General features: G+C 46.2%; 7 protein-coding genes, 2 non-coding genes and 2 pseudogenes across 39 annotated transcripts; 5 read left to right on the top strand and 6 right to left on the bottom strand.

Annotated features, from left to right (window-relative positions):
- Positions 1–8,584: 8,584 nt before the first annotated feature.
- On the top strand, positions 8,585–16,769 carry ZNF672 (zinc finger protein 672). Of its 15 annotated transcripts, XM_038559489.1 has the most exons (5): positions 8,951–9,418; positions 11,864–11,920; positions 12,692–12,786; positions 14,044–14,099; positions 14,197–16,769. In XM_038559489.1, exon 5 carries the CDS (start codon positions 14,455–14,457, stop codon positions 15,814–15,816), a length of 1,362 nt encoding a protein of 453 aa, XP_038415417.1. In that variant the 5' UTR covers positions 8,951–9,418; positions 11,864–11,920; positions 12,692–12,786; positions 14,044–14,099; positions 14,197–14,454; the 3' UTR covers positions 15,817–16,769. The 15 variants fall into 15 exon arrangements, with proteins under 15 accessions (XP_038415426.1, XP_038415427.1, XP_038415424.1 ...); XM_038559498.1 differs by lacking the exons at positions 8,951–9,418; positions 14,044–14,099 and adding an exon at positions 8,585–8,933 and having other exon boundaries at positions 11,898–11,920; XM_038559491.1 differs by lacking the exons at positions 8,951–9,418; positions 14,044–14,099 and adding an exon at positions 8,588–8,933 and having other exon boundaries at positions 14,334–16,769.
- A 465-nt stretch (positions 16,770–17,234) lies between these two features.
- Positions 17,235–25,608, bottom strand: ZNF692 (zinc finger protein 692). The gene is given in 13 exon segments (XM_038559486.1): positions 17,235–17,402; positions 17,404–17,670; positions 17,812–17,911; positions 20,332–20,446; positions 22,061–22,139; positions 22,244–22,321; positions 22,409–22,630; positions 22,946–23,068; positions 23,161–23,209; positions 23,931–24,194; positions 24,509–24,540; positions 24,841–25,028; positions 25,482–25,608. Coding segments are annotated over 12 exon segments (1,539 nt in total). The 5' UTR covers positions 25,017–25,028; positions 25,482–25,608; the 3' UTR covers positions 17,235–17,368.
- Positions 25,609–39,165: 13,557 nt separating this feature from the next.
- LOC100685141 lies at positions 39,166–43,759 on the bottom strand (annotated as a pseudogene).
- TRNAL-CAA lies at positions 43,464–43,569 on the top strand. Its single transcript has 2 exons — positions 43,464–43,501; positions 43,524–43,569. It is a non-coding gene; the product is annotated as a tRNA-Leu (tRNA).
- A 46-nt stretch (positions 43,760–43,805) lies between the features above and the next one.
- TRNAE-CUC lies at positions 43,806–43,877 on the top strand. Its single transcript has one exon. It is a non-coding gene; the product is annotated as a tRNA-Glu (tRNA).
- Positions 43,878–44,901: 1,024 nt separating this feature from the next.
- LOC106559805 (zinc finger protein 639-like) lies at positions 44,902–63,155 on the top strand. Its single transcript, XM_038560571.1, is given in 4 exon segments — positions 44,902–44,935; positions 59,772–60,418; positions 60,420–60,991; positions 63,110–63,155. Coding segments are annotated over 4 exon segments (1,299 nt in total).
- A 2,635-nt stretch (positions 63,156–65,790) lies between these two features.
- On the bottom strand, positions 65,791–68,202 carry LOC119877121 (annotated as a pseudogene).
- Positions 68,203–71,993: 3,791 nt separating this feature from the next.
- PGBD2 (piggyBac transposable element derived 2) lies at positions 71,994–157,821 on the top strand. Of its 9 annotated transcripts, XR_005371284.1 has the most exons (6): positions 72,006–72,117; positions 82,260–82,323; positions 100,233–100,394; positions 144,657–144,775; positions 150,758–150,905; positions 157,632–157,821. XR_005371284.1 is itself a non-coding variant. In XM_038559503.1 (4 exons), exons 3-4 carry the CDS (start codon positions 82,307–82,309, stop codon positions 93,077–93,079), a joined length of 1,824 nt encoding a protein of 607 aa, XP_038415431.1. In that variant the 5' UTR covers positions 71,999–72,117; positions 75,188–75,265; positions 82,260–82,306; the 3' UTR covers positions 93,080–93,420. The 9 variants fall into 9 exon arrangements, 6 of the variants coding, with proteins under 6 accessions (XP_038415432.1, XP_038415435.1, XP_038415431.1 ...); XM_038559503.1 differs by lacking the exons at positions 100,233–100,394; positions 144,657–144,775; positions 150,758–150,905; positions 157,632–157,821 and adding exons at positions 75,188–75,265; positions 91,273–93,420 and having other exon boundaries at positions 71,999–72,117; XM_038559506.1 differs by lacking the exons at positions 100,233–100,394; positions 144,657–144,775; positions 150,758–150,905; positions 157,632–157,821 and adding exons at positions 75,188–75,265; positions 91,276–93,420 and having other exon boundaries at positions 71,999–72,117.
- Positions 157,822–181,555: 23,734 nt separating this feature from the next.
- On the bottom strand, positions 181,556–187,412 carry LOC119877122 (ral guanine nucleotide dissociation stimulator-like). The gene is made up of 8 exons (XM_038560572.1): positions 187,325–187,412; positions 187,135–187,219; positions 186,704–186,821; positions 186,189–186,317; positions 184,444–184,637; positions 183,795–183,851; positions 182,888–183,081; positions 181,556–182,655 (listed from the first exon to the last, which is right to left on the bottom strand). Exons 1-8 carry the CDS (start codon positions 187,410–187,412, stop codon positions 182,192–182,194), a joined length of 1,329 nt encoding a protein of 442 aa, XP_038416500.1. The 3' UTR covers positions 181,556–182,191.
- Positions 187,413–215,685: 28,273 nt separating this feature from the next.
- LOC119877092 (adenylate cyclase type 1-like) lies at positions 215,686–251,408 on the bottom strand. 9 transcript variants are annotated; one of them, XM_038559513.1, is made up of 9 exons: positions 251,033–251,408; positions 249,940–250,186; positions 249,571–249,704; positions 240,651–240,727; positions 236,052–236,128; positions 231,116–231,192; positions 220,403–220,540; positions 220,274–220,294; positions 215,686–216,944 (listed from the first exon to the last, which is right to left on the bottom strand). In XM_038559513.1, exons 1-5 carry the CDS (start codon positions 251,037–251,039, stop codon positions 236,123–236,125), a joined length of 471 nt encoding a protein of 156 aa, XP_038415441.1. In that variant the 5' UTR covers positions 251,040–251,408; the 3' UTR covers positions 215,686–216,944; positions 220,274–220,294; positions 220,403–220,540; positions 231,116–231,192; positions 236,052–236,122. The 9 variants fall into 9 exon arrangements, with proteins under 9 accessions (XP_038415441.1, XP_038415439.1, XP_038415443.1 ...); XM_038559511.1 differs by lacking the exon at positions 220,403–220,540; XM_038559512.1 differs by lacking the exon at positions 215,686–216,944 and having other exon boundaries at positions 219,503–220,294.
- LOC119877091 (integrator complex subunit 4-like) lies at positions 225,585–229,173 on the bottom strand. The gene is given in 7 exon segments (XM_038559502.1): positions 225,585–226,354; positions 226,356–226,561; positions 226,564–226,708; positions 226,710–227,141; positions 227,144–227,623; positions 227,625–228,916; positions 228,919–229,173. Coding segments are annotated over 7 exon segments (2,934 nt in total). The 5' UTR covers positions 229,064–229,173; the 3' UTR covers positions 225,585–226,120.
- Positions 251,409–252,104: the final 696 nt, after the last annotated feature.

A 252,104-nucleotide genomic window follows, 5' to 3' on the forward strand; every position in this document is an offset into this window, starting at 1 on the left:
TTTAGGAGTAGAATTTAGTGATCAACATTTTTATATAACACCCTCATTACATCAAGTGTCCTCCTTAATGCCCATCACCTGATTATCCCTTCCCCCTACACATGGCCTTCCAGCAACCTTGTTTGTTTCCTAAAGTTTACTGCCTCTTATGATTTGCCTCCCTATTTTCATCTTATTTTATTTTTCCTTCCCTTCCCAATGTTCATGTTTTGTTTCTTAAATTCCACATATGAATGAAATCATATGATATTTGTCTTTCTCTGATTTCATATAGTATAATACCGTCTAGTTCTATCCATGTTGTTGCAAATGGCATGATTTCATTCTTTTGATGGCTGAGTAATATTCCATTGTATATATACACCACTTCATCTTTATCCATCTGTTGATGGACATCTGGGATCTTCCCATGTTTTAGCTACAGAGGACATTGCTGCTATAAACATTGGGGTGCATGTGACCCTTTGAATCACTATTTTTTTGTATCCTTTGAATAAATACCTAGAATTGCAATTGCTTTGTCATAGAGTAGTTCTATTTTTAACTTCCTGAGGAATCTCCATACCGTTTTCCAGAGTGGCTGTGCCAGCTTGCATTCCCACCAAGAGTGTAAGAGAGCTTCTCCTTTCTCCACATCCTTGCCAACATCTGCTGTTTCCTGAGTTGCTAATTTTAGCCATTCTGACTAGTGTGAGGTGGTATCTCATTGTGGTTTTGATTTGTATTTCCCTGATGCCTAGTGTGATGTTGAGCATTTTTTTCATCTGTCTGACATAACTTTAAAAAAAGCTAGCATTAGGACTAAGAAATTTCGAGTGGTGGAGGAAAAGAAGACTAAGAAATTTCACCATTAAGGACTTAAACATCATTAAAGAATAGGAAAAAGCTTGTGTTTTTTAATTTAAATTCAATTAGCAAACATATAGTACATCATTAGTTTCAGATGTAGTGTTCAATAATTTATCAGTTGTGTATAACACCCAGTGCTCATGTCATCATGTGCCCTCCTTAATGCCCCTCACGCAGTTACCTCATTCCCCCTTCCCCATCCCTCCAGCAACCCTGTTTGTTTCCTAGAGTTAAGAGTTTCGGGATCCCTGGGTGGCGCAGCGGTTTGGCGCCTGCCTTTGGCCCAGGGCGCTATCCTGGAGACCCGGGATCGAATCCCACATCGGGCTCCCGGTGCATGGAGCCTGCTTCTCCCTCTGCCTGTGTCTCTGCCTCTCTCTCTCTCACTGTGTACCTATCATAAATAAATAAATAAAAAATTAAAAAAAAGAGTCTCTCATGGTTTTTCTCCCTCTCTAATGACTTCCCATTCAATTTCTCTCACTTCCCCTATGCTCCTCTATGCTGTTTCTTATATTCCACATATTAATGAAACTATATGATAATTGTCTTTCTCTGATTGACTTTTTTCACAACTCATCATACCCTCCAGTTCTATCCATGTTGATGTAAATGGTAAGTATTCAGCCAAAGAGCTTCTTTTTTTTTTAATTTATTTATTCATGATAGTCACACACACAGAGAGAGAGAGAGAGAGAGGCAGAGACACAGGCAGAGGGAGAAACAGGCTCCATGCACCGGGAGCCCGATGTGGGATTCGATCCCGGGTCTCCAGGATCGCGCCCTGAGCCAAAGGCAGGCTCAGGGATCCCAAAGAGCTTCTTTTTTAAATAAAGTTGATTTTTATCCTCTCAACTAATATTCCAGTTTTGTGTTACACCAAGTTTATCCGGTTTATCTGTATCTAGTTTACTAGAGCTTTTACAATTAGTTTACCTGCATAAATGTAAAAATAAGTAGCAGTCTCTGATTGAATCAGTGCCTGAGACTTTGAAGTTGGCTGCACACTTAAAGCTGCACAACCTCCAATAATTTTCTATTAAAAATTAATTAATAGAAATAGAAATTAATTAAAATTGTATTTAAATTCTAATTAGTGAGATGCCTGGATGGCTCAACAGTTGAGCCAGGATCAAGCCAGGACTTGATCCAAGTCCAGATCCAAGGGATCAGGCTTTTTTTTTTTTTAAGATTTTTTATTTATTTATTCTTGAGAACGTAGAGATAGGCAGAGGGAGAAGCAGGCTCCATGCAGGGAGCCTGACGTGGGATTCAATCCTGGGTCTCCAAGATCCTGCCCTGGGCCGAAGGCAGCTCTAAACCGCTGAGCCACTGGGGCTGCCCAGGATCAGGCTTCTTGTGGGGAGCCTGCTTCTTCCTCTGCCTATGTCTCTGTCTCTCTCTGTGTCTCTCATGAATAAATAAATAAGTTATTTTTAAAAATAAATTCTAATTAATTAAAATATGATGTAATACTGGTTTCAGGAGCAGAATTTAGTGATTCATTACTTACATATAAACACTCAGTGATCAACACAAGTGCCTTCCTTAATACCCATCCCCAGCCCACCTCTCCTCCAAACCTTCAGTTTGTTCTCTATAGTTAAGACTCTCCTATGACTTGCTTCCCTCTAAGCATGCTCTTTAAATTAAGACAAAAAATGAATACTACCCAAAAGCAAACTACACATTTAATGCAATCCCTCTCAAAATACCATCAACATTTTTCACTGAGCTAGAAGAAACAATCCTAAAATTTGTAGAGGACCACGAAAGACCCTGAATACCAAAACAATCTTGAAAAAGGAAAGCAAAGGTGAATGCAAGATCATTCCAGACTTCAAGCTGTATTATAAAGCTGTAGTCATCAGGATAGTAGGGTGTAGGCACCACAACACGTAGGTCAGTGGAACAGAACAGAAAACCCTGAAATGGACCCACAACCATACGGTCAACTAATCTTCAACAAAGCAGGAAAGGGACACCTGGGTGGCTCAGCAGTTGAGCCTCTGCCTTCGGCTCAGGGCATGATCCTGGAGTCCCAGGATAGAGTCCCACATTGGGTTCCCTTCATGGAGCCTTGCTTCTCTCTCAGACTATGTCTCTGCCTCTCTCTCTCTGTGTGTTTCTCTCATGAATAAATAAATCAGAACTTAAAAAAAAAAAAAAGCAGGAAAGAATATCAAATGCAAAAAAAGACAATCTCTTAAACAAATGGTTTTGGGAAAACTGGACCACTTTCTTATACCATACACAAAAATAAATCCTAAATGGATGAAAGACCTACATGAGGAAACATCAAAATCCTAGAGGAGAACACTTGTTATGACAGGCACTGGGTGTTATATGCAAATGATAAATCACTAAATTCTCCTGAAACCAATATTATATGTTAACTGGAATTTAAATAAAAATTTGAAGGAAAATAATGAAAGGACATTTAATACTCTATGTCAAAAAAAAATACTCTATGTCATGTCATTAAAATTAATTTGTTATTGATGTAATTTGTAAGCTATTATTTCCTGAAAACCATTTTGACCTGACTTTACAATATGCTTGCAACTTGAAATTAATAAAAACCCTCATTCTTAAAACAATAAAATCTGCAATTCAGAATTTTATTAGGTTGTCTGTTCTTTCTGTTCTCATTCTAGATTGTTAGATTTCACTTTACTGTACTTGGTTCTTTCCACTATTGGAAAACTGCCAGTTGACATCTGTGGCGTTATTTGAGAAGCAAAAGAAGCTATCATGTTCTAGAGGCCAATGTTTTTATTGTAAATGGGACTGAAATTGGAATACTTAATTGTATTTAGTAATACAGGAACAAAATGAAATTGAAACTGTTCTCAGGCTTTATATCACTGTAACAGCAAGCTTTCCAAATTTCATTTGATCAGGATCACATTTCAAACAAGGGATTGAAATAGTGGTCTATACCCTTAACTCTGTTTATTTACCTTTCATTCACCTCTCAGCTGCAATGTAAAGCATGTACTATATTCCACATGCCCACAATGAATAAATATTCAGTACTTTTACTCCCCTTTTCTGTCCCTATCTCTCCTTTTAAACCACTAAGAGTGCCCTCTGGTCAAACTCAATGGACTGACATTGTTATGACATTACGGGGCTTATGCAAGCATTAGGCATGGACCACCGTTTTCTCACATGGGATCCAAAACCTCACCCTGTCTAGAGGCTCATGGGTGGCTCAGTCAGTTTTGTCTGACCCTTGGTTTCAGCTCAGGTCTGATCTTGGGGTCCTGGGATCAAGCACCATGTCAGGCTCTGTGCTCAGGGCAGAGTCTGCTTGGGATTCTCTCTTTCCTTCTATGTGTCTATGTGTGCCTCTAAAATAGATAAATAAATCTTAAAAAAAAAAACAAAAAAAAACAAAAAAACTCACCCTGTCTTGATTGTCCCTTTTTTTTTTTTTTTTTTTTTTTTTAGATTTTATTCATAGAGACACAGAGCCCAATGCGGGACTCAATCCGCGGACTCCAGGATCACACCCCGGGCTGCAGGCAGCGCTAAACCGCTGAGCCACTGGGACTGCCCAGCAGTCACTTTTCTAAAAGTCCTTACTGATTGCCCCTTCTACAGCTGCCTCCTTTTAGAGGCTAGGGCTCCAGGGTTCTACCTTTAGTTCCCTTCTTACCCACCCACAGCCTCTTTGGGAAATGTCATCCACTCTCATAGCTTCACCTTTTCACCTCTAACTTCCTAGTCTTTTTTTTTAAAAGATGTATTTATTTATTTATGAGAGAGAGAGAGAGAGAGAGAGAGAAAGAGGCAGAGACAAGGAGGAGGGAGAAGCAGGCTCCATGCCGGGAGCTCAATCCCTGGACTCCAGGATCCGCCCTGGGCCAAAGGCAGGCGCCAAACCGCTGAGCCACCCAGGGATCGCCTAACTTCCAAGTTTTTAAAAAACCTGATGCCCCATGGCTCCTCCCCTGCCCAGTGACAGAAGCCTAAACTCTTGACTGTGGCATAGATTCTTCTAACCACACTGTAAGGGCATGCTATGGGCACATTTCACCTGCCTAGGCAGGTGAAACTCAGTGTGTCCTCAATAAAGATTCATGGAAGGGAGGGACCCCTGGGTGGCTCAGCGGTTGAGCATCTGCCTTCAGCTCAGGGCATGATCCTGGTCCTGGGATCGTGTCCCACATCCGGCACCCTGCAGGAAGCCTACTTCTCCCTCTTCCTGTGTGTCTGCCTCTCTCTCTCTTTGTTTCATGAATAAAAAGTAAAATCTTAAAAAAAAAAAAAAAAGACATGTGTGGAAGAGAGAGATTCTTCAAATTAACCAAATTTCTTTGAGTTTCCTTTCTCAACATCTCCATTTTCTAGAACTCCTGTCCTGCCCCACTCAGCATCCTCCAGAGAATTCTGATCTGCATATACTAATATTTTGTCCTCAGTCTAGAGCAAGAGTATGGAAACTACTTTCGTGCTTATCCCATCTCTCTGCCCAACCAAATCCCAGTATCTCTACCTTGGCAGAAAGCTCCCAGGACATGGAAATAATTGTCATCACCATCCTGATACAAAATCTTGGCTACATGTTTAATCTATGAAATTTTCTGATGACCTATAGCAGAATTGTCCCACTCTTCCTGTTCTAGCTTTATACCACTTTACACCTGATATATCGTGGGAAGGTATAGTCTATGGAGGTCTGTCTTCCCACAACACTCCTCAAAGACTCCGTTTCTGTTTTGTCTCTAATACTCAACAACTCACTTCCTTGAACATAAGCAAGCATTTGGAAAGTGCATTCAGTAAGAATGCCCTTAAGCTTACGGTTTAGTAGGGGAGATGAGACACAGACACAGTTTTGAAGTATATGGTAAATGATATTAAATACAGAAGGTATTCATATGTCTTGTGGCCTGAAAGGCAACACATTTTCAGATAAATACTTACAGAATTTCTAGATGAACAATTCTAGTGGTCAGAAAGGAAATATGTTTTTCTTTTTTCTTTAAGATTTTATTCACTTATTCATGAGAGGCAGAAAGAGAGAGAGAGAGAAAGAGGCAGAAGGCAGAAGCAGGCTCCATGCAAGGAGCCCGATGTGGGACTCGACCCCAGGACTCCAGGATCACGCCCTGGGCCAAAGGAAGACGCCAAACCGCTAAGCCATCCAGGGATCCCCAGAAATATGTTTTTCACTTTGAAGTGGATTGGCATTTAAAGAGAGTTGTGAAGGATAAGCAGAACTTTGGCAGATAAAGAAAGGTGGAGGAGTAAGAGTATATTCCAGATATATGGAATATATATGAGAGAAATGTAGGTAGGTGAGCAGTGATCTTGTTTAGTGGAGGCTTGAAGAGAACAGGCTAAAAAGACAGGTTGGAACAGGAGGGAAAAGATCTTGATGTTACACTAGAAGAGTAGACTTCATTTGATGGGTAATATAGAATTTAACAGTTTTTGAGTGGTAGGATGACACACTCAGAGCTTACTTTAGGGAGATTCATCTGGCACTTCAGAGATGTATCCCCCAATGACTGGAAGATTACTTGGCATATAGTAGATCCTCCATAAATATCTTGAATATTTACAAGACCATACTGGGAGTTGTCATTTAATGATGGAGATTTGTAGTGAAAGGCAACCATCTAGATCAAATATTTTCAAACTGACAAATACGCACATAACTTCATCTTGACCTTCTTTATTTCACTAAGCTCAGTATTCATGCTCCAATTATTATCCCCCTCTGTAATGACTCCCACAGGGAACAAAAATCCACCTCCCTGCATTTTCTCTCCATTGAGTTCTTTCCTCCATAGCCACACAAAAGAAAGTTGTTTAAAAAAAAAAGTTGGGGGATCCCTGGGTGGCGCAGCGGTTTGGCGCCTGCCTTTGGCCCAGGGCGCGATCCTGGAGACCCGGGATCGAATCCCACATCGGGCTCCCGGTGCATGGAGCCTGCTTCTCCCTCTGCCTGTGTCTCTGCCTCTCTCTCTTTCACTGTGTGCCTATCATAAATAAATAAAAAAAAAATTAAAAAAAAAAAAAAGTTGGGATCCCTGTGTAGCTCAGCAGTTTAGCGCCTGCCTTCAGCCCAGGGCGTGATCCTGGAGTCCTGGGATCGAGTCCCACATTGGGCTTCCTGCATGGAGCCTGCTTCTCCCTCTGCCTGTGTCTTTGTGCCCTCTCTCTCTCTCTCTCTCTCTCTCATAAATAAATAAAATCTTAAAAAAAAAAAAAAAGTTGTCAGGGCACCTGGGTGGCTCAGTCAGTTAAGTGCCTTCAGCTTAGGACATGATCCTAGGGTCCTGGGATGGAGCCTCCACATAGGGAGCCCCACTTAGGGAGTCTACTTCTTCCCTCTCCTTCTGCCCCTCCCCCACACTCGTGCTCATGCTCTCTCTCAAATAAAATCTTAAAGAAAAAAAGTTGTCTAATCCAGACCTCTTTCACATGACACTCTGTCAAATTTTGTGTACAGTCATCATGAACATGTTTCCCAGCCCTTTCAATTATATAATGTATTTATCAGTATCCTAATCACTCCTCTGGAATTGGCCTACGTGTCACATATCAATGCTGAACAGTGAGTCCAGAGATGTCCTAATTAATCCATTCTTCAGGCCTGAAGGGCTTTGGAATGATCCTGCATAGCATTACCTTATCTGTATATGGAACTTTACAAGCATGTTTTCCTTTTCTACTTCTCCAAATCCATCCCTTCCTGGTTCAGGCCATCATCACCCCAGGCCTGCATCCTGGTTCCGTTTTTTGGTTCCTTGCCTGCTGCTGCCACCCCTGAACTCCTTACATCATATTCACAGGTGGACCAGCAAACACTCATTGAGCACCTGTGATGTGTGGTGCTCAGGCTTCAGGCATGGCTTATGAGTAAGACAAGCCCTGTCCTTTAACTGCAGAGGTGACAGCCATCCTCTGACTGCACCACGTGTAGAGGGTTCCACAGTGAGGGTGGAAAGCTGCATTCCAGCATAGATTGGTGGAAATGGCACCTGACTAAACTTTTTTTTTTTTTTTTAAGTTAGAGTTGAAAGCAGAGGAGCATTCCATGCTGAGTCACGGGGTAGGACTTGAGGAGTTTGAATGGACGGTGATTTAGGGGACTCCTGAGCAGAGGGACAGACGCTCTCGATAGGTAGCAGCATGGCAGTGCTAAGTGTCCTCGGAAGGAAGATTAGAGCAGGTGAAGAATGATCCCGAGAGCCATCCTGTGGAGTCTGTTCCAGATGATCAGTAGGGTACCAACCGTATCTCCGGAAAGCAGCGCTCAGCACTTGCATCTCGCAGTGGAAGACACTGAAGCCTCGACATTTGGACGGGGAGCTCTGCCGAGCAGTTGTTGAAGAGGCGGCTGCAAAGCAGCGCAGGACCTCCCCTCCTCCACTCTGGCAGTGCGCCCCTGGGTGGGTCATTAATTGGTGGGAGCCTCCTTGGCAGGGCTGTGGCGAGCATTAAGCGCGATAATGGGTGCCGAGTGTGGCCTCGCGGTACGAAAAGTCACTAACTTACACTGGGACGATTTGGTCGGGCGGACCCCGCGGCTACTCCACGCCAGGAACCCGATACCCAGGGTGGAGGGGGGCAGCAGGAGCGAGGACCCGGGGCGCGAGCAGCGGCAAGAGCAGCCCGGGAACCCGCACTCCTCGCCTGCCGAACCACACTGCGCGCCCCTTCCTCTGATTGGACGGGAGCAGCCCGGGGGGCGGGCGGACGGAAGGGAAGGCAGAGATTGGCTAAGCGTGGGAAGAAGGCGGAGCCTTGTCGGGGAGGGAGGCGGAGCTTGGCTCCCAGGGCTAGCCCCGTCCCCTCGCTGGGATTCCGCCCGGGGCTGGGGGCTCTGAGGCCTTCTAGATACACGTCCCTGCAACCGGTGACGCCGCCCGCAGGAGGCCGACGACTGGTCAGCCGGGGACGCGGGACTCCCTATCTCGAGGCGCCTCCCAGCTGCCCCACTCGGCGGCCGCGCGCTCCGCCTGCGCCTTCCTCCGACGCCCCAGTCCCGCGATCCGGGAGGCGGGGGCGGCGAGCCGGCTGAGTGGGGGCTGCGCGGTGTCCAAGGAGCCAGTCGGCGACCGGTGAGGGGACCAAGGGGCTGGGGGAGCAGGGTTGGCGCGGGGCGGCGACCCCCAACTGTCGTCGTGTCCCCTCGCTACGGGCGGCTGGCGTCTGCCGCTGTCGGGAGCGCGGCCCCGGCAACGAGTGACGGCGGGTGTGCGGCACGCGCCATTGGTCTGCTGCGCCCGCGGCCGCCCGGCCTTGCCGGCCTCTCCCGGTGACCTTCGGGGCCGGCGGCCCGGCGACGCGGACCTGGCCAGGCCGAGGCGGATCCGGAGGGCAGTGTCAGCACCAGGCTCCGTCGGCGCCCCCGCTCCTCGCTACGTTTTTGCTGCCCTGTCCAGCCCCCAGGGTAGGCCGGCGCCTGGGGCGAGGAGCTGCGGGAGGACCCCGGGCTGCAAGTTTCGCCCAAGGAGAACCCGCCTAGCAACTCGTGACGAAAGTAGACCGAGGCGCCCGGGATTGGCTGCGCCGCGACCTACCCAGGTGCGGCGTTCCTCCTTCGGTGAGCCGCTTTGTGCACTTGCGGGTTAAGTCCCCACCGACTAGCCTGAAACTGAGTAATCAGCTTCCACGCTGGCTCCGACAGCTCCCGGGGTGTGGCCTGCGGCTACGGAATGCCCACGCTCTCCAACCGTGCGGAGAAGGGTTCCTTGGGGGTCGGGGAAGGACTTCAAAACTCTTGCAGAACGTTTAGAATCCTTGGCCGGGGCGCGGGGGGGGGGGGGGGGGGTGTAGGAGTCAGAACTCGTATTCAGGGTCCCTCCTCAGAGGAACTGTCTTGAGCAGGGCAAAACCTAAAAACTCCTATTTTAACCTCCTTTCCTTTCCTTTCCTTTCCTTTCCTTTCCTTTCCTCTTTTCTTTTCTTTCTTTCTTTTCTTTCTTCCTTTCTTCCTTTCTTCCTTTCTTCTTTCTTTCTTCTTTCTTTCTTATTTTATTTGACACAGACAGCGCTGGGGCGATAGCGCACAAGCAGGGGAGGAGCAGCCTTCCCGCTGAACAGGGAGCCGGATGCGGGGCTCCATCCCAGGACCCTGGGATCATGACCTGAGCAGAAAGCAGAGGCTTAACGACTGAGCCGCCCAGGCGCTCCTAAACCTTATTTTCATATGAAACGTTAGGATAGCTTCCTTTCCTGAGTTTTCCCAGGCACCTGAAGTCCCCTGTCCAAGGTCACACAGCTAGTAAGGAGGAACTGCCTCTGTGGTTCTTTCATGGATGTTGGCAGTTCCATTTCAGTAAACCAAAGCAGACTACTTGGCAGTATGTGCAGTATCAGATAGGGCTAGGGAGGATACGATGACTGGAGAGAGGCCTCCTCCTCCTGTAACCTAACTTTTGAAAGAATTATTTCCAAATTAACGTATTTTTTAAAAGCACTGAGTGCCATCCATGTGCCCAACTTCTTGCTAGGCCCAGAAAAGGTGTAAAACGCCTTCCCGCATCCCAGTTCTGTGATGCTTTGCCCTCTGTGGGTTGCAGTTTTGGGCAAGTGTCAAAGGAACCTAGGGAATAGACTATCCTACTATATATGTTCTATCCCTGCCGAAGATCCCTATCTTCTTCACACTTTCCAGTGCACAGGAAAAGCTCTGTGAAGGCAAAACTTCCAAAAGAGTGTATCTGGATCATGATCAGGCTTGGGCACTTGGGATGGGAAGCAGCACTTCCGAAAACTTGTCGGACTGAATCTGAAGCTGAAAGGGGCAACTTCTTTTGAAGTACTGGACCTTGTTTCTGTTATGGAAGAAGAGAAAGCAAGGAGTAGCCATTCTGGTGCTCTAGATTCCATCCTCCCTACCTAGAAAAGGGGCTGAAACCTTCCTAGGATGTATGAGAATCACTTTCTTGTTACTTTCATTGATTATTCAGAATAAAGGCAAAGTAAGGGGATGGGGCTGTGGGTTATGGAGTTGCTCAGCAGAGCTTCTGTGAGGAGGGGTGACTGTAGCAGAGCCCTGGATAAAGAGAGAAAGGGGCTTTACAAGTGGAACTAGAAGTGGAACAGTCCCAAAGTAGGCAGTTAATTTTACTAATACATTTCATTTAACCCAATATATCCAAAATATTATCATTTCAACATACAACATTAAACAATATTCACGAGGTAGTTTGCATTCTTTTTTCATACTAAATCTTTGGAATCAGGAGTGTATGTAATCCTTACAGCACATCTCAATTTGGACCAGCCACATTTCAAGCGCTCAGTCACATATGGCTCATGGCTTCTGTAGTGGACAGTACAGCTGGGACAGCCCTCAGCCCCACTTCCTGTACCAGTTTTACCCAGCTCTGGCTTCAAGAAGGAGGATCGCTTGTCTCTTCATCCTGCCCCAGAAATATTGGCCCAGCAGAACAGATAACCAGAGAAGAAAATCTTTGTATTAACCGAAGGATACAACTCAGAAGGAAAAGAACTAAGATGTTCTCATAGTAGATTGTTAGATAATGTACTAAATCCGGATGAATTATAACACATCTCTAATCTGTAATATGTTAGATATGGCATGAAATACCTGCAACATCTATTAAGAAATAACCAAAAAAATAAAGTGATATATAAAATTCAGAAGTTTATTTTTAATCAATTGTGAATGTTAATTTTTCCATTAGCTTATCTTAGTACCTGTTTATTAATTACACATGTAATATTTGCAAATATTTGTAAGTATTAAATGCTTGAAAAGTACTAAAATATTATATTTTTTCTAAAATATTTTAAAGTATTGAACTATTAGGACTTTTTACCAACTCACTCATAATTACCTTCTTCCCTCTTTCCAAGCCCTGGTACTTATTGTTTCCTTCTGTACTTACTTTTTTACTTAAAATGAATATATAACAGCTTGAAGACTCTCAGTTGGGAAAGTGTCTAGGATAGTCTAGAATTTTTTTGTACCATAATATATATATATATATATATATATTTTTTTTTTTTTTTCTTTCAGATTTCCTCCCATTCACAGACCCTTTTGCTTCCAGGGCAAACTACATCATGGAGTGAGGTACACAAGAGAGACCTGAGGGCTGTACTCTGGCACTCAGTTACCAAATCTGCCCCTAGATCAGGGTCTGTCTTCCCTAACATTTGTAATGGGGGGAAATTGTATCTTTGTGTAAATGCCATTTTTGTAGGCATGTTTTTGTTTGTGCATTTGTCTTATCTTCCTTGGGCATGTGCCCTGGGAGACAGAGGGTGGTTTCCCAGAAACTTGGCCTGAGAGGTCTCCATGGTCCCTGGAGACCCCCAAGTGATGTGGAGCCCTCACTAGTATGCACATTGCTCTCTTTAGCATTTGGATCAAACACTTGAATCCTGAGGGAAGGTTTTATTCACAGGAGGGCAACCACTCTTTTGAACTGACAGTCTAGAATCAGTGTCTGGGCCGAAAGTTCCCTCTGGAAGGATGGGCTCCCTTTAAAGACTGCTTTTGGGTCTGCAGAGGGACTCGTTCCCCTGCTTGTAGCTTTTGCTTAATCTCGTATCTGTGAATAAGGTGTCTAGGATTTAAAACACTGCAGACCAAAAAAAAAAAAAAAAAAAGAGAGGGAGTGTGGGAGAGGAGGAGTGTGACAGATGAAACAATAACAAAATGTAGGTAGATGCTTAGGTGAGGGGGTGATTCATGATATTCTTTAGTTTTTTATATTTGAAAATGTCCTTTAAGGCAATACCCTTTTCCCTCCAGGAAATACTCCCCTCTTCTATCTCTCCCTGCCTCTGTCCCCTTTGCTCAATGTAAATTCATGTTGTCCCTCTTACTTCATCTCTGCAGTGTACAGAACATCCTGTTACAAAGGCATGAGAAGAGAACATCCTGTAGTGGCCACTCCTGCCCATCGTGGAGGGAGCAGAAACTGCAGAGCTGAGGTTTGTGGCTTTCAAGGCTTTTTTCAATGGATCCCATTTATGGGGTGTTGTATTTAGGATGAGTATTTAGAGCTGAGTATTAGAGCTGAGTATTTAGGATGTTTCTATCTGCCAATAAGAAAATGCTGACCATTTTGTTTGCTTCCTCTCCCTGACCTGTTGAGTGACACAGCCTATATATATATTTTATAGAAGCTATACCTAATCTTCACTGAATTTAGCTGGGACCAACCCATGGGCCTCAAGGAGAACAGTCAGTGATGGGGCCTGCGGGAGGTTCTGTACAGAAAGGCTGAGCCTGCCCCCAGACAGCTACCTGGACCAACCTGTCAGAAAGCTATAGGGATAACATCAGAGATAAACAGGGCAGCAGATCAGAGTCCGTCTCCATAATGGAGCTTCTCTGCTAGTCTGGATTCTCCGATTGCTGGGCATTGAAAAAAGACTGGAGAATGTTTATAAACAACTGGGATGACCTGAGAATTAGGAAGGAATGCTCCTTCCTTCTCCCCATGTTTCCTGAAGATGGGAAAAGCGCTCCTAGGATAATGCCATTAACTTTCAATATTGTTCTTTGTGGATGATTCATGTTCCTTTCTGCCTCTTTCCTGAGTCCTGAGTTGCTTTCTCAAGGCAAAGCCAGGGAACTTTGACGTGGAGTGCTTATTTATCAGGTGCTGTCCAAAGCAAAGGTGCAGTACTTTGGGGTTTCTCAGATAACCATCCCTTACCCGGGCCCCAGTCCTCTCTGAAGACTTTTGCCCAGACTGCTGCTTCTGCACAGGTACCCTCCTTGTCCTTCCAGCCCAGGCCTGGCTGGGTTCACACTGGGGACTTAGGAAACCAGAATCACAGAGGAAAGTGTTGCTATCATGTAGGCCCAAGGGCCTTCTTTTTTTTTTTTTTTTTTTTTAATTTTTTTTTTAATATTTATGGTAGTCAGGGGGCGGGGGGGCAGAGACACAGGCAGAGGGAGAAGCAGGCTCCATGCACCGGGAGCCTGATGTGGGATTCGATCCCGGGTCTCCAGGATCGCGCCTTGGGCCAAAGGCAGGCGCCAAACCGCTGCGCCACCCAGGGATCCCCCAAGGGCCTTCTCATTGCCCCTCCCCCATTGGTGTTTCCTAGTGCATCTCCAGGCCGCGACCTCCGATCTACTGACACAAAACAGGCTGGCTATTCCTCATCCCCTCCCTCTCTCTCTGAATCCCTCTTGCCCTTCCTGGTTGCATGAGTGCCCCCCTCCCCATATTCTAGGAGTCCTATGGCTTTGTCTCCTCTCGGAGAATGCAATCCGGAGACGGCCTGGCCAAGTAAGTTACAAGAGACAGGGACCCTGGGGTCTCTCCATTCCCCAAGGTGTAGCTGTTGCAGCTGTTACTGTGGCTGACAGCGACTTTCTCCCTGTAGGGCTCTGAGTGAAGGGTGAAGCTGGCTGCAGCCCACCCGAGAAAAAGCTGCAGAGCCTGCCCACAAGAGAAGGAACCTGGTGTCTGCCAGCCAGCTTCCCAGGCCTCCCGTTCCTCCCTCTGCCACCCCCTTTGCAGGCTTTCAGAAAACCGAGTAACACGCAGTTGGAGGAGGTGGACCCCGGAGTGGGAGAGGCACCTTTCCCGGCCAGCCTGGCCCCAGCCTGCATCCCGAGGGCGCCCCGGCCCAGACCTCGCCATGCTCGCGGGATCAGAGGCGGCGGCGGCAGGAAGGCCCTACATGTGCAGTGGGTGCGGCAAGAGCTTCCGCTACAGCTCGGTGTTGCTGCGCCACGAGCGCGCCCACGGCGTCGACGGCTGCTACCGCTGCCTAGACTGCGGCGAGCGCTGTGCCTCGGCGGCCGACCTGCGCGCCCACCGGCGCGCCCACGCAGGCCAGACACTCTACGTCTGCGGTGAGTGCGGCCAGAGCTTCCGCCACAGCGGCCGCCTCGACCTGCACCAGGGCGCGCACCGGCGGCGCAGCTCCCGCGCTTGCCGCGCCTGCGGCCGCCGCTTCCCACACCACCCGGCTCTGCTGCTGCACTGGCGCCGCTGGCACCCCCCCGAGCGGCCGCGCCGCTGTCCCCTGTGCGCCCGCGCCTTCCGGCAGAGCGCGCTGCGGTCCCACCAGGCGCGGGCGCACCCGTGGGCCCTGCCCGCCGTGCCCGGCCCCCCGCCCCTCCGCGGCGCGCAGGGCCCACGGGCCTTCGGCAGCCACACGGAGCCACGGAGCCGCGGCCGCGCGGCCCCGAGCCCCAGCGAGTCCGCAGGGCCTCCGCCCGCGCCGGCCACGCACCAGTGCGGTGTGTGCGGGAAGAGCTTCGGCAAGAGCTCCACACTAGCGCGGCACCTGCACACGCACTCGGGGGAGAGGCCCTTCGCGTGCCCCGAGTGCGGAAAGGGCTTCCAGGAGAGCGCCACGCTGGTGCGCCACCAGCGGACGCACACGGGGGAGAAGCCGTTCGCGTGCGGGGACTGCGGGCGCCGCTTCAGCGAAAGCTCCACCCTGGTGCGCCACCAGCGCAGCCACCAGGGAGAGCGGCCGCACGCGTGCCCCACGTGCGGCAAGGGCTTTGGGCAGCGCTCCGACCTCGCGGTGCACCAGCGCATCCACACGGGCGAGAGGCCCTTCCCGTGTGCCGAGTGCGGCCGCCGCTTCAGCGACCGCTCCGACCTCACCAAGCACCGGCGCACGCACACGGGCGAGAGGCCCTACCGTTGTGAGCTGTGCGGCAGACGATTCACATGCGTGTCCAACCTCAACGTGCACCGGCGCAACCACGCCGGCCACAAGCCCCACAAGTGCCCCGAGTGCGGCAAGGCCTTCAGCGTGGGCTCCAAGCTGGCACTGCACCGCAAGACCCACCTGGGTGAGCGGCCGGCCGAGTGCGCCGAGTGTGGCAAGTGTTTCAGCCACAGCCGTTCGCTGTCCCAGCACCAGCGGGCCCACGCTCGGGCACAAGCCGCCGGCGCTGCCACCCAAGCCACCGCAGCAGCCGCAGTCCTCTTCGCCAGGCAGGCAGAGCAGGAAAAGCCTGGCCTCTGGTGTCCTAGTTGAGGGACACCTGCTGAGAAGCGTCTTGGGAGGCGGCTGGGCAGGGACTGAAGCACTGGCACAGCGATAGTGGGGCACCCGGCAGGTGGAGGTCCGCGCGAGGTCACCGTGGCTGCCCGCGGCCTTCCCACGCCCCCGCTGGTAACCCTGCCACAGTACCCCCGCTCTTTGCCTTGCCAGCTCTTCCTGCCCACATCCTTCCTGCTCCCCCACCCCACCCCCCCACCCCACCCCAGCTGTGGATGCAGGGAGCTTGGGAAGAGAGCCAGGGCCCGTAGAAGCCGGCTGCCGCCACTGTGCCCTCAGATGTTTCTTTCCTCTCTTCCCACCTGTGCTGGATCTTCTCTTGTCCCAGCCCCTTTTTCCAGCCTGGGCCTCCTCTCGCTCTTCTTCCTGGGGACTTTTGTCGTCCTACCTCTTCAGGTAGTGACCACAGATGTGGCTACAGCGACAGCCCACCCACCTTGTGGTCATCTTGCCTCTTGGTTCTACTTGACAGTCTCTTTGCCGCTTTCTCCCTGGGCTCTGAGGGATGGGATTTGTAGGCAGATGATGGGATCGCTCATTTCAGTGAAAGATCTCATGCCAGAAGTATGCAGCCTGTGGGAGAAAGCCTACCTACCATGACAGTAGACAGGAGCCCTCAGCAAAGTACCCACCTGCCCCATGGGTCAGACATGATCACGGTGTCCAGATCAGAGTGCCTCTCCGGGCAATATTCTGCAGCTAGGGACATTAACTTTGGGACCTGAACTGAGACCCCATGGGGTCCATAAAGCAGAGTACTGCCAAGTGGAGCTTTCAGAGTGGGCTTTCCAAATCAAACTTGGAGCCATGGGGAACTGAGCTACATGGAGCCAACAGTGCAGAAAGTCTGAATTGACCAGCGATTTTTTTTTTTTTTTTTTTTTTTTTTTGCTTATGGCTGGAGAAATAAAGATTGTTTGGGTTCCAGATGCCAAGATCCTCCTTTATCAAAGCTGAGGCCGCTGTCTTGGCACACTTAGGAGTGATCCTAAGGTATTCAAGGTAGCTCAGTGATCTTGCACGTACAGCCCCCTTGATTTTGCGTGTAAAGTCAAGACTACTCAGGCATACACATTTGGTTCTCCCAGATAACGCAGTGTACGAATATGGCTTAGGCTCACATACCTCCATTCCTGCTCACATACCTTCATTCCTCTCTAGTGTCCCAGCCTGCCCTGCTTGAGTGCAAGAATGGGTATGTATGATGATACCCCACAGAAAAGAACTGCAAAATGCCAAAGCAAATTGGGAAAGACAGCTGGCTCCTTGAGGTGGGGGCCTGCAGAGAGGAACAGGGCCCAACTGATGGTGTACTCAGGCATATTCTAGCAGCCTGCTTCTAAAGGAATCAGGATTCCTGCATTGCAGGTGCCAAAATACTCTGCCCACACGTGTCCATGTAAAATAAGGGTTTATTCTGTCCTTTAGGAAGACTAAAGTAGCCTGGCTGGTTTCTTTGCCCCCACCCTGCACTCCCTGGCACTTCTCTCCAGTCCCTGGGGTCTGGCTCCTCAGAGCCCAGGGATGCTCACTGCTGAGGGAGTACAGTCAGAGTCTGAGGAACCCGAAGGCCTGGACTTGTCACCAGACCTCAGGGTCACAGAGGCAGAGATGCTGGGACAGGGCTCCAGTGGGCCAGGTGACTCTTGTAGGGCTGGTAACAAGGCTGGATGGCTTTTGCTACAGTGAGCTGCAACGCTGTCCGGCTTCTCGAATCGCTTGCCACAGAACTCACAGGGGAAGCGCAGAGTGGCAGCAGTCTCTGCATGCTTGCGCCGGTGCCAGTTCAGGGAGGCCTTCTGGCGGCAGGTGAACCCGCAGATCTCACACCTGAGCCAGGGACAGTGGAGGGAAGGACAGGGCTTCAGCCCATCTTGACTTCCCCAAGGGTTCTTCCTGCCTTTAGCTTCCCAGTGTCTTGCTGGCACCCCTGGCAGCCCTACCTTCCCACCCATACTCCCCCACACTCACTGCAGGGGTTTCTCTCCAGTGTGGATGCGCCGGTGGATGACGAGGTTGCTGCTGGTGCGGAAAGACCGGGCACAGAACTCACAGATGTAGTCCCGGGTGTCTGCGGGTTCACAGGGGTCACCCCAGCATCCATCCCCAAGCCACGGCCCTTCCTCAACCCAGCCCACCTGCCAACCCTTACAGGACGACTGCCCCCAAGCAACCTGCTTATCCTCCCAGCCCAACAGCGCCCTGTGGCTGTCAGCTGCCATCCTGCTCCTTTTTCCCTACCAGCACTAAGCACCTGCCCTTTGCGCTTCTCCAGGAGCTCTCACAGGCCTGTGGTTTTTTCTCCCCAGGTCTCAGGGCAGGCTCCACAGGAATATCCCTGCTTCTTGTGACATCCTTTAGACCTCTGCCTCACCACCACTTGGATCCCCCACTGTCACACCACACGTGTCCACCTGCAGCCTTCTTCCCCGTTTCTCCAGCACACTCCACAAATCTCTGGCTCCAGGCCCTCTCCTCCCCCATTACTTGTGCTACTGTTTTGTTTTCTACATGTCCAGCACTCCACATTTCTGTTCCTGGTCTCCCATCCTTCTCAGCCACCATTCCCAGGTCACGTCCCATCACTGGACTTCCTGTGACTTCCCGCTGCCAGTCCAGCAGCCCACCACCCATCCCTGTGCCCCTCCACCCTCCTCACCCAGATCCCTTTCCAGGGCGTCTTTGTAGCCTGCCTTCACTCACACTATGAAATCACTGACCACTCTCTCCCTGGACAATTGGACCTGTTTGGTTAAAAGCCCACTCAGGATTAACACAACTCTTGGCCCGCTCTAGGAATGCACAGGTGTGCTAAGGGGAGCAGAAACACAGCCCACCATCTGTTTGCCCAGCCCCCAGCCTCTCCTTTTCATCCCCAACGATATGCTTCTGCACTTTCTTGGTCGGTTCCCTCTCCCACTCTTAGAGGAGTCTTCTCTGTGCTAGCTCATTCAGCAGTGATCTCATTTTTCAAGTCAGCAAGAAGAGAGAAGCCAAGAGAATAACCATATCTTCCCCCAACCTGATCCATCAGTCAACCTCTGTGCCATGTATGTGAACACTCCTTGCTCTGCTGCATAACTCTGCTTCTCCCTGACCAGAGGTTCCCCATGCCACCTAGACATCAGTAAGCCTTTTCTCGGGGGGGGGGGGGGGGTCATTCCCATCTTTGTACCCCCAAGCTCACAGCCTTCCAGCTAAGCTCCCATTTCTCTACCTGTCGTCATAACACCCCAGAGAGTGGCCCATCCTCACTATCTCTACTTCTTTAGCTCATTCCATTCTGGCTGTCCTCCCTTGTCTCCCGCCACCCTGTCATCTAGTCCAGCGGCCCATCCTCATTATACTCAGTCCTGTAGCACCGGCACTACCCCCCACCCCAGGAGCCGCAGAATGCTTCTCTACCTACACTCATGCCACGTGGGTACATTCCACCTGCAGCTCCAAATACCACGGCATGCTTGTGATGAACACAGTTTTTTCTTCCCCAACATCTCTGAACTCTAGATTCACATCTTCTGGAACGTGAATAAATAAAATGTCACCTTCCCAAAGCCTGCCTTTCCCTCACCTTCAGGAAATCACATCACCTCTGCCCAGTTGCCGAGGCTGGAATCCTTCAAGTCAGCCCAGATGCCCTCCTGCCCACCCACCTGTGGCCACTCTGTCCTCACAGCAGCCTCCAGCCACTTCTCACCAACTCAACTGTACCAGCACGTCAAGGCTATCACAGCACATTCCTACAGTCCCATTTGTCCACATGGCAGTCACTCTGCTCCCTGTAAAGGCAGTTCTGTCCCTGAGCTGCCCAGCTCATCTGGCCGGAAGTCAAGCCATGCTGATGGTAGTCGAAGAGGCCCCAACCGCCTATCTGATCTCTTTTCCTTCCTCTCCAACTTCCTGGCCTCCTCTCCATTCTTGGAACATGCCATGCAGATGCCAGGTGAAGGCCTTCCCAGTGCTGCCCACAGACATGGACAAGCCTCCAATCCTCCCTCCACTTCAGTCTTTGCTCAAAGCACCTTCCCTTTCTACAAGAGAGACTCCTCCCTCATGCTCTCCTCTCTTCTGAGCTTTCAGATCCCTTTGTTCCCCTGTTATCACTAGAGTGGGCATCCTAAGGATTGCCCTCTTCGTTCACTTTTGTATCTCAGCACCTAGAACAGTCTCAAGCAGGCAGGTGCTCAACACACAGAGAACGAGTGTGAGAGTGATTCTACAGAGGGGTATGATGGGACCTGCAGATAGGAGATGATGGGTCCCACAGGGGAGATGAAGGGACCCTCAGGGGAAGTGATGGGCCCCTCAGGGCGGGTGATGGGCCCCTCAGGAGGAGATGACGTGCCCCACAGGGGAGATGAAGGGACCCTTGGGAGAGGTGAAGGGTCCCTCGGGGATAGGTAATGGGACCCAAAGGGGAGGTGAAGGGATGCACAGGGGAAGGTGACAGGACCCAGAGGAGGGAAATGAGGAGGCATTTCCGCCACTCACCACTATGCAGTTTAACATGTTCCTTTAGGTGTTTCTTAAAGTTGAAGGACTTCCCACAGGCTGGCTCTGGGCAGGAAAAGGACTTTTGATGGATGTGCTGGTACTTCTTGTGGTGCTGGGAAATGAAACAGGTGGTCTCAGGGAGACCGCCAGACCTGGTCCAGCAGGCAGGCTTCTCTGTCCCAGCTCTACCAACAGTTCTAGCACCACCAGCTCACATCATCCTGGCCAGTCCTCCTCTGAATGCCAGCACCCATCCCATCCTGACACCACACTGTGCCCTCATCGTCTTCTGTCCTGGACTTGCATTATCTCACATTTTTGTCACAACTTTCCTTAGCAATGCCCAGCCCTTGAACCAAGTGCCATTCTGGTGACTGTCTTGGTTCCCTAACCATGGAGCTGCTGTCTACTGGGATGAGAACACAATCTGGGGAAGGTATGGCTATCCTCTTTAACATCGATGTACAGGGATGCCTGGGTGGCTCAGTGGTTGAGTGTCTGCCTTCGGCTCAGGTCGTGATTCTGGGGTTCTGGGATCAAGTTCCGCATGGAGCACCCCGCAGGGCACCTGCTCCCTCTCCTGTGTCTCTGCCTCTCTCATGAATAAACAAATAACCTTAAATAATAATAATAATAACAATAATAATAACAACAACATCAATAAAAAACAGTACTGCCCAGATTGCCTACTTTATCAATAGCTCATTGTGGGCATGTCTTATATGATGTTTTCCTAAATCTGCTTTGGAAACACACACATGGGCATGCTTTCAACCTGAAATACCTGTAGAGGTAATCTGTACTTAACTCCATGAGTATGTCTGGGAAATAATTCCCTGTCCAACCTAACTTTACATCCTGGCTCAGTAAACTGCATGGGCTTTCCCCTTTTCTATAGTCCCAGTTTCCTATAGTTAAGCCACTGCTCGAGGCTGCTTCAGTCTTCTTCATTAACAGGCTCTAATGTGTTTGACTAGCCTTGCTAAACTTCTCATCCCAGAGCTTTCCTGCCACTGGGCACCTGCCCATTCCCTCTCCCAAATCCCATCTACCCTCGTGTCACCATCCCTCTGGTCTGGACTCTCCCTCAACTGTAGGACATGGTTGGGGAGGGCTCTGGATAGGGTGGGGGCTGTAGGCCACCCCTCTATGTGCCTCAAATCTCGCTGGCAGTTAGGCTGCACCTACCAACCCCCAACACTAGAACCACCCACCCCAGCCAGCAGCGCCAAGTGGCTGAGTGTGGACTCAGCAGCCCCAGCACTACCACACACTAAGGAGCCTGGGCCATTACTTAGCCTTTGTGTGCCATTCTGCGGGAGGAACAGGATCAGCACCTACCTACTCCCTAGGGATCAAAAGACTTGACCCACAGCAAGTGCTTAGAACAGTTGCTAGCACTTCAAGAGCCTGAGGAATGCCATGGTTATCTGCCTTCCCCTTGAAGGCAGATGGCCTGGAGGACCCATGCAACCAGCAATGGTGGGCAGCAGCTATGTGCTTGAGGCTTGGTTTTCTGCTTTTACCTACCAGTTTCTGGTTGAGGGATTATTAACTGTAGGTAAGCTCTGCAGGTCCACCCTAACACTTCTCTTCCTATCTCCAAATCTACCCACACTCCAAGCTTCTTTGCTTCAGCTTCTCCTTCACCTCAGCATCTCCTTAAGCCGTCCTCATACACCTCTGAGATCACAAAGGACCCAATGTGTGTCCCTCATGTCCTCACATTCAGGTACTGCCGGTTGGAGAAGATCCTTCCACAGCCAGGAAAGTCACAAGGCAGCAGCTCTCTTTTGGCAGCTTTCCTGGGAAAGGACGATGGGAGAGCTTAAGGACTCCCACAGGCTCTCCTCAGCCCCCTCCTCTCAGTCCCGTCCCCAAAGACGCCCCCCCCCCCCCCCAGTCCTACCTAATTCTCTTGGGGCCAATCTGTGCCGTGTCCTCCTCCCAGGCCAAGGTCAGAGCAGACTGGGCCTGACTCTCAGGGCTATGGGCAGCAAAGAGGGAGCAAAGGGCCTCGAGGGAGGGCCACGTCCCAGGATGCCCCTGCCCTCTGTCTCAGCCATCAGGTTACCTGGCCAAGGGCTCAGTCTGCTGGGCTGCTTGAGGGGTCCCTCTGATGTCTGGCTGTACCCCAACTTCCGTAGGCAGAAGAGCTCCAGAACCCAATGATGATGTTGATGAGGACAGTACAGCAAGAGGATTGAGGGGAGCTTCTGGGGGTGGGGGTGTCTCTCCCTCCTTAAGTGCATGGGTGACAGGGGAAGGTAATAGTCTGGGGGCATCTGGATCACTGCTGAAAAGAGAAGAGAAGAGCATTATCTCCCTGGGCTCTCAGCTAGCCTTCAACCCAACACCCGCCCCTAAACTGCAAAGATCCCCAACTTGGAACCACCCTACCCTACCCTAGGATCTCTATTCACATCTGTTTTCAGCTTTCGTTCTCCTCTAGAGCCGAACTTCAACCCTGATTTTCCTGATTCAAAGCCTCCAGTTCTTTCCACCTTCCCCACCAAAAAGCCTTTCCCTCAAGTCTGCAAGGTTTGGGGTCCTTGGCCAGCTACTCCCTCCCTCCTGCTCACTTCAACATCCTCCCACAACCCCAACTTGCTCATCTGGGGAGGAGCTGTAGGTCCATGGGCTGGCATCACTGAGCATTTCCTCTTCATCCTCATCTTCCTCCTCCCCCTCTTCTCCTGGGGTTGGGAAGGTCTCCAGTAAGGGTCCTACTTCCCTGCTGGACCAAGGAAGGCAAGCCTCAGGCTCCCACTCCCTCGCCTGCACTGTTCACCCAAGTCTCTCCTTTCCCTTCCCCCCAAACCTCACCTGGGCAACCTGGCCTCCTGAGTCCTCTCATCGTGCTCAGATGCCAAACCTGTTGGTACAGGTAGGGTCAAAGGGGAAGGATCTCTGGGCTGGAGGAATGAGGACAGGTGTACTTTTAAGGTCTCCTGGGATGGAGGAGGGTACAGCAGGAAGGGGTGCTTTACTCTGGAGATGATACAATCACATGGTTCAAAAGGTAAAAGTATAAAAAGGTACGCTTGGAAAAGTCTCCTTACCAATACTACCCCCTCTTCACCTAGTTCTTCCCACAGAGAACCGGGTTTCCCTCATGCCCTTCCAGACGTATTTGATACATTCGTAAGTACATATATATATATTCTTCCTCCCCTGGTTTTTCCACCAATGGTAACACAACATACGTCTCATTCTGTATTTTGCTTTTTATACCTAAAAATATATTTGGGGATATATTTCCTTGTTTTTCCATTAAGAAAGGATAATTTTTAACAAAGGGGGTTCTAAGCTACAGAGATGGGAACCATTTTCCCTCCGTTTTCTTCACAACTCTTCCTTTTTTTTTTTTTTTTTTAATTTTTATTTATTTATGATAGTCACACAGGGAGAGAGAGAGGCAGAGACACAGGCAGAGGGAGAAGCAGGCTCCATGCACCGGGAGCGGACGTGGGATTCAATCCTGGGTCTCCAGGATCGTGCCCTGGGCCAAAGGCAGGCGCCAGACCGCAGGCGCCAGACCGCTGCACATTCACAGCTCTTCCTGCCCACCCCCCCACCCCCACCCCCCGGCCTACCTGCAGGCTCCTGACCATTCCTGGCCTCTGGGCACCAGCTTCTCCGGGCAGTATTTGGACAGGAAGCTGGCTTAGGCTCCTCTGGAGATGTGAGGCCTGAAGACGGGCCCCAGGAGAAGGTGTGGCCTGCAGAGCACTCCCACACAAGCCCCCCATCTTGGCCCCCGGGGCCTCGGAGCCCAGGCACCAGGCTGCATTCCCGGCTGTGGGCATGCGACAGGAGCACCAGATACTGCAGACCCTTGGGGGGCAAAGGCTCAGGACCTGAAGTGGTGAAGGCAACAGTCAGGGCGAGTTGGCAAGCCTCCTACTCTCACGCTGGGACCACACCCTCCCTGGGCAAAGCCAGTCCCTACCTTAGTTTATCATCCTTTAGAGCCCAGAACCCCCCAAGGTCCCTAGACATTGCTCTCTTCCACAGCCTGCTCCCATCAAACTACCTTGGGCTCCCCAACTCCCCACCTTTCCCCAACCCGCTCAGGGTCCCCTCTGATCCAGTTCCCTCCAGAGGGGGTTCCCTGTTGCCCCTTCGCCCTCCCTGGCTCCTGGCCCCGGACCTCTAGCTACTCCCTACCCACCTGCACAGAGCACACAGCGTGAAGAAGTGTACCTGCCAGGGGGAGGGGGAAGAGAGGCAGTTTAGGGAGGGATCCGGGCCAGCTGGCCTCAGCTCTCTGCACTCCCACACTTTGAAGGGACCAGACCCTAGGGCCCCTATTCGCTGGAAACCAACAGCGGGGGGACAGGACCCAGAGAGGCCCCAAGTCACACAGGCTGTTCTGCTGAAATGAGAAATCTGCGGGCGGTGACGAGCTGGCGGCCGGCACCGACCACGTAGGGGACTGGGCGTCGCACCCCGGGCGCCCTCCCGCGCAGCCCCGGCCCGGCCCGGCCCGGCCCGGCTCCTAACCGGTCCAACAGGAACTTCGCGAGCTGCGAGTGCAGGGAGAAGCCCAGCCGCTCCTTGAGGAGGCACCACTGCTCCATGTGGCCGCCCAGGCGAATGCGGCACTTGCTGCGGCGCGCGTCCAGCTGCCGCCGCTTCTCCTGCCGCCTGCGCGATGCGTCCACCGGGGAGGAAGCCATGGGCACCAGGACCTACGGGTGGAGGAGACACGCGCACGGGCGGCCTGACCCGGGGCGCCCTCAGGGCCCCCGGCGGTCGGATCGGCCGGCCCAGGTCCTCCCCGCAGCCGCCGCCGGGGCCGCACCGCCCGGCTTGCGTTACTGGGCGCGCAGAGCAGCGCTGTGCGGGGGGGGAGGGAAGCCAGCGGCCCGGCCCCGCGCCCTGGGGAGGCGCCAGGCTCCGGCCAAGTTTCAACGGGGGCTGGGCGACGGGGAGGTGACAGTTTCACCTTGAAGACGGCACAGGCCCCTCCAGCCCGGACTGCTGAGGGGGGGGGGGTGTCTGGGGGGCGCTCTTCATGGCGGAGTGAATGTGGCCGGGGCGGGGGCGCTCCCACCCCGCGTCGGGCCGCCCCACTTAACGCCCACTGAGCGCAGGCCGGGCCCCCGGAGTGCCCGCCGCGGTCCACCCCCGCCGGGTCTTACCTGCGCGCCCCCACCCGCCCTCGGCCCGACTGCGCCTGCGCCTCCCCCTCCTCGGCGCAGGCCCGGAGAGTGGCGGGAGGATGAGGGCCCACCTCGCGCGCTCCGCCGCCGTTTCTCCTTTAAGAGGAAGCCGCCCCCTAGGCGTCCGCGGCTCCAACGCGGAACTGGGGCCGGGGCGGCCCGGAGGGGGACTGGGAGGGGACTGGCGGCGCCTGCGCAATGGCCGGCGAGCGCACCGCCTGCCGGGAGCTGTAGTTCCCGTAGGAATCGCCCGAGCGCCGCGGAGCTTCCGAGGGATGCAGGCCTGGCGTCCGCCGGGGGTGCCGCCGCCTGGTGCGCCTCCGCCTGGTGCGGAAACGTAGCGAGCCTGACCCTGCCCTGTGCGCTTCACCTGCAGTTTCTCCCTCTCCGTTGCCACCTACATGCGAACACCTGCAGCATCAGCCGCCCTAACCACCTAGACCCCTGTCTAGGCCTCAAAGGCACATCTGGCCACGGCCCACTCCCTCTGAGGCATCGAGAGTCCTCTGAAAAGTTGCCTGGCTTCGCTGCGGACTCAGTCACTTCCCAGTTCCTCTTGGGATGCCTCCCGCGGAGATTTCCTCTCCATCAAGCCGCTGGAACAGCGCTTCTCCGCCTTCAGAGCATCTGACCCTGCGGGATCTTCCCCTCTGCCCTCCTCTATCCCAAACCCCAGTGCTGCTGTGTCTGCATTCTTTCCGGTTTTCTTCCTGCGTCGTTGGCTCCCCCTTTCCTTTGTTGGATCCTCCACCACTGTACCACCCAAATACAGTGTCCTCCTGAATTAGAACTAGACCAAATATCCTCTCTTCTGTTCTTGAGTGAGCTAACCGTCCCAGGGATTTATTTTTTTTTTTCTTCCAAGTTTTTTATATAACTTGCAGTTAGTTAACATACAAAGTAATATTAATTTTAGGTGTAAGATTTGGTGATTCCTCACTTACATACAACGCCCAGTGCTCATCACAACCTGTGCCCTGCTCCATACCCATCACCCATTTAACCCATCCCCCACCCCACTGCCCTTCAGCAGCCCTCATTTGTTCTCTGTAGTTAAGAGTTAGTTTGGGGGGTGGGGGGCACCTGGGTGGTTTAGTTAGGCATCAACCTTGGCTCAGGTCATGATCTCCTAGTACTGGAATCAAGCCACTGCCCCCACCCCAGGCAAGGAGCCTGCTTCTCTCTTTGTCCTCACGCCAATCGTGCCCTCTCTCTCTCTCTCTCATTAATTAATTAATTAATTAATTAATTTTTAAAAAGAGTCTGCTTTCCCTCACTCCTTTTTTTCCCTCCCTACTTGTTAGGTTTCTTAAAGTCCACATATGAGTGAAATCATGTGGTATTTGTCTTTCTCTGACTGACTCAGTTCACTTGGCATAATATACTCTAGCTTCATCCGTGTTATTTGAAATGGCAAGTTTCATTCTTTTAGATAATATCATATATGTGTATATAACATATACATATATGACACATCTTTACCCATTCCTTAGTTGATGAACATATGAACATTTGGGCTCTTTCCAAAATTTGGCTATTGTGAACATTTCTGGTATAAACATTGGAGTACATGTACCCCTTCAAATCACTGTTTTTGTATCTTTTGAGTAAATACCCAGGAGTGCAATTGCTAGGGCATACGGTATTACTTTTTTCTTTTTTCTTTTTTTTTTGGTATTACTATTTTCACTTTTTGAGGATCCTCCATACTGTTTTCCAGAGTGGCCGCACAAGTTTAAATTCCCATCAACAGTGAAAGAAGGTTTCCCTTTCTCCACCTCCTCATCAATGTTTGTTGTTTCCTGAGTTGTTAATTTTAGCCATTATGACTGGGTGAGGTGGTATCGCATCATTTTGATTTGTATTTCCCTGATGATGAGTGATGTTGATCGTTGAGCATCTTTTCAATGTTAGCCACCTGGATGTCTTTTTTTGGGGGGAGGGGGAGTCTATTCATGTCTTCTGCCAATTACTTAACTGGATTATTTGTTTTTTGGGTATTGAGTTTAGTAAGTTCTTCATGTAATTTTGACAGTAACTCTTTGTCAGATATGTCATTTTCAAATATCTTCTCCCATTCCATAGGCTGCCTTTTAGTTTTGTTGACTGTTTCCTTTGCAGAAGCTTCTTTTTTTTTTTTTTTTTTAATTTTATTTATTTATGATAGGCACACAGTGAGAGAGAGAGAGGCAGAGACACAGGCAGAGGGAGAAGCAGGCTCCATGCACCGGGAGCCCGGACGTGGGATTCGATCCCGGGTCTCCAGGATCGCGCCCTGGGCCAAAGGCAGGCGCTAAACCGCTGCGCCACCCAGGGATCCCTTGCAGAAGCTTCTTATCTTGTTAGTTTCAATAGTTCATTTTTACTTTTGTTTCTCTTGCCTCTGGAGAGGTCTATACTAAGAAGTTGCTACTGCGTAGGTCAAGGAGGTTGGTCCCTGTGTTCTCTAGAATTCTGAGAGTTTCCTGTCCCACATTTAGATCTTCCATCCATTTTGAGCTTATTTTTGTGTACGGTGTAAGAAATGTCCAGCTTCACTCATTCTTTTCCCAGCAACATTTGTTGAAGAGACTGTCATTTTTCCATCAGATATTCTTCCCTGCTTTGTCAAAGATTAGTTGATCATATAGTTGTGGGTCCATTTCTGGATTTTCTATTCGGTCTCATTGATCTATGTGTCTGCTTCACAGTCAGTACCATACTATATTTTGTAATTTTTATTTATTTATGATAGTCACAGAGAGAGAGAGAGAGAGAGAGAGAGAGAGAGAGAGAGAGGCAGAGACACAGGCAGAGGGAGAAGCAGGCTCCACGCACCAACAGCCCAACGTGGGATTCGATCCCGGGTCTCCAGGATCGCGCCCTGGGCCAAAGGCAGGCGCTAAACCGCTGCGCCACCCAGGGATCCCAGTACCGTACTATCTTGATGACTACAGCTTTGTAACACAACTTCAAGTCTGGAATTGTCATGCATCCAGCTTTACTTTCCTTTTTGAGGTTCCTTTGTTATTCGGGATCTTTTGTGGTCCAAACAAATGCTAGGATTGTTTGTTCTAGCTCTGCTGAAAAATGCTATTTTGATAAGGATTGCATTAAATGTGTAGATTGTTTTGCTTAGTATAGACATTTTAGCAATATTTGTTCTTTCATGAGTGTTCTATAGTTTTCAGCGTACAGATCTTTAACCTCTTTGGTTAGGTTTATTCCTAGGTATCTTATGATTTTTGGTGCAATTGTAAATAGGATCAATTCCTTCATTTGTCTTTCTGCTGCTTGATTATTGGTTTATAGAAATGTAACAGATTTCTGAACATTGATTTTATATCCTGAGACTTGGTTAAATACATGTATCACATCTAGCAAGTTTTTGATGGAGTCTTTCAGGTTTTCTGCAGAGAGCATCATGTCATTTGCAAATAGTGACAGTTTGATTTCTTCCTGGCTTATTTGGTTGCCTTGTATCTCTCTTTGTTGTCTGATTGCTGAGGCTAAGACTTCCAGGACTATGTTAAATAACAATGAGGAGAGTGGACATCCCTGTTTTGTTCCTGACCTTAAGGGAGAAGCTCTCAGTTTTCCCCATTGAGGACAATATTAGCTGTGGGTCTTTCATATATGGCCTTTATAATGTTGAGGTATGTTCCTTCTGTCCCTACTCTGATGAAGGTTTTTTTTTTTTTTTTTTTGATGAAGGTTTTTATCAAGAATGAATGCTGTATTTTCTGAAGTGTTTTTTCTGCATCTATTGTGGGAATCATTTTTTTAAAAAGATTTTATTTATTTATTTATTTATTATTTATTTATTTATTTATTTGAGAGAGAGAGAGCATGAAGGGAAAGGAAGAAGCTAGCTCCCTGCCAAGCAGGGAGCCAGACACATGGCTCTCTCCCAGGACCCTGAGATCATGACCTGAGCTGAAAGCAGATGCTTAACCAACTGAGCCATCCAGGCACCCTGAAGATCATATGATTCTTATCCTTTCTTTTATTAATGTGGTTTATTGCATTGATTGATTTGTGAATATTGAATCACCCTTTCAGACCAGGAATAAATCCCACTTGATCGTGGTGAATAATACTTTTAATGTACTGTTGCTTTTGATTTGCTAGTAGCTTGTTGAGAATTTTTGCATGATGTTCATCAGCGATATTGGCCTGTAATTCTCCTTTTTAGGGGAGTTTTTGTCTGGTTTTGGAATCAAGGTAATACTGGCCTTGAAGAATGAGTTTGGAAGCTTTCCTTCCTCTTCCTATTTCTTAGGACAGTTTGAGAAGAACAGTCATCTTTAAATGTCTTGTAGAATTCCTCTGAGAAGACACCTGTCCTGGGAATTTTGTTCGTTGGGAGATTTTTGATTACTGATTCAATTTCTTTGTTGATTGTGGGTCTGTTCAAATATTCTATTTCCTACTGTTTCAGTTTTGGTAGAATATATGTTTCTAAGAATGTATCCATTTCTTCCAGGTTGCCAAAAATGTTGGTATATAATTGCTCATAATAGTCTCTGATAATTATTTATATTTCTGTGGTGTTGGTTGTGATATCTCCTCCTTTTTCATTTGTGATTTCAGGTATTTGGATCCCTTCTCTTTTCTCTTCTATACACTGATTCACTCCTCTGCTTCCTCCATCCTGTTGTCATAGAATGCAGTCAGTTTTGCATCTTGGTTATAGTTTTTTTTGTTTTTTTGTTTTTGTTTTTGTTTTTTTTTGGCCTGACTGGGTTTTAGTTCCTGTATCTTCACAGTGAGGGATTCTCTGGTGTCTTCTCTACTTTTCTTAAGCCCGTAATATCTTTATGATTATTATTTTAAATTCTGATTCAGGCATATTACTTGTTTTGATTAGATTCCTGGCTATGACCTCTTTCTGTTCTTTCTTTTGTCATGAATTCCTCTGTCTTGTCATTTTGCTAAGGTGTGTGTGTGTGTGTGTGTGTGTGTGTGTGTGTGTGTTAGAAAGGCCTGTTATATTCCCACTGCTGAGAGTAATGACTATATTAAAAGGAAGTCCTATACTGCCTTAGGTCTGGTGCTTCAGGAGGTGTTTCAGAATGTGCACTCTGCTGTCGTGTTTTGGCTGCTCTTTCTCTCAGGGTTGTCCTCTGCAGAGTTTCTCCTGCAGTAGGGAGTGTTTGGATCTTCTGTGTGGCAAGATTTAACTAGGTGTGTTTTGGTTGGCTTGTTAAAAGATGCTAGATCCTATTTCCCCTAGAGCTGAAGCTTTGCAGCACTCTATGAACAGTAGATTTAGTGCATGTGAGGGGTTTGTGCTGGTCTTCTCGGGGAGGGACCCTGCTGTACTAATTCTCAGGCACACTTGCCCACATAAAGATGCTCCTGCAGGGCACACAGTGTCAGCATGCGGTTTAAGTGGCTGCAGTCTCCACTGGAGGCGCTGTGTGGTTCACTGAAGTCTGTCAAGTGCTAATGGGGGGTGGGGTGGGGAGTGGGAGGAATGGTATTGCTCTACTCTTTTTCCCCAAAGCAGAGAATTCTCACCCACCGCCCACCACTCTTAAGTGAGCCCTCACAGTAGAGTGAAGAATCTCCCTTCCTGTGTCCCTAGTTTCCATCATATCCCTGCCATCACCCTATCCGTGTCCAAGCTGTCTGCCTGCCAAGCAGCACAGTTCTCCTGTGTTTTATCTTAGGTGCGTGGTTAGGTGTCAAAAGTCCAAATGTGAGGGACCCAGTGTGTTATGCACCTACACTGATCTTCTGGAAGAGGGTCTCACCATGCTGTAGCTAGTGCTAATTTGTCCCAGAAAAGCGGTCCCATGATCATGCAGCACTTCAGAGTTTATGGTAAAGCACATCAAAAGCTGACACCAAGATTTGCCACCCTCAGCAGGTGTCTCTGTTCCTATGCTAAAGAATAGGGAAGTACATTGGTGATGGCCATCTATTTTGTCCCTGAAGAGGCCATGCCACTCTTCCCAAATGCACTCCAAGAAGGAGAACTGTTTCTTTGCATCAACCCAGGGGATGCTCAGACCATGCCATCTGCACCTGGGCCTCTGTCTTCCTTGCCCACAGAAGGACCACTAAGCCCATCAGCAAGGACTCCGGTGATGGTGCAGACTTTTAAAACTTCAGACTTTAACCTATGCTGTTGATAACAACTTTTGGTAGTCCTTTCCCAGTGAATGGTTTTGGGGGAGAGTTTTTCTTGAGCAAATCCCCTGCACAAGCTGCTCTCTTTCTTTCCCTCTCACTCCTCTCGTTGTGATCAGGGCTCCCTCCCCTCCACATCATTCCAGGGGAATTGTTAAGACAAATAGGTTATGCTTTAAGGTTAACATGGTAGAGAAGTAGGGGACCCTAAGTTCATCTGGTCCTTGGAATTCAGCTAGATAGTTATCAAATCATTCTGAACACCTGCAAAACCAATTGGAGATCTGAGAAAAGAAATGCTACAACTCTACAAGTAGAAAAGCAACCACTTCTTGGGAGTTTGAAGGTGCAGAGATGTGAATCAGGAGCCATATATCAGAGGATCTGGGGAGGGGAGGGACCCAGCCTAAGGAGGCTACCACCAAGTATTATAAGCAGTGGAACATGAAATCCGAACTTTTAGATGTCTGCAATGGTGGGGGATGTCCCAGGCTTAAAGGTGCTCAGGTGGCAATGTGGGGCAGGAATCCCAGGTGTGGCAGCATGATCTCAGGGTCCCTGGGGTCACAGGAAGAACAGGAGAGCCTGAATATGGCAAAGCTCCCAGGCATCAGAGTGGGGAAGCCAGCTGAAAATAGCAAGTCTAGGCCCCAGTGTGACCTCAGCCGCAGCACCTTCTTGCTAGACACATCTCCAAAGGCAAGGAAGACAAAACCAAAAATAAACTACTGTGACTTTGTCAAGATAAAAAGCACTTGCAGAGCAAAGGAAATGGTCAACAAAACAAAAAGGCAACCTATTGAATGAGAGAAGATGTTTGCAAATGACAGATCACATTTGCAAATGATCTATCTGATAAAGGATTGGTATGGAAATCTACGAAGGACTTATTCAAACTCAACACCCAAATAACCAAGAATCCAATTGCAAAATGGGCAGAAGCCATGTTAGGACATTTTTTTCCAAAGAAGACACGCAAATGGCCACCAAAAACATGAGAAAATGGTCAACATAAATCATCGTCAGGGAAATACAAATCAAACCCACAGATATCCCCTCATGCCAGTCAGAATGACTAAAATTAACAATACAGGAAACAACAGATGGTATCAAGGATGTGGAGAATGAGGCTCTTATGATCTTGGTGGGAATACAAACTGGTGTAGCCACTCTGAAACACAGTATGGGTTTTCCTCAAAAAATGAAAAATAGAGCTACTCTACAACCTAGCAACTGCACTACTAGGAATTTATCCAAAGGATACAAACATCATGATTCAAATGTGCACATGCACCCCAAGGTTTATAGCAGCAATGTCCATAAGAGCTAAAATATGGAAAGAGCCCAGATGTTCCCTGATAGATAAATGTATAAAGAATAGGTGAGACATATATATAATGGACTATTACTCTCCCATTAAAAAGAATGAAATCTTACAATTTGCAACAATGTGGATGAAATCAGAAGGTATTATGCTAACTGAAATAAGTCAGTAAGAAAAAGACAAATACCGGGATCCCTGGGTGGCGCAGCGGTTTGGCACCTGCCTTTGGCCTGAGGCGCGATCCTGGAGACCCGGGATCGAATCCCACATCAGGCTCCCGGTGCATGGAGCCTGCTTCTCCCTCTGCCTGTGTCTCTGCCTCTCTCTCTCTCTCTCTCTGTGACTATCATAAATAAATAAAAATTAAAAAAAAAAAGACAAATACCATATGATTTCACTCATATGTGGAACTTAAGAAACAAAACAGATGAACATAGGGGAAGGGAAGGAAAACAAAAATAAGATGAAAATTGAGAAGGGGGCAAACCATAAGAGAGGTTGAACTCTAGGAAACAAACTGAGGGTTGCTGGAGGGAAAGTGGGGGTGGTAAATGATTGGGTGATGGGCATTAAGGAAGGCACTTGATGTTATGAACATTTGGTGTTATGTACAACTGATGAATCACTAAATTCTACCTGTGAAACTATTAAAAAAATAGACAGTCACTATTATAGGTCACTATTTAGTTTTCACTGGAGACTAAGATTTCTAAGATTTAAAAGTCTGCCAATGTAATTGAGACTTCTGGAAAATGATAAACCAAGAGATATGTCAAAAACATATAGAGAATGAAAATCCATTTTTCCTTACGGAAAAAAATAATTTTGTCCTGAAATGTGACTAGTTATTTAGTGAGGAAAACTTAGGATAAAATCTAAATGAAAGAAAAACTTATAAAAGATTTATAAAGGGGCATTTTTGAAAAAGAATTTTATATCCAGTCAGGACTAAGATTGTAATAAGTGAGTTTTAAAAGTACGATGGTATAAAATTAAAATTTGCCTTTTTGCTCTGTAAAAAACTAAGTCTTCTTGGATTATAGGTGTGCTTTTGATAAAAAATTATAAACAATTTTTTCCAATATGCCCAGAAATACAAGGTTTATGTATTTGTTTTTATCAGGTTCTTAATTAAGAAAACGAAAACTTCTCAATATTCATGGAGCTAAGTTTTCCTAACAACTATACAACTTTCAATAGAATCTCTTATGGCCACTTTGGTTAAACAAATAATTAAGATGCTTTTAGGTTCTTATTTTAATTCCAATTAGTAAAAAAAAAAAAAAAGAAAAAAAATAATTCCAATTAGTTAGCATACAGTATTATAGAAGTTTCAGGTGTACAGCAAAGTAATTCAACATTTCCACATCACCCTGTGCTCATCACCAAAAGTGCATTCTTTAATTCCCATCACGTATTTTACCAATTCCCCACCCCTCCCCTCTGGTAACCATCAGTTTGTTCTCTGTATTTGAGAATCTATTCTTCTTTTGTCCTCCTCTCTCTTATTTTTTTCCATTTGCTTGTTTGGTTTCTTATATCCCACATATAAGTATAATCATATGAAATTTGTCATTCTCTTTACTTAGCATTGTAATCTCTAGCTCCATCCACATCATTGCAAATTGCAAGATCTTATTCTTTTTATGGATGAGTAATATTCCATTGTGTGTGTGTGTATATATATATATATACATATATATATACTATATATTCTTTTTAAAAATATTTTATTTATTTATTATGAGAGACACAGAGAGAGAGAGAGGCAGAGACACAGGCAGAGGGAGAAGCAGGGTCCCTGCAGGGAGCCCAATGTGGGACTCGATCTCGGAACCCCAGGATCACCCCCCGCCCCCAGCCAAAGGCAGACGTTCAACTGCTAAGGCACCCAGGCGTCCCTATGCTATATATTCTTTATCCATTCATTTATCGATGGACACTTGGGCTGCTCCCATAGCTTGACTATTGTAAACAATGCTGCTATAAGCATAAGGGTGCATATATCACCTTGAATCAGTGGTGTTTTTTACTCTTTGGGTAAATAGTAGTCAATTGCTGGATCTTAGGTATTTCTATTTTTAAGTTTTTGAGAAATCTCCATACTGTTTTCGACAATGGCTGCACCGTTAGCATCACCATCAATCCTGCACGAGGCTTCCTTTTTTTCCATATCCCTTCCAATAGTATTGTTTCTTGTGTTGCTAATTTTAGCCCTTTTGATAGATGTAAAGTGATAACTCATTGTAGCTTTGATTTGCATCATCCTGGTGATAAGTGATGATGATCATTTTTTCATGTGTCTATTGTTCAACCGGGTGTCTCCTTTGGAGAAATGTCTGTTCATGTCTTCTGCCTATTTTTGAATTGGCTTGTTTGTTGAGTGTTGAGTTTTGTAAGTTCTTTATACGTTTTGGATATCAGACCTTTATTGGATATGTCCTTTGAAAATATCTTTTCCCATTCTGTAGATTGCCTGTTAGTTTTGTTGAGGTTTCCTTCATTGTGCAGATAATTTTTTATCTTGATGGAGTCCCAATAGTTTATTTTTGCTTTTGTTTCCCTTTCCTTCAGGAGATATATCTAGAAAGAAGTTGCTACAGCTAACGACCGAAAGGTTACTCCCTGGGCTCTCTTCTAGGATTTTGATGGTTTTAGGTCTCACTTTTAGGTTTTTAATCCATTTCTAATTTATTTTTGTGTATGCTGTAAGAAAGAGACCCAGTTTCATTCTTCTGCATGTGGCTGTCCAATTTTCCCACCACCATTTAGAAAAGAGACTATCTTTTCCCTGTTGGATATTCTTGCCTGCTTTGTGAAATATTAATTATCCACATAGTTGTGTGTTTATTCTGAGTTTTCTATCCTATTCTATTGATCCATGTGTCTACTTTTGTGCCAGTACCATACTATATTGATGAATATAGCTTTACAATACAGCTTGAAGTCTGGAATTGTGATACCTCCAGCTTGACTTTCTTTTTCGAAGATGGCTTTGGCTCTTTAGAGTCTTTAGGACTCTTAAGAGTCCTAAAGTTTGGTTCCACGCAAACTTTAGGATTGTTTGTTGTAGCTCTGTGAAAAAAACTAGTGGTATTTTGGTAGAGGTTTCATGAAATACATACACTAATTTGAGTAGTTTAGACATTTTAACAATATTTGTTCTTCCGACCCATGAGCATGGAATGTTTTTTCACTTCTTCGTATCATCTTTGATGACTTTTGTTGGGAGTTTTTGATCACTGACTCAATTTCTTTGCTGGTTAATCAGTCTGTTTAAATTTTCTATTTCTTCACGTTTCAGTGTGGGTAGTATATATGTTCCTAGGAATTTACCTATTTGTTCTACATTGTCCAAATTGTTGGCATATGGATGTTCAAATTTTTTTTTTTTAGTTTCTCTATCATTTATTTGTGCCCCAATATTTATTATTTCCTTCCTTTTGCTGGTTTTAGGTTTTGTTTGTTGTTCTTTTTCTAGCTCCTTTAAGTGTAAGGTTAGGTTATTTGAGGTGTTTCTTGCTTATTAAGGTAAGCCTGTATTGCTATAAACTTCCTTCTTAGAACCTCTTTTGCTGCATCTCAAAGGGTTTGAGCATTGTATTTTTATTTTCATTTGTTTCCATGTACTTTTTTTCTTCTTTGATATCCTAATTGACCCATTCATTGTTTAGTAGCATCTAGTTTAACTTCCATATATTTGTAGTCTTTCCAAATTTTTTCTTTTTTAAAAGATTTTATTTATTCATGACACACACACACACACACACACACACACAGAGGCAGAGACATAGGCAGAGGGAGAAGCAGGCTTCTTGCAGGGAGCCCAATGCAGGACTTGATCCCGGACCCCCAGATCATACCCTGAGCTGGCAGATGCTCAACTGCTGAGTCACCCAGGCATCCCAGCCCCCTCTGGTTTTTAAAGCCAAAATGTTATGGGGATTAGTCTTCCCCATGTGAGCTTCCTGGGGTGAAAGCCCATTTCTCTGCCCTCTCCATGTGTGCAGCTCCTCCATCCTGGGGACAGTCTCCCTCCACTTTTCTGACCTTCGTAACCTTCATATCAGATGCAGCTTCTCTATATTTAGTGGTGGAGTTTGTTCTATCAGTCTTTGGATCACTTCCAGGTTTAGTGAGTTGGATGTGGATGATATCTAGCTGTGAACGTGGGATTGGGTGAGCTCAGGGTCCTCTTACTCTGCCATCTTCCCAAGCCCCCGATTTGTAACTCTTTGTGTTAAAACATGTACAGCTCTGCTCCTAATATTTTCCCCCAGGGCTCTCTCTTCTTTGTGAAGACCGCACACCCTGAGCAGCTGTCCTAACTTGGGCTCAAATAAGCCTCTTCCTTTCTTTTTTTTCTTAATTAGAAATTCCACAAAATTTGTTCATTTTGTGTTGACAACATCAAAAATGCTGTTGGCCTTCAAAATGTATCCAGAAGGGCAGCCCTGGTGGCGCAGCGGTTTAGCACTGCTGGCAGCCCTGGGGTGTGATCCTTGAGACCCAGGATTGAGTCCCACATTGGGTTCCCTGCATGGGGCCTGCTTCTCCCTCTGCCTGTGTCTCTGCCTCTCTCTCTCTCTCTCTCTCTCTCTCTCTCTCTGTCTCTATGAATAAATAAATAAAATCTTAAGAAAAACAAAACAAAACAAAACAAACAAAATGTATCCAGAAGTCCACTCTCCTGTCACTGCTTGGCTCGCTGCCGCACTGTTTAGTCACGGAGCCCTGTAGTGGCCTCTCAGTTGCTCTCTCTGCTTCACATTTGCTTGCACCCAAATGTCTATTCCCTATGCAGTAGCCAAGGCATCATCAGAAAGCAGGCCATACCTTACCGCAGCTTGGCTCAAAACTGTCCTCTTTGCTCAATGAAGTCATTCTACAGGTGGCACCAGTCCCTCTCACCCAGTTCCAGCTGTACTTTTGTGTCTCCTTTGTTGGCCTTTCTATTTGTTCTTCCATTTCCCGGAAGCCCTCTGGCCCCAGATACTTCATCTGGTTGCTCCTTGACTGTCTTCAAATTTCTGTTCAAAAGGCACATCCTGAGAGGCCTTCCTCATCACCTGCATCTCTCTCTACCTTTCTTTCTCTGCTTTAGTTTTTTGTCATATATTTATCACTCCCATATTTATCTTGTTTATTCTAGGTCTTTCTCTACTGGAATGTAAGCTTCTCTGCTGCATGCAGGTGCCCAGGTAGAGCAGGGCTTTCTCTGGCCATGGCAGTGGGAATGAAGGCAGATTGAACATGTTAAGGAAAGGCGGTTAGCTCCCTGGGGCACATGGGAGACTGCGAAGTGGGGTCAAGCTGGCCTAAAGGTCATGAAGGCCAAGCGGCCACCACAGAAGTTGGATAGTATCATAAGCATTATTGAAAACACCATTCCCTGTGTCCTCACACTCATGTCTTCCCTTCAGTCAGTCTTATCAGTGTGATAAGAAATGATTCTCCAAAACTTGTAAATAGACAACATAGATAACTACTGATAAACACTCTCCCTGACTTAACTTACTTAGGCTCCTCTCATTAAAGCCCGACCCCCTGAACTCAGGAAATTTCTAGTAGGAGCTTTTGTTGAAGTGCCAATCTTCCTTTTAGAAACTAAACCACTAGAAGCTTCTATCTAGCTGTCAGTCTTAGCTTCAGAGACAAGGTAACAAACTACAGGAACAGAGAAAGAAACATTTGAGGGAGAGCCTGCCCAGATGAATCAGAAAGTACCGGAGGAGGGACCAACAATCTCTTCAGCCTCATTATAAAGTTAAAATTCCCTTCTGCATATTCATCCCAACCCTAAAGGAGCCTGTGTTCCCTGGTTTCCCGAGACACAGCTTTGGAAATTATTCCCTGTGATCTCCTTATCTGTACAAGTAAAGATGGCCTCGTAAGGCAACTTCACCTGCTGTAATCTCTATCTGTAACTAACTGGGGGGGCAGGCCCACTTTGGTTCAGTAACACTTCGAGCCCTTTTTTCAGGCAGGCCTTGACCTTGGGCTTCCATGTCTATTCTAGCAGAGTCTAATTATTTTTTAAGGTAAAGTGGAGAGGACGCCTGAATGGTGCAGTGCCTTTGGCTCAGGTCATGATCCCAGAGTCCTGAGATGGAACCCTGCATTGGGCTCCCTGCTCAGCAGAGAGTCTGCTTCTCCCTTTGCCCTTCCCCCTGCTCGTGATCTCTCTCCCTCAAATAAATAAAATCTTTAAAAAAATAAAAATAAAGGTAAAGTGGGTATTTTATTTATTTGTACTTAAACCTATAAACCAACCAGTCAACTGGTATTATTATCATGATGCATTGAAATATAAAGCCTCTTTCTACAAAGACTAGAATAATGAACAAATTAGGAGGGTTTTTTGTTTTGTTTTGTTTTTGTTTTTGTTTTCAAATTAGGAGTTGTAGTAAAAACAGCACTGGAACAACTGAGGTCATCAACAAGTAAAACCTCTCAATCTCAGAAAACAAGGATAATCCATCATACATCTCTGTGCTTTTACTTCCTATTCTATTTTTTATTCAAGTTAATTAACATATAGTGAGTATTGGTTTCAGGAGTGGAATTTAGTGATTCATCACTTATACTTCCTATTCTTGAAGTTAGATTCTAGAACCCAAAGATATTCAAGCTAGTATCCTATCTAGTTATCTACAACCAGAAACATCTTTTATCATGTTGTGCACAGTAGCTGATCTACTGAAACCTCTCTGATTAGACTCTAAGCAAGCCCCAACCCCCCGCACCCCTCCGCAGTGGACACAATGAGCATAAAGGGAAACGGAACATCAAGGCAGAGATCCAGGACCTAAAAGACAAATCTTCAGAGAAGTAACACAGCACCAATTGAGACTGATTCATAGATTCATTGTCACACATCTTCAGGCTATATAGTCACAGAGTACTTTGAGAAAGATCCACCATCTGCTGTGTACTAGAATACTTGACAGTTTGCTCTCTTACGGCTTTCCCCAGCAGCTTTCTAAGATGGACTCCACATGGCTGACAAAATCTTGCTGGAACTGGATCTGGGGCAGCAGGGATTCTTCTCCACAGTTGGTTGTTCCAGGCTTGGGAGCACCAGATCTGACTATTCCAGGAACAGTTGCTCCAGGACTGGCTTTTCCAGGTCTGGTTGCTCCCACCTGGGTTATTACAGGCCTGGTTGCTCCATACTGGAAGGTTTCCAGAAGTCTGCATCAGGAATCCCCGGTGATAGGAGTAGAAGCCTGGGTGTTCTGTAGTCGCTGAGCTATTACGAGACACACCGTTCTATCCTGCGACTCTTACGTTGTTGTTTTTCTGCTACCACCGTCATTTCATCCTCTGGTTCTGGAACCAGGTCTTCACCTGCTTATAGCTAAGGTTCAGGAGGCTAGAAAGTTCTCCCATCTGCTGGAAACTGAGGTATTTCTGTCTCTGAAATCTGTCATTGAGTACATATAGCTGGGTCTGAGAGAACATCTTCTCTTTCTTGCCTTGGGCCATAACTTCCTTCTTCACTGTGCTCTCTACAGAAGTGGGTAGTGATTCACTAGTTTTACTAGAAAGAATCAGGGCTGGCCTGAATAAGCAAATCCATGGAGGAAGGAAAAGGAGAGATGGTCTCCATGTGAGGTTCTCAGCAGCTGATATTTGCAAGGGTGCATAATTTTCTTTAGAACCATAAATCTCAGGCATTGAAGAGTTCCTACAATTGGTGCTTTGGGGCAAGATGGGCACTGGGCCGGAGCTAGAAGCCACACTCACTGCAAGGCTATTGTAAGGCAAAAGGTAGCTAGCTGCCTGGTTGTCCAGACTGGGTGGGGAACAGGAAAACTGGGGCCACAGAACCTTAGTTTGCCCATAGCCACAGAGTCTAATTTTAACAATTCTGCTAGGTCAGTTTATCGAGAATCCCTCCATCCTTGATATCTAATCACCCTCCCTATCTCATCAAATTCCTCATCCCCCACCATCCTCCAGGTGCTATCTCATGGCTGGCCTGCCTTTAGCAGAAACCCTGTTAGCTCAGTATAGCAAGTCTCCCTTCTCCTCTCTTCTCATTTTCCATCCACTGACTCTCATTCTGTTCCTTGACTATAAATCCTTGCTTGTCCTTGCTATATTTGGAATCGAGCCCAGTTCTAGATGAGGTTTCCTATCCCCTACTGCAATAGTTCCTGAATAAAATCTGTTTGTACGGCTTAACTTCTGTCCAGCTCTTGTCCTTTTGGATGCTAGGTGTCCTAACAGTGGAGTGCTTAGCATTGCCTAGCAGACCTTTTGGGGGTGAACTGATTCCATGGGCACCTTTGACTGAGTTGGCTATTTTATAATTCTGCAGGTATAGAGGTTAATTTGTGGGAAACTGATCGCAATGCATACGGTTTCTGTGTGAGAGCAAGGCCAGAGAGTCCTGTTTATAGCAATACAAATAAAACATGTCAAGAGATGCCCCTGATTTCTGTCTGGTAAAAAATAAATAAGTAAAAAATAAAAATTACCCCAAAGTAGAAATCATAACTTTAAGTATCATAGTTTATTACTTATCTTTAGGATATTAACCTCCCTTCCATCTGTTAGCAATCTTTTTTCAACATTCCTTTGGTTGACTGATTATTTAAAAAAAATCTCTTGAATATCTCATTTGAATTGGTTATTGCAACAACATTCGGGGCCCCTCATAAATGAACTGAATAAACTCTTGACAGGGGTGCATCATATATTTGCGTGAGAGTCACCTGTTTTGCTTTTTATTTTTTTTTTAAGATTTTATTTATTTTTTCATGAGAGACACAGAAACACAGGCAGAGAGAGAAGCAGACTCCATGCAGGGAGCCCGACGTGGGACTCAATCCCGGGATCCCAGGATCACGCCCTGGGCTGAAGGCAGACGCTCAACCGCTGAGCCACCCAGGCGTCCCTGTTTTGCTTTTTAAAATTATTTTAGGGATCCCTGGGTGGTTCAGCGGTTTGGCACTTGCCTTTGGCCCAAGGCGCGATCCTGGAGTCCTGGAATCAAGTCCGCCTCAGGCTCCCGGCATGGAGCCTGCTTCTCCCTCCTCCTGTGTCTCTGCCTCTCTCTCTATGTCTATCGTAAATAAATAAATCTTTAAAATGAAATTATTTTAGCAAATCACCTCAGCAGGACTCACTTGACCAAGGCGGTGTAAAAATACAACCTGCTATCCCACTACCCTACTCTTGTTCCTCGAGCATATATATTTGTTTGTGCAGATTGTTCCCCCCACTAGCAGTTTTCCAGGGCAAGGGCTTCTGTGTTCGTTCACTGCTGTATTTTCAGGGGACCCTCAGTAAAGACTCAGTGAATGAATGAAGGACTGAATGGGATGCAGTCTGGAGCAGGGGAGTGGGGCCTCCCCACTGGCCGCTAAAGCACGCTAGCTGTCTTTGCACTCCTTTAAGTGTTCCCTGGATTTTTTTTTCTTCTACTAGGCCTGACTTTTGGACTTCCATGTTTGTCTCTGCATTGTCCAATTTTGGCAGGATTCCTGCTAAATAAATTTAGCCAGAATCTCCCATCCTTGATATCTGATCATCCTGGATATCCAATGGGGTTCCTCACCCCCCCTTCCCCAAAGTGCTCTTTATCATCCAGGGCTGCCTTCAGCAAGAATCGTGTCAGGCCGAGTCAGATCCAGCAACCAGAATCCTAACCCTGGATGATGTTTTCTCTGCCTCCTTTGCCATCCACTGACCCCCCCCCCCCCCCCCCCCCCCCCCCCCCGGTTCCTTAGCTAGAAAACTTCACTTTTCTTTGTTGTATTCTGAATGGAGTCCGACTTCTGTCCCTGCCGGGGCCAGCCCCCGTTGCAGTGGTCCCTACACCTGTCACGACGGCCGCCCTTAAAGCCTCCCTAACGGGGGATGCCTGGGCGGGTCAGGGGCTCAGCGCCTGCCTTCGGCCTAGGCTGTGATCCCGGGGCCCCCGGATCGAGTCCCGCGCCAGGCTCTCTGCCTCTCTCAATCATAAATAAATAAAATTAAAAAAAAAAAAGAAAAGAAAAAGCCTTCCTGATAGAGTTTCAACAGGGGTCACGCGTGAGGACTCCTTTTCTCGGATGGTTACAGTCATCGCTTTCTTTAATAGTGTCTCCGCATCATCTGCGGCGCCGGCGGTGCGAGCGGGAGCGGGCGCGGGCGCGGGCCGGGGGCGCGGGGCGTGCGGGGTCACCACGGACTCGCCCGCGCTCCCCGCCGCGAGGACGTCCCGCGTGTCTCCCGTGCTCCACCCGCAGAGGCCCAGCCGGGAGCGCAGGGCGGCGGGAGCGGGGGGCAGCGCAGCCGGGTTCTTGCCCCCGCGGGGTGCACGCCGGCCGCGGTCGGAGCCCTCCGGTGCCGGGGACCCAGGGCGCCGGGCCGGAGCGGCTCGCTGGACTCCCTGCGGGAAGACCCGGCCGGGCCGCCGGGCGCCGAGCGGCCGCGCGGTCCTCGCAAGTGCAGGGCGGGCGGCCTGCGCGGCGGAGGCGGCGGTCGCCCAGGAAGCGGGTGCAGCGCAGCCGGCCTCCCCGCCGGGTGTCAGGATGGCCGAGTGGTCTAAGGCGCCAGACTCAAGGTGCTCACCTTCCCCGCGGGTGTTCTGGTCTCTGAATAGAGGCGTGGGTTCGAATCCCACTTCTGACACAGACCTTTTGTGTGCGTCTCCTGAAGGACCCCCACACCATCCCAGGGACTGCTGGCGATTCTTTTTGCCCCCGAGAGACCCTGAGGTCGCCGAAGTCCTCCCGCAGCCCTTTCTGCGGGCGTGCGGAGGCGAGGGCCTGGGGAGGCACCCAAAGTCCTCCAAGCGCACTTCCCCTCCGACTCGCGTCATCGCTACATGTTTGGTCTAGCACCTCGGGAGCGGCGTGAGCGTGCCTTCCCTGGTGGTCTAGTGGTTAGGATTCGGCGCTCTCACCGCCGCGGCCCGGGTTCGATTCCCGGTCAGGGAATGGATGTTTTCTTTCCACCTTCAAAATACACCCAGTAGCTTTTCTGTTTTGGCAGAAAGGCGTTATGATAAGTGAACGGTGCGTCTGGCAAGGTCTTATGCGCCGGCTGGAGGCAGCGCTAACCGAGGCAAGGCGCCGCCCCCGGGCTGCCCCGAACCTGGACGGGTCACCTGGATCTTAGCTGCTCACAGTGACGCAGGCAATTGTGGATCTAGGGAAGTCTGGTAAATCTCCCTCATCCCAACATCTACCTTATTATTTTGAAGATATGTTAAATAATTCAACTAATGGCACAAGGGACGTTTGGGTGGCTCAGCGGTTGCATGTCTGCCTTAGGCTCAGGTTGTGATCCTGGGGTCCTGAGATTGAGCCCCACATTGGGCTCCTTGCAGGGAGCTTGCTTCTTCCTCAGCCTATGTCTCTGCCTCTGTCTCTTATGAATAAATTTTAAAAAATTTTTAAAAATGACACAAAAGACACAGATATTCTCTCTACCTAGATACAACCCTGGTTAATATTTTGCCACATTTCTCTCTCTCTTGCATCCCCAGCCTGCCACCCGTGTGACAATTGCAGAGCTCATTGCGCTATTCAAGTTAACACATCAGATGCCAGTTCACATTCAGATTTCTCCCAATTGTTCCCCAAGTATCTTTTATAGCTTCTTTTTAAAAAGCTTTTTTTCTAGGAATTTTCACTGTTCATTTTCCTATTGTAATGCCTGTAGAAAACAATATATTGTGATAATAAGAACAGTTAGACCACATTTAAATTCTATTTTCTTAACATTTGTATAATCTGAGCCTCTATACCTAATTTGTTGTTTTTCAAAGTATTCATTTCTCCTTGGGCACCTTTTCTAGACCTCCAGGCCAAGACTGAGCTAGGGTACACACTACCTCACTATGGGTTAGATCCTGCTTTCCCAGACAGTCGCAAATCTGGCACAAAGAACTTTGCTTCCTGTTTTGCTGTGCTCTAGCAGTTGCTGTTGTCCTTGTTGTTTGTTGTAATTTAGTCCAGTATGGAGCAAGGTGCAGTGAATGATGGATGGCTAGGTAAGTGGTCAGGCTGAGATGAGTAAGTTCCGACTGTGTCTTTCCAGCTGAAGGCAAGTTGCTTATCCTCTCTAAAACTTAGTTTTCTAACCAGCAAAACTGACCAAAGGATGAAAAAGAAAGAGAATAAAATTCTATTTAACCTCTAAGTTTAATTTTCAAAACTTCTCTCCATCTTCAAAAGGAATTGGAAGGGATCCAAATACATGTAAGAACAAAAGAAAAAGAAAGTTGAAAGGACAAACATCTAAATGTAACTTTTATGATTTCTTAAATGATTTTCTGTAAGTGCTAGGATTATGAAAATCCTTAATTTTCTGTAACTCTGTAATTTTATGCATATGCTAATTTTCCTACCATGGGTATATATAATTTATTAGTAGATGAATACACTTTACTTGAAAAATTACTCATATTTTACACAAAAATCAGCTCAAAATGAATCACAGATTTAAAAATTACATTCAAAACTATAACATTTTAGGAAAAAAATGTAGGAGAAAATTCTTAGGACTTCAGGCTTAGTGAAGAGTTCTTAGATAACAATAAAAGTATAATCCATAAAAGAAAACATCATTAAATCAAAACTTGCAAGAATTAAACATTTATTCTGCAGATCTTAGGAGGATGACAAGACAGGGTATAGACAGAAAAAGAAATCTATAAACCACGTATCTGACACCGGATACATAGAGAACTCTTAAAACTCAGTGGTAAAACAATAAACAATCCAATTTAAAAAATAAGCCAAAGACATGAAAAGACATTCATGTTTATTTTATTGAAGTAGGAATGAAAATCACAATGAGATGCCACCATCACCACCACAATGAGATGCAGAATGACTAGAATAAAAAGTAGTGATAACACCAAATGCTAGTGAAGATGAAGAAAAACTGTATCACTTATTCATTGCTGGTCAGGATGTAAAATGGTACAGCCACTCTGGAAAGAGTCTGGCAATTTTTTACAATACTAAATATGCACTTACATTACAACCCAGCAATTATATTCCTGAGATAAAGGCCTCAGGATAGATAAATAGAGAAATGAAAACTTATGTTCATAAAAAAACCTATATACAAATATTCATGGCATATTTATTTGTAACAGCCAGAGCCAGGGAACAATTGAAATGCCCGTTGGTAGGTGAATGGTTAAACAAACTGGAGAATAGGATTCATAGAATAGCACCATAGAATACCAGAGAATTCTACATAGCAGTAAAAACATATGAATTATCGATAAAGGCAACGAACTTTGGTAGAGCTCAGATAATTATGCAAAGGATCACTCTCAATCTCAAAAGGTCATGTACTGTATGATTCCTTTTATTTATCATTCTAGAAATGACAAAATTACAGTGAAGTCTCAGAAGGGGCAGTCCAGAGAGCTGGGGCCTTGGGGGCCTGTGGGGCTTTTCCCTGGAGGTAACATTGGTGTGCCTAGAGATCTGGGGTCTCCCTACCCAGACAGGTGCTGGGAATAGAGAACTTGGAAGGAAGACAGGGACTCTGACTCATGCTCTTTAGGGCCATTAGGAAGACAGCTTCCCATTTCTCCATCTTACCTGACTCTGACTTCAGATGCCCTCCTCTGGAGCACTTAAAGGACTGGTTAAAATAGGGAAGACAGGAAAAGTATTTGTCTGTCTAAATGGTGGGCTGGAAACCTACCCTGAGGGAGTTCGAAGGAGGCCCTGTCATCTTTGTTGGGCCTTCCCTATTCCCTCCCTCCTTCCTCCATTCACAGTGAAAGATTGATTGAGCAAATCATCAACCAAGTGCCAGGTTCTGTGTTACCTTAAATGCCTCTTGGACCAAGGTGCAGTTGAAGAAAAGGGAGAAGAAGGAAGAAAAGAGACCAAGAGGAAGGAAAGGGCGGGGGAGGGAAAGAGGTGGTAAGAGGGAGGGAGGGAACACATGACCAAATGAATGCCAAGTACTTTCCAAACTTGGACATGCAGATCAGTTAAAGAGTAGACATATAATAGTGTTTATTAAGTCACTGAAAAGAATAAGAAAAAGTCTTTACCTTCAAGAAGTTCCTATGTGCAGGGATCCCTGGGTGGCGCAGCGGTTTAGCGCCTGCCTTTGGCCCAGGGCGTGATTCTGGAGACCCGGGATCGAATCCCACGTCGGGCTCCCGGTGCATGGAGCCTGCTTCTCCCTCTGCCTATGTCTCTGCCTCTCTCTCTCTCTCACTGTGTGCCTATCATGAATAAATAAAATTAAAAAAAAAAAAAAAGGAAGTTCCTATGTGCAAATAGAAAATAGCTGTACTGAATAACAACTCAACCGCTCGACCACCCATTCAAACCTCTTCACTGAGTTACTCTGAAATACACCTGAATTCTGGCAGAGTACAGAGACTCTCCTCCAGAAGGACGCTGCACCGAAATTGCTCAGCTTGGCCTTCCACCCCTGGCCAGGCTTCTAGTACCTGCCTGGAATTCCCAGAACACAAGGGATTCGACACACAAGCTCCTCCTGCCCCCTTTCAAGCCCAGGCACTCGAGCACCTCCAGTTCTTGACCAGCAGCTTGGTTTGGCTGAATGTGGCTGGTGAGTAGAGTGGTGTGGTGAGTGTGCTCTCCAGGGTGAGCAGGGGAAAATTGAAATCAGTGGAGGTAACTGTCATATATTTTGTGTAGAACAGAGAAATGGCAGGTATACGCAGCCATTTGTCCATGTGAGGGTGTGTGTGTGCATCTGTGGGGCAATGTGGAGGTCATTATATGTGCCAACACCTCCTGGCTCATGTCTTCCTTTAATCTCTAAGTCTGTATATGGGTAATGTGACATACACAGGTGTACACAGGTGTGGGAAGTGCCCACTGAATTTTGAGCTCCAGAGATCATCCCCTGGTCCACAGTGAACTGTAGGCCAAGGAGGAGAGTCTCTTACCACGGCTGCTCTCTCTCATCATATAGTTTGCAGGTATGTTATACTTAAAATTGATACACAAAGATAAAAAGGTGAAAACTATGTGACTTGTTTATTGTCTCTTGGACAAAATGATTTAGATGAGGCTTGTAAAACATTGCAACAGTACCATTCAGTTTTACAATCAATTTGAAGGGTCATGATGTACCTTTTATTTTATTTTATTTTATTTTATTTTATTTTATTAATTTAATTATTTCATTTGTCTCATCCAGAAACACTCCCACAGACACACTCAGAATGTTCTTTTTAAATTGAGATGTAATTGACATATAATGTTGTGTTAGCTTCAGGTGAGCAAAATAAAATGATTTGATATATGTAAATAATCCAAAATGATCACCACAATGAAATTTAATTCACATCCATCACCTCACAGAGTTACAATTATTTCTTGTGGTGAGAACTTTTAAAATCTACTCATTAATAACTTTCAAATATTAACAGTAGTTACCATGCTGTATATTAAATATTATTTAACAATAATTAAATTATTAACGATAGTTACCATGCTCTATATTAAACCCCTATCACTTTTTATTTATTGATTATTTAAATTTTAATTAGTTAATATATGGTGCAATACTCGTTTCTGGAGTAGAATTTTGTGATTCATCCACAATATCCCATGCTCATAACAAGTGCCCACCTTAATATCCATCCCCCATCTAGCCCATCCCCCACCACCTCCCTCCATCAACCCTCAGTTCGTTCTTTAGAGTTGTGTCTTATGATTTATTTCCCTCTCTCCTTTTTGTCCCTTCTCATATGCTCATCTGTTTTCCTTCTTAAATTCCACATATGGGTGAGATCACACAGTATTTCTCTTTCTCTGCCTGATTTATTTTGCTTAGCATAACACGCTCTACCTCCATTCATGTCGATGCAAATGGCAAGAGACATTTATTTTATAACTGGAAGTTTGTACCTCTTAACCCTCTTTATCCAGTTCACCCACCCCCACCTCCCACCTTTTTAATTAAATAATTAATTACCTCCCACCTCATTTGAATCCAACTGCCTGCAAGAAGCCCCCCATCTCCAAATACCATGCCTTTGGAAACTAGGGCTGAAATATGAATTTGGGAGAGAATGGATCACTTCAGATCATAACACCTCTCCCCCCTCCCCCCCGGTTCTCTTTGAGGGTAAGCCCATTGCCCCTTCTGTGTGCTGGGAGCCTTGTGGGCCAAAACCTGCCGCAACAGGCTTAGCTACCAGAGTGGGGCAGTGCTGGGTGGCAAAGGAGGGGAGAGAGGCAGAATCCCAGCTCCCAGCTGTGCAGGAAACACTCTCTGACCCTGGTGTCCAGGCCACAGTGTCCCTGGGGTACAACAGTCAACAGTGGTTGGGCACTTCTTCCGAGCCAGGTTCTGTACTTTACATGCATAATTCATTTAACTGTAGAGCACCATTGCCTCCGTTTTACAGTTATGAGAGCAAGACTCAAAAACACTAAGTAACCTAAGAGATCACACCACATACCTAGAAATGGTGGAAACAGCAGAGCCTGGCTCCTGGTCACTGCATGTTGTTGGACTCCCCACATAGGAGAGGAGGTGGCACCCTGGGGCCCATGGTCCAGAGTCAGCCAGAGTGCTCAGGACACACCACACTTCCACCAGTCAAGCATGTGTGGGGTCCCTAAATGTCTTGTATATTTTCTTCTCCCTGCTAGAGATCCCTGTAACGAGCATCAGACTAATATTTCCACAATTGGGCAGACAAAAAGCACAATGCTGCTTGTGTTGAAGCTTTTGGAAACTAACTCTTCAGGGTGAGTGGTTGCCAGTCACAGAACTCCTGGGATTCCTGTGGTTCTGCAGGAAGAAGGGAGCGAAGAACGGAGGACCTGCAGATGTGGAGAGCTGGAGCACTAACATGTTGACTCACGAGACTATATCAACAGAAGCTCCCAAACTCTGGCAATTCTAGTTGCTGTGTGTTCCGTGGCTGGCCCTCCTGCAGCTTCACGGATTTCTCATTTGGTCAGTGCTACTTACCTCCAAGCCTCAGAGAGTGGAGGGCCATTTTGTTACCATGTGCTTTCCTGGGTGGCACTCAGGGCTTGTGAGGGTCCTCCCCACCTCCCTGCCCCCTACTTCCTCACTCCCTATATGTTAAATAATTAAAATATAAATAAAACATTTAAAAAGGGAGACATCAGCTCACAGCTTCTGGAATGGCTAAAATCAACAACACAAGAAACAGTAGATATTGAGAGGATATGGAGCAACAGGAACCTTCTTGCACTGTTTGTGGGATGCAAACTGGTGCAGCCACTCTGTAAAACAGCATAGAGGATCTTCAATTAGTTAAAAATAGTACTACCAATTGCACTACTGGTTATTTACCCAAAGGATACAAAAAAAACACTAATTCAAAGGGATACATGTAACCTTATGTTTATAGCAGCATTATTTACAATAGCCGAGAAGCAACACACACGTCCATTGACTTCTTAAAAAAGATTTTATTTATTCATTTGAGAGAGAGAAAGAGAGCACAAGTTTGGCAGAGGGACAAGCAGGGTCCCTACAGAGGGACTCAATCCTAGGACACTGCGATCATGGCCTGAGCCTGAGGCAGACTCTTAACTAACTGAGCCACCCAGGCACCCAAGATGTCTATTGATTGATGGATGGATAAAGAAGACATGGAATATATTCAGCCAAGAAAGAAAGACAGAGAGAGAGAGAGAGAGTGAATGAAATGCTAAAACGGAGGATTCGTCCCAAACGTAAGAACAAGTTCAGGTCATGGACAGAGATCTAAGCAAAAGAGATGTAAGTAATATGCCTAATGGAGAATTTAAAACAGCAATCATGAAGACACTAACTGGGCTTCAGAAAAGAACGGTAGACTTCAGAGAGGCTTTTACCACAGAAATAAAAAAGTTAAAAAGAACTTAAGATAGTTATACTGCTGAAAGCAATCTACATATTTCATGCAATTCCTATCAAAATACCACCATCATTTTTCACAGAACTAAAACAAACAATCCTAAAATTTGTATAGAACCACAAATCTCTGAATACCAAAGCAATCTTGAAAAAGATTGCAAGGGTCTCTGGGTGGCTCCATTGGTTAAGTGTCTGATTCTTGATTTCAGTTCAGGTCATGATCTCAGGATCCTGAGATTGAGCCCCAAGTCAGGCTCCATGCTGCACGTGGAGCCTACTTAAGATTCTCTCTCTCTCCCTTTCCCTCCCCACTCCCCTTTCTCTCTCTCTCTCTGAAAGAAAGAAGAAAGGAAAGAAAGAAAGAAAGAAAGAAAGAAAGAAAGAAAGAAAGAAAGAAAGAAAGAAAGAAAGAAGAAGAAAGAAAGAAAAGAAAGAAAGAAAGAAAGAAAGAAAGAAAGAAAGAAAGAAAGAACTGGAGATATTATGTTTCCAGATATCAATTATATTACAAAACTGTACTCATCAAGACAGTATGATACTGGCACAAAAACATACACATAGATGAGTGGAGTAGAATAGAACAACCAGAAATGGACCTTCAATTCTATGGTCAACTACTCTTTGACAAAACAGAAAAGAATATCCGATGGAAAAAGGACAGTCTCTTCAAGAAATGGTGCTGGGCAAATTGGACAGCCACATGCAGAAGAATGAAACTGGACCATTTTCTTACACCATACATAAAAATAAACTCAAAATGAATGAAAGACTTAAACATGGGATAGGAAGCCATCAAAATCCTAGAGGAAAACACAGGCAGCAACCTTTGTGACCTCAGCTGCAGCAACTTCTTTCTAGACACGTCTCCAAAAGCAAAGGAACCAAAGGCAAAAATGAACTATTGGGACTTAATCAAGATGAAAAGCTTGTACACAGCAAAGGAAACAGTCAACAAAACTAAAAGACAACCTAGGGAATGGGAGAAGATGTTTGCAAATGACATATGGGAATGCAAACTGGTACAGACACTCTCAAAAATAGTATGTTGCTTCCTCAAGAAGTTAAAAATAGAGCTACCCTGCCACCCAGCAATTACACTACTTGGTATTTACTACCAAGGGTACAGATGCAGTGAAACAGTAGGACACTTGCATCCCAATGTAGAAAGAGCCCAGATGTCCATTGACAGATGAATGGATAAAGAAGATATGGGGCATATATACAATAGAATATTACTTCATCAGAAAGGACAAATACCATTACATCAATGTGGATGGAACTGGAGGGCATTATGCTGAATGAAATAGTCAGTGAGAGAAAGTCAATTATCATATGGTTTCACTCATATGTGGAATATAAGAAACAGTACCAAGGAATATAGAGTAAGGGTAGGAAAAATGAAAGGGAAGGCATCAAGAGAGACTCTTAACTCTAGGAAACAAACTGAGGGTAATTGAAGGGAAGGTGGGTGGGATGATGGGTTAATTGGGTGATGGGCATAAGGAGGTCTCATGATGTGATGGGCACTGGGTATTGCATGCAACTGATAAATCATTGCACACTACATCTGAAACTGAGTACTCAATATTAGTATATATTAGTTTCAGGTGTACAATATAATGATTTAACTATTCCATACATCACCCTGTGCTCATCACACAAATTGCACTCCTTAATCCCCACCTGTTTAACCTAACTCCCCACCAACCTCCCCTCTGGTATCCATCAGTTTGTTCTCCATAACTAAGAGTCTGTTTCTTGATTGTCTGTCTCTCTTTTTTCCCCTTTGCTTGTTTGTTTTGTTTCCTAAATTCCACATAAGAGTAAAATCAGATGATATTATCTTTTTTTGACTGATTATACTCTCTAGCTCCATCCACATCATTGCAAATGGCAAGATTTCCAATATTTTTTCTCTTTTCCTGTCTTAACTACAATATTTTACCAACTCTTCATTTTTAAGCTTTTTCTTTTTTGACTTTCATATTTCTACAATGACATGTCTTAGATATATTCTTCATTTTTGGATTCCCTTCAACATACTCAATTTAATTTCGTTAGACATATGAGTTATGGGTTTTTGCTTTTTGGTTTTTTGTTTCTTCTGTCTTGTTTTGTTTTATAATGGTGAAAGTTAGTACCATCTAGTACATAGATCAAAATACACCCAGAACCAAGTAGAACACCGTGTTGGTTCATTCTGTGAGACTATATTCTCTCTTCCTTCCTATTTGGCCCCCTTCTTTTATCTCATTTATGTTTTTCTGGTCAATGTGGAGGCTTTGTATAAATTTTACTGTTTTGTATCAATTTGGAATTGAGCATCTTCTAACATACAGAACAAAAGACATTCATAATCAAGAGGATCATCCTCTAGGTCCCCTTGGGGAGAATATATTGTCTTTCTACCACCACTTTCTCACCACCACTCCCTTTATTATTTTCTTCTTCTTCTTCTTCTTCTTCTTCTTCTTCTTCTTCTTCTTCTTCTTCTTCTTGGTATTTGTTTTTCTTTATACTTACTATTTGTTTTAAAATCTGTTTTTCACTGTAGTAGTCCTTTTGTTTTATTTTGTTCTCTTCTGCTTTTTCTTTTATTTTCTGGTATCTGACATCTTCTGAATCATCTAGAGTGTATTTTACTTAGGTTGTGGTTGATATTTGTGACTCTGCTCGCTCATATAGCTACTCTGCACTGGACAAAATGACTAGATGGAAGAATTCACTACAAAAGAAAGAAACGGAAGCAATACTCTCTGCCACAGAAATGCTGAATGTAGATTTCAATACGATGTCAGAAATTCAATTCAGAAGTACAATTATAAAGTTACTGGTGGCTCTGGAAAAAAGCATAAAGGACTCTAGAGACCCTCTTACTGCAGAATTGAGATCTAATCAGGCCAAAATTAAAAATACTTTAACTGAGATGCAGTCCAAACTGCTCTAACTACTCGGGTTAATGAGGTGGGAAAGAGTGATGACATAGAAGACAAGTGGATGGAAAGGAAGGAAGCTGAAGAAAAAGAGAAAAATAATTAAAACCCATAAGGAAAGGCTTGGGGAAATAACTGATAGCTTGAGAAGGAAGAATATTCATCTTATTGGGATTCCAGAAGAGGCTGAGAGAGAGAGAGGACCACAAAGTATATTTGAACAAATCATAGCGGAGAACTTCCCTAATCCAGGGAAGGAAAGAGGCATTCAGATAGAAGAGACAGAGAGGACGCCCTAAAAAATCAACAAAAACCATTTGACACATCTTATTTATTTATTTATTTATTTATTTATTTATTTATTTATAAATAAATGATTTTATTTATTTATTCATGAGAGACAGAGAGAGAGAGAGAGAGAGAGAGAGAAGCAGAGACATAGGCAGAAGAAGAAGCAGGTTCCATGCAGGGAGCCTGATACGGGACTTGATCCTGGGACACTGGAATCACACACTGAACCAAAGGCAGACGCTCAGACACTAAGCCACCCAGGCATCCTAACACCTCACATTTAATAGTGAAACTTGCGAATGTCAAAGATAAAGAGAAAATTCATAAAGCAGCTTGAAACAAGAGATTCTTAACTTATCTGGGGAGAAATATCAGATTAGCAGCAGACCTCTCCACAGAGACCTGGCAGGCCAGAAACTGCCAGCAGGATATATGAAGGGCACTAAATGAGAAGAACATGCAGCCAAGAATACTTTGTCCAGCAAGGCTCTCATTCAGAATAGAAGGAGAGATAGAGTTTCCAGGATAGACAAAAACTGAAAAAATATGTGACCACCTGACCAACTCTGCAAGAAATATTAAGGGGGACCCTGTAAGAGAAACAGGGAGCCCAAAGAATCAATCCACAAAATAGGGACTGTGTAGGTAATACTATGACACTACATTCATATCTTTCAATAGTTACTTTCAATATGAATGGGCTTAATGATCACATCAAAAAATGCAGGGTACCAGACTGGATAAAAAAGAAAGAACCATCTATACGCTATCTACAAGAGACTTATTTTAGACCTAAGGACACCTACAGCCTCAAAATGAAAGGTTGGAGAACCATTTACCATTCAAATGGTCCTCAAACGAAAGCAGGGGTAGCAATCCTCATAGCAGATAAATTAAAGTTTATCCCAAAGACTTTAGTAAGAGATGAAGAGGGACACTGCATCATACTTAAAGGGTCTATCCAACAAGCGGACCTAACAATCATGAATAGTTACACCCCTAATGTGGGAGCTTCCAAGTATATCAATCAATTAATAACCAAAGTAAAGAGACACCTAGATAATAATACCTTAATAGTAGGAGACTTCACCACAGCACTCTCAGCAAAAGACAAATCTTATAAGTAGAACATCAACAAAGAAACAAGGGCCTTAAAAAAAAAAAAAAAAAAGAAACAAGGGCCTTGAATGATACACTGGACCAAATAGATTTCACAGATAGATACAGAACATTACATCCTAATGCCAGTGAATACACGTTTTTCTCAAGTGCACATGGAACTTTCTCCAGAAAAGATCACGTACTGAGTCACAAATCAGGTCTCAACTGATACCAAAAGACTGGGATTTTCACCTGCATATTTTCAGATCATGATGCTTTGGAACTAGAACTCAATCACAAGAAGAAATTTGGAAGAAACTCAAACACGTGGAGATTAAAGAGCATCCTGCTAAAAGATGAAAGGGTCAACCAGGAAATTAGAGAAGAATTTAAAAGATTCATGGAAACTAATAAAAATGAAAATACAACTGTTCAAAATTTTTGGGATACAGCGAAGACAGTCCTAACAGGGAAATACATCACAATACAATCCTCCCTCAAAAAATTGGAAAAAACTCAAATACACAAGCTGACCTTGCACCTAAAGGAACTGAAGAAAGAAGAGCAAATAAAGCCTAAACCAAGCAGAAGAAGAGAGATAATAAAGATCAGAATGGAGCTCAATGAAATAGAGATGAGAAGAACTGTAGAACAGATCAACAAAATCAGGAGCTCATTCTTTGAAAGAGTCAATAAGGTAGAAAAATCCCTAGCCATCCTTATTAAAAAGAAAAAAGACTGAAATTAATAAAATCACGAACAAAAGAGATCACAAGCAACACTCAGGAAATACAAATGATTTTAAAAACATATTATAAGCAAATATATGCCAACAAATTAGGCAATCTAGAAGATGTGGATGCATTTCTGGAATCCCACAAACTGCCAAAACTGGAACAGGAAGAAATGGAAAACCTGACAGGCCAATAACCAGTGAGGAAATTGAAGCAATCATCAAAAATCTCTCAAGACACAAAAGTCCAGGGCCAGATGGCTTTCCAGGGGAATTCTATCAAACATTTAAAGAGGAAATAATATCTATTCTACTAAAGCTGTTTCAAAGGATAGAAAGGGAGGGAATACTTCCAAGCTCATTCTGAGGCCAGCATCTAAATGTGAGACAAGAATCCATCAAAATCTTAGAAGAGAACACAGGCAGCAACCTTTTTTAACTTGGCCACAGTAACTTCTTGCAAGATACATCTATGAAGCCAAGGGAAACACAGCAAAAATGAACTATTGAGACTTAATCAAGATGAAAAGGTTCTGCACAGCAAAAGAAACGGTTAACAAAAATAAAAGACAACCTAGGGAATGGGAGAAGATGTCTGTAAATAACATCAGATTAAGGTCTAGTATCCAAGATCTATAAAGAATTTATCAGCCTCCACACCCAAAGAACAAGTAATCCAGTCATGAAATGTCAGATGACATGAATAGATATTTGTCCAAAAAAGACATACACATGGCCAACAAGCACATAAAAAAAATGCTCCACATCACTTTCCATCAGGGAAATACAAATCACAGCTACAATGAGATACAGATGCAGTGAAACGGCAGGACACCTGCAGCGCAATGTCTATAGCAGCAATGTCCACAACAGCCACACGGTGAAAGGAGCCTCGGTGTCTTTAGACTGATGAATGGATAAAGAAGATGTGGTCTATATACATGGAATATTACTCAGCCGTTAGAAAGGATGAATACCCACCATTTGCTTCGACGTGAATGGAACTGGAGGGTATTATGCTGAGTGAAGTTAGTCAATTGGAGAAGGACAATCATATGGTTTCACTCAAACGTGGAATATGAGAAATAGTGAAAGGGATATAAGGGAAAGGAGGGAAAATGAGTGGGAAAATTAGACAGGGTGAAAACATAAGAGACTCCTAACTGAGAAACGAACAAAGTGTAGTGAAAGGGGAGGCGGGTGGAGGGATGAGGTATTGGGTGACAGGCACTGAGGAGGGCACTTGATGGGATGAGCACTGTGTTATACTCTGTGTTTTATTAGCAAAGAGATAGAGGATAGCATTGTCAATAATGTGCATATATGAATTATTGAATTATTACCAGCCTGATACTTGAATGTACTTCCATTACACAAAGAAACATAGTTGTTCATATTAATCCCAATGTGATCCCCTAAATGAGCTCTCACCTAAGTACCAATTACTCCTTGTGCTAAGCAATGAGAGTGATTTGGTACCAAGGGATTCATTACTGTCAGGATTCCATTAGGAATAATTTTTGCTCCATCTAAAAGCTTGATCTTTTATTTAGATTATACAGACTTAGGTATTGAACAAATGGCACAACTGAAGAGGAAAAATGTCTTCCTAGGTGGTTGCGATGGGAGATAATGTTTGGAAGGTTTGATTTACATTTTGGGAAAGTATATTTATAGTTAAAAAGTTTCAGCTTTTTGCAAGCCCATACTAGACTCTTGCCACTTGCTTTCTTGCTTCCTCAAGGGGGAGGGCGGTGTGTGTGGCTGTGTGGCCCAAGTCTGGCCTTTTGGGGAAAAGGAGTGTTGTTGGAAGAAAACAAATGATCATCATAATAAATCCTCATTAATCTATGCCACTTGAGATCTTTCCCTGGAGTAGGCAATAGGAAACTTTAAAAAAAAATGATGCTTACTTTTCTGTGATAATGAAAGGCAATCAACAGGGAATTATAGTAGAAGAATCAAAATTTTTCAAAGAGCAGGCTAATAAAAAAATCCTCAGGAGGGCAAAATGCGGTTGCTTCTTGTAGCCAATACACTGGAGATAGATCATATTTCTATATGTTTACGTGCATTATGTACATGTGTATGTTGTATATACATTTATATTTATTTTAAAAATATTTTCTCCTAATGCTAACATTTTATGTAAGCATAACACTGTTATCAAAACCAGGAGGTTAATCTAACTGTTGGCCTTATTCACATTTCACAAGCCTTTTCACTAGTGTCTAACCAGGATCTTGTATTTCATGTGATTGACATCTGCTCTTAGTATCTTTCCATCTTTGAGCACTCCTCTGTCTTTTCTAACTTTGACACATGGTAAGATTACTGCTCACTTATCTTGCTGAGTGACTCTCAGCTTACTTTTGTTTGTTGGCTGTTTTCTCATTATTTGATAGATGTCATGGATTTTTGGCAAGAATGCCACAGGAGGGCTATTGTTTCCATAGCAGGGGATACCTGATGTCAACCTGTCTCGTTAGTGATAATGTAACCTTAAATAGCAAAGAAAGGTTTTTAGTTGGGAGATGGTGGAGGGAAACACAAGTGCCACAGCAAGCAGACTGTCTCAGACTAGGTGAGCAGTCAGCTATTGCTTTGGGAAGTCAGTCCACTCACTGCCAGTAGGGGAACTTGTACTCTAAGAGGAGTACAGGCCTGGCCTGTGCAAAACCACCATCCCTTCTTCAAGGGCTAAAAAATATGGCTGGCTTGATGGAAGGCATGGGCCTTGGCTTCATTAATCCTGTCCTCTATGTGACTGTTTCCCAAACACATTTGACCATGTCCCATAGTAATAACAATAACAGGAATGATGAAAATAACAAAACTAATGACACTTACTGAGTGAGGTACAGGACTAAATGTTTTATATTTGATATTTTCCATTTAATTTTATGACATCATGGGATAGGTACTATCATTATGTTTATAATTCTTAGATTTAAAAAAAATGACATCCAACATGATCAAGAAACTCCTAAGAGGCTTGCCAAGGTTCAAGTTCAGGCCTCCAAGTTCTCAGGGGTGACCCTTCACCACACATCATGCTGTTTCCATGGACCCAGGTCACTCATGCATACAGCATATATCACACACACCACACACCCAGCACACATTAGATGCATTATGCATATCACATGCACACACCCACTCCACACATACCCCTTCCCACATATCACATGCACCACACACACATGCACACTCTATACACACCATACACATACACAATGCCCCCCCACCACATGCGAACCACACACTCTCACATACATAAACACAATTACACATACTCATACAGTCATTACTGAAATAAAATTTGTGTAGATTTATCTCTACCAGGTGTGATGCTCTGAAATTTTGTCTCTATTTCATTTTTTAAAATGATGCACTTTGCCAATTTCATTAATGATTCTATAAAGGTGGGAAAACCCTGCTTGTAGCCCATTTGCTTGAGAGATGCCAACATGATCATTTCTTCTGTGTGTTAAAACACAGGGCTAGATAGCAGTGGAACCCAGAGGTGAAGACAGAGTGCACTGGTTGTGCTGCAGGAATTTTTGATAAAATCTTTAATTATGAGTGTGGAATATGGGTTACACTTTTTGACCTTTCCCATGAAAATTTTGAAGATGCTTGATTCAATGATTTATCTCTTTTATTCAACAAGAAATATGTACTTCAAAGAAGAGTCATAGGGCCTGGCAGGCAGGGCAAGAGGAGCCTGGGAGTGCGAGGGCCACGGCGCTGCCTGGGAGCTGCGCCTGGGCTGGCCGGGTGGCCCCGCGGTCCCATACAACCTAGGGACGTGAGTAGTTTGAACCAGTTCATCTCATTGCAAAGAGGCATTTTTTACCATCTGTGAAAACTTCCTTGTAATTCATTTCTTCTCCCTCCAGTATTAAGAATTATACCATATTAAAAAGATAGGAATGAATATCCTAAAAAAAGAAAAAGGAAGACATTACACCCTTCTCATTACTCAGATTCCTCTGGAATAAGCAGGTTTGCAGATTGATTCAATGGAATTTTTTCTGATCATTGTTATAGTGTTTGTTCTATGAGACAACCAGACTTAAAATATTTTGACAACAAAGATGATGATTCTGATACAGAAACATCAAATGACTTGCCAAAATTTACAGATGGGATCAAGGCCAGAAGTAGAAATCAGAACTACCTGGTTCCCAACCCTGTACTTAGAATTCTAGACCACACTGCCTTTTCTACAGAAAAATCTGCTGATATTGAAATTTGTGATGAAGAATGTGACTTACCTGAGTCAGCCAACCAACAAGCTCAAGAGGAGAGTCCTATAGAAGTTCACACTGCTGAAGATGTTCCAATTGCTGCAGAAGTGCATGCAATTTCTAAAGATTATGATCTAGAGACCGAAAACAATTCCTTGGAGAGTCTCCAAGACCAAACTGATGAAGAGCCACCAGCTAAACTTTGCAAAATTCTAGATAAGAGCCAGGCTTTGAATGTGACTGCCCAACAAAAATGGCCTTTACTGAGAGCTAATAGCAGTGGCCTCTATAAGTGTGAACTTTGTGAGTTCAACAGCAAATATTTTTTCTGATTTAAAGCAGCATATGATCCTGAAGCATAAGCGTACTGATTCAAATGTGTGTCGAGTATGCGAGGAGAGTTTCTCTACCAACATGCTTTTGATCAAACATGCCAAACTGCATGAAGAGGATCCCTACATTTGTAAATACTGTGATTATAAAACAGTAATTTTTGAGAACCTCAGCCAGCACATTGCAGACACCCATTTTAGTGACCACCTCTACTGGTGTGAGCAGTGTGATGTACAGTTCTCATCAAGCAGTGAACTCTACCTACATTTCCAGGAGCTCAGCTGTGATGAACAGTACTTGTGTCAGTTTTGTGAACATGAAATGAATGATCCAGAAGACTTGCATAGCCATGTGGTAAATGAACAGGCATGTAAATTAATTGAGTTAAGTGATAAGTATAACAATAGAGCACATGGACAGTACAGCCTGCTAAGCAAAATTACCTTTGACAAATGTAAAAACTTCTTTGTATGTCAAGTATGTGGTTTTCGGAGTAGACTTCATACAAATGTTAACAGGTATGTTGCTATTGAACATACTAAAATTTTTCCTGGGATCCCTGGGTGGCGCAGCGGTTTGGCGCCTGCCTTTGGCCCAGGGCGCGATCCTGGAGACCTGGGATTGAATCCCACATCGGGCTCCCGGTGCATGGAGCCTGCTTCTCCCTCTGCCTATGTCTCTGCCTCTCTCTCTCTCTCTCTCTCTCTCTCTGTGACTATCATAAATAAATAAAAATTAAAAAAAAATAAAAATTTTTCCTATGTTTGTGATGACTGTGGGAAAGGCTTTTCAAGTATGCTAGAATATTGCAAACATTTAAATTCACATTTATCTGAAGGGATTTATTTATGTCAGTACTGTGAATATTCAACAGGACAAATTGAAGATCTTAAAATTCATCTAGATTTCAAGCATTCAGTTGACTTACCTCATAAATGTAGTGACTGCTTGATGAGGTTTGGAAATGAGAGGGAATTAATAAGTCACCTTCCAAAAAAAAAAAAAAAAAAAAAAAAGCCCCCTTCCAGTCCATGAGATAACTTGATTATTTTCTTTAACTGCCACAATGTTAATGTAAAATAATAAATCTTTTTGGATATGTTAAATGGAAAAAACAAAAACAAAACAACAAAACAAAACAAAACAGAAAACCAAAGGAGAGTCATAAGATAACGGTTTAAAATGCTTTTAAAAAATGTTTTAAAGGAGAGTCCAGCCACTGGTAACCAAAGTCTATATAGCTAATTTGTACTTTTCTGCAAAGAGCAATAAAATGAAAACTCTTTGCAGTAAAGAGTTGACCCAGAAGTGTCTAAACCTTGTACATTCCAAAGAAGGCCTCTGTGGCTCCTGAGAAGTAATCTATAAGCTCTTGGAATATCCTGCTTGATAAAATGTCTTCGTTTAATGGGGCTTGGGTAGTCCAAGGAAGTCTATGCCAAGAACTTGACTTCTATTGGGGGCCTTGAGCCATATAGTATCAACTTGACTTTTGGGAGAGGATGGAGACTAAATTCAGCCCCCCAGGCAGTCAGTCATATGTGACTAACTCCCAGTAAAATCACCAAGGACTCAAGTAGGCTTCTCTGGTTGACAGTACTCTGTATCTGCTGTCATACATCATTGCTGGGAGAACTAAAGGCTGTCTGCATGTCTCTACCAGAAGCAGATAACTACAAGCCTGCACCTGGTATTTCCTGGACCCTGTATGTTTTATCTTTGCCAACTTTAATCCATATTCTTTCACTGAATAAACCACAACCATGAATATAACAGCTTTTCTCAGTTCTTTGAGTCCTTCTACGAACCTGAGGGTGATGTTAAGGATCCCCAAGAAGTCTGGACACACACAGGGGTGGTGAGAGTGTGGGCAGTGAGGGGTCTTCTGCTCAACAAAGTGAGCTTGTGGCAGCACTGCCTTTGAGAACACTGTGACTGAGTGACTCTGCCTCTGAGAAAGCAGCTGAGGGGGAGGCAGGAGCATGGTCACGAGTGAGGAAAGGTTCCCATGTGCCTTGGTGGACCAGGAGAAACAAAGTCAAGGTTTTTTTCTTTCAGAACCTCACTACTGGAACCCTTATTGAATTGGAGAACTGCTTTTCTGATATTGCTTTGGAAGAGAGGTAGTTAAAGTAGAGGGAAATGGGTTCATTTAGGGAATAGGGAACTGCAGTCTGAGACATCCTGGCTTCCACTCCCACTGCGGAGGTTCAAGTTCAGGGGCCCCATTTTATTTACAGTGAATGATTTGATGAAAGAATAAAGTGACTGGGATCCCTGGGTGGCACAGCGGTTTGGCGCCTGCCTTTGGCCCAGGGCGCGATCCTGGAAACCCGGAATCGAATCCCACATCGGGCTCCCGGTGCAAGGAGCCTGCTTCTCCCTCTGCCTATGTCTCTGCCTCTCTCTCTCTCTCTCTCTCTCTCTGACTATCATAAATAAATAAAAATTGAAAAAAAATTTAAAAAAAAAGAATAAAGTGACTGATTTGAGAGTGACTTAGTGATGGTCACCATCTGTGAGCAGATAAATACATTTCAAGAAGAATTCAACCTAAAATCCCTGTTTTATCTCCACATAACTGAAACAGAAACCTATGCTCCTTCCTTGGGATTTGTCTAAATCGGCTGGGCCTCCTGACCAGGTCTGGGAGGCCAGTGTCCTTTCTTTTCCACTTGCAGTGGAGATCTTGCCTGTGTGCATGGGCAAGCATTGAGACTGGCTTAGCGATCCAAGCTTACCCAGCTCAGCTTCCCTGGTCAGGAGGATGGGTGGCCCTGGAAGGGACCCTGCTTCCACCCAGCATCCCAATTCACTCACCCTCATGACTAATGTTTTCACCCAGACTTGTAGCTTTAAGTATCATTTATACTCTCTAGCCAATTTCTCTCTCCATCCAGGATCTCCCCTTTGAATGGCAGGTGTGTAACAGGCACCTGACATAGAACAGGTGAACCTCTTATCTCTGTCCACCCCAGACCTTCACTGCTCCTCCCACTGCCATATTTCTGGTCTTAATAATGATACTTCCTCACTTCTAGCAATTCAACACAAAACCTGGGGGAGTCAGCCCAGACTCCTCTTTTGCACTCACATTAGCAAATTCCATCCACTCTACCTTCAAATATAAGCCACCATTTTGTAGCAACTTCACTGCTCCCATTCTGTTCCCACTCACTCTCATCTCCTGTCTGGAAAACTCAGTAGTCTCCCAGCCTTTCCTTCTCTCCCTGAATCTGCTGTGCCCCCTTTGTCTAACTGTCAACACAGCATCTGCAAATCTCATCTCCTTCATGTCTTTACTAAAGATAAGGGTGCTACATACTATGAATTGCAGAGCTCCAATTAAATTTGAATTTCATCTAATAAATAAATATTTGTTTTTATTCCTTTTCATTTTTAATTTTCATTCTAGTTGTTAACACACAGTGTTATATTAGTCCCCTTTAATTTGAAGTAGAGCCCTCTCCCATCTTCCTATCATCCTTTTCTGCTTTATTTTATTTTGCAGACTTATGATGAACATACCACATATTTTGCTTGTTTTTACAAATTCTGTTAAGGTGAAGTTCACATTACATAAAATCATTTATTTTATTTTTAAAAGGATTTTATTTATTTATTCATGAGAGACACACAGAGAGAGGCAGAGCCATAGGCAGAAGGAGAAGCAGGCTCCTTGCAGGGAGCCCGATGTGGGACTCGATCCCAAGACCCCAATGCCACGACCCAAGCCAAAGGCAGATGCTCAACCACTGAGCCACCCAAATGCCCCTAAAATCATCCATTTTAAAGTGAACAATTCAGCGGCATCTAGTACAATTACAATATCCTTCAACCACCACCACTATCTAATTCCAAAACATTTTCCCCACTCCAAAGTAAAACCCCACAGCTATTAAGCAGTTTCTCCTTATTTCCAGCTCCTGGCCCTACCTCCATGCCCTTTGCTTTGGTAACCACCAATATGCATTCTAGTTTTATGGATTTACCTATTCTCCATATTGCATACAAATGGAATCATACAATATTTTGCCTTTTTTTTTTGTATTTGGTTTCTCTCACTTGACATAATGTTTTCAACGTTCATTCACATGTATCAGTGGTAACATGTATCAGTATTTCATTCTTTTTCATGACTAATATATTTTCACACACACATAACTATATGTTCATCAATTCAATCATTATTTTACTTTTGAATTGTATTTACGTTCAGGCTATTGTAAATAGTGGTGCTATGAATAGTTGTGTACAAGTATTTGTTTGAGCCCCTGTTTTCAGTTCTTTGGGGTATTATATACCTAGGAGTGGAATTGCTGGGCCATAGAGCAATTTTATGTTTAACATTTTGAGATTGCCAAGCTATTTTCCATAGCAGCTTAACCATTTCACATTGCCAACAGATATATGTTTTCCAGTTTCTCCAGGTCCTCATCGATACTTATTAGTCTCCATTTCTTATGGTTTATTTGTTTATTACAGCCACCCTCAAAGGCATGAAGTGGAAACTCATTGTGTTTTGATTTCCATTTCTCTAATGATTAGTAATGTCGAGCATCTTTTCATATGCTTATTGACCATTTGTACCTCTTCTTTGGAGAAATGTCTGCTCAAGTTCTTTGCCCATTTTTTCAAAAGTTTTTATTTAAATTATGTTTTTTTTAACATACAGTGTAATATTAGCTTCAGGTGTACAATATAGTGATTCAAAACTTCCATTCCTCCATCCATTTTTAAACTGTGTTGTTTTGTTTTCTTGTTGCATTATAAGAGGGTTTTATTTTTAAATCTATTCTGGATATAGAGGTTCTGAGATATATGATTTGGAAATATTTCCCCCTTCTGTATGTTGTCTTTTTGCTCTCATGATAATGCTCCTTGATGCACAAAAGATTTGATGTCTAATGTATGTACTTTGTTTTGTATGTACTTTTTTGAGTTCGATTTGCCAACATATAGCATAACACCCAGTGCTCATCCCATCAAATGCCCTCCTCAGTGCCTGTCATCCAGTCACCCCATCCCCCCGCCCACCTCCCCTTCCATTACCCCTGGTTTGTTTCCCAGAGTTAGGTGTCTCTCATGTTCTGTCTCCCTCACTGATATTTCCCACTCATTTTCTCTCCTTTCCCCTTTATTCCCTTTCACTATTTTTTATATTCCCCAAATGAATGAGACCATATAATGTTTGTCCTTCTCTGACTGACTTAATTCACCCAGCATAATACCCTCCAGGTCCCTCCACATCGAAGCAACCGATGGGTATTTGTCGCTTCTAATGGCTGAGGAATATTCCATTGTATACAGAGACCACAGCTTCTTTATCCATTCATCTGTCGATGGATACTGAAGCTCCTTCCACAGTTTGGCTATTGTGAACATTGCTGCTATAAACATTGGGGTGCAAGTGTCCTGCCGTTTCACTGCATCTATATCTTTAAAGTAAAAAAAAAAATTTTTTTTTGCTCTTTTTAATGATTTTATTGGTATGGTCACAAGTTTGATGTCTATAGTACATTGATTATGTAGCTGAATACAAATATTTTAAATAAGTATATTACATAAATGTGTCGAGTTTTAAAATGTCAAGTTTGAATGATCATGCATTTCCCATGCATTTGCATCTGCATCCCCAAATTGTACAACTCAATCTATGCTATCCTCACTGGGTCTTCGTGTATGCCCCAGCTAGGTTGGGGCAGGAGCTGTTGTGCCTTTTTGCAGACCCAGATTTTCAAGAGCAACAGTGTTGAACTCAGGCATTCCATGGAGCAAGAAAAGCAAAACCAGGTTTTGCTCTGGTTCAGGTAAAAATGCAAATACCGACTATTGCTTGTGTGAACCACCTGATCCCCCAGGGCTTGGGCTAGCACAAAGGGTATTTGGATATCCCTGCATAAGGCCAACAGGCCATATCTGTACCCACATTTCCTCCCTGGGGGAAAATTCTAGAACTGAGATGCACAGTCTTCCAACATGCTGTCAGTTATATAGCTGGAACCAAGATGGGATTCATAGTAACTTTTTTCATCAAAGATATTAACAGTCCAACCAACAACCTGAATGCCTTTGGCTGACCACTTCTTCAAATAGTCCGGGGATATAAAATCCTTCTGTAGGAGGAAAACTGAAATTCCACACAGGTACCACAAGATATTATGCATGCTCCAGTCGAGCAAAATGTCCATTACCACAAACATGGACTGTTTCCAGAAAGTATCATAGCGTGGCTTCCCATCTCCTGTATGGCTAAGGCTCCAAGGTCTTTGAGTTAACGCTGTTACTGCATTCTGATCTGTTTGTCTCATCTTATAGATAACTTCTGGCAAGAAAGAACAGACGATACTATTATTGTATAGTTGAGGAAACTCCAGATATATTTTCTTTAGAGCATCAGTAGCCATGTTTGCCCATGGCCCTTGACACCAAAGATTGTGAGGTTGTAATTTAGGCACTCCACTCTGCAAGGCTTGTCTCAGGGTAGGGATCTTTTCATCAGGGAAATCATTCCTTAACCTGTGATTGTAGGTTGCTGTAGGATTAAGCTGTAGGATTAAGCTTCCTAATTTGTTCAAATGTCAAATCACACAATCGACTGGTGCCATCAGTCGTCCTATTGACTGTATTATCATGCATTAGGTTGGGAATCCCATCAGAAGTAAACTCAAGGTCCAACTGCACACCCGTTGCTCCATTCTTAGCTGCCTGCCAAAAGCCTGCCAGCGTGTTCTCGGGGCGGGGGGGGGGGGGGGGGCTTTGTGGGGCGATGGTGGAAACATAGCCCCCTGGCTTGAGCACCTGCAGGGCCCTGCGGGAGGACCCAGGCTCAAAGCTGAAGAGGCACAGCAAGAGGTAGAGGCTGCTGGTGAAGAGGCAGGCATTGAAGGGATTATGCGTCAGCAGCAGCAGCAGCAGCAAGGAGAAGGGGCCCAGGAGGCCTCCCTGGTGCTCCCACAGCCACCTGCTGGTGCCGGCACCCCCACGAATGGGAGTCCCCAACCCACCTGGCTCCCCAAGCCCCTGACACTCAGCACAGAGGGAGCCCTCTTAGGGGACCAGTGCCACACAACTGCAGTGGCCTAAAGTTAAATTTTAACCAAAGTTGTAAAAAGCTCCAGTTAAAGTAAAAGCAAAGTAAAAATAAGCTATAAAAGTCAATAATAATAAATAGATAAAGTAAAAATAAGCTGATTTAAAATACCAGATACCTAGAACCCCACTACTCTATGCCCTAAGCTAGACCTAATGGAATCATTTATTCTTATTTATTTATTTTTGGCCAAGAAACTTAAAACTCGAAGCAAGATCATTGTGGATGCCTTTGTAAGAGAAAATGAGAAGATACACAAAGACACAGTGAGAAGGCCACGTGAAGACAGAGGTAAAGATTGGCATAACGCAGCAGGAAGCCAAGGAAACTAAGACATCCAACACTGGGGTCAGTTTAGGGGTCATGGTAATCAAGGATGTAACTCACCTCAATCTTTACTTTCATAACATCTGAAAAGACTCTTATTTCAAAGATTAAATTCTGAGGTTCTGGGTAAATGTATGTTTTGAGGTGGCACCATGCACCCGCTAAGGGATTTTTAAGACCTTCAGTACCACAAGCAATGCAAAAATTTCTTTATATTAAAAAGAAAACTCCTCAAGGCCGTCTAAGGAAACAGCTCAAAGAGCGTACACCGGATCCACTAGATGGGTTTACCTGGGGGAACCTGGAACCCATCACTCTACCATTGCCCTCTTCCTTCTCTTCACCACAGTCCATCTTTCCAAGACTATCATGTCTCTTTCTGTTTTTGATTCATACCTATTTCTCCCTTTATCCTAGACTCTCCCTACTCCATATCTCTATAATCTGGAAGAGACCGCACTAGGGCCCTGATGTTTCTGTTGGTTGGTGTGCTGATTTATTCTGGAAAAGTATTAGTCTCTCATTCTCAGATTCTTCCATCCTCAATTTGAGCTCATTCATGAAGAGTCACAGTCTCCAGCACCTGTACAGCACATATAAACCTGTTCTATACGCTCCAAAAGGCTGCAGAAAAAGTTTTTAAAGACAGAGGAGTAAAAAAAAAAAGGAAACTACCAAAGAATCCATTGTTCTAGGCAAGGTTGCCCTCCTAAGAAGATTAGAGGGTGTCTATCATTAATTATCCTAATGCTGACCAGGAAATCCCCATGGTGACTGGTTAAAGGTTACATATCTGGGGTGGGGTTGACCTCCAGTCATCCAAGCATGCATTATATATCTCCTTGGTAAATGAATAGGGGAACTATCTGGTCCTTAAGACAATGATTCTAATCCCTGCATTCCTTGATGTTACAACTCGTTATCCTGCCTATTTGTTAATATTTAGTCTCTTGATTTTTTTGCAATATATGAAATGTATTTAACCCTATAAGAACTGTTCATTTTCCAGAGCACTCCCTTTGTGAAGATCCTGTTTCTTGGTCAGCTGTCCTAATTGAGGCTCAAATAAAACTTTCTTTCTTCCTTTTAGAGATTCTAAAAGGTTTGTTCATTTTGCAACTCACTTATGTCCTGCCTTATTTGGGGGAACTTACCTGATAGTTATCCCAAATTCCTAAGGACTTAAGCTTAGTAAGATTTTTCTGTTTTTGCTAGATATCTACATCTTTCAGGACTATAGTTCTTGAACATAAAACAAGCAGATGTGCTAGAGGGTAGCATGCTTGACTCTAGAATTTAAGGATCCCATTAGCTAAGTCTTTGGGTTTCTCGGAGCTGAACTAGTACCTGAAAAGGTTGGGCCACAGGCTTGAGGATTATGCGTGTTTTACAGTGTACCCTGCTGCATAGCAGTTTTCTTGATGCTGGTGGGTGGCCTAGTGTCCATCTAACCCATTTCATGACCAACCTACCCTATCATGGGAGTCTTCCTGAGGTGGCAAGTGTTCTAATAGCCTTTAAGTGCTTGGCCCACACCCACCAATTTTTGCAGCCGTTTGGCTTCTGAGATCCTCACTAGCAGTAGCCATTATCCACCTAAAACAGGACAAACATGGGGATATTAATGTACTGAGAGTCTCACTGAGATGTTAGTCTCTCCTGGCCACAAGAAGGCCTTGAGTGCATGGCATCACCAATTCCTGTGGAACCTGCTGCGGTTTTCCATCCAGGGAATTGTGGGCTGAAAAGCTAGAGGCTTGGCCCTGGGCTAACCCTCTGCCAGCGCAGCTGGGCTCCAGGTGACTATACAAGCTCAATGGCTCATGGAATATCTGTCTGCCCGCTCAAGTCGATGTGCCCTATAAATAATGCCAATTCGATTGGGAGCTCAAGCACAAAAATAGTGGCACTCAGAAGAACTTACCTATAGCCTTAGAAATGTGAGAAAGACGGTGATTTCGAAGGGATCATGAGAGCATGCCCAGTTTTCTTATTGAATGCTGCCAGAAGTTCTGCTTCAAACCCCAACACTGTCCCAAGCCTGTTAAATAACAAAAAGTCAACAATGTAAATTTTAAAAATCCTATTGGCTTTATTAACTGATTCATGAGTCAGGCAGGATCCCATCTAGCAAGTAGAGGGAAGCATCAAAGGGCTACAGAAAAGGAAGTGTTTTTAAACATGAAGAAGCAGTGGAAGAAAGGAAACGATTAGCCAAGAACCCATTGTTTTAGGCTAGGTTTCCCTTCTAAGAGGGATGAAGGGGTCTATTAGTCAGCTTACCTAGTGCTGACCAGGAAATCTCCATGTTGACTAGTTGAAGGCTACATTTCTGTGGGGCTGATGCAGTTAGGTGAAGCATTAAGTGCTGCTTTACTGACTTGAGGCCTTAACCTAAGTGACATCATTTTCAGGCTGTGATTTTCTTTTTAACAACGGTGACAAAAACATTGAGGCACCTGGGGGGCTCAGGTGGTGAAGCACCTGTCTTCGGGCTCAGGTCATGATCCCTGGGCTCTATGATCCCTGGGTCCTGGATGGAGCCCTGCAACAGGATCCCTGCTCAGTGGGGAAGCCTGCTTCTCCCTCTCCCACTCCCCCACCTGGTGCTCTCTCTGTCTCTTTCTGTGTCAAATAAAATCTTTAAAAGGTAAATAAATAAATTCATCTACATAAAATCTCAAAACAATGAACAGTGACAAAAATAAACAAACACCTTGTGGAGAATTGCCAGGGTAGAGAAGCAAAATACAAAACCTTTGCTACTTGGCTCTCTTGAATGCTTGACAGTTTGTTCCCAGGAGTATTTGTGCTTAGAGGCCAAGTCATCTTCTTCAGTGAAGTCTGCTGTCCCATGTATCTTATAAAGCAGTGATTCTCAAGGTATGACAGTAAGGGTGGGTTGGGGTGGAGGGGGGATTTTGCTGCCCCAGTGTTAAAAAGAAAACCATAGACCCCGAGAATGATATCAATTCCATTGAGTTCCTAAATTGTGGATTAATATTAATCTAATTCCAATTTAGGGGCACCTGGCTAGCTGAGTAAAGTGTGTAACTCTTGATCTTATGGTTGTGGGTTCCAGCCCCACACTGGGTGTGGAGTTTACTTAAAAAAATAAAATGTGTAAAAAAAAGAAATTGTAAGCAAAAATATTAAACAAATAATTGCAGTTTCGAATTTCTCCAGAAAAGTAGTCTTTACCAGTAGTCAGGCTTTTTGTTGCTGTTGTTGTTAGTGCCAGTCTTCCCCTTGGGCAGGGAGGGAGTCCCGAGCAGATAAGACCGCTTGCCTCTCCCCCAAGGCAAAGTGGTCTTTCCCGGAACAATCCTTTCCGTCTGCTAACGAGTTGCTTGCCCCAGCGTCCGGCTGTCAGCACCTTCCAGGTAGTACCATTCCTCGCAGCTTCTTCTATTTGCTAGATGGGATGTGACCTGATTTGTGAATCGTTTAATAAAGTCGGTTAGATCTTTCGCGATACTCGCGCCTCGGATAAACTCCTTGGCTACGTCCGATGCTGCCAGTGCACAAAGGTCAGTGAGATCTTGAAGCGCAGCTGAATGTTTTATTTAGCGCCGTGGGTGCACGGGGGTGCGTCTCCAGACAAAACACGGAGCTCCCAGGCACGTATGAATGTGAAGCTGGCCCCGTGGTTTGCCTGAACATCGAGGAGAACAGGTCCGCGTGTATTTTATCTGGAGGTCTCCGGCGCCCACGACCGCGATCCCGGCCCGGCGGCCAGGCCCTGCGGGTTCCCAGCCGGCTTTGCCCGAGGGCGAGCTCGGGGCGGGCGGGGGCCGCGGGGCCTGCCCGGGTGCTGGGCCCGCAGCTGAGGGCGCAGCTGCCCGCGCCGCGGTTCTCGCCTCTTTCCCAGGTGCCCGGGGGCCCGCGACGACTGTCCCTGTGCTGGGAAGGCGAAGGCCGCCTCTTGCCCGAGCCCCCGCCGTGGGGCGGGGAGAGGCTTCGCGCCCCGGGGAGCAGGAGCCACGGGCGTCCGCGCTCCGCTCCTCGGGGCTGAGCCGGGGTGCAGTGCCGCGGCGCCCGGCGTGCGCACGGCGGGCGGAGGCCCTCGCGGGTCCCTCTAGGCTCCGCGGAGGCCGGGCCTCTCGGTGGTCGCTGGGGCCGGGGCGGGCGGGGCGGGGCCGCAGAAGGAGCCCAGGCGCGGGGAGCCCATTGGTGCCGGACGTTGCGTGGCCGCGACGCTTCAGGCCGGGGCTTCCGGGCGCTCGGGCTCCTCGCAGCCGGCTCCGCAGACCTCGGCCCGGCGCGCAGGTACGTGTGGGCCCCCGAGCGGGGACAGGCCGGTTTGGCTGTGCGAGAGGCCGGGCCTGGCGTTGCGTTTTCTCAACGGTGCTCGAGGCGTTGGTCCTCGCTGTGGCGCGGAGGCTGCGCGGGAGGGACGGGGACGGGGACGGGGACGGGGGGCTTCTGGGGCCGCGGGAGGCGCCGCCACAGGGAGGCGGGGAGGCGGGCAGAGACCCTCGGGGCAGCCAGGGTGCTGGGATGCGAGGGGAGGAGTGGTCGGACCTGCACCCGGAGGCGGCGGGGCTGCGGTGAGGCCTGCTGCGGGGCACGTCGCGTCCACGCGGGCTCATGGAGGGGGGGGTGTGGGGCGGGCAGGGTGCGGTGCACCTCTGGCGCCTCTGCCTGCTTCTGTGATTGTGGACGTTTTTCTCTGCCTTCTATCACCTTGATGTTGTGATGTGGGAGGTGGGGGGGTGGGGTTCCGGGTCTCACCAGGGCTCTTATCCCCCGCCCCAGAGCCATTGTGCAAATGGCTCAACTTTGAGGCATTTACAGTTATCAAATGTCATATTTAAAAAAATATTTTTGAAATAATGTAAGGATGAAAAAAGTTCAGAAACTGGTACAAAGTATTGATTGTCACGTTCTGTGCACTTAGACTCCCCAGGTGTAATGGACATCTAATGGAACAGAACAGGAAAACGAAAGCCCTAACATCTACAGGGTTTATTCAGACTGGCCTGCTGGTCTCCCCCATTTCCTTTCCGTGGCAGAGGATCCAAGTCAGGATTTAGTTGCATTTACTTAAACAATGGAGGGCCTCTTAACCCCCAGGACCCTTCAGAGTGGCCTTGGAAGCAGCAGGTCTCAGATGAGAGGGTCTTTTCTTCCTCCGTGCCGGCCCCATAGAGAACGTCCAGCAGGGCCTGTGGGCAGCTTTGGCACTTGTCACCATCTGCCTTGACCCATCTAGTCCTGGCCTTTCAGCCTGTGCAGATTCTCCTCCTGCTTCTCAGGCCTACCTGCTTCTGTCCTGGTATCTCTGAAGATGCCGGCCTTGGCCATCTTCTCTTTCAGTGGGAGCATTTCCCCTGGGTGATCTCTTGTGGCTCCAAGGATTCTTGTGGGTTTGAGCCTACCCTATGTCCTCAGAGAACTCCCTCATCTGTGGTTGCAGCCCAGGTCATTTCTCTGTTCCTGACTTACAGAACCTGTGGCCTGCATGATACCTTGAAGGGTTATCTCAAAGCATTTCTGTCTCAGTATAAGCATATCTCAGCCTGAACTCACATCTGGTCTCCTCTTGTGCCCCCAGATCTGTGAATGCAACCACCGTACCCTCGCCACTCAGCCCATCCTCGGGTAGACCTCCCTGACCAGCTCTACCCCTGACCCCCAGTCAATCCAGACTTGGTTTCCTTTTTGAATCCTCCTGGGGCTGGCCCACTTTTCTCCCTGGGAACCACCATCCTGCCTTTTGTCCCCCTGTGCTTGCTCTATGCCCTCACTCAGTTGTCCACACCAGAGTCAGACTAAGCTAATTATTTTATTTTGTTTGTTTGTTTTTAGTTAAAGATTTTTATTTATTTATTCATGGGAGTGACAGAGAGTGAGAGAGGCAGAGACATAGGCAGAGGGAGAAGCAGGCTCCATGCAGGAAGCCTGATGGGGGACTTGATCCCGGATCCCAGGATCAGGCCCTGGGCTGAAGGCAGACGCTCAACCGCTGAGTCACCTGGGGGGTCCCAGACTAAGCTAATTAACATGTACAAGTGATTGTGTCATACTCTGATTGTATTGTTTTAAAATTTGTCTTTACTATAAAGAGAGAGAGAGAGAGAAAGACAAATTAAGATACAGACCATTACAAACTGATGGTCAGGGAACACTGGGTGGCTCAGCAGTTTAGTGCCTGCTTTTGGCCCAGGGCCTGATTCTGGAGTCCCGGGATGGAGTCCTGTGTCGGGCTCTCTGCCTGGAGCCTGCTTCTCCCTCTGCCTGTGTCTCTGCTTCTCTCTCTCTCTGTCTCTCATAAATAAATAAACATCTTTAAAAAAAGAGAGAGAGAGAGAGAAAGTCGGTGAAATAGGTGGCAGGAATTAAGGAGAGCACTTGTGATGACCACCAGGAGATATATGGAAGTATTGAATCACTAGATTATATGCCTACTAATATAACACTGTGTGTTAACTAACTAGGGTTAAAACAAAAACTCAATATTTAAAGAAGATGCAAAAATAAATAAATAAAATTTCCCTGTGCTGTACGATAAGGTTCATCTTCTTAATGGCGCCCTCAGGGCCCTGAAATGGCTGGTCCAGCCTCTTCCTCTACCCTCCCCCTTGGGTTCCTGCTTGGCCAAACCTTCATGGAGCTTGCCACCAGCGTGCTCATATGTCTTTGCAGAGAAGCACTCCTTAGTCTTGGGGTTCACCCAGGTTTTGAAGCCTCCTACCTGGATCCCAAAGCTCCTGCCAGAGCACTTTTTCTGTAGTTGGCTGGCTTATCATTGTATAGGGAGACAGAAGCGGGGCGGTTTCCGTTGTGCCGTCTCACTGAAATCACGCCTGCTTGTTCAGGATGGATCACAGGTCACTTCTGCTGTTCAAGTCTCAGTAATTTTGTCTGTAGATCATTAACCACTGAAAGAGATGTGTTGAGATCTGCCGTTATTGTGATGGATTTTTCAGTTTCGACAGTTCATTTGTATTGTGAAGTGGTTACTAAATGCATGAAGTTTAAAATGATTATAACCTAGTGAGTGATACATCCTTTCCCTGGGCAGTAATCTTTTTCTCTGATAATGCTTCTGTTTATTTTTAATTCTAAAAGTTAGCAAAAAATAAAATTTACTACGTTAACCACTCTTCAGTAGTGTTAAGCATGCTCATATTGCTGTGCGCCAATCTTCAGGACATTTTTATCTTCCAACATTGAAACCTTTGCCCATTAAACATCATCTTCCCATTTGCCCCTCCTCCCTCTACTGGTAACCACCATTCTACTTTCTGTTTTTATGAATTTAAGTACTGTCCATAGCTCATCTAAATAGATCCGTACAGTATTTGTCTTTTCATGACTGTTTTCTTTCATTTAGCTGAATGTCTTAAGTTTCATCCATGCTGCAACATGTGACAAGATTTCCTTCCTTTGTAAGGCTGAATAGTATTCCATTGTAAGTATATACCACATTTTCTTTACCCATTTATCTTTGATGGACCTTTGAGTTGCTCCCACCCCTTGGCTATGATAAAGAATGCTTCTATGAAGATGGAGGTCTCTTGGAGACCCTGCCTCAATTCTTTGGACTACATGCCCAGAAGTAGGATTGCTGGATTATATGGTAATACTATTTTTAATTTTTTTGAGGAACTCTCATTCTGTTTACATAGTGGTTGCACCGTTTTACATTTTCCTATCAGCAATGCACAAGTGTTCTAATTTCTCCATATCCTTGCCAACATTTTTTTTTTATATATATACTGGTCATCCTAATGGGTATGAGGTGAGCCTCATCGTGGTTGTGATTTGCATTTTTTTAAAAATTTTATTTATTTATTTACGATAGTCACAGAGAGAGAGAGAGAGAGAGGCAGAGACACAGGCAGAGAGAGAAGCAGGCTCCATGCACCGGGAGCCCGACGTGGGATTCGATCCCGGGTCTCCAGGATGGCGCCCTGAGCCAAAGGCAGGCGCCAAACCGCTGCGCCACCCAGGGATCCCGTGATTTGCATTTTTTAATGGTTAGTGATGTTGAGCATCATTTCATACGTTTATTGGCCATTTATACATCTTCTTTTGAGAAATGTCTATACAAGTTCTCCGTCCTTTTTTTCATTAGGTTACTTGTTGCCTTGCTACGAAATTCATAGGAGTTATTTGTATATTAACTTATTGTCAAATACATGATTTGCAAATATTTTTCCCATTCTATTCGTTGTCTCTTCACTCTCTGGATTGTGTCCTTTGATGCATTTTGAAGTTTTATATACCCCATTCGTCTATGTGTACTTTTTTGCTGGTGCTTTGGTATCGTAGTCAGGAAATCACTGCCAGGTCCGTGGATCCTGGGTGGCTCAGTCAGTAAGCATATGCCTCAATCTCAGCTCAGGTCTTGATCTCAGGGTTGTGAGTTCAGGCACCATATTAGGCTCCACACTGGGTACGGAGCCTATTTTAAAAAAAGAGAGAAATCATTGGCAGATGTTGTATTGTGAACCTTTTCCCTATGTTTTCTTTCAAGTGTTTTATAATTTTAACTTTTACGTTTATTTCTTTGATACATTTTGAGTTAAGCCTTTGTAGATGATGTCAGACAAGAGCCCACTTTATTGTTTTGCATGTAGATACTCCATTTTTTCTTTTTTTTAAGATTTATTTATTCATTTATTCATGATAGACACAGAGAGAGAGAGAGAGAGAGAGAGAGAGAGGCAGAGGCACAGGAGGAGGGAGAAGCAAGCTCCATGCCGGGAGCCCGACGTGGGACTTGATCCCGGGACTCCAGGACTGCCGCCCTGGGCCAAACGCTGAGCCACCAGGGATCCCTGATATTCAGTTTTTTTCAACACCATTTGTTAAAGAGACTATCTTTTCCCTATTGAGTAGTTTTTACGTCCTTTTTGAAGATTACCTGACCATATACATGAGGGTTTATTTCTGGTTCTGTTACACTTCACTGGTCTGTATATCAGGCCCTTTATACCAGGGCCATGCTATTTTGACTTCTTTAGCCGGGCAATATATTGAAATGAGGACATGTGAATTTTCCAACTTTGTTCCTTTTTTCCAAAGTTATCTGGGCTATTTGGCTTCCCTTGATTCCAAATAATTTTAGGACGGATTTTTCGATTTCTGGGGGAAAAAATGGTATCGGGATTTTGATAGAGATTGCCTTGAACCTTTGAAGTACTTTGGGCAGCATTGACATTTTAGCAATATTAGGTCTATCAACTTATGAATGAAGATATCTATTTTTGTGTGTTTTTTTAAAATATTACTCTGATATATGTTTTCTCATTTTCAGCATGTGATTCTTTCACTTCTTTCATTAGTCTTATTCCTGAATATCTTACTTTTTTCAGTGTTGTGGTAAATGTTGTGTTCTTAATGTCCACTTCAAATTGTTCATTGTTAACATATAGAGATGCAACTGATTTTTGGTGTGCTGGTTTTCATTTCTGCAACCTTTTTCAATTTGTTTACTACTTCTAATTTTTTTTTTAATCCTTACAATTTCTACATATTAGATCATGTTTTCTGCAAATATAATTCTTCTTCCTTTCCAACTTGGATGTCTTTTGTTTCTTTTTCTTGCCTAATTGCTCTGGCTAAGATTTCTAGTACTATATTTGATAGAAAGGCCAGAGTAAACAACTTTATCTTGATCCTGTTTTTAGAGGAAAAGTTTGAGTCTTTTGCTATTTTGTACATCAGTTGGGATTTTTAAAAATATTTGGTCTTTATTATGTTTAGTTGGTTTACTTTTACTCCTAGTTTAGTAAGAGTTCTTTTCATGAAAGAGTATTAAATCTTGTGAAGTGGATTTTTTTTTTCATTATTTGCTATAAATATTTGGTTTTTTAAATGTTTTTTTCAATTTAAATTTAATTAAATTATACTAAGTATACTTAGTATACTATACAAAGTATACTATATGTTGTATAGTATACTATACAACATATACTAAGTACATCATTATTTTCAGATGTAGAGTTAAAATAATCCATCAGTGAACATACGCTTTTTGTCTCTCATTCTGTTCACTGATTAATTGTTTTCTCATGTTGAACTATCCTTGCATTCAAGAAATCTCCCTTTGTTGGGGTATATAATCCTTTCAATGTGCTATTGAATTTACTTTGTTTATAATATTTTCTTGAGGATCAATATTCATCAAGGGTATTGATCGTTAGCTTTCTTGTAGTATCTGTTTGGCTCCAATATCAGGGTAATGCTGGCTTAGTTACTGTATTTTTCTGCTCCAGAGTGTCTTTTTGGATCTTTTCTATGATTTCTATCTTTACGTCAATATTCTCATTTTGTCATCCATTTCCTGATTTTGTCTCATTGTTTCTCTTGTTGTCTTTTAGCTCTTTGAATATATTTAACAAATGGCTTTCAATTCTTCACCAAGAAACTCAACAGTCTGTCTTTCTTTAGGATTCATATCTGGAATCTTATTTTGTTTCTGTGACTGAGCCATGTTTCCCAGTTTCTTTGTATGCTCGTGATCTGCTGTTGAGATATGGCCATTTGGGAAAAAACAGCCTCTTCTCAGTCTTTATGGACTGGCTTTGTTCAGGGGAATACTTCCAGTCAACCCTAGAATCTAGAAGTTTGGAACTTCACCAACATCTCCTGGTGATGCATTCTCTGGACCTGAGTGTGTACTTTTAATTTTAATGGTCTCAAGTTCCACAAATAGTGTGTCCCTAATTTCTTCTTAGAAATGTATAATTTTTCTCTCCCTGGCATTGGCATGTAAAACTACAGAATTTCTGCAGCTCTGGTGTGCTGTGGCACTTGCTTATATTTTCAGTAACCTCCAAACTGCTCCCATTCCCATCAATGCTCCATGTCTGATGAGGCATAAAATCTATATCACCCAGGGAGCCCCCAGATAAGCCAGGGTGTTGGACTGATAGTCTACTCTGATTTCCACTCCAGGGTCGAGTCACTGTATTTACCCTGGCTGTGCCTTACTGATCTGAGTGGGGAGAGATCCATCTGTGCACAAAATGCCATGAAATCTCCTACGCTTTTAAAGGGAATCCCATCTTACTTTTCTGTTGGCCTGGGTTGTACACCATTTCAAGTGGGCTCTAGAGTTCTCACAAAGATATTCGGGTTCATCTTTGTTTTTAACTTGTATTTCCATGGGTAATAAGGGCCTAGAGCTTTGAAGTCTACCATCTGCTGACATCACATCCTCTATATTTGTCTTTTGAATTGTCCTCATATTCCATTCTTTTCTTATAATGTCCTTCTCAAATGCTCGTATTGTGGTAATGCTCCTCTTATGAGTTTGGGTTGGTTTCTGTGTGTGTGTGTGTGTGTGTGTGTTTGGAAGAGTTTGAGAAGAGCTGGCATTAATTGTTCTTTATGTGTGGGTAAAATTCACCAGTGTGTACATTTGGGTTTTTGTTTATTTTTGGTTTGTTCGTTTGTTTTTTGGTTGGGAGATTCGTCTTTCTCCTACTTAATTGGACTGTTTCAGTCTTTCTCCTACTTAATTGGACTGTTTCAATGATCTGTTTCTCCTGGCTCAGTCTTGATAGATTGTGTGTTTCTGAGAATTTCAGCCGTTCCTAAGTTGTGCAGTTTGTTGGCATATAATCAATAATCAATTTGTAGTAGCCTCTATGATCTTTTGTTTCTGTGGTATCAGTTTTAGTCTTTCCTCTGTGAGATGTATTTTTGTTGATTTGGGTTCTCTTTATTTCTAGGATACTGTAGCTAGGAGTTTATCAATTTTGTTCATCTTTTCAAAAAGCTAGTTCTTAGTTTGTTCATCTCTCCTATTATTTTTATGTTCTCTATTTTAATTATTTTGGCTCTAATCTTTTATTTCCTTTCTTCTGATAACTTTGGGCTTAGGTTATTCTTTTTTTTTTTTAAGATTTTATTTATTTATTCATGAGAGAGACACACAGAGAGAAAGAGAGACATAGGCAGAGGGAGAAGCAGGCTCCCTGTAGGGAGCCCATTGTGATACTCAGTGTCAGGACCCCGGGATCTCGACCTGAGCCAAAGGCAGATGTTCAACCACTGAACCAGTTATTCTTTTAAAAAAAATTTTTTTTGGGATCCCTGGGTGGCGCAGCGGTTTAGTACCTGCTTTGGCCCAGGGCACGATCCTGGAGACCCGGGATCGAATCCCATGTCGGGCTCCCGGTGCATGGAGCCTGCTTCTCCCTCTGCCTGTGTCTCTGCCTCTCTCTCTCTGTGTGACTATCATAAATAAATAAATAAATAAATAATAAATAATAAATAAATAAATAAATAAATAAATAATTTTAAATTTTAATTTAATTTTAAATTCCAATTTAGTTAATATAGAATGTTATGTTAGTTTCAGGTATACAATATAGTGATTCAGCACTTCCATATGTCACCTGGTGCCTATCACAAGTGCAGTCCTTAATCCCATGACCTATTTTACCCATTCCCCACTCCCCTCTGGTAACCATCAATTTGTTCTCTATAGTTAAGAGTAATTTCCTGGTTTCTCTCTCTTCCTCTCTTCCTTAGCTCATTTTAAAATTTTTATTTATTTCTGTGAGAGAGAGAGTGAGCACAAGCAGCAGGGAGGGAAGAGGGAGAAGCATACTTCCGCTGAGCAGGGAGTCCAATGTGGAACTCGATCCCAGGATCCTGGGATCATGACCTGAGCCAAAGGCAGATGCTTCACCAACTGAACCAAGATCAGTTTTGCACATTTGCCCCCCTTTGCACATTTTTTTGTTTCTTAAATTACACTTAGGAATGAAATCATATGGCATTTGTGCTTCTCTGACTCACTTATTTCACTTAGCATTACTCTTAGCTCCATGTACGTCATTCCAAATGACGAGATTTCATTCTTTTGTATGGCTGAATAATACTCCATCGCATATGTACCACTTCTTCTTTATCCATTCATCTATTCTTTCTAGAGTTCCTTGAGATATTTATATATATATATATATTTTTTTTTTTTCTGTATGTGTTTATAGCATTAAGCTCTCCTAGAAATCTTTTGCTGCATCCTAAATGTTTTGGTATATTGTGTTTCCTTGTTTCATTTGTTTCAAGATACTAAGTATTTATGTAAGAAAGAAAACCCAGAAGTGGGTTGGGGCAGGGGGAAAGGAGAGGGAGAATCTTAAGCAGGCTTCACACTCACTGCAGATCCCCACACAGGGCTCGATCTCAAGATCCTGAGATCATGATCTGAGCCAAATCAGGAGTCGAATGCTTAACCAAGAGCCACCCAGATGGCCTCAAGATACTTTTTATTTTTTTTTTTTTTTTTTAAAATTTTTTTTTTTTAATTTTTATTTATTTATGATAGTCACAGAGAGAGAGAATGAGAGACAGAGACACAGGCAGAGGGAGAAGCAGGCTCCATGCACCGGGAGCCTGACGTGGGATTCGATCCCGGTCTCCAGGATCGCGCCCTGGGCCAAGGGCAGGCGCCAAACCGCTGCGCCACCCAGGGATCCCTCAAGATACTTTTTAATTTCCCCCTTAAGTTATTCTATGAAAGAATTTTTTCTTCTTTGACCTGTTGGTTGTTAAGAGAATGTTGTTCCATAAGTAGTCCTTTAGGGGATTCCTGGGTGGCGCAGTGGTTTAGCGCCTGCCTTTGGCCCAGGACGCGATCCTGGAGACCCGGGATCAAGTCCCACGTCGGGCTCCCGGTGCATGGAGCCTGCTTCTCCCTCTGCCTGTGTCTCTGCCTCTCTCTCTCTCTCTCTGTGTGACTATCATAAATAAATGAAAATTAAAAAAAAAAAAGTAGTTCTTTATACATCTGGGACTTCACGAATACAGTGGTCACTGGCCAGGCACATGTGACAATTTACATTAAATTTAAGTAAAATTATATAAAATTAAAAATTCAGTTTCTCAATCACACTAGCCATACATATCAGATATGTAATAACCACATACCATATTGGGTAGCACTAGTAGACAGTATTTCCTTTTTACAGTAGGATCTATTGGTAGTCTTGATATAGAATAAGAGTTGTCAACCAGGTGTAGTTTTGTTCCCCATGGGACGTAATGGCAATGTCTGGAAACATGTTTGATTTCACAAGTAGTGGAAAAGTAGTGCTGGTGTTTTACTGGCATCTAGTGGGTAGAGTTCTGGAAAGCTGTTAAAATCCCGTAATTCACAGGACAGCTCCCAACAGAGACTCATCCGGCCCACATGCCAGTAATTTTGACGGTGAAAACCTTTGCCCTATAATATGTTTTGGTGTGAGGTGGAGAGCTCCTTATTTTTCCCTCTGATGGGCCAGTTGACTAGACCCCCTCTGCTGTGTGTACTCAATCCATCCTCTGCTTACCGCTGGTGAACATTAAGCTAAACATGTTTTTTCACTTAAATGGTGGAGAAGGTTCTATTGCCTTGCTAATTAGCATACAATTTTTAAAAATCGATCTCTTCTGTCTTACAGATTCTTTGACTCTGCACATATAGACAAGTCTCTGTTCCTGGCTCATCATGGCTTCAACTTCAAGGTAAGTGCCTTTGATGAAAGCCTTTATGAAAGGCCATGCCCAGGACATTTTTAGCTCTTGGTCCTGCTGGCCTTACTAAGCATATGGTGTCTAGGAAAGAGAAAGGTGGAAGAGAGAGCAGAAAAGGGAGATTGAGGAAAGATGAGGCAGGCAGGGTAGTGTATATGGTATGGGTGAGGCTTTGTAGCTCCAGGGTCTACACTGTGTCTGAAAAATGTGATTTATTTTTCTCATCTTTTTTTTTTTTTTTTGTAAGATTTATTTTTTTATTGAGAGAGAGAGAGAGAGAGAGAAAGAGCACAAGTGGGAGGGTTAGAGAGAGAGGGAGAACACGCTCCAGATTGAGCACGAAGCCCCATTTGGGACTCGACCTCATGACTCTGAGATCAGGATCCAAGCTGAAACCAACAGTTGGTCACATAACTGTGCCCTCCAGGCTCCCTTTCCTCATCTTTTAACGCACAAGGTGCTTGCTACTGGACTACCATGGTCCTTGCGAGCTTTACCATTCCATGAGTCTTCTTTCTTTATTTTTTTCAAGTTTTTACTTAAATTCCAGTTAGTTAACATGTACTGTAATATTGGTTCAAGACTAGAATTCTTCACTTACCTATAACACCCAGTGCACATCACAAGTGCCCTCCTCAGTGCCAATCACCATGCCAATCCCCTGCCCACCTTCCCTCCAGCAAGCCTGTTTGTTCTCAATACTAAAGAATCTCTTATGGTATACCTCCCACTCTTTCCCTTCCTTCCCCTATATTCGTCTGTTTGTTTTTTTTTTTAAATTCCACATATGAGTGAAATCATCTGGTACTTTCTCTTACTGATTGACTTTGCTTAACATACATAATACACTCTAGTTCCTTCCATAGCATTGCAAAAGAGAATATCATCTTTTGATAACTGAGTAATATTCCATTGTCTGTCTGTCTATCTATCTGTCTACGTATGACATCTTCTTTGCCTGTTCATCAGTCCATGGACATTTGGGCTCTTTTCATAGTTTGTCTAATGTTGTTAATGCTGCTGTAAATATTAGGGTGCATGTGCCCCTTCAGAGAATATTCTTGTATCCTCTAGGTAAATACTTAATAGTGCTATTGCTAGGTCACACATAGGGTAGTTTTATTTTTAACTTCTTGAGGAACCTCCATACTGTTTTCCAGAGTGGCTGCACCAGTTTGCATTCCCCCAAGAGTGTAAGAGGGTTCCCCTTTCTCTGTAACCTTGCCAACATCTGTTGTTTTCTGTGTTGTTAATTTTAGACATTCTGACAGGTGTGAGAAGGGATGTCATCATGATTTTGGTTTGTATTTCCCTGATGATGAGTGATGTTGAGCATCTTCCCATGTGCCTGTTGGCCATTTGTAGGTCTTCTTGGGAAGAATGTCTATTCTATCACCGGCCCATTTCTTAAATGGAATATTTGGTTTTTGGGTGTTGAGTTTGATAAGTTCTTTGTAGATTTTGGATAAGAGCTCTTTATCTGATAGGTCATTTGCAAACATCTTCTCCCATTCCATAGGTTGCCTTTTAGTTTTGTTGATTGTTTCCTTTGCTGTGCAGAGGCTTTTCATCTTGATTAAGTCCCAGTAGTTCATTATTGCTTTTTTTTCTTTTGCCTTCGTGGATGTATCTTGCAAGAAGTTACTGTGGCCAAGTTTAAAAAGGGTGTTGCCTGTGTTCTCCTCTAGGATTTTGATGGATTCTTGTCTCACATTTAGATCTTTCAACCCTTTTGAGTTTGTCTTATTGTGTGGTGTAAGAGAACGGTCCAGTTTCAATTTTCTGCATGTGGCTGTCCAATTTTCACAACACCACTTATTGAATAGACTGTGTTTTTTCCAGTGGCTATTCTTTCCTGCTTTGCTAAAGATTAGTTGACCATAGAATTGAGGGTCCATTTCTGGGTTCTCTATTCTGTTCCACTGATCTATGTGTCTGTTTTTGTGCCAGTACCACACTGTCTTGATGACCACAGCTTTGTAATGCAGCTTGAAGTCAGCATTGTGATGCCCCAGCTTTGGTTTTCTTTTTCAACATTCCTCTGGCTTTTTAGGGTCTGTGTGGTTCCATATAAATTTTAGTGTTGTGTGTTCCAGCTCTGTGAAAAATACTTGTGGTATTTTGATAGGGATTCCACGAATGTCTAGATCCCTCTGGGTAGGATAGACGTTTTCACAATATTCTCCCAATCCATGAACATAGAATGTTTTTCCATTTCTTTGTGTCTTCCTCAGTTTCTTTCACAAATGTTCTGTAGTTTTCAGAGGACAGATCCTTTACCTCTTTGGCTAGGTTTATTCCTAGGTATCCAATTGTTTTGGTGCATTTAAATGAGATCAATTCCTTGATTTCTTTTTCTGCTGCTTCATAATTGGTGTATAGAAATATGAGAGATTTCTACATTGATTTTGTATCCTGCAACTTTCCTCAATTTGCGTTATCAGTTCTAGCAATTTTTTGCTGGATTCTGTTGGGTTTTCTAAATAGAGTATCATGTTGTCTGCAAATAGTGTAAGTTTGACTTATTTGCTGGTTCGAATGGACTTCTGGTATTATTTTAAATAACAACGGTGAGAGTGGACATCCCGGTTTTGTTGCTGACCTTGGAGGAAAAGCTCTATTTGCCCCCATTGAGGACGATATTAGCTGTGGGTCTTTCATCCATAGCCTTTATGATGTTGAGCTATGTTCCCTCTATCCAGACTTTGTGGAGGGTTCTTATCAAGAATGGATGTTGTGCTTTTCAGATGTTTTCTCTGCATCTATGGAGAGGATCATGTGGTTCTTACCTTTCTTTCATTAATGTAGTATATGATATTGATTGACTTGTGGATGTCGAATCCCCCTTGTAGCCCAGAATAGATCTCACTTGATTGTGCTGAATGATTCTTTTAGTCTAGTAGTGGATTTGATTTCCTAGTATCTTGTTTGGAATTTTTGCATGCACGTTCATGAGGGATTTTGGCCTCGTTGGGGTCTTTGTCTGGTTTTGGAGTCAAGGTAATGCTGGCTTCATAAAAAATGAATTTGGAGGGTTTTTTCCATTTCTACTTTTTGGAGCAATTTGAAAAGAATATGTAGTAGCTTTTCCTTAAATGTTTGGTAAAAGTTCCCGAGAAACCATGTGACCCTGACTTTTATTTGTTGGGAGATTTTTTTTTTTTGTATTTTTTTGTATTTTTTTTATTGGAGCTCGATTTGTCAACATACAGTATAACACCCAGTGCTCAACCTGTCAAATGCCCTCCTCCGTGCCCATCACCCAGTCACCCTGTCACCCCATTCCCCCCGCCCGCCTCCCCTTCTACTACCCCTTGTTTGTTTCCCAGAGTTAGGAGTCTCTCTGCTTTGTCACCCTCTCTGATTTTTCGTTGGGAAATTTTTAATTACTGATATAATTATTTGCTGGTAATGGGTCTGTTCACATTTTTTGTTTCTTCCTGATTCACTCTTGGTAGTTTATATGTTTCTAGGAATTTATCCCTTTCCTCCAGCTCCTAGTTTCACTGATCTGGTCTACTGCTTTTTTTGTTTATCATTTATTTCTGCTCAATCATGATTATTTCTCTCCTTTTGCCTTTAGGCATTACTTACTGTACCTTTCCTAGCTCCCTTAGGGTAAGGCTAGGTTGTGTATTTGCACCTATTCTTGCATCTTGAGGTAGGCCTGTATTGCAGTATACTTTCCTCTTAGAACCACTTATAGACAGATAGAGCTTTTCCTCCAAGGTCAGCAAAAGTTTGAGACTGTCTTGTTTTCATTTTCATTTGCTTCCATGTATTTTTTATTTCCTTTTTAATTTTCTGATTAACCCATTTATTCTTTAGTATGGTCTTCTTTAACCTCCATGCATTTGTGGTTTTTCCAAATTTTTCCTTGTGATTGACTTTAGGTTTCATAGCATTGTGGTGAGCCATTATGCATGATATGATCTCAGTCTTTTTGTATTTGTTGTGGCCCGATAGGCAACCCAGTGTGCGATCTATTCTGGAGAATGTTCCATGTGCGTTCAAGAAGAATGTGTATTCTGGTGCTTTCAGACAAAATGTTTGGAATATATCTGTTAAGATCATCCAGTCCGGTTTGTTATTTAAACCATTTTTTCCATGTTGATTTTCAGGTAGATGATCTGCCTGTTGCTCTAAGTGGGGTGTTAAAGTCTCCTAATATTATTTCAGTGACTTTAAGTTTGTATTTAATTGATTTTTAGGTTTGGGTGCTCCAGTTTGGGGGGCATAAATATGTACAACTGTTAGATGTTCTTGTTGGATAGATCCTTTTATTATATTATAGTGCCCTTCTTCATGTCTTCTTACAGTCTTTAGTTTAAAGTCTAGTTTGTCTGATGTAAGTGTGGCTGCTGACTTTCTCTTGATGTCCATTTGCATGGTACATGGTTCTCCATCCGCTCACTTTGAATCAACAAGTGTCTTTAAGTCTAAAGTGAGTTTCTTGTAGGCAGCATAGAGATGGGCCTTGTTTTTTATCCATTCTGATATCCTATGTCTGTTGGTGGGAGCAGTTAGTCTGTTTCCCTTCAGAGTGAGTGTTGATAGATATGAATTTAGTGCCATTGTGTTACTTGTGAGGTTGCTGTTCCTGTAGATTTTCTCTCCTCTGTAGTCTTTGTGGCTTTTGATCTTTCTTTACCTCTTGAAAAGTTCCCTTTAATATTTCTTGCAGGGGTAATGTAGTGGTCATGAACTCCTATTGTTTTTGTCTGTCTGGGAAACTCTTTTTCTCCCCTTCTATTCTGAATGACAGCCTTGCTGGAAAAGTATTTTTGGCTGCATATTATTCCCATTCAGCACGTTGAGTATATCATGCTTCTCCCTTCTGATCTGTTAGGTTTCTGTGGAGAGATCTGCTGCTAACCTTATTTCTCTTCCACTATAATTATGCAGGGGACAATCCCAATCTTTTGGTATTGGTTAAGACCTGATTTGTGACCCAGTAATTTAATTTAGGGATTTCTTTTCCATTGCTGCTCTCAGGATGTTTTCCTCATCTCTATATTTTGCAAATTCTACTCTAATATGTCTTGGTGTTGGCCTGCTTTTGTTGATTCTGGCCAGAGTTCTCTGTGCCCCCTGGATTTGGATGTCACCTTCCTTCAGCAGATTACGGAGGCCTTCAGTATAACTTCCTAGAGTAAGCTGTCTGGCCCATTTCCCTGGAACTCCTATGCTCTGCCTGTTATTATGCTTTATGAGGTCACCCAGTTCTTTAAGTCAATATGCTCTGCCTGTTATTATGCTTTATGAGGTCACCCAGTTCTTTAAGTCAATATTCGTGATCTTTTTCTTTCCTTTGACTTTTCAGCTTCATTACTTCTCATAATTTAATTTTTTTAAATCACGTATTCATTCTTCTGCTTCTTCTATCCTTGCGCTCATTGTATCTGGTGGATTTTGCATCTCGATTACAGGATTTTTTATTTCAGACTGACGAGTGTTTAGATCTTTTATCTCTGTGGTAAGGGACTCTCTGGTGTCTCTTATGCTTTTCTTAAGCCCAGAGAGTATCCTTAGATGTTGTTTTATTTTTATTTTTATTCATTCATTTTTTTTAAGATTTTATTTATTTATTCATGAGAGACACACAGAGAGAGAGATTGAGAGAGAGAAGCAGAGACACAGGCAGAGGGAGGAGCAGGCTTCATGCAGGGAGCCCGACGTGGGACTCAATCCCAGGTCTCCAGGATCACATCCCGGGCTGCAGGTGGTGCTAAACTGCTGCGCCACCAGGGCTGCCCTTAGATGTTGTTTTAAATTCTGGGTCAGGCATATTACTTATATCTGTTGGAATAGATCCCTGGCTATGACCTTTTTTGTTCTTTCTTTTGGGATGAAGTCTTCCCTCTTGGCATTTTGCCTAAGTCTCTGTCTTCTAGGTGTTAGGAAAACCTTTATGTTACCTTGTCATAGGGGTGATGACTGTATTAAGAAGAGGTTGTATGCTGACCAGGCAGGGCCTGGGCTTCAGGAAGTGTCTGGAGTATGCTGTGTACTCTGTTGCTGTGTTTTGGCAGCTCTTTCCCTTAGGTCACCTGTGCAGTGTTTCCGCCTGCCTGCAGTGTGCCCTTGTCCAGTGTGTGGTGAATTTTACCTAGGTGTGCGGTGGTCATCTTGGTAGAAAGGCTAGACCCAGTATCCACTACAGCTGGTGTTGTATCACTCCATGGTCTGTAGTCTTGGGTGTGGGGAGTGGGTGCTGGTTGTCTGGGGAGGGAGAGGCCCAGCTGCCTTTCTGGCTCTCAGGTACACTTGCTCTTTGAAGAAAGCACCTGCAGAGCATAAGGGGATGGGGATCGGTGTAAGTTTCTCAAGCTCCCACTTTGTTCTCTGTACTGCTGCCTGAAGTCCTCAGTGTTGACTAGGAGCGGATAAAAATGGCATCATGCACTCAGTGTTCACACCCACAGCTATTCAGGAAGCCATCATAGAAGAGGGAACCATGTTCCCTCATTGGCCCCAGGCTTCCCTCAGATTCCTGCCTTCCCCCTGTCTGTGTCTGAGCTGTCTGACCCCCAGTGGCTCAGTGCTCCTGTTTTATCTCATGCATGTTGGCTGGGTTTCAAAACTCCAAATTTTAGGGACCCAGTGTGGCATGGAGCCACACTAATCCTCTGGGAGGGTCTGCCCATTGTGGCCGGTGCGACTATGTCCCTAAAGGGCCATCACATGAACACACCGGGGCTTGGAGTTTATGGTGAAGCACAGCGAAAAAGCCAGTATCCAGGTTAGCTGCCCTCAGCAGCTGCCTCTGCTCCTATGGTAATGCGTGGGGTAGTTCAATGCTGTCTGCTGCCTGTTTTGTCCCTGAGTGGCAGTGCCACCTCTCCCAGATGCACTCCAGTGGGCCCCAGGGGATCCTCAGACACGCTGTCTGCTGCTGGACCTCTGCCCCCCCGCCCCCCCCCACCCCAGGAGCACTTCAGAGCTGGCCAGGCTCCACCCATGGGGATGGCGTGGAGTTCTGAGATTCCAGACTCTGAGCTCCCCTGCTTCCAAGAACTCTCTATAATCAGCCCCTATCGCTTTCTCCCCTCAATGGCTTTGGGGAAATGTTTCTCTTGTGCCCCACGCATGTCCTCTCCCACACGCACTCTCCTCTCTCCCTGACCAGGGCCCCCTCCCCCCTTCACCTCCCCCAGATCCTGTCTCCCCCAGACCTACCTTCCAGGCTATAGCCCCTTTTCTCCAAGTTCTGCGCTTTGCTCTCCATCCTCAGATCAGTTTCTTGGGTGTTCAGAATGATTTGGTATTTCTCTAGCTGTGGTCATGGGATGAGGCAAGCCTAGGGTCGCCCTCCTACTCCTTCCTCTTAATTCCTCCTCCCCTTGTCCAGCAGTCTGAACAGCCATGCGCAGAAGGTGTTTAGAGTGAGGTAGTGAGAATGGTGGAAGCCCTGGCTGTCCTGGCCTGGATCTGCTGCTGCAAACCAAGGCAGGGACACTTGTGAAGATGGCTACTGATCCCAGAGAAGCGCTTGGTCTGAGGTCCATGGGAAGGGCTTTTGTATCCTTGAAAACTAGGTTCCCTTCCTGGCCCACACAGAGCATAAGAAGTACCTTAGTTCCCTGAGGTCGACCTCCCGGGCCTTGGTTCTAGCACAAAGGCTGATGAAGTCAGCATCACGAAGTGAGTCTGAACTTAAGAGTCCAAGGGCAGGTGTTCAGAGACCTTGCCTCTGTGTAAAGTCTGTTTCCTCCCTTGGGTTTGAAATTCTTTTAAGTGGTGTAGGACATCAGTAGTGCCCACCTTCCCCACCCTGTCCTTTCTCACACCCTGGTGGCCCTCCTCTGTCCCACTACAGAGGGCTTCCTGTGACAGCTGAACACACCTGAATGTCCTGATGGGGCCTCTAGACCCCTGGGGCCCTGGTCTGGGTGTCCTGGGCTCCTTGCTCCCCTGTTACTATATCTGAAGCCTCCTTGCTTGCAGATAGCCTGTCCTTTTGGGTTCAGGGACTTGTACCTGCAGCTCTCTTCCTGTGCCAGGGACACCCCATCTCCAGCTCTCTGTAAGGCCCACTCTCTTTCTCAGGTCACCTGTGTGGTGAGCCTTCACCCATCATCTATCAGAAATAGCAGCCCCAGTCCTAGTGTTTTGCTGTATTCTCTGAACCTGGTGCCGTCCCACAGAGCTCCTTGTCTGTTGAACTGTCATCCTTCTCCTCCAGGGCAGATCAGGGGTGGAGCACGTCCACCGCCAGGCCCTGAGAAGCACCTCATCACAGTCGGTGCTCATTAAACACAAGTATCTCTTGACATCCAGTTAGTTCCCACATGCGCAGGAAGAGTTAGGAAGGCAGGGGTTTCCATGTTTTGTGAGTCTATCTGGCTTCTGAATTGCGGCTGCTACGTAGTAAGATGTCTAATATTGAGGGAACCACCTGAAAACCTGTCTGAATCTGTTCAGGTCCTGAATTTGGGGTAGTAAGTCTTCAAATAGGGAGAGTTTGGAAATTTGGGAAAGACGAAACTTATAATTGCTCAATTCGTAAGGGAAAGGGAAGACCCAGGTAAGACAGGGATGAAAGTAGGGCTGCTGAGGCCACTGAGTCAGAGGACATCACTGGTGTTACTTCAGCAGCTCAGGCTCCCTGGTGGTGGTTCCTCCCTGGGGATGACAGTGCCACCTGGACTTATCACTAGAGGCGATCTTCTCTTCAAAACACTTTAAGAAAGAGAGAAGAATGGAATGTGTCCCTGGAGGTCCTTCCACTAAAATACTCCTGCACTTGAAAGTGTAACATGTGCTGGCCTGAAACTCAGTCACGCGGCCTGGAGCCTGATGGTGCTGGGTCTGACGTGCTGTTGGGGCCCAGGTGCTCTGTGGTGGGAGCCCTCTTCTCCAGGCAATGCTTTAACAGAGTTTCCTGCTGAAACACTGTCTCCTTGTGGCCTCTCTCCCCCTTGGTTCCTGTCATTGCAGCAGCTTCACTGTTGGGAGAGGTGCCAGTTCAAAGGCAAAGTCTGCGAAGCTGCTCGAGGTTCTGAATGCACTGGAGGAGGAGGAGGAGCGCAGCCACAGCAGGCAGGAGATCTTCATTGCGCCACCTGACAGTGCCTCAGGGGACTTCACTGACGAGGACTCAGGGGACGAAGGTGGCCGACGAGGCTTCCACCTGCCGGGCAGCGTCCTGCATGCCTCCGTGGTGCCTGAGGACTCGTCTGAGGACTCTGGCGCGGAGGAGGAGGAGGAGGAGGAGGAGGAGGAGGAGGAGGAGGAGGAGGAGCAGCTGTTGCAGCCGGCCCTGAAGAGACAGAGGGCAGTGGTGGAGCCTCGGCGTATTTGGACCAAGAGAGATATCCAAGCTGACTTCTGCAGCTGGACTGCATCCGATCCTCACATAGAGGATCTCAAGAGCCAGGAACTGAGTCCTGTCGGCCTCTTTGAGTTGTTTTTTGATGAAGGAACAATTAATTTCATTGTTAATGAAACCAATCGTTATGCTTGGCAGAAAAATGTCAACCTGGGGCTCACAGCCCAGGAATTAAAGTGTGTTCTGGGCATTTTGATTTTAAGTGGGTATATATCCTATCCAAGGAGAAGGATGTTTTGGGAAACCTCTCCTGATTCCCATCATCATCTTGTGGCTGATGCAATCAGAAGGGACAGGTTCGAAGTGATCTTCTCCTACCTGCATTTTGCAGATAACAATGAGCTGGATGAAAGTGATAGGTTTGCCAAAGTCAGGCCTCTCATCATCCGGATGAATTGCAATTTCCAGAAGCACGCACCCTTGGAAGAGTTCTACAGCTTTGGAGAGTCCATGTGTGAGTACTTTGGGCACCGGGGATCCAAGCATCTGCCTGCAGGGAGGCCCATGCAGCTGGGCTACAAGATCTGGTGTGGGACAACCAGTAGGGGCTACCTGGTGTGGTTTGAGCCCTCACAGGGCACGCTGTTCACCAAATCAGACAGGGGTCTGGACCTAGGAGGCAGTATGGTGGTGAAGTTTGTGGATGCGCTTCAGGAGCGTGGCTGTCGGCCTTACCACATATTTTTCGACAAGGTTTTTACAAGTGTCAAACTCCTGTCCATTTTGAAGAAAAAGGGGGTCAAGGCCACAGGAACTGTTCATGAGTATAGGACTGAGCGATGTCCCCTCAAAGATCCCAAAGAACTTAAGAAAATGAAGAGAGGTTCATTTGATTATAAAGTCGATGAGAGCGAGGAGATTATCGTGTGCCGCTGGCATGATGGCAGTGTAGTCAACTTCTGCTCCAATGCTGTGGGCATAGAGCCAGTAGGGCTGACCAGCCATCCTTCAGGAGCAGCCAAAACACGGACCCAGGTCCATCAGCCCTCTTTGGTGAAGCTGTACCAGGAGAAGGGGGGCGGTGTCAGTCGGATGGACCAGAACATTGCCAAGTACAAGGTGAAGATCCGGGGCATGAAGTGGTATTCAAGCTTCATTGGCTATGTCATCGATGCCGCCCTGAATAATGCCTGGCAGCTGCACAGGATCTGCAGCCATGATGCCCAGGTGGACCTCCTGGCCTTCCGGAGATATGTGGCCTGTGTGTACCTAGAGAGCAATGCTAATGTGTCCTCCCAAGGGAGGCGAAGCAGGCGGCTAGAAACTGAGAGCCGCTTTGACATGATTGGGCACTGGATCGTCCACCAGGACAAGAGGACCCGGTGTGCCCTCTGCCACTCACAGACCAACACGCGCTGTGAAAAATGCCAGAAGGGTGTCCACGCCAAGTGCTTCAGGGAGTACCATATCCGGTGATGCACGAGGGCCAGAGGGAGCCCTGTGGATGTTTGGTTTATAAAGAGATTTTACAGCTACTTACATATAGTAGATGGAGCACCTGATTTTATGTTGGGAAAAAGAGACCTGAATCCCTCATTATTTGCTTTTGTATTTTCTCCGTATCTCCGTTACACTTCTCTTTTTATTGTCTTCTGTGATGCCCACATGTAATATAAATTAGTATTTATATTGGCAATGATCGGTGTTTATAAATCTCTAGATTATACTCTTATTTACTTCAACAATGGGCCCTTTTTATTCAGATAAAAATCTTCCTTTGAGTTATACCTGAGTCCCAGTAAAGAAAATCAAATATAGCCAAAAACTTTGTGAAACTTTTATGAAGAGTAAAAAAGTTAGGTAATTGTATGCTACTGATGACAATCTAAGATGGAGCAATAGTATATAGGTATGGTATTGATGTGATGAAGGATATTTTATCATATTTATTTCACTTTAACACTAGCCGACTCTCCATGGATAGATATTTATCTATCTCTGCCTTCTATTTATCCAGAGGGCTAGATTTGTAGACTCAATCAAGATTTTCTTGATAAAAATATTTTCTTGGGGCGACTAGGTGGCTCCCTTGGTGAAGTGTCAGCTTTCAGCTCAGATCATGATCCCAGGGTCCTGGGATGGAGTCCCACATCCAGCTCTCTGCTCACCGGGGAGTCTGTCTGTCTCTTTCTCCCCCACTTTCTCCCCCTGCTTCTCCCCATGACTCATTCTCTCCCCCCCGCCTCAAATTAATTAATTAACTAAATATTTTCCTACTTTAAGTATATTCTTTTGGGATCCACTTTCATAACTAGAGCGAGATAGGAATCTCTCTCCCTGCCAAAACGATGGTTTGCATCATTTTCAAAAATATATGCATATTTCCCCACTGATTTCAATTCTAACTATATAAATTCCTGAAATTTTGGGTTAAGTATTAAAACACAGGAGTTATTCCAGACGACTAAAAGAAATACCTGTGAAAATTTGGACCTATCAAACATCAGAGAAAGGAACTTTTTTTTTTTACTTTTTAAAAATTCAATGTTTATGACTAATTTGGGGGTAGCATATAGTGATTCTCAATGGCAATAATAACCAGTGCTGGTTACATCAAGTGCCCTCTGTAACGCCCATCACCCAAACACCTCATCCCCCACCTCCCTCTCCTCCAGCAACCGTCAGTTTGTTTCCTATAGTTGAGTCTCTGATGCTTTGCCTCCCTTGCTATTTTCATTCTATTTGATTTTTCCTTTCCTTCACTTCCCTTATATACATTGCTTTTGTTTCTTAAATTCCACATGTGAGTGAAATCATATGATATTTTTCTATATCTCTGACTTATTTTGCTTAGTCTGCCACCGTCTAGTTCCACCCACATTGTGGCAAGGGACAAGATTTCATTCTCTTTGCCAGCTCTGTAGTATTCCACTGTATAGAAATACCACCTCTTTTTCATCTATTCATCAGTCAACAGATATCTGGGTTCATTCCATAGTTTGGCTCTTGTGGACATTGCTGCTGTAAACATTGGGGTACAAGGACCACTTTGAATCTGTAGCTTTGTGTCCTTTGAGTAAATACTTAGTTGTGCCATTGCTGGGTCGTAGGGTAGCTCTAGTTCTAACTTCTTGAGGAACCTCCCTACTGTTTCCAGAGTGGCTGCAGGAGCTTGCATTCCCATGAATCAACAGTGCATGAGGGTTCCCCTTTCTCTGCATCCTCACCAGCATCTGTGGTTTCCGGAGTTGTTCATTTCAGCCATCTGATGGTGGTTTGCCATTGTGTTTTTGAGTTGCATTTCCCTGATGATGAGGGACCTTGAGCATTTTTTTTCACATGTCTGGTAGCCATTTACCTGTTTCATTTGCAAATATTGAACCACCCCTGCAAAAACAAGGCCAATTTAAGAGTTGAATTATTACCTGGGAAAAGGTGCTTCCCTAACACAAGGATAAAGGAGAACTCTAAAGAATACAGAACTGCAGCTGGAGTCCTGGCTCCACCAGGCAAGTCTGTCTGATGGAATTTCAGTCGGGAAGTAAGCTACATAAGGCAGGTAGCTCGTCACTGTTCTGGCAAAGTGGGCACACATACCTGGTTTTTGGAAGCATCCACGGTGGACAGACAGGTCCCTGACACAGCAGGTTTAAAGCTGGAGTGGCTGTGGCAGGGAAATCTGGGAATGTGGCTCCCTCGCTGGCTGTGAGGAAAGGCCAGGGGAATCCCTAAGGAGCAACACCAGGCACACGGGGCTAGCTGCTGCACACTGTGCACTTGGCTGGTGATGCTGACCCTCTGAGCAGAGCGGCCTGTCCCAGCACTTATTGATCTCCATCATCATGCCTCCAGTGCTTACGTTTTTGCGCCCTAGTTTTTTTTTTTTTAATCACATTTATGTTAGTTTTTCAAACCACTAGCATTTAGCTTTATGATTTTCCCCAGCATGCACCTGCTTTCTTTTAATGAAGCTCTGCTTTTATATTTGTAATGTAGTTGCTTCTCTCTTCTGTTCTATTTGCTATTCTTCTTTGGCTTCCTTTTTTTTTTTAGGATTTTATTTATTTATGAGAGACACAGAGAGAGAGGCAGAGGCACAGGCAGAGAGAGAGAGAGGGAGAAGCAGGCTCCATGAAGGGAGTCCGACGCTCGATCCCAGGTCTCCAGGATCATGGAAGGTGCTGCTTGTTACTTGACTTATGTTTCATGGAATCTGTGAGGCACGATCATACTTACATTCGAGGCTTGCTGTTTTGTGTCACCAGTCTGCTCCTGCTTCTTTATCCCTCTTTCTGCTTTTTTGGTTTGATGAATTATTTTCATTGTTCCCTTTCAATCTTAATTATTCTGTTTTCTCCCTTCAAGATTCAGCTTTATTTCTTTTTTCAATTAATTATCTTCAATGGTGTTACTTCTCCTCTGCTGACTTTCTAGTTCTGCATATCCGGGATCATGTCCTGGGCCGAAGGCAGCGCTAAACCACTGCCACCTGGGCTGCCCTCTTTTTTGGCTTCTTAAACGAGAAGCTTCTTCACCTGATTATCAGCATTTCTTCTTCTCTAATATAGACACGTGCAAGCCTGTTTGTGCCTTTCATCTACACCCCAAGCAAAATTTGTTTTCATTACATTCAGTCTGGACTATTTCCCGAGTTTTCCTGTGATGTGTCCCTCGACACATGGCTCACGAACACGTGTGTTGTTTCCTGTCTCAGCAGGAAGGGATTTCCCAGTTGTCTCCATGTTGTGGATTCCCCACGGAAATCCAGTTTTCAGGATCACAGTCAGCGGGAAGTCAGTCTTTTACAATCTGTTGAGACTTGGTTCATCAGCAGCATACAGTCTGTGTTGTCGATCATTCCGTCTGAAATGCCGAAGGACATATATTCTAAGTTACTGTGTGTAGTAGTAGAGCCAGAGGGTGCAGGTGCTCGGTCTCCCCTTGGCAATGGGTTTTCCTGAGTGTTCTGGCCGTTAGCGTGAGAGCGGCGTGTGAAGCCTCCAGGGCTGGTTTGAAATTTGTCCATTTCTTCCTTTACTTTGTGGGCATATTGCTATGTGCTTATGACATAGGCTGTGCATGTCATCCCGCCGCCCCAACCCTCTCTGGTGTGAGATGTCCCACTTGCTTCGGGCAGGAAGTCTTCACTTTGAGTCAGCTTGGCTTCTACGAGGAGAGCTCACTGCTTCCTTTGGTTTGTGTCTGTGAGCTGCCCATTGTCCCATCTTTTATTGTGGACTTTGTGTCTGGAGTCTGCACGGGCTCCCTGTCAACAGCAGAGACTGGGCTATTGTTTTGATGGGCCGCCGGCGTTTGCTGGAAGGTGCTGCTTGTTGCTCGACTTATGTTCCATGGAATCCGTGAGGCATGATCATACTTACATTCGAGGCTTGCTGTTTTTTGTCACCAATCTGCCCCTGCTTCTTTTTCCCTCTTTCTGCTTTTTTGGTTTGATGAATTATTTTCATTATTCCATTTCAATCTTATTTATTCCGTTTTCTCCCTTCGAGATTAAACTTTATGTCTTTTTTTAATTAATTATCTTCAGTGAGGTTACTTCTCCTCTGCTGACTTTCTAGTTCTGCATATGCGTATACATTTATATCCGTTCCTATGCCGGTGCGTGCGGATACACATCATTATTTCAGTTCAGTTGGTGGTCAAGCTGGAGAGTCAGTGCCTCCTGTCTACTTACAGTTCTGTGGCTGACATCAGGTTTCCTACTTGTAAACACTCAGTCTTAAGACTCACTAGATTGATTCATCACGCTGCCTTTTGATGATCACCCTCATATGTTTCAATTCTACATGCCTGCAACCACAATAGTGCTTTTTTTTAAAAAAAAAATCAATGTTCATTCCCCTTCTTTATGTCCATATATATTCATAAGCAGTCATTCATTTACATATCCATACTCAAGGGCAGCCCTGGTGACGCAGTGGTTTAGCGCCACCTGCAGCCCAGGGCGTGATCCTGGAGACCCGGGATCGAATCCCACATCAGGCTCCCTGCATGGAGCCTGCTTCTCCCTCTGCCTGTGTCTCTGCCTCTCTCTCTCTCTGTGTCTCTATGAATAAGTAAAATAAAAAATCTTAAAAATAAAAAAAAGAAAGTGTTAACATATTCATACTCAAATAGACAGCATTATTTACATATATATTTATACATACACATATATACACACACATACACATGCGTGCACACATATCTTGCTCTTATTTCCTTCAGACGGTCTGTAGTTCAAGTAGAAAATTTTCCTTCAGCCTGAGGAATTGCCTTTTGTATGTTTTATGGAGATCTCTCATGTGTTTTCTCAGTTTTGTGGAATATGATTCAGAGTTCCTGGGATTGCATCCCTCCCTCTCCCTCTGCCTGTCTTCACTGATCATGCGCGTGCACTCTCTCTCTCTCTCCCTTAAATAAATAAATAAAATCCTAAGAATTAATACTACTACTACTAGTAAATAACACACAGAGTGAGCATAAAGGTGGACATGCAGGCCTGCTAGACCTGGCTGGAGACCCCCTCCCTCGTGCCTGTATTTGTCGTCTTCCCCTTGTGCTGCTGCCTGCAGAGGTGCATGACCTCCCAGGGAGGGAGAAAAGGCCCATGGAGAAGCCACCCTGGCTCCTGAACGACCCCGTGAACAAGTTCAGTCTCCAATCTGAACAGCCACTCAGTGCTGTCAGGTGGGGCAATCTGTGTTGATGCGATACTGACATTGGAGGAGTCACTTGATAATTCAGCATAATGGAATAGACCTACCAAAGGCGGACATCTCCAAGTAACTGAAATAGTTATCACTCTAGTAGCTTGAAAATGACTGATGGATGCCTGGCTGGCTCAGTCCATAGGACGTGTGGTTGTTGACTTCAGGGTCGTGAGTTTGAGCCCCATGTCGGGCACAGAGTTTACTTGAAAAGCAAAGAAAACACAAGAATTTAAAAATGTCCAAAGTCAATAAGGCCCTAACCATTGTGAGGCCTGAGGCGGGATGGATCCTCCCACCTGCTCCTTCAGCCACTGAGCCCTGAGCACAGATAGTGCCAGAGCTGATAAGCCGACCAGATGCTCCCTCTCGAGCTCATGCTCCAGCGGGAAGATGGACAAAATATGGAGCAAGGTCATGAATGAGAAGGGCCATTGCTCCCTAGAAAGAGAGCCTGGTGCTTCCCTGGGTCCTGAGCTCCGCAGGTGAGGCTGTGATAAGGCTGTGCTGCAGGGACGTGGGGACGTCCTGAGCCCTGCACATGTCAGGGCATGCAGCCGGGCAGAGGCCACAACGGTTCAGTCACTCGAGGCAGAACTTGGTGTTGCCAGAGTGGCGGTTCGAAGGGGGGCCCGGGGGCCAGAGGAGGGGAGCAGCACAGAGGGGAGGAGGGGCAGGGCCCTGTCCTCTCACTCTGAGACCACATTTCCCCGCCCAGTGGCTTTCCCAGTGTCAGGGGCCAGGGATCCCGCAGGACGCAGCAGGGCTCCGGCCAGAGCCTTCCAGGGGGCGGAGGCTGCTGTCAAAACCGAGGATGGACCTGCTTCTAGGAAACTGGGCTCTCGGAGGGCTGGGGGTGGGATTCAGTCCACACCGCAGGCCAAGTTCCCAAACCTGTGGGCTGTTGTCCCCGGAGGCCAGGGCCTGAGCAGGGACTGTGTCATGGCTCAACATAGGGCCTTGTGGCCCAGTGTGGGGACCCAGGAAAGACGTGGGCCAGTCTGAGAGCTGCTGGGCCCCGAGCTGTTACAACCAAACTCTAGAAGTGGCTTCGGGTCACGTTGCCTTTGCTGCGGGTGCAAGTGTGTCATCAAGTGCAGGCCACACTCCAAGAAGTTATGCCAATCTGTGAGATTCTGGGGCCAGTCGTGCACTCGCTTTTGTCATTGTTCCTTCAACATAGATGCACTGAGGCCCGAGACACCAGGAACCGCAGAGTCATAAGTGCTTGCTCTCAGGACCCGCAGAGACACGGCCCCTCTGGCTCCTAGAACCGGGCGGCCGGAGTCCGAGTGGGCAAGGGGGACAAGCCGGTGACCTGTGGGGCGGTGCACGTACCGCACTTCATCGCCCACCGCAAGGGCTGGCTGTCTGTCACTGCACACAGGTGAGGGAGGGGCCCCTGCCGGGCGGGAGGAAGGACCCATCTCAGCGAGTCACGGCCTCCCCAAACAGGAGATAAACACCTGGGAGAGGCTTGCTTCCACTCCTCCGTATTCAGAGGTTTTATTCTCGGATTTCATACTTGGAGTCCCCGTGGACGGGCCCGAGCACCGCCCTGCACACACCTTCCCCTCCAGGGCTCTGCCTTCTTATTTCCACTCATGCTGCAAACAAGTGTTCTTTTCCCGATGGATTAGTGCCGCATGTTCACAGTTCTGTGCTTTTGGTGGGTGATTCCGCTGCCTTAAAGTAGCCCTAATGCTGAAATGTGAAGCTCGGGAAGGGTGTGAGGTACACACAGAGAAAATAGGCAAGGTAGGTAAGCTTCCTTCAGAGTCCAGGTATAATGCTGTTGGCAGAGTTCAGCGTTAATCCATCATGTGTATTACACGGGGGTCTCTAAGCGGAAACGCAAATGAAACAAGATTATATATTGAGGTGTTGACCACACTGTCCTAACCCTGTGTTTCTTCTAGGAGCAATGGTTCAATTCAATCACTGTGACTGGCTCTGGAACCCCCTGCAGTGTCCTGCTCTTGTGTATTGTGACGGGTTCGGTTCCTGGGTCCAATGGTTGAGGCTGTGCTACGTGACTTCAGGACTATTTCCCTTGGGTGGTCTCTTCTATGATCCTCCCGGTAAGAGCTGGTTTTTATTCAGTCTTTTCCTGCCAACACATTCTTACATGTTTATGGCTTGGAGGTAGGTTAAAATAATGAAGCCTTTATTCCATGATTTATCCTCTATTTTTATATATTTGAAAGATGCTAATTTCACGGTTGGTATTTTGCACATCATAAACTGTCATAGTTACTCATTTGTGAATTTGAGAATTTTTGTAGTTTTTTGTATACAGTTTGGTATTTTTTGATCCATTGCAATGTTGGTGAAATTGTCATGGTTATTCTCTCGTTTTATATTTTAACTATTAGAAAAGATTTATATTTTTTCTTTTTTTTTAAAATTTTTTTTAAATTTATTTATGATAGTCACAGAGAGAGGCAGAGACACAGGCAGAGGGAGAAGCAGGCTCCATGCACCGGGAGCCCGATGTGGGATTCGATCCCGGGTCTCCAGGATCGCGCCCTGGGCCAAAGGCAGGCGCCAAACCGCTGCACCACCCAGGGATCCCAGATTTATATTTTTTCTATTAGTGATCTCACCACTAGATATACTGAGTTGTCTTCTGAGAATTCATTAAGATTATGCAATGAAACCCCATACGTGTTTTAAAGTTTAATCGTATTGTATCATTATATCCTTGATCTCAAACTGTTAGCAGATTGAGAAAAAAGTACATAGTGTGATTTGATCAAATGCCGTGTTTCCATCGCTCTCGCTCACTGTGTCAAGCAAGTGTGGTTCACGGTTTCCCTGTTTACTCGTCACTTTAATTTTAACTTTGTTACACTGCTTTATTCTCTGTCCCCTGCAGCTTTGAGGTTCCCTTTGTTTTGGCCCCCCCTTTATTTTCTGGTCTTTAATCTTTGCATATTATTTCATTACCTTTCTACTATAACTCTTACATCATTCCACTAATGCTCATGCCTCCTTCTCTTTGGATGAAGCACTATAGCAGCAGACTGTTTGCGAGCATCACCGTCGTTTCAGACAACTCTGGGCTTGTGTCTTCGTTCTGTGACTTAGGAATTGTGAGGCCTTTGGCAAGGAGCTTAGAGTTTCTATGTGTAAAAGGAAGTAATAGTAATATTTAGTTCAGAAAGTTGTGAAATTTAAATAACGTGTCATAAATTTTTGAACACTTAGCATACTACTCAACACATTACCTAGAAGGTTTTTTTAAAATGTGATTCAAATATACTATTTTCCTCCAGTCTCCCTCCAAACCCCAAATGGCCAGAACTTGATTTTCCCATGTTGTATTTCTATACAACCTATTGTTCTTTTGAAGGCAGTGTGTCTTCCCAACCCCCACCCCCCGCCACAGCTGCTTTTGTGATTTTCTTTTTGTTTTTCTGTATTTTGATGATCATGTGACCTGTATGTGATGCATGCCTGTGTGTATATGTACACGCTTGTGCTGTGTGTGCCTGTAAGCGCACACGTGTTTTCATTCTGCCTCTTGAATATGGGAGTTGGTGTCTTTCTGCAGTTTGGGATCCTTGGCTGTTCTCTCTCTGGATGTTGCTTCTGTCTGTACCTCTTTTCCTGGGACCTCAAGTACAAGTATGATGGGCCTTTTGCTGTGGACCGTGTGTCTTCTGTTCTTTTCATTGCTTCTTCTGCTTGCTCTTCGGTTTTGGTATTGTCTGTTTGCTCTGTCTCAGAACCCACCAATCTTGTCCTTTCCTATGCCATCTGAGTTTTCTGTTAAGTCATCGATGAATGCTTGATGAAAGATAGTTTATTTTATAGGTCTAGAATATCCATGTGATTTCTTCATATGCATTACACTTTTCTCATTCAGTTCTCCATTGATTGCATCCACTTTTGTCCGTCTTGTTATCTGTTTGTCTTACCACGATGATCTTACTTACTTCGCAGTCTTTGCTTATTTTCATTCTGAATTATTGGTTGCATTTTCCTTCCCATATATGTTTCTGGTAATTCTTTGGACGTGTGTCTAACATGGTGAATGAAAGAACATCAAGGGTCAGATGGTTTATTTGGTTGGTCGATAGTCCCTTTTTCTCTTTGGTGCATTGAGCTGGCCTTCAGTGCCCCTGTAATTTGTCCGTTTTTCCCCTGTGGACACTCTGTGTTTTGATTGAGACCCACTAGTCAGAAGCGGGCTCTTTGTCCTCAGCACTGGAAGGCCTCACAAGCACTATGCCAGTCCTTTCAGGGATTTCGAGTGTCATACTTAGTCCTATGCCCCGTGCATCTTAGTCATCTGGCACCTCCCACGTGGGTGGGTCTGGGTTTGTGGCAGACCCCTTCTTGCTTGCAGAGGCTCATCCCGTAGGTGCTGCGAGGCCACAGTAAGCTTTGCTCGGTCTTGTCCCCTTCACCTCCCACCTTGCCAAAGCACACGTCCTGTGGGAATGTCAGCCTTGCATCTGGGCCTCCTTGAGTTTCCAGTGTGTCACTGTATGGTGGTCATGATTGATGCTGGTGTCCTCTTCTCCCAGTGGAGCTGATGTCCTGAGCTGAAATTGGCAAGTGGCCTGGGGACAAAATGGTGCCCCGTCATCAGCCTCCTCAGTGAAGGGCTCTCTGTCCTCTGCACAGATCCGTTACCTAGTTCTGGTCATCTGACAGCTTCCTTACTATCGCTGGGAGCACATTTGTGCGTAATCAGCCTTTTCTGGTTGTTGGGATGGAGGCTTTGGCTTGCACCATGTATAAATCTTCTCAGGAAGTGGAAGTCCCCGATTTAATAAAAAGCTTAGAAATTGTGATTTGTTAATATCTTAAAGATGGTAGTGAGCTAGTTCTTGGTAACTGATGATTCACGTATCGAATGCCCCATTACTGCTTTTTGAATTGGATGCAGAGTGTGTTCTTCACTGTACACAAGAATGTGTGAATTTTTTTTTTTTTTTTTTTAGATTTTATTTAAATCCAAGTTAGTTAACATATAGTGTAGTATTAGTTCAGGGGTAGAATGTAGTGATTCATCAGTTGCATATAACACCTAGTGCTCATCACCTCACATGCCCTCCTTAATGCCCATCCCCCAGGTACCCCATCCACCACCCACCTCCCCTCCAGTGACTCTCACTCTGTTTCCTACGATTAAGAGTCTCTTATGGTTTGCCTCCTGCTCTGTTTTTATCTTATTGTATTTTTCCTTCTCTTCTCCATGTCCATCAGTTTTGTTTCTTAAATTCCACATATGAGTGAAATCATATGGTGTTTGTCTTTCTCCGATTGACTTATTTCACTTAGCAGAGTACCTCGAGTTCCATTCATGTTGTTGCAAATGGCAAGATTTCGTTCCTTTTGATGACTGAGTAGTATTCTAGTGTGTGTGTGTGTGTGTGTGCATGTGTTTGTGCGTGTGTGTGTGTGTGTGTACATACATAACATCATATATACCTACACCACCTCTTCTTTATCTTGGTGAAAGTCTGGGTTATAGATCTTTATCCAAAGTATGAAAAAATAGTGATTTGAAGGGGTACATGCACCCCAATGTTTATCTCAGCAATGTCCATAATAAGCAAAATATGGAAATAATGGGTAATTTGTAGCTATGTTCTTGAAACCACATTTGAGTAGCATTAAGAAAAATTCATATAGCAAATTATAGTCATAATTTATTTCAATGGTTAATTTTAAAAGATCCTAAATTTTGCTTATTTGAACTATTTTTGAGGCTTGACTTAGATGTAAGATTCTCCATAAAGTTGACAGTAGTTCGGTTTGTTGAAGAGTAGTTAATAAGATTTTATCCTCTATCAATATGGATGGAACTGGAGCATGTTACGCTGAGTGAAATAAGTCAATTGGAGAAAAACAATTATATGGTTTTACTCATACGTGGAATATAAGAAACAGCACAGAAGATCATAGGGGAAGGGAGGGAAAACTGGGAAGAAATAAGAGATACTTTTAACTCTGGGAAACTCAGGGCTGCTGGAAGGGAGGTGGGTGGGGGGATGGGGTAACTGGGTGATGGGCATTAAGGAGGGCACATGATGTGATGAGCACTGGGTGTTATGTGCAACTGGTGAATTATTGAACACTACATCTGAAACTAATGATGTATGATATGTTGGCTTACTGAATCTAATTTAATTTTTTTTAAATCTAATTTTAAAAACTAGCTAGGAAATTTCTTTTACAGTTTACTCAGTATTTACTTACAATTTATATAGAAAGCTTCTTCATATTAGTGTTAAAATGTAATGTTCAAAATGTGATAAACACAGCATAGAAACTTTGGGAGGGATGAGAAATACATCCATGATCCTGATTCTGGTGATAGTTCATAGGCATACATATATGTCAAATCTTACCAAATTGTACACTTTAAATATATGCAGGTTTGTGTATATTAATTAAACTCCAATAAAGCAACTGGATACACAAAGTTAATGTATTTAGAGAAGAGCACAAAAATGAAAGAAGAGAACATAAATTTGGTGTAATGAAGTAAGTATGTTTCTTGGAGAAATAAAATGGCCATAATTCCACTTTGTCATGCAAAGCAATAATATAATGTTTTATTAGGCCTAAGAAAAGATCTTGTAGATAAAGCTGTATTATACTTCATTACTATAATGTATGAAGAAAAATTACTGAACACATGCAAAATAAAAAAATGCAAGCATCAGAACTTGCTGAATTGCAATATTCAGGAGATGTCTGAATTCAGGAGCATAATTTTGAGAAATGTTACCATCACCACTACCTGTGGAAAAACACAAACACTGATGACTCTGAGTTGAAAAATGTGTTAGAAGAATTAGCCTATGAATATAAACAGGATTTAGAAATTCCTTAACTAATTGCTTTCAGTTATAATCCCTTTTGTGGTATATAACAAAAAGCTATGCCTATAGAAATCCAAGAGAGCTTTTTGAATAAATATGAAATTAAAATTATGTATTAGAAAAAATGATATATACACACCCTTCATACAAATAGGAAACCCATGTCAATGTTTTAATCAACTCATTAATGAGGGAACCTGCTGGGTGACAATGCAGGTTCTGGAAGGATGTAAGAAAGTGGATTAATAAGTGAAAGAAGGAATTCTAAAAATAAGATTGTCAAATTGGATACAAAATTGATTAATGAACTACAAGGCAATAAATCCAAACCTTTAGGGTAATCTTTTCTGTAAACACAAAGTATAACATCTCTCCTCATCAGTTTTCTATAAATTATTCTGTAACTTGATAGAATTGTAGAAAGAGGTTCCAAGTCAAGCTGCATTATATTGTTAGGGGCCGAGGCCTCTTCAGTGGGCTTGTTGGGCATTAAAATGTTATGCAAGCAGCTTTCTGCCCAAATTCCAAGTTTTAAGTATTCCTGAACATTGGAGAGGCATTGCAACCATATAAGCCAAATGTTAATAAAATATTTTCTGCCAACAGTTGGTTGGCTTCTTGGAAGCTGTTGACAGAAGCTTGTTTAGTGAGGTACTTGGTAAGAAGGATTTTTTTTTTCTGGCTAAAGAATAGTTATTTATTTATTTTCCTTTTTTGACCAGTTTATTTCACTTAGCATAATGTCTTCTACAGTTTATCCATGCTGTAGCATATGTTAGAATTTCCCTCCTCTTTATGACTGGATAATATTTTGTTATGTGTATTAGCACATTTTGTTTATTCATTCATCTGCCATTGGTACTTTATTGCTCTGACCTATGACTATTGTGAATAATGCTGTTATGAACATGGATATACAAATATTTGAGTGTTTCCTTTTAAATCTTTTGGGTATACACCCTAAAAAGGAGTTTCTGGATCAAAGAATGGTATTTTAAAGATTGGATTTTAGTAAGGAAGAAGGAAAGCCATTGGAGGGTTTTGAGCAAGGTGGTGACATGATCTGGATGTGTTTTAGAAGGATCCCTTTGGCTTTGTGTGGGGATGAGATTCTGGGGACCAAAAGGGAAGCCACCAGACACATCCCAGAAATCCATGCAGGAAAATGTAGCTCACCCAGAATAAGAGCCCAGGAAAGGTGAGAATTGATTGGCCTCTAAGGTGGAGCCAAATAGATTTGCTGACATATTTCCTATAGTCACACAAATATAAGGCAAATATCCCAACTTCCTTTGGTTAGAGATGTTAAATGTTCAATAATGCAAAAGGTTATTTCCTGGGAGTATACATGTTTCTGATGCTTGCAGAAAAGAGGATCAAGATTCCAATGGAAGTATAACCACAAAAATGAGCTGGGACCTAAGGAATCATCTAGCCCCACAGGTGACAACCTACAAGGCTTGGCCATTGAACTCTTAACTCTTAACTCTTAACTTCCTACTTTGCTGGTAACTCTTGGCTTTGGGATGATCCTTCCTTTCACGACTAGTTATCAGTGCTCATAGAGTCTTCTCATCCTGACACCTGACACAGCCCATCCAGGCAATAATCACATAACAGAGAAGTCTCCATAAAGGTCCCAATCCACACAACAGGAGTCCATATTCTCTTTCCGTTTACAGGTGCTGAACTGTTTACAGAGAACTGTAGTCATATTGCATGTGAAGCTTACAAACACTTTGAAGTGTAACACATTAATAGTTAAATTGCATAACGTGGTAGCAAATATTATACAGCATTACCATGTCATTTGTATGTTAAATAAAGTTACTGTGATATCTAAAGGAGATTCCACACATATTCAGGTGGCAAATGTCAAAGTGCCAGTACTTATAGCCTTAGAAAATGACCTAACACTAGTTGCAATCCTTCCCATAATTTTTCCAGCTATAAAATCTATTTACATTAAGTCTGTTCACTTTCAGATATGAAGAAGTCCAGTGTGGTCTAAGTTACATATTCAATCATATGTCCCATTCAAAGCCTCTCTCCTCTTCCAACTTTAGCTCTGTCCTAACACTATCTCTCCCTTCTTCTTTTTTTTTTAAAGAAATTATTTATTTATTCATGAGAGACACAGAGAAGCAGAGAGAGAAGTAGGCTCCATTCAGGGAGCCTGATGTGGCACTCAATTCCAGGAACTCAGGATCACGACCTGAACCAAAGGCAGATGCCCAACTGCTGAGCCATCCAGGCATCCCATTACCTCTCCCTTCAATGATTCTCACCTCCTGCTATTCACACTCTTGTGCAATCCCCACCCACACAAAATACCTCTGACTTCTATAAGGGTATTGCAGAAATGATGGCATATGACTTTCAAGGCTAGGGTATAAAAGATATTTTGGCTTTTGACATGTGCTTTTGACTTGCTTGCTCTCAGGATGCCAGCAATCATGTCTTCTTTTTTTTTTAAAGGATTTTATTCATCCATTCATGAAAGGCACACACACACACACACACACACACAGAGAGAGAGAGAGAGAGAGAGAGAGAGAGAGAGGCAGAGGGAAAAGCAGGCTCCATGCAGGGAGCCCGACATGGGACTCGATACTGGGTCTCTAGGATCATGCCCCGGGCCAAAGGCAGGCATTAGACTGCTGAGCCACCCGGGCTGCCCCAGCAATCATGTCTTAAACACACTCAATGGAGAGTTCCATGTAGTGAAGAACTGAGGTCTCCTGCCAACACCCAGCACCAACTCACCAGGCACATGAATGAGTCACCTAAGTAGCAGATTCTCCAGCCCCAGTCAAGCCTTCAGATGACTGCAGCCCCAACCAACATCTAGACTGAGCCAGTCAAACATCCACTTTATTTATTTGCTGCTTCTGGCTTCTTCAGGGTCAAATTAGATGAAGAAGGATCAGAGAAGATGGGACTAATTACTTACCTAATTGGTGCTATTGCAATTTGGCTGCCAGTGCATCCCAAAGACTGGTTCTCTTGTTAGGACTCAGGTTATGAGTTATTTAAGAGGCTCTACTCAGACCCTAACCTGGGCAACATACTGTTTGCCTCTGCTCTTAAAACACCATCCCCCCTCAGCAACTGCCCATGGTGGAGGAACTCACAGTCTCCTTTTGCTGAGATCCCCTCATGCTAGCAGGCTTCCTTTTGGGACAGCCTACTTATAAGATCACCACAAACCCAGTTATCACTTTTGACATCCATTTAACCATTTAACACATGTAAACTTGCAATGCAAGGTGGTGGTTATGTAGGCAGCTCCCCCATTGCCTTCTACTTTAGGAGAGAAGGAAGCACTGGTTTCTAGGCTCATGGATGCTCCCAGATTCCAGGACACACATATCAAGCTCTCCTAAGAACCTTCTCGCCAATCTATACACCAGGCTTCATTCATGCTGAATCTAATGAGTTTTTGCAGTTCATTATCAACCAGCAAGGGAGGGAAATGACCTTTTCCCCTTCTTGTAAAGACCCCCAATCTTTTGAAATTATATTGCTGAAGCTCTCTTCTTTTTTTTTTTTTTTTTTTTTTTTTTTTTTTTTTTTTTTTTTTTTTTTTTTTTTTGCTGAAGCTCTCTTCTATTGGCCTTAAGGCGAGTTAGTAATCCTTCCTTCTTGTGGCTTGGAATGTAGGAAAAGATCCTCAGAGACTATCTATCTCTATTGGAAGCTTGCATAACAGAACTTAGAACTACAGTCTGGTTTGCCTTCAGAAGAGGGTTGTACTCCTACAATAACGCCTATAATTTATTGCTCTTGCTCACTGGTTGGTATGTTAATTCAAATGTAAATGGAGTTGAGGAAGACACACATTGAACTTGGCATGTTTCAGGCAATTCATAGATATCACTATTACTGTTTTGTGTGAGGAGCCAGACTGCATAGTGGGTTCCTTTTACAAGAAGTATTGATTCAGTTTCAAAATGTAATAAAAATATATAAAATACAAAAATAAGATTTTGTCTTATAATCATGCTACCTTTATATGACAACTAGACTTTTTGTATTCTTGTTTTTTCCATGTTTGTCCTTTCCAACTTTGGAAAAGTACCTTTGGGAAAGGAAAATGCATAAAATTTTAAGTCAGACGAATCTGGATTCAAAATCTGTTCTCCCACTTGCTTATTAAATTAACCTCAGCTCTCTGAGCCTCTTGTTATTTCAAGACAATAATGTTTATTTTGAAAGATTTTTGTAAGTATAAAAGATGAGGTAAGTGCTTAGAATAGCATCTGGGAAAGAAGCACTCAACAATGTGCAGCTAGTACCAGTTATTGTCATTATGAACATATACAAAGTTTTTATACAGTTGAATTATAATGTACGTTGATTTTGAGTTCTAATTTTCTTATTTACCTAAACTTGTTTCAAAAGTATTTTCTGAGATGCCTGGGTGGCTCAGTGGTTGAGCATCTGCCTTTGGCTCAGGTAGAGATCCCAGGATCCTAGGATCAAGTCCTGCATCAGGCTCCTGCAAGGAGTCTGCTTCTCCCTCTGCTTATGTCTCTGCCTCTCTCTGTGTGTCTCTCATGAATAAATAAATAAAATCTTTTAAAAAACAATACAAAATGTTTTCCATGACAACCATATTTTTTGTTTTAATGACTAAAATATTCCAGCATATTGATATTTTATAATTCATATGCATTTCTCTATTCCTTAAAATTTAGGGTATTTTTAGCTTAACACTTTTTTATTTTTGGCAGTTTCAAATTATGTGCTATCAACCTCTTCATACATATAGTCCTTGTTTCTTATTTTAAGTTACTTTTCTGAGACAAAACTCCAGTTGTGGAATTACCAAAGTGGGTCAGAGTGCATGAATATTTTTATAGTTCTTGATATGTAATACCTACTGGAATATAGGGCACTGTTGAAATTATTTCTTTCCTGTGAGACCCTTCTGTTGGCTAGGCATTCTCTGGCTCAGTTGTACATTTAGCAGCAATAGCTGCCAAGGACAGAAAGCACCACAATTCCGTAATAGGTTCTGTCTGTATCTGAGGACAGGTTGGCCTTCAAGTATGATTGGAGATGTCAGATGCTATCACTGAATGGAGCTCCTTCCGGGGAAGATCTAAATTGAATTGATGCAGATACAATTTCTTGGTGTGGTTTCTGGCATGTGCCATGAATTGCCCTTGTGTACCTACAGGGAAGTAACAGTGAGGGAGAGGTAAGAGATTGGATTGGAGATGCAAGCAGGAATCAGATTGTGCAAGGCTTCCAGGCTTCTAGGCTTGATTTTATTCTGCACATATTATGGACGAATTGTGTCCCCCTCCAATTCGTATGTTGAAATTCTAGTTCTCAGTGTGACTATATTTAGAGATAGAGTCATTAGGAGGTAAGTAAGGGTGAATGAGGTCCAAGGGTAGGGCCCTAATCTACTAGGACTGCTGGTCTGCTGAGAATGAAAAGAGATCTCTTCCTCTCCATTTCCCTCCTCACATTACAGAGGAAAGGCCATGTGAGGATTTGGTGTGAAGGCAGCAATCTGCAAGCCAAGAGAGCTCTGGCCAGGAACTGGATCAGCCAGCACCTTGATCTGGGAATTCTAGCCTCCAGAACTGTGAGAAAATAAATTTCTGTTGTTTAACCACCCAGTCTATGGTACTTTATTATGGCAGCCGAGGCTGACTCATCCAGTGTGTCATAGTAAGTTATTGAAAGCTGTGAGCAAGAAAATGATGGGATCTGATGTGCAGCCAAGAAGCTGCTACCACTGAAGCAAAGCAGCAGATGAAATCAGAAAGGTGAAAGAGTTCTAAATTTATATAAGACCACATGGGACCAATGTAAGGAGGGTTTTGAGTAGAGAAATAATGGGACTTGACTCAATGGTTGAATAAATTATCCTAGTTAGAGGGCCCAGCAAGAAGAGAAGCAGATGCAGTGGCCATCAGGCAAGAAATGGTATGGTCTAGACCAGAGAAGTAGCAGATTTGGCACACCTACTCCATCCTCGGGGCTCAAATCCATCACCAGCCTTTTCTGCTGAGTGGCAAGTCCCATACTTGCACAAAATGAAAAGCAAGCTCCAATAGTACACTTTCAACATTTCGGTCATAACTGTATAGCCACTGCCTAGTGCCTAATGTGTATGAAATATTCAATAACTATTTGTTGAATGAATAAACTAGGAAAAAAACTAAAAAAATAGCCAGAAAATCATCACCACTGAGGAAAAGACTATGTTTAACCAATTATCTGACCCTGATAATGGTATAAATTCTTCTGGCAACATCTCAATTGTTGCCTTTAGATTCCTATAATATGCTCCTAGCTTCTCCTAATAACCAGCATGTCCTAGTGGTTAGTGTTTTGGTGTGGACACTTTGATTTCTAACCTGATGCCCAGACTTTTTTTTTTTTTTTAATAAATTTATTTTTTGGGATCCCTGGGTGGCGCAGCGGTTTAGCGCCTGCCTTTGGCCCGGGGCACGATCCTGGAGACCTGGAATCGAATCCCACATCCGGCTTCTGGTGCATAGAGCCTGCTTCTCCCTCTGCCTGTGTCTCTGCGTCTCTCTCTCTCTCGCTGTGACTATCACTAAAAAAAAAAAAAAGAAATTTTATTGGTGTTCAATTTACCAACATACAGAATAACACCCAGTGCTCATCCCATCAAGTGCCCCCCCTCAGTGCCCGTCACCCATTCACCCCCACCCCCCGCCCTCCTCCCCTTCCACCACCCCTAGTTCGTTTCCCAGAATTAGGAGTCTTTATGTTCTGTCTCCCTTTCTGATATTTCCCACACACTTCTTCTCCCTTCCCTTATATTCCCTTTCACTATTATTTATATTCCCCAAATGAATGAGAACATACCCTGTTTGTCCTTCTCTGATTTGCTTACTTCACTCAGCATAATACCCTCCAGTTCCATCCACTTCGAAGCAAATGGTGGGTATTTGTCGTTTCTAATGGCTGAGTAATATTCCATTGTATACATAAACCACATCTTCTTTATCCATTCATCTTTCGAAGGACACCGAGGCTCCTTCCACAGTTTGCTATTGTGGACATTGCTGCTAGAAACATCGGGGTGCAGGTGTCCCGGCGTTTCATTGCATCTGTATCTTTGGGGTAAATCCCCAGCAGTGCAATTGCTGGGTCATAGGGCAGGTCTATTTTTAACTGTTTGAGGAACCTCCACACAGTTTTCCAGAGTGGCTGCACCAGTTCACATTCCCACCAACAGTGTAAGAGGGTTCCCCTTTCTCCGCATCCTCTCCAACATTTGTGGTTTCCTGCCTTGTTAATGTTCCCCATTTTCACTGGTGTGGGGTGGTATCTCATTGTGGTTTTTTTTTTTTTTTAAATTTATTTATTCATAGAGACACAGCTAGAGAGAGAGGCAGAGACACAGGCAGAGGGAGAAGCAGGCTCCATGCAGGGAACCCAATGTGGGACTCGATCCCGGGTCTCCAGGATCACGCCTTTAGGCTGCAGGCGGCGCTAAACCGCTGCGCCACCGGGGCTGCCCCTCATTGTGGTTTTGATTTGTATTTCCCTGATTGATGCCCAGACTTTGTACCTGCATCTTGCAGTCTCCTCCAGCTAGCCAACATAATCAAAACAGGTCCCCAAATGGCCCATGATCCTTCTTACATTACTGACTTGACAAGCTATCTCTTTGCCTGAAACAACCTCTGCCCTACTAAGCCTTCTTAGTAAACCCACACTGACTCTTTTTTTTAAAGATTTTATTTATTTATTCATGAGACACAGAGAGAGATAGATAGAGAGAGAGAGATTGAGGCAGAGACACCAGAGGGAGAAGCAGGCCCCACACAGGTAGCCCAATGTGGGACCCGATCCTGGGACTCCAGGATCATGCCGTGGGCTGAAGGCAGGCACTAAACTGCTGAGCCACCTAGGGGTCCCCCACACTGACTCTTTAATTCCATTTATCTCCTACAGGAAGGTGGTTATTTTTTTAAATTTAAATTCAATTTGCCAACATATAGTGTAACACTCAGTGCTCATCCCATCAAGTGCTCTTCTTAGTGCCCATCATCCAGTCACCCCATCTCCCCATCCACCTCCCCTTCTGCAAGCCTTTGTTTCTTTCCCAGAAGTCTCTCATGGTTTGTCTCCCTCTCTTACTTTTTCCCTCTCAGTTCGACTCCTTTCCCTTATAGCTCCTTTCACCATTTCTTATATTCCACATATGAATGAAACCATATGATGATTGTCCTTCTCAAATTGACTTATTTCACTCAGCATAATACCCTCCAGTTCCATCCATGTTATATGTAAATGGTAGGTACTCATCCTTCCTGATGGCTGAGTAATATTCCATTGTATATATAGATATCTTCTTTATGCAGTCATCTGTCAATGGACATCAAGGCTCCTTCCACAGTTTGACTATTGTGGACATTGCTGCTATGAACATTGGGATGCAAGTGTCACGGCGTTTCACTACATCAGTCTCTTTGGAGTAAATACCCAGGAGTGCCATTGCTGGGTCATACGGTAGCTCTATTTTTAACTTCTTGAGGAACCTCCACACTGTTTTCCACAGTGGCTGTACCAGCTTGCATTCCTACCCAGAGTACATGAGGGTTCCCCTTTCTCCACATCCTGTCCAACATGTGTTGTCTCCTGTCTTGTTACTTTTAGCCATCCTCACTGATGTGAGGTGATATCTCATTGTGTTTTTTTTTTTTATAATACATTTCTTTTTTATTGGTGTCAATTTGCCAACATACAGAATAACACCCAGTGCTCATCCCGTCAAGTGCGACTCTCAGTGCCCATCACCCATTCACCCCCACCCCCCGCCCTCCTCCCCTTCCACCACCCCTAGTTCGTTTCCCAGAGTTAGGAGTCTTCATGTTCTGTCTCCCTTTCTGATATTTCCCACACATTTCTTCTCCCTTCCCTTATATTCCCTTTCACTATTATTTATATTCCCCAAATGAATGAGAACATATAATGTTTGTGCTTCTCCGATTGACTTAATTCACTCAGCATAATACCCTCCAGTTCCATCCACGTCAAAGCAAATGGTGGGTATTTGTCGTTTCTAATGGCTGAGGAATATTCCATTGTATACATAAACCACATCTTCTTTATCCATTCATCTTTCGATGGACACCGAGGCTCCTTCCACAGTTTGCTATCGTGGACATTGCTGCTAGAAACATCGGGGTGCAGGTGTCCCGGCGTTTCATTGCATCTGTATCTTTGGGGTCAATCCCCAGCAGTGCAATTGCTGGGTCGTAGGGCAGTCTATTATTAACTCTTTGAGGAACCTCCACACAGTTTTCCAGAGTGGCTGCACCAGTTCACATTCCCACCAACAGTGTGAGAGGGTTCCCTTTTCTGCGCATCCTCTCCAACATTTGTGGTTTCCTGCCTTGTTAATGTTCCCCATTCTCACTGGTGTGAGGTGGTATCTCATTGTGGTTTTGATCTGTATTTCCCTGATGGCAAGTGATGCAGAGCATTTTCTCATGTGCATGTTGGCCATGTCTATGTCTTCCTCTGTGAGATTTCTGTTCATGTCTTTTGCCCATTTCATGATTGGATTGTTTGTTTCTTTGGGTTGAGTTTAAGAAGTTCTTTATAGATCTTGGAAACTAGCCCTTTATCTGATAGGTCATTTGCAAACATCTTCTCCCATTCTGTAGGTTGTCTTTGAGTTTTGTTGACTGTATCCTTCGCTGTGCAAAAGCTTCTTATCTTGATGAAGTCCCAATAGTTCATTTTTGCTCTTGTTTCTTTTGCCTTCGTGGATGTATCTTGCAAGAACTTACTGTGGCCGAGTTCAAAAAGGGTGTTGCCCGTGTTCTCTAGGATTTTGATACAAGTTACTCAATTAGCCGCGCTGCGCGCCCGGCGGCGGAGCTCCGCCCCCCGTGGGCGGGGCTAACGCAGGCGGACCCAATTAGTCCGTCCGTCATTAACAAACGATCCCTTGACCTTCCTAGAGGAGCGCCACGCACAGCAAGGCCCAATCAGAGGCCGCGGCTGGGGCGGGGGCGGGGGCGGGGCTGGGCAAGCGCCTTCGCACCTCCCAGCCTCTCGCCGCGGCCGGCGGAGCCTCGCGGGCTTGGGCAGGCCCCGCCCCCTGGCCAGGCGCGGCGGCGATTGGGCGGCGCGCTCCTCGCCGGGGCCTCAGCTGCGGGGAGAGGGCGGGCGGGGGCGGGGGCGGGGCCTGAGGCTGAGGTGGGCCGGCGCTGGCGGGGTGGGCGGGGGCCGGAGAGAGCGGCGGGGACGCGAGGGCGGGCTGGGGCGCAGCCTTCCCGGGGCGAGCAACGTCCAGAGCCGGGGCCCGAGCTGCTGCCCTGCCTGCCCGCGCCCCGGCGCTACCTCATGCTGCCCGCGCCCGTGCTGGGCTCGGCCGAGACCCCGCCGCCCGTCCCCGCCCCCGGCTCGCCGGTCAGCGGCTCTTCGCCGTTCGCCACCCAAGGTGAGAGGCGGCCGAGGTGGGCGCGCGGGGGGGAGGGGAGCCCGGGGCGCCCGGGGAGCCCGAGGAGCCTGAGGAGCGGCCCCCCTCCGGGGCAGGAGGCGGGCGCCCGGGTGCGGCGCGACCCGCTGTCACGTCGCCGCCGCCGGGGGTGCGCGGCGGGGGAGGGGCGAGGAGGAGGGTCCGCGTCGGCGGCGGCGGCCGCGCGCCCCGCGAGCCACTTCCCCGGGCGCCGAGGGCTTGGCGGCGGCGGCTCCGCGTTCTCCTCCGGGGCTGGAGGAGCGCGCCCCGCACTCTGGAAACCTGGGCTGGAGCGGGCTGCGCCGCGTCGCTCGGCTGCTTGGCCCGCTGCGTCCGGCTCACTGCTCTGCCCTCTGCCTCCCCCGGAGCTTTGTCCCGGTCGGTGCGGCCCTCATCACCCGGTTCGGACCCACGTCATTTGAGCCGGGGGTGGTGGGCGGTGGGTGAAGACGAAGCGACGGGGACTTTTCTTCGGGGAGACGCGTGGCAGATCCGGATGCTGTTTTCTGTCCTGCACGTATGTTTCGGCTTCTTTGACGCGTCTCCCCGATTTCTCTCCCTTCTGCCGGGACGGAGGGACCCAGAGAGACGGTATGTGGTTGTGTGTGTGTGTGTGTTTGCATTGGAAGGTTTTCTTTCGCAACGGTAAAGGGTAAAGAGAAATAGAAGGGAGTGATTTTTTGGGGGGGGGGGGCGGGCGGCCCGCAGGATTTTCTTGTATTTTGTAGACGACAGCTGGGTAATGAGGACGTTGCTGTTCTCTTTGGTGGTGCATTTGTTACTGGGTAATGAGACTTTCGACAGGTCGTTCCCATTGCGAGCGTTAACAGGTTTGAGACCTTTAAAAAGTGAGTCAGAGTAAGCGCAGTAAGCATCCTAGGAGAATGAGGATTGTAAATTGCGACTTTGCGGATTCGGGAGCACCTACCTCCTTTTCAAAAATAGAGAGTAATTAGAAAGGGAATGATGCGTTTTTTTTTTTTTTTTTGAATGATTCGTTTTTGATGTATACTTTCAGAGGGTCTGGTTGATTAAGTTTGAGATAAAATGCTAATTAAGTAATTGAGCCTATGTTAAGGGGTATATGAAATCGGTGCTGTAGACAGACAGTAGTGTTAGACTCTGCATTTGATTCTGTGTTTGGAACAGTATCTGGCCTAGGGAGCCAGTTTTCCAGCGGTCTCTCAGTTTCTGCAGGTCGTGCCAGGGAGGTACTGTGACTGCCCTTTGTTTCTGTTTTTGAAAGATGTTTGTATAAGGATCAGCCTTGGAAGATAGAGATAGTGTCTTCCACCAGAGCAAAGAGCAGGCATGCGTGTGGTCCAGTGTGATGTCCACTGGAGTTAAAGACAGGCATGCTTAGTACCCACGATACAAGATTGGGGTGCTCTAAGCTTAGGTTTCCTCTGGTGTAACACAATCCATTGCCTGTGCAGGTGTCAGCTGGCCCTTTGACCTTGCCTGGTGGGAACTGGGGTTCCGGGAAGGAGAGCAAAAATGTCGATGCTTCGGTTTATGTTAGCTTTGGCCTACGTTATTATTGTGAGTAGCTAATAAAGGTCCCTGGTCTCTCACCCATGAGTCTGCCTTCTACCATGGTAAGCTAGCTTGCAAATAGGCTGAAGTCTCCGATCTTTCACTCTTGTTTTCTCTCATGTGGCCCACCTGTTGGAAATTCAGTACAGGTGAAACAAATCTTAGTTCTTAATGTTTAGACACAGTCTGAGGTCTCTTTTATTTGAATTTTAATGGGTTAAATAGGCTAGTAGCCAATCGGGATCTGAATTTTGCCTAATTCTAGAATTAAGGTTTATCGTGTGCCTGGCCATGACATGGGGAATAAAAGCTCCGAAACTAAACTCTGAGACAGGTTTTAAGTTCCAGATTTCTCAAAATGTTCTATGCGATTCTAGTCTAAATATGTTTTATCTTGGTGTTTGTATTACCAGCAAGAATTCAAGAAAGCATATAAATTGGAAGGTAATGGTTTTGTTTTTATGCTGAGAAAGAGTCTCTAACAAATGATTCTTTAAATACACTGTTAAAAAGAGGGTCATTTTCTATAAATTAAAAATACTACCTATCCTGTATCTTATTAACTTAAATATGTTCTTCCTTCCTCTCTCTCCTTGTGAACTTACTCCAATACTAGCTGAGATAAAACTTTAGCCAGCACATTTCATAAATAAATAGGGTTCATTTCATCATCTCTGTTCTTCATTCTCCTAATGAACTTGTGGGTACAGTCCTCATGGATCAAACTCTATAATACCTACAGGAGCTAAGCTAGTTATATGAGTTGGAGAACTATGAGTTGGAGGTTAGGAGTGAAAGGGAGGCAGGCAGCAAACTCAGCTCTTGCAGATTGTCATGTAAGAGAAGAGAGGGCCAGTATTTTTTTGTTTGTTTGTTTTAAAGATTTTATTTACTTATTCATGAGAGAAACAGAGAGGCAGAGACACAGGCAGAGGGAGAAGCAGGCTCCCTGCAGGGAGCCAGATGTGGGACTCTATCCCAGGACTTGGATCATGACCTGAGCCAAAGGCAGATGCTCCATCGCTGAGCCACCCAGGTGCCCTCAGAGGGCCAGTATTGAAGGGTATATATATATATATATACACCCTTCAATATATATATTCCTATATATTGAATATCCTATATATTGAAGGATGTATATATATACACAAATATATACTATACTATATATATATAGTATTTCTTTTAATGAGAAGTCTGAAGCCCAGATTTTTGTGTGAGCTTTCTCTAGTATTAGATAATGGCAAGTAAATAAAAACACACACACACACACACACACACAGGCCCATTCTTTAGGCCAAACAAAACAAGTTTTGTTGAGGCCACAATCATGTTGCAGTTATACTCGTCCCTTTTAGATAGTGGTTTTCAAATTTTAGCTCTACTAGAGGCACTGGTATACTTATTAGACTTTTAGAGGTATCTGGATGGCTCATTTGGTTAAGTGTTGTCTACCTTCTGCTCAGGTCGTTATCTCACAATCCTGGGATCCTAGGATCAGAGCCCCAAAGGCAGGCTCCCTGCTGAGCAGGGAACCTACTTTTCCCTCTCCCTCTGCCTCTCCTCCCTGCTCATTCTCTCTCAAATAAAGAAATAAAATCTTAAAAAAAAAAAATAGATTTCTAGGCCTAGCCCTCCAGAGAGCCCAACTTGGCATAGTTTTAGAATTCTAGAGTATAATATTAAATTCTAGTGTTTCATTAGCTCAAGCCATGTTATATTCCAAAACAAAATTGATCATAGGAGGATTCCTTAGGAAATTAAGACCAAAATTCAGGGTATAGAATAATAGTTTTCAGCATTATCAAACCTGATATTTCTATAAACCATTTTTGGTGTTCTCTGTTACCCTAATTGGAATTCATAGAAAATAAATCTTCTGAAATGTTTTATGCAAAAGAAATAAAGCTAGTTTATAATGAAAAAGAATGTATTATAATTTATAAATGCTCAGATACAATTACAGTAACTACCAAGACCCCATGAGAACATGGGTCAAAACTGTCCTTTGATAAGGCTGCCTGCCAGTTGGAAGGAATGAGGATGAGTGACCACATGCTAAAGTTGGATGAGCTACCTCAGGTATGACTGCCATTTTCTTAGTGTGCAGTTATATCCAGGAAAGAGGGAAGGACGTAGAAAACAGATTTTCTTTAGGTACATTATAGGTACCTGAAGTCAGAAAACAAACTGGTCTTAGAGAAATGGTACAACATTGTACAATATTTTGTAGTGTATTCAGCAAAAGAGTAGCAAACTCTAAGCTGTTTTTACAAGAGTATTGAGCATACCCTTGAAAAGGGTCACATTATTTATCCAGGGAAGAGTAAAAAATAAGAACCCATCAATTTTTTGTAGACTTCTTTACTAACTGGCAGTCTGTAAGATGTAACTGTCGATTTTGGGATTTGATTGCTTTGGGTTCTTGGTGAGAAGTGTAAATCACCTTGTGAGTACAAGATACAATGTCAAAGAATTAATAGTATTTAAGATTGATCCATATTGTCTACCAGTTTTATATAAAACAGTTCTATATACAATATTCACCTTGTTAATGGAAATCATACTGTTGTTTTCAATTTGTGGCTATTAGGAATAAAACTGTTATAAATATTTGTAGACAAGTGTTTATGTAGTATGTTATTTCCTTGGGTAAATACTAAAAATGGGAATTTCTTCTTTGTGTCATAAATGTATATTTATACTGGTTGTACTGTTTTGCATTCCCTCCAGCGATGTATGAGAGTTCCAGTTGGTTCATAATCTTTGCCAGTTTGGGTGTCGTTAGTCTTTAATTTTAGTCATTCTAGGATGTGCAAAGGGGAGTCTCATGGTTTTAATTTTCATTTCCCCGATGAATAACGATGAGAGTCTTTTCTTGTGCTTATTAGCTATTATAGCTTTTTGGTATAATTTCAGTTTGTCTTTTGCAGATTTTTAAAGTTAAGTAATTGGTTACGTTATTGATAAGTAAATATTCTTTATATACGTTCTATATCCTGGTCCTTTGTTAGATACAGTTTTATACATATTTAACTCCTATAGCTTGCCCGTTCATTCTTTTCTTTTCTCTTTTCTTTTCTTTTCTTTTCTTTTCTTTTCTTTTCTTTTCTTTTCTTTTCTTTTCTTTTCTTTTCTTTTCTTTTCTTTTCTTTTCTTTTCTTTTCTTTTCTTCTTTCTTTCCCCGTTCATTTTCTTAATGGTGTCTTTTGAAGAGCTGAAGTTTTATTTTTATTTTATTTTTTTATTTTATTTTATTTTATTTTATTTTATTTTATTTTATTTTATTATTTTATTTTATTTTATTTTATTTTATTTTATTTTATTTTATATTTTATTTTATTTTATTTATGATAGTCACAGAGAGAGAGAGAGAGAGGCAGAGACACGGGCAGAGGGAGAAGCAGGCTCCATGCACCGGGAGCCCGACGTGGGATTCGATCCCGGGTCTCCAGCATCGCCTCCTGGGCCAAAGGCAGGCGCCAAACCGCTGTGCCACCCAGGGATCCCAGAGCTGAAGTTTTAAATTTTGATTGCCTGATTTTATCCATTTTTTCTTTTATACTTAGTAATTTTTGCGTTTTTTTTTTTTTTTAAGATTTGTTTAATTTATTCATTCATGAGAGAAAGAGAGAGAGAGAGGCAGGCAGGCAGAGACACAGGCAGAGGAAGAAGCAGGCTCCATGCAGGTAGCCAGACGTGGGACTTGATCCCAAACCCCCAGGATCACGCCCCGGGCCCAAGGCAGGCGCTGAACCGCTGAGCTACCCAGGGATCCTCGTGTGTGTGTGTGTGTGTGTGTGTGTGTGTGTGTGTGTGTGTTTGTGTTTGTGTGTTTAAATATTTTATTTATTTATTCATGAGAGACACAGAGAGAGGCAGAGACACAGGCAGAGGGAGAAGTGGGCTCCATGCAGGGAGCCCGATGTGGGACTCGACCCCGGGACTCCAGGATCACACCCTGGGCGGAAGGCAGGCGCTACACCGCTGAGCCACCCAGGTGTCCCAGATCTCTAGATTTTTGTCTGATTTTTCTTAGAGATCTCACCAAGTTAAACTATCAACCTACTTGCATGAGCCCTACATTTCTTCCTAAAACCTTGACCCCTTTTTCAAATTTACTCCTGTATTTTCAAGTACATAGTAGACCAGTAGTCTCCAAAATGGGATATATGTGTCCCACATTACGAGGTAACATAATTTATTGAGTTGAGGGGAAAACATTAGAATTTAAGTTAAAGTACTTTGATAAGTAGATTGTCATTAATAAGCATTTCAAATGGCTGCATTTCACATATTGTATACAAAGCATTCTAAGAGTGGGGGAATTGAGGCTGCTGTAAGTCTAAAAGTTACTTTATCTGAGTTAGGAATATGTGTTCACTTGTCACCTGTAGTACCAAGGATTACATGCCTTAGGAAGTGGAATGCATATTAATCCCCATTTGCCCTCTTAAATTAAGTAGTTCCTTGTGCTGCACAACCTGTCAAACTGTACACAGCTGCAAGGGAAGTAATAGGATTTCTATACTGCAGACCCTATTGTGACACTCCCCCCTCCAATCCACCCCTAGCTTGCTCGTGCATACACATACATACGTATTGTAATACAATTTACATGTTCTTGGATAAGTTGGCTTATGGGTTGTAGACTCTGATTTTAACTAAAATGACTGAAAAATTGAAGATCATGGTAGGCCATTATCAGGACCCGGACATAAAGCCCTGGGATCTCAGTTCCTAGGGAATTCCCATATGGAAGCCACTCATGAAAGCGCCTCAGTTTCAGCAGCCTGGAGAGTCCCTTAGTTATAGGTTGTAGGGTATGTGTAATAATTATAAAAAGTGATCCTTAACTCCAATTAATAGCATAGAGAGTTGTATTTAAGTCTGTCATCAAGGTTGGATGCTAATAGCTCAGCTCCTCCCAAGTTTAGGAAAATATGGAAAGCTCCTCAGGGCTCTTCATATCTGATGACTTCTTTAGTGTTATGTAGAGGGATAGATACTTGTCATTTCCTGGCACCTGAATATGCAGTCAGTGGTAGATTAGCCAGCAAGATCTCTATTCTATGGAAAGCTGTAATTGTTGCTGTTCCATTGTTTATTTTATCAGGTATATGGAGTTGATGGAGTCTCGATTTTCCAACCAGCCCTAAATTATTTGAATCTTTGAAGTCTCAATTTTTTTTTTAGCTATGATAAAGATAATACTAATTTGTAAGCTAACAGCATTAGAGTGGTAGAACTGATACTTCATAGGCTCTTTATCAGTCTTATTGTGAGGTTAACATAGGTGATTTTCTAACCAAATCTAATAAGTGCCTAAAAGTTTCAAAATTACCAAAAACCCTCTTTGAAATTGACATCCTCTGAATTAATGATGAACTATGCCTTAAATGTATATTACATCTTGGACCATTAGAGGATAGTGGTATGAAGCTATCATGACTAGCAAAACATTTAAAAATATTTTGCCCTGATTTTGTTCTTTCAGAATGTCTTGTATATGTGATTTTTTATATACAGGGTACTGTAGTACTATAGTATATACGCATAATATATACATAGGTGCATATTTAAACACCTGTGTTTAAAACAACATGTGAACATAAGTGTCAGCTGAATTGCCTCAGTGTTTTTCCGTGTTTACCTTGTCTTTCAAAAATGGTTTTCATATCCTCTTCTAAGTTGTAAAAATACAGGATTCTTCAAAGAACTTTGTTCTTTTTTTTTTTTTTTTTAAGATTTTATTTATTTAGTCATGAGAAACAGAGAGGAGAGAGAGACAGAGGCACAGGCAGAGGGAGAAGCAGGCTCCATGCAGGGAGCCTGACGTGGGACTCGATCCCAGGTCTCCAGGATCATGCCCTGGGCTGAGGGCGGCACTAAACTGCTGAGCCACCTGGGCTGCCCAAAGAACTTTCTTCTAATTTCTTCTAAAACACGTTGTCCATAGGTACTCTGGTCACAATACAATAAATTTATTTATTTATTTTTATTTTTATTTAAAACATTTTTTTTTATTTACTCATGAAAGACAGGCAGAGACACAGGCAGAGACACAGGCAGAGGGAGAAGCAGGCTCTATGCAAGGAGCCTGATGTGGGACTCAATCCGGCGACTCCAGGATCACCCCCTGGGCCGAAGGTGGCGCTAAACCCCTGAGCCACCCCGGCTGCCCTACAGTAAATTTAAAAGTGGGACTCCTGGGTGGCTCAGCGGTTTAGCGCCACCTTTGGCCCAAGGGAGCTGTACTGGAGACCCGGGATCCAGTCCCATGTCAGGCCTTCCTGCATGGAGCCTGCTTCTCCATCTGCCTTTGTCTCTGCCTCTCTCTCTCTCTCTCTCTCTCTCTCTCTCTCTGTCGGTCTCTCACGAATAAATAAAATCTTAAAAAAAAAATCCCAATAAATTTAAAAGAAAAATGTCATATATAGTAATTGGGATTTATAACTACTGGAAGATCTTTATTTTATCTTCCTTATGAATGAATAGTCTTTCTGGGATCTCTTGACCGTCTGTATTCAACATTAAGGATAACCAGGAGAAGAGCCTATAGCACATGACATTAGTATCTGCCTTTTGTACTGGTGCATGTTGATTTATATTTCTTCTGTTCCTCATCTTCTAGATTTGACTTGTGTGTCACATGCCTTAACTTGCTTTTACTAACCTCAGCTCATTTCCCCACCCATCTTTTGGTATTAAGGCTTCCATTCCGTTTCTCTGACCCTTCCTTTTTGGTGTCCTGTTGTCCTCCCTCTGTTTCTTTCTCTTCTACTCTAGAGATTAGAGTGAGGAGATCACCTAGCACAAGGCCTTAGGTATTCGGATATGTTACGGGTGTGTAGGATGGAAACCTAGAAAGGACACTGAGAAGAGGTGGGAGAAATTCAGGAAAATGTAGTGTCATGGAAGCCAAGCAAAGAAAGTATTAACAAAGTGGTAGTTCACGGTGTCGCATTCACTCAAGTTCAAATAAGAGAGGCCAAAAACATTTTAGTGTTAGAAACATGACAGTCATGCAAAGCATATTTTGATGGAGAAGTAGTAGGGGAAACTCTGTTGGGGTTATACAATGGGTAGAAGTAAAGAGATGTGGATAGTTAAGACAACTCTAGAGAAATTTAAAGGAATTATGCAGTAGTTGGAGAGAGAAATGGAGTTATTGTTTATCGCCTTTTTGTAAATGGGAAAGGCTTAAGCATCTTTGTTATATGAAAGAAGAGTTCAATCAAACGAGCTATCAAATATACCAAAGAAGGGATTTGTGAGGTGTTCTGAGAAAGCAGGATTGATTGACCCAAGGCATAGATGGAAAGATTGGTGACTTTGAATAGAAGGAGAGACATTTTGTTACGAACAGGAGAGAAGGTAAGAGTAGGTATACATACACACACACACACACAGAGAGGGTTTGTCTACATGTGTGCAAAGTGGATTGCATTTCCCAGTAAAATGTAGTATGACCGCAGATCTTGTTGAGGCCCACTTGCTACTGGAGATCGTACATTTATAGTGATACCTGTCTGCCTTACAGTGCCACTCAGCACTCTCTGAAAAAAAGCAAAGTATTTTAGGGAGTGCTATTCAAAATGTGGTCCAGAAACTTCTAATAGGGTCTGAAATGAGATCGTTTGCCACAGGAAAGTATGAGGGAGCAGGGACAGCCTGGTTCCTGAGATTCTTAGAAATATTCAGGAAGCGAACAGAGCCCCACACTGAAAAGAAATTGCTGCAAATAAAAGTTGATGAGAGTAGGAACTTAAGGGTAAAGAGGAGAAAAGACACAGATACATGTGGGAGGGGGCACTGGAGGAGGCAGATCTCAGAAAGTATTAGGGAAGTGGTCACACTTAAGTACCTTAGGTTTGAATACTTTGTGGTAACCATATAAGAGGAAACCTTTGAACTCTGAATCTAGGAAAGCTATCTCAGTCTGTTTACAAATCTTACATAGGAAACTTAAAAGTATAGGAAAAGCCATCCAACTATAATAAGATTTATAGAAGGTATTGTAATTTTATGTCATTGGAAGATAGTATAAGAAAAAGGACAGTAGTCCTCTGAATAACAGATCTAAAGAAGTGAAGATAGCAGTATACTTTGTCTTAAAGCACAGATATAATTTCTACAAAATAAGCTGGAAAAATAAAACAGTATGTTATGAAAAAACAAAATAAACTGAATTAGAAAAGTTTGTAAATGAGCTCCTATGTTATAGGAGATCATGAAAAACTGACAAGACTTGAGGAATGAATGAGAAATATTTCAGAAATGAAGATAAACCAGAAAGTTCTTGAATGAGCAGACACTCTAGAAAGTACCACAAAAGAAAGAAATGATGGAAAAAGACAAGTGAAAACAAATCAAGTAAAGAGCTGAAAGAAATTCATAAAGTGACAAGAAGATCTTATATGCATGTGCAATAAGTATATGGACATTAATAAAAGTGCCCGGACTGACAAAAGAACAGGAAAAAAACAAAAACAAGAAAATGCTGTTAAAAGATGAACATCTGTATTATAAGGGTTCATCATGTGCTTAGGAAAATTGAAACAACAGCCACCACTGAAATGTGTTCTAGGGCTTTTAAAGAAAAAAAAAAAAAAACTTTGGGCACCTACACAAAAAGACTACATCACTTAGGTGGAAAGAATGCCAGATTATCATTAGACTCTCCAGCATTAGTACTTAAATCTGGAAGACTGGAGTAAAGATTTTTAAGATTTTTCATAGAAAAAAAATGTGAATTGAGGCACACATCCAGCCAACTGATGTTTAAGCATAAAGACCACATATAAGAACTTAAAAGTATTGTTCCTATGAGCCCTTCCTAAGGATACTAGATTTTGTTGCATTTTCTCACTTTGGTATGCTTGGTGATATATATATATATATATATATATATTTATTTATTTGGGAGCAGTGTAGACATGACCCTTAGCCCCAAACATAGATTCTCTTTTTTAAAAGGTTATTTATTTTTTAGCTTTACTGAGATAAGATTAACATACAGTAAGCTGCACATATTTAAATGTACTGTTTGATGAGTTTTGATATATGCAAGGATAATCCCCTATAACTGCAGTATAATTAAATTAAGAGAATTTGACATTAGTACAGTGCTATTATCTAATTACATGATCTATATTCAAATTTTGTCAGTTGTCACAATAATGTCCTTCACAGCAGCTTTTTCACCCCCTTTGATGGTGGGGGAAATCCAGGACACAGATTGCCAGCACGTACTATGGAATAGATTTGTGGACAAGTTCCAGAGGGTGAATTTCCAGCAAATCCCACTGGTACAGCACCAAAGTGTGAGTGATGGCTGTTACCTTTTCTAACAAGGTCTGACTATTGAGCTCTGAAGGGAAAATTCTTCCTTGGGTACTCTGTCCTAGCCTTAGCAGTAGTGGCTATTTTGTATCATATTTATCACATCTGCTGCTGTTATATTCTTGAGCACTGTCTCAACTTCTTACTGGCCACTCCTAGTTATCCCAGTTCCTTGAGGTAGTTAATAATTATTTCTGTCAAATGTTGTTTTTCCAAACTTAATGTTTGATTTCTCTCCTTATTCATCATTTTTGGCAAAAGTAATGCGTCCCCTTCAGTGCTTTACATTAGGAAACCATGATGTCCTCTTGTCCCATTGCTGTTGTTTGGCTTTCATCACTAGTTTGAACTGCCAGATTTCTCCAGTTTCCCCCCTTTGTAATTAATAACTTCCTGTGAGATACTTTGGGTCTCTGTCATTGTTCTGTTCCCCAAAACTGTAGATAGCATCCACTGCTGATTCTTCCCTTCATCATTTATTATTGTGATGTTGCAAAATGGTGATTTTTCTGTCACTCTCAGCTTATTAGCTGATACTGTACTGTATGAATGAGAGTTTCCTTTTCCATTTATCACTGTGGGCTTGTGAAATTTTTTTATATTATAAACTATTCCTTTCATTATTTTGATAACCACATTGTTCCAATTTGGGCAGTAGGAACCCCTTCAAGTTGAAATCTTGTCCTTTGACATACACCTATTGATTGTTGAATACTTCTAACTTTCTGGCAAACCAGATAGTTTCTAGGCTTATCTTCTACTTTTACTGTATCAGCCTTGGTTATTTCTCTAAGGAGTCCCAATTCCCTTTTTAGTGAAGTCCAACTTATCTTGTATGAATTTTTCTTTTGTTTGGTATTAATAATTCTTTACCTAACATGTTTTCCTCTTGAAGTTTCCCAGCTTTAAGTTTTACATTTAGATCTATGATCCATTTTGAGTTAATTTTCATGTGTGATATGAGGTATGGATCCAAGTTCATTTTACTTGTGGATATTTAATTTTTCCACCACTGCTGTCGAAAAAGCCATCCTTTCTCCTACTGCACTGCCTTTGTCAAGTATCAGTTGTTCACGTATGTCTGGGTTTATTTTTGGGCTTTCTGTTCCATTGATCAGTTTGTTATTACACCAATTCCGTGCTGTTGAGTCTTGATATTAATGCCAAGAGATCTTTTAGCAGGAAAACAATAGGCAGGATGTTCTGCAGGGAATTTTTTTTTCATTCTTAAATTTTAATTCCAGTATAGTTAACATACTGTGTTCTATTAGTTTCAGGTGTACAATATAGCGATTCAGTGTTTCTATACATTATTCAGTGCTCATCATGATAAGAATACTCTTTAATATCTATCAGCTATTTCACCCACCCCCTACTCATCTCTTTCTGGTAGCCATCAGTTTGTTCTCTATAGTGGAGTCTGTTTTTTGGTTTGCCTCTTTTTTTTTTTTTCTTCATTTGTTTTCTTAAATTTCACAAGTGAAATCATACGATAATTTGTCTTCCTCTGACTTCTTTCACTTAGCATTATAATCTCCAGATCCCATCCATGTTATTGCAAATGGCAAGCTTCATTCTTTTTATGGCTGAGTAATTTTCGCGTGTGTGTGTACATGTGTACACACCACCTCTTCTTTATCCATTTGTTGATTGATGGACACTTGGGCTGCTTCTATAATTTGGCTATTGTAAATAATGCTTCAGTAAATGTAGAGTTCCATGTATCCTTTCAAATTAATGTTTTTGAGTTGTTTGGGTAAATATCCAGTAGTAGAATTACTGGATCATAGGGTAATTCTGTTTTAAAAACAACCTGCATACTGTGTTCCACAGTTAGCTGTTCCCACCAACAGAGCACAAATGTTCCTTTTTCTTCTACATCCTCATCAACACTTGTGGTTTTGATTTTAGCCATTCTGAGAGGTGTGAGATAATATCTTAATGTGATATTGATGTCTGTTTACCTGATGATGAGTGATATGGAGCATCTTTTCATGTGTCTATTGGCTATCTGGATGTCTTCTTTGGAGAAATGTCTGTTCATCTCTTCTGCCCATTTTTTAATTGGATTTCTTTCTTTCTTTTTTTTTTTTTTTTTTAGTATTGAGTTCTTATATTTTGGATACTAACCCTGTATCAGGTATGTTGTTTACAAATACCTTCTCCCATTCCCTACATTGTCTTTCAGTTTTGTTGATTGTTAGCTCTGATGTACACAAGCTTTTTATTATGATGTAATCTCAATAATTTATTTTTGCTTTTGTTTTCTATGCCTCAGGAGACATACCTTAGAAAAATATTGTTGGGGTTGATGTCAGAGAAATTACTGCCTATACTCTCTTGTAGGATTTTTTTATGGTTTCCGGTCTCACATTAGGTCTTTAATCCATTTTGAGTTTATTTTTGTGTATGGTCTAAAACTCGGGCCCGTTTTCATTCTTTTTTTTTTTTTTATTTTTATTTTTAATTTTTATTTATTTATGATAGTCACAGAGAGAGAGAGAGGCAGAGACACAGGCAGAGGGAGAAGCAGGCTCCATGCACCGGGAGCCCGACGTGGGATTCGATCCCGGGTCTCCAGGATCGCGCCCTGGGCCAAAGGCAGGCGCCAAACCGCTGCGCCACCCAGGGATCCCCGTTTTCATTCTTTTGCACATAGCTGTCTAGTTTTCCCAACACCATTTGTTGAACAGATGGTCTTTTTTCTCACTGGATATTCTTTCCTGCTTTGTTGAAGATTAATTAACCATATAGTTGTGGGTTAATTTCTGGGTTTTCTATTCTGTTTCATTTATCTAGGTGTCTTGTGTGTGTATGTGTGTGTGTGTGTGTGTGTGCCAGTACCATAGTTTTATAGTTTTATGATTGCTACAGCTTTGTAATATAACTTAAGGTCTAGAATTGTGATACCTCTAGTTTTGTTTCTTATGTTCACGATTACTTTTGCTATTTGGGGTCTTTTATAGTTCCATACATAGGATTATGGATTTTAGGATTTTTTTTTCTCGCTCTGTGAAAAATACTTTAGTATTTTGATAGGGATTGCATTAAATCTGTAGATTGCTTCCATGTGTAGCCAACTGTTATATCTTAAATTTCTTTTATTTTTTTTTCAAGGATTTTATTTATTTATTCATGAGAGACACACATAGATAGGCAGAGACATGGGCACAGGGAGAAGCAGGCTCCATGCAGGTAGCCCAGTGTGGGACTCAATCCTGGGACTGGGATCATGCCCTGAGCCAAAGGGAAATGCTCAACTGCTGAGCCACCCAGGTGTCCCTCTTTTATCAGTTTTTTTATAGTTTTCGGAATACAGATGTTTCACCTCTTTGGTTAAGTTTATTCTTAGGTATTATTTTTGGTGCAATTGTAAATGGAATTGCTTTCTTAATTTCACTTTTTCTGCTGTTTCATTATTAGTATATAGAAATGCAACAAATTTCTGTACATTGATTTTGTATTCTGTGACTTTACCGAATTCAGTTCTAGTATGTTTTTGGTGGAATCCTTAGGGTTTTCTGTAAGTATTATCATGTCATTTGCAAGTAGTGAAAGCTGCTTCCTCACCAGTTTGGATGCCTTTTATTTCTTTTTGTTGTCTGATTACTGTGCCTATGACTTCCAGTATGATGTTGAATAAAAGTGGTGAGAGTGGACATCATTGTCTTTTCCTGACCTTATAGGAAAGCTCTGTTTTTCCCTATTGAGTATGATGTTCCCTATGGGTTTTTCATATAAGGCCTTAATTATGTTGAGGTATGTTCCCTCTAGACCTAGTTCGTTGAAGGTTTTTATTGAGAATGGTTGTTATACTTAGTCAAATGCTTTTTCTGAATCTGTTGAAATGATCCTTTCTCTTGGTGATGTGGTGTATCACATTGATTTATTTGCGAATATTGAGGCATGCTTGCATCCCAGGAATAAATCCCACTTGATTGAGGTGAAATTTTTTTTAGGTATTCAGTTTGCTAGTATTTTATTGAGGATTTTTGCATCTACTCTACAGCTATTGGCCTGTAGTTCTCTTTTTTTGTGTGGTGTCTTTATCTGGTTTTACTATCCAGTGTAATGCTGGCCTCATAGAATGAATTTGAAAAATTTCCTTCCTCTTCTATTTTTTGGAACAGTTTCGGATGAATAGGTGTTAACTCTTTAAATGATTGGTTGAATTCACCTGTGAAGCCATCTATTCCTGGACTTTTGTTTGTTGAGAGTTTTTTTGATTACTGAGTCATTTTCATTGCTGGTTATCAGTCTGTTCATTTTCTGTTCTTCCTATTTCAGTTTTGGTAATTTCTGTTTCTAGGAATTGATCCATTTCTTCCAAATTGTCCATTTTGTTGGCATATAATTCCTCATAATATTCTTTTATAATTGTTTGTATTTCTGTGATGTTGGTTGTTATTTCTCCTCTCCTCATTTGTGATATTTATTCTGGTTCTTTCTGTTTTCTTTTTCATAAATCTAGATAGAGGTTGATCAATTTTATTAAGTGTTTCAAAGAATCAGCTCCTGGTTTCATTGATTGTTTATTTTCTGTTTAGATTACCTGTCCATTGATGTAAGTGTGATGATAAAGTCCCCTATTATTGTTACTGATGAGTTTATGTTTAATGTTTTATATATTTGGGTACTCCTGTGTTAGATGCATAAATATTTATGATTTCTATATCTTCTTGCTGATTTATCCCCTTTATTATTATATAGTGCTCTTCTTTGTCTCGTTACAGTCTTTGTTATAAAGTCTAGTTTGTCCCATATAAGTATTGCTGCTCCAGCCTTCTTTTGACTTGTATTTGCATGATAATTGTTTCTCTGTCTCTTCACTTTCAATCTGGAGGTGTCTTTAGGCCTAAAATAAGTCTCTTTTAGGCAGCATAAATGGGTCTTGTTTTTTGTTATTTTTTATTTTTTTAATCCATTCTGTCACCTTGTATCTTTTCCAAAAGTATTTAATTTAGAAAGAGAAAGAGTGAGTGAATGGAGACTGGAGGAGGAACAGAGGAAGAGGGAGAGAGAAACTGAAGGGAGACTCTGCAGGCTAAGCATGGAGCCCCACATGGGGTTGGATCTCCCCCACCAGAGCCAAAACCAAGGTTCAGTTACTTAACTGACTATGCCACTAGGGTGCCCCACCCTATATCTTTTGATTGGAATGTTTATTCCACTTACATTCAAAGTAATAGATAGATATGCACTTAGTGCCATTTTATTACTTGTTTTGTGGTTGTTCCTGGAGATTTTCTCAGATCCTTTCTTCTCTTTCGTGTTCTGCTGATTTTCTTTAGTGATATATTTGGAGTTCTTTCTCTTTATTCTTTGCATGTTTGTCAGTGGTTTTTAAAAAATAGTTGCCATTAGGTTTGTGTATATAACCTTTTCTCCACGCAGCAGTCTGTATTAAGTTGATGGTTGTTCAAGTTTGAACCCGTTTTTTTCTCCTCTCTTCCTCACATTTCAGGTATATGTTACTATATTTTATATCCTTTTTGTGTGTGACTTCCTGGACTGATTTTTGGTTTGTTTGTTTGTTTGTTTGTTTATTAATTACAGAGAGGGAGGCAGAGACATATAGGCAGAGGGAGAAGCAGGCTCCCTGTGAGGAGCCTAAAGGGGCACTCAATCCCAGGACCCTGGGATCATGACCTGAGCCAAAGGCAGATGCTCAACCACTGAGCCACCCAGGGGTCCCTCCTGGACTGATTTTTTTTTTTTTTAAGGATAGCTAAAATCCATTTATTTTATTTTTATTTTATTTTTTTATGATAGTAACAGAGAGAGAGAGAGAGAGAGAGGCGGAGACACAGGCAGAGGGAGAAGCAGGCTCCATGCACCGGGAGCCCGACGTGGGATTCGATCCCGGGTCTCCAGGATTGCGCCCTGGGCCAAAGGCAGGCGCCAAACCGCTGCGCCACCCAGGGATCCCTGGACTGATTTTTATAGAAATATTCATTGTTACTGCTTTTGTGTTTGCTGCTTTTATTCTGTCACTTTAGTGTCCCCTTCCCAAAGAATCCCCTTCAGTATTTCATGTAGCGCTGGTTTAGTGGTCAGGAACTCCTTTAGTTTTTGTTTGGAGATAAATTCTTTATTTTTCCTATTCTAAATGATACCTTGCTGAATAGAGTATTCTTGGCTGTGGATTTTTCTCATTCAGCACTTTGAATATATCATGCCGCTGTCTTCTGGCTTGCCAAGTTTCTGTTGAGAAATCTCCAGCTAGCCTTATGGGTCTTCCCTTGTAAGTTAAGGACCTCTTTTGTTTTGCTGCTTTTGAGATTCTTTTGTCGCTATATTTTGAAAATTCAATTGCAGTATGTCTTGAAATTGGCCTGCTATTGTTGATTTCGATGGGAGTTCTTTGTGCCTCCTGAACCTAGATGTCTATTTCCTTCTCCAAATTAGGGAAGTTTTCAGCTATTATTTTGTCAGATACATTTTCTGCCCCTTTTTCTCTCTTCCTCTTCTGAGACTCCTGTAATATGAGTGTTACTATGTTTGATGGAGTCACTGAGTTCCCTAAATCTGTTTTTCATGTTCCATAATTCTTCTTCTCTTTTGTTCACCTTGAGTAATTTCCATTACTTTGTCTTCTAGGTCATTCATTTATTCTTCTACTTATTACAGCCTGCTGTTCATTGCATTAAGCATGTTTCTAAGCTTGTTTATTACACTCTTTGTCTCTGATTCTTTTTTTAACTCTTTTTATCTCTGTGGTAAGGTTCTCACTGATGCCTTCTGTTCTTTTCTTAAGCCCGTGAGTGTCCTTACGATCTTGTTTTAAATTCTCTATCAGGCATCTTGCTTATATTTATTTCATTTAGATCTCAGGCCCTGGCCTTATCTTGTTCGCTTATTTGGGATAAATTCCTTTGTCCTCATACTTTGTCTAGGTCTCTGCCTCTTTTTCTGTGTTAGGAAAGTTATGTCTCCTGCTTCTACTGAAAGTAATGGCCTTATGAGAGAGAGATCATGCAGTTCCCAGGGCCTAGTGCTTCAGAAAGTATCTCTGGTGTGTACTGCATGTGGTCCGTTCTTATGTTCTGACTGCTCTGTCCTTCAGGCCTGTTGTCGGCAGAGGCTCTCCTTGCCTGCCATGGGCAGTATTTGGTCCTTGGCCTGAGTATGGTGAGTTTTAACTGGATGTGCTCTGGTCTGCTTGTGAAATGAGACCTGTTACCACCTCTACCAGAACAGAGGCCCTGCAAAACTCTCTGGTCAGGAAGGGTGGCATGGGCTTTGTGCTGTTCTTCTGAGGGGGAGGGGCCAGCCACCCTGGGACTGAGGGAGTTGTGACTGAGAAGGGCAGTTCTACCAGAGTGCAGGAGGTTGGTGCTTGATGTAAGCAAGTTAGGCAGCCAGTGTTGGTACTGTGTGCTGCTTTTCTACATGTGGCTCTGTGTTTATGCTGAGGAGTGGGGGGAGGGAAATGGCACCAGACAGGTCTTTTGTTCTAGAGAAGTGTCTCTGGACTCTGCCTCTCAGGGACCCTCTGAGAGGAACAAATAAACTTCCCCAGTGTGTGCCTCAGGCACTCTTAAGAACACACCACACTGTGCTTCTGGGTGGTTTGCCTGCCTTCTCTCCAGTAGCAGCACAGTGCCCTCAGGGCTCTATCACAGACAAGCCCACTGACCTTTAAAACTCCAGGCTTTAAGCCCCGCTGGTTGCAAGAACTCATGAAATTCAGCTCTTCTTGTTTTCTAAGCCAGTGGCTTGATGGAAATGTTCTTGTGTATTCCCTTGTGTGTGTGCCTCTCTCTCTCTCTCCCTGTCCTTCTTCTTTTTTTAAAAGATTTTATTTATTTATTCATGAGAGATGCAGAGAGAGAGAAAGAGGCAGAGACACAGGCAAGGGGAGAAGCAGGCTCCCTGCAGGGAGCCCGATGTGGGACTCTATCCCGGGTCTCCAGGATCATGCCCTGGGCCAAAGTCGGTGCTAAACCGCTGAGCTACCCAGGCTGCCCATCTTCTCCCTTTCCCTCTTTAGTCCTCTCACCCTTCTCTGTGACCATGGCTCTCTCCCCTCTGCAGCGGCCATAATCTGTTTCTCCCCTAAGTCACATCTCCACACTTTCTACCTTCTTCAGTGTGGCATCTTCTCTCCCTTTAGTTGTGGAGTTTGTTCTGTCAAGTCTTCAGGTCATATTCTGGGGTATTTAGGATGACTGCATAGTTATTAGCTGGGTTCATGGGACAAGGTGAACCTCGAGTCCTCATACTCCAGTGCCATCTTCCTGCTGCTTTGTGATTTTCCTTTTTTAGACTACTTTTTTTTTTTTTTTTTTTTAGATTTTATTTATTCATGAGAGACAGAGAGGCAGACACATGAGCAGAGGGAGAAGCAGGCTCCCTGTGAGGAGCCCGATGTGGGACTTGATCCCAGGACTCTGGGATCACACCCTGAGCCAAAGGCAGATGCTCAACTGCTGAGCCACCCAGGCATCCCTTTATACTACTCTTTTAAGTTTTCCTCTAGAGTTATATGAGCTTCATAAAATGAATTAGAGAGTGCTACCTTTTACAGTTCTCTGAAAGAGTTTGTGTAAGATTGGAATCCTTTTTTTTTCTTGAATATATAATAGCAACCAGAACCTGTGCTTTTCTTTGTGGGAACATTTTGACTCCGGATTCAGTTTTCCTAAAGTTTTATCTATAAGACTCTTCATGTTTTCTGTTTCACTTGAGAAACTTTGGTAGTTAATTGGCTTTCTTTAATTCATTGGGGTTGACTCTACTATGCTTTACAAACTCTGAATATTTTTCTTATTATGGTAAAAATGTACACAATGTAAATTTTACCATTTTAACCCTTTTTTTATTTTTAAGAAAAACAGAGTACCTGGTTAAGGGGGACAGAGGCAGAGAGGGAGAGGGGGAGGGAGAGGGAGATCGTATGCAGGCTCCATGCCAAGCTCAGAGCTCAACTTGGGGCTCCTTTTCACAACCCTGAGATCAAGATCTGAACTGAAATCAAAGAGTCGGACATAAAACCACTGAGCCATCCAGGAGCTCCCCATTTAATCATTTTTAGGCCTACAATTTCATGACTTTAGGTACAATTATAATGTTGTGTAACCATCACTACTATTCCCAAAATATTTTTCATCATCTTAAATAGAAGCTCTACTCATAAGCAGTAAGTTCATTTCACCCTTCCTGCCCCCGGTAACTTCTATTTCGCTTTCCATCCTTCTGAATTTGTCTATTGTAGATAACTCATATAAGTACAATTTTTATATGTATATACATATATAGATCATATAAGTAGAATTATCTACATATATATGTATAATTTGACCTTTTTGTCTGGCTTATTTAGTATTTTCGAGGATTATCATTGTTACAGCATCAGAATTTCATTCTGATTTAATGGTCAAATAATACTCTATTTTACAGACACAGCACTATTTTATTCATTCATCTGTGATGGACAGAGCCACTGTTCCACTCTTATGAATAACACTGCTGTGAACAAGTATATGCTGAGTCCCATTTTCAGTTCTTTTGGGCGTATACCTAGAACTGGAATTGTTAGATCATTTGGTGATTCTATGTTTTTAACTCTTTGAGGAACTACCAAACTCTTTTCTGCATTGGCTGCACCACTTTATCTGCTGTATCCCACCAGCAATGTATCAGGGTCAGATTTCTCCATATCCTCCATCCTCTGCAACACTTACATTCCTTTTTTGGATAATAGCCATTCTTGTGGATGTGAAGTGATATCTTACTGTGGTTTTGATTTACATTTCCCTACTGATTAATGATCAGAATCATTTCATATACTTATTTATCATTTGTGTATCTTATTTGGAGATAGGTCTATTCGAGTCCTTTGGTACTGACATTTTCTGTTGTTGAGTTGTAGGGCTTCTTTATATATTCTAGATATTAAAACCTTACTAAATTTTGATTTGCAAAAATTTTCTCTCTCTGTATTGTCTTTTCACCCTTTTGATAGTGCTGTTGGTATATAATAATTTTAAATTCTGGTTAAGTCAAAGTGACATCATGGCCTAATGACACAGTAGAACTTCATAGGGTTCGGTCTTTTCAGTGAAACAACCAAGTAGACTGGAGAAATGACTAGAATCAACTATTTTAGACTCTGGACCTTGGTCAAACTCTTAAAGAACTAGGAGAGTGTTTGATTGAAGGGAAAGGCTGTTGCTGTTTGGTAGAGGGCTCCAAAATGTAAGGTTGTGTGTTTTAATTGGTCTGAGAGATTCCTGAGGACTGGACATTGATGTTGCTGAAATTTAAAGTGACAGTACCTCCTTCACGTTTTGGAGTCAGATATTTAAGGAAATCTTTGTCAGGTGATTGGCCATCAGACAGCATGGAACAGAAACTTCAAAAGGAATACATACATACTTTGCAAGATCGTTAATAAAAGTCACAAAGGAACTGTTCCCTCCATCAATAAGCAAAAATCAGCAATCTAGGAGGAGTGGGACAGTTAGAGTTCTAGAGTTACCATAATCGCCAGTTCTCTTTGTGTTTAACTTACTTGGGGTCCCCCCCCCACTCCCAACCCCCTACTTCTTAGATATGTAGATTCATGACTTCCATCAAATTTAGGCTATTTTCAACCATTATTTTTTTGTATTATCTCACAAGTCTCTCAGGTTCTGTTCAACTTTCTTTGTCATTATTTTCATTCTATTCTTCATACTGGATAATTTGAACTGACTTGTCCTTCAGGCTTGCTGATTATTTCTTCTGCCTGTTCAGATCTGCCATCTCTGTCAAATTATTGCTTCCTATGAATGAATTCTATTTCCTGATTTCTTTAAATACTTTATATTTTTGGTTGTTGAAACCTGGACATTTTGAGTAGTATATTGTGGTAACTTTGGAAGTCAGGTTCTCTTCAGGAATTGATTTTGTTGCTTGTTGAGGTCTTCAGTTGCCTATTTGTATAGTGGCTTTCCTAAACTGTTTTTCACAAAGCTTTCCTTGTGCCCATTACTGACCTGTTATCTTGGCACTCAGCCTGTGACATCTCAGAAGTTCTGTTGTTAATGTGTGGAATTTTTTTTAAGTGTATATGCCTGTTTAGATGTTCTGATAGGTGCCACCAAAGAAGCTGCTGTTTTCTGGGGGTGCTGAGTAAAGCCAGCCATCCTAGCTGACCCTCAGGGGAACCTCGTACTACCCAAATCACAAAACTCCAAAATTAAGTTTAGAGTTCAAGATCCTACTGTCCCTCTGGAACCAGCCAGCCACTTGAGGAATGCAGGCTGCTATACCCACAATGCAACATGATTCAAGAAGGAGGCATGGTAGCTGGTTTACCCAAGTAGCTCTTTTACCAAAGTTCAACAGCCTCTGTCTCTATTAAGCACTTCTCTGGTTGCTATAAGTGTCTGAGTGACTCTAGAGTTCTAAAATAGTGGATTCTGATAGTGTTTTTCCAGCTTAATGTTTGTTTTGGTGGAGAGACCAACCCTAGAAGCTGCCATATTTTTGACATCTTTTGCTGCCATTTTTACTGCTATTTTAAAGTAAATCACAGATTTGGCATTTCATCCTTAATACTTCAACTTGAATCTTCCAAAATAAGAACAATTGCCTGGATAATCCCATATCATTATCATGGGTAGTTAGCATAGCTGTTGTTTTCTACTATTCTAAGACAAGTGCATCGTTTTCATATTAACTATCTTGTCCTCAAAATGTCCTTTACAGCTATTTTGTTCAAACCAGAAACCAGTCAAGGATTAACTAAGCACATTTAGTTACTGTGTTTCTTAAGTCTTTCTTAAACTAGAATAGTTTCCTCTCCTCTCCCTATTCTATTATTTGGACTTGCAGAGAACCCATCAGTTGGAGTGATAAAATACTTTATGTTCTGCATTCCTGTGGTGTTTCTTCATACATTCTTTTTTTAAAAATATTTTATTTATTCATGAGAGACAGAGAGAAAGAGAGAGAAGCAGAGACACAGACAGAAGGAGAAGCAGGCTCCATGCAGGGAGCTCGATGTGGGACTTGATCCCGGGACTCCAGGATCTCCCTGAGCCAAAGGCAGGTGCTCAACTGCTGAGCCACCCAGGCGTCCCTCCTCATACGCTCTTTAAGTCATTCCTCTCAACTAGAAGTTTAGGTGATTAAATTCAGGCTGAATCTTGTTTGGTAATAGTACTCCATAAAGATGCTTCATATTCATATGAAGAATATGCTTCATATTGCATCAGGAAGCAAAGAATGTCTAGTAAAGATTTGTTAGTAGAATAGTATTGAGGTTGACTGGCCAGATCACATAAAGTTGTTTATCTTAATTGATCTTTAAAGATATTTCTGCTGGGTTTAGAGGTCTAGCAAGGCAATTATTGTTTTTAACACTTGGAAGATGCCTTTAACACTTGGAAGATGTCTTCTGATTTACATTGTTGCTGGTGAGAAGTAGGCAATCGGTCTTACTTTTGTCTTGTTTGATGATAAGCCGACTGTTTTTTTTTTTTTTTTTTTTGCTTTTAAGATTTTTCTCTTGGTAGGATTTATCACTTCACTTCTGCAAAATTCTTAGTTGTTGTATTTGCTCTCAAGCCTTTCTGAGACAATGATTAAGATACTTGTTTTATATTCTATATGTATATGTCTATTTCTGGAGTCCATTCTGTTCCACTGTTTGTATTTCTGTCCCTACATAAAGACCATCCTGTCTTGATTACTGTAGCTCTATAGTAAGTCTTGAAATCAGATCACATAAGCCCTCCAAATTTATTTTTCAAATTGTTTTTGCTATTCTTGTCCTTTTGCATTTTCATATAAATTTTAGCCTCAGTTTGTCAGTTTCTACAAAAAGCCTGCTGGTATTTTAATTGGAATTGCACTGAATCTTTAGCTCAGTTTGGGGAGAAGGAATATCCTAACCATGTTGAATGTTCCATTCCAGGAACATGTTTAATGTCTCTCTTAAGGGTGATCATTAATTTTTGTTCTTAGTTTCATTATACAGGACTAACAAGTAATTTGATAAAAATGTTCCTATGTCATGTGTTTTGTTTGGTTTGTTTTTGTGTGTGTATGCTTTATAATTTTTTACATAGGTGATTGCTTATTGTGACTTTAAACAATTATACTTATCCTTTTCAACCTGTTTACCCTTTATTTCTTTATCTTGCCTTTTTTGTACTAATTAAAAGAGCTTGGAATAGAAGTTGTGAGTGGAAGTCCTTGATTTCTTCCAAGTCACACCAGAAAGCATTTAGTATTTCATCATTAAATATGTTATGTGTAAGATTTTCAAACATGGCTTTTATCAGGTTGAGGAAGTTTCATTCTATTCCTAGGATACTGAATGTATCTTGTATGGGTGCTGAATTTTTCACGGATGATCATACTAAGACTTTTCTCCTTATTTTGTTAATGTAGTGAATTACTGTAATTGATTTGAATGCTCAACCAGCCTTGCATTTCTATGATAAACTTTATTTAACCATGATGTATTATCCTTTTTATGTGTTTCTTCTTCCCTTGATATTCTGATATTTTGTTAATGATTTTTGTTAATCTTTGTTCATGAGACATACTGATCTGTACTTTTCTGTCCTGCCCTAATGATTGCATCTGATTTTAGTATCAGGACATTACTGGCCTTATAAAATGAGATGAGAAATGTGTTTCTTCTCTGTTTTCTAAGAGTTGTTTATAGCTGATATTATCTTCTTTTTATGTTTGACAGAATTCACCAGTGGTTCCTTCTAGAGCTAGACTTTTCTTTGAGGGAACGTTTGGAAACAAATTCAGTTTCTTTAATTGATACAGGGCTATTCAGGTTTTCTATTTTTTTTTTTTTTTTAAGATTGGGGTAATTCTGTCTTTCAAAGAATCAGTACATTTAATCAAGTTGATCACAGTATTCTCCTGTTACTTTAAGGTCCACAAAGTCTGTACAATGGCCTCTATTTTATTTGATTTTTTTTCATTATAATTTTTTGATAAGTCTAGCTAGAGTATTAATTTTAACAACCCGTCCTCCCTCACTTCCCAAACTAACTCTGTTTCATTGCCTTTTTTGTTTTCCTTTATTCCCATTTTCTTTCTTTCCCAATAGTTTTTCTACTCATATTTCCTTCATTCTGCTTTCTTTGGGATAAATTTACAGTTCTTTTTCTAGATTCTTGACATGGAAGTTTCCTAGATCGTTGATTTTTTTTTTTTTTTAATCAACATGGAAATAAGTTGTTTCAATTTCGGGATCCCTGGGTGGCGTAGCGGTTTGGCCGCCTGCCTTTGGCCCAGGGTGCGATCCTGGAGGACCTGGGATCAAATCCCACGTCGGGCTCCCGGTGCATGGAGCCTGCGTTCTCCCTCTGCCTATGTCTCTGCTCTCTCTCTCTCTCTCTCTCTCTCTGTGTGTGACTATCATAAATAAATAAAAATTAAAAAAAAGGAAATAAGTTGTTCAATTTCCACGTAGTTGGGGATTTTCCAGTTCTATTTCTAATTTCTAAGTTAATCTCATTGTGATCATGGAACAATGTTTTGCGTTTTTAGTTCTTTTAATTTAATCATACTTGTTTTGTTGCACAACGTATGGTATTTCTGGGTATATATTCCAGACACAGTTAATATGTATTCTGCTATCATTGGGTATTCTTTAAACATCATTTGCATCAAGTTATTTGATTCTTTTGTTCAAGTTGTTTATGTCTTTGTAAGGAATTTACCCCTTTATCATAATATATTGTCCCACTTTATATCTGGTAAAGTCTTCCAGGTTTTATAGGCTTATTGTTGAATGTGTATCTGTTTCTGTCCTTTTTATTTTTTTAAACTGTGTGCGTATTTAATTGGATTTCTTGTAGATAACGTTTAATTAGGTCTTTTGTTAAATGCATGTGTATGTATGTATGTTTAAGTAGGAAGCATACATCAGTGGCATCGATAGGACCATGGACAGATCATCATTTAGTCCTTTTCCTTTAAAATGCAGAAAAATATAATAATGAAGTGTTAATTTAATAGGTGATTTCCTTGTTAGCTTCTCCCCAGCACATACTCCATATTCTTACTTTTGGTATTAGCTAAAAGAAGCAATTTATAGCATTTGTGAGATACATTTGCTTTTCTCTTTAAAGTTGACTACCTGCTTGCCTTTTGGATCTCACGTTTTCCCTTTCAAAAATGGGAGTTGAATTATGTTTTTATAGTATTCCCATTCTTCCCAGGATGGCGTGTCAAAAGAACCCCTTTTTTCATACAGGCATTCAGTTACTTACTATATAGTATGCAGTGTCTTGTTTTTCTTGTACTCTTAAATTGTGTGGTTGGAATGAAACTTGAGACACAAATTTAAGATACATTCAACATTGAGTCCCATTGTTACTTTTAGTTATGCACTTTCTTTTCCTACTGGTACTTTTAGGTAGAGGTGCCTTTATTAACCTGAATTCATTTGTAGCATTAGTAGATCATACTTTGAGGAAATCAGATAGATGAAGTCATGCTGATCCTTTCAGAAGGAGTCCCCTGTTATCTGATTTTAATTATAATGCACAGGCTTACCAAGTAACCAGCTTGACATCATTAGGCCCTTTTTATACATTTATTCATAGAATCCTTAGAACAGTCCTACCTCAAATTTATTCTGATGAGTGTGAAACATGTAGCACAACTGGAACACAGGAAACTCACAATATGGTAACTACTATTATGATTATCATTTACTGTTGTTTTACAGAAGAGGAAATGGAGGCTCAAAAGGTTTTAGGGGTTATAGAGCAATTAATCCAAAGGAGGCACCTAGGTCTATGTGGTTTTAAGCAACATATTTTATTTATTTATTTATTTATTTATTTATTTATTTATTTATTATTTATTTATTTATTTTTATGATAGTCACAGAGAGAGAGAGAGAGGCGCAGAGAGAGAGAGAGGCAGAGACACAGGCAGAGGGAGAAGCAGGCTCCATGCACCGGGAGCCTGACGTGGGATTCGATCCCAGGTCTCCAGGATCGCGCCCTGGGCCAAAGGCAGGCGCCAAACCGCTGCGCCACCCAGGGATCCCTATTTTTTTTATTTTAATATGTTCCATGTAAAATGTATACAAGATGTGTCATTAGGCTAGATTCAAATCCCAGATTTGCCACTTAGTAGTTGTATGACCCTGGGCAAGTGATGGTGATTAGTTTTCTGATCTGTAAGATGGGGATTATACTTATTAATTTATGAGAGCTGGGTTCCTCTGAGGGCTACTAGTACCCTAGCAGCTAGTCTAGAGTTAGAAGAGAGCTCTGACAAAAGCAAGCAGGTTTTTTACTAGGCCTGAGGTCTCATTTGCACCCATCTTCTCAGCGTTGGAAGCAGTTTAGTTGAACAATAGACATGTTTTGAAGTTAGTACTGGAGAGGAGCTGCTACTGCTGCTTTGCTCTTTCCTGGGCCTACCCACTGTCCAGACTTGTATGCTAATCATTCCCATGCTTTTCTTTATAGTTGGTCATCTGTGTATGCTTTCCTATATAATAATTTATTTGAATTGTATTGGATCTTTTTTTTAACTTGAATGGTATATGTATTATTCTAGGACTTCTTCACTTAATATAATATTGTTTGGGATTCAGTTGTGTTGTTGTCTGTAGTTAAAGTGTAGTGATGTCATTGGTGTATTTTACTATTTGAATATATCACAGTATTTCGTTTCTACTGTTGATGGACTTTTTTTTTTAGGAAAAATTTTTTAAAAAAATTTATGATAGTCACACACACAGAGAGAGAGGCAGAGACACAGGCAGAGGGAGAAGCAGGCTCCATGCATCGGGAGCCTGATGTGGGATTCGATCCCGGGTCTCCAGGATTGCGCCCTGGGCCAAAAGCAGGCGCTAAACCGCTGGGCCACCCAGGGATTCCAGAGTCTCTATTTTTTAAAAAAAAATCTCCCACATTGTTCTGCACATCCATATTTGAAAACCACTACCAGGGGAAATTACTAAACAATAAAAAGAGCAGCATGGGGTTATTGAAGGGGCATATCATTTAAAATAATGAAGTATTATTCATTATTAAATTAAGTGTAAGATATATGTATATGTGTACATACGTGTATGTGTGTGTGTGTATGTATATACACACACACACACACACACACACACACACACACACACTGAATTGCTTTGTGTTAAGTAATAGCAGGTATGACCTGGAAGAGAGTGGACATTATAAAAGAACTCGGTTACAATTTGAATGAGATGTGCTCACTTAGTGCTTAGTATATTTGTATTTAAATTTATAATGAGAGTTCATGGATATAGAGAACAAATTGTGATTGCCTAAGATGTAAAGTGTCATGAGCGGGTAAAGAATGAGGAGGGTCAAAGGTACAAATTTCCAGTTATAAAATGAATAAGTCATAGGGTTGTAATGTACAGCATGGTAACTGTAGTTAATAATATTATATTGCTTATTTGAAAGTAGCTAGAATTATGACCCAGCAATTGCACTACTGGGTATTTACCCCAAACATACAGATGTAGTGAAATGAGGGGACACCTGCACCCCAATGTTCATAGCAGCAGTGTCCACAATAGCCAAATTGTGGAAGGAGCCACGATGTCCTTTGACAGATGAATGGATAAAGATGTGGTGTATATGTACAATGGAATATTACTCAGCCATCAGAAAGGATAAATACCTTTTACATTGACGTGGAAGGAACTGGAGGGTGTTATGCTGAGTGAAATAAGTCAACTGGAGAAAGACAGTTATCACATGTTTTGACTTATGTGTGAAATAAAAGAAATAGTGCAAGGGACTGTAAAGGAAGGAAGGGAAACTGAATGGGGGAAAAATAGAGGAAGACAAACCATGAGAGACTCAACTCTGGGAAACAAGTTTGCTGAAGGGAAAGTGGGTGGGGGGCTGCGGTAACTGGGTCACAGGCATTAAGGAGGGCATGTGATGTGATAAGCACTGGTGTTACACTATATGTTGGTAAATTGAATGTACATTTTTTTAAAAAGTAGCTAGAAGAGTGGATCTTGAAAATTCTTATCACAGGAAAAAAACTTTTGTAACTGCGTGGTGGCAGATGTTAACTTACTGCCATGACCATTTTACAGTTATATACAGACAATGAAATCGTTATGCTGTGGAAACCAAAAAAATCTTAGAACGCCATTTTGTTTTTCCCAGTTGGAGTCATTCGATGTCCAGTTTGCAGCCAAGAGTGTGCAGAGAGAGACAACATAGATAACTTTTTTGTGAAGGACACTACTGAGGTTCCCAGCAGTACAGTAGAAAAGTCTAATCAGGTAAGCGTATTAATTAAGTCTTAAATGTTTTGCTTCCTTCTATTGAGACATCCTAAACTCCTGACAGACTCTAAAATAAAAGGTGTTTGACATTGACCATTATGTCTATCAATAATTATGTAATATTTTAAACAGTAACTTTAAACAGGGCTTGGTGCAGGGAATAAACTTTCTAATTGTTGTGGAACCAGCTTTAAAGAATGAAAATGTAATTATGTCAGCTACAGTGCGAAGTACTTAAGACTCTGAAAGTTCCCCTGTGAATACCAGTGATTTTTCTTTTTTGTCTTCCAGATTGTCATGTCACTTTGCTTCATATGTGATTATATTTATACTAGATATGCTTTGTTAGTTCCATCACTTTATCAGATGAACTGTAGTAATGCATGTGAATGCTCAGTCCAGGAAATTCAAAAGTAAAGTAGTATAATCAACAGAATAGTTATTATCCAATATGAATTGATGATGATAAGATGAGAATTGAAAAGATTCTTTTTTTCTTTTTTTTAAGATTTTATTCATTAATTCATGAGAGACAGAAAGAGAGAGAGGCAGAGACACAGGCAGAGGGAGAAGCAGGGAACTTCAGGCTCCATGCAGGGAGCCTGAAGTGGGACTTGATCCTGGAACCCTGGGATCATGCACGCCCTGAGCCGAAGGCAGATGCTCAACTGCTGAGCCACCCAAATACCCCAGAGAATAGAAGGGATTCTAATCTGAAGGACACATTTAAGAGGCTGCTTTATGCCTCTGTATAATATTAGTTTTGGTAAGTTTAGTTACTCTGTTTTTGTCACAGAAACATAATAGGAAGAAGTTATGATCCATTAAACTAGAGACAAAGTCCAAATTGACATGTTTGCTGTAGATAAGTGAGGGGGAGGGTGTTAAACCTGGTTCAGGAATAGGGTACTTGGAGGAATATTTTGGGACTATTCATGGGAATATCATGGGAATATTTATGGGAATATCCCATGAAGATGGGAGAGATGATAATGTGGGATGAAGGAAGCACTAGACAAAAGATAGAGAGATCTGAACTAGTCTGGTGGCAATAAGGAAAGGAAGGGAAGAAGTCTACACAGGGCTTGATATACCTGATTGGATGTGGAAGTGAGAGGAACCCCATTACTAGGATGGTGGTGCTTTTCACAGAGAGAAAGGGGGCAGAGAAGTGGTTAGAGAATTGGTTTTGAATATGATTGAGTTTGCCTATAAGACTAAGGTAATGTCATCCGTGGTCAAACTGGAGCTCTGAGGAAAGTTTGTAGCTGAAGAAGTTTAAAACCTTTTTGTTATAGATAATTTTAAGCATTACCAGGAGAGGGACAGTTTCACTTGACTCCCATGTACAGGTTACTAGCTTAGTAGTCATCAATTCTTGTTTTATGTTTAACCTGACAGCACCCTCCCCCTGACCACACCACACATTGTATTTTGTTGAAGTTATTCCCAGACATTATATCCTCTAACCCATAAGTCATTTTCTATGGGAAAGTAAGTTTTATAAACATAACCACATTAATTTCATATGTAAAAAAATTAGTTATTCCTTTATATATCAAACATCCAGTGATAACGTATCTAATTGTTGTGGTTTCTTTTTTTATTTTTATTTATTTTTATTTATTTATTTATTTTTGGTTTCTTTTTTTAAAACCGTGGTTTGTAAGGAGCCAATAAGGTCTACACAATTGACGTTCTCAATCCTATATTTTAATTAATCTCAAATTACCTTTTCACTTTATTGGTTTTCTTTTTCCTCCCTTTTAACCTATTTGTTAGATAAACTGGGTCTTAGTCATGTAAAGTTAGCCTTATTCTGCATTTTGCTGACCATCTTCATAAAGTCACTTATGTACACTGGCAATAAAAATGTAGAGACTGATTTAGTTTCAGGTTCCATTGGGTGAGGGGGTGGTGGTGTAAGAATACTTTTCATCTGGGCAGCCCTGGTGGCTCAGCGGTTTAGTGCCGCCTTCAGCCCAGGGTGTGATCCTGGAGACCCAGGATCGAGTCCCACGTCAGGCTCCCTGCGTGGAGCCTGCTTCTCCCTCTGCCTGTGTCTCTGCCTCTCTCTCTACCTGTGTCTTTCATGAATAAATAAATAAAATATTAAAAAAATACTTTCATCCATATGTCTGAGTGTACTTCAATCAGGAGGCATAGGAGTTTGGTTCTCTTTCTGTTTTCTGATGTCAGTGGCCATTAATTATCATTGCCACGACCCCATATTATATTAGGCACTTGGAAAATTGTGACATTCTCATTCTGTGATTTCCCGTTTTTCTTAACTGGAAGAGAAACCAAAGGCTTCCTTCATTTATTTTTTGGTTATCAAGGAAAGGTAGATTAAACACTTGATTTATTTTTCCTTTATTTGCTGATTTTTAGAGTAGTAACCTAGTTTCTTAGCATTCTTCAGAGGTTGACTACACACGTTGTGTGTACGTGTGTGTTATTATGAATTAATGGATTTTTAACACAAAATATGTTGTAGTAGTTGTTCTTATTGATGCTCAAATTGTGCCATCTTGGCAAAAGGAGCCTCACATTGATTCCTGAGTCATTCTGATACAATTGCAGTAGTCACTGCTATCTCCCTTCCTTTCTCTTTTCACAAGATATTAGGGGCTTTGATTCCTTTTAGCTGGAAATGCTATCTATCTGGAGACCACAGTATGGGTGCCAAGGGTACTCATCACCACTGAGTTGGTCATATTTCTAGGCCTTGCAGGAGAATGATTTAGCAAATACTTTTTATTGAAAAAAGAGAAGTGACTGCACTTAACTGTATCAAGCACTGAGTGATGTATAGAATTGTTGGATCATAAAATTGTACACCTGAAACTAATATAACACTATGTTAATTACATTTGAATAAAAAAGAATAAACAAGTCCATCAGGTTTGGTCTTGAATTTAGGCCACGTAGTGTCTCCTGGGGAACAGGCAAAGGATCCTCTCTAAAGCATCTTTTTATTAAGAAGCTCATCAACCTCAAACACACGAAATTTTAAGGATCTGCAATAGAGAGAGTCTCTGAAATCTTTAAGTGTCAGGGAAGGGGATAAACAGAATACAAAGTAAGTATTAGATGATAGAAAACTGTTAAGCTTAGTAAGGAAACTAGTGTTTTTAAGAAGGCTAGGATTTTAGAAAAGTGATGGTGCAAATGTTTAACAGAAAAGTAAGCAAGTTTAGTCTTAGTGTATTAATGTATTAACCAAGTGAACAGATTTCTGTAGCAAAAATGTGAGAAATGACCCGAGAAGCTCTGACAGCAAGTGGCTGTACCAAAAAAATTAAAACCATGTCCCCCCTAGTGCCAAAACCACCAGATGATAGTGTAAAAATTCAGTGTACAGTTATTCGTTTTATGTGATCCCAAATGTCCAAAGTCATGTTTCTGTTGCTGTTATTTTTTCCACAGAACTAATAGTTTGACCTGGTGTCCTATAGAGTATGTGAGAAATAAGGGTTGTAGCCGTGCCTTCGGGGCTTTCCCATAGGATGACCATTATCCTCTCCAGTTCAGCCAGTCTTTGAGGTTCTACCTTGACCCTGCTGAGGATCACAGAAGGCTCACCACCGTTCCCCTTCCCTGCCCTGTCATGTGAATAGTACTGAGAAGACTGCCCAGTTATCAGTAGAGTCATAGATGTGCTGAAAACTCAAATTCGGCAGAGGGAATAAAGTGTGATTATCAAAGGTGAATGTATTCCACTCCTAAGCAAACTGATAGCCTGATTGAGGCTCATGAGAAGTTACTGAGAAGAGGATATAACATCTATTTCTAAGATTCTTGTAGCTAGAAGACCTTAAGAAGAGAAATAGATTTCATTTGGCTCAATAGTGTACTCTCCATAAATAAAATGTGCTTCCATGTGAGGTAATGGGTGTCTAATTGCTGAAAATAGATAAGCAGCCTATCTAGGAAAGAAAAAGCAAATATACCACTACACCATATTGATATTTATAAGTCCAGTTTAGATTTGTAGGTCTTTTTTGATTTTATCTCACTTAATCTGACATTGGAAATCTTGGTTCTTAATTACATTGACATCATTATTTGTTTTCTCGAAATATATGTTATAGGATATATTAGTTTTGGTACAATCAGGAACTATCTTAATTCTTAAAAATAAGAATTGTTTACTAGATAAAACTTGTTTACTGAAAGAATAAAAAATACTTAAAAGTATCATAGAGCTAGCAACTATAAAGAAGCAGCTCAGAGAACAAAGAGAGTCAAAGTTAGAAGAAGGGTCTTGTAGAACATCAGTTGAAACATCTGAAGAGGCTGCTTGGCTCAGCTCATGTTGGTGTCTGAGCTTTTGGCCCTGGGACCACAGATCTTAGCAGAGCAGGAGTAGGCCTGTGGTGGTAGTATCTCCAAAGCTGGTTCTGTGAGGATTAACAACACTGCAAACCAGGGCTAAGCGCTACTGTGGGAATACACTTGCCATCACCGGGGTGAAGTTCATGGATTGGCATGATATACACAGAAAATGCAAGCAAATAGACAAATAAGATGATGAAGTGCCTTCTTCCTCTGACACTGCAGTACTCCTCCAGACCGTCTATTGTCAGAATCTAATATGGGAGCAGCCCTGGTGGCTCAGCGGTTTAGCTCCCTGCATGGAGCCTGCTTCTCCTGCCTGTGTCTCTGCCTCTCTCTCTCTGTCTTCATGCATAAATAAATAAAATCTAAAAAAATAAATAAATAAAAGAAAAGAATCTAATATGGGAACCAGCTCAGCATGAATATGGTTTGTGGAGTAAGACTATGGAAAATAGAGTTGGTACTGAAAGTAGAAGTTATGGAGCTGTTTCTGTCAAAATAGAAAGCAAGGAAGCCAGCAATTACTTACATGTATGCATAAGAAATAGTCAAATCCGTATTTTTTTCAATTTAAAAAAAAATGTATTAGTTAACATTCAGTGTAATATTCTAAAGTTACTTGAAATAAATAATTCTCTGAATATTTAAGCCACCACTTGATAGGCAGATTCATTTGTTTCATTTGCTTTTGGTTTAGAGATTTAATTTTTTAAATTTAAATTTGTAGGACTATATATAAAACATTTCTATAGTTCTAAAGTAAAATCTATAAAACAGTGTATTGAGAGAACTCAAGCTTCTATTGCTATTTCATCTACCCATATACCTTATTTCTTCTCTATCCTATAGGCAGCCATTTAATCTCCTTTATTCTTCCATTTAAAATATTTTATGTGGGATCCCTGGGTGGTGCAGCGGTTTGGCGCCTGCCTTTGGCCCAGGGCGCGATCCTGGAGACCCGGGATCGAATCCCACGTCGGGCTCCCGGTGCATGGAGCCTGCTTCTCCCTCTGCCTATGTCTCTGCCTCTCTGTGTGTGTGTGTGTGTGTGACTATCATAAGTAAATAAAAAATTAAAAAAAAAATAAAGATAAGCATTCTAAGTAACCTGCCCAAGACTACTTAACTACTAAGTGGGCAACTGGAATATCAACCCACACTCCTATCCACAAGACTCGGTATCATAAGGGCAGGACCCATGTTTGCTTTTCCATCATTGTACCTTAACATAGTGCCTGGAATATTTGATATATTGAATGAAGAACAATGCCATATTTCCATTTCATATGTTTATGTTTTAAAACATGTCAGTTTAAATTTACAAACACTGTCAGGATAGCTGATAGAGTCCAGTATGAGTGGTATATCATTTTTATATGACTAGTAGGTTTTGTTTTGTTTTGTGTTTTTTTTAAGATTTTCTTTATTCTTGAGAGTCACAGAAAGGGAGGCAGAGGGAGAAACAAGTTCCATGCAGGGAGCCTCATGCAGGACTTGATCCTGGGACTCCAGGATCATGAGCTGAGCCAAAGGCAGACACTCAACCATTGAGCCACCCAGGCGTCCCAATATATGACTAGTTTTTTGACCACCTTTTTGTTATTCTTAAAAATTGATGTGACATGTTTCTTTTATTAGGTATGCACAAGCTGTGAGGACAATGCAGAAGCTAATGGGTTTTGTGTAGAATGTGTTGAGTGGCTCTGCAAGACATGCATCAGAGCCCATCAAAGAGTGAAGTTCACAAAAGACCACACTGTAAGACAGAAGGAGGAAGTATCTCCAGGTAATAAACTGGCTTTAATCTCTTTTGGTCTCTAACCTTCCCCCTCTTTTCTATCTTCCTTTCCTGGCTTTGTTTTGATACCATTGTAAGTGTTAAATGCATTCTTGTTTTTTAATATAAGGAGGTCTGTATTGTAATTGAAATTTGAAGACCTCCAAATGTTGTTGAATATGAGTAGATATAAAATTTTTCTGCCTTATATTGATTCATACTCCCAATCCCCCTTTTCGTTTAAATGCTATAATTTGGTGTAAATGTATAGGAAATGGAAGAAAAAAAGAGTTGCTTTTTAAACTTTTTTAGCTTCTCTTATTACTTCTCTTGTTTCTAAGGTATGACAAGAGGTGGGCTTAATAAAAATTTATAAGCCTGATACCATTATGGAAATCCTGTTTTGTGATATTTGATATGTAGATAACTAAAGAAGCTCTGCCTTTTATGTGACTTACAGTTTCTCAGTTTTTATTGTATGACTTAAAATGTAAAGTTTACTAATAATTTGTTTTATTATAGTAAAATATATGTAACTTAAAACTTGCCATTTAAACCATTTTTAAGTGTATAATTCATTAATATACACATTCATTTTATCAGTGTACAGTGCACTAATGGCATTCACAATGTTATGAAGCTGTCACCACTGCCTGTTTCTAAAGTTTTTTCATCATTTCAGGAAGAAACAATACCCACTATATATTAATGCTTATTCCCCACTTTCCTCTACCCCGTGGACTTCTAATCTGTCTGTTCGAATTTGCTTATTTCTGCAAGTAGAATCAAATAGCATTTGTCCTTTGTTGTCTGACTTATATCACAATATTTTCAGCTTTTATCTATGTTGTAGTGTTTATCACACTTCATTTGTTTTTATGGCTCATTAATATAGTTTTGTTTAAAAAATTATTTTTTGGTTTTAATTTTTGCTTTATTGCCTTTAATTCAAGTCAACCAGTATTCATAGATCTATTCTGTATTCGAAGGAACTTTGCTGTGCATTAGAGATGGAAAGTGAATAAAACAGATAATTTTGCCCCACAGGAGTTATTAGTATGATGAAAGCTACAAACAAATTGGCCTCATAAGTTCTGTAGAAGCACATGAAAGAAGCCCCAAACTCAAGATTTGGGGATTTAGGTTGGAAGCGAAATCTGGGGCTTGAAGGAGAAATAGAGTTTTATCACAGGAAGGAGAGGAGTGGGGAAAAGTGAAGTACATGCACAAATATCTAGAGAGAGAGACAGTTGACTATAGCTGGAGAGTAAGATTCAGGGGGAGGAGGAATAAGAGATGAGGCTAGGAGTCTGGTGACAAGGGAAGTGGGATTATAATTTCTGAGGACACTGATGAGGAAAAGACAAAAAGAGAAGAGGCCAAGTATAGATTCGGATAAATTAAATAGATTAGTGCTAGAAAGACTTGTCTCTTTTTTTGTGAATTCAGCCATCTATTGAAAAACAGAGCAGAGGAAACAGGATTAAAAGGTAAGGAATGTGGGGAATACTTGAAATGACTCCAGTTAAAAGAGAGCTTCAGCTTCAGAAACAGTTTGGTAGCATCAATGTTACATTGCATATACAGGCCTTAAAACTTCCTCCCTCGAGTGGTGCCTGGGTGGCTCAGTCAGTTAAGCGTTTGCCTTCAGCTCAGGTCATGATTCTGGGGTCCTAGATCGCATCCTACATCGAGCTCTCTTCTTGATGAGAGCCTGCTTCTCCCTCTGCCCACCACCTCCACCTCTCATGAGTAAATAAACAAAAATCTTAAAAATAAAATAAAATAAAATAAAATAAAATAAAATAAAATAAAATAAAACTTCCTCCATCAGGCCTCAGCAGTGTACTTGTAGGTATAGAGAAGAATCAAACTTATCTAGGATTGGGGTTTATCTAGATAGGTGTTGGAGAAGTTCAATAGAGTGGGAGGTAAAAATAATGGCATTTACTAAATGAAGGATTTTTTTTTAAATTTTTTTTTTTAATTTTTATTTATTTATGATAGTCACACACAGAGAGAGAGAGAGGCAGAGACAAAGGCAGAGGGAGAAGCAGGCTCCATGCACCGGGAGCCCGACGTGGGATTCGATCCCGGGTCTCCAGGATCGCGCCCTGGGCCAAAGGCAGGCGCTAAACTGCTGCGCCACTCAGGGATCCCGATTTTTTTTTTTTAAACTGTATTGTTGTGCCCAAGATTGTGAATCCGAGAAACCATCAAGGAGCCGACACCAATGCAAGCGCACGAGGGTTTATTAGCAAGCTCGAACTTGGGTCCAAGTATACCCGACACAGGGGAGCAGGGACTTGGACCCCGAAGTGGGTTACAGCTGGGTGTTTTATAGGCTGGTCTAGGAGATTTTCAGAAGGTGTGGAGGAATTTCTCAAGTTCTGTTTACATTCTGATATGGGGCTTTCAAGGGCATTGAGCTCCGTTCTCATTCTAATATAGGACTTTCTACCACAGGGTGGGCTCTGTTGTCTTTCTGATATGGGATTCTCTGCCAAGGGCAATTCTGAGCTCTGTTGTCTTTCTGATATGGGATTCCCTGCCGAGGACATTGAGGACATTCTGCAGTTTTTCCTGTAAAGTTCAGCTCTTATTCACAGGGGCCTAAGATGGCTGTACTTGTGCTAATGCTCAAGTTTAGGTAGGATGGCCTTGATTTTTCTCGGCCTCCACAGTATAAAGGAAATGAAATTGATGGTGTAAGTTGATAATGAAAGAAATTGTTAAGAACCTAGAAATCATTGAGCCCCAGGGAGAGTAGTTGGAAGGTTAGAAAGTTGAAGTTATTAGAGTAGATGTTTGAACTTATGATTATAGAAATGGAGCACTTATGGGCCGTCAAAAGTCTAAGGTGAGACCATGATGTAAGGAGCTCTAAAGGAGTTTTAGGTCTCCGGAGATGAGAAAGTCTGAGAGCCTTGTTTTTTTGTGGTAATCGATGTGGACTTCTAAATCATCCAGAGTGATGATGACATTGAGGACTAGAAGGATGACTGAGTCAGGATCCAAATTCTTCAATAAGTAAAGGAAGTCTATAAATGGGTGATAGGATATTCTAATTACCTAAATCAGAAGCTCTATAGTTATTGTTGGATAGTAGGCACAAACTAGAATGACCTAAGCCAACTAAAGATGTATGGTCACTCTATTTATTGTGATGTCTACATGACATGCACATTAAGGAGAAGGGTACAGGGGAGCTGTTAGGATATTCACATTATAATAGTGAGCCATTTTTGCATTGCTAGAATTAATTGCATTTGGTCTTGATGTGTTGTGCTTTTAATAGTCTTTTACTATATTGCTAATTTTCTCCAGTTATTTTCCTTCTTTCCAACTCATATGAGTTTAATGCATTTTTGCCTATTTTTGGATCTGACTAGATGTACGTTATCTTTTTGTTTTTATCCACAGAAGCATTTGCTCTGAAATTTATCTAATTATATTTTATGTATATCTTTAGCTCATTATTTTTCTTTAATTTCTCCCAGCTTACCTTAGTTTTATTTTAAAGTTCTAATACTAACTTCCTTGACATAAATACTTGATATTTATTTTTTGTAGAATTATAAATGTTTAAAGCTTGATATAATTTGCCACTTTGATTTCTACTATATTTTAAATACTCTGCATTTATGGGGGCATTTGGCTGGTTCGGGTGGTAGAGCATGCAACTCTTGATTTCCAGGTTGTGAGTTCAAGCCCCACATTGGGTGTAGAACCTACTTAGTTTAAAAAAGAAATCTAAGTATTCTGCATTTATGGTTCTGAATCCTAGACTTATGAATTTTTGTGTTATTTATTACTTTGGTGCATTATAAATAATGATATGGAAAGGAGGCCATAATGCATATTAAATGCAAAAAGCAAATTCCTTAACAGTCTGGTTATTCTGAATCCAAGAATTCATTAAAAGGAAAACAAAAGTGTTCTCATTGCTTGGAGTTTTTGTTTGTTTCCTGTTTCAACTGTATAGTTTTATTATGATCAGAAAATGTGAGTCCGTGAATTCTTTCTACGTGCTGGCATACAACATAAGGTTTTTGTAAATATTGATAGTACAGGTGACCTTTGAATAACATGAGGCTTAGGGATGCTGAACCCTCCACAGTCAAAAATCCACTTTGTGAACCTTTGATTCTTCAGAACTTTACAGTTAACTGCTTCTAGTACCAGTGCCACTTTACTGGTAAAAGTCAATTAATACACTGTTTTTTAAAACTTTATTTGGGAGGGATAGTAAGTGTGAGTGCAAGTGCACAGGCATGTGCACACAAGTGGGAGGTGGGGCAGAGGGACAAGCAGACTTCTCACTGAGCAGGGAGCTGATGCTGGCTAGATCCCAGGACCCTGAGATCATGATCTGATTTGAAGTCAGATGCTTAATGAACTGAGCCATTCAGGTACCCTAGAACACATTTTGCAAGAAGTGTATGTGTGTGTATTTATATTGTGTTCTTACAAAGTAAGCTAGAGAAAAGAAAATGTTGAGAAAACTAAAAGGAAGAGGAAATACATTTATAGTAACCATACTGTTTTTATCAAGAAAAATCCATGTGTATGGACCCAGGCACTTAAAACCTGTGTTGTTCAAGGGTAAACTCTATGTGAAAATAAATTTTAGATAAATACAAAATTTATATTAAAAGGAGAAACCATGTAAGTTCACTCTAAGAAAAAAAAATAAACCTTTTTATAATTAGGAAAAAGCCTTTCTAGAAGCAGTTCTTTAGAACTAAAGTCATATAAAATAAAATCAGATTCGTTTTTCTGTAAAATGTTTTAAGGATCTTTTTGGGAAAATGACATAAATCAAGTCAGACTGGAGAAAATATTTCTAAAATCTTTGGCAAGCAATGTATCAAATGTGTCTGCAAATTGGTAAGAAAGACACTTGGAAAAAATAGCAGAGGTTGTGAACAGACAATTCTTAGAAGAAATACAAATGGTTGATTAGTGTGAAAAGTTGTCCAGTTTCAGTTATTAAAGAAATATGTCTAAAGATAGTGAAATCTTTTTTTTTCCTGTAAGATTGGCAAAGATTAAAAGTACTGACAAAACACTGTTAATAATGTAGGCAATAGCCACTCTACACCGTTAAGAATACAAATTGGTACAAGTTTTTTTTTGAGGATCATGTATGTTTGTAGAAGTCACCCTTTGACCTAACAGTTGTGCTACTTGGAATTGATTTGTGGAAACATTCAATGACTTATACTTTTATATGTTTATTTCAGCATTATCATACAATATTAAAAAATGAGAAACAGTGCAGAGCTTATATTCATTTGATGAAATACTATGCAGTTAATAAATAAGTCGACATATTTACTATCACAGAAAGGTATCTAAGAGGGGCACTAGGGTGTCTCAGTTAGTGAAGCATCTGACTCTTGATTTTGGGTTCAGGTCATGATTTCAGGGTCGTGAGTCGAGCCCCATATTGGCCTCACACTCAGTGCGGTGGTGTCTGCTTGAGGTTCTCTCTTTCCCTCAGACCTTCCTCTGCTCAAATGTGTGTGTGAACGCATGCTGTCTCTCAAAATAAGAAAGGTATCTAAGAGTTAAGAAATCTTATAAGATAGTTTGTGTCATTTTTTAATTTTACAAAACAAAGTGCCTACTAATGTATATAGCTAAATATAAATAGAAAACAGCCAGAAGAACATATACCAAGCTACTAATAGTGGTGGTTATTGCTGAAAGTGGAATTATTTCTGAAATGTTTGGATTTCACCTATAATTATTAGTGAGATAACTGGTATTTATATTTAATCATTACATGTACTTGTATTCTTTTTTTAATTTAACATTATGACATAAGCATTGCTCATTAAAAAGTTACATGGCTGGGGCACGTGGGTGGCTTAGTCAATTAAGTGTGGACTCTCAATTTTGGCTTGGATTGTGGTCTTCAGGTTGTGAGATCCAGCCCCCTGTTGGGCTCCATGCTGGTCATGGAGTCTGCTTGAGATTGTGTTTCTCCCTCCTTCTACCCCCCAACCCTGCTTTCTTTCTTAAGAAAGAAAGAAAATTAAAGTTACATGGAGGACAATAGTATGTAGTGAAAACTTTATGATTATTTCTGTGTTCATGGGTATACTCTGGAAGGATTTTTACAAAAGTGGGAAAATAAGTTTTTCAACACATTCTTTATACATTTTTATTAGATATTTCTGAATTCCACTTAAAACCGTCTTCTCCCATATTTGAAGTAGAAAACATCTAGTTGGTTCACACTCACTTAACCTGGGCTATTTTCTTAAGACTTCTTAATTACACACTCAAAAAAAAAAAAAAAGACTTATTAATTACAGAAAGCATGTTTTTAACTACATACTTTTCTTTTTCTCCTGGGTTAATTTGAATTTCTGGAGAGAAAAACTTATTTATGTTTTCCTTCTAAAATGCTGAGAATACTTAATATATTTTTTCTTTTTTTAATTGAAAGTATAGTTGACACACAATGTTACATAAGTTTTAGATGTGCAACATAGTGATTTGACAAGTTTATACATTATGCTCTGCTTACCACAGGTGTAGCTACCATCTGTCAGCGTACAATGCTATTTTAATATATATAAAGCCCAGTAGTAGTGATGGTGTTGGTGGAACTGTTTATAGCTCTTTTATATCTCAATGGATTCAAATTTAAAACAATTTAATAATTATGTAGTATTCACTTACATTAATTTTCTTCTTTTGGCCTGCCATTATTTTCTACAGAGGCAGTGGGTGTGACCAGCCAGCAACCAGTGTTTTGTCCTTTTCATAAGAAGGAACAGCTAAAGCTTTACTGTGAAACATGTGACAAACTGGCATGCCGGGACTGCCAGTTATTAGAGCATAAAGAGCATAGGTACTGACATCTTTAATTATAGACCCACATTTATAATAAGCTATATGAGGAATAGAGGACTGCTGGAACCCCAGCCAAATGGCAGTCAACAAATAAAGTTTTTTTGGCCAGCAGTATGTTGGCTTGTTCCAGGATGTTTCAACTTGGGCACTGTTGATACTTGTTGGCTGGGGGTTGCTTCAGGTTCATTGTATGGTGCTTAGGTTCATTTTTGACCTATATTCACTGGATTCCAGTGACATCATCCCAGTTGTGACAACCGAAAATGTCTCCAGATGTTGCCAAATGCCCTGCAGAACAAAATCACCCTGAATTGAGAACCACTGGCCTGCACACTATTTGAAAATAAATGGAATTTGTTGCCAGTGTTGTAAAGTGAGGAGATTTTACCTTCAGAAAAAAAATTTGGGTCTTTGGGTTTTTGAGAAAATGGAACTTGTTAGCCCCATATTCCTGTCAGCATTGAGTGGAATTCACTTCAGTGTTCTGTAGAATGAGGCACGGGTTTCCCAATTCATCATAATTCCTGCAGAAGCTTATTTTTAAATCTGACCTCCCACAGGCATTTGAGTCAGCAGCCACTGATTTATTTAAATAGTAAGATTCTGATTAATATAAACAAAATAGATTAAAATGGTCTAGGCTCAGAAGCTGATGATTGGTTACCAGAGAGGTGGGTGAGGGGATGGGTTAAATAGATGATAGGTTTGCATTTGGTGTGATGAGCACTGGGTGTTGTATATAAGTGTTGAATCACTAAATTAGGGATCCCTGGGTGGCGCAGCGGTTTGGCGCCTGCCTTTGGCCCGGGGCGCGATCCTGGAGACCCGGGATCGAATCCCACGTCGGGCTCCCGGTGCATGGAGCCTGCTTCTCCCTCTGCCTGTGTCTCTGCCTCTCTCTCTGTAACTATCATAAATAAATTAAAAAAAAATTGAATCACTAAATTATACAACTAAAACTGATACACCATATATTAACTAACTGGAATTTAAATAAAGACTAAAAAAGGAAAGAAAAAGGGAAGAAATGATCTAAGGTCCCAGTAATGGCAGACTAGACAATTTGTACCAAACCATACCAGTGAGGATAACAAGAATACCTGGACAAAATACAGAAGTCATTGATAAAAAATCTAGAGCTTAGTAGTAAAGAATTACGAGGCCAGATTGGAGTGGGGAGAGAAAATAATAGCTTTTTTCCCTCTTTGATGCATTTACCAGGACTTCTGATAGGCCACAGGGCTGAGAATGAGAAGATAGGGATTACAGGGATTGAAGGTTCCTCTTCCTTGCCTTGATTTGGAATTCTGAAAGTCTACACTGTTTAAGTAAAGATGAATTTGGTACTAAATAGTTCATGACTGGGACTGAAGCCTCAACATCAAATTCTTCAGGACCCAAAGATGAAGTAAATTGAAATCATACTGGTACCCCAAGATGTACCTGGTAGAATTAAATATAAATCCTTCCTGAAGAGAAAAAACATCATCCTCTGTCTCAGATTTATTCAGTAATGAACTTTGCAAAATGGTCCAACACATAATTAGAAGTAATCAAGTATTCTAGGAGATTCGACAACATGAACAAAACCTGGCAGATACAATAAATAATATAAAAAGACCCTTAGGGCTACCTCTTTTTATATTGAAGAGACAAAATGGAAAATTTGGGTGGAGAAATGAAAACTATAAAAAAGAATGAGATGGAAAGTCCAGAACTGAAAATTGCCATAACTGAAATTAACTCATTAGTGGCTGTAACAGATTTGACGTAGCTGGAAAAGAGAATTAATGAACTAGAAGGAAAGTAAGAAAATACCCAGAATGAAGCACGGTAAACAAAAAGATAGAAAGTGGAAGTAATACAGGGTGTAACTGGGGCCAAGAAGGAGAAGAGAGGGAATGGGAAGGAAGCAACATTTAAAGACAGAACAGGGACCCCTGGGTGGCGCAGCGGTTTGGCGCCTGCCTTTGGCCCAGGGCGCGATCCTGGAGACCCGGGATCGAATCCCACATCGGGCTCCCGGTGCGTGGAGACTGCTTCTCCCTCTGCCTGTGTCTCTGCCTCTCTCTCTCTCTCTGTAACTATCATAAATAAATAAATAAATAAATAAATAAATAAATAAATAAATAAATAAATAAAAATAAAGACAGAACATAATGGCTTAGAATGTGGTAATATTGAAGAAAGATGTCTAGCCCATATTTAGGAAGCCATAAAACTCCAGCAGGATAAAAAAAGAAATATTTTTAAAATACAGAAAGAAAATAATTATAAAAGTAAAATTCTATACTCTGAACATTTTTTTAAAATGAAGATTAATGAAAGACATTTCGATAAAATAAACTGGGATAATATATTCCCAGTAACCCTCACTAAAGTATACCTAGGCAAAAGAGAAATGGTAGTTAATGAATGGTGGAATGAAGAGCAATTAAAATGGTAAGTATGAGTAAATCTAAATAAATGTTGACTTAGGAAACAAAAATGTCTTACAGTGTTTTTTGTATATTACACAATAGATGTTTTGGGAGAATATGGAGTTTGTGTTGTAAGACTCATGGATAGTTGTAGAAGATGATAAAAAAAGTACAAATTAGTATTAGATAGTAAGTGTAGATCTGTATTTTATAATGCCTAGAGTAATTACTAAAAGAATAGTAGAAGTGTCTAGGATTATCAGAGTTAACAGGGAGGGGAAGTGGAATCATTAGGCAGTCTAAAAACAGGCCAAAAAAGAAAAACAAAGAACAGATGGGATTTAATAAGGACTTGCTAAGTTGGTAAATCTGTAAATATATTTGTAATTATAACTGGAAATGGGTAAAATGTTCCAAATTAAAAGATTTTTGGCTTCGATAAGAAAGAGAATAGAAAATCTGCCATTTGCTTTTTATAAGAGGAGCACCTAAAACCTAAGTATGTAGAAAGAACAATGGAAAAAGATACACCACATAACACTAATCAGAGGCAAGCTGTTATATCAAAGTGCCTTGAGATAAAGAGGGACACTTTATCCAATAGAGGGGTCTCTTCATTTAAAAGATAGAGCAGTTCTAAATATGTATGCCCATAGCCTTAAAATATATAACAAAAAGTAACAGAACTTAGAATGGACCAATCCATAGAGTGGGAAATGTTGACATTTTCAATAATTGACAAAACAAGCAGATTTAAAAATCAGGATATCCCGCCAAGATTCAAATAACCTAAAGACTATGTGGACATTAAGGAACACTGCACCCAATAATAATGTGCATTCTTTTCAAACATGAAAAAAAATTAATTGACCTTATGTTAGGGCAGTCTTAAATTTCAGAGGGTTAAAATGCTATTAAGTCTTGGTGTAAACTCAATGCAGTTAAATCTAGAAGATAATAGGTGGAGAAAATTCTCCATACACTTGAAAATGAAGACCTGAAATTCATATGAAAGCTATATGCAGCAAAGCATGATCCTATACTGCAGCCTGGACTAGAAGGGGAAAATGATTTAGAGGACATGACTGAAACAAATGGTATAACTGGTATATGGTGTGTAGAGAAGGTGAGAGAATGATCTCCGTGTCCATTTTCTTAATCGTTACAATATGGTTGCATAACAATGCCCTCTGTTTAGAAAATGCATACTGATTATTATTACAGTGTTAAAGAGCTATGATGAGTCTATTTAAAAAACTAAGCTGTGTAAAGATATACCTCTCTGTACCATGGCAGATTTAACTTCAAAGTTATTTCAAAATAAGCAGTTAGAAATAAATGTAAATAAAGCATTGAAGAAGAAATCCCAGTGGATATTAGAAGATACTTTTATCTGAATATTAGAAATAATATCCTAAATATATTGTAAAGGAAGATCTATAGATCATGAAATGAATATATTAGACAGCAAGAATAAAAAAAGTCAATGTATCAAACCTTTATCTCAAATTAGAAAAATCAGTGAATAAACCTCAAGTGGGGAAAAGGACACCATGAGCATATGCAGACATTAATGAAGCAGATAATGTCAAAAATCAAATCATTCAAAAGATTGGTAAATTGACAAATCCCTTTATGAGTGACTGAGAGCTGACCCACCCGACCAATGCCAGGAGCTAAAAGGAGGAGCATCAGTACATCCTCTAACAGCATTTAAAATTATGAAAAGAATATCTGTCAATTGATTTGAAAATTTTTACTTGAAAGAGAATAATTCTTAGAAAATACAACTTACTGAAACTAGCATAAGGTAAGCTAGAAAGCCAGAATAGTCCTTTAATGTAAATTCATGATCTGTAAATTCCTCACAAAGAAAACTACAGACCCAGATGACTCAATGGATGAATCAACAACATAGGGGAGGTAAAAATAACACCTTAAATTAATGCAGCCTTGTCCAGAGAATGATGAAAGAATGTATTCTCTCCAACTTGTTTTATGAGGAATAAAAAAATGACTAGTCTCGTCCATGAAATGAATGAACATTCTAAGAAATAAAATAGGAAACCAAATCCAGTAGTATTTTGATTTTTGGACAATATAATTGCAACCTAGTTGGCTTTGTTTTAGGTATACTGAGTTCATCTAACATTTAAAAATCATTCCTGTAATTCATCATATTAAAAGAATAAAGGAAAAATTACATGACCATTTCAATAGAGACAGAAGCAACATTCTGTAAAAAATATATATCTATGTATATATACATGTACGTGTGGTAGAAGATCTTATCTTAGCAAACTAGGAATTAAATAAATTTCCTAAACCTGATAAGGTTATCTGTAAAGAGACCTAGAAAACATCATAACAGAATATTGAAAGTCTTTATTTTTTTTAAAGATTTTATTTATTTATTCATGAGAGACAGAGAGAGGCAGAGACACAGGCAGAGGGAGAAGCAGGCTCCAGGGACGTGGGACTCCAGGATCATACCCTGGGTCAAAGGCGGCGCTAAACTGTTGAGCCACCTGGGCTGCCCAGAATATTCAAAGTCTTTAGATGGAGTTTAGGAACAAGATAAGAGTGACAATTCTGACCATTTCATTTAATGTTACACTGTACCACAGTCCCGAAGAGTGCATTATATACAAAGGAAATCCAACAGAATCATTAACTGTGTTCCCCCCCCCTTTTTTTTTTCTAATGCTGGCATCCCTATTTAGTGATTTAAGTGACCTTGCACTTTTAAACCACATTATGTAAATTACTGTAATGCATTTTATGAAAAATTAATAAAACTGGTTATCTTCTACATTACTATTTCCCTGGAGCTACTCTTGAGTTCTCTACATGGTTTGTCAGGGGTTATCACGTTCACTTCCAAGTTAACTTTTTTAAAGTGCTATATTTTATGTTGCTTAAAGCTTACTGCATTTAAGGCATAATAACATCAAGAGGTTGTTTTGTTTTTTTGTTTTTTGTTTTTTGTTTTTTTTTTAGTCTTCCCATTTTTTTCCCAAAGGCATATATTTGTGACCTCTATGATGCCACAACTACCTGATGTTTAAAAGTGATCTTTACCTATGATGGCGGCGGGGAGAGAGAGACACAGACACAGGGAAGGAGAGTCAGAGAGACAGGGATGGAGAGACAGACGGTGAGGCAGAGACTGAAAGACAGGGAAACAGGTAGGGAGACGACGAGAGACTGGGAGGGAGAGACCGAGACACAGAGAGGGAGACACAGAGACCAGGAGGGTGAGATCTAGACAGCGTGGGAGAGACAGAGAGGGAGGGAGACCGAGAGACAGGGAGGGAGAGACAGAGAGACAGGGAGGGACAGACCCAGAGACAGGGAGGGAGAGACCCAGAGACAAAGGGCTGCGCGGGGGAGGAGTGGTGGGACCTGTTCGCGGAGGGGCTGGTTGTGTGGCCTCCTACGGGTCAGGTCTCCTTCGGGCGGCTCAGAGAGGGTGCGGGGCCCCTCCACCGGGGCTCAGGGAGGGTGCCGAGCCCATCCGCGTACGCTCAGAGGGGTTTGGATGCAGGCACCGTCCAGCGTCAGGGCACGGCCTTGGGGCGGTGGCTTGAGGGCCTGAGTGGCTGGGCCCCAGGAGAGCCCCCAAGGCCCTTGGCTCTTCGTCCTCCCCCCTCCTCCTCTCCCCCCTCTGCCCCTGCCCCCCTTCCCCCCTTCCCCCATTCCCAAGCTCCCCAGGCTCTCCAGGAGCACTCCCGCCCCCCCCCACCCCCCTTGGTCCCTATCAGGTGAGTATGGCGATTTCTGAAACTTTTGAATTTTGAAAGCATTCCCCTTTCTCCACATCCTCTCCAACATTTATTGTGTCCTGTCTGGTTCTTGTTCCCCATTCTCACCGGTGTGAGGTGGTATCTCATTGTGCTTTTGCTCTGTATTTCCCTGCTGGCTGGCGATGCAGAGCATCGTCTCGTGTGCTTGTTGCCACGTCTCTGTCTTCCTGTGTGACGTTTCTATTCATGTCTTTTGCCCATTTCAGGGTGGCACTCTTGGTTTCTTTGCTGATGAGTTGAATAAGTTCTTTAGAGACCTTGGATAACTGGCCCTGTATCGGACGGGTCATTTGCACATATCTTCTTCCATTCTGGAAGTTTGTCTTTTAGTTTTGTTGAGTGTTTCTTTTGCTGTGCAGAAGATTCTCATATTGATAAAGTCCCAGTGAATCATTTTGGCTCTGTTTCCCTGGCCTTCATGGATGTATCTTGCAAGAAGTTGCTGTGGCCCAGTTCAAGGAGGGTGTTGTTGCCTGTGTTCTCCCCTAGGAGTTTGATGGAATCTTGTCTCCCATTTAGATCTTCCATCCATTTTGAGTTTCTCTTTGTGTCCGGAGGTGTGAGAGAACGGTCCAGTTTCACTCCTCTGCGTGTGGCTGTCCAACGTGTCCAGCAGCCTTTAGTGAAGAGACTGTCTTTTTTCCAGCGGATGGTCTTTCCTGCTTGGTCGAATGTACGGTCTTGACTGTAGAGTTGAGGGTCCACTTCTGGATTTGTCTCTTCTGTCCCATTGATCTGTGTGTCTGTTTTTGTGCCAGTACCACACTGTCTTGATAAGCACAGCTTTGTAGCACGACCTGAAGTCCAGCATTGTGATGCCACCAGCTGTGGTTTTCTTTTCTCATACTGCCCTGGGCATTCAGGGACTTTTCTGATGATTCCACACGAATCTTCTGATGATTTGTTCCAGCTCTCTGAAGAGAGCCCGTGGTATTTCTGATGATAGGGATCGCGTTCCATGTGTAAATTGCCCTGGGTCACGTGGACATTTTCCCAATATATATGAATTGTTCCAATCCAGGAGCATGGAATGGTTTTCCATCTCTTTGTGTCTTCCTCAATTTCTTTCAGACGTGTTCCGTGGTTTTTCGGGTAGAGATCCTTTATCTCTCTGGTTAGGTGTATTCCTAGGTATCTCATGCTTTTGGGTACAATTGTCACTGGGACCGATTCCTTCATTTCTCTTTCTTCAGTCTCATCGTTGGCGTATAGAGAGGCCAGTGATTTCTGGGCATTGATTGGGTATCCTGCCACGCTGCCAAATTTGTTGTATGAGTTCTAGCAATCTTGGGGTGGAGTCTTTTGGGTTTTCCAGGTACGGTATCAGTCATCGGCAAAGAGGGAGAGGTTGACTACTTCTTTGCCGATTTGAATGCCTTTTATTTCTTTCTGTTGCTTGATTGCTGAGGCCATGACGTCTAGTAGTATGTTGAGTAGACTTGGTGAGAGTGGACATCCCTGTCTCTCATTCCCGATCTTCGGGGAAAGGTTCCCAGTGTTTCTGCATTGAGGATGATTATTTGTCGTGGGCCTTCCTTTCCATCGATGGCTTTGGAGATGCTGGGAACGTTCCCTCTATCGCTGTACTCTGAAGCATTTGGATCAGGAGTGGATGCCGTATTTGTCAAATGCTTTCTCTGCATCTATCGAGAGGATCATCTGGTTCTTGTTTTTTCTCTTGCAGATCTGATCAGTCACACAGAGTGTTTGTCGAGTGTTGAACCAGCCTTGCGTCCCGGGGATAAATGCCACCTGGTCACAGTGAGTAACTTCTCAATGTACCGTTGGATGCTATTCACTCGTATCTTGTTGAGAACATTTGCATCCGTCTTCATCGGGGATATCGGTCTATAACTCTCCTTTTTGGTGGGGTGGGGTCTTTGCTTCTGGACTTCAGGTGATGCTGGCCTTTTAGAACGAGTTTGGAAGTATTCCATCTCCAGAAGCTTCAGGTGGCCTCACTGTAGTCTCTGTGGCGGGCTCTTGTTTTGGTTCAGGAGGTAGCTCAGTGGCCAGAGTCGTTCACTCCACTGAGGCAGGTGGCTGCTCTGGCATTTGCGGGAACCCGATAGCATGCCCCTGGGTGTGCTCTTCTTCCAGGGTGGCCTTGGATACAGGTAGCTCTTGCAAGTCGGAACAGTGAGTCAGAGGTGTTACCACCACGTGCATTGGTTTGGTCTCAGCAGCTGGCTTCTCGGCTCCCTCCGTGACCAGCTCGATCACCTCTGGCTCTGAAGCTTTAGCAGGCCCCGAGGTAGGAGCTGGGGTCGGTTGTTGAGGTGGTTCTGGATATTGCACAGGGGAAGACACTAGTTGTTCCCCTGAGCTGGGTGGCTGCTCCGGCATGTGGCGGACCCTGATAGCATGCGCCGGGACATGATGTACCACAAGGGTGGCCAAGATTGCAGGTGGGTCCTCCTTGTCGGGAGACTGAATCAGTGGCGTGACCACCTCGTGCATTGGCTTGGTCTCAGCAGCTGGCATCTGCGCTCTGGCCAAGCACTCAGCACCGACAGCCCTGCCCAGCTCGATCACCTCAGGCCCAGAAGCTTCATCAGGCCCCACCTTCGGAGCTGGGGTGGGCTGCTGCCATGGTTCATGATGTTGCTCAGGGGCCGAAGCTGGTTGCTGCACTGAGGCAGGTGACTCCTTTGGCATGGCATGCCGGGGACGTTGATAGTGGGTGCCCGGGGGAGCTCTTCTTGCAGGGTGGCCAAGTGTGCAGGTGGCTCCACCAGGTTGGGACAGTGAATCAGACATGTGACTGCCATGTAAATTGGCTTGGCCTCCGCAGCTGGCATCTCGGCTCGGGCCAAGGACTCAGCACCAAATGCCATGCCCGGCTCGAACTGCTCAGGCCCATAAGCTTCAGCTCGCCCCAGTGTAGTAGCTCTGGCGGGCTCTTGATTTCATGTAGGATGTTGCTCAGTGCCCGAAGTCGGTTGCTCCACTGAGGCAGGTGGCTGCTCCGTCATGTGGGGGATCCCGATAGCATGCCCCTTGGCGTGCTCTTCCTCCAGGGTGGCCGTGGGTACAGGTACTTTTTCACATTTGAAATACCTTATTGCCTATTTGCTTATGTTAAAAAAATAACTGTGTCCAAAACTTAAAGATTCTTATTTACTGATGCATTTAAATCTTTCTCATAATGATGTATGGCATTTAATGTAGTAGGGAAATTGTTCATATCGGTGCCTCCGGCAGCTTTTCCTTCTGTACTTGTGGTGTTCCTGTTTATATCATTTGGATATCTTTTGAAAAACAATGACATTCTTAGAACCCTGAAGATTTACCTGGTGTTTTTTTTTTTTTTTTTTTTTTTTTTTTTTTTTAGTGTCATACATTTCCATTTATTGGACCTAATGAATACATTAGTTAAATGTTTGCTTATTTTACATAAAGGGCCTGTTTCTTTTTTTTGAATTTTTAATTTATTTTTTTTAATTAATTAATTAATTAATTAATTTATTTATTTATTTATTTATTTATTTATTTATTCATGATAGTCACCAAGAGAGAGGGAGAGAGGCAGAGACAGAGGCAGAGGGAGAAGCAGGCTCCATGCAGACAGCCCGACCTGGGACTCGATCCAGGGTCTGCAGGGTCACGCCCTGGGCTGCAGGTGGCGCTAAACCGCTGAGCCACCGGGGCTGCCCTCGCTACCTCTTATATGGTGCTACTCACTGCAGAAATGACAGAATGAGCATGGGACTACTCTGTAGGCACAGTGAACATTTCCCAAAGTCTTCAAAGTGCACAGTCCCTTCAGGGTAGTAGACTAGCTGTGTTGTGTTACCTTGGGCCTGTATGTGTCAGTCGGCGGTAAATGACCGAGATCATGTGGTTTTCATCAATATTAACACTTACTGGGGCACCGTTTCTAAAAGGTCAGGAATGACGGAGCGAAACATTTTCCCGAGAATGCTTTATAAGACGCCTTGAAAACATGAAGCAATTTAACCCACTTGATAGATAGTCCGTGGCTGCTGAGGTAAGGCTGCATGTCCAGAGCGCAGGGCATTGGCAGGAATACGGAGCAGCGGGGCCGCAGTGTGCGCAAGCCCCTTTCGGGGCTGGGGGGCTGGGGTGCCGGGGGCCGGGGGGCCGGGGCCGGCTGAGGATGCGGCTCGGCCTGCGTCGCACACCTTCCATCGTGGTCCTCCTTTCTCTTTTGTGGAGAACACTTCTTTGCACACTCGAGTTATTCGTCAATCATCACACATGTGTAGACTGGTCTAGCGATTTTCTGGTAGGAGCTTGTTTTCATATTTAGGCCCTCGGTTTTTATTGAGTCACCATCAGCAGTGATTCGAAAAAATCCTCTCCGTATTTGCAGGGTTGGAGATTTGTTTGAAACCTGACCATCCAATAAGTCGTTCTCTGCATGCCGTGTGACAAATGTGTAGCGTTACCAGCAAAGATCATATTAATTCCTTTAATTAACATGTGACTCGAGAAGTCTCAGATTAATCAGCACATGACTCGTGGTTATTCGTACCCTTGTGGGAGTTTTTTTGCCACCAAATGCAAATACCAGGCTAAAAATACTGCTTTGTTTGTACATGGAGCGACTATTCATCGCAATAGTCCTGTACATCTAAGAGAACAGAAAGTAATTAAAATGTTGATCACTATAGTAAATCTCCGCAACGGCTGCTTGTTTGTATTTCATATGTGCTCACGTTTCTGAGAAGTTAGCTCTTGCACAACCACCTACCATGATTATCTGATATCCTCCAGAAGGTTAGCTGGGTGGTTTCCTATGTTACTTAGGAAAAACTTTCTTTTCGCAATCGACAATGTCAGCATCAATTTAAAGTGTAACACTAAGCACGTGCTTGCTCTCTGAATATCGCCCTCCAGCCACCCTGCCGAGGATCTGGCCGTGACACTTTGAGGAGATCATCGATCCTCACTGTTCATGGCACTTTGCCTGCACACCCGGGCTGCCTGGGCACCTCTGGATCCAGCTGCCGTTGTTTCTGTGACCCAAGGTGCGCTGACCGTAGCAATTTACATTATGTGTGCAAATTAAAAGTTACCTTGCAACAGCAGTTTACTTTAAAAAATGACCTCGTTTTCCCCCATGTTAAAGTTCTGTTATGTTATAGGAGTTGCATTTTTGTATGATGCAAGGATCTTTTTGTAGGACATAGTCACCCGCCATGATGAGGATAGGTTTCTTTTTTCTTTTCATTTGGGCTTAGGTCGGAATCTCCATAAGGAAAATTATCTTATCTTTCATCATCTTGTGCTCTATCAGAATATATATATGTGCTATTTGATTGCATGTTTTCAATTTAATTACATTTTTTTTTACCAGATTTAAGTCTAAAATAATTGAACTTGTCATATATTGCTGAAAATCTTTCTTCTTTCTGCTCCTAAATTCTCCACTTGAACTGTCACAGTGGTCTGATTTATCCTGTCCTGTTTATAGTTGTAGTGATAGAGAGAAATACCTACTTACCATTTTCAATGCAAATTGTTTTAGTTGCAGACTGCAACATGAGCATACTGTTAAATCTAGCATTATCCGAGTTTTGGATACCATTAGTATCTTTTCTTTTCCTCACAACTTTTTATGTCTGCGATGAGGGAAGGAAAATAGAAAACTTCCAATCATTAACATTTTATGATCCGTTAGGGTAGAGACCTGACTTGGGCTGTTCAACCAAAGTTTTGCTGTTCGGGTTTGAACAGTGTTAACTGGGAAACGGCCACCCCATTAAAGAGTGTTCCCCCCAGTATTGGTAGAGACAAAGTAAAGTCAGATACACGCTGTATCTGTCATTTTTGTTGCAACTTACTATTGTTCTTCAGTTTCTGATTGTTCATTATTTTAAGGCACATGTGAGCCTTGTGCAAGTACATTGAAGTGTCGTGCTCTTTTGGTGAGAAAATCTTTTGTATTTATCAGAGAGCACATGGATACATACGGTATATAAGATTTTTCTGTTTCTGACGCACTTTTTTTTCTTCCCCTAGAGATGTAGAGCTTTGGGGATCATGAACAGTTTTCATCCTGATTTGTAATGATCTGTTTGTCCGTAGATAGGAAAATGTTATGAAATAATACTAAATATTCCTAAGTAAGATTATACCTTGTAGAGATCAAAGCCCAACATGCATGCAGTTAGATTTTGGTCATCTTCCGGAGCAGTGAGTATGCGTGGTGTACGGTGGCCATAAGCACATGTATTCCGTGTCGGCTGTCTCTTACCTCGGTCTACTTATGTTTTCAGTAGCATGGCTAATGTTCATTATAAAATCTTGATCTTATCCGTGAAAGTCTGTAGTAAATGTAAACTTTCAAGTGTTTGACAGCGGCACGATCCGCCAGGCTGGAAAGCTCATTTGACTAATAGGTCGTTGGCCTACTCTTAATTCAGCCTTTTGTCCATCCAGCTGCGTGACCTTGTGTGCATTCCTTTAAATCTCTGTCTCTCGTCTGTGCACGTGTGGGATTCCGGGGGAGCTGGAGCTGGGGTCGCAGCCCCCGAGTTCCCTGTGTTCCACAGCAGCTGTACTTGCTTGAACAAACCTCCTTGACTCTCCGAGCCTGGTTTCGTGCTCTGAACCCCTGATGTGATCAGATGCAGACTGTCGTGAGGATCAATTGAGGCAATAAATGGAAAGCCCTGTGAGGGGCTTGTGGCGAGGAAAGCTCTGTGTAGGCTTATTAATCTCTAGTACCTGACTTTGAACAACACCATTACTTCCTGATGAAGTACTTCATCAGTACTTCCTAATGGCCGACCTGATGCAGCGTCGGCCAAGTTATTTAACCTCTTAAGCTCCATTCACTCAACTACAAATATGGAGAATTCCTCTTTCTTCCAGAATTCTCATAAGGAGTGAACTACATGAGGTTAAGTACGTAACATATCACAGCAGAGTGACATCAGGTCTTCCTGTCCTGTCACTGGGTATCACCTCTGCCTCGTGCATTTTCATCTAGTGAAAGCTTCCTGAGGCCCAGCCTCATTTTAAGTTCTGGGGGAGAGTGATGAGCAAGACAAGGACTCTGTATTTCTGGAGCTGACTTCCTTGTGGGGTCTCAGGAAATAGAGGAGTGAGCCAATCAGTAATTTCAGAAAGCAGTGGGTAGTGTGGAGGAATGATGTTGGGTGACAGGCAAGGAAGTGACGAGGGGTAGGGGGAGTCATGGCAGAGCTTAGCGGTTGCAGATAGATCTTTTGCAGAAGGCAGCCCCAGAGCGTTTTGTAAAGACTTTTCTTTGAGATAGTCGTAGACTCCCATGCAGTTGTAAGAAATGACACAAAATATTACCATGCAGAGTACCGTAATACACACATAACCAAACTAAAAGTCCGAGCATTCTTTGTGAGGCATTGAGAGTCGAATCTTGAATGATGAGAGGGATTATGTCAAAGAGCATTCCAGGTGGAGGGAATAGAGAGGTGCCGATTCTGAAGTGGGAAGATGTTGGGGTGTTGGCTTCACTGAGCAGGGCCAGTGTGGCTGTGACCCTTGCATGAGGGAACGAGGGCTTTTTGAAAGGTTGAGCATCCAAGCCACTGTGTCCTGCAGGGCCTTGACGGTGGTGGTGCGAGACTTGTGTTCTTTGTGCAAGCAATCACACTGGTTGTGCTTCAGCAGAGTGCTCAAGATCTCCCTCCATAATTTGTCAAAACTATCACCCCCTCCCCATTTTTAAAGTGGACCTCAAACATTTTCGTCTCAAGTATCAACAATACAGGATGGAGTTTCTAGTGTATGGGAAAAGTTGACCTTATAAAAGTATTTTATATCTCAGTATTGAATATGTATCCAATAGGACGTTACTACCATGATAGTTTGATGCTCACTATCATCCCTTTGAACTTTACCTGACTGAGCTCTCCCTTTTCACTGTCAGAACAATTATATTTGCTTTTCTTCTTGAACTCCTGTCTCTTTCATTTCCTCCATAGATTTTATTTTATGGTTTTTATAATGGGAAGATGTTTTAATAAGTATCCTGTCATTTGTGTGTATGTGTGTACATATAGAGACCCGTGTATATACACATGGAAGTAAGGTTTCTAAAGTTTTAGTGTCTTTGGCTACAGTATTCTAAGTGTGAAAATCGGTCAGAAAGAATTGTTATCATAAATAGTACTGATGCACAATTGATATAAACTGCAGAATTAATAGTATGATTGGTAATTTTTAAACATGAAATATAATGCCATTGGGATGCCTCTCTTAGCAAGATGGAGAGAGAGTTTATAAAATTTCAGTTCATGTACCCATGAATGAATACTATGACCAGGGTGATGTAAAGTCTGGTGGAAATTAATAGTAAACATAAGTGATATGCTGTGGGGCTTCGAAATGAAGTTTGAATGATTATTAGGTATGTTGTTTGTATATTATATATGTTTATAGTATGTCATTACAGTAGGATGAATTACACTGTTTTCGAAGTCCATGTAATGTTAACAAGGGCATGCTAGGAATGAATAAGCAGGAAGGTGCTTACCTTCCTGATGAGGGGGTAGATGTGTGTAAAAACTTGATACTGTTCCTCTAAGTTTGCATAAATGTTTACGTAACGATATATCTTATGTTATATAATATTAAATATATATGTATATATATTTTATACTGATATATATATATATCAGTTCTGAGAAATGATTCTTTGACTTAAAATTGGTCTACTGGAAATTCATGTAGCATCTTTCACCTCTTCCTCCTTGAAATGTCACAGAAAATACGTAACTGAGACAGACCGAGGCATGTGTGAGTGGGCGGGCTCTGGCTCCTGACTCAGCACTGTGACTTTGTAGATAGTGTGTGTGAATTATTTCCCGGGATTCTTTTCTTCTTTTCTTTCTTTTTTTTTTAAGCCAAACCTGAGGTAATTCCATGCTTAGAGACAGTATAGGTCTTTGCCGTGAGCTTTCTGCCTTGGTGAGTTGAGTTTCCGCTGTCTGCAGCCTTTCTTTCCTGTTCTCTTTGTGCGTGGCTCCCAGTCAGCTTGACGCCCTTCCCTGATGATCCTTCGGGATTGAGGAGGCAGGATCTCTCAGCAGGAACCGCCACCACTCTCACCATCCCATCGTCACTGTCCCTGAATTTAGGACAGATGAATTTAGGCCAGGTGGCGTGTGTCTGCTGTCATGCTCCTCTTTTTATGGAAATGAACGCAAAGAAGGAAAGACTGGATGTTCTGTCCCAGGCTCAGTGACGCCTTGACTTTAGAAAGGCTTTGCGGTTAACAGGGATTCTGTGGTGTTCCAGTGCCTTTTACCACTCACTCTGGAGCACAGTACAGGAGGAGCAAGGAGGAGGCCTTCGTTCTGGTAAGTGACAGAAAAGCGGCGGTGGGGTAGGATGTGATGAGGGCGAAATGGCATCGGGTGCTACCTCAGGAGCTTTCGTCAGCTTTCGGGGACAGGAAGGACTAGCTGAGCCAGGGATCAGGAATCGACAGCTGTAAACCATCTGGACCTAACTGCTGTCTTTCAAAATTCTTCACGTGCCCTAGGAGTGTGTGGAGGTCATGGTCTGAGTCGGAAGGTGGTGGCAGATGGACATGTAAGCGCACACGTGTTTTCATTCTGCCTCTTGAATGTGGGAGTTGGTGTCTTTCTGCAGTTTGGGATCCTTGGCTGTTCTCTCTCTGGACGTTGCTTCTGTCTCTGTCCCTCTTTTCCTGGGACCTCAAGTAAAGTATCATGGGCCTTTTGCTGTGGACCGTGTGTCTTCTGTTCTTTTCATTGCTTCTTCTGCCTACTCTCCAGTTTTGGTATTGTCTGTGTGCTCTGTCTCAGAACCCACGAATCTTGTCCTTTCCTATGCCATCCGAGTTTTCTGTTAAGCCATCAATGAATGTTTGATGAAAGATAGTTTATTTTATCAATCTAGAATATCCATGTGATTTCTTCATATGCATTACACTCTCCTCATTCAGTTCTCCATCTGTTGCATCCACTTCTGTCCATCTTGTTACCTGTTTTTCTTACCAAGATGATCTTACTTACTTCACAGTCTTTGCTTATTTTTATTCTGAATTATTGGTTGCATTTTCCTTCCCGTGTACGTTTCTGGTAACTCTTTGGATGTGTGCCTAACACGGTGAATGAACGAAAATCGAGGGCCAGATGGTTTATTTGGTTGGTCGATAGTCCCTTCTTCTCTTTGGTGCATCGAGCTGGCCTTCGGTGCCCCTGTAATTTGTCCCTGTTTTTCCCCTGTGGACACTCTGTGTTTTGATTGAGACCCACTAGTCAGAAGCGGGCTCTTTGTCCTCAGCACTGGAAGGCCTCACAAGCACTACGCTAGTCCTTTCAGGGATTTGGAGCGTCATACTTAGTCTTCTGCCCCATGCAGCTCAGTCGTCTGGCAGCACCCCGGTGGGTGGGTCTGTGTTTGTGGGAGACCCGTTCTCGCTAGCAGAGGCTCATCCCGTAGGTACTGTGAGGCCACGGTAACCTTCGCTCGGTCCCGTCCCCTTCACCTCCCACCTTGCCAAAGCACAGGTCCTGTGGGAACGTCAGCCTTGCATCTGGGCCTCCTTGAGTTTCCAGTGTGTCACTGTATGGTGGTGGTGTCCTCTTATCCCAGTGGAGCTGATGTCCTGAGCTGGAATCGGCAAGTGGCCTGGGGACAAAATGGTGCCCCATCATCAGCCTCCCCAGTGAAGGGCTCTCTGTCCTCTGCACGGATCCTTTACCTAGCTCTGGTCATCTGACAGCTTCCTGACTATCGCCAGGAGCACGTCTGTGCGTAACCAGCCTTTTCTGGTTGTTGGGATGGAGGCTTCAGCTTGCACCATGTATGTATGTATGTATCTTCTCAGGAAGCGGAAGTCCCTGATTTAATAAAAAGCTTAGAAATTGTGATGTGTTAATACCTTAAAGATGGTGGTGAGCAAGTTCTTGGTAACTGATGATGCACATAGCGAGTGCCCCATTACTGCTTTTTAAATTGGATGCAGAGTTCTTTGTTCACTGTACACAAGAATGTGTGATTTTTTTCATTCCTTTTTTTAGATTGTATTCAAATTCAAGTTAGTTAACATATAGTGTAGTATGAGATTCAGGGGTAGAATGGAGTGATTGATCGGTTGCATATAACACGTAGTGCTCATCACTTCACATGCCCTCCTTAATGCCCATCCCCCAGGTACCCCATCCACCACCCACCTCCCCTCCAGTGACTCTCACTCTGTTTCCTACGATTAAGAGTCTCTTATAGTTTGCCTCCCGCTCTGTTTTTATCTCATTGTATTTTTCCTTCTCTTCCCCATGCCCATCAGTTTCGTTTCTTAAATTCCACATATGAGTGACCCAGAGGGCTGACACACCCAGCCAGAGAAGCAGGGCGCCCGGGGCGCAGGGCAGCCCTGAGCCAGCAGGTTTCCCGGGACTTTACAGCAGCTGCTGTGGGAGGCTGAGGTGGGGGGCGCGTGGAGGCAGGAGGCGGGGCCGAGTCCTGGCACCTTCCCCACCAGAGGCCGTCTCCCTACATGCAACAGCGGGCTGCCCCCAAACCCTACACGCAACATGTTCGCCAGATGCCCAACCACCTGGGGGTTGAAATGGCAGGGGTCCGGAGCACCCTGGGTGAAGGAGGACCCAAGAGCTGTGTGGGGCCCCGCCTGGCCCCTCTCACACAGCCCTGTGGCTGCTTCTGCAGCAGAGCTCCTCTTCACTGGGGACCCGCCGGCCTGGGGTCTCCTGTCCCGGGCCCCCCAGACCACTGGACAGCTGACAGGTGGCCCCCGGGGCTCCTACGCCTTTGAGCTCGAGCACGAGCTCCTGTTGGCAGCCCCTCCGTGGCACCTGCCAACCCAGACCCTCTGCGGGCCAGGCACATGGTGGAGGGCTCCTAGGCCCCTGCTGCAGGCTGCCAGGAGACCCCACCCAGGCCACGCGATGGCCCCGACCTGGGCAGTTTCCCAACCACCTACCTTGCAGGAGAGCCTGCCCCAGACCGCCAGCCGCCCCACCGCTATACCCACACCAGGACCCCTCCTCGGAGAGAAGAACCTGGGCTGTTGGGGATCGGTCGGCAAAAGACGCCAGGGGCCTACCCCCTGACCTGCAGAGCGTCTGCCGGTACCAAGCCTGTGCCACATGGATGGCAGAGGCAGGGAGGCCCCACTGGAGCAGCATGGGGGGGGGGAGGTCCAACACCAGCTTCAGGGTCATGCCTTCCTCTGTCGCCCTCACACCATGTTTGCATCAAAACGTCCCCGAGTGCATCCGGCTCTGGCTAAACAGCGTGGGAAGCAACATGACGGATAAGGCGGGAGGCCCGACCTGGTTTCGTCCTCCATGCTAGCCAGACGGGAGACCACCCAGCCGGGACAGCCCCGCCAGGCTGCTGTACCTGCCGACCTGGTAGGGTGACACTCACCACGTGCCTCCCAGCGTGGGCTCCAGTGTCCATGGGCCTGGTCCCCTCAGGGCAAGGGGAACACACAAGGCCATACCCAGGTCCGGGCTCAGCGGCAGAGGGCAGGCCAGGGCAGCTGTCGGGCTGCACACAAGCCGACCTCTGGAGGCCATCCAGCCCTCAAGAATCACATCCAGGAAAGGAACTAGGCGGGGGGAAGGGGAGGTGTGCGGGGGGTGGGGGTGATGGGGTGCCGGGCACTGATGGGGGCACTTGATGGGGTGAGCACTGGGTCTTATTCTATACGTTGGCAAATTGAACACCGATAAAAAGTCAATTACAAAGGAAAAAAAAAAGGAACTGACACGTTTCCTAACTGATGGGAATGCTAAATCCCAGTTAGATATTAGCAAAAATTAAAGATATAACATTTTTCCATTGATGTTCCATGAAAATAAAAAAAGGAATCACACCCAGGGAGAGCACCAGGGGCTTGAGCAGACGGCTGAGCGGGGAGCAGAGCCTGAAATGACGGTGTTACCCCCCCTCACCCACCGAGGCTGGGACAGGTGCCAGCGGGAGGCCCACGGGAGCGCCGCCTGCCTGTGGGGCAGACCCGGGTGGCTGTGGGTCTGTCCTCAGGTGGGCAGTCCCGGGCTCACTCCTCTCCACGCCGCAACTGCCGCCTCCCAGACATTCCTTTCTACGTAGAACATGGATACTGTTTTCCCTCCCACACGTTTTGGGGCAAACTGTTGAAAGATGGGGCCTCTCCTCCCTGGCAGATAATCTCTGGTCCTGGGCACTTGTGCGCTAATGCCACCACGCATCCTCCATTGACTCGAGAAGCGTCGCCAGAGCCTGCCCAGAAGCACGGTCCCCGGGACTGGAGTGCGGCCGACGTGCTGTGCCCGGGAGGGTGCAGGCAGATGGGTGAGCCCAGCACCGCAGGGCGAGACTCGCTCCACGGGGTGCCGGTGGGGGGGGCGGTGTCCTCTGGCTGAAGCTTCGGGATCCTGTGCTCACTTCAGCTTTTCAGAACCTGCTGGAGACCCATGTCAGCTCTGCAACGAAAATCCTTTTTTCTTGAAAGCTCATCAGATTTCTGAAAACCACAGGTTAGAGCAGGCACAGTTCAGAAGACACTGAGGAACCCCTACGGTGGCATCTGCTTTGTCCGTGAGCCAGGGACCTCGTGGCTGGAGTTCCGGAAACGCACACACGCAGAGAAGAGTCTCGGAAGCAAGTGACACACATGGACGCCGAAGTGCTTAAATACAGATTTATTGCAAACCGACACTGGAGAGGGTCTTCGCGGGCGGGCACCCTGGTCTCCGCGGACCTCGGCTGACTGAGCCCAGTGGCCAATCTGCGGCGGCCGGTCTGGAGAGACAAAACACGCAGGCTGCACCGGCTCCAGGGCCCAGGCCGGCAGCAATGGGCAGAGGACACCCACGAGGACGGCCCGCCATCGGCCGCATGGCCCCGTGCCCCAGCCCGCCACTCTGACCCTGGTGAGCCGCTGCCACGGCAGGCGGGGTGGGCCGAAACGCAACACTGAAAACGACGTCAGATAGAGAAGACGACGGACCATGGAGTCCATGGCTCCCCAGTCTCCCGAGTAGCTGGCGTACGGTGCACGTCCCACGTCGTCACACCAGAGACCCCGACGAGACCATCGAGGCCGGTTCTCATGCACGTGCGTGCCATAATTACCCTGGGACATGGGACAGGTGTGCAAATCCTGGGGACACTGAGGATGGGCCACAGCAGCTCCAGCAACAGGCTGCGGCCCAACTATGGGGGCAGAGCTCTGCGCCCCCTTGGCGACGCTCCTCCCAGCCATCTGGTGTCTGCAGCTCCTTCGAAGGCACGAGAGCCACCCGATGCTTCCCAGGGGCTGCTTCGGACATACTCAGGGATCCCCACACGTTTCTGGCCACCGGGAGCCACAAACCTGCCCCCACACGACGGACGAGTCAGCTCCCGCCTACTCAAGCCGTTTGAAGGGGGCCGTTTCTGGAGGAACCATCGCCTAGAAAGGAGTCCTCCGCAGCCCCCAGGACAGCCCCAGAGGGAAGGTCCCAGGAAACCTGCCAGCTGACAGCCCCACAGAGCAGCGGGCACGCGGCCTGCGGGCCTGGGGTAGCTCAGGCCCCACGGGCAGAGCAGAGGCAGGAGCAAAGACCGCGGCTGTGTCCTCCGAGGGCACCCGGTCGGCTCCCCGAAAGGACCAGGCCCCACAGAGGATGTGGGAGGACAGTTCCTGCTGCGTCTGTGGCCTACTCGGGAAGGTGTCCCCACATCCGGCAGCGCCGACCAAGAGCCCCAGTCTGGTCTCCCCGACGGGGCTGAGCAGCCGGCGGACGCACACACACCAAGAGAGCGCAAGCAGGAGTGTGCAAGAGAGATGAAGGCGAGGGCCCCCCGCGCCCCCCTCGGCAGCAGCCGGCCCATTACCCGCTCCCCGGGCCCAGCACGAGCAAAGGAAGCAGAGCCCACGCAGCAGCAGCAGGAGGAGAGCGGGTGGCCGGCGTCTCGCTCGCCCCACACTGCTCCCGACAGGGTGGAGACGCAGGGCCGGGCGCCGCGGGTTCACCCTTCTTTTTAAAACGATTTTTTTTATTGGAGTTCGGTTTGCCGTCATGTAGCATGACTCCCAGTGCTCATCCCACCAAGTGCCCCCCTCAGTTCCAATCACCCAGTCACCCCAACCCCCCACCCACTTCCCCTTCCACTACCCCTTGTTCTTTTCCCAGAGTCACGTGTCTCTCATGTTTTGTCACCCTCACCGATATTTTCACTCATTTTCCCTCCTTTCCCTTTATTCCCTGTCACTAATTTTTATATTCCCCAAAAGAATGAGACCATATAATGTTTGACCTTCTCACATTGACTTATTTCACTCAATGTAATACCCTCCAGGTCCCTCCTCGTCGAAGCAAATAGGGGGTATTTGTCATTTCTCTTGGCTGAGGAATACTCCATTACATAGGTAGAACACATCTTTATGCATTCGTCTGTCGATGGGCACCGAGGCTCCTTCCACAGTGTGGCTATTGTGGACATTGCCGCTAGAAACATCGGGGTGCAGGGGTCCCGGCATTTCACTGCATCCGTATCTTTGGGGTAAATCCCCAGCAGTGGGATTGCTGGCTCGCCCGCAGCTCTATTTTGAACTCTTTGAGGACGCTCCACACAGTTTTCCAGAGTGGCTGCCCCAGTTCACATTCCCACCAACAGTGCAGGAGGGTCCCCCTTTCTCCACATCGTCTCCAACATTTGTTGTTTCCTGTCTTCTTAACGTTCACCATTGTCACTGGTGTGAGGTGCTATCTCATTGTGGTTTTGCGTTGTGTTTCCCTGATGGCCAGTGATGCGGAGCATTGTCTCATGTGCTTGGTGGCCACGTCTGTGTCTTCCTCTGTGACATTTCTGTTCATGTCTTTTGCCCATTTCATGATTGGATTGTTGGTTTCTTTGCTGTAGAGTTGAATGAGTTCTCTAGAGATCTTGGACACTGGCCCTTTATCTGACGGGTCATTTACAAATATCTTCTCCCATTCTGTGGGTTGTCTTTTAGTTTTGTTGAGCGTTTCTTTTGCTGTCCGGAATTCCTCATCTTGATGAAGTCCCAGTGATTCATTTTTGCTTTTGTTTCTCTGCCTTCACGGATGTATCTTGCAAGAAGTTGCTGTGGCCAAGTTCAAGAAGGGTGTTGCCTGTGTTCTCCTCTAGGATTTTGATGGCTTCTTGTCTCACATTTAGATCTTTCATCCATTTTGAGTTTCTCTTTGTGTGCGGTGGTGTGAGAGAATGGTCCAGTTTCATTCCTCTGCGTGTGGCTGTCCAATGTTCCCAGCAGCCTTTAGTGAAGAGACTGTCTTTGTTCCAGTGGATGGTGTTTCTTGCTTTCTCGAATATTAGTTGACCATAGAGTTGAGGGTCCACTTCTGGATTCTCTGTTCTGTTCCGTTGATCTGTGTGTCTGTTTTTGTGCCAGTACCACACTGTCTTGATGAGCACAGCTTTGTGGCACAACTTGACATCCAACATTGTGATGCTCCGGCTCTGGTTTTCTTTTTTCATATTCCCCTGCTACTTGGGGTCTTTTCTGATTCCACACTAATCTTCAGATGATTTGTTCCAACTCTCTGAAGAAAGTCCATGGTATTTCGATAGGGATTGCCTTCCATGTGTAAATTGCCCTGGGTCACGTGGACGTTTTCCCAATACATGAATTCTTCCAATCCAGGAGCACAGAATAGTTTTCCATCTCTCTGTGTCTTCCTCAGTTTCTTTCAGACGTGTTCTGTAGTTTTTCGGGTCGGGATCCTTTACCTCTCTGGTTAGGTGTATTCCTAGGTATCTCATGCTTTTGGGTGCAGTTGTCAATGGGACCGACTCCTTCATTTCTCTTTCTTCAGTCTCATTGTTAGTGTATCGAAATGCCACTGATTTCTGGGCATTGATTTGGTATCCTGCCATGCCGCCGAATTTCCCGTATGAGTTCTAGCAATCTTGGGGTGGAGTCTTTTGGTTTTCTAGGTACAGTATCATGTCATCTGCGAAGAGGGAGAGTTTGACCTCTTCTTTGCCAATTTGAATGCCTTTTATTTCTTTTTGCTGCCTGATTGCTGAAGCTAGGACTTGTAGTAGTATGTTGAGTAGCCGTGGTGGGAGTGTACGTCCCTGTCGTGTTCCTGATCTTCGGGGAGAGACTCCCAGTGTTTCCCCATCGGGAATGATATTTGCTATGGGCTTTCCGTAGATGGGTTTGAAGGTGCTGTGGAATGTTCCGTCTATCACTACAGTCTCAAGAGTTTTGATCAGGAATGGATGCTGTATCTTGTCAAATGCTTTCTCTGCATCTATTGAGAGGATCATCTGGTTCTTGTTTTTTCTCTTGTTGATGTGATCCATCCCATGGACTGCTTTACGAGTGTTGAACCAGCCTTGCATCCAGAGGATCAATCCCACTTGGTCATGGCGAGTAATCTTCTTTATGTACTGTTGGGTCCTGTTGGCTCGTATCTTGTTGAGAATGTTTGCATCCGTGTTCATCGGGGATATCGGTCTATAATTCTCCTTTTTGGTGGGGTCTTTGTCTGGTTTTGGAATTAAGGTGATGCTGGCCTCATAGAACGAGCTTGGAAGTATGAATGGACCTAAAGTACCACGATGTATTATTTAAAAGCATCAGAGTCAATTTTGCATAAAGTTAACTTATCCTTTATTACAAATAAAATTCATGAAGAAATTATGAAAAACACAAAATACAGAAACAGCACAACGAAAGGGGAGGGGAGGCTTCAATTGTGCTGCAGCCATCACGAACTGCTGCTCGGGGGCCGAGCCATGTGGCCCCACTGAGGCAGGTGGCAGCTCTGGCCCTTCGATGAACTCGAGAGCCAGCGCCGGGACCTGCTCCTCCTTCTGGGGTGGCCAAGAAGCAGGTGGCTCCTCCAGGTCGGGCCAGTGAATCTGAGGTATGACCACCAGGTACCTTGGCTTGACCTCAGCAGCCGTCATCTCGTCCCAGGCCTAGCTCTCAGCACCAGCAGCCGGGACCGGCTCGATCACCTCAGGCCCAGGAGCTTCAGCAGGCCCCACAGTCGGCCTCGGGCAGGCTCTTGCCGCGGTGGTTCCGGGTGTTGCTCGGGGTCCGAAGCCGTTTGCTCCCCTGAGTGAGGCGGCTGCTCCGGCCCATCGATGACCTCGATAACCGGTGGTGGGGCCCGTTCGGCCTCCAGCGCTCCCAAGGGTGCAGGTGGTTCTTCCGGGTCAGGACAGGGATGGAGAGGTCTGACCATCACGTGTCTTACCTTGTAAGCGGCAGCTGGCATCAGGGCTCGGGCCGAACCCTCAGCTTCAGCAGCCGGGACCAGCTCCATCCCCTGAGACCCTGAAGGTGCAGCAGGCCCCACAGTCGGCCTCGGGCGGGCTCTTGCCGCGGTGGTTCCGGGTGTTGCTCGGGGTCCGAAGCCGGTTGCTCCCCTGAGTGAGGCGGCTGCTCCGGCCCATTGATGACCTCGATAGCCGGTGGTGGGGCCCGTTCGGCCTCCAGCGCTCCCAAGGGTGCAGGTGGTTCTTCCGGGTCAGCACAGGGATGGAGAGGTCTGACCATCACGTGTCTTACCTTGTAAACGGCAGCTGGCATCAGGGCTTGGGCCGATCCCTCAGCTGCATCGGCCAGGACCAGCTCCATCCCCTGAGACCCTGAAGGTGGAGCAGGCCCCTCCGTCGAAGCTCGGGCGCGCTCTTGGGGTGGTTCACGGTGTTGCTCGCGGTCCGAAGACACAGTATCATCTCCAAGAAGACAAAGTATTATCACCAGGATGGACTTTCCACGTTCCTCTCAAATCAAGGACCCTCTTCCCACCGCTCAACGTGTGTGAGTGCAAGAGCCCTGGGAGGTCTCCCCAGACTGCAGCCCGTGGGGATGGGGTGTGAGCCTACCCAGTGCTCCTGGCCCAGCAGCACGGAGGCTTGATCTGTGTGGCCCACCCTGTCCCCACTCGGCCACCCCAGTCCTCCTCACCTCCACCCTGAAACTCCGCTTGATGGAGGTTTCTTAAATATTCAGAGTAACTGTTGACTCGACGGTCCAGCGTTGAGTCTGGCAAGTACTGCCCCGTGAAATTCATCAGCTTTGTCAGGGCAGGAAATTCTGGGGGATCGTCGAAGTCCTCCTCGTAGTAGGTCAGCCAGATGGTCAGGAAGGAGGTCATGGTGCTGGGGAGGGACAGGTGGGCAGAGGCGTCAGAAGACAGGGCTCCCTCACACAGAGGTGTCCCGGGGAAGCCCGGCAGGAAACCGGGGCCCTCGGCCTCCCGCACGGGGCTGTCGGAGGCAAGTGCTGTTCCTTGTCCACCTGCCACCTGGCGGTCCTGCCTGCCACAGGCCTGCTCACTGAGGAGGGGCTGGCACGAAGCCTCTGTGCGTGGGAGCCCATGACCAGCGGTGTGACCATCACTGTCTTTCCCAGGGAACCTCCCTCCCGTGGGTCTGCCCTGCCTCCCTCACGAGGGGCCCCCAGGGGGTGTCCTTCCACTGACTCTAATCTCCCCCGGGGCGGGGGCCGTCTGGTCCGTGAGCACTCACTGGCTCTCCTGAGCACCTGCCATGCACCCGGGTCCAGGTGCCACCAGATTGGTGAGGGTGACGCTCCCCACACCCTCTGCTCTGCGTCCCAGGTGTGGGGCAGACAGGGTTGGGGGGGATGGGCATGGAGGAGGTCTCCCTTTGGGGTCCCAGTGCTCTCCCACAAAGCCCGCCCGCACCTCACCCACGGGTCTCCTTTGCTCTTTTCCTGAAGGGGCCTCAGACCTTTACCCTGCCACAGGAATTGCTGACGGGTGAGGGTCCAGCAGCCCCTCCGACCCACAGTCCCCTCGCTGCCCTCCTGGAGAGGGAAGGCCCTCCTGCATGAGCCAGAGCTCACTCACCTTTCCCAGAGCATCTGGATTTCTCCTTTCTCGGGGGACGCTTGGATGCATCGATACCTAGAGGAGGGCGGGGGGCCTCACATGAACCGTCCTGTGGACCCGACCTCTCCTCATAGTTGCTGTCACCCTCTGAACCCCAACTAGTCCAGAACCCTGGGAGGCCATCAGCTCTGTGCGTGGGGCCACGGGCAGCTCCTAGAGAAGCGTCTGCACCTGCTGGGTCCTCCTGAATGCTTGAGGAATGAAAGGGCTCTGGCCAGGCCCATGGCCTACATCCGAGTGGGCCAGGGCGCCCCGGTGTCCCCGGGGACCCCTACCCTGAATGCCCCAGGACACAGACCCCAGATGGACTCAAACCTCCCTTTCAGTGGCAAAACAGGCCAGCTCAAGACCCTGGTGACGGTGGGGAGGCGGCACAGGCTTCGTCATGGGGAGAGAACGATGACTGCTGAGCACAATCACAGCCCCTCTAGCCGACCTGCCACAGGCCTGGCCCCAGGGGCTTCCCTACAGGACCCAACAAGGCCCTGTGTGACTCAACTCCAGTCAGAGGAGCAGCCCCAGGGGCCGGGAAGTTCAGGAACATTCCCAAGACTCCCAACCAGTAGGTGGCCCATCCCCCTGGGCTGTGGAGGGTCAGGGTGCTCACTTTGCAAACAGCAGGTCCAGGATCTCTTCGGTGGTGCCAAATTCAGGATATGTTTCCATAAATTGAACAATGGAAAGGTCGTCCAAGCACAGCAAGGCGGGCACCAGTTCTTCTACCTGCTGCTCCAGCAGCTCCCTCCGGCTGGGGGTGGTCGGGAAGATCCGATTCTTTCTCAGGGCTGAGGCCCTTTCAGCCTGAGGTGGGACAGAGGGGACGTGCAGCCTGCACTGTAGCCTCCAGACCACCTGGCAGTTGGAGCGCAGACCAAAGCCCGAGCTCTCAGTGGCTGCGGGGGGCGGGGGGGGGGCAGGAGTGCCCACAGCAGGAACACGGGGCTTGACGCCTGCGGCTCAGTCACTAGGCATCTGACTGTGGGTTGTGGCTCAGGTCATGGTCTCAGCATCCTGAGATCCCGCCCCTGGCAGGCTCTGCGCTTGGGGCAGAGTGTGCTTGAGGAGCCTGTGTCTCCCTCTTCTGCTCCCTGCTTCTCTGCCTGTCTCTTAAACAAACTATCCAATAAGGAAATAATCTTAGAGGATAAATTTTCAAAAAAATTTGGATCAATACAAGGATCTCAAGTGGGAGGGGTGAGTCTCCCAGGGCCGCTTGTCAGCTGAGTTTTGACAGCACCTCCCTGCATTAACGGCTTCACCCCTTGAATTTGACCACACGTCCCTGTGTCGAGGTGCCCACACGGAGACCTTTCCTTGGGTGGGAGGGCCCAGGGCGTGAGGGCTGCAGGATGTTCAGCGCCACCCTGTGATTTGGCAACAGAAGGGAATCGCATCGAAGTCCTGCATCAGTGAAGGGCTCAGTGGCTGTTGGGACCAACTGGCCTCTGACATGTTGTGCAGCACACGAGGCCCCTGTGCCTGACCCCGGGGGGACGGGGGGCAGGGATGCGCTCCTTCAAAACCTAACTGCAGAGCGATAGACATAGTACAGTGAGCCCCGTGTCCCTTTGGGCAAAAGTCTCCCAACTCACCAGGACCATGCTCAAGCCTTGGAGAAGGTGGGGAAGGACGTCAGGCCAATGGGGCCTCCTGGGAGCACCAGTTAGGAGAAAGCATAGCACAGTGCAAACTACTAGAGAGCGTGTGCGATGAGACACGGTGTGTCTCTTTTTCAAACGTTTTTATGGGCAGCCCGGGTGGCTCAGTGGTTTAGCACTGCCTTCAGCCCGGGGCGTGATCCTGGGGACCCAGGATCCAGTCCCACATCAGGCTCCCTGCGTGGAGCCTGCTTCTCCCTCTGCTTGTGTCTGTGCCTCTCTCTGTCTCTCGTGAATAAATAAATAAAATCTTTAAAAAGAAAGCATTATAAAAAACAGTTTTTATTATTTATTCACGAGACACACACACACACACACACAGAGAGAGAGAGAGAGAGAGGCAGACACAGAGAGGAAGCAGCAGTCCCCATGCAGAGAGCCCGAGGCGGGACTCGATCCTGGGTCTCCAGGATCAGGGCCTGGGCAGAAGGCAGGCGCTAAACCACTGGGTGACCAGGCACCCCTGAAGGCTCTATTCTGATATTCCTACAAATCTGTGCCCAGAGACTCTGCATCTGGCCCTGGCAGGGGCAGGGCCATGGGGGCAAGTTTGGGGAGAAGGGGAATCCAGACTCCTGTAGCAGCAGAAGTCTAGGGGGGAGCCCAGGGGAGCACAGGCTGGCTTCTGGGACCCGGGGCCCTTCCTGCTGCATCGGGGCCCTGGGTGTCGGGTGGCCCCAGCCCCTGCACTCACCTTCAACCCTTGCAGGTCTTCGGAGGATGTGCTGGACCCTGGGGTGTGGCGGATTTTCTCTTTCCTCTTCCACCGGCACTCATATTCCCGCGCGGCGCTCCGTATCTCCCATGTGGAGCTCTGTAAAGACTGCAGGGCAGCCAGGCAGGAGGCCTGAGCGCCCGGTCTGGCCGCCTCGGCCGGGCCGCACACCCAGCTGACTCCATTGCAGACCCACCACAGCACAGCCGGCACACACCTCCCTCAAGGAGAGCAAAGGGATGCTGCTGCAGGGCCTTGGGTTAACTCCGAGTCGGGTAAGAGGCGCCCCGGTAATCCTGTTTCCACCCTGCCCACCGTGACATCAGGGTGACCCTGAAGGGATCACCGGGGAACCTGCTCCCCTGCAAGGTCCTCCAGCCTGGATGCGACCTGCCCACACATCCCTGGTTCCCTGAAACTGAAGAGGAGGGGTTGGGGCTGCCCAGGATGGCTGGCACAGGTGGCCTGGCCTGGCCTGGCCTGCTCTGTATTACCCTCCGGCACCTCCTGAAAAACTCCCTGAGGCGTTGGGTTTGACGGTCGCACCAACAGCTCCACCATTCGAAGCAGCCGCATTCCGGGGGTTCCTCAAGATCCTCCCAACTGGTATATCTATCAGGGAACATCTTTCAGTAGCAAAAGTCTCCTGAAAGTGAGCCTGAGGTGGGGCTGCACTAGAATGTAGCCCCGGGCAGGGGTTCCAAGTTCTGTTGGCCTCTGTTGTGAAAGAAGTGACCTCACTGCCTGGGACCCCCTCCCTGAGTCCACTCCTGGAGGAAGCTTCAGGAGCAGCGCTCGGGGCTGCCGATGCCCCCCCCCACCCCGCAGGCAATGGCCTGTGTGCACACAGTGACACAACCGCACCCCTCTCCACAGGCCCCAGGGAAGGACTGTGTGCAGCCAGGGCCCCAGCCTGGAAACACACCTGGGTTCAGACGCAACTTTCCATTCTTCCCTGGTTTCCACCCCGGAGAAGCCGTTGTGCCCGTCGGGGATGGTCTGCCTCTTGCCTGTGGCATAGGGATTATCCTAGCAGGTGCTTCCTCCAGACGTCCCCAGGCCACTGTGGCATCATATCTATGACATTGGAGGCGGGTGTCCCATGCAGGAAATACCTCCCACCACATGTTCTTCCTTGGTGTGTCCATGCCTCCAGGCCCACAAGGTCCCTGTGTGCACACACGTGGGCACCGGTACCCTCATTCTGGAGGCCCAGAAGATGACAGTGCCACCGGGGCAGGGATGGGCAATAGCTTCCCACGATCCTAGGCTCCTGAATCCAAGGCAAACCCTACAGTAGGTGTGGGAGTCTTGGCCTAGAAGGTGTGAGGCCGTCCTTATCCTGAAACCCTGCAGCCCCGGTCTGATCGCTGGGAGGACGTCCTGACGCCCAGGACACGGGCGAGGCTTGGCGGTGGCCCCTGGTGCCATCCGTGGGCCCCAGGCCTGGGGACAGGGGACGTTGGGAGAGGGCTCCCTGTCCTTGGCCTGCCTGGGCGTCCTGGCCTGCCTGCCCACTGGGGACGATGGGGACGGCGGGGCGAGCGCTCCGGAAGAGCCCGGAGAGAGCCCAGGGCTGCCTGCTGGCTGGAGGCCTGGCGAGCGTGGCTGAGGAACGCGGGCCGGCAGACTCCCGGGGCCCGGCCCTCGGCTCCCCCGGGGGGGCGTCTGCCTCCGGCCATCTGGCTCCGGCTCCCCAACACCAGCAGAGGACAGGCCGCCAGCGGCCCGACCTTCGCGTGGGACACCCGGGAGCTCCTTTCCGCAGGCAGGGAGGCCGGCGGGGTCCTAACAGGTGGCTGCCACGGTCCCCCGGAGGCTGAGTGGTCAGAACCGGACGTCCCTGCGGCCAGCTTGCAGTCCACGGGGGAGCCGAAGGGCCGGCGGGCGCCCTGTCCTCCGACGTGGGACGTGGGTGGGGCTGCAGGAGGCGGGAGCTGAGGGCTCTCACGGTGAATTCTCAGGTCAACGTGTAGCCCCGGAGAACAGCCGGAGGGGTCGGTCCTTCTGGGCAGACGGAGGGCAGCATGAGCAGAAGCCGGGGGATGTGCTCTCAGAGGGGCTGCAGACCCCCGTGGGCCCAGGGCGCCCGCGACACTCCCCGTGTGAACACAGCCACGCTTCTCACTGCTTGTGTTCATTCTGGAAAAGGTCATCGTTTTTCGTGAAGTTTGCGACTTCCGTTAACGTGTAGCGGGCTTGCTGTCCCCTCTGGGAGAACGCCTGAATGCGTTTTGGAGAGCGTCTCCCTCGTATCTCGTGGACACACCCGTGGACCTGAGCCACTGGCGGGAAGGAGTCTTGTGAGGCCGTCTGCTATTTTAGGGACGCAGAGGGGAGCTTTACAGAAGTGTCCGAGGATGATCACAGGCGAGAGCAGCGGGTCAGCATGTGACAGGTGCTAGTGAGTCTGCCCCCGGGCGACGGCGAGGTGGGCGCTGACACTCTTCCTGTTGCAAAGTGCCAGAGTGGCAGTTCTGAGATGACCCTGGGTGGCGAGGTCAGGGCGCAGAGCCTGGTGCGCCCCTTGCGGCTCGGGTCCCGGCGGGTGACTCTTCACAGACAGCCGCCCACACATCCCGTGGAGGCCAGCCACGAGGACTCAGGTGTGCGCACATGCCCTTCGGGGGCCGGTGTCGGGGGTGTGTGGCACGATGCACAGGGGCCAGCAGGTGACGGTCTGAGGGGGTGGTCAGGAGGGAAGCTGGAAGAGAGAGCTGGCTCCAGGCTGGGGCTGTGTGGGTGTGCCAGCTGGGCCGCGGGGCGGGCAGGGTGGGCCCCTGCGTGGGAACCGACCTGAGTGCAGGTGTAGGGCCGGGTGGGTGCCCCAGGGTGACCCTAACCACAGCCCTGGGGGCCGCTCACCTTCCTGAGGCTGTCCTGGCCTCCTAGGGGGTCCCCTGCCTGTCGTGCTGCACGCTCTGTGGTCTCTGGCACCTGGTGGTGAAAGTGCAGGTGTCCAGGCCCCGGGCGGGTCACTAACCTGGGATTTGTCCTGTCGCCCCCCCTCCCCCTCCAGGAGAACCACTGTCGCCGCATCAAGATCCTCGGCGACTGTTATTACTGCGTGTCCGGCGTCACCCAGCCCAAGACTGCTGCGTGGAGATGGGCCTGGACATGATCGATACCATCACGTGAGCGCCCCGCGGCGACCGTCCCCGTGGCGTCCGCCCCCGCGTTGTCCCGTCCACTCTGCCGAGAGCCAGGCCGCATGGTGAGGCGCGTGTGCCTCTGGGACCCCCTCCTCTGCATTTGGCTGGGACGGCATTTTTTCATCCCTGGCCGTCCCGGGCATTGTCGGGATGGCGTTAGTGGGGCGGGAGGAAATACGCTTTGTCGCGTAGCCAGGCCGGGCATCCAGGGAGTCAGCCGGGTTCCGCTGAAGGAACTGCACGTGCTCGGCCTTGCGCGCCTTGGCGTCCAGGTGCCCCGTGCCGAGGGGCCTTGGAGGGAACAGGTGCGCGTCGCCTGGACACCGCGGGCCGGCCGTGTCCGCTTCTCAGCCAGCCTGTCTCGTCCCGTCAGGCAGCGGGATGAAGAGTTAGGGACCCTCGGTCGGGGTAGGGACGGCGTGGGGCCGGGAGGCCGCGCCGGTGGCTGGAGCACCCCTGTGCCCACGTCTCAGCAGCTCAGAGGGGTGGGTGCAGCCCCGCAGGACGGGCTTAATTCCCAGGGACCACTGTCAGCATCCACACTCGGAGCTGAGAAGTGGCAGCAGCAGCGTCGTCTGGGGAACAAGAAAGGGGAGAGAGAGATGCAAACGAGGAGGCTCCAAAGTGTGGACGGGTGTGGAGGTGGGGCGTCCAGGAGGCAGGCAGTGCCCTCGGGGACAGGGGTGGGGGCCCTGCGGGCAGTGGGTCTCTGTGCCAGTGGTGGCGGGTCTGCGCCCACGCCAGGGTTGGGCCGGGAGAGACCCCGGTGAGGCCAGCGTGCATCCAGACACTGGAGCCTCTGCCCTCGAGGGGGCGCTGCACTGGGGCAGGCGGGCAGGGCCGGGCAGGAAGCACAGGTGCGTCTCCCGGATGGTTCGGAGGCTCCCCCTCGCGACGGCGTCCGCTCGTGTCCCCGGCCACGTCCCAGCCATCAGAGCGCCGGGCACCACGTGCCACGAATACGCCTGCGGTTCGCATCGCGTCCTTTGTCAGCATGTGACGTCCGCCCCGTCGCGCGTCACCCCTCGTGTCACAGCCCGTGCTGTCTTGTGTGACTTCGCGTGGGGCTCACGCCCAACAGCTCTCACGTCGCGGCCACATCAGTGTGGAGCATGGCCTGGGTCACGTCGTGTGTCGTTCTGGGACCTCCTGGACCAAAGTGAGGTTGTGCAGGGGGAGGTGTGGGGAGGCAGGTGTCCACTCCCCCGTCAGCCGGTCAGGGGTGCGTCCCCAGCGGGGCCTGGCCAGGCTGCCGCCGACGGCTCGTGCCGTTGATGTCCCTGAGGGGGGTGATGCCGGCCGCCCCTGCTGGGGCCTCCTGGGGGGACCTGGTGCCCCGCCGCCCCCAGGTCTCCTTGGGTGAAGAGGCGCCCAGAGGCGTGCTTGGGACGCCTGGCTGCTCAGCGGGCTCTGGGCCTGCCCTGGTGCGCCCCACCTTCGCCGCACTTGGGCGGCCTCGGAGGGATTTCTGTGACCGTCTCCTGGCTGCCCCAACCCGGAGTTCTGCACCTCCCCTCGGGCGTGGCTGCTGCTGTGCGGTGTGGAGAGGTGGATCCGCCTCCTGTCTGCCCCCTGCTCCGTTCCCTCGGGGCGGTGGGGGCCCCTTGGCTGTGTCTCCTGTCAGCTGAGGCTGAGCTCCAGGCTCCCCGACCCTGTCGGCCCTGAGACCGGCCTTGGCCTCGGAGGCCGCCCACCCCGGGGCCAGTGGGCATCTTCCCTGGCCTCTAGGGGCTGCCGTCTGCGTCGGCTCCAGATCCCCAGAAGCTTCCATGGCCTCCTGGGATTCCAGGGCCCAGTCTCTGTCTCCACAGACTGGGAGCATGTGCTGGGCGCCGTCCCGGCTTGGACGGGGGCAAGGGCCACCAGAGCCACAGCTCGGAGCCGGCCTCCTGCCCACGATGAGCCCCTCTTCCCTTCTCTGAGGGCCCCAGCGCAGGGCGCCGCCTGTGTGCATCCGCCGCACGGTGGGCCTCACGCAGGGACGGGCTCCTGGGGGGCCACTCCTGGATTGGACGGTTGGTCTCTTTGCTGTGGAGTTGCAGAGGTTCTTCAGCGATCTTGGATGCTGGCCCTTTATCCTACGGGTCCTTTGCACGTCTCTTCTCCCAGTCTGGAGGGTGTCTTTGAGTTTTGTTGTGTTTTTCTTTTGCTGTGCGGAAACGGCTCATCTTGATGAAGTCCCAGCGGTCCATTTCGCTCTTGTTTCTCTGGCTTTCGTGGCTGATGTCATTTGCCAGAAGTTGCTGTGGCCCAGTTCAAGAAGGGTGTTGTTGCCTGTGTTCTCCCGGCGCGTGTTGGTGGAATCTTGTCTCACGTTTACATCCTTCATGCGTTTTGAGTTTGTCCTTGTGTTTGATGTGAGAGGAATGGTCCAGTTTCATTCCTCTGCATGTGGCTGTCCAGTGTTCCCAGAAGCCTTTATGGAAGAGACTGTCTTTTTTCCCCCGGTGGATGGTCTTTCCTGCCTGGCCGAATCTTAGTTGCCCGTAGAGTTGAGGGTCCACTTCTGGATGCTCTCCCCTGTTCCATTGATCCATGTGTCCGTTTTTGTGCCAGTACCACACCGTCCTGATGGTCACAGCTTTGTGGCACACCCTGAAATCGGGCATTGTGCTGCCCCCCACCCCCCGCCCCGCAGTGGGTTTCTTGGCTACTATTCCCGTGGCTGTTTGGGGTCTTTTCTGATTCCACACAAGTCTTCAGATGATTTGTTCCAGCTCTCTGAAGAGAGTCTGTGGTATTTCTGACAGATTTTGCCCTAGTTGTGTAAATTGCCCTTGGCCACGTTGACATTTTCCCCGATATTAATTCTTCCAACCCAGGAGCATGGAACCTTTTTCCATCTCTTTGTGTCTTCCTCAGTGTCTTTCAGACGTGTGCTGCAGTGTTTCGGGTAGAGATCCTTTACCCCTTTGGTTAGGTTTCTTTCTAGGTAGCTCACACTTTTTTTTGGGGTGCTGCGGTTGTATAAATGGGATTGACCCCTTCCTCGATGTCCCTTTCCTCGGACTCATTGTTCACGTACAGAAAGGCCACTGGTTTCTGGGCCCTGAGTTTGTATCCCGCCACACTGCCGAACTTGCTGTAGGAGTTCCAGCAATCTTGGGGTGGAGTCTTTTGGGTTTTCTCGGTACGGTATCATGTCATCGGCGAAGAGGGAGAGTTTGGCTTTTCCTTTGTGGGTTTGAATGCCTTTTATTTCTTCTCGTTGCCTGATTGCTGAGGCCGTGACGTCTCATACTATGTTGAGAATAGCAGCGGTGAGAGTGGACATCCCCGTCTCGTGCCTGGTCTTCGGGGAAAGGCTCCCGGTGTTTCCCCATTGGGAATGATAATTTGGCAGGGGCTTGTCGAAGATGGCTTTGAAGATGCTGAGGGACTTTCCCTCTATCTCTATACTCTGAAGCGTTTGGATCGGGAATGGATTTTGTCAAATGCTTTCTGTGTGTGTCTTGAGAGGATCATCTGGTTCTTGTTTTTTCTCTTGCAGATCTGATCAGTCACACGGAGTGCTTGCCGAGTGTTGAACCGGCCTTGCGTCCCGGGGATAAATGCCACCTGGTCACGGTGAGTAACTTCTCAATGTACCGTTGGATACTGTTGGCTCGTATCTCGTTGAGGACGTTTGCATCCGTGTTCATCGGGACATCGCAGTATAATTCTCCTTTTGGGTGGGGTGGAGTCTTTGTCTGCTTTTGGACATAAGGTGAGGCTGGCCTCCAAGAACGAGTTTGGAAGCATTCCATCTCTTGTCTATCTTTCGGAAGCGCTTGAGTAGAAATAGGTACGGTCTCTTCTTTATTGGCCTGTTCGGGTTTCCTGTGTCTTCCTGTTCCGGTTTTGGTATTTTGTGGTTTTCCGGAAATGCGTCCGCGTGGCTTAGCTTGGCCACTGGGGATGCTCAGGTTCCTCGTAGGTCACCAAACCCGCCTTAGTACTCGCTCTCCTGGGGAGCAGCCCCACGGGGACTAGAGGCCACCTGAGAGGCGGGCCTCGCCTCCGGCCCTGCCCAAGCCCCTCCGGCCCTGCCCAAGCCTTGAGACTCGCTATTTATAGTGACACGGGACCCGGGGACCCAGCGCCGGGGATTAAGTGGATCAGAGTGGAACCCGTACACAATCTCATCCTCGTCCCCATTCAGCCAGGGGACCCCGCTCTGTTCAGGGGCCACACCAGCACTGCCTCCGGCGTGCGAGGCTCTCGTGCTCACTGACTGCCTGTCCCCTCCAGTGGCACGCTTTGCGCCTGTGTCCCTGTCTTTCCCCCGCTGGGCTGTGGCTCCTGGTGGGCAGGGTGGGACTTGGTCACCGCTGTGTCTTCAGGACGCAGCACTGTGGGTCTCCTAGGTTGCCCCTGGTGGCCCTGGCTTCGGGGCCTCGGACTGGAGCCCCTGATTGAAGCATATGGGTCCCCGCCTGTCACGCGCGCGGCCCAGGGGTCGCTGAGGGCTGAGGCCGGCCAGCGTTGGTGTGGACACGTGTGCCTCTGGGCTCATCGGGTCATCACGGGACCCAACCAGGAAGGCCAGAGCCCTGTGTCCCGAACGGTAGGGGTCGGGGAGAGGGAGCAAAGGCCCCGTTTCCCCAGACTCTTCTCCTTAGCGATCTGTCACTGAGGTCTCCCTCGGGCGTCTTCCAGAAGGCTCTGCCTCCCGCCGTCCCCAGGAGCCCTGGAGAGGACCGTCGGTCCCCGCTCACCGTCTCTACCAGCCTCGGCCTCGTTCCTGAACTCTGACAGTTTCCAGTTTGCTTCCCCGGCCTGGCCTGGGGACAGAGCAGGCTTTCAGGGGTGGCCCCCAGCCCAGTCGATTCCCGGGAGGACCACGCACTGTCCTTTCTGAGAGGACCGTGGCCACAGGTTCTACGTCAACCAACGGATGCTGGAGCTGCGTCCGAGCTGCCTCCGTGCCCTACCTGTGCTCTGGGATGATGCTCAGGGCAAGACCGACTCCCCTGACCGCCCCTGCCCCGTACCTCCCGGTATCCGGGGCACAGCGCCTGAGGACCGCTGCCCCTTGAAGCCACACTCGGGTCCAAGGCACACGTGGCAATAGTGGCGCCAGCTGTCACGTCCTTTGTCTTCCCCGGGATCACCAGGAATAAGTGAAAAACCACCCGGGCCCTGGGAGCCTGGCACGGGCGGAGCCACTGCATGCAGGGGACACGCATCCCCTCATGTCCACTGCCAGGCCGGGGGTCCCGTCCTCCTTGGGAAAGTGCCTGCCCGGGATGTGGCATCTTTCGGGTTTAGTAGAAAGCAGCTGCGGTCTAGAGGAGCCGGAGGGGACACACTTTGGCCTCTTGAAGGAGGGGAGGTCACATCTGGGAGCAGGGATCACACGAGTGGACGTGGGTGCTGTGCCTGGCTCAGACCAGAGCGACATCCTTGGGGCCGTGTCTGCTTGCCACTGCCCCCAACTGCTGTGGGAGCTGCCCAGCCGCCTGCCCAGAGGCGATTGTTCTTGGGCGATGCCCGTCTCCTGTCCCCTCTCCCAGGTCCCCAGGGCCAGGGCTCATCTCCCAGGGGGACAGACACTCCGTGCTGTGTCCCTGCAGATTCAGCCCTTAACGTCCTCATCCCGTTTCCCGACTCAGACGGCGTGGCGGGCCGGTGTGGAGGGGTGCTGGAGCTCCTGGCTGTGGGTACTTCCCCCGTGCCTCGGTTTCTTCTGGGGTGGCTCCGGGGCTTTGTAGGAGCGCGTGCTGCTTCTTGTGCCCTAGGTGTGGGGCCAGCGCTCGGCCAGGTGAGAGCCGCGTCTTGTTACTGCTCGGGGCCTGTGACCCGCCAGCTTTCTCTGACTCAGTGCCCCCGTGTCTGGGCTTGGTCGAGTGATACAAGAGATGCCCCGTTGGCTGGTGGTGGCCAGACTGTGTAGACTGTGTCCTCCGGCTGTGCTGTCGCCGCTCTCCCCCTCCTGCAGTGCGGCCTGGGTGCCCCGCGGTGGCAGCCACGAGGAGGCCTGTGTCCGTGGCCTCAGGGCTGAGGTGGTCCACTTGCCTGCCAGGCAGGGAGCTCGGGTCGGGGCAAGAGGGACAGGCCCCATGTTGCCTGGCTCCAGGTGCCTCGGTTCACACCACGGGGCTGGACAGGCAGGCAGGAAGGACCCGCTTAGTAGGGCTCGCACGTGCGGCCCCCCTTGTGGCCCGTGTACACGCATGCACACATGCACTGACGCCTCCCACAGATGCACCTGCAGACACATCCACGCCCTCACGCTTCACGCGCACGTCCTCACACTTGTCCACCTTCACACCCCCCCACATACACACACAGGCACGTGCTGCGCACCCCACACATCGTTCCCGTGTTGACGTCGCCGCGTTCTTACCTGAAGGATATGGGACCCGGGCCCTCCAGCTTCGTGACCCTGAGAGGCCTCAGAGACGGCCCAGAAAGTGAACCAGCCTGGGCTTCGTCTGGGGGCGGGGGGCGGGGTTGCAGAACATGGGTCAGCGACAAGGGCCGGGACCCCTGCCCAGCCTGGTACCGTGCCCCTGAAGCTCCCACCCTCTGCTCCCCGATGTGTGGGCCGAGGGGGCGGCAGGCTGTCCCTCGCTCCCGCCTCAGGACCCTCCCTGGATCCTCCTGTGTTCCTGGCCCCTGGAGCCTGTGCTCTGGGACTGCGGGTGGCGGGACCTGCTGTGATCTGAGCTGCTGGTGTCCGGGCTGCCTCCTGCCCTCAGGCCCGGAGGAAGGCTCCCTGCTGATCAGAGAAGGGCTCCTTGCTCCCCGGTGCTGTCCTTATGAGGCCGCTGCGTGCACACGTGCGTGTGTTGGTAGCATTCGGAGCCCTGAGGCCCACCAGGACCTGCAGGTGTGGATGTCTGGGTCTGAGGCTGCTCACTGTCTTTCAGCACCCAGGATCCACTTTGCTCTGGGCTTGTTGCAGTGTCTGTGGCCCGAGAGCTTGCGTGGAGGGACCGCAGTATGGCTGTCCTGGGTCTAGGTCTGCAGTTAGGGGCACTTCCCTTGGTGGGGAGCAGGGCTGGACGGGGAGCCTGACCAGGTTGGAGCGGCCCACGGTGACGGTGACTGTGTGGGCAGTGTGGCTGCTCAGGCCCAGCGTCCTGATCGAGCTGCTCAGGGATCCTCAGGGAGGAGATCCCAGAGAAGGAGACAAGGGGACAGAGTGCCCTTGGAGGGACCCAGGGACGGGGGGGGACAGGGTGTCCATGGAGGGACCTGGGGGTGGAGGGGGGATGGGGCGCCCATGGAGGGAACCGGGGGCGGGGGAGACGGGGTGCCCATGGAGGGACCCGGGGGTGGAGGGGGGACGGGATGCCCATGGAGGGAACCGGGGGCGGGGGAGACGGGGCACCCATGGAGGGACCCGGGGGCTGGGGGGACAGGGCGCCCATGGAGGGATTTAGGTTTGGAGGGGGGTTGGGGTACCCATGGAGGGACCCAGGAGTGGAGGAGGGACGGGGCACCCATGGAGGGACCTGGGGGTGGAGGGGCGATGGCGTGCCCATGGAGGGACCCGGGAGTGGAGGGGGGATGGGGCACCCATGGAGGGTACCTGGGGGTGGAGGGGGCTGGGGTGCCCATGGAGAGACCCAGGGGTGGAAGGGTGATGGGGCACCCATGGAGGGACCCTGGGGCAGAGGGGGGATGGGGCGCCCATGGAAGGACCTGTGGGGTGGGAGGACAGGACGTCTGTGAGAGGATCCCCTGCACACAGGAACAGGGTGTCCATCCAGGCGGGGGATCTGAGGACAGGGGCCGTTCGCCCGGGGCGTGGCGGGGTCACAGGAAGGGTCGGGAGCCCTCCTCCTCCTGGCGTCGTGCGGCAGAGCAGGTGTGCGTGGGCGTGCGCTCCTGGGCGTGCAGTGGCACTGGTGGTGCTTTTGCGGGGCCAAGCGGGCGTCTCCTCAGGTGACGCGGACCCCGGCCTCCAGGAGCGAGGCCACCTCCGAGGCACGGACCAGCCTCTTGGTTGGCACCGTGTGCCCCAGTGTGCGGACGTGAGGCCCGACGCCCGGGAGAGGAGAGCGTGGCCGGCAGCCAGGCCTGCGTCCTGCCCCGGCCCTCTGGCGCCCATGGCCTCGGGGGCCGCCCCCCAGCAGTCTCCCTAGGGCCCTGTGTCCGGGTGACCATGGGCTCTTCGGGGGCTGCCTCGCACATCTGCACCGCACGCTTGCTCGAGGGGGCTCCGGGAACCGTGCGTCCGGGCCGTGCACGTCAGAAGGTCCGGATCCTTACTTGGAAGCAGGTGTTGCTGACCTCCGGGGCGTCCCTCTGGCTGACTGCGCCGCGGGGGGCTGCGGGGACTCGCTGCCTGGGGGCGCTGCCGGCAGGGGCTGGAGAGCGCCTCTGTGGCTGCCTTTGCTGGCACGGCTCGAAGGTACGCGGAGGCCTGGAGACGTCCCAGGGCTGCGGTCGGCGGCTGCGATTCCACGGCCCGGCGGGGACACGCGTGGAGGCCCGGGAGCTGCAGCGGGGCAGGGAGGCCCTCACGCCAGGAGCCGCCCCGGCAGAGCCACCAGGGTGCACAGGAAACGGCACGGTGGCTCGCCGGGCCCCTGGGCACGGGCTGCTCACGGTGGTGGCCACGGCCGGGGTCCTCAGCATCACGTGTGGGAAACCCGACAGCAGAAGCTCACAGGCCCCCGCCCCACCCTGTCCTGAATCTGTAGTTAAGAAACCCTTTATTGTTTTGCTTTTGCTACGGAAACTCGCCAGAGCGCGGCCAGCAGGGCGCTTTCTTGGGGCCAGAGGCGGCCCCGATACCTGTCCCTGTCCTCTCAGCTTTTCCTCCTTCAGGGGATGCTCGTCCCAGAACGCTTTTCTTAATTCCACCACAGAGAGGGTGGCAAGCGGTCGCGTTAGGAAACACGTCCGTGAGCAACGTGGGAAAGGCAGCACCCCGCACCCGCAGGCAGGACTGGGTGGGTCCCAGTGCGGGCGCCGTCAGGGGTCCCCGACCAGAAACACGGGACTTGGCGAGGCCCGGGCGGGGCGTTGATTTGGCGCAGGGGGTGCGCCCGGTGAGGTGGGGGTTCTCGTGTGTGGGCAGGGCTCCCCCTCTTCGGCGGTGGCCGAGCTGCCGATGCGGAGGCCGGTGCCCTGTGCTGGGCGGCACGGGGGCGGCTGGATGGCACCCGGGCGTTCCGCGCAGAGGCTTGAGTGCTGAACAGGGGGATCTTGGGGTGCTTCGGGCTTGGGGTCAGGAGGCTGCCCAGTGGTCAGGGGGACACCCTTGAGGCTGAGGCCGCTGTGGGAGGCGCCGTCCCGAGGGAGAGCGGCACGCTGCAGGCCTGGCGGGGGCACGAGCACGTGTGTGCGCCCCCGGGGCCCCGATGGGGAGATGGGACAGGGGAGAGGTCAGCCTGGAGACGTGGGCCGGCCCCGGCCTCCGAGGGACGGGGATGCCCTCCTGGAGTCCACGGACGTGGGGCGCGGTGACCAGACGGTGAGGGGGAGTGATCACGGGGCGGGGGCTGCGGCCGGCAAAGCTTTGAGGTGCTCCTCAGTTGGGGTTATTTTCTGTGTTCCATTTCCCCTTCCGAGGGGCCCCTCTGAGAATGCACGCAGCCATCTGGGAGCTTCCTTCCCGGGTCCCCGCCCCACTGTAAAGCCCGAGTGCGGCCCCCGGGGAGGCTGGGCTGGTCATGTGCGTGGCCCCTGTCGTCCGTGGCGGCACCCGGGGCCCCTTCTGAAGCAGCCTGGGGCTCCCCGGGCTGGGCTCTTCCCCTCGGACATGGCCCTTCAATCCGGATGGCGTCTCGCTCACCTGTCCTGAGAGCCCACCTGGTGACCTCGGCCCTTGCCGCCTCTCCCCGTGTGCGAACAGCCCGTCCCCGTCCCCGTGGGCACAGGGGCCGGGCCTCTTGGGAAGGGGCCCAGCGCGGGACCTCGGCCAGTGACGCCTCCCCCTCTCCCACCCCTGACCCTGCAGCCTGTGGTCACCTTCATCTCTGGGAAGCTCACAGCAGCTGCAGCCCACCCCCTCCTGGTGGGTGCCGGCCCCAGCTCCCTCCACCCACGCTGAGCTTCTCCAGACCTCGTGCCCAGCCCACGGCCAGGGCCTCTGCTGCCGTGTAGACCCCTCACTAAAGCTCAGGAGCCTGGACCCCCGGCTTACATTCGCGTAGTCCCGCGCCCTCTGCACTTCCTGATGCCCCAGAACCTGCCGCTGGGTCCTTATCCCCAGTCCCCTTGTCCCGAGAGCACCTGCTCCCACTTCTGGGCAGTGCCTCCTCCACCGCCGGGTACCCCTCACCTTCGGGCCTGGCCCCCCTCCTCCCAGCCTCCACTCTTGTCCTGGACGGAGGACGAGGGGAGGGTGAGGTCAAGGCCAGCCCCCCGCTGGCAATGAGCCTGGCCACCCTGGAGCCGTGGGACCCCAAGGCCCGCCCGGTGCCTGGATCCGGAGGTGGCTGTGCGGGGCCTGGGGCGGGCGCTCGGGCTGTGTGCCAGCCTCTGTACAGCCGCATCCTGCCGCTAGGTGTGGGCGGTGGGGTGGCAGGCTGTGCCTCAGGCTCTGCGCAATCTGGACGCGGTGGCGCCTGGCCCCCTGCATTCCCGGGTCGCCGTGTCCCCAGTGGGTCTGCAGACACTCCCGCCGCTCCGGGCTGGCAGGGTGCTGGCTCTGCTGCCCCTGCCCGGCCTCCTGGGGGCGGCCCGCCCTCCTGCCGCGCCTCGAACCCTGGCTCCTGGCTTTGAAAGCGTGTTCTGTGGTTGAGTTCTCCGTCTCAAAACTTGTCAGTGGCTGTGAGGTTCAAGGTGATGCCTGTGGTCGGCACGGCCGGCGTCACTCTGTGCGTGGTGCAGCCCGTGGCTTCTGGAGTAGGTGTGCGTCAGACGGGGCATGACCCCGGGGGCAGGGAGCCCGTGCTGCAGCAGCAAGGGGAAGGCGCCCGGCCCCTGTCCGGGAGCCCCAGGGCAGCGTGAGGACCTGGGGCCCGCTGTGGGGCGGGGGTTGGCTGCTCACCCGGGGGCAGAGGGCCGTGCGCCTGCCCAGCCACACATCCTTGTCTCCAGGTGACCCCCCACCCACCCCCGCCCCATGCCTGTCCCAGTGGCATCTGCCCAGGTCCATGGGGCAGGGGTCTGCTTCGACCCATTCCCGCGCCTCGCAGCCATGCAGGAGGCGCCCTGGGCGGCTTTCCCCGCCGCTCTGGCCTTGCGTGTGGCCCTTGCACCTCCAGCCTGCGTGCCCCGCTGATGAGCCAAGCGCTCAGTGGAGCTGCCGGGAGCAGGAATGGGGCTTCCTGGAAGCCGAGGCAGCGCAAGAGCACGCTTCTGGTCCTCTGCGGTCAGGTGCGAGGGCAGGAGACGCGGCAGTGCTGTGGCTGCTTTTCCTGCAGCAGGCAGGTGCCCCGGCTCACGGCTTTCAGTCTGGTCCTTCACAGTGGCGCTGCCTCCCCGGCCAGGGGCGGCTTCCCCCTGATCCACGTCCGTTACCCCTTCACACAGGCCCGGGACGCTTCGCACAGGTGTCGGTGTGGTGCCCACGCGGGGCGGGCGGTGAGCTCTGCGCTGCTCCCACTCTGCGTAATTCAGCTTCGCCTCGGACAGATCATCCCCTGACTGTGGCCTCAGCTTCTATCTGACGGAGGGGTCTTCTCTGTAGCGGATGTGCGTGGCTGCGCCGTGTGGACTGGGGTGGGCCCCGTGTGCCTCCGAGCCAGAGATCTCGCATGCGTCGTCCCCTCCAGAAGTGCTTTGACGTCGATGTTCAGTTGTCACCCTTGTCCTTTGAGGTTCCCGGGACTCCTGGAGCCACCTGGCCCGTCTGAGGCGAGGAGGCCCTGCCAGCCCATCCTGGAGTGGACTCAGATTCAAAGCCTTGCTCCTGTTGTGCTTGAGTGGATGGACGGATGCAAGGATGGATGGCGGATAGATAGGTGCACGGGTGGATGGGTGGGTGTGGATGGATGGGTCGGTGGGTTGATGGTTGGGTGCATGGGGATGGATGGGTGGGAGGGCATAGATGGATGATATGGATAGGTGAGTGGGTAGATGATGTATGTATGCGTGGATGGATGGATTGGATGGGGAAGTGGATGGATGGGCGAGTGGATGCATGGGTGGGTGGATGGATGGGTGAGTGGGGGATGGGTGAGTGGGTGGATGGGTGGGTGGGCGAGTAGGTAAGACCCTGGCTGGATGAGTCCATGGCTGGGTGAGTGGGTGGATGGATGCAGGGATGTTTTGAATGGGGGGTGTATGTCTACAGATTTGATTCCGGCTGGTGACACCCTGATTATGGAAGGAGATGGTGTTTGTGGTGGAGCAGTTCCTTGGTTTTTTCACTCACTGAGAAGTGAGTGGCAGGGAGACGGGGACGGCGGGGTGTTACCCACGTCAGCACCCTGCAGGTGAGGGTGGTGGTCCCATTTGCATGGGGTCCCTTGGCAGTGGGCAGAGCTGGATTTGAACCCGGGCCTCTGACTTCGCGGCCAGTGATCGTCCAGAGGATTCACTGGAAGCAGGGCCCAGCGGGAGAGCACAGTGAGGGGTCTGGGCCCAGACCACACAGGCCCAAGTCTGCTCACGCACCAGCTGTGAGAGCCCGCCCACGCTCCTCAGCCCAACCTCCGTCTCACGTTTGTAAGGGAGGCCAGGCGGGGTTGCGGGGAGCCCGGGTTGGGTGTGGGCTGAGCACAGGGACCATATTTTCTCCCACCTGTGACCCAGGGGATCAGGAGTGTCAGGAAGAGCACTGGGGATAGTTCCACGCCGACCCTGCCCGACCCCCGCCAGTGAGGAAGGGCCATGGGGTGCTGGTGCTTTCAGGAGCCAGGAGAGGCCTCGGGCCGCCGGCAGACCCTGACGAGCAGGCACAGGCCTAGAGCTCTTCTGGGATTGTCCTTGCGGCCCACGTAGGCAGGGTTGGGGTGCGGGTGGACTCAGAGGCTCCTTGGCTTTGCAGTCCTGCGGGAGACAGTGCCTGGGAGGGATGCGGGCCTGTCCCCTCCCCCAGTGCCGTTCCCGGGGCTCAGAGACCTTGTCCGCATATGCACGTGTGTGCAGGCCGTGTCCCCATACCCCCGTGGTGCCCCCCGGCCTTCCCCCAGGCTCAGCATGCTCCAGAAGCTCGTCACTTCAGACGTCAGGCTGCCTCCAGGCCTTGCGTCTGTATGTCCTGTGGGTCATGGGACAGCTGGGGTCCCTGCCCCCCCACCCACCTGACCGCAGATGTGAGGACTGGGAAACGTCTCGTGGGGTCTCATCCGGGACAGCAAGGAGCAGGCGGTGGCGCACATCTACCCCTTGCCACCCACGTGCCCTTCCTTATTCATTCAGCAAACACCAGGGTGCCCGTTTTGGGAGTGGCTCATCCCAGGCTCAGGGGTCTGCTGGGGGGAGCAGCGGGAGGGGTCGGGGGTCCTTCGGGGGTCTGTCCCGAGCGGGGCGGGAGGGGTGCAGCGGGCTGGGGCGGGGCCAGGCTGGAGGTGTGGCTCCTTGGCCCGGGTCTGGGGTCCCAGGTGGAGTGCAGAGGCACGGGGGACGCGGGTGGGGTGGTGCTGTCGGTGGAGAGGCCCCAGACATGGGCACGGGCCCAAGGGGCGGGGTGCTGGGTGCTGGGACCTGACCTGGGCAGAGCCTGGGCCGCCGCGAGGGTGGGTGGGCTGGGGGAGCCGAGGAGGCGGGGGCCTTTCCCGGGGTGTTGCCTGCGGACGGCGCAGAGCAGGCTGGGACAGCAGGGGCCCGGAGAAGCGTGTTGTCCTCAGACGAGAGGAAGAACCGCAGGTCGGTGTGTCAGCTGCCGAGGGGGATGCGGGGGGCTCTCACCTGCAGGGGCACGGGGCCAGCGGGGGACACGGTGTGGGGAGCACAGCTGGGGGCATGGGGCCGGGTGGGGGGTGCAGACAGCGGAGTGTGGGCCCGGGGTGCAGGGCCGGGAGCACCCAGCGGGGAGCACGGAGCTCGGGGTGGAGATGCTCAGGGGCCTCAGGAAGAGGAGACAGGGCAACGGCAGTGGGGACTCCGTAGACTTGGAAGGGGAGGACCTGCCACCTTCTGTGGCCCCAGCGTCAGTCTCCCCGTTGGTCAGATGGTGTGCCCAGGTGACACTGTAGGGCTGGGAGGGGGCAGGGCGAGCTGCAGAGCTCGCCCCGCAGGTTTGTTGCCCTGCAGGGGCTGAGCTGCTCCAAGGCCGGCACGGAGGGCGGGGGTTTCACCTGTGGGGGGGAGGTTGGGTGGGATCCAGCTGGAATCCACTCCCTTGGAGCCGGGGTGGTGGGGGGGTGGTGAGGCAGGTCCTGACCGGCCCTGGCGCAGGTGTGGTGGGCCCTGACCCGCCGGCCAGAGGCTAAAGCTCCGCGGACCCGAGGGTGTCCCCATGACAGTGGTCGTCACGGTAACCCTGGCCAGCAGCTCGGCTGTGAACCTGGGGGGCCCCCTGCCCGGCCCCTGCCACAGCCTGCTGGGGCCGCGGGACCACCCACCCCCACCCAGACGGCGAGCCGGACCGTTGCGCACTGCCCGGAGTCCCCGGGCTCATCCCCGTCAGGGGTGCCGGGTGGGCTGGGAGCCCCAGGCGAGGCTTCCCCGCAGCGTCGGTGCTGAGCCTTGTTTCTGTGGGGTGGCGGGTGGGATTGCTCCGTACGTGAGAGCCCACTCTATGGCAGACGCAGGGCGTGGGGTACGGGCTGTCCTTCTAAAACATGCATACGCGTGTGTTTATTTATAGGTACTATAACGATACCTAGTGTTTACGGTGAAGGTAGGTTGTGGTTTAGAAGCAGATGACGTACGTGTGCTTAGATTGTGTGTGCGTATCTGGATGGACTTGTCTGTGGGAGATCCACGTCTGCGTGTATACGTACGTGCACATGCGTGGTATGCGTGTGTGTGGGCCACATGTGCGGAAACGTGTGCATGTGTGTCTGTACACACGTGTATGTGTCTATGTGGAGCATGTGTGCAAGTGTCCATGCCTGTGTGTGTCTACGCGTGTGGATTTGCATTCGTGTGGACTCTGTGCATGCCAGTGTCTGTACGTGAGTGTGTGCATGTGCGTACATGTATGTGGGGATACGTGAACATATGCACGCAAACGTCGGGTGTGTGCATATATGCGTGGATGTGTGCGTAACTGCACATGTGTGGATGCGTGTGGATGCGTGTGTGGATGTGAGCGTAAGTGTGCGCATGTGTGGAAGGCTTGTTCAACACTCGTAAAGCAGTCAACAAGAGAAAAAACCAGAACCAGATGATCCTCTCAATAGATGCAGAGAAAGCATTTGACAAAATACAGCATCCATTCCTGATCAAAACTCTTGAGACTGTAGTGATAGACGGAACATTCCACATCATCTTCAAACCCATCTACGAAAAGCCCATAGCAAATATCATTCCCGATGGGGAAACACTGGGAGCCTCTCCCCGAAGATCAGGAACACTACAGGGACGTACACTCCCACCACGGCTACTCAACATACTACAAGTCCTAGCTTCAGCAATCAGGCAGCGAAAAGAAATAAAAGGCATTCAAATTGGCAAAGAAGAGGTCAAACTCTCCCTCTTCGCAGATGACCTGATACTGTACCTAGAAAACCAAAAGACTCCACCCCAAGATTGCTAGAACTCATACGGGAAATTCGGCGGCGTGGCAGGATACCAAATCAATGCCCAGAAATCAGTGGCATTTCTATACGCTAACAATGAGACTGAAGAAAGAGAAATGAAGGAGTCGGTCCCATTGACAACTGCACCCAAAAGCGTGAGATACCTAGGAATACATCTAAGCAGAGCGGTAAAGGATCCCTACCCGAAAAACTACAGAACACGTCTGAAAGAAACTGAGGAAGACACAGAGAGATGGAAAACTATTCTGTGCTCCTGGATTGGAAGAATTCATGTATTGGGAAAACGACCACGTGACCCAGGGCAATTTACACATGGAAGGCAATCCCTATCGAAATACCATGGACTTTCCTCAGAGAGTTGGAACAAATCATCTGAAGATTAGTGTGGAATCAGAAAAGACCCCAAGTAGCAGGGGAATATGAAAAAAGAAAACCAGAGCCGGAGCATCACAATGTTGGATGTCAAGTTGTGCCACAAAGCTGTGCTCATCAAGACAGTGTGGTACTGGCACAAAAACAGACACACAGATCAACAGAACAGAACAGAGAATCCAGAAGTGGACCCTCAACTCTATGGTCAACTAATATTCGAGAAAGCAAGAAACACCATCCACTGGAACAAAGACAGTCTCTTAACTAAAGGCTGCTGGGCACGTTGGACAGCCACACGCAGAGGAATGAAACTGGACCATTCTCTCACACCACCGTACACAAAGAGAAACTCAAAATGGATGAAAGATCTAAATGTGAGACAAGAAGCCATCAAAATCCTAGAGGAGAACACAGGCAACACCCTTCTTGAACTTGGCCACAGCAACTTCTTACAAGATACATCCATGAAGGCCAGAGAAACAAAAGCAAAAATGAATCACTGGGACTTCATCAAGATGAGGAGTTTCCGCACAGCAAAAGAAACGCTCAACAAAACTAAAAGACAACCCACAGAATGGGAGAACATATTTGTAAATGACCCGTCAGATAAAGGGCCAGTGTCCAAGATCTCTAGAGAACTCATTCAACTCTACAGCAAAGAAACCAACAATCCAATCATGAAATGGGCAAAAGACATGAACAGAAATGCCACAGAGGAAGACACAGACGTGGCCACCAAGCACATGAGACAATGCTCCGCATCACTGGCCATCAGGGAAACAAAACGCAAAACCACAATGAGATACCACCTCACACCAGTGAGAATAGTGAACGTTAAGAAGACAGGAAACAACAAATGTTGGAGACGATGTGGAGAAAGGGGGACCCTCCTGCACTGTTGGTGGGAATGTGAACTGGGGCAGCCACTCTGGAAAACTGTGTGGAGCGTCCTCAAAGAGTTCAAAATAGAGCTGCGGGGAGAGCCAGCAATCCCACTGCTGGGGATTTACCCCAAAGATACGGATGCAGTGAAACGCCGGGACCCCTGCACCCCGATGATTATAGCGGCAATGTCCACAATAGCCACACTGTGGAAGGAGCCTCGGTGCCCATCGACAGACGAACGCATAAAGATGTGTTCTACCTATGTAATGGAGTATTCCTCAGCCAAGAGAAATGACAAATACCCCCTATTTGCTTCGACGTGGAGGGACCTAGAGGGTATTATGTTGAGTGAAATAAGTCAATGTGAAAAGGCCAAACATTATATGGTCTCATTCATTTGGGGAATATAAAAATTAGTGACAGGGAATAAAGGGAAAGGAGAGACAATGAGTGAAAATATCAGTGAGGGTGACAAAACATGAGAGACACGTGACTCTGGGAAAAGAACAAGGGGTAGTGGAAGGGGAAGTGGGTGGGGGTTGGGGTGACTGGGTGATTGGAACTGAGGGGGGCACTTGGTGGGATGAGTACTGGGTGTTATGCTACATGACGGCAAACCGAACTCCAATAAAAAAAATCGTTTTAAAAAGAAGAGTGAACCCGCGGCGCACGGCCCTGCGTCTCCACCCTGTCGGGAGCAGCGTGGGGCGAGCGAGATGCCGGCCACCCGCTCTCGTCCTGCTGCTGCTGCGTGGGCTCTGCTTCCTTTGCTCGTGCTGGGCCCGCGGAGCGGGTAATGGGCCGGCTGCTGCCGAGGGGGGCGCGGGGGGCCCTCGCCTTCATCTCTCTTGCACACCCATGCTTGCACTTTCACTTGGCGTGTGTGTGCGTGCATCTGCCGGCTGCTCAGGCCCGTCGGGGAGACCAGACTGGGCTCTTGGTCGGCGCTGCCGGATGTGGGGACACCTTCCCGAGTAGGCCACAGACGCAGCAGGAACTGTCCTCCCACATCGTCTGTGGGGCCTGGTCCTTTCGGGGAGCCCACCGGGTGCCCTCGGAGGACACAGCCGCGGTCTTTGCTCCTGCCTCTGCTCTGCCCGTGGGGCCTGAGCTACCCCAGGCCCGCAGGCCGCGTGCCCGCTGCTCTGTGGGGCTGTCAGCTGGCAGGTTTCCTGGGACCTTCCCTCCGGGGCTGTCCTGGGGGCTGCAGAGGACTCCTTTCTAGGCGATGGTTCCTCCAGAAACGGCCCCCTTCAAACGGCTTGAGTAGGCGGGAGCTGACTCGTCAGTCGTGTGGGGGCAGGTTTGTGGATCCCGGTGGCCAGAAACGCGTGGGGATTCCCTGAGTATGTCCGAAGCAGCCCCTGGGAAGCATCGGGTGGCTCTCGTGCTTTCGAAGGAGCTGCAGACACCAGATGGCTGGGAGGAGCGTCGCCAAGGGGGCGCAGAGCTCTGCCCCCATAGTTGGGCCGCAGCCTGTTGCTGGAGCTGCTGAGGCCCATCCTCAAGGTCCCCAGGATTTGCACACCTGTCCCATGTCCCAGGGTTCTTATGGCACGCACGTGCGTGAGAACTGGCCTCGATGGTGTCGTCGGGGTCTCTGGTGTGACGACGTGGGACGTGCACGGTACCCCAGCTACTCGGGAGACTGGAGAGCCATGGACTCCATGGTCTGTCGTCTTCTCTATCTGACGTCGTTTTCAGTGTTGCGTTTCGGCCCACCCCGCCTGCTGTGGCAGCGGCTCACCAGCGTCAGAGTGGCGGGCTGGGGCACGGGGCCATGCGGCCGATGGCGGGCCGTCCTCGTGGGTGTCCTCTGCCCATTGCTGCCGGCCTGGGCCCTAGAGCCGGTGCAGCCTGCGTGTTTTGTCTCTCCAGACCGGCCGCCGCAGATTGGCCACTGAGCTCCGTCAGCCGAGGTCCGCGGAGACCAGGGTGCCCGCCCGCGAAGCCCCCTCTCCAGTGTCGGTTTGCAATAAATCTGTATTTAAGCACTTCGGCGTCCGTGTGTGTCACTTGCTTCCGAGAATTCTCTGCGTGTGTGCGTTTCCGGAACTCCAGCCACGAGGTCCCTGGCTCACGGACAAAGCAGACGCCAAAGTAGGGAATTCCTCAGTGTCTTCTGAACTGTGTCTGCTCTAACCTGTGGTTTTCAGAAATCTGATGAGCTTTCAAGAAAAAAGGATTTTCGTTGCAGAGCTGACATGGGTCTCCAGCAGGTTCTGAAAAGCTGAAGTGAGCACAGGATCCCGAAGCTTCAGCCAGAGGACACCCCCCATGCCGGCACCCCGTGGAGCGAGTCTTGCCCTGCGGTGCTGGGCTCACTCATCTGCCTGCACCCTCCCGGGCACAGCACGTCGGCCACACTCCAGTCCCGGGGACCGTGCTTCTGGGCAGGCTCTGGCGACGCTTCTCGAGTCAATGGAGGATGCGTGGTGGCATTAGCGCACAAGTGCCCAGGACCAGAGATTATCTGCAGGGAGGAGAGGCCCCATCTTTCAACAGTTTGCCCCAAAACGTGTGGGAGGGAGAACAGTATCCATGTTCTACGTAGAAAGGAATGTCTGGGAGGCGGCAGTTGCGGTGTGGAGAGGAGTGAGCCCAGGACTGCCCACCTGAGGACAGACCCACAGCCACCCGGGTCTGCCCCACAGGCAGGCGGCGCTCCCGTGGGCCTCCCGCTGGCACCTGTCCCAGCCTTGGTGGGTGTGGGGGGGTAACACCGTCATTTCACGCGCTGCTCCCTGCTCAGCCGTCTGCTCAAGCCCCTGGTGCTCTCCCTGGGTGTGATTCTTTTTTTTTTTTTTTCTTGGAACATCGATGGGAAAAATGTTATATCTCTAATTTTTGCTAATATCTAACTGGGATTTAGCATTCCCATCAGTTAGGAAACATGTGTCAGTTCCTTTTTTTTTTCCTTTGTAATTGACTTTTTATTGGTGTTCAATTTGCCAACGTATAGAATAAGACCCAGTACTCACCCCATCAAGTGCCCCCATCAGTGCCCGGCACCCCATCACCCCCACCCCCCCGCACACCTCCCCTTCCCCCCGCCTAGTTCCTTTCCTGGATGTGATTCTTGAGGGCTGGATGGCCTCCAGAGGTCGGCTTGCATGCAGCCTGACAGCTGCCCTGGCCTGCCCTCTGCCGCTGAGCTCGGACCTGGGTATGGCCTTGTGTGTTCCCCTTGCCCTGAGGGGACCAGGCCCATGGACACTGGAGCCCACGCTGGGAGGCACGTGGTGAGTGTCACCCCGCCAGGCCGGCAGGTACAGCAGCCTGGCGGGGCTGTCCCGGCTGGGTGGTCTCCCTGTCTGGCTAGCATGGAGGACGAAACCAGGCCGGGCCTCCCACCTTCTCCGTCATGCTGCTTCCCACGCTGTTTAGCCAGAGCCGGATGCACTCGGGGACGTTTTGATGCAAACATGGTGTGAGGGCGACAGAGGAAGGCATGACCCTGAGGCTGGTGTTGGACCTCCCCGCCCCCCCCCCCCCCCCCGCATGCTGCACCAGTGGGGCCTCCCTGCCTCTGCCATCCATGTGGCACAGGCTTGGTACCGGCAGACGCTCTGCAGGTCAGGGGGTAGGCCCCTGGCGTCTTTTGCCGACCGATCCCCAACAGCCCAGGTTCTTCTCTCCGAGGAGGGGTCCTGGTGTGGGTATAGCGGTGGGGCGGCTGGCGGTCTGGGGCAGGCTCTCCTGCAAGGTAGGTGGTTGGGAAACTGCCCAGGTGGGGGCCATCGCGTGGCCTGGGTGGGGTCTCCTGGCAGCCTGCAGCAGGGGCCTAGGAGCCCTCCACCATGTGCCTGGCCCGCAGAGGGTCTGGGTTGGCAGGTGCCACGGAGGGGCTGCCAACAGGAGCTCGTGCTCGAGCTTAAAGGCGTAGGAGCCCCGGGGGCCACCTGTCAGCTGTCCAGTGGTCTGGGGGGCCCAGGACAGGAGACCCCAGGCCGGCGGGTCCCCAGTGAAGAGGAGCTCTGCTGCATAAGCAGCCACAGGGCTGTGTGAGAGGGGCCAGGCGGGGCCCCACACAGCTCTTGGGTCCTCTTTCACCCAGAGTGCTCCGGACCCCTGCCATTTCAACCCCCAGGCGGTTGGGCATCTGGCGAACATGTTGCGTGTAGGGTTTGGGGGCAGCCCGCTGTTGCATGTAGGGAGACGGCCTCTGGTGGGGAAGGTGCCAGGACTCGGCCCCGCCTCCTGCCTCCCCGCGCCCCCCACCTCAGCCTCCCACAGCAGCTGCTGTAAAGTCCCGGGAAACCTGCTGGCTCAGGGCTGCCCTGCGCCCCGGGCGCCCTGCTTCTCTGGCTGGGTGTGTCAGCCCTCTGGGTCACTCATATGTGGAATTTAAGAAACGAAACTGATGGGCATGGGGAAGAGAAGGAAAAATACAATGAGATAAAAACAGAGCGGGAGGCAAACTATAAGAGACTCTTAATCGTAGGAAACAGAGTGAGAGTCACTGGAGGGGAGGTGGGTGGTGGATGGGGTACCTGGGGGATGGGCATTAAGGAGGGCATGTGAAGTGATGAGCACTACGTGTTATATGCAACCGATCAATCACTCCATTCTACCCCTGAATCTCATACTACACTATATGTTAACTAACTTGAATTTGAATACAATCTAAAAAAAAGAATGAAAAAAATCACACATTCTTGTGTACAGTGAACAAAGAACTCTGCATCCAATTTAAAAAGCAGTAATGGGGCACTCGCTATGTGCACCATCAGTTACCAAGAACTTGCTCACCACCATCTTTAAGGTATTAACACATCACAATTTCTAAGCTGTTTATTAAATCAGGGACTTCTCCTTCCTGAGAAGATACATACATACATACATACATGGTGCAAGCTGAAGCCTCCATCCCAACAACCAGAAAAGGCTGGTTACGCACAGACGTGCTCCTGGCGATAGTCAGGAAGCTGTCAGATGACCAGAGCTAGGTAAAGGATCCGTGCAGAGGACAGAGAGCCCTTCACTGGGGAGGCTGATGATGGGGCACCATTTTGTCCCCAGGCCACTTGCCGATTCCAGCTCAGGACATCAGCTCCACTGGGATAAGAGGACACCACCACCATACAGTGACACACTGGAAACTCAAGGAGGCCCAGATGCAAGGCTGACGTTCCCACAGGACCTGTGCTTTGGCAAGGTGGGAGGTGAAGGGGACGGGACCGAGCGAAGGTTACCGTGGCTTCACAGTACCTACGGGATGAGCCTCTGCTAGCGAGAACGGGTCTCCCACAAACACAGACCCACCCACCGGGGTGCTGCCAGACGACTGAGCTGCATGGGGCAGAAGACTAAGTATGACGCTCCAAATCCCTGAAAGGACTAGCGTAGTGCTTGTGAGGCCTTCCAGTGCTGAGGACAAAGAGCCTGCTTCTGACTAGTGGGTCTCAGTCAAAACACAGACTGTCCACAGGGGAAAAACAGGGACAAATTACAGGGGCACCGAAGGCCAGCTCGATGCACCAAAGAGAAGAAGGGACTATCGACCAACCAAATAAACCATCTGGCCCTCGATGTTCTTTCATTCACCGTGTTAGGCACACATCCAAAGAGTTACCAGAAACGTACACGGGAAGGAAAATGCAACCAATAATTCAGAATAAAAATAAGCAAAGACTGTGAAGTAAGTAAGATCATCTTGGTAAGAAAAACAGGTAACAAGATGGACAGAAGTGGATGCAACAGATGGAGAACTGAATGAGGAGAGTGTAATGCATATGAAGAAATCACATGGATATTCTAGGTTGATAAAATAAACTATCTTTCATCAAACATTCATTGATGGCTTAACAGAAAACTCGGATGGCATAGGAAAGGACAAGATTCGTGGGTTCTGAGACAGAGCACACAGGCAATACCAAAACTGGAGAGTAGGCAGAAGAAGCAATGAAAAGAACAGAAGACACACGGTCCACAGCAAAAGGCCCATGATACTTTACTTGAGGTCCCAGGAAAAGAGGGACAGAGACAGAAGCAACGTCCAGAGAGAGAACAGCCAAGGATCCCAAACTGCAGAAAGACACCAACTCCCACATTCAAGAGGCAGAATGAAAACACGTGTGCGCTTACATGTCCATCTGCCACCACCTTCCGACTCAGACCATGACCTCCACACACTCCTAGGGCACGTGAAGAATTTTGAAAGACAGCAGTTAGGTCCAGATGGTTTACAGCTGTCGATTCCTGATCCCTGGCTCAGCTAGTCCTTCCTGTCCCCGAAAGCTGACGAAAGCTCCTGAGGTAGCACCCGATGCCATTTCGCCCTCATCACATCCTACCCCACCGCCGCTTTTCTGTCACTTACCAGAACGAAGGCCTCCTCCTTGCTCCTCCTGTACTGTGCTCCAGAGTGAGTGGTAAAAGGCACTGGAACACCACAGAATCCCCTGTTAACCGCAAAGCCTTTCTAAAGTCAAGGCGTCACTGAGCCTGGGACAGAACATCCAGTCTTTCCTTCTTTGCGTTCATTTCCATAAAAAGAGGAGCATGACAGCAGACACACGCCACCTGGCCTAAATTCATCTGTCCTAAATTCAGGGACAGTGACGATGGGATGGTGAGAGTGGTGGCGGTTCCTGCTGAGAGATCCTGCCTCCTCAATCCCGAAGGATCATCAGGGAAGGGCGTCAAGCTGACTGGGAGCCACGCACAAAGAGAACAGGAAAGAAAGGCTGCAGACAGCGGAAACTCAACTCACCAAGGCAGAAAGCTCACGGCAAAGACCTATACTGTCTCTAAGCATGGAATTACCTCAGGTTTGGCTTAAAAAAAAAAAAAAGAAAAGAAGAAAAGAATCCTGGGAAATAATTCACACACAGTATCTACAAAGTCACAGTGCTGAGTCAGGAGCCAGAGCCCGCCCACTCACACATGCCTTGGTCTGTCTCAGTTACGTATTTTCTGTGACATTTCAAGGAGGAAGAGGTGAAAGATGCTACATGAATTTCCAGTAGACCAATTTTAAGTCAAAGAATCATTTCTCAGAACTGATATATATATATATATCAGTATAAATATATATATACATATATATTTAATATTATAACATAAGATATATCGTTACGTAAACATTTATGCAAACTTAGAGGAACAGTATCAAGTTTTTACACACATCTACCCCCTCATCAGGAAGGTAAGCACCTTCCTGCTTATTCATTCCTAGCATGCCCTTGTTAACATTACATGGACTTCGAAAACAGTGTAATTCATCCTACTGTAATGACATACTATAAACATATATAATATACAAACAACATACCTAATAATCATTCAAACTTCATTTCGAAGCCCCACAGCATATCACTTATGTTTACTATTAATTTCCACCAGACTTTACATCACCCTGGTCATAGTATTCATTCATGGGTACATGAACTGAAATTTTATAAACTCTCTCTCCACCTTGCTAAGAGAGGCATCCCAATGGCATTATATTTCATGTTTAAAAATTACCAATCATACTATTAATTTTGCCGTTTATATCAATTGTGCATTTATATTAGTACTATTTATGATAACAATTCTTTCTGACCGATTTTCACACTTAGAATAGTAGCCAAAGACACTAAAACTTTAGAAACCTTACGTCCATGTGTATGTATACGGGTCTCTATATGTACACACATACACACAAAGAACAGGATACTTATTAAAACATCTTCCCATTATAAAAACCATAAAATAAAATCTATGGAGGAAATGAAAGAGACAGGAGTTCAAGAAGAAAAGCAAATATAATTGTTCTGACAGTGAAAAGGGAGAGCTCAGTCAGGTAAAGTTCAAAGGGATATAGTGAGCATCAAACTATCATGGTAGTAACGTCCTATTGGATACATATTCAATACTGAGATATAAAATACTTTTATAAGGTCAACTTTTCCCATACACTAGAAACTCCATCCTGTACTGTTGATACTTGAGATGAAAAAGTTTGAGGTCCAATTTAAAAATGGGGAGAGGTGACAGTTTTGACAAACTATGGAGGGAGATCTTGAGCACTCTGCTGAAGCACAACCAGTGTGATTGCTTGCACAAAGAACACAAGTCTCGCACCACCACCGTCAAGGCCCTGCAGGACACAGTGGCTTGGATGCTCAACCTTTCATAAAGCCCTCATGCCCTCATGCAAGGGTCACAGCCACAGTGGCCCTGCTCAGTGAAGACGACGCCCCAACGTCTTCCCACTTCAGAATCGGCACCTCTCTATTCCCTCCACCTGGAATGCTCTTTGACATAATCCCTCTCATCATTCAAGATTCGACTCTAAATGCCTCACAAAGAATGCTCGGACTTTTAGTTTGGTTATGTGTGTATTACGGTACTCTGCATGGTAATATTTTGTGTCATTTCTTACAACTGCATGGGAGTCTATGACTATCTCAAAGAAAAGTCTTTACAAAACGCTCTGGGGCTGCCTTCTGCAATAGATCTATCTGCAACCGCTAAGCTCTGCCATGACTCCCCCTACCCATCGTCACTTCCTTGCCTGTCACCCAACATCATTCCTCCACACTACCTACTGCTTTCTGAAATTACTGATTGGCTCACTCCTCTATTTCCTGAGACCCCACAAGGAAGTCAGCTCCAGAAATACAGAGTCCTTGTCTTGCTCATCACTCTCCCCCAGAACTTAAAATGAGGCTGGGCCTCAGGAAGCTTTCACTAGATGAAAATGCACGAGGTAGAGGTGATACCCAGTGACAGGATAGGAAGACCTGACGTCACTGCTGTGACATGTTACCTACTTAAGCTCATGTAGTTCACTCCTTATGAGAATTCTGGAAGAAAGAGTAATTCTCCATATTTGTAGTTGAATGAATGGAGCTTAAGAGGTTAAATAACTTGGCTGACGCTGCATCAGGTCGGCCATTAGGAAGTACTGATGAAGTACTTCATCAGGAAGTAATGGTGTTGTTCAAAGTCAGGTACTAGAGATTAATAAGCCTACACAGAGCTTTCCTCGCCACAAGCCCCTCACAGGGCTTTCCATTTATTGCCTCAATTGATCCTCACGACAGTCTGCATCTGATCACATCAGGGGTTCAGAGCACGAAACCAGGCTCGGAGAGTCAAGGAGGTTTGTTCAAGCAAGTACAGCTGCTGTGGAACACAGGGAACTCGGGGCTGCGACCCCAGCTCCAGCTCCCCCGGAATCCCACGTGTGCACAGATGAGAGACAGAGATTTAAAGGAATGCACACAAGGTCACGCAGCTGGATGGACAAAAGGCTGAATTAAGAGTAGGCCAACGACCTATTAGTCAAATGAGCTTCCCAGCCTGGCGGATCGTGCCGCTGTCAAACACTTGAAAGTTTACATTTACTACAGACTTTCACGGATAAGATCAAGATTTTATAATGAACATTAGCCATGCTACTGAAAACATAAGTAGACCGAGGTAAGAGACAGCCGACACGGAATACATGTGCTTATGGCCACCGTACACCACGCATACTCACTGCTCCGGAAGATGACAAAAATCTAACTGCATGCATGTTGGGTGCATGCATGTTGGGCTTTGATCTCTACAAGGTATAATCTTACTTAGGAATATTTAGTATTATTTCATAACATTTTCCTATCTACGGACAAACAGATCATTACAAATCAGGATGAAAACTGTTCATGATCCCCAAAGCTCTACATCTCTAGGGGAAGAAAAAAAGTGCGTCAGAAACAGAAAAATCTTATATACCGTATGTATCCATGTGCTCTCTGATAAATACAAAAGATTTTCTCACCAAAAGAGCACGACACTTCAATGTACTTGCACAAGGCTCACATGTGCCTTAAAATAATGAACAATCAGAAACTGAAGAACAATAGTAAGTTGTAACAAAAATGACAGATACAGCGTGTATCTGACTTTACTTTGTCTCTACCAATACTGGGGGGAACACTCTTTAATGGGGTGGCCGTTTCCCAGTTAACACTGTTCAAACCCGAACAGCAAAACTTTGGTTGAACAGCCCAAGTCAGGTCTCTACCCTAACGGATCATAAAATGTTAATGATTGGAAGTTTTCTATTTTCCTTCCCTCGTCGCAGACATAAAAAGTTGTGAGGAAAAGAAAAGATACTAATGGTATCCAAAACTCGGATAATGCTAGATTTAACAGTATGCTCATGTTGCAGTCTGCAACTAAAACAATTTGCATTGAAAATGTTAAATAGGTATTTCTCTCTATCACTACAACTATAAACAGGACAGGATAAATCAGACCACTGTGACAGTTCAAGTGGAGAATTTAGGAGCAGAAAGAAGAAAGATTTTCAGCAATATATGACAAGTTCAATTATTTTAGACTTAAATCTGGTAAAAAAAATGTAATTAAATTGAAAACATGTAATCAAATAGCACATATATATATTCCGACATAGCACAAGATGATGAAAAATAAGATAATTTTCCTTATGGAGATTCCGACCTAAGCCCAAATGAAAAGAAAAAAAAAACCTATCCTCATCTTGGCGGGTGACTATGTCCTACAAAAAGATCCTTGCATCATACAAAAATGCAACTCCTATAACATAACAGAACTTTAACATGGAGGAAAACGAGGTCATTTTTTAAAGAAAACTGCTGTTGCAAGGTAACTTTTAATTTGCACACATAATGTAAATTGCTACGGTCAGCGCACCTTGGGTCACAGAAACAACGGCAGCTGGATCCAGAGGTGCCCTGGCAGCCCGGGTGTTCAGGCAAAGTGCCGTGAACAGTGAGGATCGATGATCTCCTCAAAGTGTCACGGCCAGATCCTCGGCAGGGTGGCTGGAGGGCGATATTCAGAGAGCAAGCACGTGCTTAGTGTTACACTTTAAATTGATGCTGACATTGTCGATTGCGAAAAGAAAGTTTTTCCTAAGTAACATAGGAAACCACCCAGCTAACCTTCTGGAGGATATCAGATAATCATGGTAGGTGGTTGTGCAAGAGCTAACTTCTCAGAAACGTGAGCACATATGAAATACAAACAAGCAGCCGTTGCGGAGATTTACTATAGTGATCAACATTTTAATTACTTTCTGTTCTCTTAGATGTACAGGACTATTGCGATGAATAGTCGCTCCATGTACAAACAAAGCAGTATTTTTAGCCTGGTATTTGCATTTGGTGGCAAAAAAACTCCCACAAGGGTACGAATAACCACGAGTCATGTGCTGATTAATCTGAGACTTCTCGAGTCACGTGTTAATTAAAGGAATTAATATGATCTTTGCTGGTAACGCTACACATTTGTCACACGGCATGCAGAGAACGACTTATTGGATGGTCAGGTTTCAAACAAATCTCCAACCCGGCAAATACGGAGAGGATTTTTTCGAATCACTGCTGATGGTGACTCAATAAAAACCGAGGGCCTAAATATGAAAACAAGCTCCTACCAGAAAATCGCTAGACCAGTCTACACATGTGTGATGATTGACGAATAACTTGAGTGTGCAAAGAAGTGTTCTCCACAAAAGAGAAAGGAGGACCACGATGGAAGGTGTGCGATGCAGGCCGAGCCGCATCCTCAGCCGGCCCCGGCCCCCCGGCCCCCGGCACCCCAGCCCCCCAGCCCCGAAAGGGGCTTGCGCACACTGCGGCCCCGCTGCTCCGTATTCCTGCCAATGCCCTGCGCTCTGGACATGCAGCCTTACCTCAGCAGCCACGGACTATCTATCAAGTGGGTTAAATTGCTTCATGTTTTCAAGGCGTCTTATAAAGCATTCTCGGGAAAATGTTTCGCTCCGTCATTCCTGACCTTTTAGAAACGGTGCCCCAGTAAGTGTTAATATTGATGAAAACCACATGATCTCGGTCATTTACCGCCGACTGACACATACAGGCCCAAGGTAACACAACACAGCTAGTCTACTACCCTGAAGGGACTGTGCACTTTGAAGACTTTGGGAAATGTTCACTGTGCCTACAGAGTAGTCCCATGCTCATTCTGTCATTTCTGCAGTGAGTAGCACCATATAAGAGGTAGCGAGGGCAGCCCTGGTGGCTCAGCGGTTTAGCGCCGCCTGCAGCCCAGGGCGTGACCCTGGAGACCCTGGATCGAGTCCCAGGTCGGGCTGTATGCATGGAGCCTGCTTCTCCCTCTGCCTGTGTCTCTGCCCCTCCCCCCCCTCTCTCTCTGTGTCTCTATGATTAAATAAATAAAAATCTTAAAAAAAAAAATAAAAGAGGTGTCACGAAGAAGTGAAAGGTACTCCACCCTCTGGTACAGAATGTGTTTTCATGTGAGGCTCAGGGACCAGTAGTGGGTTACTCTCGACCACACTGCTCTCAATGACACCAAGGACAAACCCACTAAGAGACTTAGGTGTGCCTCTGCTGTTATGACATTTTGGTCAAAATGGCAAAGTGCATCTTAATTACAGTTTCGATAGGTATGTACTTATAGGTGTCATATATTCAATGACCTTTCCGGGTCACGATTTAACTGAGTACACTTAGGAGGTGTAAAGTTAACAAATTAAAGCTCTGACAGATGATAGGACAGAAAATTCTATCCAGAGTTTCACCGATACCATGAAATTATCATTTTGATGGCCCACATTTGTGATGCTCTAAATATATGCACAGTGTAAAGTAGTCAATCTGGATTTCTACAAAAGGACACTGAGCACAAAATGGAAACATAAAGACAGTTCTATGAAATGAATCTCATAAACTATCGACCGAAGAACAGTATATGTTTAAACTACACAGTCTTTGACTACATGATCATTTATCATACTCAAGATAAAAATAGTTTAAAAAATAGTTGATAATTGATGATTAAGACAAAATTCGTATAACACTAGCATTATTCTTTCCTAGTATTTCAAGCAGAAATTCTTATAGGACACAACCAAAAGTATGGGCTATTTACTTGCTGTTATTTTAATAAAAGAACAAAGAAAAATAAGACCTCACAAAATATTGAAATAGCTATCTACAGACATTGTAAATTATTAGGAAGACACTCTGAAACATCAATACGATTGCAAACACACACGCAGGCGCATATTCCGGTACGATGAACTTGAAAATTAACAAGCTATGTTGGAGTTACAAATAGTGGTCCTAATTAGTCTTTTCCCGAAGTAGTAAACAGAAATACTACCTCAGAGTTTTCTGATCAGTGACAAAGTCATTAATAAATGAAACCAAAATGGCTAGCAATCAATAAAAAACTGTATTTGTGAGGGAAACATTTATTGCTACGCTAGTCTTCCATTCCGTATAGGCAACAGATTCATTTTAGTATGTAAAATGCTCGGGGTTGAAGAATGCTTTCGACAAGAAATGATAAAGATGTTCCCCTATCACAGTAACAAAAACATATATTCATGTTGTTTTTTTTTTTTTTTTGAACTGCTCATCTTCCTAAAAAAATTAAGTAATGGCTAGGAAAACATAAATTGTAAGAAGCAAGAGGTTCATTTCCCTTAAACAAAACTCCCAGAAAGCAGGCAAGAAAAAAAGACAAAAGACCTCAACAATTGGAAAAGTTGGGGAAGGAGGGGAAAATCTGAAAGCAGGCAAGATGAAAATAATGAAAATACCAGCTGACATAAAACAGGGATAGAATGCAGTCTAATCCCCAGACCTCTGAGCAAGGACGTATGCAAAACTAGCACGGGAACACAAAACTACAACATAAAGACGGGATGTAGCATCGGGACCAAGTATCAAACAAAGGATATCGAATTCAAAACTTGCTCATCAAACTGGATTAATTCTCCCTTTTGACGAAATGCGTTTTGAGTTCAGGTTACGTCACAGGAATATTTTTATGGAATGACTTAAAAAATGTAGAGAAAGACTGATTCCTCTGACTCCCCTTAGTGCAAGAAAATCTGCGAATGCTGCTAAAGTTAATTAAAAGCCACGAGGGATCGATGAAATGACGGATTCAATACAGACTGTGACATTCTGGGCCAAAACTGAAGTGTCATCAAAAAGTAATGGTTTTGGTAGACCCTGGCTAACAAACGAGAAAGGACATCAAACACAAAGACTTTTTTTGTCAAGAATGGTAACACTGGCGAGAAAGAACCTCAAAGTGACATACATACATACATACCGACAACTGAGTATGTATACTCAGCGTAAAGACTCACCAGGGGCAGGTGTCCATGCCTCTGTGGACAAAACAAAACAAAACTAAACAACTTTGGTTAACAGATCAACACTACATATTAAAATCCAGACACTATAAATTCTGGCACGGAGGCTGAAGCACACATTACCTGAGAACACTGTTGCTGTCTCTATCTGGTGAAATACAAAGGAGTGTGAACCTCGTAAATGCAATTTTGGTATCAAAGTCCAACTGACTCTTTGTAATGTGCTCTGGCTTTGCAATTCTCAACATAGCAGGAGATAACCTGATAGAGAAGCGAATACTACCGTGACTTCGGTTAGCTGCATGTGAGCTGTTTAAATATCAAAAGGTGAAGTACGACAAATTAGGAATAAAACACAAATTTATGGAAAGGGTGCTTTAAGAATGAAACCTGGATAAAACTCAAAAGCAGGAATCCTCCCAAGTGATCCTTCGCTACAAAATTAATTCACATTAGTGGAAGGCTTTGCTATGCCCAGTGCTGGGAATGTTTTTGTCCTGTCGGAAACACTTCACGCAAAATACCGAATTTCCGTATTTCACCGTTATGTCCCCTAGTTTTGCTCAGAAAGAGCATCAAACCTCTGTGCTAAATTTAAAATGAATTACAATTTTGCTGGAGGTTTAATTGCTAAGTAATTTGTTTGAACAGTTTAAACCACTTACAATTTTAGTCAACATAAACATTTGTGGGCAATCATACGGGAAAACTCATAAAACCACAGCTAAATTCCTAGGGATCAAAGTGTTATAGACTGAATTAACTAACAAATGATCATTATGATTGGATGTCAACTGCATTCCTAGATTTTAATTCATTTGCATATGTTAGAAAACCATTAGGCCCAGTAAAGGACTAAAAATTGCTTTTATAGCAGCAACACTATGTAAATCTAAACAGAAATTCCAAACGTCCTGTCATTCTTCTGGGAGTTCAGAGCAAAAGTCGTTCTTACGTGAAAACGGAATTAAGGTTGAGAGCCCACAAGACTCCCTGACGGTGCTTCCTAAGTTAGAAAAAGAGCCCATTCATAGGAGATCATAAAGACGCTTTTCTTCCAACAGAGACGGCTTCCTTACTACTCACCCAGTTTCTGAACTCTGTCATGAGCTAGTGAACCCCTAGAACAAAGCTGAGAACAAAACCTGGGTTCCGGCACGACTCCACAGTTGAACTCAGAAGCAGATTAAAACCAGGGCTTACGAGAGCTTTCCCGCTGTCACCTTCACCCGTGGGTCATCCCTAATCCCACCCCAGACCAGCGACAAGACAGCAAGCTCCCATCCTTGCAGGAGTGCGCCGTGGAAGCGTTACAAGCCAGAGACAGAGGGGTTGTGTCCCTCAGAGGGAAGCTACAGGAAATGGTGTCCTTCTTTTCATTTTGTCGTTCTTAAGGAACTTTCATAAAACAGCTCTGAATCATGCAGTCTCCTTTAAAAATGTTCTCCTCATAAGGAAAACAGAAGAAAAATCAAGCACCAAAGGTTACACTTGAAAACCCAGAACTTCAGAACTTGCGGAAGAAACACCTGTAAGACCTCTTTCCTTATACCATTTCATGGAAAGTTTCTCATGATAAATTTACGTACTGGTTTGTGTTTTATGAATCAGACCCGAATAAAAAGAGAGACTTCTGCCACGAAACTTAAAGGGTAAGAAAATCTTCGTGTGCATGCCACTCTCAGCATCATGAGTCATGTTTTTCCCACGCAGACTGTTCCAGAGTCTCACCTTGATCCCCCCCCACTGGTCCTTACAGATGCGCTAACGTGGATTACCACTGCAGTGGTGTATCAGTCCTCCTCCGATATCTGCAGAAAACTAAAGAAGACCGAGGAGGGTCCTCAAACTCCCATGCCCGACCTGGTGAAAATGGCATTTAAAGTCCTTAACACCCGAGAGGAAGTGGCTGAACTTCAGAGGCAGGCCAGGCTCCAGCAGAAGGTCCAACTCCAGACCCAAGCCTCGGTGGCAGCCCTGCGGCCGGCGGGCTCCGCGAGCCCGCAGAAAGGGGGAACCCCCGCAGAAAGGGGGAACCGACCGAACCCCGCCTGGGGCCTGCTTCAGATGCGGCACCGAGGGACAATGGGCCCGTCAATGTCCCAATCCCAAGGAGCCAACGCGGCAATGCCCTCAATGTCCAACGATGGGCCCCTGGAAATCCGCCTGCCCGGGGCTCGGGGGATCCTTGGCGCCTCCACACAGAGGAAACCCTGAGCCGGGAAGTCCAGCCTTTCAACTATTCGGACTGGACGATGACTGACGGGGCCCAGACTCGGACACCCCCTAACCCAGGCCCAGCCCAGGGTCCTGCTCCAGGGAGCGGGGAAGCCCATCTCTTTCCTGTTGGACACGGGGGCGACCGACTCCATTGTGCCTTCCTACTCGGGGGCCAGCTTCCCCTCCCCAGTAGCGGTGATGGGAACCGATGGCACCTCCTCTATCCACGGACCGCCCCACTCCTCTCTTGCAGCCTGGATGGGTTCTCCTCCTCACACTCCTTCCTTAGAATCCCTTCCTGCCCAGCTCCTCTTCCTGGAAAATCCTGACATCTATCTATCAGCTTCTCCTAGGCTAAGTCCTGCTACCCTCCTACCTCCCCAGCTACTTCCTTTGTACTTAAGAGTCATTAGGCGCGCACACACACACACACACACACACACACACACACACACACACACAGAGTCATCAGGCACCATGACAACCCTCTGGTCAGTTCTCAACATTTTGCAATTCAGATCACCAGTCAGCTTTCTTCCTGGCCTTCAGACCTGCTTCAATACAACAGGTAAGTATAAAAACAACTTTCATCAGTGAAAAATCCCATAGGAGTTCAGTATTGTTGCACTCTAATGGATACATGGAAGCAAATGTGTATTTCTAGAAACTAATGAACTTATGACTATAAAAGATACAGCACCTATAAATTGAAGAGCTTATTCCTCAAAAATTTAGCTTAAAAAAAATCAGTGCATACATACAAAAAAGCCTTAAATAATAAGGCAGGAAAATAAGTAGAACATGTTAAAAAGATGGCCAAATGAGAGAAGCATCCTGCCTCTCAGGATGGTTTCCTTATCTTTTACTGCATTTTATAAATGTCAGAAAATAATGATGATTTTTTCATTGGAGTTCAGTTTGCCAACATATAGCATAACACCCAGCGCTCATCCCATCAAGTGCCCCCCTCAATGCTCGTCACCCAGTCACCCCACACCCCCACCCCACCTCCTTTTCTTCCACCCCTTGTTCATTTTCCAGAGTGAGGAGTCTCTCACGTTCTGTCTCCCTTTCTGATATTTACCGCTCATTTTTTCTCCTTTCCCCTTTCTTCCTTTTCACTATTTTTATATGCCCCAAATGAATGAGACATTACAATGTTTGTCCTTCTCCGAATGACTTACTTCACTCAGCGTCATACCCTCTAGTTCCAAATGATGACTATTTTAAAGGAGAAAAAAACCACTCTTTTTAAATTAAGAGTATCACACTGGGAGAATCCTTTCAATGACTGGGAAGAAAATACGGTCACACAATACACTCTGCGGACAGCAGACATACACAATGCATGTTGTCAACTTTCTTCATCATTAACCACATGACAAAGCTCTTTTAAAGGTACAAGGGGAGGCTACGGAAGGAGTTGCTTCCACCTGTATTCCTGATTGCACTTTCTTCCTCATGTATGTCAAGACAGAAAGAAGCATTTTTTTTCTTTTCTTTCTTTTAAGTCTTTTGTTAAAAAAAAAAAAAAGGGCAAACCTACAGGATTTTCAACTTTTGCTGACAGTCATGGAAATCTGGAGACTCATGAGTTCTAAGACTAGGGTTTCTGAACTGAAATTAAGAATTCAAGGATTACAGTTAAAGGCTCAGAGCAAAAGACATGAGGCCGAGTATTTTTCAACGAAAGCCCAAAGAGAAAAACAGAGGCTGACGACAGAGAAGAGCTGTGACATAAACCACAGATGATGTCGGGATTGTGATTTCTGTTAAATCTTGCCAGGTATGCATGGATGTACCTACAGATACACACACATAGATCTCCGACAGTTCTTGTTCCTTAACGGTTATGCTCAAGGTTTGGTGGGGGGACCATCATTCTCTGTCTTGGCATATTCTGCTTACTTTTTGCTATGAGAGGACATAGAAAATTAAGTATAAAGATGATTTACAGATTTCAACTGTAAAAGAAAATATCAGTTTTTTAGTCCATAAAATCCAGACACCTACTGATAAAGCATCCTAGGAGGATCATCACTAGAAAAGTCCAATGGGACGGAAAAACTTCACGTTAACTACTTCCAAAGACAAAATTATTTTCACACTTTCTAGAGGTATTCAATATTTAATGTTGACGCCTGATGGAAAGGTCTGAAGTACTACAGACGCTCAGACATTGTAGAAAAGGATGTAGTACTGCCACGTCTACCATCAATTCTATCTAAATAAGTGCTATTTTATGGTGTTAGTTATTACTGTATATAAAACTATTGAAGACCAAGATTCTTTGGACATATTCTTACAGTTTCCCCAAACGTGTAAGATGGAAATAGGACTTTTTTGAGCATTCATTTTTTTCCCCTCCGGATTCCCTAGCACCTGTCAAAAATAAGGTCTAGGGAATCATGAAGTCCATTCGATAATTTCCTACTAAACACCCTAAATTACATATAAGACCGCCATGTTGATATAGATCTATTCAGATTGTCAAGGAATTACTTAACTTAGATTATGAGCAGCGACATTTCCCAGTGCTTCCAGTCTGGGACCTCATTTCTAAGTGTGTGAGTTGGTTCTCCTGTTTCCATAATAACCAATTTAACAATCAGCTTGGCAGTCAACTACTTTAGAGTTAGTTTCATTAATGTTAGCTCTCATCTCATTAATACATGAATCGACTGACACTGTGGGACTACTTATTTTTCTAATATACTCGTAAAAGGGCTCTGAATTCAAGGTAACAAACCTTCTGGAAGAATTACCTCAGCTCTTTTGTTTAAACTCAATCTTTTCCTTGTAGAACCTCAATGTATATTTTAGAATTTTCTTCCAATACTTTAGGACTCACTTAAACTTCTAGTCCTAATAAGACGATTTCCTTTTGTTGATGCAGGGACCTAGAAATGCAACAAAGTTATGAGCCAGTAGTTTTTCAGTTTTTCAATGTCAGTAAAAACCAAAAAAAAAGGAAACCATTAAGAAATTCCAGGAAGTAAATTGGAATACAAAGTGGTCTTCATTTCACAGGACTCCCTCTATCGTTAATCCTCATGAGAATGAACACAGAAAGGAAGCTACTCCCTTACTGTATAATGAAAACCGTGATTTTTGCAATGCTTTTTCCCAATCAAAAAGCTCTCGAAACTAGTTCTTTCTCTCTCCTCTTTCCTGGTTTTGAGTAAAAGACCCATCTTAGTAGATGATCTGGTACATAACGAGTACTGCTGGTTGGCTGCACACACACGGACAACAACATGAACCCAACAAGTAGAACCAAACGTCACTCTCCTTTCACGGCGTTTGTCGTTTCTAATGGCTGAAAAATATTCCATTGTAAGCTGTAAGACCACACCTTCTTCTGTTGTTGTTGTTGTTGTTGTTGTTTTCTCAACTTTATAGAGGTGGTGGGGGGAGTCAGGGAAGGAAGAGGTGTGGACTTGAAGGTTTTTGATTTTTTAATGCAAAATAATTTATTTTGTGTTTGATACCAGATGAGACGATAAGGGTGATGGTGCTCATGCCCATATGCCGGCTCCAGGTGAAGTGCTCTAGGCTTCGGGCTCACTCTGCTACCTAAGAAGGTCTTTCTCAGCTTCAGCTCTACACAATGCTTGTGACTCAGCGCCTTGCGGGTTTGGGCATTATGTAAACGTTCACAGACTTGCTGGAGGGGATGGTGCCCTCCATGCTGGTTTCCACCTGGGGGGACACTTTGCCACCTTCAATCCAGGGGGATTTTGGAATGTGGGAATTGGAGTTGTAGGCCAGTAGCAGCCTCACTTCCACCGGGCATGGTTCTGTCCAGGCAGTATAGGAGAGGTACACCTGAGTGATAAGCCGGTGGCGCCCTGGGTGGGCCAGGATTCTGCAAGTCTGCCGGCTTAGGATGAATCATCTGAGCCTGGCCATCTGGATAGAAGACCTGGACCTTCACAGCACTCTCAGGGTCCTGCACATGTTCCAGGGTCACATCGACATCCAGGGCCACAACCAATCCAGACGTAAACCGCAAAGGGTTGTCTGACTTGCCTGCTGGCTCAATGATGGTGGCTGAAGTGTGTGGATCTGCTCTGGAAGGGGGAGGTGCAAGGAGGTACTCTGCCTCAGCATGGTCTGTCGAATTTTGACCACTTCCACAGGCTTGGATGTCATGAGTCGGGGCAGAAGTTCAAGAAGTTTGTCCACAAAGCTGTCCTGTAGGTGGGGGCAAATCAGCAATAAAACACCTCTGAAAAAAGTCCACTTCCTGTAAAAAGTTTTCACACATCCCAAATAAGGGGTCAACTCCTCGAGTAGTCCGTGCTGTTACTGTAAGTTGCAAGGCTTTGGCCTGCAGCCTCATGGGATGTATAATCACCACCTGTTTCTTCTCCACACCACTGTACATGAACTCCATTTTGTAGGTCTCTTCCATGATCTCTTTTGCTGCTACGGAGGCCAAGTCACTCTGCTTCAAATATAAAGGGGCAGCCACATTCCACAGCTTTCCTTGCAAGGCCTTGATGAGAAGAAGCTGACACCGAAGATAGGTAGCCGAGAAGTCAGCAACTCCTGCTAGTTCAGACTGAAGTTCTCCAAGTCTCTGCAGATCCCGGATGGTGAACTCCAGCAGCTTCTGGGTTCCCTGAGGGGCCCGGTGCTCTGAAGACTGTACACCCTTTCAGGGCTCTGCTGCAGGAACTGATGGGACGGGTCCTCATGGGGCGCAATACCGGGAGAAACGGCCGATGACACTAGTTTTCTACCTGGTAACCTTAAGGCAGGAACAAGATGAGAAAGACTGTCTCGGAGGTAGGCATAATGTCTGAAGGTATGATCTGAGAACAGTGCTGGCATTGTGGGACAGGTTGTAGCAGCATTAAAAATAAGAACCAAAACTGCAATGTAAGCTGGGTCATCCATGTCTGGTTCAGCTGGGTCAAAAAATGGATGGGTGCTCAGGAGCTCTGGCACCAAGGGAAGCACCAGGGTTGGATGCCGACTTCCCAGAAACTTCAAGCACTTCCATATAGAGTCCCTATCAGTAGGGGACTTGGTTAAATTTTTCAGCAGCTCCACCAGTGCAAGATGAATCCCTTCTTTAGTCGAAACATTAGTACAGCATAAAACTTCGTGAAGAGCCAGCCTCTCGAATATCTCTGGACGAATCCTCTAACACAGCCAGGACACTGCCAAGCTGATCCTCTCGGAGAGTGATGTTTTTAGAAATTTTTCTCATGCTGTGTATGGACTGTAGACGCTCTTCCTCAATTTCATCATTAAACATGTCCACCGGGAAATCAGGGCGGCACTTCTTCGCAAAAGAAGGTGAAGATTGGGCCAGCATGCAGAGAGCCTCCACAGCAGCAATGCGGACCTCATACATCTCATCTTCCAATCCAGGAACAAAGGCTCCACAAGCTCCTGACTCCATCAAGTTCACAGCTCCTGTATCTATTTCTTCTTTGGGAGCATCACCTCCCCACTTTCTGCCACTGGAAAACTCTTCTGACCTGTAAAGTTCCTCAGCACGTTCATGTGTAGTGCGTTTTCTCCTGAGATCTGACATGAGCTTCTTGTCGAGCATCTGCTCCAAGATATGAAAACTGAATTGTTCCATCGAGCCCAATAGCTTTGCAGCCTGAACTCGAACCACCCAGGAGCCATCACTGACCATGGGACAAATTGCTCCAAATGCATCATCAACTAAGCGAATTTCTTCATTAGAAGAAGGAATGGGGACAGTGCTTTCAGGATAGAGCTGACTGATAGCCCAGGTGAGTTGGACTGCAGCACTGCACACTTGTTCACAGTCATCAGACAACAATTTACAGGCCTGATTATAAATTGCTTGGTGTAATTTCAGTCCTCTTTCATGAAGCTGCAACATGGCTTTTGTAGCCGCTCTTCTGACACGTGGGTCTTGGTCACTGAAGTAATCCCCTATAATCTTCTGGACATCTCTGACAGCTAGGCCTTCTCCATCTTTTGTGACACTTGTCTCCAAAGAGCCAAGATTGCCAAGTAATTGCAGGCACTTATTTCTTACACCAGGAGACGTATCTGTGAGGTGTTTGCAGGCTACATCAACTAATCCCATCTGGATAGCTTGATTCTCTGGGAGTTTGGCGCCAATTGCAAGCAAGGTGTCCAACAGTTGAGCAAGGACTCGATGAGACTTTTCATTCTGCAGGATGTTAATGGCATCATCCATAATGCAGTCTGGTGAAAATCCTGCAGGCTTTGATAATAAACCCAACAATGATGCAATTTTCAGTCTCACAGATGGATCATTCTCCTTGTAACAATGTTCCAAGAGAATCCTGACTACTCCTTCAGCACTTTCTGCTTCAACAGGCTTTCTGGGTAACTGGAGTAGATACTGCAAAGCATCCGCTGGGGAGGGAGCTTTACATTGATCTACGTGGAGTGCTGAGATTTACTTGGTTTTGTCAATCGCAGTTTCTTGGTTGCAATTTCCTCCTGTTGTTGCTGGACCACCTTAGTGAATTCCTCGCACACTCGTTTCTTTAGGTGAGCCGCCATGACTGCCCGCCACACCACAGCTTCCTGATCCATCATCTTTCGATGGACACCGAGGCTCCTTCCACAGTTTGCCTATTGTGGACATTGCTGCTAGAAACATTGGGGTGCAGCTGTCCCGGGTATTATGCTGAGTGAAAACAGTCAATCGGAAAGGGACAGACATTATATGGTCTCATTCATTTGGGAAATATAAAAATTAGTGAAAGGGAATAAAGGCAAAGCAGAGAAAATGAGTGAAAGTATCAGTGAGGGTGACAAAACAGGAGACACCTAACTCTGGGAAACAAACAAGGGGTAGTGGAAGGGGAAGTGGGTGGGGGGGTGGGGTGACTGGGTGATGGGCAATGAGGGGGGCTCTTGGCGGGATGAGCACTGGGTGTTGCGCTATATGTGGACAAACTGAACTCCAATAAAAAATTAAAAATTCAAGAAAAAGAAAACGGGCGCTTAATGTAAAATAAGCAAACATTTAACTGATGTATTCAGTAGGTCCAATAAATGGAAATGTATGACACTAAAAAAAAAAAACAAACAAAACAAAACACCAGGAAAAATCTTCAGGGTTCTAAAGAATGTCATTGTTTTTCAAAAGATACCCGAATGATAGAAACAGGAACACCGCAAGTACAGAAGGAAAAGCTGCCGGAGGCACCGATATGAACAATTTCCCTACTACATTAAATGCTGTAGATCATTATGAGAAAGATTTAAATGCATCAGTAAATAAGAATCTTTAAGTTTTGGACACAGTTATTTTTTTTAACATAAGCAAATAAGCAATAAGGTATTTCAAATGTGAAAAAGTACCTGTACCCACGGCCACCCTGGAAGAAGAGCACGCCAAGGGGCATGCTATCGGGATCCCCCACATGACGGAGCAGCCACCTGCCTCAGTGGAGCAACCGACCTCAGGCACTGAGCAACATCCTAAATGAAATCAAGAGCCCGCCCGAGCTACTACACTGGGGCGAGCTGAAGCTTATGGGCCTGAGCAGTTCGAGCCGGGCATGGCAGTTGGTGCTGAGTGCTTGGCCCGAGCCGAGATGCCAGCTGCGGAGGCCAAGCCAATTTACATGGCAGTCACACGTCTGATTCACTGTCCCGACCTGGAGGAGCCACCTGCACACTTGGCCACCCTGCAAGAAGAGCTCCCCCGGGCACCCACTATCAATGTCCCCGGCATGTCATGCCAAAGGAGTCACCTGCCTCAGTGCAGCTCCAGCTTCGGCCCCTGAGCAACATCATGAACCACGCAGCAGCCCACCCCAGCTCCGAAGGTGGGGCCTGATGAAGCTTCTGGACCTGAGGTGATCGAGCTGGGCAGGGCTGTCGGTGCTGAGTGCTTGGCCAGAGCGCAGATGCCAGCTGCTGAGACCAAGCCAATGCACGAGGTGGTCACGCCTCTGATTCAGTCTCCTGACAAGGAGGACCCACCTGCAATCTTGGCCACCCTTGTGGTACATCATGTCCCGGCGCATGCTATCAGGGTCCGCCACATGCCGGAGCAGCCACCCAGCTCAGTGAGTGCAGCAACTAGTGTCTGCCCCTGTGCAATATCCTGAACCACCTCAAAAACCGGCCCCAGCTCCTACCTCGGGGCCTGCTAAAGCTTCAGAGCCAGAGGTGATCGAGCTGGTCACGGCTCGAGCCGAGAAGCCAGCTGCTGAGACCAAACCAATGCACGTGGTGGTAACACCTCTGACTCACTGTTCCGACATGCAAGAGCTACCTGTACCCGTGGCCACCCTGGAGGAAGAGCACGCCCAGGTGCATGCTATCGGGTTCCCGCACATGCCGGAGCAGCCGCCTGCCTCAGTGGAGCGAACGACTCTGGCCACTGAGCTACATCCTGAACCAAAACAAGAGCCCGCCACGGAGACTACAGTGAGGCCACCTGAAGCTTCTGGAGATGGAATACTTCCAAACTCGTTCTATGAGGCCAGCATCACCTGAAGTCCAGAAGCAGACAAAGACCCCACCCCACCAAAAAGGAGTGTTATAGACCGATGTCCCCGATGAACACGGATGCAAACGTTGTCAAAAGATACGAGCCAATAGGATCCAACGGTACATTGAGAAGTTACTCACCGTGACCAGGTGGCATTTATCCCCGGGACGCTAGGCTGGATCAACACTCGGCAAACACCCCGTGTGACTGATCAGATCTGCAAGAGAAAAAACAAGAACCAGATGATCCTCTCAATAGATGCAGAGAAAGCATTTGACAAAATATGGCATCCTCTCCTGATCCAAATGCTTCAGAGTATAGCGATAGAGGGAACATTCCTCAGCATCTTCAAAGCCATCTACGACAACCTCCTGGCAAATTATCATTCCCAAGGGGCAAACGCTGGGAGCTTTCCCCGAAAAAGATCAGGAACGAGACAGGGATGTCCACTCTCACCACTGCTATTCAACATAACACTAGACGTCGTAGCTTCAGGAATCAGGCAACCTAAAGAAATAGAAGGCATTCAAATCGGCCTAGAAGAAGTCAAACTCTCCCTTTTCGCAGATGACATGATACTGTACACCTAGAAAACCCAAAAGACTCCACCCCAAGACTGCTAGAACTCATACAGCAAATTCGGCAGTGTGGCAGGCTACAAAATCAATGCCCAGAAATCAGTGGCCTTTCTAGACGCTAATGATGAGACTGAAGAAAGAGAAATTAAGGAGTCATCTCCATTTACGATGGCACCCAAAAGCATGCACTACCTAGGAATAAACCTAACCAAAGAGGTAAAGGATCTCTACCCAAAAAACGACAGAACATGTCTGAAAGAGACTGAGCAAGACACAAAGAGATGGCAAACTATTCCATGCTCATGGATACGAATAACGAATATTGGGAAAACATCAACGTGACCCAGGGCAATTTGCACAATTAACATAATCCCTAACAAAAATACCACGGACTCTCCTCAGAGAGCTGGAACAGATCATCTGAAGATTTCTGTGGAATCGGAAAGGACCCCGAATGGCCACGGGAATAGTGCCAAGAAAACCACAGCGGGGGGAGCACAATGCCGGATTTCAGGTTGCGCTGCAAAGCTGTGCTCACCAAGACAGTGGGCACAAGCACAAAAACAGACACATCCATCAATGGAACAGAAGAGGAATCCAGAGGAATCCAGAATCAACTCGATGGTCAAGACCATACATTCGACCAAGCAGGAGAGACCATCCACTGGAAAAAAGACAAATCTCTTCCATAAATGCCAGGGGAATACTGGACAGTCACATGCAGAAGAGGGAAACTGGACCACTGTCTCACACCATACACAAAGATAAACTCAAAATGGATGAAAGATGTAAATGTGAGACGAGATTCCATCAAAACCCTGGGGGAGAACACAGGCAACGCCCTACCTGAACTTGGCCACAGCAACTTCTTGCAAGATACACCCATGAAGGCCAGAGAAACAAAAGCAGAGATGAACTATTGGGACTTCACCAGGATGACAAGCTTCCGCACAGCCAAAGAGACACTCAACAAAACCGACAGACAATCTCCAGAATGGGAGAAGCTACTTGCAAATGCCCCGTCAGATAAAGGGCCAGCATCCAAGATCGCTGAAGAACCTCTGCAACTCCACAGCAAAGAGACCAACCATCCAATCTGAAAATGGGCAAAAGACACGAACAGAAAAGTCACGGAGGAAGACCTAGGCGTACATGGCCAACAAGCACGCGAGACAATGCTCTGCATCACTGGCCATCAGGGAAATACAGATCAAAACCACAATGAGAAACCACCTCACAGCGGTGAGAACATTAACAAGACAGGAAATACCAAATGTTGAACAGGATGCGCAGAAAGGGGAACGCTTTCAAAATGCAAAATTTTCAGAGGTAGCCGTACTCACCTGATAGGGACCAGGGCGGGGGGCGGGCTCCCGACCAGGCTGGGGCACTTAGGGTGGGACCTGAGAGCGGGGAGCGGGGAGGGTGGCGGGGGGCGGAGGAAGAGCCAGGGCCTTGGGGGGGCTCCTGGGGCCCAGCAGCCCAGGCCCTCAAGCCAATGCCCCAAGGCCATGCCCTGACACTGGATGGTGTCTGCATCCAAACCCCTCTGAGCGTACGCGGATGGGCTCGGCACCCTCCCTGAGCCCCGCTGGAGGGGCCTCGCACCCTCTCTGAGCCACCCGGAGGAGACCTGACCCGTAGGAGGCCCCACAGCCAGCCCCCTCCGCGAACAGGTCCCACCACTCCTCCCCTGCGCAGCCCTTTGTCTCTCGGTCTCTCCCTCCCTGTCTCTGGGTCTGTCCCTCCCTGTCTCTCTGTCTCTCCCTCCCTGTCTCTCGGTCTCCCTCCCTCTCTGTCTCTCCCACGCTGTCTAGATCTCACCCTCCTTGTCTCTGTGTCTCCCTCTCTGTGTCTCGGTCTCTCTCTCCCAGTCTCTCGGCATCTCCCTACCTGATTCCCTGCCTCTCCCTCCCTGTTTTTCTGTCTCTCCCTCACCGTCTCTCTCTCTCCGTCCCTGTCTCTCTGACTCTCCTTCCCTGTGTCTGTGTCTGTCTCTCCCTGCCACCCCATCTTGGTCTGTCCCCGCACCACCCCCGTCTCCTTCTCTCCCTCCCTCTCTCTGACTCTCGCTCCCTGTCTCGCCGGCTCTCCCTCCCTGTGTCACTGTCTCTCTTTGCGTCTCTATCTCTCCACCAGTCTCTGTGTGTCTCCCTTCGTGTCTCCCGGTCTCTCACTCCCTGTCTCGTTCTCTCCATCTTGTCTCTGTGTCCCCCTCACTGTGTCTCGGTCTCCCTCCCTGTCTCTCTGTCTCTTCCTCACTGTCTCTCGGTGTCTCCCTCTCTGTCTCTGTCTCTCCCTCCGTGTCTCTCTGACTCTCCTTCCGTGTCTGGCTCTCTCCCTCCCTCCCTCAGTCTCCCTCCTTGTCTCGGTCTCTCCCTCGCCATCTCGCTGTCTTCTCTCCCTCCCCTCCCCGATCTCTCCCTCCCTGTCTGTGTCCCCCTCCCTGTTTCTGTCCGTCCCTCCGCTTCTCTGTCCCTCCTTCCCTCTCCATGTCAATCAAATAAAGGATGACAACCGTAGGATTCTCTCAACAGATGCGGAAAAAGCATTTGACCAAATAGACCATCCTTTCGTGATGAAAACCTTCCGCCTGGTACGGATACTGGGAACAAACCTCAATTCTCATAAAACCTGTCTCCAAAAGACCCAGAGGGAAAGTCCTCTTCATTGGGAAAATCCTCGAGCTTTTAGCTTAAGGTCAGGAACACGACAGGGTGTCCACCCTCAACGCTGTCGTTCGGCACAGTAGTAGCGGTCCCAGCTTTCGCAGTGACATTCCGAAACAGAGAGAAAAGGCATCCCGATCGGCCAAGAAGTCAAACTCTCACTCATCACAGAGGACATGACACTCTACGTGGAAAACCTCAAACAGTCACTAGATTGTACTTAAAGGATCTGTCCAACAAGACCACCTAACAATCGTGGATATCTATGCCCCGAATGTGGGAGCTGCCACGATATCAATCAGTTGCGAAGCAAAGTTAAGACATACTTAGATAATAAGACACTTTTACTTAGAGACTCGAACACGGCACTTTCTAGGATTGATAGATCTTCCAGGCACAGCATCTCCAAAGAAACAAGCGCATGAAAGGATGCAGTGTACCACATGGATCACACAGATGTTTACAGAACTTTACCTCCAAATGCAACTGAATTCACATTCTTCTCAAGTGCATGTGGAACTTTGTCCAGAAGAGACCACATACTGGGTCACAAATCAGGTCGTGATCGATACCAAAAGACTGGGATCGTTCCCTGCGTATTTTCAGACCATAATGCTCTGAAACTAGAACTCAACCACAAGAAGAAGTCTGCAAGGATTTCACACACGTGCAGGTTAAGGACCATCTTGCTAAAAGACGAAAGGGTCAACCAGGACATTAGAGAAGAATTAAAAAAAATTCACAAAAACCAACGAGAATGAAGATACAACCAACCTGTTCCAAATCTTTGGGATATGGCAAAAGTGGTCCCAGACAGGGGAAATACATCGCAATGCAAGCGTCCATCCAAACACTGGAAAGAACTCAAATACACAAGCTAACCTTGCACCTAAAGGAGCTGGAGAAGGAACGGCAAATGAAACCTTCACCCAGCAGAAGACAACAGTTAATAAAAATTCGAGAACTCCACGAAATAGAGAGCAGAGGAACTAGGGAAACACATCCACAAACCAGGAGGTGGATCTTTGAAAGAACCAGTAAGAGAGAGAAAAACCATTAAGCCAGCCTTATTAAAAGAAGAGAGAAAAGACTCCAATTAATAAAATCATGAATGAGAAACGAGAGATCACCACCACCACCAAGGAAATACAAACGATCTTAAAAACTCATCCTGAGGAGCTACACGCCAATAAATTGCGCAATCGAGCAGAAACGGACGCATTTCCTGAAAACCACAAACTACCAAAACCGGAACAGGAAGACACAGAAAACCCGAACAGGCCAATATCCAGGGAGGAAACTGAAGCAGTCATCATCAAAGACCTGCTAAGACACAAGAGCCCAGGGCCGGATGGCTTCCCTGGGGAATGCTATCAAACGTTTAAAGAAGAAACCATACCTATTTCTACTCAAGCGGTTCCGAAAGATAGACAAGAGATGGAATGCTTCCAAACTCGTTCTTGGAGGCCAGCAGCACCTTAAGTCCAAAACCAGACAAAGACCCCACCAACATAGGAGACTTACAGACCGACAGACCTCACGAACACGGATGCAAACATTCTCCACAAGATACGAGCCAATGGGATCCAACGGTACATTAGGAAGGTACTCACCAGGGGAATCCCTGGGTGGCTCAGCGGTTTAGTGCCTGCCTTTGGCCCAGGACGTGATCCTGGAGACCCGGGATTGAGTCCCACGTCAGGCTCCCGGCATTGAGCCTGCTTCTCCCTCTGCCTGTGTCTCTGCCTCACCCTCTATCTCTCTCTATATATCTATCATAAATAAATAAGTAAATAAATCTTTAAAAACAAAAAAAAGGGGGTACTCACCATGACCACGTGGGATTTATCTCGGGGATGCAAGGCTGGTTCAACACTCAGAAAGCACGCCACGTGACTGATCAGATCTGCAAGAGAAGAAGGAACCAGACAATCCTCTCAAGAGATGCACACAAAGCATTTGACAAAATACGGCATCCATTCCTGATCCAAACGCTTCAGAGTACAGGGATAGAGGGAACGTTCCGCAGCATCCCCAAAGCCATCGGCGGAAAGGAAAGCCCACGGCAAATAATCATCCTCAATGTGGAAACACTGGGAGCCTTTCCCTGAAGAAGGGAATGAGAGACAGGGATGTCCACTTTCACCAAGGCTACTCAACATACTACTAGACGTCACGGCCTCAGCAATCAAGCGACAGAAAGAAATAAAAGGCTCAAATCGGCAAAGAAGTAGTCAAACTCTCCCTCTTCGCCGATGACATGATACCGTACCTGGAAAACCCAAAAGACTCCACCCCAAGATTGCCAGAACTCATACAGCAAATTTGGCAGCGTGGCAGGATACCCAATCAATGCCCAGAAATCCCTGGCCTCTCAGTACGCCAACGATGAGACTGAAGAAAGAGAAATGAAGGAGTCGGTCCCGGTGACAAATGCACCCAAAAGCATGAGATACCTAGCAATACACCTAACCAGAGAGATAAAGGATCTCTACCCGAAAAACCACGGAACACGTCTGAAAGAAATTGAGGAAGACACAAAGAGATGGAAAACTATTCCATGCTCCTGGATTGGAAGAATTCATATATATTGGGAAAATGTCCACGTGACCCAGGGCAATTTACACATGGAACGCGATCCCTATCATCAGAAATACCATGGGCTCTCTTCAGAGAGCTGGAACAAATCATCGGAAGATTTGTGTGGAATCATCAGAAAAGACTCCGAATGCCCAGGGCAATATGAGAAAAGAAAACCACAGCTGGCGGCATCACAATGCCGGACTTCAGGTCGTGCTACAAAGGTGTGCTCATCAAGACAGTGTGGTACTGGCACAAAAACAGACACACAGATCAATGGGACAGAAGAGACAAATCCAGAAGTGGACCCTCAACTCGACCGTCAAGACCGTACATTCGACCAAGCAGGAAAGACCATCCGCTGGAAAAAAGACAGTCTCTTCACTAAAGGCTGCTGGGCACGTTGGACAGCCACACGCAGAGGAATGAAACTGGACCATCCTCTCACACCTCCGGACACAAAGAGAAACTCAAAATGGATGGAAGATCTAAATGGGAGACAAGATTCCATCAAACTCCTAGGGGAGAACACAGGCAACAACACCCTCCTTGAACAGCAACTTCTTGCAAGATACATCCATGAAGGCCAGGGAAACAGAACCAAAACGAATCACTGGGACTTCGTCAATATGAGAAGCTTCCACAGAGCAAAAGAAACGCTCAAGAAAACTAAAAGACAAACTTCCAGAATGGAAGAAGATATGTGCAAATGACCCGTCCGATACAGGGCCAGTTATCCAAGATCTCTAAAGAACTTATTCAACTCAACAGCAAAGAAACCAAGAGTGCCACCCTGAAATGGGCAAAAGACATGAACAGAAACGTCACACAGGAAGACACAGACGTGGCCAACAAGCACATGAGACGATGCTCTGCATCGCCGGCCGGCAGGGAAATACAGAGCAAAAGCACAATGAGATACCACCTCACACCCGTGAGAATGGGGAACAAGAACCAGACAGGACACAACAAATGTTGGAGAGGATGTGGAGAAAGGGGAATGCTTTCAAAATTCAAAAGTTTCAGAAATCGCCATACTCACCTGATAGGGACCAAGCGGGGCGGGGGCCGGTGTGCTCCTGGTGAGCCTGGGGAGCTTGGGAATGGGGGAAGGGGGGAAGGGGGGCAAGGGCTGAAGGGGGGAGGGGGTCAGGGGCGGAAGGGGGAAGGGGAGCAGATGGGAGAGGAAGAGCCAAAAGCCTTGGGGGCACTGCTGGAGCCCAGACACCCAGGCCCTCAAGCCACCGCCCCAAGGCCATGCCCTGACGCTGGACTGTGCCTGCATCCAAACCCCTCTGAGCGTACGCGGATGGGCTCGGCACCCTCCCTGAGCCCCGGTGGAGGGGTCTCGCACCCTCTCTGAGCCGCCCGGAGGAGACCTGACCCGTAGGAGGCCCCACAGCCAGCCCCCTCCGCGAACAGGTTCCACCACTCCTCCCCCGCGCAGCCCTTTGTCTCTCGGTCTCTCCCTCCCTGTCTCTGGGGCTGTCCCTCCCTGTCTCTCTGTCTCCCTCCCTCTCGGTCTCTCCCACGCTGTCTAGATCTCACCCTCCTTGTCTCTGTCTCTCCCTCCCAGTCTCCCGGCATCTCCCTACCTGTTTCCCTGTCTTTCTGTCTCTGCCTCACGGTCTCTGTCTCTCCATCCCCCCGTCTCTCTGACTCTCTTTCCTGTGTCTGTGTCTGTCTCTTCCCGCCGCCCCATCTTGTTCTCTCCTCTCCGTCTGGCTCTGTCCCTCCCTCTCTCTGACTCTCGCTCCCTGTCTCGCCGGCACTCCCTCCCTGTGTCTCTGTCTCTCTCCCCGTCTCTATCTCTCCACCAGTCTCTCTGTGTCTCCCTCAGTGTCTCTCACTCCTTGTCTCTCGGTCTCTCCCTCCCTGTCTCTTGGACTCTACTTCCGTGTCCGTCCCTCCCTCCCTCCCTCCCTCCTTCAGTTTCCCTCCTTGTCTCGGTCTCTCCCTCGCCATCTCTATGTCTCTCCCTCGCTGTCTCTCCCCCATCCCGATCTCTCCCTCCCTGTCTGTGTCCCCCTGCCTGTGTCTCTCTGTCTCTCCTTCCCTCTCCCCATTAATGAAAGAAAGGACAGGGGCCGGAGCATTCTCTCAATAGACACAGAAAAAGAGTTTGACGAAATAGACCGTCCTTTCATGATGAAAACCTTCCGCCAGGCACGGATACCGGGAACAAACCTCAATTACCATAAAAGCCACCTACCAAGACCCAGGGGGAACGTCCTCTTCATTGGGAAAATCATAGAGCTTTTAACTTAAGGTCAGGAACACGACAGGGTGTCCACCCTCAACGCTGTCCTTCAGCACAGTAGTAGCGGTCCCAGCTTTCGCAGTGAGATTCCAAAACAGAGAGAAAAGGCATCCCGATCAGCCAAAAAGTCAAACTCTCACCTTTCACAGAGGACATGACACTCCATGTGGGAAACCTGAAAGAGTCACTAGATCGTACTTAAAGGATCTGTCCAACAAGACTATCTAACAATCATGGATATCTATGCCCCGAATGTGGGAGCTGCCAAGGATATCAAGCAATTAGTAACCAAAGTTAAGACATACTTAGGTAATAAGACACTTTGACTTGGAGACTCGAGCACGGCGCTTTCTAGGAATGATAGATCTTCCAGGCACAGCATCTCCAAAGAAACAAGCGCATGAAAGGATGCAGTGTACCACGTGGATCTCACAGATGTTTACAGAACTTTACCTCCAAATGCAACTGAATTCACATTCTTCTCAAGTGCACGTGGAACTTTGTCCAGAAGAGACCACATACTGGGTCGCAAATCAGGTCGTGATCGATACTAAAAGACTGGGATCGTCCCCTGCGTATTTTCAGACCATAATGCTCTGAAACTAGAACTCAACCACAAGAAGAAGTTTGCAAGGATTTCAAACACGTGCAGGTTAAGGACCATCCTGCTAAAAGACGAAAGGTTCAACCAGGACATTAGAGAAGAATTAAAAAGATTCACAAAAACCAACGAGAATGAAGATACAACCTGTTCCAAATCTTTGGGATACGGCAAAAGCGGTCCCGAGGGGCAAATACATCGCAATACAAGTGTCCATCCAACACTGGAAAGAACTCAAATACAAAAGCTAACCTTGCACCTAAAGGAGCTGGAGAAGGAACAGCAAATGAAACCTTCACCCAGCAGAAGACGATGGTTAATAAAAATTCGAACAGAACTCAATGAAATGGAGAGCAGAAGAACCGGAGAAACACATCCACAAAACCAGGAGGTGGATCTTTGAAAGAACCAATAAGAGAGAGAAAAATCATTAAGCCAGCCTTATAAAAAGAAGAGAGAAGACTCTAATTAATAAAATCATGAATGAGAAACGAGAGATCACCACCACCACCAAGGAAATGCAAAGGATCTTAAAACTCATCCTGAGCAGCTGTACGCCAGTAAATTGTGCAATCGAGAAGAAACGGACGCATTTCCTGAAAACCACAAACTACCAAAACCGGAACAGGAAGACACAGAAAACCCGAACAGGCCAATATCCAGGGAGGAAACTGAAGCAGTCATCATCAAAGACCTCCCGAGACACAAAACCCCAGGGCCGGATGGCTTCCCTGGGGAATGCGATCAACGTTTAAAGAATAAACCGTACCTATTTCTGCTCAAGCGGTTCCGAAAGATAGACAAGAGATGGAATGCTTCCAAACTCGTTCTTGGAGGCCAGCATCACATTATGTCCAAAAGCAGAGAAAGACTCCACCCCACCCAAAAGGGGAATTATACTGCGATGTCCCCGATGAACACGGATGCAAACGTCCTCAACAAGATACGAGCCAATAGGATCCAACGGTACATTGAGAAGTTACTCACCGTGACCAGGTGGCATTTATCCCCGGAACGCAAGGCCGATTCAACACTCGGCAAGCACTCCGTGTGACTGATCAGATCTGCAAGAGAAAAAACAAGAACCAGATGATCCTCTCAAGACACGCACAGAAAGCATTTGACAAAATCCATTCCTGATCCAAACGCTTCAGTGTACAGAGATAGAGGGAAAGTCCCTCAGCATCTTCAAAGCCATCTACGACAAGCCCCTGGCAAATTATCATTCCCAATGGGGAAACACCGGGAGCCTTTCCCCGAAGACCAGGCACGAGACGGGGATGTCCACTCTCACCGCTGCTATTCTCAACATAGTATGAGACGTCACGGCCTCAGCAATCAGGCAACGAGAAGAAATAAAAGGCATTCAAACCCACAAAGGAAAAGTCAAACTCTCCCTCTTCGCCGATGACATGATACCGTACCTAGAAAACCCAAAAGACTCCACCCGAAATTGCTGAACACCTACAGCAAGTTAAGCAGTGTGGCGGGATACAAACTCAGGGTCCAGAAACCAGTGGCGTTTCTGTACGTGAACAATGAGACCGAGGAAAGGGACATTGAGGAAGGGGTCAATCCCATTTATACAACCGCAGCACCCATAAAAAGCATGAGCTACCTAGAAAGAAACCTAACCAAAGGAGTAAAGGCTCTCTACCCAAAACATTACAGCACACGTCTGAAAGAAACTGAGGAAGAGGGATCCCTGGGTGGCGCAGCGGTTTGGCGCCTGCCTTTGGCCCAGGGCGCGATCCCGGAGACCCGGGATCGAATCCCACGTCGGGCTCCCGGTGCATAGACCCTGCGTCTCCCTCTGCCTGTGTCTCTGCCTCTCTCTCTCTCTCTGTGACTATCGTGAATAAATAAAAATTAAAATAAATAAATAAATAAAAAGAAAAAAAAAAAAAGAAACTGAGGAAGACACAAAGAGATGGAAAAAGGTTCCATGCTCCTGGGTTGGAAGAATTAATATTGGGGAAAATGTCAACGTGACCCAGGGCAATTTACACAACTAGTGCAAAATCTGTCAGAAATTCCACAGACTCTCTTCAGAGAGCTGGAACAAATCATCGGAAGACTTGTGTGGAATCAGAAAAGACCCCAAACAGCCACGGGAATTATAGCCAAGAAATCCACTACGGGTGGGGGGGGGGGGGGCAGCACAATGCCCGATTTCAGGGTGTGCCACAAAGCTGTGACCATCAAGACGGTGTGGTAATGGCACAAAAACGGACACATGGATCAATGGAATAGGGCAGAGCATCCAGAAGTGGACCCTCAACTCTACGGGCAACTAAGATTCGGCCAGGCAGGAAAGACCATCCACGGGGGAAAAAAGACAGTCTCTTCCATAAAGGCTGCTGGGAACACTGGACAGCCACATGCAGAGGAATGAAACCGGACCATTCCTCTCACACCAAACACAAGGATAAACTCAAAACGAATGAAGGATGTAAACGTGAGACAAGATTCCATCAAAACCCTCCGGGAGAACACAGGCAACAACACCCTTCTTGAACTGGGCCACAGCAACTTCTTGCAAATCACATCAGCCACGAAGGCCAGAGAAACAAGAGCGAAATGGACCGCTGGGACTTCATCAAGATGAGCCGCTTCCGCACAGCAAAAGAAAAACTTGTCCCCGAAGACAAACAGTAACCTCCCTGATAGTGGCCATAGTAATTTCTTCCTAGACAAGTCTCCAGAGGAAAGGGAAACAGCTAAAAGTGAACTATTGGGACTTCATCAAGATAAAAATCTGCACAATGAAGGAAACAATCAATGAAACTAAAAGGCAGCCTACAGAACGGGACAAGATGTTTACAAATGACATACCTGATAAAGGGTTAGGATCCGAAATGTATAGAGAACTTACCAAACTCAACACCCAAAAAACAAATAATCCAGCTAGGAAATAGGCAGAAGACACGAATAGACATTTTTCCAAATAAGCCACACAGATGGCCAACAGACACATGAAAGGATAGTCAACATCACTGATCATCAGGGACATACAAATGAAACCATGATGAGACATCATCTCACACCTGTCAGAATGGCCAAAATTAACAACACAAGAAGCAACAAGTGTCGGTGAGTGGTAAAGAAAGGAGAACCCTCTTGCATTGCTGCTGGGAATGAAGACTGGTACAGCCACTCTGGCAAACAATATGGAGTTTCCTCAGAGTTAAAATAGTACTACCCTAAGATCCAGCAATTGCACTACTAGGTATTTACCCAAAAGATACAAAAATACTGATTCGAAAGGGTATATGCCCCCTCGTGTTTAGAGCAGCATTATCAATAATAGCCAAACTATCAAGAAAGCCTAAATGTTTATCAACGTGCATGGATAAAGATGTGGTCTCACCCCAGTGAGAATGGTGAAAATTAACAAGACAGGAAAGAACACACGTTGGAGAGGATGTAGACAGAGGGGGACCCTCCTGCACTGTTGGTGGGAACGTGAACTGGTGCAGCCACTCTGGAAAACTGTGTGGAGGCTCCCCAAGAAGTTAAAAATAGAGCTACCCTACGGCCCAGCAAGTGCACTGCTGGGGATTTACCCCAAAGATACAGATGCTGTGAAACGCTGGGACACCTGCACCCCGATATTTATAGCAGCAATGTCCACAATAGCCACACTGTGGAAGGAGCCGAGATGTCCTTCAACAGACGAATGGGTAAAGATGCGGTCTATGTATACGATGGAATATTACTCCGCCATCAGAAAGGACAAAATACCCACCATGTGCTTCGATGTGGATGGAACTGGAAGGTATTATGAGGAGTGAAAAAGTCAACTGCAGAAGGACAATCATCATATGGTTTCACTCATATGTGGAATATAAGAAATAGTGAAAGGGATTCTAAGGAAAAGGAGGGGAACTGAGCGAGTAAAATTAGAGAGGGAGACAAACCGTGAGAGACTCCTAACTCTGGGAAAGAAACAAAGGGTTGCAGAAGGGGAGGTGGGTGGGGGGATGGGGTAACTGGGTGACTGAGGAGGGCACTTGGTTGGACGACCACTGTATGTTATACTATATGGTGGAAAATCGAATTTTAATAAAAGCGAACGTAAAAACAAAAACAAAAAAGATGTGGTCTATATATACAATGGAATACTACTGGGCCATCCAAAAAGAATGAAATCTTGCCATTTGCAACATCCTGGTTGGAGCTAGAGCGTATTATGCTCAGTGAAATAAGTCAGTCAGAGAAAGACAAACACCATATAATTTCACTCATGTATGGAATGTAAGAAATGAAACAGATGAACACAGGGAGAGAAAAGAGAGAGACGCAAACCAGGAAACAGATTCTTAGCTACAGAGAACACGCTGAGGGTTGCCGAGGCGAGGGGAGAGAGGGAGTGGGTATTAAGGCGGGCACCTGTGATGAGCACTGAGCATTATGTGTAAGTGATGGATCACTAAATACTACCCTTGAAAGTAATAATGGCTATATGTTAACCATCGAATTTATATAAAAACTTGAAACCTAAAAGAAATAATACAACAAAGAATGCACCTAATAAAAAGAGGAAGGGAAAAAAAAGAGGGAGAGCAAGAGACAAATGAATTACTACTATTAATAAAGTAATCAATACTAATTATAAATGGAACATTAAATACTGTTTTATATTATAATAGAATAACAAAAATATTTAATCCAAAGCAGGCAGAAAAAGAGGGAAAACACCGCAAAGAACAGATGGGCAGACATGACAAATAGGAGACAGCAAGATAAAAGATTAAAATCCAATGCATCAATAATCATATTAATTATAAATGGTCTGAACAGCTCAATTTAAAAAGCAGAGATTGGGATCCCTGGGTGGCGCAGCGGTTTGGCGCCTGCCTTTGGCCCAGGACACGATCCTGGAGACCTGGGATCGAATCCCACGTCGGGCTCCCGATGCAAGGAGCCTGCTTCTCCCTCTGCCTGTGTCTCTGCCTCTCTCTCTGTCTCTCTGTGTGACTATCATAAAAAAATAAATAAAAATTTAAAAAAAATAAAAAATAAAAAATAAAAATAAATAAAAAAAATAAAAACCAGTGATTTATAAGTTGGATAAGAAGGCAAGGTCCAATTGTATTTGGTCCAATTGTCCAACCAATTGGGAAACCAACCTTAAGTAAAAAGATATAAATAAGTTAAAAGTAAAATGATGGAAAAAATATATAAAGAGAGCAGGATTACGTATATAATATCATGTAAAGTATACTGCAGAGCCAAGCACATTACCTGGGAAAAGCAGCTGTTTCCATAGTGATAAAGGGGACAAGATTTCAACTTACCAAGAGGACATCCTCATCCTAAACATTTATTATGCACCTAATAACGAACTGCCAAAATACATGAAGGAAAAATTGGTAGAACTGCACAAAATTCTGTCGACGGGTAAAACGGGAGATTTCAACATCATTCTCTCAAAAATTGGTAGAATATCTGGGCATAAAGTCCATTAGGGCATAGAAGACCTATGAGCATCCTCGGCCACGGTGGCCTCATTGGCATTCATGAAACACACCATCGAAAAAAATTAAAAATTAAAAAATTAAAATAAATTTAAAAAACCCACACCATCCAACAGCCACAAAATGGAACACGGATGTCAGAATTCTCAAGGATCAGTTCAGCGGCTTAACCGAGCCACCCACGTGCCCCTCTTTCTCAAGAAATCTAAAAGAATTCAAGGCATAATCTCTCACCACAGTATATAACTAAGGAGAAGTCAGTAACAGAAAGATCCCTGGGAAATCTTCAACAAAAGAATGTATGTCTTCAAAACTCTTGGGAAGAAGAAAGAAGAAAGAAGAAGAAGAAGAACAATAACAACAACAACAACAGCAACAAAGATCTTTGAGCCAAAGGAAAATGAAATGACATTTAATGTCAAAATTTGTGAATTAAGCAGCACTTGGAGGAAAATGTATAATAAAACCCCTGAGTTAGAGAAAGTAGAAATCATCCTGAGAAACTAGAGACCATGAGTCAATTAACCCCAAAGTTATCAGAAGAAAATAAAGATCAGAGTAGAATTCAATGAAATTGGAAACTCAAAATAACAGAGAAAGATCAATAAGACCAAAACCTGTTTCTTAAGATCAATAAAATGTATCAACTTCTAGTCACATTGATCAAAACAAAACAAAAAAAGAGTCTACACAATCCTACATCAGGAGAGAGGGGATGTCACCACAAATCCTACAAATGGTAAAGTGGGTAAGAAGGGAATAGGAAAAACAAGTTTGTGATAATCGAATGAACAACGTTCAGGGAATGACATAAATTCTCAAAGCTACCTCAAAAAAGAAAAAAAAAAGGAAAGCCTTATGGCCCTTTATCTTTAGAGAAGCTCATTTTAGTTAAAACCTTCCTACTCTAAAGACAGACATACAAATCCAAGCCGAAGGGCTTCACTTCCCAAAACGTCTGAGGAAGAAATGGTACCAATTCTACGAACTCTTCCAGAAACCCGCAAAGGAAGGAACAGGTCCCTACTGGTGAGGCCTGCTTCGCTCTGACCTCAAAGCCTTGTCCGGCCTAGAAAATGAGAGAACAATCCATATGTTGGCAACTGAACAGCAACAGAAAATAAATTTACAAAAATAAATAAATAAACAAACAAACAAATAAATAAAAGACAATGAGAGAACTACATTATTCATGAGCGCCAACGCACATCCCCTTACCACGTTTTGGCAAAGCGAATCCAACAACACACAGAAGTGTTCCCGCATGACAGGCAAGCCCACGCCGGGCCACCTTCCCTCCGAGTGCTGCCAATACGGCGCCACCACCGGCGGGAATCACCCTCCCGAGACAGGCATTCCCTGTGCAGGAACAAGTTGCCCTACTATCATCCAGACTAAGGTCGCATCCCGATTGGGGAATCCAAAGGAAACGCGGCTCTGGCACACGGGCATTGCGGTGGCCACAGACGAGGAGGAAGCTCAAGCATGCAGGCTCCTGGGACCACCCGGGGTCTGAAAATAATTAACCCCCAGGCCTGGCCTGACCGTTCCACAACGGCGTGAGACACTGTGATGCCTGCGTGACAGGCTTACGGACCCACACGGCAAGCGGGCAAAGTCGAGAAATGTCCTTGTTTTGCTGGGTTTACAGGAAGGTGAGGTGGCCTTTCCCGTTACACGTCCCTGGGAAAATATGTCAGTGTGTCGCATGTAGGCACCCCTTCCCAGTGACATGCGGAGGGTCTCCCTGCCACTGAGCTCCCCGGAAAACTCACCGAGAGGTGGGGGCCCGGGGTGTTGTCAGTGGGGAACCCCAGGGCAGGCCCAAACACTGGGCTTACACCATCTAAAGGGACACCGAGAAGAGCGCTGCCAACCCAGACGGGGCACCGCAGCCTCTGTCTGTGGCGCTGGCCGCACGGCAGGTGCCTGGTGAACAAGCCGGAAGCCAGATACGCACACGCCAGGCCAACCCGGCTCTCCAGCGCACCCTGACTGCTCTCCTCAAGCTGAGTAGCTAATCACAACTAAAGACCTGAAACCACACGGGGCAGCTGACCGCGGGGTGGGCACCTCTAGGGACCAGCCAGCCCGGTGCCCCTGGACAGCCAGCCACAGCCAGACAAGGGTCCCCTGAGTCCCCTGGCACAGCCCACGAGAGACGCTGTGCTCCGTCACCTGGTGAGGCCGTGGCAAACAGCAGCGGTTGGGTCTCCCTTCTGGGAGCCCACGTATGCGGCCGTCTGTCTGGCACCGGCTCCAACCTGAGACTTCCGGGCTTGGCCAGGGCGGAGCCTCAGCAGGCCCGGGGACAATGCGGCTGGGACCCTCTCGGCACGGTCAAGGAGGGCCGGCCAGGTCCCTTGGCTGAAGGTCGGGATCTTGTCTGGTGGCCTGCCTCGGGGCGCCTGCAGTGGCCCTAGACCCGCCCATCTCAGGTGAGCCGATGGTCCTACCCCTGACCCACCCAATCCGGGCTGTGGTCGGGCCCTCACGTGGGATGACGGTGGCAGCTCAAGTCCCCTGTGGGACAGAGCCAGCATCGGGGGCGTACCCCGGTCTGCAGGGAAACTCAAGCCAGCACTGTACACCCGCCCCCCCAGGGCGTCCCAGCCCCATGGACAGGGGTCCAGAGGGCTCAGCATTCCAGGGCCTCTGCCCACCCAGAACCCAGGTGTACAGTGAAGACGACACCGGGCAGCGAGCCCCTCAGATCAGGGGTCTCCCTAGGGCTCGGGGGCGTGGGCTGCCCAGAGTAGACACGGGATGGGCAATGAGCAGAAACACGCATCCACGGGGATGGGGCGGCAGACGTAGGGAGTGACTGCTGCTGGGGACAGGGCTCTCTGGGAACGTGAAGATGCTCTAACACTGACCATGGCGACGGCGGCCCAAGTCTGTAAATACACTGGAAACCACCGAACCGCATACTTTACAGGAATGAAGCGTGAAGAGAGTGGTTTTAACCTCAGTGCAGGTGTTACGCAGAAAAGAATAATTAGGCTGTTGTTCCCCGGCATACGGACGTGTGTGCAGACCCCCTATGTACTCGGGTACGCACACGCGCACGCACACGGGTCTTCCCTCCTCTGTCTACCCGGAGGAACGGGATCACCCTTCATGGTCCCGAACACGCATCCTGCCCGGACATCCGTAGCCGGGACCTGTCTTTCCCAGGTTAACAAAACCAGAGAAGAAGTATCAGACTGGCTCCTGCAGGTGGAGCATCCCAAGAGATGAACAAGGCGGCGTCCGGAGGCCGCCCAGCCGCACCGAGCGCTCACTGCGCGCCAGGCCCGCCGCCAAGCCCGTCCTGGTGGGGAACTAGTCACTGTATCCTCACCCAGGCTGGAAGGTTTTATGTGTCACCTGGACCAGGCCACAGGGCGCCCACACGGCCACCAAACATCACTTCCAGGTGTCCATGCTGGTCTCTGCAGCCCATGGTCTTCTTCGGCGAGGGCAACCTCACCCCCCAATCCTCTGGGCTCCACCTGTCTGGCATCGAACACTGGCTCTACCTGCATCCTGGTCCCCAGGGGGGGCCCAGGCTGGACACGGGGCTCCCAGGATGAGGCGACTGCCCCCCTACTCCGGACACCACTCAGACCCTGGCTCTTCCCCGCTGGGCCATGTACCAGCCACCCGGGCCTGAGCACATCACATCGCTGCCCTGCTCCCCACCTGCAGGCCTATGCCCTGGGCAGGGCTGCCATGAAGACCGGACACAATTAAATGCCTCGGATGCTAGAGAGCGGCTGCGTAATACATCAGGATTAGAAAGCTCCTGAGAGCTTGCATCCACCGTCTCTCTTCTAGGGCGTGCCCCCTGCCCACTTCTAGCCGGGGAAGCCAAGGGAGGCCCTCCACCCAGGGTCCAGACGTCTGCAAGTGGCACGGGTCGACTTGTCCAGCAGGCCGGAAGGCCTCCCCATCCAGAGGCGAGGGACACGGCAAGGGACGAGGGGGGCCCCTCGCGCATGCCCCGCTGTCCCAGACGAACACCAGTGTGCTGGTCACCTGGCAGGTGCACAGCCCACGCCTCCGGTAGTCATCCCCTCCCTCCCCGGGCTCGGACCGACAGCTCGCATACCTGCACCCGCACACCTCCTAACTTGGGTGGGCGGTGCAAGAGTCAGTGTTTTCTGGACACTCCCATGACCCTGGGGATACCCACTGTCCCGTGCAGCGCAGCAAAGGCTGAGCCACTCTGCGCGGCAGCCCTACTGCCAGACGCCTCTGGGGATGGGGAGCTCACTGCTCAGGATGTCACCAAACCCCTGTGCCTGTCAGACACGGCTCATGGGGCTGTGCTCAGCTTCCCCTGGTCCCCGTCCTGCCTCAGCACTACTAGCCCCTCTACCCCCACGGCCCCTCCCCAGGGGCCCCTCTGCCGTACCCCTCCCTCCGTGGAGCACACGGAGCACCTCTTGCCTGTGCCGTCCAGAGGTAGTCCAGCCGCAGCTTGATGTTCACCTGCCGGGCGTGCAAGGCCAGCGTGCACGAGAACAGCAGGATGGCCATGATGGGCTCGAAGCTGAGCCCGGACACCGCGTTGCCCCTGGGGGAGGTGGGGGATGGTGAGGAGAGAAACCTCTTCAGTAACGAGGGCCCAAGACCCGTCCACGTGCCCCCGGGGCAGGCCAGTCGGCAGCACCTGCCACCGGCCTGGCTGCAGCACCTCCCACCCGAACTGAGGCCTCGCTGGCCCTGGGCCCAAATGGACACACGGATAAGCCGCGGAAGCAGACAGCGCCCGACACGTGTCTCCAGGGGGCCGGCAGCAGCGCACCTACCCCGAGGCCCGGGTGTAGCCGCTGAGCTCCAGGACCAGGATGTAAGACGCGGTGAGCACGAGGAGCAGGATCGTTTTGGGCAGGGAGGACACTCGCAGGAAGATGGCCAGTGGGAGTGTGTCCACCAGGCCGCAGAGCAGGGCGTGGGGCACAGACGCACAGGGCACAGCGGGCACAGGCCGCCGGGCGTCAGGACCACCAGGGTCCTGTTGGGGCTGGAGCTCCAGGCCCAGGGCAGACAGCCCACCTGGAGGGGGCAGAGGGGTGGAGGGGGCAGGGGCGGAGGGGGGAGGGGGGCGGGGGTTAGGGGGAGGAGGAGCAGAGAAAGCAGGGCCAGAGGAGGCAGGGGCAGAGGGGGCAGGGGAGGAGGGGGAAGAGGAGGCAGGGGTGGAGGAGACGGGGGTAGAGGAACAGAGGAAGAGGGGGCGGTGGGGGCAGAGGAGGCAGGGGTTGGAGGGGGCAGAGGAGCAGAGGGAGCAGTGGCCGATGGGGCGGTGGGGGTAGAGGAGGAGGGGGTGGAAGAGGCACGGGTGGAGGAGGCAGGGGCAGAGGGGACACAGGGTCAAGAAGAGGAAGGGGTGGAGGGGATGGTGGAGAGTGCAGGCAGCCGGGGCAGGAGTGGAGGGGGCAGGGGCAGAGGGGTCAGCGGCAGAAGAGTAGGGGTGGAGGGGCAGGGGAGGAGAATCCAGGGGCAGGGGCGGCAGGGAGACGGGGGCTCAGGACCAGCCGCCCTCAGCCCCACCTGCACCGCCCACCCGCTGCTACAGCTTCCTGTGGGAAGGAGGGGATGCCCCCAGGTGCCGCCCGCCCCCCCTTGCTGTGCCCTCCAGGCTCCTCCCAGTGTAGGCTGGGAGAAGCAAGAGACCCCCTCGCCCCCCCAGACCGCCCGTGCCCTCTCGGCCCCCCTACTGTCACTGCGGCCCTGCCTCCCTCCTGGTACTCAGCGCCCCACCCCTGCCCTGACTCCTGCCCCAGCTTCTAGTGCGCACTGGGGAGGGGCTGGGTGTCCCTTCACCCGGAGACAGCCCCCCTCAGCCCCGCACACCTCGCGGGGCTCCCCCCGCTACACCCTGCCGCCTGCGGACATGCTCACCACACATCCTTGGCCACGGAGCAGATCAGGACACTATGAAAATACACAAGTCGGTGCGGATCTGGATGGTCAGGCTCCTGGAGAACACTGGACAATAAAACATATTACTGTGAACACAGGCGTTCCTTAGAGTCGGTTCGGGTCGCAGGAACGGTCACAGCACAGAATGGGCCGCGCGCCCTGGTGCCGCTGGCTCCCCACCCAGGCCCCCCCTCCACACATCTCAGCTGTGCCCAGGCTTCCTCTCCCAGGTCGACGCTGCCAAAATTGAAACAAAATCTACTGTCTTTCAGTGAAAAACCACCACACCTGCCACCGTGTGCCCCACGCTGTGACTCTGGCACTGGAATGAACGGATTAATTTGACATTTTTATTGCATTAATCCTTAACTACGTTATGTATTTTTAGCTTTATATATTGTTGTTATATGAAATAACAAGGATGTACACGTACTTGTGTCTTTTTAGGTACTTTAAGTTTTACTGTTATTCACATAGGTTTTACGCTGTTTTCGTTACTAGAAAGTTTTATTTTAAATCTGTTTGGGGGGCAACCTGGCAGCTCAGGTCTGATCTCAGGTCCTGGGGACCGAGTCCCACGTCGGGCTCCCGGCTCGGGAAGGAGTCTCTTCTCCCTCTCACCCTCGCCCGTCCCAAAATTGTACTTTCTGCTCCTCTCTCCTCAAATAAATAAAATCTTTTTAAAGAAAGAAGGCAACTTTAAATACAGTTTGCAATAGGTCCAACACGTGGATTTTCGGTGGATAACAGCGCAAAGTTCTTTTTTAGATTCACGCTCGGTGAAATCAAAACAACAAACTAAAATAAGAACTGTGCAGGGACCTTCCCAAGACGAACTGACCAGACCCCAGCGCCAGGGCCGCCCCCCTCCGCGGCCCCCCCTGGGGCGTCCCGACCCCCTGTCCCCACCACTGGCCCTTCGCTTCCTACGCGGCTCCCACAGCACAGCCTTGGTTCCCAGATTCGGTTCGGGATTCCTGAGTCCCTCCCTGCCGCCCGTGCAGACACGCTGGGGGCTCCCCCAGATCTCAGTGGAGAGACCCCCTGCAGC

This window comes from Canis lupus, chromosome 16 (assembly GCF_011100685.1).
Source record: "Canis lupus familiaris isolate Mischka breed German Shepherd chromosome 16, alternate assembly UU_Cfam_GSD_1.0, whole genome shotgun sequence".
Taxonomy (NCBI): domain Eukaryota; kingdom Metazoa; phylum Chordata; class Mammalia; order Carnivora; family Canidae; genus Canis; species Canis lupus.

What these genes read in the sequence shown, in the direction of transcription:
- LOC119877122 (XM_038560572.1), bottom strand. Translation starts at nt 187,412, where the DNA reads ATGAGGGTACCGGTGCCCACGTGTGTGCACACAGGGACCTTGTGGGCC. An exon ending in ATCCAGATGCTCTGGGAAAG is followed by an intron (nt 183,082 to 183,794) that starts GTGAGTGAGCTC and finishes GTCCCTCCCCAG; the next exon opens with CACCATGACCTCCTTCCTGA. An exon ending in AGCGGAGTTTCAGGGTGGAG is followed by an intron (nt 182,656 to 182,887) that starts GTGAGGAGGACT and finishes GTCTTCTTGGAG; the next exon opens with ATGATACTGTGTCTTCGGAC.
- LOC119877092 (XM_038559509.1), bottom strand. An exon ending in GGCTACACCCGGGCCTCGGG is followed by an intron (nt 249,705 to 249,939) that starts GTAGGTGCGCTG and finishes CACCTCCCCCAG; the next exon opens with GGGCAACGCGGTGTCCGGGC. An exon ending in CTGGACGGCACAGGCAAGAG is followed by an intron (nt 240,728 to 249,570) that starts GTGCTCCGTGTG and finishes TTTCTCTTGCAG; the next exon opens with ATCTGATCAGTCACACGGAG.
- ZNF672 (XM_038559498.1), top strand. Translation starts at nt 14,455, where the DNA reads ATGCTCGCGGGATCAGAGGCGGCGGCGGCAGGAAGGCCCTACATGTGC.